Genomic DNA, 255,880 nt, shown 5'->3' with positions numbered 1-255,880 from the left:
AACTACATCCAATCTAATACTAATACTAATTCTGAATTAATAAAAACATAGCATGCAACGATACATTTATACGCTGAAGGAGATAATAAAGAAACATAATTCCAACTTGAGGCGCAATGCGTTTATCAATGACAGGAATTGATTTGGACTTTTAGACTCGAAGTTTTACGGTCAGGTGATAATTTCAATTTAGAAATTTTCAATAAAAGGAAACAAATGTCAATCAACATTGTGTATTTTTATGTTAACAATGCTGTTAATACGAGGTCAATCATGCAGATAAACATTTTTACCAATTAAGTTGTCAATCACATAGGGGTTATTTCGAATTCAGCAAGCTCCTAATGCAATGTAAATAACATGTTTACAAAATAGGATGACAAATATGGGGTTATCATAGCGCAATAAGTTCAAAAGTGCAATGTAGATAGCATGTTAACGAAACTCATTGTCAATCAGCTATTCTTCGATAAGTTTGCAATTATACCGTGAACTGAGATTGAACTTATGGCAAGTATGACGTTATGTAATAGCGCGGTAAATAACAGAAATATAATTATAATGACACAACTTGGAAGACAATGGAATGTGTCTTCCACACCTGAAGAAGCGAGCTCGTGTCGAAAAATAGAAAGTTAACCAAAAGAGTTCCAAACTATATCCTGTTTTTTATTTAGACATTAATTAGTAATTTGCTATTTCTAGCCTATTCCATCAAAGCTAGCTGAAGTCTTAAAAGGTTACCCGTTGTAGGCCTAGCCTAGTACAACTAGATTAGAGTACAGTCCAGTAGCCTACTTGCTGTTACCGGTACACAAGGTTATGCGTACACGGTACCAGTATATCATTTCGATTGTTTACATTTAAATGGTTTTTATTTTTTTGAACAACACCTAATTTACTAACTTTGCATTACACTCACCCAGGATATCAGAAATAATCTAAAGAATTGAAACGGTTGCTGCAACATTTTTTCATTCAAAGTGACAATTTCAACGCGCTACGCTTTGAAATGTTTTTGTTCCAATTATTTCACGGGGCTAAACTTTGTAGGAGTACCGCTTGTATCTCTCAAGCTAGTCGCTCTAAATTGAAGTAACTTGCTTTCTTTAACACAACGACGAAGTACAAGGCGTAGTATTACTGGAAAGAATTAGTACTATATCCAAAAGGCTCTTCGAATAAAAAATTCACTGACACAAAGTTACGAAGTTAGTGTAACGCGAATGGCAAAGAATAGAACAAGGGTGGGTAAGCTTTTCTTGACCGACGGCCGTATTTCAGAAGTCAGACAGCAACTTAAAAAGTAAGCTTAAACAAAGCAAAACAAAGCTTGGTTTTTTTAAAGCAAGCAAATGGTTAAAAGGCTGTACACGCTCCTTGAAAAGACTGAACTTTTCCCATGCCTGGTACAGACGATAGAGTGCACTCAAGGTACTACCACAGCTGGAAAAGCAGGTGATTGATGATCGCGATTTCTATTATTGCACGATACGTTCGGGAGTGCTACTTGTAAAAGCTATATATAAAAAACTGCGTTAAAGTAGTTTAAAGATAATGGATCCGTTTTTATCTTAAGCAGAAGTTGCCCGTTGAGATGATTCGTGGAATAAAATTTGCAGCACTAACTCCTCTGGTTCTAACAAACGCCTCGCCCAATTGAACTTTTTTAAAAAGAGTCGCTAAAAATGGCGATAATGACAATGGCGGTAACTACTAATCAGTGCTTCAAATTCTGTTATACAGTAACAAAAGCTTTTTTCAACGTGGATTTCGATTATCCCAACACTGGAATGCTACCACTTCCGAAAAGTAATAAAATATTTTGTAATGGACAATCACTGTAACTAGTAAATCAATTTTCATTATAACTTTGGGAGTTTGGGTTGATTTGGGCGTTAGCATACTGTACAGAAATCAAGTGAAAAATTTATAAAAAAAATAGTTAAAATATGTTATTAGTTTACGTAAATATATAAATAATAAATATTGTCATATACAAGGGTGGAAAATGCATGTGAGAGCAAATTAAACTCTTCCGTGGAAACCGCCACCAAACATTTTCAGAATTACACCCTCTCAAAAAACACCCCACCAGTGTGAATTATAATGTAAAAGGCTTAGTAATAAAGGGGAGAGCATTAGTTCCACAGTGTATCTGAAAATATCTTCGTGCAGTTTCGAATCTAAATGCACTGGCCAAGAATGGCAGGGTTAGCTTAATGAAAATGGTGTTTACTGTACGCAGGTACAATCTGTAAGTATTATCACGGCTTTATAGGTATAATAGTAGCAATACGACATCCATTATTGCACACAAACTGGACGCATGTTATTTGCAGAACGCCATAACATAAGGAAAACTCACCATAGCTTGTTTCGTAGGTTGTTTTAATCGATCAAAATAAGAATAGAGTTGGGTCGTTTCCGCCTATCGGTATGAAGAAATGAATCAGCCTAAAAACTTCCAACGTAGACCGACGTAACAATGTGATAAATACCAGATACTAAGTATAGAACGCAGAGGCAGCTTCAAAACATCCGTTCACTGCAATATGACTTGTTTTTATTGTGATTGCTATTGCGAAATACCCAAAATACCAAACCTTCTCAAAGAAACATAAAGTGAACGATTGCTAGGGAATCGCCAGATGCCAAGCTTGCAACGTGCCGGCTGTAAATCTATTTCTATTATAACTTTGAGAGTTTGGGTTGGTTTGGGCATTAGCGTACTGTACTGAATTCAAGTGAAAAAGTTATAACAAAAGATTAGTTAAAATATTTTATTGCTTTATGGAAGTGGTATTATTCCAGCGTTGGGATAATCGAAATCCACGTTGAAAAAAGCTTTTGTTACTGTATAACAGAATTTGAAGCACTGATTAGTAGTTACCGCCACTATCATCACAGCCATAATCTAGCACACCTTTTAAAGTGAAGGGCAAGCTGGAGCTAAAACAAGTTGGCCTAAATGAAATAAAAGTAATATATCATGGTTAAGCGATTATTGCCAAAAACATGTCTTAAAATGGCAAATTTATTCAAAATTTACCGCTCATCATGACGTATGTGGTGGCAATTATGAAGTTACGTGCAATGCAAATCCATGATGCGCTCGTGTTTGGTTAGGGTAAATATTGCCATATACAAGGGTGGAAAATGCATGTGAGAGCAAATTAAACTCTTCCATGGAAACCGCCACCAAACATTTTCAGAATTACACCCTCTCAAAAAACACCTCACCCGTATGAATTACAATGTAAAAGGCTTAGTAATAAAGGGGAGAGCATTAGTACCACAGTGTATCTGAAAATATCTTCGTGCAGTTTCGAATCTAAATGCACTGGCCAAGAATGGCAGGGTTAGCTTAATGAAAATGGTGTTTACTGTACGCAGGTACAATCTGTAAGTATTATCACGGCTTTACAGGTATAATAGTAGCAATACGACATCCATAATTGCACACAAACTGGATGCATGTTATTTGCAGAACGCCATAACATAAGGAAAACTCACCATAGCTTGTTTCGTAGGTTGTTTTTAATCGATCAAAACCAGAATCGAGTTGGGTCATTTCCGCCTATCGGTATGAAGAAATGAATGAAAATGAATCAGATCAAAATGAATCAGCTTAAAAACTTCCAACGTAGACCGACGTAACAATGTGATAAATACCAGATACAAAGTATAGAACGCAGAGGCAGCTTCAAAACATCCGTTCACTGCAACATGACTTGTTTTTATTGTGATTGCTATTGCGAAATACCCAAAATACCAAACCTTCTCAAAGAAACATAAAGTGAGCAATTGCAAGGGAATCGCCAGATGCCAAGCTTGAAACGTGCCGGCTTTTCAAGCTGTTCTCAACGTTCCGTAAAGAAGGTTGTTGGAGTGCAGACAGGCCTGCTTGGGTTGTCAGTTACCAGTCATTGGCAGAAGATTATAAGCTATGACATTTCCATTAGTCGTAACTGAATAAAGGCAAAATTTGTGAAGAGATAATGCCTAACAGCATATATGTTATGAATTTGTCGCAGGTTACATTTTTATAAAACAAAAACTTAATGCTCGTTGCATATTTTTGGTAAGAACTCCGTAACAAATTCAGCTTACACTATTTGTGAATACAACCAAGCGTCTGAGCAATGTATCAGGTAAAATCCATAAGCTCTTGGTGCCTTAAACAATTGTAAAATACATACCAGTGTCTTGTTTGGCTTTTAACTGTGTTTTGGTTGAAATTTATGACATTATTAAATTAGTTTGATTTAACTCTCAAAAAGGCGGAAGTAACACCCTGCCTCAGTCTAACCGTGCGTGTGCTTCGTGGAAGAAATATTAGTCACGGTCGTTTCTGGAACCTGTGTAAGTTACATATGGATCTGAACAAGATCTGAATCTACATTCAATTTAACCTAAATAGCAATAAACGAGTTTTTATTTAAGCCTATATATGTTCTTCTTATCTATGCCGCCTATCTTTAACAACGGATAATTTGACCTAATTAATACGGTGAAAAATTCACTTCCGAAGATTTAAGTTATATTTATGACGGTGAACATGAGATAAGAGAAACAAAATTGTTGTAATGAATACAGTTTGCATGTTTCGACAAGTTTTGTACGTTTTTTTAGTCGATACGCCGGACCCATACGTCAAAGTCTACGTTGCAGGGGCACCAGAAGCCCGCAGACAAACCAAGTACATCAGAAACAATAAATGTCCAGAATGGAACGAGATGTTCTCATTCTTACTGCCGACGTATGGTGCTACGGCAGACGTAGAGGTAAATTTCACAAACGTTTTACGCGTCGCTTTCAAAAAGCCATCATCCTCAAATGATGAGCTGTACTGGTTATATATATACAATATAGATTACATTGATGGATTCGAACTACCTTAAAGATGAAAATATGGGATCCGCGAAATTCGATCTTCTAAGCCTAAATGCAGATGAAGCCGTCACAAAAACCTTCGAATTTAATGGGGTAAGTAACAAACTGCAAGCCTAGCCTAAAACTAAGTTAGTGTGAGTGTATTTGCATGCATGCATTATTTTCTGCGTAACGTCCATATTTTGTATAGACTTCTCAAGTTGAAATAGAATTCAACATTGAAAACAAGTAAGTAACATGCCTTTGAACATATGTCGTGCTCAACGTGCTTCAACAGCGACACGTATAATCCAGATAATCATTAGGATCGATTTATTATTTAGATATAAGTGAATTTTATATAATCTTAATAATTGGACAGTTCTTACTGAACATAATCGTGTATATATTCTCTACAGTACGAAGATGTGAATCGGATCTTAGACTCGGCGCTACTCTCTGCGACAAAGAGGAGAGCTTTCGAAAAGCAAGAAAAGAAAAGATTTTTAAGTCAATTCGCCAGTTATTGGAAAAACATAGAAAGGAAGGCAGACCGTTAACTGCTGAGGAGGTGGTGTTAACTATTAAATACTCAAATACAATTCAATTATTCAAATATTGTTAACCTAAGTGCATTTCTATACTTTAGGCTCCTGTAATTGGAGTACTTGGATCAGGGGGAGGGTTTCGAGCCATGGTGGGTTATGCTGGAGTTATGAAAGCTCTTCATGATACCGGTATCCTAGATTGCTCCATGTACGTTAACGGATTATCTGGGTCGTCGTGGTGAGTTAAATCTCGGTGGTTGTTCAAATTCTATGCGCGTGATGCCCTGCATTTATTTCTTACTTCATTCAATTCCAGGTACCTCGCGACATTGTATGCAAACGAAACATTTCCTGCAAATGGACTGGATGAAGCGCACAACGAAATTCGGTCGAACATAGACAGTCATCCCCTTTTGATTTTTCTGTCGCGCTATCTATCGTACAGGTTTGAAAATAATCCCAGAAAACGTTTTACCAATTGAAAAACCTTCCTTGCTTTAGTACAGTAGATCATTGTGCTTCTGTGTTTGGGAAAAATATCCCCGACGTTTGTCATTTACAGATCTGAAGGACAGTTATTGCTAAAAAGAAAGCAGGGCAACCCGTTTCCTACACAGATATCTTTGGAATGGTAATTGGTAACACTCTATTAGGAAAAGAGGTATAAATAAAAACAGATTAGTTACAAAAAGAGTATGCACTCTACCATATAGACTAAGTCACTAAAGTTTCTTCTGCACACGTTTTGTATGTAGAAAATGGAAAGTTCAAAACTATCAAAATTTCAAGAAATGATAGCAGATGGAAGTGCTCCGATGCCAATTCTGACCGCTGTTCACGTCCGCTCAAATAAATCAGCAGCAATTTTTCATGGTTTTGCAATTTCCTTTTAACTTATAGGCACATATTTATGTTAATAAATGCGGATCCTTATTCTTCCAGACTGGGTCGAATTCAGTCCTTACGAAATAGGAATCGCAAAATACGCATCGTTCATAGACACAAAGCACTTTGGAACCAAGTTCTTCTGTGGAGTTCAGGCGAAACAATTTCCGGAAAATCCTTTTCATTATGTTATGGTGAAAAGTTGATCTCATAATAAAGCAAAAAATCAAACCATTTTAAATCAAAAATACAGTTTTTAACAGCTAAAGGCTAAAGGCTGTGATAAAACGTCAATCACGATTTTTCAGGGAATTTGTGGAAGCGCGTATGCAATTCTGTTTCAAGATTATGTCCGCAGCTTTGCAGAGGGTAATCGTTTTCTTTCTTTCCTTTTAAAACCAATTTGGCAAGACTCCAAAAAACCAGATGAAACCAAGGTCAAAGAAGCAAGCGAAAAGCTAAACTTGTCGCAAAATGGCTTCAGCAGTGAAGTGGATTACAATCGAGCCGTATTAAGATCAGGTTGAAATCTACGTGTAATGGCAGCACAAAATCTAGAAATAAGTTAATTTTCAACTGAAGAACTACCAAAATACTTAAAATGCCTTATATGCATCACGTTATCACTCCAATCGATATAAAATAGTAATATTAATCATTTTAAAATTTTCCTTACAGTGGCAATAGCGAGAAGGCGTGATGATGATGACGACACTGACGAGGAAGCAAATCAAGAAAAAATAAAGAGAGCAACAGCAAAGAAAAAAACGAAAACGAAGCCGAAGCCGAAATATCCAAATACAAATCATCAGAAAATCTTACAGTAACATTTCATGTGTTTCTACTTTTTGTAAACATAAATTAAGGGGAGGTCCGGTTAATTGACTCAGCGGGATAGTGGACTAATGATACTGATGATAATGCTGATATTTAATCATCCATGCGTGAGGAACCAAAACAAATTCCGTGCATTTATTTGTCACAATGCATCATGGCGGACATGTTATTTAGGTCTCTTTAAAAGAAAGACTTTTGGAGTTATGCAGTTTTTAGTTAAAAAAAGGAAATTTAATAACGTTATAGTATGTAATTTTGAAGCTTTAGTAAGTGAAGTTACTATGCAGTCATTTTTTACAGGTTATAAGGTGCAGTATGCTCTTTTACGCGTAAAAAGCCGTAGCTTTAAATTGAACTAAAAAGTTATTATGGTCAATTTTTTTTATTAAAGGACTCAACAGGCTAGATAACTCAGAGACGAAAATTGACTTAGTTTTCAATGGTTTTAACCACGTATTCATGCCATAAAGACCGAAGATCTTAAAGTACATCCATTTTCCTTTAAAACTGTCAATAAATTACATGTGGTGTAATAAACTTCGTTTTTAATTTATGTGTTAAGAATGAGTCAACTATTCCGCAAGGTGAGTTAATCCATCCTCAACTACTACATGAGAAGAATGTCGATCAACAAACTACCTTTGTCCTCTGAAATGCGACAGACCACAAACATGGGTAAAAATAATTCGAAGTGCATTTTACGAGCAAGATCAAAGAATCAGTTTGCTACATAACATACATTCCTACACAGGCCAAACATTCAAGAAGATTAACGAGCCATTGGAAGTTGACAAAAAGAAGATGTACGTAGCTGACGCTGGCATCGCATTCAACTCACCCTACCCGCCTATGCTACGTGCAGAGAGAGGCGTCGACATCATTCTCTCGTTTGATTTCAGCGGAAGAAAAGAAGCCGACATGGATCCTTTAAAGGTAAGCTACATACGCTCATATGCGTTCACAAGTTTAACAAACGCTTTGTCTGCTGTTTTGATAGACAACTATTAGCGAAAACCTAGTAATTAGCACATATAAGCTGCACAATTTTATTTTCAAAAAGGAACTCTACTTGGCTGAGAAGTGGACAAAAGCGAGTGGAAAGCCTTTCCCAAAAATTAGTGAAGATACATACAAGAAAGAAGAACTGAAAGAATGTTATGTGTTCCGAGACGAAGAAAATGAAAAGGCGCCGATAGTGATCCACTTTGTCTTGTGCAACATCGACTTCAGAAATTACTCAGCTCCAGGTTTGTGTTATTTCTATAAGCGCATGTTATGAATGATTAAAAACCTTTCAATTATATCAGTAAATATAGATTGGATCAGTAAATATAAAAAGCCGATTGATAACAATAATGACGTAGGTATACCACGTGAACAAGAAGATGATTGGGGCGATTTTGATATTTTTTCAAAACAAGGCAAACCTATCAAGTGTAATCCTTACTCGACGTTCAACTTTCATTACACAAAAGAGCAATTTGACAAATTGTTTCAACTAATGAAATTTAACACACTTCAACAGCTGGATGTAAGTTTTATAGCATTTTTAAAATTTTTCTAGAGTGTTTCGTTCCCAAAAGTAAAAACATTTTCTCCTATTAAAAAAAACGAAACCCAAAAGGAACCAAAAAAATGCACGTTTCGTGCCGGCCTCAAGTCTCTTTATGATATTCGCTGTGTTTTAGTTATTCCAGTCCGGAAAGATTTTACGAGTGTTGTTGAAATATTGATTTGTGCAACATGCTTGGCCTTTTAAAGCGATTAAATGCATATTTGCTGTTGGTGAAATTTACCTTTTTATATAAGTTACATAATTGGCCATTTCTTAATTTCTATCTTAATTATTTGCTTCAGACGATCTTGAAGGAAATCATTTACACTTCCGACCGACGTCGACGTCACCATAGTTAAAGTGAAATTGTTATGCAATCAACCTGAGATCAAATTCCTTAAAAATTGATTCGTAACAGTAACATATGAGCTATATTAAATTTTTTACCATGTAAGACGTTAACTAATTCTTATCGTTATATTTTCCGAAGTTTTTCGTCAAGAATACTGTCATAGTAAGTTAAACATATAGCGTATAATAAAACTGTTGTGCATAACATAATAACATAACACATAATAAGACAAACCCTCCGTACATTATCTATATACTGCATATTTACCGCTACCGCATAGTTATTTCGAAGTTTTTAATCTTATTTTGCGGATCTTAACTTTTATTTTAGATTGTAGTATTATAGTTGAGCCTGCCGATGAAGGTTGCTTTTAATTTAATAGTTAACTTTGTAACAGATACGGCATTTTATTGAATGGAACTATTATCGTATACAGTAATTAAATATTGTAAGTCTAACAGATGGAAGTAATATAATATAATTGTTTATGCTCAAATGTGTCATACAAGTATTATTGCAAACTTTTTGCTGGCGTCATTTAATGTAATTTGAATTGGATGCGAGGATGAATCACTGACGTCATAAGTAAGGATTGTGTATTATATTCATGAATCATGCAGATGGTATCATGTTGATTAAATGTAATGTCTGTAATACTATGATGAACAACAGTAGGCCTGTATACACCAATAATTTGCTAAATTTAACCAATGCACTGAATACGAGAAAATAATAACTTAATTCACCACGAAAGTTTTCGTCACACAAAGCCCGTACTTAACACCGCCTGGCGTTATCACTGGTTATTAACTCCATTTATAGATCTTTGTTATAAGTGTATGAACGATTTATAGTTAAAAAATAGAACAAAAAAAGAACAAAGGGCTTAGACGAAAAAATGCATAATGCAAGACATATATCATTTTACAAATCCGCATTAGTTTCATAAAGGGTCTGCAAGATTAACAGGATTTAACAGGTAAAATAGCTCTGGAATCGATCAGTTTTGGTTAGTACACGAAAAACCAGTGACTTTTCTAAGCAAAAGCAAAACCCGCTTTTTATCCTTTGTTTGATGCACGATTTATCCAAATAAAAAGTATAAGCTTTAAATAAAGGAACACAATTTTGTGCTCGTGACCAAGTGTGGCATTATGTTTATTCATAACGATCATTCTAAAGCAGATATAGTCAAAGATATCAGGCTCTGCAAATGAATGCTTCATAGGAGAAACACAATGAGTTTAGCATACAGTTAGGTAATAGGTATACTGCACTTTCGATGTTGATGGCAGAAGAATACGAGCGAAGAGTAAAACATTTCCTACATAATTTGGTTCAGCTTAACCAAATATAAACAAAAAACAAGCAAAGCACTTACAACAAAAGTAGCGGGGTTGGGTAAAACAAACAATGCGTGCATTGACAAGTATGCTGGACGACTTCGTACTAAAAATATCAGTCAACAAAGCCAAGGAATTTTTTGTGGAATGCGATTATAATAGCTTCATGGATACGGGTTTCGCAACGGGCACATGTGCTGCGATTTAACTCGGCTGAAATTTGGAGAAGCGTTTGTTTACTCGAAAAGAGTATTATTTGGATAGTTCAAACTTTTTTCACTTCAGTTTTTTCAGTGGGGCAAAGTTTGTGCATCACACATGAGCAGCTTTAAAATAACGTTTAACCTATTCGTATAAATAATATTTAAGATAATAAAATCCAGACCATGTGAAATGTTAAAACATATTTTTGCATAGTTTTCGTCAAAGATATTTCTCATGTTAAAGGTACTTTACATAAAAATTATTATACATAAATAACATAACACTTATTTAAACGTACTCGTCGTTGTTCTAATGTAAATCTATCATTAAATTGAAGTTTCGAATCTCATTTTGCGATTACAAAGAATCGTTCTAAGGTGTATAGTTGAAACTGGCGGTGACTGAATTGCTTTTAGTTATGGATGGCTTTGTTACAAACGCAGTATTTTATTCAGTGGAAGCAACGATATAAAGAACATGATGGGAAACTACCTCCTCCTCGTTTGTTTCTTTTTTATGAGAAGAGAAGGTTTTGTTTCGCCCGCGTCACGCATGGTTGCGTATACTTACTCGCTCACACTTCGCCAGTCGTGGCGAAAACTTTTACGCATTTGCATGTTTCGTTTATCGATTACTGAGAAGTGAGGTTGCTGTTTACGTTGTTTTGACGATTCAAACGTGTGTAGCCTATCAGTTGCCAACATGTCGTCTGCACCAGCACTTACTGCAGAATATTTAATTGAAATCGTTGTCGACGATGAAGAGTGTAGAATCAAGCCTGTATCATCTTCTGCTTTGCAAGCTAATGATCTCTTTCAGTAAGTTAAGAATTAAGATAGGCTGAGGCTACAAGCAGAGACCTTTTAAGTATATGGTGCTTATAGCTTTATATGATTTAGAAACTCTCTCTCACACCAGGAAAATAGAAGGTTGGATGCATTTAATGAGTTTACTTTTGCATGTTACCGGTTAGGTGTAAATACTGTGATGAAAAATTTAAAAATCAGCGAGGTTTTGAAGTTCATCAAAAGGTCAAGCATCGTGGTTATTTAGGTAAGTCCTGCTGCCTTAAGGTTTTGTATATTTTTATAAGTTTACATGTTTAGCAAGATAAATTTGTGTGTATGCCAAATACAGGATTTTTCACAAGCTAACATTTTTAAGGCCTTTCCTCTGAGAAGTGTTCTTGCAAAACAATTAAAAGTATGTGGGTTGAGGTATGTAAATCACCAGATGATTTGACGACAGAAACCATTGATTACTTTATGAACATTTTCGCCACCAAACCAAATGGATCTGAGTTGTTGACAACGTTTAGTATAGATGGCATATCTAGAATTCTTCATATTTTTGGCCCGAATGCAGATCGATGCAAATCACTTGAAGCCACAAGAAAAATGTTTGATCTTTTTCTCAGGTATATATTTTTATGATTCAGCTTAACATTTAATGTGATAAGATATTAATGTTGTATTATACTGATATTGAATGGTGTGGTAATATGTTCCAACTTTCTGAAATCAATTGCAATAAGTTGGATTGTTTACTCTAGGAAAATACACGCAGAAAATACAACAGAATTGCCATCAAGTAACCTCACTCCTGATGAAATTAGTATTCTCGAGTATGTTGGAGGATATATTCTGCGTAAACTGAAACGCAATTTTAATTTGTATGTTACACATTTGTACACGTTTCGTCTTTAAATAAAGGTGGTGAGTCCACCCTAGGTGTGAATTCAAATGCAACAAAATGTTTATGATGTAACAAAGGCTTTGTTTGACTTGAATGGTGGATGATGTAATAATGCTTGCTATCTAGTTTTGATGGCAGGAGCTAGACTTGTAAACATTCAATTTATTTGCTTATCGCTGTAGTTAAAAGAAAAGCGATTACACGGTTCGAAAGAGGAATGTCCTGCCGTGTCAGAAATGTTTTAGTTGTCAAAATTGACAAAATGCTCCTCACAGATTTTCACTTGATCTTTGCTGTACAACTCTTGTATAAACTTGTCCTCTCGGTATGACAAAATTTTTCTTTCTAATACTTCTGCCCATGCTTCTTTTTTTTGATACAAATTTTTTTGTTTGGTGCACTAAACAAATTGTGCTGAGGTGGACAGTTGTGGCATTGAGGCATGCAACATATACGTGGCATTTTTATATTGCAGTCTCAATCTGCAAGCATACCTGTAGATATTTAGGCCTAGTTTCACCGAGTTTTTTAAATTTCGCGCCATTGTAAACTTCAAAGTTAACCAAATTCAGCTAGGCCTATAGGCTATACTGATATATACGCTTACAAACGTCACCTTCCCCTAATGATAGTTCTTTCTCCGTAAGGCTACACTAAGTCCAAGGCTCAACCAAAGTCAAACGGATGAGTCAGCACTGAAGCGTAACGAGGGCGAAATAAAAACGGTACTTCCCCTAGCAGTTTCCTATCATGTTCTTTATATCGTTGGTGGAAGTTTGAAGGATGCATAGCTTTATATAGTCTATACAAAAGATAGCAGAAATATGATATAACTGTTTAGTCTAAAATGTGTCATACAAACATTATCGCAAACTTTATGCTGACGTCAATCAACGTAATTTTAATGCGTCTTGAGGATATGACGCCTTCAACAAGAATTGCATTCATGAAGGTGATATCATGCTGATTAAACGTAATTTCCGTTACGCATCAAACTACAATAAAGTATAGTAAACATCGATAATAATTGGATAAATTCAACAAATGCACTGAATATGAGATAGTAACATAACTTCAGAATGAACAATTTCCTCAGTCAAATCCGGTATAGGCTATAGCCTGCTTTACACCACGCAAACGGTTTGCAACAATAGTGCCAAAGGTCTCATTCTAATTGTAACCTAATGTTTTCACTGGTTCTATTGCCTCTATTTATAAATTACCAAGTTAAGCATATGAACGATTTAGTTAAGTTTTTCTCGGGTACCGTCTTTAGAGTTTAGCGCAACGTTTCTCAATCCCCAGTTCGAGGAAATGTTTTTTTTTTTATTCCAAAATTATAAAGCCTTCGCCATAACAAAGCAAAAGTTTTCCTTCAACGTTTATGGACCCTAACAACAACGCCTTGCAGGCCAATGAAATGAAAAGGCTTGAGACCAAACTTCAGTAAGGTGCTACAACCTACACGTTTTTCATGATTTTATGACAGGATATTCACTGTGATGTTAATTGTGAAACGTCTGGATTAAATCGGTTGGCAAAATAATACACTATATGTTGGTGGCGTCACAATTAAGGCTAAACGTGGTCAGGTTAGCTAATAAACACTGTAAAATTAAAGCGAGACAACTTCTGCAAACACGTTAGTTTTTGCTAGATGCAAAGAAACATTGATCCAAACACGAATCACATCTTAAGGTCATCTTGATCATATGTAAAGTTAGCATATTAACTTACTAAACGGTCAGCGTGTGTCGCTGCATTCAGAAATCGCCAAGCTTTTGTTATCAATTCGGTTCAAACATGTTGTTTCTTCTTTATATGTTTCATGACTATAAATGAAACACAGCCCACAAGTACTGTAGCAAGCCACTGCTGGTATATTATTTCTAACAAGCGGTAATTTTTAACTTTTAGACGTGTATATGTTGCATGACGATGATTGGAAGTTATTCAAAGTTAAAATCGACATCTGCCGTTGATGTAGAAAAAACATATACTTCTTATGTTACCGATCCAGAAAGGATTGTTTTGATTCTTAATGGTTCGCAAACATGTCAAAATGGAGAACCACTGGTTTCGACAATGGTTTGGAGTCGAAATTTGTTGCTGTTATACAGTAAGTTACCAACATAATCTGAACATTTTAAATTAAGAACAGAGTGTTTTGGTTTGTCGACGTAAGCAGGAATTTCTTTTTCATCAAACAAACCGACAAATCTTTCATTTATGTCACTGCAAAACACAAGTCACATCTATCTAACGAAAGTATCGAGAAACATTTAATCACTGCATGATTAAAGTACCTACAAACATCAGGGTTAATCATCAATATGGTAAACAATTTGCGTGTGACTATTAGATCGTTTCTCACTTGCTGCAAAGGGCATTTCACTGTGGAGTTGTTCCAGATAGTTTAGTAAGGAGAAATATTTGCAGGTGTTAGAGGAGTGCTAACTGTGCTCTTGCTGTCACTGAGTTTGTGCATATATGTATTTTAATCATTAGCAAGCGGACAATGATAAAAAAGGGTTCGTTTTAATGGGACTTTTTACGTCTACAATCTTCCAGTACCTGTTCATTGTTTTGAACAACAAGTTAATCTGTTTCCGTGTTCTATGTAATATCACGGTAGGCCTACTTGTTAAGAACCATTTTCTCATAAGACTTGAAAAAGCACCAGCTCAAATACGAAAAAACAAAATAGCAGAATGTTTCAGGTAAATGAATTGGGCCTGTGTGTTAAAACAAACTATAACTTAACTTAATGGTGTTGTGGTTGCTCTTATAAAACATACGTATTTTGAAAACAACCTATCTACACCAGTACAGACGATTAAGTTCATTCACGATATGTTAAGGCTGAAGTAACTCCCTGCATTCAACTAACTGTGCGAGTGATATCCGGAAGAAACATCACTACAGGACATATATGTAAGTTCAAACCCGTGCGACTATATTATAGTCACTTCCGTCGTGTTAAATGAAATTCTAACGCAATCCAGGTTAACTTACTCGAAGATTTTCTAAATTCAAAATGTTATTTTGTTCAAGATATTGTTTGCTACCAAAAATTACGTATTAGATTGGAAGAAAGTCACCTCATGAAATCACTTCTATTTGTATATGCAGTTCGCACAACAGACCCATACATAAAAATCTACATTAAGGAATCACCGGATGCGCGTAGACAAACCCGGTACATCAACAACAACAAAAATCCGGAATGGAACGAAACATTTACATACTTCCTACCCAAAGACCTTTCCGGCATAATGGCAGAGGTTTATAACTATAGTAACTAAATCCGTTACATTATAAGTTTAACAAAAAAAACAACAAAGATGTAGCAAAATGAGTTTATATTTCTAATCAAACACTTCTTTTAAACAAATATTGCAGTTTACTTTGATGGATAGCAACTACGGCAGTGATGGTGTCATGGGAAAGGTCAAATTTGATGTCTCAAGTTTGATTGCCGGTGAAACTGTGACCAAGACCTTCGATTTTGATGGGGTAAGTGAAAATAAACAAAATAGATTCCACTCAATCAAATTAAACAAACTTCTCTATTTTATAGACTTCTCAAGTGGAAATAGAGTTTAAAACAGAAGAAAGGTAAGCAAACAGCTAGTAAGCAAGTTTAGTTGAACCAACATTTCATAACTAAACGGAATCTTAAATAGTGCACTGACTTTGCATAAAACTGAATTTTAAACTGTTCATTGTGACAGGTTTGAATCCGACCTTCGACTCGGCACTTCACTCTGTGACAAAGAAGAGAGTTTTCGTAAAACAAGAAAGGAAAAGATTTTCCAGTCTATGTGTCAGTTGCTGGAAAAACATGGAATAGAAGGCGGACCACAAATTGCGGATGAGGTGATGTATAGATTTTCACAAAGGATTTCAATTTTTGCACAAAAAAATTTGAATCTTGTTTGTCTCAGGTCCCGGTGATTGGAGTCCTTGGATCAGGAGGAGGATTTCGAGCAACGGTGGGTTACGCTGGAGTTATGAAAGCGCTTCATGATACCGGTATCCTTGATTGCTCCATGTACGTCAATGGATTGTCTGGATCGTCATGGTACGTTAAAATGAGCAGTTTGCTAAAATGGGCTTCAATGCCCGTAAATAGACAGTTTTTTATGTTTCTGATATTGCTTCCAAAGGTACCTCTCCACATTATACGCAAACGAAGCATTTCCTGATGATGGACTAAACAAAGCACACAATGAAATTCGATCAAATATCAATAGCCACCCGCTTATGGACCTAATTTGGCACTTTACTTCGTACAGGTAAATGTTTAAATGGTCAAACAGTCTTAACCTCACGTGCAATTTGCAATTTTTCTGATTAAATAATAATCTTTTGAGAAAAATTCTAATAAGTTCTCGTTCGCAGAAACGCAGCTATCGCTAAAAGGAAAGCCGGACAGCCTATTTCCTACACAGACATATTTGGAATGATAATTGGAAATACTTTATTGGGAAAGGAAGTAAGTATCGATGTTAATCGTAAACTGACTCCAATAGATTATAACTGGACTGGACAAATGAATAAACATGTATTAAAGAGTATCTAAAAAGCATTTTATGAAAATAGAAAAGGGTCAAATCAAAGCTGTCGCAGTTTCAAGAAAAAATAGAAGATGCAAATGTACCGATGCCAATTTTGACAGCGGTCCATGTCGGCGCAGACGAACCTGCAGCAGTTTTTCATGGTCTTGGCGCAAACTACTTTTTTGTAGCATGCTGCATGATATCCAAGTATATATGTGTTTTATGGTATAACATGTATTTTTAATTCATTTAAAATCTTTGCAGACTGGGTCGAATTCAGTCCCTATGAAATAGGAATTGCAAAGTATGGGTCATTCATGGACACCACACATTTCGGGACCAAATTCTTCTGTGGAGTTAAGGCTGAAGAATTTCAAGAAAGTCCTCTTCATTACGTTATGGTAAAAAGATAAGAGAGTCTTGATGGCAATTAATCTGTTGGTACCAAATAAAAAACAAAAATATTATGCTTGCTTTAAACATAACGCATAACATCTCAGGGTATATGTGGAAGTGCCTACGCAATTCTATTCAAGGATTATGTTCGCAATTTCGCAAAAGGAAAGCCTTTTCTTTCTTTCCTTCTAAGACCAATTTGGGAGACGTCTAAAGAACCAGAAAAGGAAAAAGTCCTAGAAGCCAGCGAAAAACTGGACCTATGGAAAGGTCACAAATCCGGAGAAATGAATTATCATGATTCTGTTTTAAAAGCAGGTTAGATTTTGCATAAAATCAGAAGTTGGTTGATAAACTAAAATGTTCTGCTGTTAAAAAACAAACTGATTTAGTGTCATTTGATATTGACCGTTCTAATAGCATTTGTGTTACAGTACCAGTAGGAGGCGACCACGAAGATGGTAATGAGACGGATGAAGAGGCGATCGAGGAGAAAAGAAAAAGAAAAAAAGAAAAAACTGAAGAACCAAGTGGAGATAACTTGACGTAAATACTATTAAGCATTTTTTCAGGCTACGTTTGGTCTGTACCTTATGTTTATAATGTGCTCTTCATCGCAACGCCATGTAGTTTCAAACTAAATCCATTCGAACTTCGTCATTACGCACTCCGGCCGTTTGTAACGTTTACACCTCTGCAACATTCAGATTTTCAAGTTCCGAATTCAGCTGTAAAGTTTTTTGCTTTTTGCCCGTATCTGGTACAGCAAACATTTTTATAACGTAAGCATGGATACAGCGACGATACTTTCTCTGAAAAAAATATGAAACTATACCTTCCATATACAACCTACATGTGCTCCACTCATTGACAAAAGCAAAAATAACTCATCCTGTAATAGCGTTATTGTTGCGTAACAAACATCCCTAAGCGAAAAGGCAACAGTGCCGTAAAAAGGCCAGAGTTGTACATACTGCCATACTTCTTAGCTTAGCCGAGTATTCCACGATCTCAAAACATTCAGGGAAGGAAAGTAATGGGTTTTTAAATGGTTTCTGGGCTGAGGATCCGGAATCCGGAATTATCTGAACAGGTAGTGTCTTATAATGAGTTTAAATTTATGTTAACTACTGTAATTACATCATTATTAACGTAATCCCCGACATCTAACCAACACCCAAGTGACTTCACACGTAGAAATTGACTGTGCTCTGTGGTCAAGATGGTAAATGATGGGATTAGCACGCTATTGCTTTAATGTAGTTTTACGTTTTTTATGTGCTATGCAGTGATCTGTTCCTTACTTAAATAGTCATTGGTCACAGTGACCTATGAAAATAAAGCAAACATTTTCGACTGTTTTGAATTTATTTCTGAAGTTTAACCTCTTATACGAATATAACTGGTCAGTCCAACTCATTCGTTCTTTCACCAACACAAGCCTTACTTAATCTAATGAATTGTGCTACTTTGAGAACGAAAAGTACCGTTTTAGGAGTAAAGTAGTAAGTAAAAGTATGACCAATAAGAACTCTATGTATGAGATAGCATGCCTAGTCATGGTTTTAAAAAAGTTCGTTTTACTTGAAAAGATCTGCCCTAGACGACCTGCTACTTGGAGGAGACGATGACGAAAATGAGCAAAAATCTCAAGGATTTGGGATTCGCAAATGGTTTTATGAAACAATTTTCGGCATAGATCATCTTCAGGTTTGTACAAACTTTTTATGACCATATTAGCCTATGGTTATTCTATGAGTCTGTGAATGTGCAACAGTAACATATTGCAATAAATATAGCGCTTCATAATAAACTTTTTCTTATCACTTCAAAACATCATTGATATGGAGCAATGCACGACTGCTGTTTGTAAATCATGCAACTATCCCCACAAATTGCAACAAATAGTAAAATTTCGTTTATGCACACAATCTAGAACATTTTTCTTTGCTAACATAATAGACTAGAGGTCTGCGAACAGCAAGAGTGTTCAACTACATGCGAAGAGTGTGGATCAACAAAATACAATCTTCCACAGAACTACCAAACGAGAAAGATACCGGTATTGGTATTTTCAGATTTCTTCTAAAGTTTTTAAATAAAGACTAAACTAAGCATTAAAATAATTTTTCGACAGGAAAAACCTTCCGCAATATTAATGAGCCATTGGAAGTCGACAAGAAGACAATATATGTGGCTGACGCTGGCATTGCATTCAACTCGCCCTACCCACCTATGCTACGTGCAGAGAGAGGCGTCGACATCATTCTCTCGTTTGATTTCAGCGCAAGAAAAGAAGACGACACGGATCCTCTAAATGTATGAGAAGTTACACGCCCTAGATGTATAAAATTAGAGATTGTGAAGAGATCTTCTTAGTTTATCTTTTATGTTAAGGAACTTTATTTGGCCGAAGAATGGGCCAAAGTCAGTGGAATGCCTTTCCCAAAAATAAGCCGAGATACGTACAAGAAAGAAGGACTGAAAGAATGTTATGTGTTCCGGGATGAAGAAAATGAAAAGGCGCCGATAGTGATCCATTTTGTCTTGTGCAACATCAACTTTAGAAAATACTCAGCTCCAGGTTTGCCCTACAACGCATATGTGTTTATTGCGATCAAAAACATGACCTAATTCATTGGCAATTCCGCAGGTGTACTACGTGATGAAGGAGATGAATGGGGAGATTTTAACATTTTTTCTACTGAACATGAACATAACCCCTACTCTACCTTCAATTTTCATTACACTAATATGCAGTTTGACAAATTGTTTCAGCTCATGCAATTCAACACGCTTTTGCACTTGGACGTAAGTTTTTATACTAAATCGCCTCATTTGGATTATTTGTGCTTATGAAAGGGTGTTGTCTTACTTGCACGCGCGGAAACATCACAATCTTTTTGCTATGACAGGTAATTTTGGAGCAAATCTCGTACGGTTCGGAACGACGTCGGCGTCAACAAAGCTGAAGTCAACGAAAACTTATTTATATATATATTCGATATGTTTAAGTATTTTGGAGACAGAAACAATAATCGCCCAGTGAAAGTATAACAGTGAAAAATTGTATACTCCTACCGAACATTTTGTATTTGTAGCCTACAACAGTGCGGTATATAATTGCAGATTATCATAAAAATTAATTTTAATCTTAATTGGTTAGTCTATATCCGTTGTTCTTAATTGTTTTTATTTTTGTACAAATATATTATCTTCGCTATATTTACTACTATAATTTACTTATCCTCATTACCTATTTTAAGTAGGCCTATGGGCTAGGTGTTTGATTTGTTGACATACAGGAATGTATTTCCGTGGCAAGTAAAGTTTGGCGAAAATGGTGATGGAATGTGACCAGCTTTGAATTGATATTTCCTGTATTAATTTTAACCATGTTTTCTGAGATAATATCATTTTCGTGCAGTAATTCTCTTCGCTATGATCCAAATCTGCTGAAAGCCAAATTATCACTTAGCTTTACAGTAATCAGCGATCAAAGTTCCAAGACAAAGAGAAATTTGCTCACAGCAGGAAAATAGCATTTCAGGGTGAAATGTTGAAAATTTTGCAACTCGTATTACCACAGTTTTTTCAAAAACCATACGCTTCAACTCCATTGAGTTTAAGCTGTTTGCGAGTATCGAATTGCTCGGTTGTTATTCTACCTCTTTTATTTTATTTCATTACAAATTGCTTTTGTTATCTACAATTTAGAGTGTAACTGCTTGCAGTCATCAAAATCATCACCGCCTTTTTGTGACTTGTAAAACTTTGTATAAAAAAACTTTATCGTAACACGTGGGAAAATAAACAAAACAAGACGAGCATAAAAAAAGATTGCACCTGAATCATTTTACTGGTAAATTTTGAAGTTTCTTCCTCAAAACAAACGCTCTACTTACAATGAATAGACAATTCATTTTTAAGATAAAATCTACTTGACTCGATTAATTGGTGATTGTGTTTTATCGTGATTAGCTTCGTTTAACTTAGTCTCGTCAACTCTGTGTTTACGAAATAACTACAGCAAAGCCCGAAAATGCGCCTGCCAAAACGCTTCACGGAAACGTCTACTGTACTTCAACGTTTGTCCCCATTCCCCAATACTTCACGTTCAAGATTTGTCCCCATTTAACCCATAAAGGTCGGTTGAGGTGTTACAACGTACAGCCTTGGACAGTTGCATTCGGTGCAGTTAAAGGTTAAAAATTTCAAATCTTTTTAACGAGTTAGTGGTCAGTAATCAATAGAAGTTGTAGAAATTCATTCACCAATATTAAACCAAGAAAAAGTCACACCAACAGGTTTTTTTTTAAGGTTTGGTTTGGGTGACCGCTAAGTAGTTTTAAGAGTTGCAAGTTTTAACAGTTTTAACAGTTTTTAGTTGCAAGTCCAAATTTTGGGAAACCGCTGGAGAAATTTGTTAAAACACCTTAAAAAAACTGCACACCAATGATAAGTGTTATGATATGGCATTACATATTTCGGGTTTATTTCCAGGTGAGCTTTCTATTTTGCCTATCCATTTGGCTCGCTCTATCGGAAAGCCTTTCGTTGCGTTCTCTTTGTAAACAGCGAAACTGCTTATGACAAAGAAGAGATATTTGCGATTTGCAGGCAGCAAAAAGGGTGTATTACGTGGGCAAAATGATACTTTGCCTGAATGTCGTCCACGTAGTTGATATCTTATGTTATCAATATACCCATTCATTGTTATCGCCAAGCCTTTGTTTTCTTATTTGGTGCTTATTTCTCGTTTGTATACTCGTTTGAACATTTATTTCATGTTTGTGCACACTTGACCAATTTTAGTCGCTTCATTGACTCACGAACGGTTGATCACCTACGATTCGGGTCACTGCGTATGACGTTATGTGTCATTGCTCTATTGTTTTTGTTGTGAATGGGTTATTGGTGGCCAAATACTACACTAATCAACACCACAGATGGAAGCGAATTTCTATGTTGGCATTATACAACTTTTGCTTGTGAGCTCGTAAAGTTCAGTTGTGTTTAATTGTTCATGTAGTCCTACTGCTTCAACCAACCAAGGAACACACCTATGAGTTGACCTTGAGAAATCTGGCTTAGAGTGAGCCGTTAAGCAGTAAACAGAAAACGTACGGAATCTCGACAATAGGGTGGCTCATCTCGTATAACATTACAATGGTCAATGAATGCCATAAAGTCAATTTGCTAAGGACGATCTTGAAACAAATCGTAGTGTTAATATTGTCGTTGACCTGGTTTTTCTAAACGAAAAAAAACAGTTTGCCATTTATAACCAACCTGTGTTACCCACAGTATATTTATTGTTAAAAACACAGCAATTCTTTGCTAGAAACTTTGCGCCAAAGCTTTAAGTAATTAGCTTTTCGTTTCTTATATTTTAGCCTAATATAATTACAGTTAAAACTTCTATTGAGTGTTGTAAGTTTTTCAAACTTCAAATTTGCTAAACTATCAGTCAATGAATATGGGATCAATTATTATTTATTATTCTTACAGAATAAACAGAGCTCAGCTGCGTTGTGAAAAATACAGTAAATAATACATTGAAATGACAAATCTACATACAGCACTTTTGCAAAATGCTTCCGTAGGCCACAAATTAGTGCACGTGACCAATCGCAATTTTGTGATAAGCCGGTTTCATTTAAGTGGCAACAAGAAAACAACAAAAAGGGGAAAACAAAATACTTTCCCACCAACCTTTTTTCCACAGACCAGTCGAAGAAAAAGAGAGCAAAGAAAAACGTAAACAGGTTACTCACTAGAAACGATTAAGCTTGGCGCATAAACAACACTCGACCATTACTTTATAAAGTTACCAGCCTACCTTTCATGATCGTTGCAAAAGCAAAACGCATCTACACTACTTGCATAGCAGGCTGTAGAAATAAACACTAAAAGATAAGCCAGTAAAACCCATCTTGATAGTGCAAAAATAGTAACAAATAGCTCATGTCGTCTTGTTAATGGTTAAAAGTTAAAGTTACGTTAAAGTTAAAAATTGGTGGCTAGTGGCCCATATATAGAGCAGTAACTGCGCGCTAACCAAAAGTGAAACAGGCATTGTTGTAAAATCTCTGTATGAGGTAATATTCAAAGCCAAAATTAGATAACAACAGAGATTTTTTGAGATTGATATGGTAGCGTTAAGGCTGGCCAACAACAATTTTTCATACGTGACCGACATACGGTCAACAAAATTGTTGAAATTTGTGAAATACATCTGTGTTTCCTGGTTCATAAGCGTACGGCGCTACAAGCACGTACGCACTCATGCGCGCGCACACACAAGTCAATTAACTAAAGCGTGTGCTTTCATAAACCCGAGGCTACCAACAAAACAAAGCGTGGGTATATTTTTGAAGTGTGTTTCTCCTCATTTCAAACAACGGCAGGATATAAGTCGATTATTGGAAAAGATTGTCCATATTAGAAATAGCTAAAATGAAATGTTAGAACTGACAGAGTGTACAAGCATTAAATGTTAATGTACTGAAAGTGACTGTTTCACCGTAACTAGGTCACGCAGCCCATTGTTAAAGATAGGCGGTTATGTTAGATACAGGGGTCGGGAACCTTTTTGGCGAAGGAGCCATGAAAGCAACATATTGTTAATTTTTATTTCCGTTAGAGCCATATGATATTTTTCAACACTTAATGCAACTAACGTGTGCATTTTTAAGCAAAACCAACTATCTTAGACAACGGTAAATGTCTGAATTTACTCTTTAATAACATGCTAATTACTGTTAATGCGATTTCTGGTGCTGCATGGTACAGAAATTACAAAACTACAAATAACAGAAAAGTTTTATTCGTAACAATTGTGCTAAGAAATGCCAGCTTAGATTTATCTGCGAGCCAGATGCCGTCATCAAAAGAGCCATATCTGGCTCGCGAGCCATAGGTTCCCGACCTCTGTGTTAGAATAATGGGAATGCAAGTTCATTTTAGTTGTTTAGGGTTTAATTGAAGTTAGATTTAGATTGAAAGATATATTTAGGTTTCTATGTTGTAAAATTTAAATTGGGTTAACAAGGAACTGCGAAAAAGCTGATGCAAATACACTGAATACCAAGCAAAACCAAAAAGTAGGCTAGAATGACAAGATTGTGAAACACACTTGGCAACGATATAGGCAGTTATCGGTTAAAACTAGCAAGCTTGTAATGTCTCGTGATGCGACTAATCTTGCCTTTAGCTGATATACAAACGTCATAATTTTTCATGAGGTGAGAAAAATGCGCATAACTGTAGGCAGTTTGTGTCGTGTTTTAATTAAACCGGCCTACACTGTTCTTTTACTACAAAATAATGTTCGTCGCGAAATTATGTAGTGTTTGAAACCAGCGCCAAACTTGGTGCACGTTCATTTCACTTTCTACCGATTACGATACAACCTGTGCTAACATTTTAGTCAATAATTATTTACTATACCATAAATCGGTCACCCATCATTATGTTAACGCTAATAACTTACGTTAGCATTAGACCCACTCTCGATCGCCACTCTGCTGGCATGGGTGTGATCACGTGACCCTATTCATTTTATAATGCAGCGTAGACTATGATTAAAAAATTTCTTAAAGGATTGTTGATAAACAGCCGTAAGTTTTTGTAAAGGTTGCAAGAAGAAGATTATACTCAACGTAACGTGAAGCAGCACCGACTGACTATTAGCAATGTATCAGGTAACTACATCAAAAATTATGCTACAGTCAAACCACCATAATTAGTATAACATTTTCAATGAGGTACTCGTAAATAACAGTTATTGTACTAACCAATTACATCGGAAATTTTTAATATGATATCAATTAAATTATCCAACTCAAACCTAAAAGTTTTCAACAGTTTTCATGCTGTAGACAACATATGAGTGAATTGATGAGGTTGCACTTATCTCTAGTTAACAGTTCAGCGAATTAAATCTGGTATTCACCTGAGCCGTAGATTCTATACAGATAAATTAATTTACGAGTCCTTATATTTAATAAGCAGGGATTTCCTAAACGTTTTCATTCAGTTTTTATACAAATATTCCAAATTGAACACAATCCCTTAACCACTACAAATACAAAAAATACAACATCGGTTTCTCTAATTTTCTACCTTCTGTTGGTTGATATACAATATATAGCAGTTTTATCTTGCATTTTGTGAAGGCTGAAGTAACCCCTTGCGTTAAGCTAACTGTAGAAGTGGTTCGTGGACGAAATATCGCCAAAGATTTGGATTGCCGTAAACCAGGTGTGATCAGTGAATTATAACTGTAGACTTAACTGTAATACGGTAATACCTACAGTGCAACTTAGTAATAATAACCGATACACGAAATTCACATTAATCAACCGTTGTCAACATTTTTGCAACTGTCTTGGAAAACATGCCAAACATATTCTCACGCATTGCTGTTGCTTTATAGCTTGCAAGCCAGATCCCTACGTTAAAATCTATATCAGAGATTCACCAGGTGCCCACAGACAAACTCGTCGTATCAAGAACAGCAGAAATCCGGAATGGAAAGAAACGTTTACTTTCTGGCTAGCCCATGACCTTTCAGAAGCATTAGCTGAGGTTAATGAAAACATAACCCTTGACTTAGAATGTCGCTTTTGTACTCGGGTATTGAGTTATGTTATGTTCCTATTTTTTCTTTGTTATTGCTGATCGTAGTGTTCTACGAAAATAATGTAGATTACGTTAATGGACTCGAACACTCTCATCAACGAAAGTATGGGGTCAGTGAACTTCGAGCTTTCAAGCTTAAATACAAACGAAACTGTCACCAAAACCTTTGATTTCAATGAGGTAAACAAAGGTGAAGGATTATTAACGATTTCTGAAACAAGTAAAAATCAAACCAACTCCTTATATTTGCATTTTCTAGACGTCTCAAGTTGAAATCGAATTCACGACGGAAAACAGGTAGGAAAATTTAAGCCAGAAATTAATGACCTAAACAATTACTTATAGAATTACTTTAATTTGTCAGGATATAATTAGTAATTAAACAAACACATGTAAAATTAACCACTTGCAATAAAGTGATACTTCCAGTTAAGTAATCAATATAATATCTTTAAAAGATGTCAATCAGATCTTAGGCTTGGAAAATCCCTCTGTAACAAAGAAGAGAGCTTTCGTAAAGAAAGGAAGCAAAAGATTTTCAATTCAATGCGAGAGTTGTTAAAAAAGCATGGAAAACACAGACGACCACTCACTGTTAATGAGGTGAGGTAGCTATTTAGTCACAGAAACAAAGACTCTAAGTCTAACGTCATGTATATTTGCACCAGGTCCCTGTGATTGGAGTCCTTGGATCCGGGGGAGGATTTCGGGCTTCAGTGGGTTACGCTGGAGTTATGAAAGCTCTCCATGATACCGGAATCCTCGATTGCTGCATGTACGTCAATGGATTGTCAGGGTCATCGTGGTAAGTTAATTCCCGCAGATTTACAATATAAACTCGAGTGCACTCCATACTTTCAGCTTTTCACTGGTACTATCAGGTATCTGTCCGCTTTGTATGCAAATGAAACTTTTCCCGAAAATGGTCCTGATGGCACGCACAATGACATTCGAAAAAGACTTGAACGGAATCCGTATTTAGGACTGCTGTGTGAATTTCTCTCTTATAGGTAACATTGTAGAACTTCATTTGCTACCAGTTCCTGAAGAACTCAGCTTGTGCACTTTTTCAATTGCAGGGATGCAGCGATTGCCAAGAAAATGGCAAAGCAACCTGTCTCGTACACAGATATCTTCGGAATGGTGATTGGAAACGCTTTGTTAGGAAGGGAGGTACGTTTAACTTGTAATCAAAAGAGAAGTAACAGACGAAACTATCATAAATACCACAAATATTCTGCATACAGAAAATGGAACGAACGAAGTTATCGCACTTTCAAGAAAAGATAAGAAGTGGAAATGCCCCAATGCCAATTTTGACAGCAGTCCACGTTAACTCAAACCAACCAGCAGCGATATTTCATGGTCTCTGTTAGCAGGATGCTTAAAATTACATCACGTTTCTCTCGGTTACGACAGACAATATCAATGTGATTCGTTTCAGATTGGCTCGAATTCAACCCATATGAAATAGGAATCGCAAAGTATGGATGCTTCATGAATACCAAACAATTTGGAACCAAATTTTTCTGTGGAGTTCAGGCTAAAAAATTTGAAGAAAATCCTCTTCATTACATTATGGTAAAATAACAAATCAAAAAGCATACAGTATACATAAACCAGATATCTAATTTGTGCTGTTATAACAACAAATCTTTAATTAACACGAAATGTTTTGCACCAATAATGACAATATGGGCTGGAACTGAAATGTGTGCAATTGCAACAATTAGCTTCAAGGCTGTTGTGTATATTTCTGGTATTATTTTTATTTATACATTGCTATTAGTCAGACTTATTGTCGATTAAACCAATGCGTAACAATTTAGGGAATATGTGGAAGTGCCTACTCAATTCTTTTCAAGGATTATCTGAAGGAATACACCAAAGGAAATCGATTCCTTTCTTTTTTGCTAAAACCAATTGTGGCGGATTCTGAGGAACCAGATGAAAAACAGGTCAAAGAAGCCAGCAAAAAATTTAACTTGTACGAAGATGACCTCGCCGGCGAAGACTATAACACAGTTGTGTTACGAACAGGTTAAGTTGAATGTTTTAGACAACGGCCGCAATTTTTATGATATTTTACAAGTTAAGCTGAAGGTCAAACACCAATCCACAGCCCTATAGCAAACATTAAATTATTTAAACCAACAGTTCCTGTTAAATTATGGTATATCGTCACTTCCACTGTTGAACTTTAGTGGCAGTAGCAAGCGGCTATAACCACGACGACGACACTGATGAAGAAGCGACTGAAGAAGATAAGATAAAAGCAAGGTAGAAAAAACTCTAGTGAAAGTAATTTTTAGTTTCCTCGGAGTGTGAGCGTGACGATGCTGTACCTCAGAAAAAATCGTCTCGCCAGACGGGATTACTTAAAGAAAGAAGAAAATGACATACCGACGGCTATGCCGAAACCTTCAACAGAACACAGTGAAAACGGACCAAAGTAATTTTTCAACAATTATATAATCGCTCTATATCAACTGGTTAGTTACAATTTGAAGCAATTTTAATGTTCTAAATAACAGCTTTTGTCACATACAGCTCTTCCAAACCTGTGGATCCGTACTCTATGCCTATTGATCTTGATCCTATCACTGCGTTTGCCACACCACCGATTGATGGAGGGATTGTTCCTGAATCCGTGTAAGTACTTATTAGTTACTACTGTCCTGTGTTTTGATTTATTACCGTTCCATAATAACTTCTATACCCTTGTTATTACGAAAATGAGGAGTAAAACCGTACACACATACACGCTGTTATTATACAGGATAGACCACGCTTTAATTGGCGGGATTGAAAACGGCTACAGTACAGACGAAAGCGAAGAGGAAAAAGAAGAAGAAAACCAACCTCCACGCTTTGGATGCCGTAAATTGGTATATGAGAAGATTTTCGGCATGGACCACCTTCGTGTGAGTACATTCTGTTATATCTGAGGGTTAGTATTACAAGCATTCACCATGGTGCTCATCAAAAGCTTACAACTGACAAAATTACCTTGAATTCTTCACTTTGCGTAACCCAAGTTAAATTTCCCCCTTGTTGGCTGCAAAACACAGACCAGAGGCCTAAGAACAGCAAGAGTATTCAACTACATGAGAAGCATGTCGATCAACAAAACACATCCTGTCATTAAACATCCACATAATCAAGGTCTGAGTAACTTAAAATGAGCTCCGTCTTTTACGGAGCAAAAGTCAGAGGTATTTAGCTTCAACATCGGTACTTTGACAGGAAAATTATTCAAGAGAATCAATAAGCAATTAAATGTAAACAAAAAGAAGATGTTTGTCGCTGACGCTGGAATCGCTTTCAACTCACCCTACCCACCAATGCTTCGAAGAGAGAGAGGCGTCGACATCATTCTCTCGTTTGATTTCAGCGCAAGAAAAGAAGACGACATGGATCCTTTAAAAGTAAAAGTTCCTTTTGTGCAAACCTCTCATGATTAACAGTCAAATTAAACAATGCACTGGTCTCTGTACAGACTTCTTTGCAGGGGGCTTGGCAAACATTAGCTGAATACATTTTCTAGTACAGTAATACCAAGTTAATTAAATATTTCATTTGATCCCGATGTGTTTCATAAAAGGAACTCTACTTGGCTGAAGAATGGGCACGTATTACTGGGTTACCTTTTCCGAAAATAAGCCGAGATACATACAAAAAAGGTCTGAAAGAATGTTATGTGTTCCGAGATGAAGAAGATATAAAGGCGCCGATAGTGATTCACTTTGTCTTGTGCAACATCAATTTCAGAAAATATTCAGCGCCAGGTTGTAAGCCTTGCCATCAAAATAAAACCAAACATATATATTGTAGTTAAGAACATTTCATAATTTATTAACCTAATGATGCAGGTATACCACGTGAACAAGGAGATGATAGGGGCGAATTCAACATATTCTCTATCAATGGTGAACCTATCCCGAAGAACCCATACAAGACATTCAATTTCTGTTACAGCAAGGATGAGTTTGATAAGCTTTTTCAGCTCATGCACTTTAACACACTTCTGCATTTGGATGTAAGTTAGTTCTATATTAAGTTAATTTTAATTTGTTAACCTACCTGAGCAACTTGTAATGCACGCAGCAACATAAATGTCCTGATATCTATTTTTCTACAGACGATCTTGGAACAAATCCTAGCATATACTGCTCGATATGATGATGAATAAATCAACAAAGGTATTCAATGAATAGTTTTTTTGAAAAATACTGCAGTAAACTGCGTGCCCAGATAATGTTAAGACAATCTAGTGTTGTGAAAATACTATTTGAACATAAACTGTTGTAATGTATTAACAAAAGCACATTGTGTATGTATATTACATTAATACATTGAACTACGAAACATTACCAGCACATGCTACTACGACACAAATTTCTTATACACAAATCTGAAAACATCTGCATCGTGTTATTGTTTGTATGGATTGCACATACACCGTTGCATAACTGTTATTACACATGTTGTTCATATTCGTACGGTATTATCTGGAATTGCTGCGTAGTTGCATAACTTTATGTCTCCGACTATGTCATAACGTTAATGTTATGACGTTGCGTTATGTCTCCGACTCAGAAAATGAACGTTTGAAAAAATTTATGGCAAATGTTACGTCCAAGTTAACTTGTCTGTTGAGCCAAGAAAAGGTTAAACTTTTAGCTTGGTGACTGCAAGGGTATAGGCCGAGGCGAACCTGTATTAACCCAAATAGATTCTCCCACTAACGCCTGAGTAAAACATTTGGGCAAACAAGACTAACTTACACTGGCAAACTTGAATCCAGTTTCTCAACTGAACTACTGAATATTGTGATTTCAAAACAAACTAAATTGTTAAACAACTGCGTCATGTTATAGGTTAATCAGGGATCATGTTGATGAAATATTGTCGCTTATCACCGATACAAATAGATTTGGGATATACTATTGTTGACCCACATGATATTCGTGTTCGCATGATCAAGATTACTTTTCCTCGCGGCACATCCCACAATGGTAGGCCGCATGCAGAATGTGGTTAAAAACGTCAACGAGAAGTGGTTAAATGAAAAATTTTAACTCAAAAATTTCGGATTTTGTTTGGGTGTCAGCATACCGTTGAAGATACCCTAAAATCGATATTGTATAGTAGCAGCTAACCACCTTAATTAATCATCAGTGTAATAATTATTTTTAACCAAACTAATAAATACCGTGCTAATATTAGCATTTATTCCTTGTTAAATGAAAAGTGATATGTTTACGAGTTAATTTCTCTTCCAAATCCAATGGTCCGCATTTTAGTAGTTACATGAGAATTGTTTTGCAACATGCACTCTGCTTACAAATATTGTAAATGAAAGCTAGCCGATCTGCCTAGTTTCATTTGTTAACTGGCTCACAAGATGAGTTACGCCGTTAACAACAGCTTCCGTTCGAGTTATGTTCGATTCTAAATCCTTTAACGCTTGTGAAACAACAGTTTTGAAATCCAATAAGCTCTGCAAAACATCCTTGGTCGATTCAGGTAGTTCTAGCTCCTTCCATAGTTTGCCTTCAAGAGTAAAAGGGATTTCCCCTATTGTAATCCATTCACGGCGCCCAGAACGATTTAGTACGTATTTGACGCATGAAGCAGATAGTAATATGTCGGATAAAGTAGAATTAACTTCGGAGAAATCATGGTCGGTGTTAGTAACCTTATTTTTATCTTGGGCAGCGGACATGTTGCCAACGGTATAATTTTTTCTTCCAGAAATTTCGCCTGCGCTTGCATTTTGCGACAGAATTTCGTTACATGCACTGTTATTATATGTATTGGCTACGGAACCATCAGCTATCTTTGGTCGTTGTATTAAATCCATATGTTTTGCATTCCTTAGCGGTACGAGCTTAATCCGACGATTATTTTTAGTTGACTTCAAAGGTTTTTGCAAAGGCTCTTGTCCTTTCCGTTTTAAGCGTAATTCGCTTCTGGTGTTACTGTCAATTACCGGTTTCACGGGTTTTCCGCAGCGTTTACAGCAAGCAATGATTGGTCTCTTCGCAGGTAACTTATGGTCCAATTTTATTTGGTTTAGTTCCCCCTTTGGTAAATTCCCGACTTCGATACCAACCAGCGACTCATTTTCTGTGTCACGATTAGCTTTCTTTGACCAAGTATCGCCGATCTTGTTTGAATGAAAGGAAAATTTAAAACTGCAATGAATTGCTTGCAAAAATGCTCTACAGCGTCCGCTCCACGAAGATAGTTTATTTCCGTTATTTGATTGGTCCGCGTTTAACCTAAGAATCAATTGGACCGGTGAATGGTTGGCGTGTATCTTATATTTACCGTGGTTTAAACAGGTTTAAACATATCTTAATTGATGTTGCAAAGTCATCTAAAAGTGCACTTACTAAATATTCAAAACAGAGAATACAAAAAACTAATATCTGGTAAATCTTAAAACAAATATCAAAAACCATATTAAAGATATAAGTACAGTATTATGGTAGAACGGGTAATGTTACCGCTTTACTTCTGGTAAGTTTGTTGAGTCTTTGTTTCTATTTTTTTCTCCGAATAAATTCCTTTCTTTCATACCATCCGCAAGTATTTCTTCTTGTTTTTTCTTCTGAGTTTCGGAAAAAATTTACGAAAAAGAACTTTAAGATAAGCAATAACACGGAGCACTTTGCTGAACTTACCATCACTTTTTGCCTCCATCTCTTCAATCGTTGTAATTTCTTCGCTTTCACTGGATCTTCAGCGGCCTCTCGTTCCCAGACAACTGCTTCCATCGTTCGGAACACAAACTAACAACGTAAGCAAGCAAGCATACTTTAACGACACAAGCGACTTTGTCCTTAACTTTGACTCTTTTTACTGAGTGAGTAAAGGCCTAGATAACACATTTGCCAGTTATATGGAAAGTAAAATGGTAGAATACTCTCGATTTTTATTATGTGAATCAGTAAATACGTACCCGAAAGCACAAGTTATAAGTTAGAACACAGTTTCTTTTAAAAGCTTGATCAATTGCTGAAAAAGAATCCATTGCATTTAGAAGATAGTCGGCAGTAATATAATCCAGTTTAACGTAAGTCAGCGCTTTAACCAACACCTCACTTTGCGAGTTATTGGATACCAACTCCCAAAAATAAGTTCCGAAGCTATCACCACGTTCTACAGTACAGATCAAAGTTTCTATCAGTGTTCGATAAAGGACATATTTAAACTATATATATATATATATAAACTATATACATATATATATTTATGCAATAATGCAATTAAAGCTGCTGATTAAATGATTGCAAACTTATGACAAAGCAAAGATACAGAGGTGTACAGTGTACACATGTCAGTAAACCATTTAGACTTTGAGAAAAAGCAACACACTTTAGTTAAATTTACCCAATAGCGCGACCAAGTGGTCATCTTGTAAAACTTCCAATGAGCCGGACATAACAAAATAGATGGCATCCACTTCTTCGGCTCTATCACATACAACATCGCGTGGAGCGAGGTACAAGCGCTGAAGTTTTCTAGCCAAAATACGTGATCCATCTTCATTGATACTTTTGAAGACTTCCTGAGTTTCGAGCACGTCTTTGTGCAGAAATACGCAGACTTCGGCCTGTTTGTGTTCTGGCAAATACCCCAAAATCTATAACAGTATATCCGATAAATCACAGTTACTTCACTGCAAGCAAATTATTATGCAATTCTCGCATTTGACTTTGACAGACGAGATGAACTTTCTATACTTTATTTCTTTTCTGTATAAAATTTATCACTTTAGCCGTAGTTTTTGTAAATCTAACAAAACCAGCTAAAACTACTATTAGGACAAACTGTAGGTTTAAAGAACCACTTATTTGAAAGGACTTTTAGCATTAAATTAAGCAAAATTCGAAATGAAGATGTCGTGCAGGATATCTCCTTACAATGTACGTGCGCGCCTGCTTGCTTTCTGGAAGCGTCACCGTAATCCAAAGTTTTATACATATCCCTTCTACTTACCTTATCTACACTTATTCCGTGAGTCGCTTCTCTGGTGAAGGAAATATAGTCGCAAATGCTTTCCGTAAGTTCGGCTGGTAGAGCATAAAGACGGCCAAAATTGCGGACCACTTTTAAATTATCTAGAAACTCTTGCTCTTTAGCCGTGATCTGCTGTATTATGTTGGTAACATTACCAAGGATTGCAGCGTACAACAAACCTGTTCGATAAATATCGTTAAAACTGTTTCGATTCAGATATAAGATCAAAACAAACGCCATCTTTAAGACCAAGCAAAGATATTAAATGTATAATATAAAATGATGTGCACAAGGTTTAGGCTAGACCACAAGTTAATAGAAAATAAACAAAAAGCGAAATCACTTTTTCATTGCGCTATCGTTCATAACTTTAAATGCCAGAATATGTTTAGTTGTTTGCTGAATTGATTTAACCCTGAACAAGTTGGTTTTCCTATTACAGTAATATAATACATTTGCTGTTTTATCAATCTTTTCGCAGGTTTAAAAACAGGAAAACAAAACTTTACAAGACAATATGATAGAATTGAGCAAACATCATGCAATTTATAAAAGAAACAAAATAAAAACACACGATAAGCTTACCTCCGATAAGCAAAATAAATATGCAGTAAATTCTCTCTGACGTGGTATCGGCTGCTACATTTCCAAAACCGGCCGATATTACGCTTGTCATTGCAAAATACAAGCATGAAGTGTAGCATGTACGAAAACTTGGCCCGCCAGATAGTTTACCTGGTAGATAGAGTGAAAATTGGCCATGACAGCATCGTCTATTTAAATTACGAGATAAATTTATGACATGCATTGTATTGTAGCCACAAGCATACTATTAAATCTTCCACATACCAGTGCTAGAGTTCCATAAGTAAAGTTCTCCTGTTGTTTCTTCCAGGCGTAGAAGCCAGTTTTTCGAAGGCAATGTCAACACTTCCGTGTCATCAACGTCGTCTGCCATGAACATTGTTTCAACACACTCTGCATTACTCATTACGTAACTATCGCAAGTACTGTAATTACCTGTGAAGTCATTCAACGTGATGGATGATGGTGTTTCATAGTCGTAAACAATATTAATCCAATATACGGAATCGTTGTCAAAGTTTACAAAATCGTTTCTCGGTTTAAAGATATTATCTCTGGTGTAGGTTTGTTTTAACTCTTGCAGAGCAATTTTATCCAGATTTTTGAAGTGTTCAATCACACCGCTTAAAGACGTTGCATACCAACCGCATGCCATCCAGTGACATATGAGCAATATCAAACAAACCTAAAGGTTATGGCTCTGTAAATGCTAAGTACAACAAACCGCCAATAGTCAAGTTGAAGTCAAATCCGTGGCCCACTTTATCTAGTAAAACTTCCAAGAAAAATACTGTACAAACTTACTAAAACAACCAAAGTTGCCCAAGCATGTTCCAAGTACCTGTCAACGTCACGAGCAATGCGAATTATTCGTAACAGGCGACATGCTTTTAACACACTCAGCATGTAAGCTAAACCCTGAGAATAGAAATTACATGCTGTGTACAATATAAGCAAGCCAATATTTGGGAACAACATGCAAGTAACAGTTCTATACCTTCTCGTGCACCTCACCAAATGCGAGTGTCACAGCGTCATAGGGTAGGCAAGACAACAGATCGATTGGAAACCAGGTTTTTACGTATTTCATCCTAATTCGCTTCAAATCGGTCACCATTGTTCCTAATTATTAGGTCGCAGCTAAGATACTATGCTGCCAGCTAAAAGAAATTCTATATAGTATGCCATAGCAGGGCATGTATTGCCTTGAACAGGTTTGCTTTGAATACACTGTGTAGAGAAAAAGAAATAATACTAACCTTCGCTCCCGACATAGGTTGTATGAAAGTTCACCGCCATATCAGCGAGAAAAAACAAATCAAATGAAGAATCAACCACCAGCCAAGCAGTGCTGTAAGTTCAGGAAAATCGGTTAGAAGTTTAACTGAAAATGAGCATTCCTCGGACAAATAAAAAGATGAACTTGTATTCAAGAATGTACGCGTGTGTTTACCTTCTTGGACCGATGCGAAATGCAGCGACCATTGGCACAACAACCGCAGTGTAAGCGGTTAGGGTTAGCACAGCCCAATCCCAAGCCATCTTGGAAGTGCTGTAGTGCAAAATAATTCTGCTGTCCCTTTTCGCTGACGGAGTGTCTTTGTCTTGAGTACTATCTGATTCTAGATAGTAAGTAAAACATTACGTAAACCGATTCGAATCGTAAAAAGAAAAATACGCAATAAAGAAAGAAATTGGCAAAAACATAATAATAATATGAGCAATACTTCAGTGGTCCAGAATTATAAGATATTTCCATTTTCTGATATTTTTAAATGATATTACGAAAAACCGAATCCTAAATCCAGCGGTGTTTGAGGACTACGTATTATGAATAACAGCAAAACTTTCGTTTGTGATCACGTCAACAAACAAACCTAAGCCAGCGTCAATAACACATGCTTTGAAACCCGCTGCGATGGCTACCACCCTCGAAATGAATATCTGTGTGGTCAAACGACAAAATGGACAGCAAGGGAAAGACAAACTGAAGTCAAAGATTCAACTACTTAAGAAAGATTACAGAAAGGCTTTTCTCAGCACAGATCCGAAGTAGATGATAGAAGAATAATTCCGACATGTGATAGAGGCCAAAGCAGTTAACATTAAAGCTCAGAGCGTTCCTAGTTTTACAGTTGAATAAAATCTTATGAAGTGTCGATTGCCTTAGCAGAGTTCCAGAGCGAGCGCGGTCTGTTTGCTCTAGGGGTCATAATGTCATTTCAGAAGTCGCGATGAAAAGGACACTACGTAAAGAACGCTTTTGTTTCCGCAGGTTACGGATCGTTACGTCTAAATAACAAAACGGACTCGTACTGTTGAAAGGGTTTTGCAGTTGAAAATGTATTTAAATCGGCGCTCTTCATTCGAATACCATCGCTGCTGATCATTTTCAGCTTAGCTTATTGTCTTTGTAGTAGAATAGTATACTATCAGCGTTCACTTGCCGGTTAATTTGATGTGAGAGCAAGCCATAAGGTTAGTGACGGTTTACTTAAGGCAGACAACCAGCTATATAAACGTGGAACTATATTTCACCTAAAAGTAAGAAAGCAACGTACAAGCTGAAAAGATAGCAAGACAAATCAACGAAGCTTTCGCAATGCAGAAATAATAGTAAAGATTAATTAAATTACTTTTGATATTTGTTTGATCGGAGAAACAGTACCCAAGCAAGATCGATAAGCTTCACTTCATACGGCCTTTCATGCAGGTAAGTAAAATGCAACCATATTTTTCGCTAGTAAAAACTTTCTGCAATAACGATGAACCACGTTTGACCGTACAACAGCTTACTGCTCTGCAAAGACTTATTTTAAGCGGTAACATTGTGTTGTTTTGCAATGTACCAGAACTTGTTTTTTTTTCAAATTATTTTGCACTTCTGGTCACGTTGAATTGCTAACACCTTACTTGTAGCACTGCGTGGGATTACGGTTAAAAACGTTTGCTCACGCTTTAATTTGGTGATTGATGCTTGCTTTGGGCGTGCACATGCGAGTTGTCACATGTTAATTATAAAACGATAAAGATTCTATTTAATGGTTAGCCTAATGGTTATTTGATAATCCAAAATGCTTGAAAAAAGATCGACCAAGGACGGGTACACCGTAATATGGCCAGTTGGGCATTTTGAAGAAATATCATCTTTTAAAGACCATTCATCAAGATTGTCACATCAGTCACAATACAAGCATGAATAATGGCGAGCATGTGTTTAATTGACAATATAGGTTGACTTGTTGGACTGGATCATCATATGAAGTCCAATTAAAACATATTTACAGCGAAGTTTGTTGCTAATTACACGGCACGTCGATGGTACCTCTGTCTCACTTGTAAGGCCACTCCGTTTTTGGAGGGTTCTTGTGACTCTTAAAATGGCAATTGACGCGCCAAATTCTTGCTTTTGCTGACAGAGAATGGCAAATAACCTATGGTTATATAGGCTAGAGAACCTACATAGTATTGCGGTTCAACGTGTATTTAAGGATCATTAGCGTTTTGTGCTTAGTGAATCGTTAGTGGCCCACTTAAGAAACCCGACTCAGTAAAAGAACAAGGGTGAATAGATGATTTGGTTTTTGTGAAAAACCCTTTCTTACGCTTTGGCGACCACGTTTCAAAAAACACCAGACATATATTGACTTTAGCAACGCGGAAATAACAATGATGGTTTAGAAATAGTTGATATCCATAATAGCCAATTCAAGAATTAGCAAAAATGTTTCATATTTTTGCATTCCAAAATAGATCAACAAAAAAAATACAACAAACAACAGTGTGTAAGTCAATGGGTGGAGCCAACCTTAAGTCCTTTCCGAATCCAGCTAACGATTTATTAAAGTATGTAAAGTACGTGAAAGTACTAAACAACACAAACGGTATTGAAAAAACAACGACAAGGACGTTCCGTCAATGTCGAACACTAGTCCACTCGTATGTTTTCACAGGCTTCACATTCGCCAATTGACCTGGTCACAAAACATATCAAGAAGATACTCTTTTGTCATAGAATCTGTTTGTTAGCAAAGCTAGCTTTCAACAACGTGTTTTCATACATCATACACATGTTCGTTTTTCAAAAGCCGGTTAATCGTTTTTAGTAAATTTTGATTTATATTCACGAGAAACTGCAAAACAAAACCATTTTAATAACCCAAGTTATTTCTTTACTTATTAAAACCGCTCTTTAAAGTATAATTAAACATAAAATCACTTTCATTAATACTAAAATAGTACTAGGCTAATTCAACCAGTCGCTTATAGTACGAACTCAATAATTCTTACAAACCCTCATCATCTCCTTTTTGACGTTGAAAAGTTTGCAGCACTGCTTTTGTTTTTATGTTTTGTGTCGTTGTTGCCTGGATTTCTCCTGCGTTGGCTTCGACCGTTGTTGTTGTGGTACAGACGTTGGCAACATCACCATCACGCTTGCTTTCAGAACCGTTGGCGTTTTCGTCCGTCGTGTTAACTACGTCCATTTAGCTAAGTACAACGCTGTTCAATGCAAAAGTTGCGCTGATTTCAGAACATTCTACAACGATTTAATCGTGTGTTGTTAGCAAACCTGCAAAACACACTATTTGCTAAGTTCTTAAATATAAGTTGATGTCTTATTACGCATGAACAAAAAACACTTTGTTTAATTTTATTGTGCGTATAACGCAGATTGGGCTTTTTGATACATTTTAATCGGATTTGTTTTTCAAATTGCACATAGTCTCTTTATTGGTCTGTTCAAACACTGGAAGATTATAAGTCGTTAAAAGCACACTCCATAAATTAATCCACTAAAGTAGAGAATTAAATACGCATACGCGTGTCAAACACTTCATTGATATAACCGCGTTCCATTATTAAAAGCAAACGCACGTTTTAAGTACAACAAAGTAGCCTAGGCCAACTCAATGGACTTGTTGTTTCAATTGCAAAAAGATAGAACTAAGAACCAAATTTTCCTGACCTTGCATTACATCATCGAGCAGTAAACATAGGTACATACATATTTTGTTTTCCGTAAAGCGCAAAAATAGCCTGGTTCGAGACGACTACAGTTTTAATAACCAAAATAAAATCTTTCTAACGGTTTTATTTGCTTTTAGGTTAGTTAGTTTAAGAGTGGGGAACACAACTCGCCATCAGACTACGCAAACTTTTTCATGCCAAAAAATAATCGTCAGTTCGGCCGAATTGTTAGACCGCTGGGCCTGCAATAATTCGAACGACGTCCAGTATCAATTGACGCTCCCATTGTAATGCTCTTGGGCAAGCCATTCATCACTCTTGCACCTGTTCAGTGCTCTTGAAGTCTTGATGAACAAATCTAAATTCGGGCAATACACTACACAAAAAATTCGTGTCTCAATTGAAACTTACACAACGGCAACCTCGGTAAACGGAGCATCGAAGGATGAGGAATCATCGCTTAGTTTATTAAGTCGTGCAAAGACTTTTTTCAGTACTACGATAAAGGTTATCATACCATGCCATAAGCAAAGCGTCCGTATGGTATCTATAGTATAGACCAGGACTGGCCAACCCGCGGCTCTTTGCCCGGTATTATGGGGCTCTTTCGTTCATATTGAACCTCCGAAAGAGAGCACATTTTACCCTTTTTAGGCAGATAAACAGAAAAGTAATCTCTACTGGCTAATGTTCAATTGATATTTGCTAAATAATGACTGATTACATCAGATTTCGACCCAGAATAAACATGATGCAACAGAAACAATATCTGATGCAGTATTATGACGTATAAGAAAAATCGTCATAAATCATAATGCGTATGATGTGGCTCATTGCGGTTAACACAGTAAGAAGTGAGGCTCTTAGTCTCTGGCTGGTTGGCCACCCCTGGTATAGACTATAGACCAGGACGTATCTGTAGAGTAGGACGTTTATTCTTAGGTATATCGAACAGGGCGAAAACCTTTTCAAATCGAGCCAAGAATTTAGGAACGGCGTCAAGTTTAGCAAGTTTTGTTCTTACCAACGTTTGTTTTTTCAGGCTGTAACTTACAGTAACTGCGAAACAATAAACACCTTGTTTAATACCCCTCTTTTCCAATATTAAGTAGCCTACTTGCTTGCTTCAACTTACATTTACTTGAATAAAACTTATGACGTGGTTGTTGCTCAAATTTCGTCTATGTTATCCAAACTCAAACAGATGAAGTAGGCTTAGCTTGTTAAGCCTAGGTCTCGGGCCAACGCCAATCTCACACTATGTTACAGCCTTAGCAAAACTCCAGTTGCACCGAGTTGCACAACTACTGCTAGCGGCAGAACAAACAGTTCATGCAAATGACTGAATTTTGCAATAAAACTGAAAACTAAAACCGACAATCGAAAACAATTCACCAAAACTGTTTTAAAACCAACATGCCTTCAACTTTGTGGCGCCATATAACTTAGATGCAATTGCGCAGTTCTGCTGATGACAAAATCACGTGATAATAAAGCAAAAATCCTCTTATTTTTATAATTGTGGAAAGGTATTGCAACGGGTTTTAAAACTTATTTCTAACAAGTTTTGAAGCTCTTTTGGTATAGTAAAAGCACATAGACCACAATCTCATATATGAAGCATGCTTAGTGACGATTCTTCGTTAGCAATTTCAAAACCTTCAATCGTGTACAACACACAGCAGGCCTATTTTAAAGGCAAAAAATATGGCCATAAAATACACTTTAGTGAACTCTACTCCTTACTCACCAATGGACAATGGTTTAAGCTTTTGTAGGCAGTGCTGTAAAATGTCTCACGTCATGGGGTCGAATTTTCAAATGACTTGGCCTGTGTCAAGTCAGGATCCCTGTGACAGGCACAAATTAGTTACTGGTGTGAAAAAACGTGAATTTTTACTAAAGTACGCTTAGGTAACATGCTATGAAGCCGAAAAACTTTTCGACGGTTTTGCTGAATGGCAATCAACATGCCGTGAAACCTAATGTGACGTAACGAAACTTAATGAACTGATAAAAATTACGTAGCAGTAAAGATAAAGGTTTAAAACATGCTCGAAAATAATAATGGTAATAACTTAATAAGTTTCTGATAATGATACAACTAGCTCGGTCAATATAAACCTATGGCAAATATGAAATGGATCTATGGTACAATATGACAAATATGAAATGGGTCTATGGAGATCTCCTGCCGAAATTAGAGAACTTGAAAGTTAACATTGTAGATAATTTAAATACTGAAAAAAACTAGTCTGGTATGTATAAAGGTTAGAAATGAGCGCAAAAGTTTCAGGGCTACGAGATCTAATAGCACGAAATCTGTTGATATTGAGTCAATATGGCTATGTTCATTCCTTCGTCTTTCGGATGGTTTCCCTATATGATCGGCTTCATGAATAGAGCCTAGTTTTCCTTTGTCTGCTGTAAGTAAGCAGACCGACGAAGTTTTTAACAAGGCCTTAAACATCACAAGGTGGCAGCCGGCAACGGGCCAACAGTGAACTTTCTGGCTTCACCGAGGCGTGACGTTAATTTCTGAAGGGTTAGGACGTTAGGTCATGTTAACGACCGTCAGATGACGTATGTGAATCATAATACAGTAATTAGTTTATCACACATGGCTGCTTTTTGCATAGCCTACATTTCAAAGCCAAAGCTACAGTATCCCATATTCAGGTATGCTTTCTCGGTGAAATCTGTCAGTCTTAGTTTATATCATGATACAGGGATTTATTTAGGCTATAGGCCTAGCACTCCCAGAAATTGGGCGTATACCGGTAGGCTAGTTGGAAAGTATAGCCTATATACTAGCTTGGCTTGAAATTGAATAAAAGGCAAATTACGCAGAAACGCTTTTGCGTTAAATGTGGAGTAGCTTAATGCATGTACCCATTAATCAGAATGTATATAGCAAAGTAGACAGAACAGGTAGGCATATTGGTTAAAGTCTAGATTAAATGGAGGGAAAGGCATTTTGGAAGCTCTTTCTTGTTGACTTTTTTTCTGACTAATTGCATATTGGCCAGGTAGTATCATGTAGGAGTTTAATGTACAAGTGCAAAACCAGATGGTGTCACAATTTGAATACCTGGGGTCTAGTATACAAAGCCATCCTGTGGTTGTACACTTGCATACTAGACTCTAATGTGATTGGCTGAAAAGAGACTTGTTTCTTCAAAAAGTATGTCTGAGCTGAGGGTTTGTTTAGTTATTTAAACTGCAATTGTTGTCCTTGTTTAAATGTTATGTTTTGTGCAAACCTTTTAACAGATTAGAGTGGCAATGTTGCATCTTTCAGTATTATGATGCTGTGATAACTTTGTACTGTAATTCATTGTGTTTGAATTATAATGTCATTTTGTCATCCTGGCCTGAAGCTATATTCCTCATTACTTGTTAATTGAATTGGTGTATCAACAAACTTGAGACGTGTACGTAATCACAATCATGGACTCACCTGGACATTCCAGAAATTCTAGTAGTGATACAGGAGATCCTGATACAAAGTGAGTAAAGCTTAAACTATTATGGTTGGTGACTGAACCGTGTTAACTCAGAATATAGTAAAATATAAAAACATTATAAAGTGGCATTTTATAGGGTTAACTTTATTTTTAATTCTCATACATGAGCTTTCACAAGCATAAGCTTGCTTCGTCAGGTGTATACTAAGAGATCAGGGAGAAAGAGAGAGAGTTTATTTCACCATTCAAAACAAACTAAAAAGTATCATAACATAATTTCAACGTAATTAATTGGTGTGGGGCAGCGAAAAAGACCTCATGGTCATCTAGGTTATCTGCTCCAGATTCTATTGCACAAAAACAATTAAAACGGATAGAAAAATTATGATTATGGATTATTATATATTTCGTTGAAATAGTCATTAAATATTTGGGGAAGAAGATTTGTGTAATAGTGATGCATGAATTTGCCTGTCTGTAATTGATAGATTTGAGATATATTTAGAATATCATTTGCTGTACAAAGTGTAGTTAGCTTGGTATATTTGTTACTATTGGCAATTAGTCTTACTATTTTATTGTGAATTATATTTAATGGTTTTAAAACACTATTTGATGCAGATCCCCAAGACAATATATATACCATATTGTAAAGCACTGTAAACTAGATTATAGTATAATATCGTCAAAACTTTTTATTGGTAAACTATCGAATTTTGTACAAGGCACCACAGATTTTTGACAATTTTTTGCAAAGCTCTTGTACATGATAATTTCATTTAAATTGTTCATCTAGTATTATGCCTAGATTTTTAATTTTGGTAGCCCTTTCTATTTTCTTACCATTTATGGCCAGGTTTACTTTTTGACAAATTTTGCAAATTTGCAGATTTTAGGTGTTATCATGAAAAAAAATTTTACTATAATTTAAAGAAAGCTTCTTAATTTTTATTCAATTATGTACCTTATCAAGTTGGATTGGCATTTTTTATTCAATTTCTGCAATATTTGAATACGAATTGTATAATACTGCATCATCAGCAAATAGTCTTGTTCCAAGGGTAGTGATGTTGGGTAGATCATTTTTATACAGCAGAAAAAGCAGTGGCCCTAATACTGATCCTTGTGGCACACCTATTGAGATTTGCCTTTGCTCTGATAAGTAATCACCACACTTGACATATTGTTGTCTACATGTCAAATATGTTTTTATCAATTTGTTAGCTTTGTCATAAATGCCATAATCTGTTAGTATATACCTGACGAAGTAAGCTTATGCTTGCGAAAGCTCATGCTTGAGATTGAAAAATAAAAGCTAGCCCTATAGAGTGCCACCTTATATTCTGTTTTCATATTAAACTATTATTGAAACATTCAACACCAAGTATGATCAATAACTACTTTATCAATTTCTATGTTTTCATTTTGTGCTTCTTGCCCTTATCCTAAGCCTTTCGATTTACAATTTTTCAGGTTAAGAGAGTGTGATGACATGCTGAGTAGAAGACTCGCTGGTAACTTGCCAGCACCCCTTCGAAAAAAGAAGACAGAAGCATATAAACAATTTATCACACCAAGCAGTGATCCAATGAGCTATATTCGTCAACATATGAGGTGTGTTGTCTGTGGTTTATAACCTTCTTGTAAGGCATTGACAGAACTTGATCTTACTATAATGAAATGCTCACTTAACTCATAATTTATGTGTTGATTTAGGAGCAAAAGTATGAGCGAAATTGAAGTGCAAAATGCTGAAAAAGAGCAAGAACGAGATCAAAGAAATACGAGATATCAAGAAATGCAACAGCTCAAAGAAATGCTGAAAGAGGAGGAAGACACCTGGACTTCGGTAGGATATATGGTGCATTTTAAATTTGTATGCAACATTTGGATTATATATAACAAAAATAAATTCTTTTGTGTATATGATTATAAATTGTATAGCCTACTTAAGGACATGATAAATACAGCTATGATATAAATTTTTTTATATTTAACCCTAATTTAAATTGGGAAGGTCATCACAACTTAGATTTTACAATAGTGTAATATCTGTACGTAAAACACTTCAAAATTCATTTTTAGTAACTATATACCGTTATTAATTGTCAGAATTTTGTTGGGTTTATGGAGACTGTTTGTGCCGAATTTGTAGAAACATTGTTGAAATATATTTTCCCAAACCAGTGCCCCAATAGCCATTGCTTGTAAAAGGAAATGTTTACGCTAATAGGAAGTTGTTGTGGTTATGAATTGGTTTAAAAACTCTAAGAAACTACTTGTATAGGCTCATAAAATGTCAGAATGCAATTCAAGTTACAGTATTGCTGTTCTACATATAATGCAAATCATTATTCCGTCTGTATATACTACACATATATAGTCAGTTAAACTTTTCAAGGTAAATCTCCCTGTACAATTAGGCAATTACATAGGTATGTTTGTCATTTACAAGACACATCCCAATGGTGAACGTTCATTGATTGTTTAGTGTGTTTGAATCAAGTTATTCATGGTTTAGGTCCTTGTAATTGTGATGTGTGTAAACTACTGCGCCCTAAAGCATTCAGTAATTGCTGAGGTGTGGTGGGCGTGATAACTCAGTTGCTGCAAAGCTCAGCTGCTGCATTTGTTGCTTTACATTAAAGGTGCCTTGCTTTGTTCCCATTCTTTTCAAAACATCATTTATTGTTAATATATGATACATCATAATGCAATATAGTATACGGCTGGTCCATTTGAAACGAAATTTTCATTTTAAAAAAGCTTTTTGTACATGCTGCTAGCCTATTTCTATAACTGTTACTGTTATTACACCACTGTGTACATGAAGTCAAAGTCTCTTAATCTGTTTAATGTAATAACAGTATTTTAATCGTATTTGAGGCAAGCATCTTGTCTAAATTTCTTTGGTGGTATTTACAAGTTGGTTTCCAGTGATGATCTTAACATTTATTTGAAGCAACATATATAAAACTAAAAAATTAAAATTTTATGATTAAATTTGAATTCTTTGTAGCGTATGACATTAGTAGAAAGTTTAGTTAAATGTAAACTTTTATATCCATATACAGTAGACTCCAATTCCACTGTACATAATACATACATTCTACTTGCTAACCTTACATTTGACTTAATCTCCAAGTGTTTTTTGTAAAGCTAAAGTTTGTTGTTTTGATTCGTCTACTGTAAAAATATAGTGTTTATATTGCAAATCTATTATGAACAGAATGCTTTCAATGAAAACAGAATGTTGTGTTAATAGGGTAGATTACATGTTCTAGCTCATATATACAAAATGTGTGTACGTTAAAGCTGTTTTTCATCTTAATTTTTTATTCTGTTGTTGGTAATTGAAAATTTTTGAAATGAAATTGGTACTCATGAAATATTAATAATGGCAGTCACAATATCTACATCATGAAATTTTAAAGCAACTGTAAAATGCTTTTCCTTCTGTTTCTCCAGTAAGCCTTCATTTCATAGCCTTTGGCTGATTGAACAGGTGTTGGTTGTAGCTGTTGTTATAGCCACTTGTCTCTCTCTTAGGCTGTTAGATGGATGTAATCACAAGCATAATGTAATGTACATACATAAGACCTGTGATAGGTTTTAATACTGTTTTCTGTTTCTTGAATTAGCCTATGTTGTTGATGAATTAAATGCCAGAATTAGTAATCAGCTGTTTGATAGCAGTATTATAAGTATGTTATAATCAGTTTTGTCTAAAAATGACCATGTCTTTGACACTTTCTTGTTGTTCTTGCCTTAAAGTGTCATGGAAGAGTCAGACTGGTGATAGAAGGAGGTAATTATCTGTCAGAGTTTAAAGATATCATCTTTAACCATAATAAATCATCATGAGTAAGAGTAGTGGTTGTTACAGAAGGCGCAGGCCATTTCTCTCTCTCTCTCAATGCCCAGCATATTTGTCCTCCAATAGATTTTCAAACTTTTTATGGTTGTTTAGTGCACTTAGTGCTTGCCCACTATTTGCTTAGTAAGAGGAGTTGAATTACTGCAGTAGAAAGCCGACTTTGAATAGAGTAGGCTAGTTTAGGTATCTTGCAATAGTTGTAAAAGATTACATCAGGTAACAAAAGGGCTTTTGATAGTACAACCTATACTTTTCCTTTGATATGTGTGGTTTTTGTTCATTTGTTGGTAAAGACAGGTTACCTGTAATTACTTTAGCACTACTTGCCATTTACACACTAAGGTATATTTTATACTGTATGTTTACAATGTTCCCAGCTTCAAACAAAGTATAGATGAGTCGTGTAAACTTGAGTTGTGACATGTTATATTTTCCCTTAGGTTATTTACATTATATTGATTAACAGATGAAGCAAGTATGTAGTGCAGGCGATTACGGAATGTAACTAGATTTGTGGTGTTCGAAGTTATCCAAGGCAGCATGTCATGGTTGTAGAATTCTGTTTTAACCCAATAGGCTAGTAACTTCTTTTAGTTGCTTTAGTTATGATATTTGCTTGCCTTTATATACAGGCTAGTCTGTCGTTGTACGTGTGGCTGATATGTTAAACATAATTACGTTGCTATGTCATACCTAAGATTAGTTAGAGATATAAGCTGACACTGCTGCCGTTGAAAATCTTGCAAATGTTTAGTTGATAGTTTTTTAGAAGTGTGTTAGTGTTTGTTGTTTGCAATCATTGCGTTTATTGTTGGCTTTAGTAAGCAGCGAGTAGGTGACTGCTATGTACTGGTGCAGCACTATAGCTAGGAAAGCTTCATGTTTAGTTTGCTTAGTGACTGGTGTACCAGTCTGCAGGGCAAAACGATGATATCATGGCAATTGTGACTTGTGATCATTATGGCTATTTATAGCATCAAATGGTTCCCTTCACTGGTTTACTTAAATTACCTCGGTTATATGTGATACCTATAGGCTATATAGTATATACTTAACTTCATGAATGTTGTTTTCCTTCTAAAATTGGCCTAGTAATTAATGTAAAGAACTTGATACAATGCCTCACATATATAAAAGTACACTTCATATGTCACTCAAAAGTAATGAGGTTGGTGGATTTAATTTTAACCCAGATTTTAGTTATGTGTGGCATTTAATTGCTTGCTATCATATTATAGTATATTTAGATATATTAATTATACATTAATATCTATGTATATTGGCACATAGTACATGATCTCCAGAGCAATGAAATTTTATTCTTGTTGGGCTCAGGCAAAAGTTGATTGACATTTTGGATAAAATCAATGCTGATATTTCAGATAAACATGTGTTTATTTGAAAATGTTTGCATTGAATGTAACTTCTTGAAATGTGTGTGATGAATGATGATTTCGTGCTATTTATCTCTAATTTTGATTCATGACTGCTTAATTCCTATTAAGTTAGTGTTGAATTAAAATTGAAATTTCTATTTTAGAACCTGGATAGCTGGAAGCAGAGAAGAAGAAGTGCTACTTTTGACGTTCGTAAACGCAAGGAAGACAGGGAACACGTGGAACAATTGATCCAGACCACCACTGCTCAGCGTAGGAGACCAAAGACATACAAAGAAATGCTTGAAGACAAGTAAACTTTACACTTATCCAATGCATTGTTTTTCTGATATGTTGATTTTATAATACGAATAAAAAATGCTAATTACCATATTTATACAAACAGTAGGCCTATACAATTTTATTTCAAGGCTGTTTTGCAACATATTATAGAATAATGTTAACTCCGTTTTTTTTGTTTTTTATGTTCTTCATGTAAAAAGCTTAAACCCATCTATAGGTTATTTTTGTTACACATATTCTGTAAAATGTATATTTGACAGAAAACGGCGTGAAATGGGCTTTTATGATGACGAGGATCAACTAAGTCCACGTTTGAATCTTGATGAAGAAGGCAATAGCACAAGTTATTATAACTCACCTTCTACGAGCCGAAGTAAAAAAGTACCTTACAGAGGGGCTGTTTCTGTTCCCAACATACATAATACCGGCCTGTCCACTGCCAGAAGCCCTTCTCCTAATGCCACTAAAGTAGTGGTCCAGCCCATCAAGTACACATCAAAGGTGACGGCTGTTATTAACCACGTTCCAACCGAGAGTGAAGATTCATCAGTTTCAAGTAAAGCAGACAATTCATCTCAGATGTCTGACAATGTATGGGACTATAAGCCTGCACAAATTCAACCGTCAGCCGCACACGCTTCACCTAAAGTGAATGAAATGATCACACCGGTGGTAAGTCACCAGGCCGCCACTTCTCCACCAAGAGCTGAAGCTGCAAAACCACAGACGATGTATTCGATGTTCAACAAGCCATCAAATGTGACCTCGCCACGCAGAAGTCAATCTCCACCGCCAAGTAGCTCACATTCATCCAAGACAACGGTCGTGATGCGTGGAAATAAGGAAAAGAAGTAAAGGCAAAATTGGATATTCGATGTACTTTTAGCAAAATTCAAAATCGATAATTTAATTGTAATCTTTTTCTGTATCTTTTTCTAGCTTATTTTTTGGAGTCGTGTGTTTTTTTTATTCACTTTCAGAGAGAGGCCAAAATCAGAATACGCTCCAACACAGCGTGCATCAACCTTACCGAGGAATTATCACAACTATTCTGCTCCGAAACCATTTGTGCCCGGAGCTACGACGTTTGCTCAATATCGAAAAACAGCATTTGCAAGCAAACGAAGCATGTTTGAAAGCATGGCTCACCAGGAGCTGGAACAAAGTCGCGCTCGTCCACAACACTTGTCATCACTGCTGCAGCAAGACACAGACCGTTTGCATCAAAACACTTTTGAACAAGAGAAACACGTTTCCAATGGAATAAGCAAGCCACATGACAACACTGAAAATTTTACACAGGCAGACACTGGTAGCAACACCAGCCCTAAGCACCATTCTGCTAAACAGTTTTGGTCTAAAAAAGATCAGGAAGAACCAAAACAAGAAGAACCGAAGCACGAGCCAATCATACGTTCTTGGCAATCACACAACAATCAGCCAGAAGCAAAACCAGGTTATCGTCGGGTAGCCGCTCCAGCCCAGAATCCAATTTGGTCAAAATCCGCAACATTACCATCGCGTCGTCCTCCCGTTGAAGTGAAAGTAGAACCACTGGAGACAAAAAAAGAAGAAACATTGCCTTCTCAAAACGGCCTAAGACATGTGAGTGAATTGTATTGTAGCTAGGGCTGGGAATTTAGCTGGATGACATTAGCTGCTAACTACCATAGCCACTAATTGTGAACTTACGCTTTTGTTTTTTGTTATTTATTTCTTTTTTTTGAACTACTTTCTATTCTTGAAAATCAGGATGAATATTGCTATATTTGCAAAGTCTTTCATGCGAGGCTGCAAAGTTTATTACTTATAATCACTTTGACACCTTTATTAATTACCTACTTTCATTATCTTACGTTTTTTGCTCTCTTTCTATTTCACCAGAAAAAGTCGTGCGTTCAAAGCGATTATTTACAGTCTCTTGTTAACTTAAATATTTTAACATAGTAACCTCAACCTAAACTAAATTTACCTTTTAATCTAAATCTGACTTCAATTAAATCCCAAATAACTAAAATCAACTTTTGCATACCCAACTTTTCTGCTAACCTAAACGCCCATGTTTAACAAAGGACTGCGTGATCTACATACGGTGAAATAGTCGCTCTCAAGTTTTTGCTGTCATTGTTGTGCTCAAATTTCTGACATACACAACCAACAACCACTTTCAACCTACACAAATGTACTGTAGAAAATGGAACAAATACTGGACATGCGCTATGACGTCATAATGGTAATTCACAATATCACGGTGAACTATCACATTGGCAAGATAAAAACCCCGTTTGTCACAAGTCACTGTAACTGCCTACCCACAAGGATAGTACTGTATTGAATGTCTGCAAAAATGAAATACAGTAAGCGAAGTTATATAACTTAACTATTAAAATCTGCCAATATCCGATACTTTTGCAGTTACAATGCATTTAATAGACGACCCGTCGCAGTTGGCAAAGCCTATAGGGTTTTAGGCCACTGATATTGACCATATACGGTGCTGGCCTACCAATTACCATTATCGTGGTCTTATTGAACAAAATTTCTAACCTTAAGTATGGAGAATTTCAACGCAGAATAAGAGCTTTAAACAGACGCAATTACCATTCCTAATTTGATGCGATCGATAATGTATGTCCTAAACTCTGTGACTGAAGTATGATCACAGTAATTCCGTATCTGTTTCGATTTAAGAATTGATAGCCGTATCGGCGTATCCCATGCTCTGTTGTTATTTTTCTGTCAACGTAAAGACCCTCTGGGTTTGGTAAACTTTGGTGGTTGGCATCGTGTTAACCATCTATATACAGATAGCAACACTGGAATCGACCACTTGCGAGTTTGCTACCAAGTCACTCGTATTGGGGAATTCCCCGAAATGAAACATTTAAAAGTGACACCCCCCTTAAAATTTTTCTAGATGCACCCCTGGTTGTGTGCTAAAATTCAATGGTTAAATAATCATTGAATTTAAGGTTAAACTAATTTTGTGAGAATGGCCAGTTACCCAATTACCCAACCTCTTGGTAATTGCCCCAATACACGTGTGATAAAGTTTTGTTATTGCTGGCTGTTTTTTTAATTTAATTTTCCCAAAGACTTGAAATTTTAATTTTTCTGAAAATGATTATAATTCTAAAAATGCACTTTATTTTGTTCAAGCAAAATTTGTCATTTCAGAGAGATTCTTCTTCGAGCGCAAAACTCAAGTCACCGAGGTCACCCTCAAGTGGTTTGGATTCATTGTTCGATGACATGAAAATCTGCATAAATCAACGTCCGAAGAGTGAGAAAGGATTTGGGTTTACTGTTAGAGGCGGAGATGATGGGAAACCTGTTATTGTTAACACTGTTAGTCCGGGTGAGTCGTTTCTTGATTGCACTAACTAAAATAAAATTTAAAACTTTATGGCTAGTCCAACTTTATATGCCCAGGTTTGAATTGCATTTATTAAGTAGGTGAAAATTTTCCTTTTTTTTAAATTTTTTCACGTATTCAAGTACAAGTAAACTTAACATGCTTTCAGCTTCATTGTGTGATATAAATGTATGATGCTATTTAGGACCATTATCATTTTTTGTTGTGATGGAAAAGTTTGATGCCTTAGTAGCTAATGGCTACGGTGCTTGACTTTATATGCCTTTTATACCTATTATGTAAGAAAAGGCTACTCCTAGTTGTAGTCAAGTGAAAGAAAGTTTTTCAGGCTTGCTGTATACATCACCATTATGGTATGCACACACACATTTACGTCATTTCAACGATCACATGATTGTAATATATGTTAATGGTTCTCTATTTATTTGACCATCTTTTATCTAAGTATAGAGCTATTTTGGGTGCAATTCCGGTATCCTTTTTAGCTGAAGTTATTTTGCCACTAGATGTTTGTTCAAACCAAGTTTTTCTAAGTTTCATAAGATGTTGAATTTTGTATGGCAATGCTCTTAAGAATTTGGCCTGCCTCTTGAATTCTTTTGTGTAAGGAAGGTTTTTATTTAAAAGTACACCAAGTACCTTTCAGCCTTCTGTGTCAGTCAAAATATGTGTTGTACAACTAAATTGACTTGAACAAAGTGTGTAGAGTGCTGTTGTTGTATGCTACATTGAACCGGCATAGCTTTCATTTTTGTGTTTTATGTTGATTTGTGGACTGAGTATTTTACAGGGTTAATTTTTCGTAATTAAATGTTGCCAGTTACTTTTTGTTAAAGGGTTATAATTACCAAGCCAATTGAATTTTGAAGTTTCTCTTTCTGATATAGTTAATAATATACCGATACAGTACTGTATTATATATATCACATTGTTGGGTTTAATTACAATTAGAACATTTTAAGCTTAAAACTTTAAACCTACAGACAAGCGGAAAGTCCTTCTTTACTCAGTGCAACATGCATATCTGCCTAACAGTATATTATTGTTTATGTGATGATCATGATCTGTCAATATCTTCATTATAATCATGCATTACTCTTGAGCATTTGCGGTGATAAATGACATTACAATGTAGGCAATAACCGTTTCATCAATCTGAAGTGACGTAAGAGTTATATTAAGAGAACTTTAATCCTAGATTACTTAGCACACGGCTGCGTTCAAGCATAGAGCTTGTTATTTACTTGTGGAAAACGCTGTAGGTGCTGAGCTGCATATTTAAACGATTACATCACCATCAGTGACGTGTTTTATGTTGTGTGTGTTGACACAGGGGGTGCAGCAGACGTGTGTCAGCTTTGTGTGGGAGATGAGATCTTGGCGATAAACGATGTTCGTTTGTCGTCGTCTTTAACACAAGATGGCATTGTACAACTCATTGTTGACAGTGTATTCACTGGTAACCTCTCCCTTGACATTCGTAGATATGGAAAAGTGAAAAAAAGTAATTACAGTATATGTAATTGTGAACTAATCTTTCATATCTTATTAGTCAATGTCTGCAGCAAGTGAGGCATTTACCTACATTTTATTCATGTTTCTTACATTCTTAGTTCGAATGCCTCACTGGCTTATATGTTTGTATAACGCTTATTATCTTGCTTGTGCAGCTAATCCTCTGCGACTGACTGGTACCAAAGTGGTCATGACACCTGGTGGGTTTGTGCAAGTTCGATCTGACAAAGGAAAGGCGCCCGTGGTCTCAGCCAAGCAAGTTAATGGGAATTCTTTTAGCACAAACAAAGTAAACAATTATGTTTAAGATAGTTTTGATTTTCACTTAAATTGAGATAGTAAATAAGTAAAAGCCATGAATTTTAAGTTAATTTGTAATTTTGATAGGAAAATGAATCTCCAAGCAATACAGAAGATATCTCCATTCATGACCTGCCATTACCCCCTCCCCCACCTGATTTGGAACCACCAAAGGAATCGGCTGTTAGCCGTCTCTCTCCAAAGAAATCAACTCCCCATACACAGTACAGGTTTACAGGACTTTTTTTAGCTTATTTTGTGATTCCTTTTGTAAATAGATGATTAATAATTACTAATTATGTTGTCGCATGACAATAAATATATGGTATTATATCTGCTATTCGCCTTTTATAACCATAAAAGGAATGAAGAATCCGTTGGCATTTGCTTCGTTTTGTGGTGCAACAAATTTGTTATTAAATTACACATTTCAATAGACTTTCTTTGTAGTATTATTACAGTTGTATCATATTACTAACAAATTCTATTCTTTTATCATGGCCACTGTATGGTGACATTTCATGTAATAAATTGAAGTATCCTTGGCATGTAGGCTTGCTTTTGCAATTTCTAACTCTGCTTTGTGTTCTTATTGGCCTGGATGGACCTAGTCAGCCTGCTAATTAAGGATATTTTGTCCATTTATCACTTCTTGTCGTTATTATTGCTTTAACTAATTATAATAATAGTTGTTGAGAGTCGCAGATAAATAGTGTTGTAACTGAAATGCCATCAGTATAAGCTATGGCTGACTACTTTTTTCTAGATATTTGAAACAAATTTTGTTGATTGCTAAAATGTTTTGGTAAGATAAAATCATAATTGTAATAAAGGCTGTATTTTTAAATTTTCCATTGGTGGTGTTATATATAAACATGATAATATGTTTAATCAATGTCATATTAAAAGAATTGAAATTTTATTTTAAAAGACTGTTCATCATCAGATGTTGATATCATAATTAAAATTGACTGAAATGCCTCCTGCCGTCCTGGAAAACCACAGTTATTTGTATCACATGTGTTAACATTGTTTACTTCTCTCTTAGAACCGCTAGCCCTCTATCAAATCTGATACAAGCAGCCAAAGCAGCTCCTGTTCGGCCACAAGGTAAATACCATATATTACCGTTTGTAAACGCATTACGTGGATGTTTTGCTGCCCCTATACTGTTCAATTATACTTCAAACATACTGCACGTTTTGTTTGCTGTCTCACTCGGTTTGTTGTCAGTGGATTCATTACATATGTTGCAGGAATGATTCCTAGCATTTTGTATCAACACGTTTGACTTAAAATTTAATTCGGATTTATTTTGTGCAGAAAATGAAACGTACAAACGCCATACACCGTCACCTCGCCAGGAGCAGGTACATGGAATGCATCGTCATTATTTTCCTTCTTTTGAAGCAATTAACATCTTTGTTAAGCAATGACGTTTTGAAAAGATCTCGTAAATCTCTCATTAGTATAACATTGTCAAGACTTCGAGCAAGCCTTGTAACTAATCCTTTTATATTAATTATTAACTTAATCTTGTGCTGTTAATCGTTAGTTATATCCCCTGATATAAAATTAAGCAAAAATTAATTTGCCACTAGTTACGTGAATAACAGGTATAAAATTACTGTAAAATTGATTGTAGAAAAGTAATAACTCCACACCGCTACAAAAAGTATCAAACACCAAGCTCTATTTGTTAGGGTATTTCATCTTGATTTTTTTTAAATGTAGGCTCTGCCTTTGAATTTTACACACAATAACAGACAATAAATAACTTTTTTCTGCAACAAATGTTTCACTCACAGCCAAAAAGGTACAGCCCAGTCAGTGATGAAGACGTTCTTGAGCAGGATGTCATGAAAGTACAGCATGATCTTGACATAGAGGAGGTGTATTTAAGTGATGAACGACACAAATTTGAAAGAGACATTGACTTGAGGCAACAGGTAATGGATCCCTGCTTTTTTATTATTTGTTCAGGATATTCTTGTTTAGTTTTGTTTGAACACTGGTCTTAATGATGTTACATTTTTGTGTGGTTACTATAATTTCATGCACATGGCAGTCGTGAACCTGGTCAGCCTGGTCACCTATTGATCAAATTTAAAATTTTTTTGCCTTCATAGCTTCTTGAGGAGCAGAGGAATTTGGAAGAGAGGGAGGCGAGGAGAGAAGAGGAAAAGAGAAGGAGAATCGAAGAGGCAAAGTTAGAGGAAATGAAACTGGAAGAAGAGCTCAAGTGAGATTCTTTCATAGAAATCTGAACCTTGTAATCATTCTTAGGAAATTCCCGCGATTGTTGGCATTGTGTGCATAAATGTTATGTCATAATTGCATGTACGCATAATGCTGTTTTGATATTATTTGTGCAATTTCATTTAATTTCAGTGTTTGGCCCAAGATAATGCATTCAGTTATCATTTCAAACATTTTTAATCAAACTTGCAGGAGAATTGAAGCTCAGAAGCTCGAGCAGCAAAGGAAAAGAGAAGAGGAAAGAAGAAGATTGTTTGAAGATGAAGCAGATTCCGGGTAAGTTACTGTTGCTCTTGGTGCAGGTAGATAGTGAGAAAACCCTTCCTGACTCAGAAGTTCTGTGTCTACTGACATTTTAAAGTTGATTGACCATCCTGTCACTGCTACTGTTTACTTAGTTACTGCAACAATAAACCAAGTTTGTCTTAAAAGCTTACACGTAATAATTATGTAGTTAATATATCCACGCATGTGTCACCCCAAAGCTCATGCAGTTACTAGAAAAAGATTATTAGAAATTGATTTTTTCACCTTACCATTTCAAAATTTATTTACTGTACTGTCATATCGTTCCTGGTATCTCCCCACTTCAATGATGTATGTTCCAATGAAGACTATGTATTGTACCCGTATTTCAATGGAATGTTAACGTTTGATAATTATAATAATCTTTAGCCCTCTATTGATGATATTAATAGGCTAGACATAAATGCTAGCTGTAAGCAATAAGTTTCAGTTTTGCAACCAAAGCAGTAGACTAAGGACTGAAGGTGTAAGACACTGGGCTATTTATGATCCTCGGGTCTACCTGCTTACAGATACAGCATACAGTACAGAGTTAAAGACATCAACACGAAATTGGTATGAATAATCTTAAAACTTGCTTGATATAAATACCAGTAAAGCAACGGTGCTGACTTACGAAGGTTATATTGGGCGAAGCTTTTCAATCCCCATTGGCTTCCCGAATCAACCAATCAGTCTACTAAAATTTTTATCAAACTTTGGCATTCCATTCAAACACTATATACCCTATATGCCAAAAATCAGCTGTCTTGCTGACACTATACAGGTGCCTTTATCTTGATCATGACCCATGCCAGTTATGTTGGGAGGTGTATGGGCGACTATGACATACAATGAATTCTGAAACAGTGTAGTAACTTCAAAAGCTATGTTGTGAAACATGTGTGGATGTATCAACTATGTATTATTACACACATTATTTTCAGACTAACTTGTTTTAGCCGTACACTTGCCTTTTATCTTGGTTGTTTTTGTTGGAAATTTGTATGATTTATTGTTAAGGCTAATTTAGGTTGAAAGTTTTCTAAATTATTGAAGGTAGCTAATTCAATTATTCATGTGCTCTTTATACTTTCAACAGAACTCCAGACCTATTTGTTGTTTTACATAATTTATGTAATACCCAATCGCCAGTCATATTTTCTATAGGAACCGTAAAAATTAAACTAATTGTATTTACCAGGACCGGCTTCAAACCCGGCTTTGGTGAAAGCGGAATAAACCATTGGTTGATTGAGGAGGCGGAGAGACGACGCGTGGCCGACGCAGAGGGAAAACAAAGAGGAAATGCTCTTAACTACTCAACAAACAACGTACGCGTTTGTCTCATTGTCTCAAAAGTAGCCTCATTCCCCCCCGTGCAATTGCTGTTGTATCCTGCCTTTTTACATGTTGTAACTTTTGCGTCATTATTTCACAGGGCTCTACTGGGGGCGCACTACCTGACCACGTGATCCAACGCTTAACCCAACGCAACCAGCCCCAGAGAAACGCGGGGAATCCCCAGTTACCGGGTTCCTTGACGGATTATTGGAACGATCCGAGCACGCAGGCCACGCTTCTGTGAAATGCAGGGTCGGAAATTTCGGGGTCACCAACTGTGCCAAATATTTCCTGCCTTTTTATCACCAGCGTCGTCAACTTCCTTTAGACTCGGTCTTCGCCGGTTTCCAGTTTGCGAGATAATTTTAACCCACACGAGGTCCGTGTAACTTCCATGACTCGAATTCGTCATGATCATGGAAGTGGATTATGAAGCACTAGATATGGCAGAACAGAATGTTTTGAACGAATCAATTCGTCTTGGAAAAATTGCTGTGTTTACCATTTTAACGTCATTGTATTTCACCTAATTTTCGATATTTTTGGCAATTATATTTAGTTAACTGAAACTCCAAATTTCCAAAGAAAATTGTTATACAGCTTTTTGCAAGCAAAGTTTTTATGCAAATCTATTCACTTCACTTTGCATGAAAACATTTGTTGGTTTTAAGATTTTAGTGCGATTTATCAAACCACAATTGTTTTTAATAATTATTTCTATATTAATATATATAATGGTACGTTTATTGTATTAATTTGAGCTTTTATGGCAAAGCATTTGCTGCAGGTGTAGTTCCACAACTTACTGCTTTTTAATTGTATCGTTTTCCTCGCTCTTTCTTGTTCTTCTTTGAGCTCGAAAGTTTTTTTTTCATTTTTGTGTGCGCGTCTGCAACAGCATTGGTTGAAAAGTTTTCGTCGTTTTTAACCGATTCGTCTGTTTAATGTCAAGCTGAATTTTTTTGAGTTTTTTTCAGCATATGATCGATATTCTCTTTGAATCTTAATTTAAAGGTGCCAGTACTATACTTAAGCCTACTGATTTCAACAAATGTTTGTAACTTTTAAAGGTTTTATAATTGTTTGCGGGCTACGTTCAATAACATCTATACATTGTTACATAATACGGTATTATGTACTTAATATTTGTATAAACGTAATCGCTTTATTCTTTCATGGTTTCCATTGTAACATGTCTCAGTAGCGCAATTGTGCGCATAACACAGACCAGTTAGAACAACATACTAAGTAGTTTCACTTAATGTCAAAACAGGATATTTTAATACGATGCTATATTGACACTATCCAAAGATATTTTAAGCACTTAATTACATATTGCTCGCAGCTACCAATGCTTTTCAATTACAACGCTTAACAGCCTTTTGTTTTAGCTTCGTGTATTCGAAATTGTATTTTGAAAATGGCTTTTGTTTGGCTATACCGATTTAGCTAAACTATTGGAGCCTAGAACAATCGTGTATTTGCTTTCATCTCGCTTCATGAATTAGTGACAATAAAGGTTGTAGCTGATGTAGCTTTACGTAGAAATACGCTCGCGGTCAGTAATAAATCATAGCAGCATTTTTACCTGTGCTTCGTTTGTGTATGTCATGGTCGTGGTATTCAAGTGTGTGTTTGGCATGGATGATGGCTATTTGCTTGTAACGGGAAAAGGCAAGTTGTTTTCCTTGTCACACGAGAACAGTTTCTCACTGAAGACTTTACGTTAATGAAATAGTCGCACAAAGCTTGTACTGATATATGCCACACTAGCTACAGTGTGTTACAACATAGTTTTATAGTTAAGCAAAATTGTTTTTTAAAATGTTAAACTAAAATTAGATAGATTAAGTTTTATTTTATGTCTCGCTTTCTGCCTAAAATTGAAATACGAAAAAAGTTGATTACGTGATTTGGAGCATGTGATGTATAGGTCTACACCTTAAATAGCTTAAGGCAATGCAGCACGTGACACTGATTCACCTTCATTTCTGTGGTGCAAATTACGTCAAAAACTAGCAGTAACCTCGGAAATCGCAGAAAACCTTGATGGCCGCAAGAAATAAAATTTTGTCCATCTCACGTTTTCATATACAAGTAGAGTCATATTCCTCGAGCCAATTCTTGTTGATTAGGTTTCGACATTATTAAGTTAATATGAACTTTCCTTTTTTTAAACACATTAAAGCTTAACTTAAAATGAAGTTTCTTTATCTACAAACGTGTACAGGGTGGAAAAACTTCAAGTATCAATTGATTTGATTTGACTCGTGTCTTTTTGCCCAATAATTCCATTTACTTCTGCAAAAAAAACTTGACATGACTTGTAACTAGTGTTTGATGACTTGGATACGACCTTGTATTCAAGCAATACCTACGTGCACATGGTGTGAAAGGTTTTGACTGACTTGAATATGCGAACTTTACCTTTATTAACTTAAACTATTAAAACTAAATTTTACTTAGGACTGTTTAATCATTGTTTTAAGAATACCAAAAAGAAACGTTTTCAGTAAAACGGCCGATTATGTTGTGAGCGCTGTCTCCACGTCTGAGGCTTAGCTGAAAACCCTGAAGTATGTCCTGTGGCATCACCTAGTGTTATTAAATATTACCATCCTAAATACCAAAATGTAGGCCTACCTACAAAATACAAAAACAGAGCTAATTTAGTAAATAAGCATCAATATGTAATCAATGTAGCTATACTACATACATTATTGTAACTAATATAGCCAGCTAATAAGTTAGCACCATTTTTTTTCTGCCACCAGTCAATGGCAAAAAAATAAACTATACGATGCAATAAAGTAATTAAAGCAACTTATGTAATAAAGTAACAAAGATTACTCACATATAATGTGTTCAAATTAGCGTAAAACAACAACAATACCCGACTTAACTAAATAAAGTATAAAGGAATAAACCAGCTGTAACAGTAAATGCAGCAACTGTAACCAATTTAAATATGATAAATCAAATTGCTTTATTTGGTTTGGCGAGCCCGTAAGCTACTGTCCAACGGTAAAATAATCGAAATCAGGCAGCCTACATTTATCATACATTTCAATTTTTGCAATGCCATCTCTAGTGTAGCTGTAAGCACATAGGTCTATTGCGGAAATTACATAGGTATATGTTGCAAAGTTTACTATAATCATTTAGTATATAATAAACATTACAATATAATCATTTAGTTACACAAGTTTCAGTATTTACCTAAGCCACATTTAATTATTCATAGAACCCATCTTAGTTTCTTTAGTTACATTAGTTAACTACATTCTGTTATTTTTAGTTATACATTTGCTACATTATAATATTAGTTACATTTTGGTATTTATATTGGTCTCAATAAAAATATGGTTGAATTTCCTTATTCATTCATTCATTCATTCATTCATTCATTCCTTATAAATCTCAGATAAGCAAATATATGTTTGCAATATCTTAAGATTTAAGCAATGATAAAAATTGTAAAACTTTATTTAATCCATTTGTAATTTTTGCCTTAAACTGAGTTTCCGCGTGCTTAACGAAGACATCATACCCCATTTTATTTAAGAAATTATCTTTCAAAATACTCACTTAGGTGGCGTTGTTATAGCAACTCTTACACTTTTGTAAAAGATTTGCCATAGGAGGCACACCAGTGACCAGCAATCTGCCGGTACGACGAAGTTGGCTCCTTCTAGGACTACGTTATACGATCGATAATTTCGACGTTAAGGGTTCAGTGAAGTCTGAAAATTTACACTGTCAAGAGTTATAGGGAATAGTTAATTAAAATACTTGTGAAAGCAACTCCTACCGACATGTATTTATGATGAGTTCTGGAAGGAATCGTGTTAAGATTTTTGTCAGGTTTCGGCCTACACCTAACTTTGCCCACGACTCGGTTGAGTTTCTTAACGATGGCCAGGTTTGAAAGTAAAAATAGCCCATTACTTTTGAATTTTTATTTACGCTAACATTTTGGTTGAGATCTACAATATGGATACCACCAGACTACAGAGTATGGCCGTTTCCAGCAAGGTCTTGCATGCTCCAAACAACCAAAAAGGGCAAAGCGAAAATGTTCAAATGCATTAGAAGTGCGCAATTACATAGTAATATACACAGTTTTACTTACTCAGTCTTTAATCAATTCAAAATTAAGTGTGCAAAAGTTACACTCAAGTCATTATGCATGTACAAAATTATGCACCTGAAGCTCATGGAAAACAGTGCACTTACACCAAACTCTGCAGTCTGGCAGGACAGGAGTCTCTTTTATTTTCGCTTAATTTTGCACTCCGATGCACAGGCAATGAAGGCCTGAACGGGAAGAAATTATAGATATATATTTTATTTTTGCACTGCCATAACAGGATCGAGGATTGAGAAATTGTTTTGTCATAATTTCTTTTCTATTACCTCATAACTTCTTCTCATTCAGGCCTTCAAGTCAGAATCAAAAAGTATATGAGACTTGAAATTATGAGCTGATATTGGCTGGTAGGCTACACAACATAATTCCTCCATATTCGATCCTGATATATATTGACATTGTACTAGTACAAAATGCAGAAGTATAGGTGACCTATTTATAGGCTTACAGGTCCTACTCCACTACTGCTGCAGCTTTAGCTTTTTCGTCATGGTAAACATATCTTATCTTGACCTATTTTGTTTGCAGACTATCAACATTCATGCCAAGAAAGAGGACAAACGCCAGACTGTGAACAATCAGCTGCTTGATTGGTCATTTAAAGTGGATGGCATCCTCCATAATGCAAGCCAGGAACAAGTATGGTGCTGATAGTCCAGACTTGAAAATGTGGTCGTTTTTGACAAGACCTTGTGCGTGCAGAGACACAAACTTTGCTGCCACAGCCTAAACTTAAGCATCAATTCTTTTTTATTTATTTTAAATTAGCATTTAAACCACCACCTTTTCCTTGTTTGTTTATTATAACTGGGTGTAAACTGCGAATGTGATGAATCCGATATACACATCACATCAATATGCATGCTGAACTTTTACACATTCATATTGATTTAATTATCAACAAACCAGGAAAGTTGGTTGCCTGAACGCCGATTTAAAATAAACAAAGGAAAAATTAAAACTTCAGTGCATGCCATCACATCAAAATCTGTGTCTTTGCTTGAAAGATTTCTTGTCAAAACTGCCATACCTTGTCAGATGTATAGTTATTCCGTTTACCAAGAAGTTCTTTCCATGATAAGTTTGTCACAAAAATCTTTGTAGTTTTTTCCAGCTTAATTTCAAAAACTGTTCACTACACTAAACTTTACAAAGTTTCCAACCAGTTCAATTGGATTTATGTAGACTGCAAAAACATTTCTCAGTATTTACCAGTGTTAGTAGTACACATGAAACCTTACTTTTTAGCAGTGTTAAGAAAATTAAACTTTCTATGTTTCATGTTTAAACACAAAGATTTTATTTACTTTGTAGGTATATGAAACAGTTGTTGCTGATATGACCACAAAAGCACTTAACGGTTTCAACGGGACCTTGCTAGCGTATGGGCAAACTGGTGCAGGTAAAACATACACTATCACTGGGGCTACTGAAAATTACAAGCAACGTGGAACTATTCCCCGGGCAATCGCTCAGGTATAGACACATTTCGCATGCACATTACATTATGTTTGTTGTTCCTTATTACAGGACAATGCAAGACCTTATATTAGCTTTCAACCTTCGTGCTTATATCTTTTGTTCGTATTAATTTACAATGTTGGCCTTATTTATGGGTAAATTTTGATATTTTCACTTCCACAGCTTTTTTTTATCTTTATGTCCATCGTTAATCAACAAACTCTAGAAAGCTCAACGATTGCACTTTAATTGCAGATTTTCAGATCAGTGGAAGAGCAAAGTGACCAGGCCATTGTCATTCGCATCTCTTACCTTGAAATTTACAATGAAAATATGTTTGATTTGTTGTCCACATTACCTGAGGGGTCTTCTTCAAACAATGGTAATAACTAATAACTCTCTTAGAACTGAAAATTGATCATCAAAGTTCTGGCACTGGTATGAAATAATACCAAACAGCTGTGCAATATTGTATTACTGTACAAAGCAAGGTATGACTGAATATTTTCTTCCTTTTTAATTTATGCATTTACACAGGTGGTTATGACAATCAAATGACTATAGTGGAAGGTGCCAACGGATCAATCTGTGTAAAAGGCCTGTCCATGCACGTAGGTAAGTAAAATGATTTCTAACATTTTGCCTATAGACTAAATAGAACTGATCCATGACATGATGATGCTACTGATAAAGCACAACCAACATGTTGCAAGGTTTTAGTTGCATAGAAATAGGAGTATAAGCTGTTTTTCTTCCTTACAGCCAACAATGAAGGTGAAGCGCTCAATTTGCTGTTTGAAGGAGAAACAAATCGTGCAATTGCATCCCATAGCCTCAACAAGAATTCGTCCAGATCTCACTGCATTTTTACCATCCACATTGAAGTAAAGTTATGCAAAGTGTAAATTGAATTTGTTACAACTATAAACTATGTGATTATAAAAGTCACTGTTGCTGTTTATCACATTATTTTTTCAGTCACGATCACGAACAGAATCAAATGCCAAGTATGTCACCTCAAAATTAAACTTAGTTGATTTGGCTGGCTCTGAACGTTTGGGCAAAACAGGAGTAAGCATCTTACTGTAAAATATCTAAAAAGATGAGTGAAATTTGCAAAGCTAACTTATAACATTGACGAATTCTTCTAGTCTGAAGGTCAGATACAAAAAGAGGCAATGTACATCAATAAATCTCTCACGTTCTTGGAGCAAACCGTGATTGCTCTGGCTGATAAACACAGAGGACACATTCCCTACCGACAAACTAAATTAACCCACGCTTTGAAGGTAATGGTCAATTTTACTAATATTTCATAAAACTAACTTAAAAAAGATTAAACATTAACTGTAATCCTTCTTATTGGATTTCCACAGGATTCTATTGGTGGAAAGTGCTGCACGACAATGATTGCTAACGTTTATGGAGATTTTCCTCAGTTGGATGAAACGGTCAGTGCATTTCAAAAAAAGAAAAGTTTAGACTATAGTTAAATGCTTTTTTACATTTATGATAACACAGCTTAAAAAGGCATTATTGACAGTAAATTTGAAACTACTGTATACATAGATATCAACACTGCGGTTTGCAATGAGAATGAAGTGTGTGCCAGTGGAGCCAGCTGTGAATGAACATTACGATCCATGGCTTCTTGTCCGAGAGCTGGATGCCAATATTAAAAACCTCAAGCAGGTATTGAGAAATTATCAGGACCTGTTTCCAGTAATGCTATGAGAAGGCTAGCTGTGAGTAAAAGTCTAGTGGCTGATTCTGGAAATAACTGGCTTCAATGACTTTTTACAGGAATTAGACATGCATAACACCCTGGCAAATCGTGCTCAAGTCAGCTATAGCTCCTTGTCTGATGGACAAATGAATGACATAAAGAAACAGGTGCTTGCTGCTTAAGATGAATGCCATAACTTTAGCTAGTTACTTACATTTTTTTTTTGTTTTTTTAGTACACTTTACCTGTTAACGTCTTTACTGATATTTACACAACTACAGTGCTGATAACTGTTGCGCCGTGCTATAACTTCCATCATGAATTTTTTCCCACTTCATAAACTTGTAATTTTTGAACAGGTTCGACTCTTTCTTGAAGGAAAAACAAGTGAGATTGACGTCACAAGCTTGCATCAGATTGGTGCAATATTTACACAGTTTCGCAGCGTTGTGCTTGAAATGGAACGAGATATAAACCAACAGTACAAGAACAAATTCCTGCTGTTAGACAAAAGCGATTCCGATGCAATGCTTGCTGTGCAAAAAGTTCGATTTTTTATATTAAAATACTCAGTCTATGTGCCGTATACGCTATCATTATGTGCCATATACAATATGTACCATTTAACTCCCGTACTGCTGTTTAGGCGGGGCTTCCCCTGGACGACCATGGCAACTACGCGGGCACGAGTGAGACTGCATTTACAGTGGTTCCTATAGCAACGCAGCAGGCGACTGCGGCACCAGCTTCCAAGCAGAAACAGCAGCCACCTGCGTCACCGAAACGGAAAAGTGGAAAGAAATCGAGGGGCGGCGGAAGGTATCGTCTTATTTGCTGTATTGTTGCGTTTGCTTCCCATTATCATGCATCTTGGGGTCTAATACACGCTACGATCACCTGACATACAATCGGACAGTATTTACATTTCTGGATTTGAGATACAAATTTAATTAGTTTTTCATTGAAAATTTATGATTGAGTAAAATGTTTTTCACTCTGACTTTAGCCCTACTGGCCGTGGCCCGGCCAGCCCTTCCCCACAGGCTGAGCCTGGCGCCAAACCTGCCAAGAGTGGCGCGACACAGCCGTCAGTGCAGCTCGCCACGACGGATGGCGCCGAATCGACGAAGAAGGAGGAAAGCTTCCCGACTGATTCAGTTACAGAAGAAAAGAAAACCAGCCGACCCAGGTAATTCTCACAGAATCAACAATAGACATAATTTGTCTTGTAAATTTGTCAGAAAATATCCTGTCTAAGCTTAGAATATATTCATTACAGTACGCCGCCGACAAGACCTCAAGCGTTTGAAGAGTTTAAGAAAGAAAGAGGCCAAGAAATCAACCGCATTCTGAACGAAAACAAAACAATTCTTATGAGCAAGAAACGAATAGTAAGTGCGGAAGAATTGAACACCGTAATTTCATTGTTGGTTTTACAAACAAGAACGTCTTAACCCAAATCAGAATATTTTGCGTCGCTACTTTTGCCTTTGTTTCTAAGAACTAAACGATAAATATTAAATGCAGTATTGAATAGCTCTAAGGGATCATTCCAGGTTAGAGACCTAGCACATGCTGTTAATGCAACTAAGCATATGATCGACGGGACCAGGGTTGCTCTGGAAAGGAAGAAGAACGAGAGAATTGAACAAGGTTATTAACTGAAATCTTCTATCTTTAAAAGTCAAACTTTTTTCCGTTTTGTAGGTTTAATACTAACCCAAGGAAATAGATTAAAGAAATTATGCATCTTACAAGGGTAGTAATATGAGCTTATCACCGCTTCAAAATATACAGGTGAATTTGTGAACGAAGAAGGGGAGACGGTAATTGACGAAGAAGAATTCCAACTGATTTCTCAGCTCAAGAATCTGAAACAAACCTATCGACATGACTACGACGAACTTCGAAACGTTAAAACAGAAGTCGAGTATTGTCAGAAGCTGGTGGACCAATGCCGTCAGAAGTTGGTGCAAGGTAAGCAAAATACTGTGATATGACTAAAACGCGGTTTAAGTTCGACGATGATTCCTCCTCCCTCGACCTTCGGTTATAGAACTAGCCGTTGTGCAAATTTCGATTGATACGCATTTTTTGTTTTTGCAAGCGTCGTTAGTGCCTTGCCCAAGCGTATTACAACAGTTGCGTAAGTGCAAAGCTGGTAGTGAAAACGTTGCCACTCTCCTCTCATATATAGGCCTACTTGTCATGAAGTTGTTTTAATAATCCCAATTTTTCAAAGTCATTATTTACCGTCGTGAGAATGATGTGTTTAGAATTTGACGCCTGGTACAACGACTCGTTCATGCAAGACAATCACGAGACCAGCGCTTCGGTTGGCTACGGTGCACGTCCCGGCATAATTGTTCCAGCCAGACTCACACTCAACTCACAGCAGGCTAATCTTGAGGACGACCAGGTAACCAATCAGTTTGTGCTTGGGGGTTTATTTGTCGTGTTAATTACCCAAGCATGATGTTTTGTACCTGCGAAATATATCAGGAGAAATTCGAAAGGGTGCAGCAAGAACTTCTGATGGACCACCAAGATTCCGCCGCTTTCTACAACGCAAAGATGCGAACAAGACGAAGGGTATGTGGTTTAAGTGGTTATTTGTACTAAGGTTTGTTACGATTCACTTCGAAATCAGTTTATTTTGGAACTGATTTGTCAATTGCTAAATATAAAAATGTTTTAGACTTTTAAGTAACATTTGCAAAGCGAATTGATATCTATGACAACAAACAGCCAACTCAACTTAACGATTAGTATACACCAAACTCGAATACGAATAATACTGGAAGTACATCTGATTTTGCAGCAAATCTACGAAAAAGCAATGGCGCAGCCACAACCCAACAGACAGCTGCCCCCTGGCGTGCCACAAGTCAGTATGAGGAATAAGCCTCCCAATCAGATGTCTTACGTTTATTAGTGACTAGCGTCTTCCATTATCTCCAGATGCAAAATTGAAGATACATTTCTATTATTTCGTTTTACTGTATGAAGATGTACTTGTAAATACTGTTCAATATGTACTATACTTTGTGTTACGCCCTTTCAGTGACCCAAATTAACCTGTGTCTTAATTTGCTTGAAAGCAATTTTGTTGAACCAGCGCGCACTTCATTTTACATAGTGTTTAGTAGGCCTAGACTTGGATTTGACAAAGCGTACCAAATGTCTCAGATGTCTTTCCAGGTAACTGTGAATGTGTTTTCGTACCTTTGATGCTTTTATCGTACATGAAATAAAAGCATATTCTTTTCAAAATTCCACTTTGTTGAAGTTTTCGTAACTAAATGCTTATCTTCGAATTTGAATTCAATTTTCTGCTTTCCCTTAGGAGCGTTAGAGTTGATTTGGATCAAAAAACTTGAATAGGTTAGGTCGTAGTTCCTATTCTGTTGTTGTCAAACATAAGCTCAAACCAATGGTATTGTAACGAAAAGTGGGTACATGGCACCTGAACTTGAGAGGTTGACCCACTTCGCTACAATATTTACTTGTTGAAATGTTTATTGCGGGTGATGATATATGAGTCTCATGAGGTCGTTGTCTGCTTTTCTCACCCACAGATATAATTGTGCACCTTGACGGCTTATTGTCTTGTGAAGATGACAATAAAGTTGTCTATCTTAACACTGAACTTCTTCAAATTGAATTCAACAGTGGTTACACAGGAATGACAACTGTATGTTTCAACGATTACATTTTCACAAATCATTAGCACAGCGACAGCATAAAGATGTCGATGTTACAGCGTTGATCTTAGTAGACTTAATGCATTGAACAACTGTGTATAATAATACACGCAGGATAGGCAAGCACAACATTTATGTTACGACTTAAAACGGAAAACAGGAAGTTATCGGTACGCAATGTTATCCATCATTAACGTCACGTTTCGTAAAGCAGATGTCTGAAAATAAGAATTCTATATTGTATTCGATTTGTATATTATAATATCCCTTTATCATCACAGTAGGCCTATAGTATGGTATCACAATCTTTGCAAGACTTACTCTCGACGATGATTCCTCGCTCGAGCTCTGGTTACCCTAACTTGACTTAGTGCAAGTTTCGACGGACACACACTATTTAATTTTTTTTTTGTTTTTTTTCGCTGTTGCATTTCCTCAATTTCGAGCTATGCGTTTATCAGGGCCTGTAAGCGGGAGCAATCGTTGTCATACCTCGCTCAAGGGTATAACAACGGTACTAAAACTAGGAATCGAAACGTATCATTGCTCAAACCGGTTTAAATGTTCCGATTCAATGTTATACTTAAAATAATTTATCCTTTAAACATAGGCTAGACGAAACGTTCCTATATAATAAAATACCTAAGACAAAACGTATGTTATGTGACCTTCTTCGGCTAAGTATTACCATTAATATTGTGACAAAACTACATATTAATGTGGAATTCTACCGCGCTTATTACAACAGGACAGGGAAAAGTGCTTTCATAAGATTTACGTTAGATATAAACGTAGAAATTTTAATTTGGACATTTAATATGGCGGCTATTATTATGGCATAAAAATGCGATATTTTTACCCAGTTGTCAAACCATATTACTCATCCCTTTCGAAGCGACACTAGATATGCCCCTGCAAAATATTTTGTTACAAAGCAGCAACGTTTGAAGGTTAACTAACTAGAGCCACAGTCTAGAAATCATATTATTTCACATTCAATTGTGGCTTGGCCTCATCAACTCACGTGTTGTCACAGGGCCAGTGTCAATGTTATTGCCTCTGCCAGTTCTTTAATGTTTATGGCGAAGTTCACAGAAAGTTGCTATTAGCCTTGATTTAGGGTAAATTACATTTAGTTAATGCTCCTGAAAGAGTTGTTGTTGAAATTAAAGGTTGACCATCTTAGAATCTGTGTATATTTTAAGCAATGGAAGGGTCAGAAGTTAAGCACAAGGATACCGGTACGCAAGAATTGGCTATGAAACCTGAAGAAGACGTGCTAGAATCTGACGACAAACGTGAGAAACTCTTGCGACTGCTCGGAGGTAAAAAGATATCGAATGAAAGCGCGGCCAAAGAATGGATAACCAAGACAAGATCTTCTAAAGATGAGGAAGCAATAAAAGAGGGCCTGGAAGCCCAATACCAAACATCTCTCAGTCATCGATTAAGTGGAGCGGCAAGACGACATGAGGGTATTGGATTTGAAAAGAGCTCATCAAAACTTTCAGAAAGTGAGGAAAGGTCAAATTCTTCATCACGAAGAAGAAGTAGGAGCAGATCTCCCATAAAAAGTCATGCTGCCTCTGACGATAAAAGACATGAAAATGATTCTGCCCATCATGAAAGTCCAACTAACACTGACAACAAAAGCTGTAAACCTGCAGTTCTTGATAAGAAAAACTTTTACATGCAGTTTACCAAAGCCAAAGAATAAATTGATGTTTATATCGTATTTATTCATGTAAAAGTCTTTTGCGTGTATGAACCGCTTCCCTAAATTCCCGCCCATAAAACTGTTGCAAAATTTTTTGATCAGATTTTATTTGCAAAAGCACCACATTCAGGCCTTTAATACTAGTAGCTTTTTCATGGGGCCGTTTGCCAAACCCTCCGACATAAGTTTCACCCAATATATATTTGGTGAATATTTCATACGCAAAATGTGACTTATATAAGAATAAATGTGGTACTGTACATTGTAATTTTTCATCGGTTTGATTTTTTGTTTTGAAATGTTAACACACATGTGCTTAGATTTCAAGCTTGTGTTTTTGGATATAAAATTTTTACCAGAAAAACTACCAATGCTTTACTAGTTGACTTAAATAATTAATTTTCCACAAAGAATATGCTGTGACAAGTAATTTTTAAACAGTGGCTAACGATTTTTATGATGGTGCCACGTCGTAAATCACCAACGTACCCTACATACATTTAATACAGGAACAAAGCCTGATTTGTTCTGATTCATTGGCACGTAACAGTACGCCAGCAACTTTAGTGCTACATTTTTTTGAATCAAAACAGTTGTTTTATGTTGCATTTCTATTTGCATTATACATAAGATGCTGTATGATGTGGTTGGGAGTGATTTGAGACAATGTTCATTAGTCATGATATGAATTGTGATATAGAAACGGAGTTATGGTATTTAGATTTTATACCGGCAATACAGCCTAGTCTTTGCACTTAAGTAACAGTGGAAAAAGCGACTTAATGTATTTGACAAGAAACATTTTTTAACATGTCATCTAAAAAGGCTCCGGATTTGCCAGGATTTTATTTTGATGAAGAACGAAACCGATATTTTCGACTTCTTCCTGAAAATTCTGGCGTCCATCCTGTCACTGGAGAGGGAATAAAAAAGAAACAAAGAAGAAAGAACAAAAAGAAAAATTGTTTTCATCAAAATGTAACTAAAAGTCGTGCTCCAAAGCGTGAACTTCGTCAACAAAATGTCTGCAATTTTATTTGTAAAAAGCAAATAAAGAGCTTTTCACCATTATTTTACCAACATCATGTAATTTCCTCAAAGTGTCGTTGTTTTGGCCCTGGTATGATGTTTACTGGGTTTTCTCCAATGCTACGTGGAAATCAAGTGGATTGGCAATACAAACCTGAAGTAGCAATCCCGTCTCTTGATTCTTCTCAAATGTTACTTGTCAGCAATGAAGCGGGATTTAAAGCTTTATCAAAAGTTGAAAAAATTGATGTTTCTACAACATCTGCTTCATTACAATCAATATCAACAAGCCCAGCAAGTTATATTTGTGACATTTCATATCAGGAATTTTCACAAAGTGGAAATGCATATGGTGGAGGTGTATTAATGGCAGCTGTATGCGGTTTTAATGAATCTGCAGTTATCTACATCAACCAAACCTTTTCTGCAGTGCGTGTGATATATCCCGCAGCCATGCCTGAAGCATGTGCACTTCACAGACAACATTCAATGATGACCTATTCCGTTGAATCAGACCTTGCATACATAGAAGACATTGAAAGACATTTTTCTACTTCAGCAGAAGTAAGAACTACAGGTGCCCAACACATATCAATGGGTTCCAGGATATCTTCTCTTAGTTTCAGCATCTACAAAAAATATTTGTACTGTGGATTTCTTGATGGCAAAATGTTTGGTCTAGATTGCCGTACCAACATGCATATGTGCAAGCATGAGAGGTTGAGCTATGATTTAAAAGGTACCTTACTTTTTGAGTTGACCTTTTTTATATTAGTCTGTTTGGTTAACTTTACTCAGCGGTGGTGCGGTTAGAGCATCGGACCTGCAATAATGCAACCCAGACTCGATTCCCCTTGGTCTTGTTGTAATGCCCTTGAGCAAGGCATGCTTGTTTAGAGGTATTGGTGAACAAGTTCAGATTCGCACAGCATGTTATAAAAATCAAAATAAACAAATGAGAAATATTGATCAGAACTTGCACAATAATAAACTTGGTAACAGGGGTTTGATTGATTAGAATAGCAATGACTTTCTCAACCGAAGGGTAAATATTCTAATCATCATCATCGTCGTATGGTCTTCACACGTTCACCATCATATTGTCAGTCCAGTTTTTGAAGTCCTGGCCGCATTCATTGACGGTGCTGTAGCCTCCAGTCAACTTTGTATTGGGGCATTTTATCACGAGGTGGTCGGTATCTTGGGGGGTTTCGTTACATGCTGAGCATGTTGGGGAGTCGATTAAGCCCCATCGATATAAGTTTGAGGCTGTTCTTGCCTGTCTAGATCGTATTCTGTTTGCCGTGGACCACATTTTTCGTGTGGATGTTGAGAAGCCGGGTAGTGCTTTTGTGGGGTCGGTTATCAAATCTGCTCCAAGAGGTTTGTGTTTTTGCCAGTAGGTTTTCCAGGCTGTGTGCATATCGAAGTTACTGTTGTGTGAGTTATAGAAAGGTTTGCGGCTTTTTAATCGTTTTGTGGTGGGTGCATTTTGAGTGACTTGACTGAGTGGAATGTCGTCGGGCAGGTCGTCAATTTGGTTGTGAATCCGTTCGGTGGTTTCCTGTCTTCGGAGGTGTGGTGGAGCTATAGCTGCCATGGTTGGAAGCCAGATCTTGGGTGTTGATTTTAAGGAGCCTGAGAGAATTCTCATTGTATTATTGAGTTGAATGTCAATTTTGTTTGTGTGTTTGCTGCGTTCCCATACTGGCGCACAGTATTCTGCTACACTATAGCAGAGTGCCAAGGCTGATGTTCTAAGTGTGGTTTGGTGAGCACCCCAAGTTGTTCCAGTGAGTTTCTTCAGAATCGAGTTCCTGGTTTTCAATTTCTGCGCTACATTTTCAGTGTGTTTGCTGTAAGTCAATGTTCTGTCTAGTGTTACTCCAAGATATTTTGGGTTACGCTCTGCTGGTAGCGGCTTGCTTCCAATGCGTATTTTCAGTGTCTGGGTTGCGCGTTGGTTGTCCAGGTGGAATACAGAAGTAACGGTTTTGGAGGTATTCATTTTCAGGTACCATTTATCGAAGAAACTATGGAGTGTGCTGACATCTTTGGATAGCGTATTTTCTAAGCGTAATTTAATATTCTAATTGTATACTGTTTATAATAATAATTAATATTCTAATTGTATACTGTTACATGGTAACGCTATGTCTATTATAACTATTCTTATGCAACAGTTTTATTGACAACCAACCATGCATATCCCGTTGCATGTTATTTTTGCCAGGTTATTTCAAAGGAAAGCTTGAAGTCATTCTGCCATTAAGTGATGAGCGGCGTTTGATAACGAGGCATATTTCTGCCAAGGATGATCAAATTCAACTTTGGGACATACGTTACGATACCAAACCTTTGTTAAGATATAAATACAACTATGATCAAAGCCTGCTTGGTGGTCGAGCAATTAAAGGAAAAATGAAAGCCTTTGTAGACCCCTGCGAGAGAATTTTATCATGCACAGGGTCAGACGATGCACTTCACTTGTGGGATTTATCCACTGGCCAACATTTATGTCATGTTAATGGTACAATGGGGTCTTATTCTGACTCATGGAATTTATTGGATGGTAGACCAGGCATATTTGGAATACAAGATGGTTTTATTGCATATTTGCCATTTCGTTGCGAATGATTTTGTTGATGTACAATGTACCATATGTGGTTGTAATGTTTACCTGCTAACAAATATTTTCTTTTAATATTTTTGTGCTCAGAACTACTTTATTTGCATATTACATTTTTGGAAGATGCTTCAGCTTTATTTTTACTGATTTCTGATATTCTTTGTTAGGTGCCTTTTCGATATTTGAATGACGTTAGGAATGGATTTATATTTCTATTAGAAAAAAAATTGTTATCTAATGTATTTAATTAATAATATCTTTTAATAGTTGATTTCTTATGCATACTTTCTGGTTATTCTATCATTCACTGTTATTAAAGTCTTGTTTTTCATTTCCTAAAAATATGCAGAAATAGAAATTGGACAATAGTATGATGATATGCAAAATTATATTAAATTTATTGGAAGAAAACTTGCTGACTTGTACAAAGGCCCAAAGGCTGTTGTCACAAATACTGTGACTGGAACTGTGATGACACTCATAGGGGACACCTCAGCACAGGCCATGGAAGGCTACTTCACTAAAAAAGACTGGGACAAAGATCGATGCAGAAACATGACTCTGCTGGCCTTCATATACGGTCCTATTTGGCATTACTGGTATCGATATTTAGACACTAAGTTTCCCGGAAAGTCAAGACGATCAATTTCTTTAAAAGTCTTTCTTGATGTCGCAGCTTCACCTGTCATATATTTTATTTATACCGGCAGCTTGTGCAAATTGAAGAAGTTATCCCAGGAAGAGACAGTTGAAGAAATAAGGAATAAACTTCCAATTATGTTGAGTATTGACATACTTTTTTGGCCCGTCTTTCAAACTTTCAATTTTTTATTGCTTCCTCCGCATTTTAGAATAGTTGGCATGAAAGCAAATGAATTGTTGCTTGATATTATATTCTCTCATGTTATGAACAATAACTACAAGATCAAACAAATTAAGGACTGGTTAGAATCCTGATGTAGTGTAAGTTTTATTGCATATCTAACTGCGTATTATCAATATCCATCAGTAGAAGTTGTGAAACATGTAAAGAGTTTTATTTAAGTAGTTACCTGTTTTGTAATTATTTTTGTTTGTTATTATTAACTATAAACGGATTTAAGAAATACGAAATAGTTTTATATCTGCAGTACAATTCGCCTATAACGACACCTCAAGGCGATGAAGAAAATGTCCGATATAGACCAGTGGTCGGCAAACTTTTAGTACGATGGCCCAAATTTTCACTTCATTAGTAAATGAAGGCCCAACATCAAATGTGAAATATAATGCAGTAAATATTACTAGCTCACTAATAATTTCTATTTGCTTTTCTCTTTTTCGCAGCAGACATTATTTGTTAAAGCTATTAGCATAACTTCAATTAACTTTTAATCTATTTACTTGCTTTCCACAGGTTTTAGCGATATGCGGTAACCTACAATTAACCGACAGTTAGCAAATGAAAATACACTCGCATCACTAATGTTAAATTGTATTGCGACCTAGAAACTAAAACGTGTATTGGTTTGTGCGAGCGTAGGTTAAAGTTCCGCTAGCTGACTATAGCAGTCAGTCCTCGCTACCCTAAATTTAACATGTTGTTTGTGAAATATGAAATTTAGATTCAGCTTTCACATTTTTCTGGAAATTATCGTTTCATCAATACTGATAAAATAAAGCTTGAACCTCTACATATAACTGTTCGCTGACTGAAGTGGGACTTAGATATCCTTCAAACACTCATTGTGAATTATTATTCAACTATCGTCCAAGTCACAAATGGTAAAGATGGAGGGCTAGGGGCTAGATAGCTAAGGTAGTGAAGTATTAGCGTTATAAATAAAAATAGACTTGCATTCTCAATATGACGTAACAATAAACACTGTGTAAGTGGGGAGTTACTGGTTGTGTTTGCCGAAGTAGCTGTAGTTAACCTTTACTTAAGATGGAAAAAAACATCTAAAAGTAGATTGCTAACGCTTCAAGTTAACCAGGTTAATAGAAAAAATCACTGGAACTATCACTTGGCCCACATTAACTTGGTTACAGGATACAAAATGCCGCCCATTATATTTTGGTTGAAGGCCCACATTTGGGCCGCGGCCCACAGTTTGCCGACCACTGATAAAGACGAGTCAATATAAATTGTTCCTAAATTCCGGTTTTAGTTCAATGTAAGGGTTAAATGTGTACTCAAATCAGCACTGCCGCTTAATTTTATGTTTTGGCGTACCCTATGGCAAAGAACAACACAAACAAGATCGTGAAAAATAATGGTAGTTGTATTTACACGCAATACGCTCGCAGACGGTACTGATGCGGAGCAATATACTGTACTACAGTAAGGTTACACAGTGACATCATAATTATGTCAAATACGACTAGGCAACCTAAACTGTCATGCGATAAAGTTGTAAGTGCGATTATGTCCTGGAGTGAGAAGAAGAGTTACAACTGTCACTGTAAACGAAAAAAATTCTCTGGGGGATCAAAAAAAGTGTCAATATTGACAAACTCGAATGTACGTAAAAGATAGGAATTTCACCGGGACCAACAAAAAAGTGTTGATATAGGCGAATTCTATTGTATTATATATACTGGATTTACATTTGTATATCAGTTTCATACTGTGCCCTGTATGATTTTTTTGTTTAAAAATTTTTGCTTCAATATAATATCATAGACTGTGAATCTCTTGCAGGTATTAAGTTTTTCATGTATTGTAACAGCGTTTAAAACGTGGTGCAATTGTGTGCAGTATGTCTATTTGGCTTAAATCTTTTTCTAGGGCCCTTCAATCCCTGTTTACTAACAGATATGCAGTCGTTGCAAACACAGTGACAGCAGGAGGTATAACTTTGGTTGCTGATTGCTTGACTCAAACAGCAGAGTCTCAGTTTCATGAAAAATTGTGGGACAAAGAACGTTCAAGAAACATGACAATTTTATCAACAGCATGTGCCCCAGTATTGCATTACTGGTATAGATTTCTTGACAACAAATTCAAAGGAAAATCTCGCTATGCTGTTTCAAGAAAAGTATTTCTGGATGTTGCAATAGCTCCTGTGTATTATGTTTTTTACATTGGTGGCCTAAGCAAACTGAAAAATTATTCTTCGGAAAAAACTGTTGAAGAAATAAAGGACAAAATTCCGTTAATGGTTGGAAGTGAGTTAGTATTTTGGCCTGTTTTACAGTCGATAAATTTTCTCGTATTCCCACCTCATTACAGGCTTATAGGAATGAAATTTAATGAACTGGTTTTAGGTGTTGTTTATTCACATATTCTTAATAATGATTATAGTGTTCGGCAAGTTATAGACCACTTGTTTCCAAAAAAGGATTGATGGTTTGTAATTTGACAAATTTGCATTGTAATTACATCATTTGTTTGATATATTTGGTTTTGTTACAATTGCTACATTTTGTAATGAAAATTTACATTGTGAAATCACCCGCTGTTACTCCAGTTAATCTAGTATATTGAAAATAGGCTACCATTTTCTCAAAACACATCAGTTTTAAATAAATCACAATTAATGTACATGTAGATATATCTTCTTAACCACCATTGTTTTTCATGCTTGCCAGTTTTTCCATTAAATATCCAATATCCACCTGCAATAGATTTGGATATTTTATCATTCGTATTTACCTGATTATTGCATTTAAACAAGTAGTGAACATGTTTTGCTCCGAGATATTGCATCAGTTTACCTTTTTCATTTAAAACCATTCCACAGTTTTGTTTAATAATTGAAAGCATAAGAGTTTACGTTTATTTGGTACAAGTATACATGTTATATGCAAGAGATTTTAACTGTTAGACGTATGATGTCACGGTTTTATACAGGTTTTAGGAAATCAGAGTCTGCTGTCTAAAAATGGATCAAACACCAATGGACGAAGAAGGAACCATTGAAACTAAAGATTTTAGTGGTGAGTTTAATTTGCTGACAATGAGCATGGATGTATATTACTGTACTGAAATGACTAGCTTATGGCTATCTTCGTCCTATTGGTTAACCCCAGTTTTGCTGATTGAATGTAGAGACCGACATGCAAGATGATCCTGACTCAGGTGAAGATGATGATGAAAGTCCAGAGGAAGAGCAGCAGCAGTATGATAATGCTGACCTCATCTTTCAACAACATAAAGGTGAGTCTGAATGCCGATAAAATATCGACTTATTCACTTTGGTAGGATGCGTTGAACACAGCCTTCGATCTTCTAATGATTGTTTGATTACAGGAGAAGTGTTTGTAGTAGATGTAGACAAATCTGGAAAACATGCAGTATCAGGTGGTGTTGACGATAAAGGTTATGTTTGGGAAATTGAAACCGGTGATGTTCTGGTTGATCACAAAGGTAAAATAAAAATTTTTAGTATGGAATGCAACGTAATATGTTAATATCATATACTGTACCAAGGACAAGACAGCGTGACCTGTGCTTGCTTCAGTGCCGATTCATCATTTGTTGCCATGGGCGACATCAGTGGTGCAATAAAAGTTTGGAAGATGGACACAAGAGAGGAAGTGTGGGAATTCCAAACAGGAGGAGACCTTGAAGTGAGCTTATCTATTGTTTCAAAGTACCAAAGACCTACTATTTGAAACTTTCAGATTTACTCTGCTCTATATCTATATATCTGCATGAACTTTGAAATATTGTGTTTCCTGATTGTGTTTTTATCATCCATGTTTCTGCAATTTAAAGTGGTTGAAATGGCATCCAGTTGCCCCAGTGCTAATGGCTGGCACAACTGACGGTGAAGCATGGCTTTGGAAGATACCAAGTGGTGATTGCAAAACATATCAGGTATATGATGATAGCTTTTCTGGAAAGTACTGTCAAAAATACCCCAGTGTGATATGTTTCTTGGTCTGGTATGGTTGCAATTACAGAATGTTGTCATTGTTTAAAAACTACCATAGAGTCACGGAGATGGATGCACATGTGGTGATATCTTTCCTGACGGAAAGAAAGCTGCACTTGGCTATGCAGATGGTTCAGTGAGAATCTTTGACCTTAAAACACAAGAAGTTCTTTATACCATCAATAAAGGTATTACTTAAATGTTACTGTTCTCCATGGCTTGGACATGAAAAGGCCTTAAAGATATATTTAGTTTGTTTTATCCCTATAAATAATGGTATCTTCGTGTAACTTTCCGTACTTTGGATTGTGTTTGTTTTGATTATATGATTTTGTCTTGTCTCTCTTGTTTGTATATGTTCGAAACCTATTGATCATTACCAGGTAAAAACGCACATCGTGACGGTATAAACGATGTCAGATGTTCTCCAGACGGCCAAGTTGTACTCACTGCTTCAGTGGATGGTAGCTCAAAGCTAATTAGCCTAGCTACTGGCAAGGTGTTTATATCTGGTTGTTTGTTGGCACAAATAATAATTTTTGCATATTTTGATATTGTCTATAACTGCTTTACAGTTGGCTGTTCAATTATAATTGTTTTTATCTTTTTGAATTATGTGAAAATATTCTTTATTGTTGCTTATTTCAAGTGAAAATTGAATTTATTTTTGTTTTTGGATTAGATATCTGCTACGTATGGGACAAGAGGAAATCAAGAAACCGATTTTAGCGTAGAAAAGGTTTCTTTTTCAAACAGGTAAGATGTGATACTCACTTACTGAAGGATTTGAAGATTTTCTTCAAGACAGTTGTTGCAACGAAGCACTGGTAAGTGCCAAACATAATTTGTTGCTTTATTATCACGAATTATTAATTTTTTTCAGCTTACCCCTTGCAGCTACAGCATCGTTAAACGGTCAGCTGACGATTTGGGATTTGAAGTCCGGACAAATAAGGCACAAATGCCAACACCCTGTGAGTTGACACACAACTCAAACAAATAAAAGTATTTATGGAGCTAACTTGGTCGACTTTTCACCGTTTAGGAGGGAATCACAAGCATCTTGTGGAATGGAACTACAGTCTTCAGCGGTTGTTTGGATGGGATAAGTCGGCAATGGGACGCTAGGTCGGGAGAGCTTCTGGCCACTTTCGTTGGTCATTCTGATCAAATATACGATTTAGCTCTATCAAGGTAATTTACTTCGCTACATACCGACAGCACAGATCTGTTCGTTGTTCGCCAAACAACAAATACAACATCATCACAAACAACAAGAGTGACCATGTGCACGACTCCAGAATTGGGTGAAGTTGGTGCATTACCTACTATGTAGTTTGAGTGGGGTTTACTCAACACTCAAAAACTTTACTCAAAAATTTGAAAAATAAATCAGACCTTTTTCATCAACTTTCTTTCTGTTCTTGTTTTAGCGACGGTCGATTGCTGTTGTCGGCTTCAGCTGATGAAACGGTGCGAGTATTTGACACAACCAGCGGGATAGGTTTGCCGTCTACTTCCAGTTAACTTAATCCGAACAGCAGTCATGCAGAGTTGTTGAGTTAATCGCAGGTTGATCGTGGATTTAGCACGGAGGTGTGTCCATGAGATGTGGTTGGTGTCATTCGAAGCCGTGACAACAAATGCTTTGCGCCGTGTCATTCTTGGGAAACGAATAATTACATTAATAAATGTGAACAGATTTGCTGGTGTTTAATGGAATTAGTAAGAATTACAGCAACCAAATCTTACTGTTTTCAAGATTACGTTATTCAGCCAAAATACAGTAGAATCACGCAATTTATTTTAAATAAATTGTCGGTAACGCAGTGATAAAGGTCACTGCCGCGCAGCTTCAATGCAAGCTTGATTTTTGGGCGTACTCTTGAACAAAACACTTGGTCGATAGCTGGTGTCTTTGCAAAGCAAGGCCGAGAGGAGGGTGGATGTCCACTCAAATAAATTGCCTCGCGCTTGTCGCCGACTCACCGTGTGGGGCAAAGATAATGTACTAATTGCTCTCCTGGTTACTGAATTTTATCCAAAACGTCAAACTAATTCGCGAGAAGAAGATTTCAAATAAAAAGGTAAAAGGCAGTAACATTTCCTCGATATGAAGAATAATTAATTATCAAATCCTGTCGAACAAAACTGGTTGCCCTGGAGAAAATCGCTGATTGGCTTATTGTTCGCATCGATCAGATATGGCACAAGGTAAGTATTTTTAATTGTTGTGTTGTTGTTGGAGAAAGTATTTTTAATTTGTTGTTTGTGTTTGGAGTTGTGCATGTCTAACCAAGGCGAAAGTGAATGCGCTGTGCTAAAAATATGTGATGTTGAAAACTTGAAATGCTTTGAAAATAGTGTTTGCAATTAGGGGTTTTCCCTAAAAAGACTATCAGAATTCATAAAAGCAAATAAAGGTAGACTTCTACAATATTGCGGATTAGGCTGTGACCATTTTCAGCAAGGTGTTGGGTGCGCCAAACAACCAAAAACGACAAGTGCTGGTGCGCAGTTATACAATTTAACTTGTTTAATCTTTAAATCAATTGAAAAAACGCACCATTAAGTGCATCACTGAAGCTCATGAAAAATAGTATTGAGTACACCAAACTCTGCAGTTTGGATCGCCCAACTTAACCATGCATGGTATAACAATGGAATAGTAATCTCCTCTAAGGATGCGGTAAAAATGAAAAATAGATGTTAGCATCTGAAACATAAGAGACATAAGATATGATGATTAGAAGTAACTTTCCATTAAGCGTCCATTGTAAGATTGTGTACCGTTGCTAAAAGTGACTTTAGAAATTAAACTCCGAATCTTACCTTGGAAATGGAAACTAATATGAATTCGTTTCTGGAGTTCGTTTGAGTTAAAATAGTCCCACTTCCAATGCAATCAGTAAGAAGCAATGTAAACTGAATAAATTCATCCAAGTTAGCCCCAGTAATACCAAAAATAACCGTTTCAATTCTCAAAAAGAAAAACAGCTTATAAGCTAGGCCTCCTTAAGTTATGATGAGTAAAAGACTTACAGATGTTAATTTATATCCAACTTTAACAACTGCACAATAAAAGAAATGTAGCACATAAAGCTTTATAAAAACATAAAGTTCAAACGAAGAAAACGTTATGGAAACTTGAATCAAAAGACCATGTAATGTAGAGCAAAATTTTAGAGTGTTTATATATTTTTGATTAGTAATCTTCTCCATCTGTCAACCTTATGGTACGCCCAAATTTATTGACCGTGATAGCAACATTAGTTTTGTGTTTTTCATTGCAGTTTGTACTTGGGTCCTAGCATCGAAAATTAAGAGCATTTTAATTTGTAAATTCTAAATGCATTTAATTTAGTCGTATGATATGGCAAATCAATTCACCAAGGTACTTGATGCTCAAAGTTTGAGTCGGAGAAAGATTGAGAAGGCTGAATTTGCCAGCTTGATAAACAAAAAATGGTGAAGGGGTTTGGTGAGTTTGCCAAAGGAGATTTGGGGTCATGGAAATGAAAAAAGTTTGCTTATTGACCCCAATCTCTGTACTTCTTGTGTATTTATCAACTCGTCATTGGCTGTTCTGTTTGGTATTACAAGAAGATTTGGTGTCATGAAAATGAAAAAGGTTGAGAACTACTGGACTAAGTTTTGTCGTAAAGTATCATTGTTATACGAAAGAATCATAACGATTTGTTCAACATACCAGACTCGGTATAAAACAGTTTTATTAAATTGTGATTCATTATGTCCACGTTTAGATAAAATAACTACAAATATGCAATTTGCTTGTTTATTGAGAATAGATTGTCTGAAGGGTGATAATCAAACCTTACATAATTGCAGCTGTATAATGAATATTTTGTTTGAATATTCTGTTTATAAGAATCATCATTTAATGTTTATTATGTCAAAGAAGCCATTCAAGACTTTGTTAATTGCTGTCAGCCTGCTTTCAACATCATTGCCTTTGAGTCATTGCACACCACACTTCAAAATCGATGTGCTTTACAAGCCACCAGAATGTGAACGTGAAAGCAAATACGGTGACCAAATGTTCGTGCATTTTGTTGGAAAGAAGGCCGATACCGGGGAGACATTTGACAAGAGGTATTATGTCAATAATATGGAGTACGTAAAACAGGAATCTTTTCTTGGTGTTGGAACTGACTCATCCAGCATTAAATTTATTTCAGCATTGAGGAGAAGCCTTATAGGTTTCAATTAGGAACTGGCGAAGTTATAGAAGGTTTTGATGAAGGATTAGTAAATATGTGTCCGGGTGAAAAACGAAAGTTAACAGTTCCCCCACATATGGCATATGGACATGGTGGTGGTCGTAAGTTATTACTTCAGTTTTTCTATGCACATGGATAGTTCATAGTCAGATAGAATTTCAAATTATGACATTGCTTTTAGCAGGTGAGCTGCAATTCTAAAATTCTTGGTCTAAAAATTATATTGCGCTTATTCATTTTGTTACAGAATAATAGAAAAATGTTTAGATTTTTTGAACAGGCCCACAATATTACATCGAATAATTGGCTGCAAACAGTAACTCAGTTTAAAAGCCTTATACAAAAATTCCAATATGTGTTTAGCAGATAAGTGAATCTTACGCTAGGTGATGCTTCCAAATAGTTTTCCACGTGATAATTATGGATTGTTGTTAATCAACTAAAACTCAATTTAAAAAGATCTTCCTCAAATGCCTGGAGGTACTCTTGTCTTTGAAGTGGAATTAGTTCATGCAGAAGAAGGCCCAAGACATCCAAAGGTGTTTAAAGAAATGGATATCGATGGAGACAAGTTTCTTTCAAAATTTGAGGTTTCCATTAAATTACATTATCACTGTGCTAGGTCATATTACTGCGCATTATTCATACTGACATTTTATTCTGTCCCGTGGTGAACATTCTGGGTCAGATTCATCACTAAAAACATTGACTTACTAATTGGCGTATATCTCAGAAAATTAATTGTATTTACTGAAAAACTGTGTGTAAAGCTGAGAGAGTACCTTCGGAAAGAAGTCACGGATGCGAATGCAAAACCAATGTCCCTGGATGATGAAGTAAAACTCATTGAAGATATTCTTGCCATGGAAGACGTGGATAAGGATGGTTACATTTCCCACACTGAATTCAGTGGTACAAAACATGATGAATTTTGAGGGCAACACTTAGTGTTTGCCTTTGGATATGTTTTATTTGCTTCTTTACTCAGCAAATTGTATCAAAATAGTGGTTTTGTTTACCTTGCCAAAAAAACCTTACCTTACCTTTTTTTACCTAACTTTCTTAACTCTGCAGTATTCTATTTTACGATACTTGGCGCTATATATGTGTATTTTACCAACCTGCTTGAGCTGTGCTTTGCCATACAATAATACCCACTAAACATTTTGGGTCTGTTGTTTCTTAACAAGTTCACAGAAAAGCATGTTCATTGTTGTAACAAAAATTGGCAGTCATAAGTATGACGTAAAACACAGTGAGTTTTTAAAGTAGAACGTCCAGTAAAACATTTCAAGTCATTCTACATGTTGGATGTGGTGAACGGGTCAAACGCATTGTTGAAATTAACTGGAGCGTTCATATTATTGGAAGCAGCTCGGCAAACACCACTGTTATCATACCTCAGTGGAACTGAGCTAAACACGCTATTTGGATGATGAAAAGGTTGGCTGTTTAACAAAGGCCCATTATAAGGGGGTGGCAGTATGTTATTTTCCCACTGACGCATGTCATTAAACCGATATGGCATCAAAGGACCGTTTATAATCGGATTTGCTTCGGGTATCACCCATGAGCCCCCAATCTCTGTACTCCCTTCTGCATTTATCAAATGGTTATTGAATGTTCTGTTTGGTACATCTTGACGTCCATGCAGTATCGAGGCCTGTTCTGTTAAAAATTCACTTTGGTCTTCTATTGCATCGATTGTTTTGGTTGTGTACGACCGGCCATTTTCTTGACATCCGCCGTAACCGTGGTCTGTGGCCCTAACCATAGACTGATGGTTGGTTGGCAGTATGCTCCAATTATCAGCGTTGGTTGTCGATTCGGATTCAAAGTAGGGCTTGACCGCTTCCAGTGAATCTGCAGATGCCCATGTTATGTTTGGTGGCCCTTCAGGACCCACAGTCTGGTCTATATTTGACCAAAAGACCGACTTCTTCAAGTCGTTTTGTAACGTTTTTTCTGTCACGTGCTTGTCACCGAAAGGTTTTTGATTGGGTGGAACGAGGTCACGTGGTATAGGCTTTTTCCTTTCATCTTTCTTTTGGTTGGATTTCTCTGCCGTTTTGTGATTCAGAAACTCTGGCTTTGATGTGGAGCACGATCTAACAGAAGGTTCTTTTTCAAAGGCGCTGGTGGATTTTCCGATTTTTGTAAACTTACTTTTCTCTCTCTTAGATCTATAACGACGTTTTCTCTTTACTACCTTCTTCGTGCTGGCCTCTGGTGACCTTGATTGCTTTACTGCCATCGTGCGGTGTTCCGAATCCTCATCTGAGCTGTCAGTGGGTACAGAACTTTCGCTGGAAGCAAGTGATTCGTTGTCTGAAATCTCGGAATCTTCTTTTGACTTTGCATCTGTTTGGAGTATGGTGTTATCTTGCTGTACGTCAGTACTTGAACTGACTTTATTGCTGGAAAGCAAAGTTGGTTATTATATTTGGTTGGCAAGTCGCTAAAATTTCGTTGGAAAATGCTTGGTAAAATTTAATGATTGCACTAAACCTTGAACAGTATTTTCATACGTGTATTCAACCTGCATATCGCATCTTCATCTGATAGTTGAGTGTGATCGTTGTTTGTGGTCTGTGGCAAGTTGTCATTGACTTCGTTATACTTGACATTGTAGTGTTGGCCTGATGCTGTGGCATTCTTCACCGCTTGGCTGGGAACAGTTGGATACCAAGAAGAGTGGATTTCCTCTGTTGAAAGGAACTTTAAAAACTCGGAAAATGCGCTAGGCCTATTTTTTCTATAAGTTATTTGTTCCTCTTTACACACCAGCACACACCGAAGACCCACTTATCTGGTCGCTGTTTTCTGCGTGGAAACCATGTTGTTTTCCTACACTGGCCGGTACCTTCAGTTGGCCAGTCTCTAGGTCAAATATGCTCGTTAGATCTCTGTGTAGAAATTGTGTGTTAGGCTGGGTCAACACGGAGGTTTCTCGCAAGTGAATTATATGTTTCTTTAACCAAGCTAGCTAGCGAGTTGACGAAATTAAATAAACGGAAAAACTGTTTGCAAAAAAAGTTATTGTACAGATCCAGTCTTATCACTTTAAACAAGTACTTTGCGTAGGAATAGCCTGGCGCCACATTTCTGGACACAGATGTGTTTTGACGTTTCAGTTTTTCAGGAGGAATTAGGTTTAAATCAACAGTCCAATAGTTTCCTTTGGAGTGTGGACGACTAGGATCAGGTAGCACCTAGCAACACACAGTTGGCAATAATTGGCATCAAATGCCTTATCACAACACACATAACATGTTTCTAATTGGGTTATGTATTCTCTACCTTTTTGAAGCATTTATTTTGTGACAAGTTGTGACGTACAGAATCTCTCCAGCCCTGGTATTCCCCCTGTATGAAAAAAAAGTTAACTAAGCAGAAAGTAGTGTAAACAGGTTGAGAAAACTTGTAGCAGTATTATTCGACCTACCTTAAAAAATGGAAACATGGCGCTTATCCTAGTAAGAATTTCAGAGAGTTTAAGCATCTTTGTGCTGGAGCTCCGAATAGCGAGAGCGATCAGGCCCACGTAGGAATATGGTGGCTTCTCGTAGCGTCGATACCTTTAGGAAAATTCAGAGTTATTAAAAAATATTTGATGTCAATTACTTTGATTAAATAGGTATAGTTGATTCAGTCGTGACTTTAATGCTGTTAATAAATGATTTTCGATAGATGGTTACATAAGTTTTGGATAAATGTTTAATTTAAGCTTATCGTTACTTCTTGTCTGCTATTTTCTTTTTCGTCATCTTGGTGCACTTGTTGATAGTTTCCTCGATTGGGTACCTGTCGGAATTTGGAGATGAATCGACTCCAAACGCTCTCGCTCCCTCTACCGGAACCTAGAATACCAAAACCAAAGCCTGCGCACGCCAAAGGTATACATTCACTAACTTTGGTGTAGATCACATGTTGTTGGTGAAATTACTTTGATCTTCTAATCTATAATGATGAGTGATAGGGTGACGACCTACAACTCTGTTGCCTAAGCGCACGAAAATATTCGCCATTTGCTTTGGAAAGTCTGTTATAGTCATCGCCCTGGAAATGGCATTTGTTCACACTAAGCTAGTCGACGCCTTCCGACATGTTAATGCAGATAATCCTCCGACTAATTTGCTACAAGCGTTTCGAATAAACGGATTAGGCCAGTTGTTAAGCTCGCAACGATTTTCAATCCCACAGGATAAATGTGATGCTCAAGGAAGTGTAACGGAGCGTACTGATTATATAGGTCGGATTAAATTTGACATACATTTTAAAAAATCTGATTTTTGCCAAAACGTTTTGCTTTGTGATGCTTTTTTTGTCCTTTAAAATTTTTTCTTGTGTACATTTTTCATCGGAGACTAATGCTTCAAATTTACAAAGACTTCCAAAAAACACTGAAATTCGCTTTCGACGAGAAACTGTGTGCGCTTGGCGTGTCGACGTACACTGTCTTCTAAGTTACTTGATTTTTTACTATACACCAGTCTTCAGAAAGCCTAACTTGGTTTATTTGTTTGGAGTAAATCGGCTCGTTTGTGAAAAACTTGAGCGAGTTGTACGTGTTGACGTTTCTCATGTGTACATGCGTGCAGCACGTGCAACACATTTCATTATAATTTTTTATCAGGTTTTGCTCATATACGCACTCAAATATCTAACGCACCTGCATCATATTTGTTTGAAGATTTGGATTTGGAGCCACCTGTTGAAAAGCTTTCCAGTTCTCCGGATATGACGTCATGGCAGCCAAACCGGCTTTTGGAAAGTGTCTGGAATCGTTCATTTAAACCTGAAAATGTATAAGCTACACATAATCAAAAATACGGAGTACCTAGCTTGCGTAATTCTTTCAGAACACAATGATAGGTCTATAGTATCTATGGTATCTATTTAAACAGATCTGAACATCTGAACATAAAACACTGAAAGTTTTCAAGATTTTAGCCTCCGAAAACTATCACTTTGTTCGGTTTTATCTCTGACGTCTACCCCTTATTAATACAACTCCAACTGCTGTATATAGACTTTCAAAATTCATTCTATTACAGCAGATGCAATTAAAGATGACACGAAATTGAACTTAATAATGCTTTTGTCATCTGCTGCTTTTGTACTGTATATCGGCATCGGAAATTTTAGCCGTATTTTGCATTATCCGTGTCTTACACCAAAAACTTGTCAAAATTCCTTGTGTAAAACTAAATAAATTAATCGTGGATTATAAGCGATCTTTTCCAAATTTGTTTGTTCGGAGTCACATGGTACAAAAAACGTATGTTTCTGAATCTAAATTCCCTCGATAGTCAATCTGCCTTTTTCACCACATATGCTTGAAACTGCACTTCGTGCATCCACTAAATTTAAACACAAAACAGTACCAATACTCATTTGTTCACTATAACTATAATATTAGAATTAAGCATTCGTATATCGAAGCCTTGCATTGTTACCTTTTCTTGACATAACGATTTAAATGTGCTTCAATGGTTAGCTCTTGTTTCGCTTAGAAAATTCAACAGTTTTGTACTTGATTGTCCACCTTTTGGTACAAATCTCAAAATCTTTTGGTACAAATCTCAAAACCTCTACAAATCTACGGGTTTAGGTTTAACTGAATATCTTTGCGCGAAACTGCGTTTAGTTCAAAATGCTGCTTGATACAAGAGCGTTTTGGGTTATAGTTGCAAAGTAAAAGGAGTGCCAGCCATCTCGCAAGCAGCAAGCGACCTTCTAAAAGCAATTGCTATGAATGGACAGATGCTGTTTTTCGGCTCCAACCTGGCTATTAACCGCGCGATAATTGTCGCCTTTCTGCAGGCCTCTTTTTTATTTTGTTCTGATTCTGCGTCCAATCTTATCGGGGAAAGCTTTCGGCCAATGTAAACAACATTTGTAAACACCTGGTTACAGCCAAAGAGAGACCAGAAATCCTTTTAACAAATTAAAAGCAACACGTCCCTTTTGAAAAACGATACGTAAACATATAGATACGTGTATGTGCTACCGGTTGTCGTATTTGGATGTCTGTTTATAAGCAATACGTCGAACACTATAAAAGTTGGGTTATTTTTATTGAAAGTTATTGGAGATGAAACGCGTTTTTATGCCTGGTAAACTCTGCATGAAGTCTTTATACACGTGGTGATGAGGTAATAAAGCAATACAGTTTTTTTTATTGGCTTTCATGTTTAAAGTATCTCTCACCTTTATTTGGTATCGAATGATATACCTAATTTAGTAAATTTCTTTCACAAATTATATTTTTGTATACGCAGATTTAATATCAGGCTTTCGCTTTTTTATCCTCATTACTTTGAGACAAAAATAATTTACTCACCGCAGTGCCAAACAGAGGTATAGGTAAAACAGAAACAATTACGATTTGGTTTATTCATTTTGTAACATTTGTTGATCGTCTGGTGGCGCTAAGTTAGCGCTATCTTGAACAAAAACAACTGAGATGACGTAATTTTTTGTAAGACTTTGGCTTCTACCGAATAATCAATGCAGAGAAACATTCCGATAGCAACTAAGTTTATCAAAAATACTTACTGCGGTTCCCGTTACATATGCTACAATTGCAACATCTTTTATATTATCCTCTGCATTTGCGACTATTTTGTTGTATATGCATTGATTCCAAATTTTACAAACCACTCATCAAACGATAACTTAGATAAAATTGCTTGGCAACAGTCAATTATTCAGTTTAATAAAAAATGATTGATGGTATTGCTAAATTTGATATGAGGTAGATTGCGAAAATTCTGCTTAAACGCAATAAAATATTTCATTCCCTTAATGATTTTGGGTTATTGGGTATTCGAAGTCAGCAGAAGAAACCTCCTCAATTTAAATTTGAAAGCATTATCAGACATTTCGTGGATAGTCGCCTCTTTTTCTTATTAAATTTTTGTTCGGAATATTCTGGGCCTGACGTCAGCATCTCGACGGAGCAGACTTTCCGCGTTGGAAATCATTCAGTGTACTCGCTTTCCCCAGCTGTCTGCAGGAGACTGCTGTGCTGTTGTTGGTTCTTGCGCTGCTGTACGCGCAGAACACCTTAAAAAGGATCAGCAAAAAGGTAAAACATCCCATTTCATACGCGACTGATTAATGATTACGTGTGACGTCATTATAACGTCATACTTTTTTGAATTGCTCGTAGAGGACTGGGGATGGGATCCTCCTGGAGTCCAGCTCTTTGTAATGCCGGAGGCTGCGTTCAATCTTCTGCTTCGCAATGTTGTTGCTGAAACGTCCCTTGATCTCATCCACCTAAATAGATGAAAAATGTCTTCCATCGAACGCAACATTTTTAAGTTTATAAAAATTTTGTCGTATATTTTATCAAAAGTACATAGCTTGACTACACGTTGTAGTTTGGTTGCTGAGTAAAGGTAATGTGATGAGCACTGGTAATGACATGAACAAGTTTCTCTTCGGCAAAAATGACGATTCATATCATTCGTACACCATCGGCCGTGTATTGATTTTAATTATTTCTAAGTCATTTCAACTGCAATTTCACATGCCATGGATCGTGATTAAAAGTGCCAAACAACGTAATGACATGTTGTTTCAAAATTATGACATAGCAACGTCAGCTTTGACGCTCTCTTTAAAATAAAACAAGTTCTTCAAAGATCTTTACATGAGAAATGTTTCGACCCGATGGCCGTACTTCAGGGTCATAATGTCGGCGGGCCCACCACGATGTTTGCTAAACTTAAGCTATACAAGGTAGCAATCGAGAGATTGTTAGAAATATTGATTAATTAAATGCTTATACGTCGAATTTTGAGCGGCGTTTTATTTACCACGAGAAAGGTTACAAAAAAGATAAACAAATTGTGAAATGAAGCGCATTTTATTCAATTTCTTTAGCTGTCATTTTGCAATCCATGAAATACACAGCAAATGTCAGTTCGTTTCAGAGAATGTTCAGAAATCGTTAACAAACTCTGTGTTTTGAATAAAAAATAAACTCTTTGATATGTAATTCCCATTTGTCACGATACAGTTTAGGTCCAAATGTGCCACATTAATTAACGTATTCAACTGATATAAAATCTGTTTTTGGATGCCACTTGGAAGATCTTGGAATTTCCAGGTACAGGGAAAAGAAATCGTTACAAGCATGGGTAATCAATAAGGTATTGTTCATGGTGTAGTTCGTAGGAAATAAACTTTAATGTTAATTTCCAGTCTCTTCGACCGAGAAAAGTTTTAAATTCTATAACTAGTGTACTTACAGTCTTGGATAGCTAAGGCATTATAGTCTTCATCGTATCATGGATGTAAAATGTTAAAACAATATTCAGCTTCACATAATGGTCGGAAAAATGCAAGGCTGACATAAACTTACGAACTTTCGTGCGCTAACCTTTTACCTATGACACTTTTTGTCAACGAAAAAGTCTTAAAATATTATCAAAGCCTGTAAGGACGTCTCAAAATACCTTTTTTCGTAACTTTGGTAGTGTGTCAACCTGGACGTTTCTGTAGCAAGGTGGGATATTTATCACGACGTCGTACATTTTATTTCTCTGGCTTACCCAGCCGGGCTTGTGCCGCGTGATTTCGTCTTTCTTTTTGCTCTCACATTTGATCTTTTAAAAACAGGAAGATACATTATGAAAAAAAAATTAGCTCAAACCACACAGCTATTTTATTTTCGCGCGGTTTGCATGACTGGTATCAATTATTTTTTTTCTGGCAACGACTAGGTTAAGAATTATGCGATTTATTTTATAAAAGATACTTGTAAGCAAAATAGAAATATTGCCTTTTCTTGCGGTTTCGCCAGACTCGATTTTTTTTGCAACGGGTCTTTAAAAATACTCTGAAAAAAGCAATTTGCAGTTATGTATACAAAGCATAAGCTGTACATAAAATGAGGCCATTGGTTAAATACCGAACAGCTCGTGTGGATGTAAAAGATATATGAATCAAGGAGACGAGCTAAACGAGTCTGTTTTTGGAAAGAAAATTATTGAATATTTATCGTGTGCTCAATCACACATAAATGAGAATCTTTCATAAATATGCTCAAGTTTTTGATCAACACCACCTCTGGGATAATCTTCTCATTCCTCTTAGATTGGTCGACGTTTGCTCCCGGAAGAGCTGTTGCTGTTTGAGAGGTGGATAATTGTCGTATAAGCAGACTCATAGGATTACTTTCCGAGAGTCTCTGCGTCTCCATAGATAGCCCGCCCGCCAAGACAGCTGCAAAAAGACGTAAGAGATGTCCATTAGTATCATACCGTACATTGTTATCTTTGCATCGTCTGCACAATAATCTTGTTTGTTTTGCAAAAATGTTTGATCTTTCCAATACCAGGCGCTTTGAAAGCGAACCGTACGTGGAATTACGTTTTATGATTTTAAATGCGGTGAGGCAAGCCAGGTGCACACTGGCCGTAAACAACAGTCAGCTTTTACAAAAACAAATATGGAATCAAAGAACCAATTCTCAGTCTTCACGATTTATCTTAACCATATTATGTAAGTCATAAATCGTTTCGGTTACATAAGCAACACCCGCAAGTGTTAGCAGAATAATACAATTAATGAACTCTTCAAAAACAGAGATAACAAATTGTAATGGAGTTGACACTAACGTTTGGGCGGAACCGGCAACTTTTTCTTTTTTTCTTTCTTTGGAGCTTTTCTTTTTGAGGTCGATGACGTCGTCAACGACCGTATAACCGACATCTGAAGGGGTTGCGCGTAAGGACTATCCCTTTCTTGTTTGTCTGAAATGTCGGACAATGCATTAAATATTGGATACTCTAAAAAGAATTAAAAATGTAGTTTGTGGTAAATGTTGTTGCTGTTGTGAATTTGCTAACAAATTAAAATGCCATAAAGTGTAGGACCCATATTGGGAGTTTTACTGTAGTTAACTGTCGTTTCGGACGAATCATTTCGTATTATCGGAAAAGATGTACATTGACAAATATGACGTCACCATACAATCACGCAGAGTCAAATGACTGCATCCCGTCATATGTCATTGCAAACACAAGATGTACAAACCCACTTTCAAATGTTTGGCCCTGCAGTAGTTTCTTCATTTGTTGGATGAATTGTCTTTGGCTCAGCCCTAGCAATCTCGCCCCATTTGCATAATGCCCTACCACGTGAGCTCCTTTGTTTGCAGTGTTTGGTGTCACCACTTTCTTGTACTTTTTGGCGTAATATCTACGTTATATTGCGTTTGAGATCACGTCATATTAAGAACAGTTTGTTTTTTCGTTATGAGAGTCTATTTCATAAAAACCTTCATACTCGTCTGTATGAATGGGTACGATACGACTTGGACCTACCGCAAGGTCACTTTTAACCTTACCCCACTATCTCATGGGCATCTTTCAAGGCCGATTTCTTCACAAACTCGGTCACGGCGTCGAACAATACAACGTCTTTTTCCCGTTGTTGAGGTTGCTCGCTAGCTGGATCGTGATCGGAAACTAAAACAACAATCCCTTCCTGATTATATGTTTTTAACTTGCGCAAATTCTATTTGGTTAAGCCCATCTGCTGATGGGATATATTTAACTAGGTAGTTCGGGTCACGTCTCACCAAAGGCCTCCATAAACATCTCTGTGTTAGTCATGAGGTTAAGAAAGTCGTCAAAATCGATTGCCCCGTCCCCTGTAATACAATGTGTCAATTGAATTTGTATTCTGCTACATTGATGTAAGTTATACTTTCAGTCTTTGGGAAATCATTGACATAGCTAACTCCATGATTGAAATTGAGTATCAGAACCAGAACTGCTGCTGTCAGAACAGATTAACTGACAGTTATTGTCGTGAGGTTTTACTACTGCGTCATGGTCTATTTTCACTACACTATTGTATCGGCTTTGACTCCAATGACATCAAGTAGCCGACATATCTTCATAGCTTACAACACTTCAAAACAGTTTTTACGTTTTTACCAACTTCAACTAACACGTTGTCGATTGATAGATTTTTTACCGTCTTTGTCCACTCTCGACATAATGTCGTGAATTTCCGATTCCTCGATCTCAATTCCGACGGATTGGAGAGTTTCTTTTAATTCGTGTTCATCGATTGTTCCTCCACCATCATTATCGAATAAATCAAACGCCTCCTTAAATGCTTTAACATGAAATGGATGGAAGATTATGCGTGTCGTTTGATGTCGTTGTCTTTTAATTCAAATTCTCTCGTAAGGTTAAAATTTGCCGGAACTTGTCGATATTATTTATCTGCCTTGCCTTGATTTATTTTATTCACTTTGTCCAGACAATACCTCGAAAAAAATTAGAGTTTTTCGGTTTAAAAACATAAAAAAAACGATAAGCAACTTTTTCAATTACAATTACTTTGATTGTAAATTTATTAATCGCGCTTGTATGTTGAACTTTGCAAGTTATGCCCTATGCTCATATGAGTCATAGATTCAGCTAAATATTTTATAAATTAAGCAAATGTTACCACATATTGCTTAGGTAATGTCTTTTGCCTGTAATCCCTCATCTGACGCACGCCAGCTCAACTTGTATGTATAATTGATAAACTCTCCCCATTAACAGCGAAATACGGGTAAAAACAGACAAGAACAAACCCATTATTTGCTGCTGGGTGAGTGCGTCGTTGGTGTGGTGCGCCGGAATATTTTCGTCGTCTTCAGTCGTCATTGTTGTTTCATTTTTATCCGAAGCTTCTGTCTGACTTTCGTTCCTGTAATGAATACGGTATCGGTGCCAAAATCCCAGCAGTCATATTATACAAAGAATCAACCAAAATTTTGATTGTTGCGTAGCTTGAAAAACCGAGAACGTAATTATCGTGATTTTTCGTGAATGAAACCGCATTTTGGCACCACACAGTTACCAAAAAGTACAATGCGACTTAGACTGGAGGGTGCCGGTAATACAAAATATTGAAAATAGCAACGATAAAGCTAATCGGTGCTAAATGTGATGCTTTTGTAAGTATAACGTGTTCAAAAATTTACGTACCGTTTTTTGAATCAACGTTTAAGAGCGAGCTTTAGCCACCCTCACGCGTCACATACAATATTATACACAAAAAGAAATGCAGTAATTGTTCTACAGCGAGTTTCCATTTCATCGGCTTGAATGAATATCTGTTAAAGTTAAACTCTATAACTTTCCAATTGTATAAATGTCGTTGTAAATCCGCAGCAAAAACTATTTACATGCATTCTACCTATGGCTGGAACGTAAAAGGATGAACAAAAGGTGGACTAAATTAGATTGAGATTGTACGGTACCAAAGAAATTTTTACTTGGGTTCAATCTCTTCGACATTGCTTTCATCTCGTACATTTGTTTCACTTGAGTTTCTGGATACTTCAACTGAGATGGTTTGCCTGTGGCGGGTTAAACTTGGTAAGGCAGAGGGCAATTTCCCTGTAAAACAGTAGTGTAATTATATAACCTACATAGTTAATTGGGATTTCCGTGTTTTCTGGTTGCAGCCTTTATACCGAGAACATCTGACGTTTCTAGGGTAAGTCTTCTTGCATTGAAGGCCGGTATACTGGCTTCAGGTGGAATTACTGTTGATAATGTGCTCTCTGGGGCAATCCGCACAGATTTTCTGTTTGAAACAAGTTCGAAAACAACAAAAGTATTAAAGCTACAAAATAAAAGTGTGTGGTTATATAGGCAACGTACAGTTACAATAGCTTACGCAGTGCCGCCATTTATCACGACGTTTAGGATCAATTTTTGATGATAGTAAGAGCAAACCTAAGTTCATTGGCTTGTTCACTGTCATCTTGCTCGGCTTTGCCATCAGACGAGTCAAGTAGACGGTTATTTACTTCATCCGAGCTCATTCTTCATTATGCTGGATGCCTTGTACTTGCGGTTGTAAGCGTTCTTGCTTAACTCGCACTTCTTTTTATTGAACAGTTACTTACTTTATCAGGGTTGCAGGCAGTGCTTGTTTTAAATAAAGCAAGTTCATATTTTAACCTAACTCGCTATCCTTTTGGCAAACTTCATGGAAACATTATGACCGAAGAATGAATTAGTTTATGTCACAATGGAACTGGTCATACAGATGTTAAGGAGCAAATTGATACGTACACGTACAATATGTATAATGTTAAATACTTTCCAGTAAACAATGAGGGACATTAGTCCCTTTGACATCATCGCAATTAAAGCGATAAGAAATATTTACGAAATATGGTTGCCTTAGATAGCACGGGTTATTCTTTGTTAGTTTTTGGGTAGGTTATACGTTAGTTATGACGATTTTACTAAAATCTTTCCGTATAATTCCTTACACAAATATTTAAGGAATCACATCGCCAAGTGCTACCTACCTCAACAAATAGAATGATCGATAGCTCATTTGATAAATGATAACAATAATCATGCTTCGCTAGTCGCTAATATGTCAAGACGTATTCTCTCATGGGAGTAACAACCCATTGTAGGACAGTTTTCACAGAAGTTATGAAATAACTTTTACCAAATCTTCTTTCTACGTGGCAATCAGTACATCAACAATTTTAGAGCTTGGCGCCCTAGAAATATGAATTAACATACCGTGCACGGGCAGCTGTTAGTTATAACAAGCCTGAAGCTATGATGTGGCCAAATGTAGTTGGTCGTCACTCGTCACACCAATTTGGTGACACGATTGGACTGATTCTTCGGTGTGACGGTTGCTCTCGTGACAGTAATTTCAAGACTGTGCATAAATTGATCAATATTGAAAAAGAGCGAGTTATGGGCTTACCAGATTATGGTTTGTCGATTAAATCAGTCAACCTGTGATGTCAACCTGTGGGTTTACATGCTGCTTCAGGTGGGCCGCGAAGCATGCCAAAAAGTTCCAGTACAAACAGTGAAAACGTATCTTAAAGTGGAGAATCTTGATCGGGAGCTACTGTAAACACATTTTATAAAGAAGGTTTTTTTAATTTGACTCGTTTGTATCATGTGATTAAAACATATTGTCAGTAAGATTTAAAGATTAATTAGTGGTCTAGAATCAAACAAAAGTTACCAGGAAAAAGTGCATTGCACAGTGCCTTAAACAAAGTGCTGTTGTGATCAAGTTCATATTATGAATCATGGTTCATTAGAAAATAATAGTCACATGGTACATAACAGGGTTAGAATTATACGCGTCTAAACAGTTTGGCATATTCAAGAAAAAATTGAACTAAAATTCTTGAAAGATTATAGTCCACATCTTGACCTTTTGGGAATTGTCTTAAGATCATTTCGAATAAAGACGGGTTGTTTTGTGACGTCTTGTATGACGTAAACATATATTTATAGCGTTAAAAAGTCGCGTGTTACGACAGGGGTTTAAGCTAATATAAACCGTCCGTCTGTAGTGTTTGCATAAAAGCAAAGTGATAAGATAAAAGTGACATTTGACACGTGACTTTAATTTATTATGAATAATGCAGCACAATGTAGCAAAAACTGACGAGTTAATTCGGTTTGAATGTTAGATTTTTTTACTTAAATATTAATGGGTTTCGAAAACTAACACGAAGTAAAAAGATGAAAATTTAGCCATACTTCTTAGGAGTTCGCAATGTTAATTTCTCCTTCCTGTTTTTAAAAAACAATAGACTTAGATTTCGAAAGAGACTGTATCCGCATGGAAAAAAGGGCATCGCCATTTTCCTGTGGAGGGCATAAAAAAGGTAAGAAAAAGCATAGAAAGCATCAGGTTGCACGACGTAGCGCTCAAGTACACTGCTACACGATTACACAGGAATTTATGGGAGTTAGCTGTAGTCTATAAGTTTTCAGAGCAAAGTAAACCCTTGGGTACTCTTTAGCAGTGCGTTTACTATAAGATGCACGCGAAAATTTACTGCCCGTTTTTGATGCAATCTATATTACTGTACATATGAAGTCGTGCACTCATGTAGATTGCCTTGAATTTAGAATGGGCTAAATCCAACCTTCCGATTTGAACGATATGGTTGGTTGAATGACTTATGATTTACTTAACATTTTTTCTTGGTCTGTCAATTTTCATTACTTGAGCGTGCCTTGCTTCAGTTAAGAAAAATGAAACGTTTGTATGACAGTTTGGAGAGCTGACGTGATTTGAATTTTAATATGCGGACGTTTTTAAAAGAAGGCTGTGAAGAAGTTTTCATCAGCATGACTCTGTTTAAAAATAGTTTTGCTAAAGTTTGAAGAGTTTTTGGAAACAATGTAATAAATTAAATGGTCGGCTAATACTTATCAGCTATCTGCAGCATTTGCCAAAAAAATTAATATTTGCGTTCAAAGTTTATATTTATTTTCATTGTTATATAGTTTAAGTAATATTAATGTACATCTATATGCTTGAGTTATATTTGAAATATTTTATCCCAAAAGGTGAAACAAACGATCTTTCATTTTAAGAAAACAATTGCCAGGAAAATGTCGACAACCTTTCGCAGATTTTGTAAACTTACCTTCACTTTAACAATGCTGGCATCGCTGGTCCTGTTACAGGCTACACAGCAGGTAGATTGCGCAAATCTTCGTGGATTAGGAGGAGAAAACTCTCCAGGTTGGAACAAAAATCACTTTGAATCAAGCGCAATGCGTCAACGAAGCTCTGAAACAGGTCTGTTAATAAGATGATACGCAATATATGATCAATTCACACCATGAAATGACGTTTCTTTTTGGTAAATCCAGATGATTCGTCATCGAAAAGATTGTGAAAATGCGATCCGTTTCGCTTTGTGCCTCAATTATAACAAAGGCCTACAGCAATCTCCAAAACGCTATGGATGTATGATAAAATATGTGTAACAGTAATGGAAAAACACGGGTTCTTGCTCTTTGCATAATATCTACAAAATTATTCAGATATCAGCAATCTTAACCAAGGCGTATCTAGGGAAGACCTACGTCGGCTTATGAATAAGCTGTACCGTGAGGATCCAACAAACTTTAACACGATGATCCTCCGACTGGTGAGAAGTGCTTCGGAAGGCATTCGCGAAATCTCGCAAGGTTGGAATTTCGGTTCAAGTTTTTAGATTTATGAAATTTTCTGCATCTCACATAAAAACTGTACTAGATATTTTAAGTTAGTATTTTAGTTAAAGCATTTTTATAAAAACCTGGCGATAGCCCATGCCGTCATACTTGGCTAAAGCTGCTGAGAGCGACTGTTGATGGTTGACTTAAAATCTGTCACTCTTTTTTGATGTGAAGTTTACTTTGCAATATTATCACTGTTTCATAATTACGAAACGTAATCGACCTACCCACGCTACACCACTGTTGGAAGGACATGAGTATATTTTGGAGCATATCTTATGACCGCATTTGGATGTTTGAATAGTTAAAAGGTTTTGTAATGATATTTTCCTGAAACGGCGTCTTCCTAGAAGATTTCGATTGACAATTACAACAATTAACACAATCGAAATGAAACAACGCTAGCAAAACGATGACATCTCTTTTAAATAGATTTACGAGTCTATATATAGTCTGTCAACATAACAGCCCACATTATGATTTAATTGCACTTGTTGTAATTGTTAATAAATTTGCAAACTTGTTTTAAACCGCTGCAAATAGGTTTGTGTGAATGAAAACTAGTTGTTAATTTATTCCAGTCTATGCTAATGGTATTGTCAATGCTATTAGAATTCATGTGGTCCACAGTATCTTATAAAATATTAATGATAACAATTATTCATCAGATAAAGATTTATCATAATGGATTTCGTTTAAAAGGTTAATGTTAAACGGTTTACGAGAGAAAATCACTTCTAATTTTGGTAATTTACGGTGGTTTTGCAGTGAAAAACAATGATAACAATGGAGAAGACGAAAGCATCGATGGTTTGCTGACAGAGAGGCAAAATCGCGACTACTATGGGTGGATGGACTTCGGCAAACGATCGTTTGACGATGTAGACGATTACCAGCCTTAATTCAGTTGCTTTCTCCATTAAAATTATTTGTGTTTGCGTCACAGACTGTGTAGTCTAGGGAAAGGGATTTTATTCACACACCTAAAACGTGATACATCGTAATACATGTTGAACATAAAACTTACTTTGGGTTTTTTCTTTATTTGCTTTCTTAAATCCATATAATCACCCACAGAAAATGAATTTAGAAAATGAAAATGAAGCGACATAGCATGCGATCCAAAATACCCCTTTAAGGGCGCCATTTTCAGCGCGCTGGTGTATTCTGCGCATGCTGGCATGTTGGAGCAACGGCAGTAGCTGCCACGATAAACCACGCGCCACTAACGCGTAAGTATGACTCGTTACGTCATAAAATCGTAGCGCGTATGGCGCGTGAAAATTATTCATTTTGTGTAAAAGTATATTTAGCAATGTTGCAGTAATATAGTCTATGGTTTATTTTTCGCTATTAACTTTATGCGGTTTGTGCTAACTGCGTCTCTGTTAGAACGCTTCCAACACTCTGAGAGGGGTTGATAACGTATTGTTGAAGTAAAAATCGAAAAATAGAATTAGGTGGTTCGTAACGGCTGAGGTATAGACCAGTATTTGGACTTTGCAGGTTAGGAAGGATAATCGGGTCTAGTATGCTAGTGCGCAACCAGAGGATACCTTTATATAAGGTCGGATAGTCATTCTACAAAAGTACCCAGTGTACGAATTTTACCAAAAAAATGCTATGTTAGTATTAAATTTTGGTCCAATTTAATGGAATCAAGATTCCTCTCCTAACTGTATACAAAATTTCAAGTCTCTACGTAAAAGGCTTTTTAAGTTCCATCACGTCAAACTCATCCGCCTCAGAAAAAGCCTGATTTTGAAACCGAAAACGAAATTTCGATGTCTATCGCAAAAACTGTAAAATCTCAAGAAACACGATCGAACCAGATCGACTCTACCAAAATGCATTGTTATCGACAGCAAATTAATGTTACTCGACGTCTATGGAAAAGTAGGCTACGATTCCGAATACGTTATATTTATATATATAAGTGAATATATATATAATGAAATGAAATTTTTAACAGCTCTTATTTACCTTGCATTGAGAAATAATTGAGACGATATGCCCGTGTTGTGAGTCATGACCAATGTTCCCTCTAATTTTTCACGAGTCTGAGCAAACACACTAACTCCCTGAGCGGTCCCTTGGACCACTGTGAGCAATGTCAGACGAGCCACGTGCGCACTGTGGCCATTATTATGCGTTTATTTTATTTTCAATGCAGGTTGGATTTTTTTCTTGTGCGCAGCACAGATTTTCTGTGCGCAGCACAGATTTTCTGTGCGCGGAGACCGTGTCAGCAGTGCGCATTTGCGCACGCGCGCAGCTTAGAGGGAACATTGGTCATGACGACAATCTTTTCCATTAAGAATAGATCTTAGTTGTTTCTACGGAAACAGGCAGAGAAAACATGCTTGCCTATTTAGCTTGCACGTACCTTTCGTTTTTAATTATTTCCAATCGAATTTAGCCTAGACGTGGTTATTTTGTTTGGCTTATTTGAAGTATCTCGCAACTTTCCTTTAAGCGATTGTTTTCTCGTTTGCTACGCATCGTAGTCTTCAACCACTGCGTGACAGAGACAATTTGTTAAATTTACCTGACATTTTCCGGTGATGTTTGAAGAAGCATTTTGCAGTATAAAGGTGAATTTACTAATGAAGACTTGTCCAAAAACTTAATACTGGAAACATCTGATGTCTATGTCTGAAAAACCCACTAACCAGAAAAAGGCAAACTCAGCACGAGTACGTCTGAAATTGTAAAATTTTGTCTTTGTACACTGGCGGAAATTTCGTAGACTGGTTCAATTCCAGAAAAAACTGAGTTCACTGGAAATAAATTACTTGAAAATGCTTTGGTTAAATGACGCAGTTTAAAAGTAGGCCTATGCTATGCAGGATGAAATTCTGCATGTCATGGTATAAATTTTGTTGTCTTGATTTCTCAGCAGAATCGCTCAAATTAAAATCTGTTTTATCACAGAGCGCGTAATGATATCTTGGCGTTGAGATGGCGAATCGAACTAGTATCAATTAATTATGCAGTAATTACATTTTATTTTAATACCAACAGTTTACAACTTTTTAATGTGTTTAATATTTTATTCCTTACAATTTCTGCTAATAGTCCATGCTTACCATTTGTTTGGATTCATGTCGCTTTGCTTCACGTTTGCGCGCGTGTGGCTTGCCACGTCGCTTTACTTTTTGTTGTTTTTGGTTCTGTGATCTTGCTAAGGTTCTACCAGAATGACGGTGTTAAATGCAGTATGCACAGTTGCATAGTAAAACCATAGAATACTTACAACTCACTAACTACTAGAATACTAACTACTTGTTGTTAGATTTCTATAGTAAAAACCGGAGGTCCAGATCTAGTAACAAACGAGTAGAGGTCGCTTTGTCATTAACTGCAAGTTACAAAAGTTTTTTTTAATTTAGATGTAAATCAATTTTACGACTATGGAGTTGTATGAAAACTGCGCAGCATAGAAGATGAAACTGTTCATGATCAGATAAAGAAACAGCAACACATCTTACAAGAACAGTTTACAAAAAAATATTTACGAAGTATATGATTTAAGAACAATATCATTTTTATGTGAAAAACGTCATTGATCGGAATCAAAAAACTTAAAGAATGTTTGAATTAAACATTTGTAAACACCTAGAAGTTAACTTTATTTAAAAATTTGTTATACATTACATTTAAAATCAACCTCCGTATCTGGACAACACAAAGCGCAATCGTGTACAGGAACAATGCCTTCTTTTTAAGGCAAATCGGACATGTTTTGAACAAAATACCTAATTACTGCTTGAATTAAACATTTTTAAACACAGACAAGTCAATTTTATTTGAAAATTTGTATTGTATTTCATTTAAAATAAACCTTTAGCATACACTGACAAACTTCGTAGAGTCAATTGGTCATGTACACTCAATTGAAACATGTCTAATTCAGAAACAAATATCTGCACATAATATTTACCTGCGTGTGCAATGCGGCATATGAAGTGATTTACTTATTTTTATGGAAACTGTTATTAGGCTAAGTATGTGTCAGACAGTATACCACCAAAGCAACATAAGCATATGGAGAAGGAGAAGCACGTAGACTTTCTGTGTGCTTAAAATGTGGTACAGACAGTGTTGAATACAAGAAAAAATTTGTAAGCTGCATAGCTCCTTACTGAAAAGGCTAGGTATCATACTGTTGCTATTCTTTGACCCTATGTATAAATTTATTGAGGTGTTAAACTGAAGAATACAATTCATTACTTCGAAATTTTGTATATATTTATGCTGTCATAGTATTCATTGTATGAAAATATTTGTTGCTTTTTAGCAAAAAATCATGGCAGTAGGCCTAGCTTCATGCGTATCACTTCAAACTACACTTAGGAATAGACGCTTTCCGAGTTACCACCGCCATTTTTTTGGGTGGCAAGATTTTTTCGATCGCCTATACTGTACTTAACAATGGAAATGATCGACCCACTTTGATTCTTTTTTAAATTACAAATGTTCTGGGCATTAGATTGTAAAGTTTTCATTCAGTTGAGTTGCAGAAGAATTTCTTTACGCAATAAAAATTTGAAAATATGCTGTATATTTCTTATTTTGCAGTTCTTTGAATCCTACATGGCTTGTCCGATATGATGTCTAGATACATGATCAGTGAAGAATTGGATGTAAAATTTGTAAGATTTAATTATTCATGTAATCTGTGGCACGTTACACGGGCAAATTTTGTTTGGCATGTCAAGTAAAGTTTGAAATAATCGACTAGAAGTAAACACAAACCGAAGTATTACATTGAAATGTGCTGCAGGTCCCATACAAACTCTTATGCATTTTACATCGCATTCTACGCTGACCACGTAACATGACTTTGTATTGAACTAGTCCAGTGCGTAGGATTCAAACCAGTGTAAAATAAGAACTAGGAAACATATTTTCAAACTTTTTTTTATCGTGTGAAGGAATTCATATGCAACTCACCTGAGCGAAATCTTTACAATCCTATGCCCAGAACACTTGTAATTTAAAAAAGAACCAAAGTGAGTCTAAAATTTCCATTGTTAAGTATAGGTGATTGAAAAAATCTTGCCACCCAGACAGTAACTCGGAAAGGGTCATTAACGACAACTTTTTTTAACCTGCTATCTTATGTGCAATGGGTCGTTCTAAGTTTAAGACATAAACAAGATGGTTTTATTGATTTGGAACTACAAGTGGAAAATGATCAATTGGTAATTTTTGACTGGGTAACCAATTACTAACTACTGTATTAATCTGTTTGGTCATTGATGGAGTAAGTGGTTATCAGATTTGCCATTACGTGGACTTGTTTTGTTTTTAAATTGTTTCAGGTTTTACCTATTATGGTAATGCCCTTAGAAGGGGTGGTCATTACCTTAGCTCTTCTGGTTCCAAAATCTGGCATATTGATACTGCAAACTAAAGAATAAATAAATAACATAAATAAAATAATTACACACATAGCAGAATTTTTTTGTCCCTGAAGATGAAAATCAGTCGAGGGTAGGAACAAATTTGGTTTATTTTGCATGGCTGTCTTTCTTAGTAAGCTACAGGTTTGATGTGGAAACCTGCATGGATTTGAAGAGTTTGTTGCTGGTATTGATACCCGGTTTCGTTATAGTTATCTTGCTTGTTATCATGTTGTTTGCACATCAGCCGTTTGGTGCTTTGTACATGGAAATTGTACTAAATGATGCCGTTATTCTTAGCTTTATTTAACGTAAATCATTCACCTGAAATAATAGAATAATAGTAAAACAATAATAGTAGAAAAGCACACAACCTCACAGCTCAAAGGATGTTCGTTTGTGACAATACGAACCGTGGAGTAATCTTAGTCTACAACTAAGGAATGCGCGAAGCAGACAAACACAAGTAATCAAGATAAACGAGGCGAGTTTAACACAGGAATTTTCATTACATTCACCTGGCCCATAATAAATTTGGTGTAATACTTTGATTGTATAATGGATATGGTATTATACATTGGCTTGGGCTTGCAATAAGCACGTACACAAAATAACATATACTGAACACGTATCGTATACGTGCTGATAGGTAACACAAGTTAGTCTACATACGAAATATTTCACTGTTCGCCATAACGAGCTGGAGGTACCCCTTTGTTGGTTCGGCTTGATCGGCGAAGATTTCTTTCTGTCGGCATGTTCTCTATTTCTGGTTCGTCCGTGACAGGGGCATCGTTTTGAACTTCAATGTTTGGTGAACGACTGCTTATAAATTTTTCTATGACGGGTATTTCGTCCCTGTTTTGCGCTTCTTGAGGGCATGGAGAGAGATCGTTCAAAGACACTGTAGATTCCTGTCCGTCTGGCCGTCGGACGCGTGCATACGTTGGATTTGTATCTATCAATTCAACTTCGTCTACCAAGGGATCGTATTTACTGTTGCGTACAAAACGTCGGAGGTACACTTTATTGGGAGCGATCAGCCACGATGGCATTAAAGATCCCGAGGTAGAGCGTCGGTCAAAGGAGAAAAATCTTTGGTGAGGTGTCACGTTTGATGCCGTGCAGAGCAGCGACCTTATGGAATGCAGGGCTTCAGGTAACACTAGTTCCCACTGGGGTAATGGAAGTTTCCTTGACTTGAGTATTAGCGTAACTGTTTTCCAGATGATACCGTTGTATCTCTCCACTTGGGAATTTCCAGTGGGGTGATATGAGGTTGATGAACTTGTTGCAATTCCCAAGTTTCGAAGGTGAGTGCGAAGTTCGTGTGATATAAGAGAGGGTCCACGGTCAGAGTGAATATAACTGGGTAATCCAGTGAGGGTAAACAGTTGATTCAGGCCCTGAATCACTGTTGTCGAGTTCATATTTGGACACGGCACAGCGAACGGAAATCGTGAGTACTCGTCGATTATGGTTAAGATATACTTGTTCTTAGATGATGAAGGTATCGGTCCTTTGAAGTCGATGCTAATTCGTTCCATTGGCTTTGTAGCTTTTATTAACGCCGTCTGGGGAGGTCTGTAAAACCGTGGTTTATTTTCAGCGCATATCTTAGTTGGAACATACCTTCCGTATTTCGTCGGTTGAAAAGGGTAAATTCTTCATGCGAATAAAGTGCAACATTCTGGTGACTCCAGGATGGCCCAGGTTATTATGGATGTCTTCTAGTTGACTTGGTTGATAGATAGAGGCGCTGGTTGATCTTGAGAGACAGTCTGCGACCGGGTTCATTTTGCCAGGACGGTAGCGAATTGAGTAATTAAGAGAGGCAAGTTCCAAACGCCAAGTTTGGATTTTATTGTTTTTGATTTTCGTGCGACGACGATTGTCAAGCATGTAAGCTACGGATCGCTGGTCAGTTACTAGTTCGAAGCTTTGGCGTTGTAAAAGATCTTTCCATTTCCGAGTAGCTTCGATGATTGCAGTCGCTTCTTTTTCTATAGCTGGATACTTCAATTCACTTCCGTGCAACATACGTGACATGAAAGCGACCGGTCGTCCACCTTGATTTAGAGATGCTGATATCGCAACATCTGAAGCGTCACACTCAACAACAAATGGCGTAGTCTCATCAATGGATTGTAATGAGGTAGTGGCCAGTTCCGTTAGAAGCCGGTGAAACGCTTGCTCAGCCTCTTCACTGAGGGGAAAGGACTGGACTGTCGTTAGTGGTTTCACTTTGTCGGAAAACCGTGGAATCCACTTCGAATAGTAAGACTAGAAGCCAAGAAGGCGTTGTAGAGCCTTTTTGTTCTGTGGGAGAGTATATTCTTGAAGTGGCTGTAGTCGGTCAGGATCTGGTTTGATTGTTTTGTGTTGGACTTGGTAACCAAGAACGTTGATTTGAGAAACCGATTTGACAGTCTTGCTTTCATTGAATGTTAAGTTTCGGCGTTTGAATACGGTAAGCAGTTTTTGGACATTGTCGTCATGTTCTTGTTGTGTCCTGCCACAGACCGTGACGTCATCTTGGTATGAAAACGTCGTTCAGATTTTCTTCATCAATGATGCGGTCAATTGCTCTCTGGAAGTTGATCCCTCCGTTTGTGACACCATATGGAATTCTTTTGTATTGCCATAACTTGCCATTAGCTTCAAACGCTGTGTAGACACGGTCGGTTTCCAATATCGGAATCTGATGATATGCCGATTTCAAGTCGAATTTTGAGAAGACGGAATACTTTGCAAGTTTATTTATCAGGTCATCTATCCTTGGAAATGGATATGCATCTACGTGAGTGTAAAGGTTAATCGTTTGCGAGTAGTCCACACACATTCGGGTTTTTCCTTCAGTGCGAACAACTACTATCTGTGCTCGCCACGGAGACCGACTGAGTTCAATTACACCATCATCTTGCATTTTGTTGATTTCTTCTCGAATAAATTGTTCATCAGGTTTGCTATACCGCCGTGATTTGACTGCAATAGGTTTGCAAGATTTTGGTAACTGTGGAAATAAGGTTTCCATTGCAATAGTGGCCGCTGGTAAAGCACAGACTATGGGTTTGGATAAGGTAAAGTCTTCCTCAATACCACCATATTTGATTATAAGCCGATTATGCCGTTTCTGGAATGCTTGACCTAAGATCACGTCGCTGCATAAGTTGTCCATGACACCGAGTTGAACGTTTTCGTATTTGCGGTTGTTAACGACGATGTTGGTTGTGCAGGAACCTAACATTGTACATCTTAAGCTGCTTTGTGCCATGGATACTTCTTGGCGTGTTGGGGTTATTGGAAGATTCAGTGACTTTGCGGTGACGGCATTGATGTAGTTATCGGAACTTCCAGAGTCAACCAGAGCGCATAGGTTTTGATCACGTATTGATATCATTAACGCCGCTTCAAGTAGGTTGTGCGGATAAATGGCGCACAAGGTCGGTGTAGCTTTTGCTACTGTAGCGACGGTTTTCGAAGGGTATTTACTTTTACATACCTTCAGGAAATGTCCAATTTTTCCACATTTGTTGCACGTGAGATTTCGCGCTGGACAAGATCTCCTGTCATGAAAGTCATAACCGCAAAAGTAGCACTTTTTCTTTTTGAAAGAAGCTGCGATGTACGTCGTTGTCTCGAGCTCTCCTCTATTCTCTATTTCATTTTTACTATGAAGACTTTGCGGGCTTGTGGAGGCCGATGAGCATGTTGTGCTGTGCATGTTGTATGCGGAGGCATTCTTGATTGCCATGTCTAACGCATTTGCTTGGTCTACTGCTGATTCGAGAGACAGGGTTGTATTCTCTAGAAGTCTTTGACGGATCGAGGGAGATGCGAGACCATTAATAAATGCATCTCTACAGAGTTCTTTGCGATATTGTTCCGCAGTAACATCTTCGCACTGGCAGTTTTTGCTGAGTATTTGCAACGTTTGCATAAACTGCGTTGGGGACTCGCTTTGTTGCTGCTTTCTCGTTGCCAATAAGTGGCGAGCAAAGATTTCGTTCGGTTTCTTGACGAGTAAATTTTGTAGGATTTCAACAGCAGAGTCGTACGTATCGCAATCTTCTATGAATTCAAATATCTCCGCCGACACGAAATTCGTCAATAGTTGAAGTTTGTTGATGGGAGGAGCTGTAGAAGTTTGTTCTCGCGCAAGTTCAGCTAGGAAGTTATCAAACGTTCTTTTCCAATGTTTCCACAATTTGCTGGCGGTTTCGCAGTTGATGTCAACTTCTAGCTTGGCAGGTTTCAGCGCACTTGTTTTAGACATGTTATTGTCAGCCTACGAATTACGTTAAATAAATTGTACTAAATGATGCCGTTATTCTTAGCTTTATTTAACGTAAATCATTCACCTGAAATAATAGAATAATAGTAAAACAATAATAGTAGAAAAGCACACAACCTCACAGCTCAAAGGATGTTCGTTTGTGACAATACGAACCGTGGAGTAATCTTAGTCTACAACTAAGGAATGCGCGAAGCAGACAAACACAAGTAATCAAGATAAACGAGGCGAGTTTAACACAGGAATTTTCATTACAGAAATTATGCAGTTTTGCTTTTTATAGTGCAGTAGGGTTTAAAGATAATTGTATTGAAATGCTGTTTTTTCATATCTATTTTGTTATTAGATGACATATTAGACCTATGTGACATGTTGTGTTATGTGTATTAACCTGCTAAAATCATTTTGAATTTTCGGTTGAAATCCTCTAAGACAGGGGTGGGCAAACTTTTTGTACTGAGGGCCACATTTGAAAAAATGTTGCAGTCGGCGGGCCGCACATTCTCATTACAAAGTAGGAAAATTTACCCGGTGTGTAAATTAACGCATATTCATATTAAACACAATTTTTGTATTCCACACTCAGTTACGTTTAAATCTATGCACTCATCATCACAAAATTTAATGAGACTTGTGCAACTGTTCACAGTTTTACGGTTACGGTAGGCCTACGGCAGCCGCTACCGTAATTGTATTTTATGATCAAACAATTGAATCAAGCAATGCGTGAGAAGTGTATGTTGCAATACATGCGCGACTGACGCCTTACGGTATTACGGTACCCGCTACCGTAATTGTATTTTATGATCAAACAATTGAATCAAGCAATGCGTGAGAAGTGTATGGCTAGTTACTGAAAGCATGTTGCAATACATGCGCGACTGACGTGTGTGTGTTTACGCACTGAAAGTGAAGAGAAAAACACACTCGTAAAGGGAATAATATTTTGTCATGTAACCTGTTTAATTAAAACAATAAGTGATGAGTAGTAGTTTCTGCAAGTGCCGGCGGGCTGCAGAAAATGGACCCGCGGGCCGTAGTTTGCCCACCCCTGCTCTAAGAGGTCTCTAAAAACTCAATCCTTAAATTTTTCGATTTCTATAATTTCATTGGACTTCTATGTAATGGCTAAAATGTCTGTTAGGCCAACCAGAGTCCAACATGGTCAATGTTGTTTCTCAGTGCGGAGATTTCCCTAGCTAATGGCAAGTTAAAATCTTCCACATTTTTAGGTAGGCTTGAAATGTGGTTGAAAATTGATGAAATTTGACTATTTTAGCCCAAAATTGTAGTCTTGCGTCTAGCGGGCTATTGCGAGATCTAAAGATATATAATTTTGTTGGGATTTTATGAGATATAAGCCTAAGGCATGCAAATTTTTATGGAGCCACATGCGAGATTTTTTGAGTAATTGCAATTTTAGTAATTTCACTTTTTAATAAAACAAACATGGAATTTAGCCTTATTTGCAAGCTTTGACGGCCCCTTAAGAGTTTGAAAGAATCACCACAGAGCACAACCCAAGAAGAATCTGATTTTTCTAAGTATATATTTAAAGACTAGATATGATATGTCGCTAGTATTTCACACCTCAAGATTCTACTGGTAACTATTTCCTTATAACAGTTTTCGCCACCAAAGGACAGTAACTGATGATAAATACTAGAATACTAAATAAAGAATACTAAAGATAAACAACTAGATGATAAATTATTGTCAACCACTTGTGAGCGCCATTTCATGTTTCATTTGATGAGAAATTCTACAATGTAAATGAAGATGCTCAAGGTACATAGCTGCTGACTTTGTTTCATAAAGAAGTGGTAAACTAAACCAGTCACCAAATTGATTGTTTTATTATTTCCAGAACACCAGGCTGAAACAGATGACTTTTAAAGATGTTGGCAGACTGCAAACACGAAAGGTGGGTTTTTCTTAAAAGCACGTTTTTGCATTTGAAGTTGTCATACATGAAATAAATGTTACATGTTCTGATATTTATACATGTGCCATATTTTTTTAGTAGTAAATATGAAGAAAAAGCATTGCTCATGGATGAGCAGAGAAAACAGTAAACTTCAATTAGCTTCACGATATCCAGAAATTATTGTCAGAATCTTGTTTCCGGACAGAGTTGTCCTACAAGTATTAGAATTCTCGAGCCTTGTCACCCATCGAACTGGCTCTGGAACAGAAGTGTCTTTAACATTGATCCTTGATTGGTGAGGGCCTGTAGCTTTGGGTGGTATTTTGACGAGAATTTCTGCTGTAGAAAATCCACCGCCATTGCAGCATTCTCTTTTACCTTTCACTCTTTTCTTTAACATAGACAGTACCGTTACCTGTGTCAGCTGACTCCAGAGATGCCTAAAGCAAAACAAATAAGAAATGACGTACCAGCAAATTCTTGCTTTTGAAAACCAAAAATTGGAAAATAAGCTTTAGTATGTTTGCTTGATTATAATACAATGTAGGTAAGCCTAATGTTACAAGAAGTGGCATCTTTATGACTAAGATGGAAAATCAATCATTCTAAATCGAATAAGTAAACCATGGATAACGCTCATGCCAATGCACTCAATATCACAAAACACCATGAAGTACTGCATAATACCTCAATAAGGTAGGTAAAATAAACATGTCATAATTCATGGCTATTTTCATCGGTGTTTCGGCAATAATTAGCAAATATATCACAACCAACAGTTTATTTTAATTTCTAGTACAATACCAGTACAATAGTTTAGTAGTCTTGGTGAAAATAAGGGCATTTGTGATGGCATTAGCGACAAAGTACCATGTCGTTGTCCAACCTGTATTTGGTATTTCGTGATCAAGTTTTTCTTTCTGCAGTGAATTGCGAAAAGCTCTCAACCGGACTAAATCGTCATCCTGTCTAGTTTCCTCCTCTGAATCAATCTCTCAGAGCTATGCATCATCTTCAAGGATCTCGTCAAAATAACATCGCAGTTAGCTTAGTACTGGAAAAAAATTCCCCAAGATGATCATAAAACTATTTACAGCTTTAGGTTGATTAACCATACTAGACAAGCGATGAGCTGATTCTAGCAAGGAAACCTTGTTTTCAATTACCACCGCGTACCTGGCCACAACAAACTAGTTGAATGGTGAATACACAAGAACTTACTGCATAAAATGGAAACTACTGTATTTGACAGTGTATAATGTTTAATATTTTCTAGAAAAGATGATTTTACAGTGATTAAGCATATGTGTACAGCAAAAAAACACAATTATGAATTTATCATTCATGAAAGCATTAAATAAAATGTGGCAAGAAAACAAAATCACCTTATATATAGCAGAAGGCATTACGCAAAAAATATAGCAAGAGTCGACATACAATAACCTATAGCTATGTTGTAAAGCTAAAATACCTTCCTTGCTTAAATGCATGTAATGGTTGCTCCAAGGATGTTCCAAAAAGTCACGAATCAAATTAAGACGGGAGCAGTTGAAAGTTTTCATTAGCTGCTGAGGGGAAGTGCATTCTGTGATGAGAGCAAATTGTGGGTCATGTGTGGTTCGTAATCATGGTGCAAATCCAGAAAACTTACTTATAGGAAAGCATTTTAGTAAATAACACTTTTAAAATACTACCTGATTGCTGCTACGTTTGGCTGCTACCTGATTGCAAGTGAGAAATAATAAAATTAAAATTTGTAAAATTTATTTATTTTGACAGACTTATGATGCCCAACTGTGGGCGAATAATATTTGTTTTTTGGGTCTAGCACAGAAGTGCACAACTAAATGATGTCACAATTTGAGTAGCTGGGATCTAGTATACATACGTATCCTGTGGTTGTGCACTTCTACACTAGATCCTGTATTTCAATATGCCAAGATGCAAGCTAATTTTGATTTTACTTTATGTTTCAGTTTAGCAAGTGACAGGCTGTTGACCCAGTGATCACATGTCTTTTATCGACTCCTGTAATGCTAATCCAATGTTTGTTTAAGAGTTCTTTCTAATCAAAATTGAATACCTAATTGCATTAAAATTACTGGTCTAGTGCAAAAGTGCTCAACCACGCGATGTATTTATATATTAGACCCAGTATGGAATGTATGATAATTTTTTTGTAAACCTGACAGTATAATTTTCAGACTGATGTGCACCAGTAGGTAACAAAAAGTGTGCACCGGTATGCACGAATGTGCGCCAGATATCCTTGTTTGGAATTATTTAGCTTGCTAAGTAGCTTTTTGACCCAATTTGTGCACCACTGCACAAGATAGCTAGATAACACTTGTTCCATTAAAAACGCCTCTTATAATTATTCAATCATCCATTACTGATAAAATATAAAAAAACTGTTTAACAAGCCCACTTAATTCACTAAAACTAGTCTTGCAAGAACAACTTTCCATTTAACCTGATTTACACTTGAATCATGATTGAATATCAAACGCTCCGGTGACGTCACATCCATTCCCCGCACGTTTTCTTAAAGCGGTTTTGCCAATAACTCGTTAACGAAAAAAGTTAGAGAAGTTTCGGATACATTTTCGGAATCAACGTATTTTTATCCTTTTTTAGAAAGTAGGTTGAAAATGATTTTAAATTTAATGGATTCAACATGACTTGCGCTATTAGTGACTTGTGACAAGACCATGCTGAGCCAGATTCAGGAGAAGGTAATAATGGAAATCTTCGTGCCATGCTTCGATACAAAGGAAAATATGATGAGTCTTCATAAACGATATGGCTCCTGCCGCACGAAATTCTCATTATCTTAGCCCAAGAATACAAAAAGAAATCATAAGCGTTTGCAACGACTTAATACTTGAAGGAATGGTAGATCGATCGTATTAACAGCTCTAGCTTCTGTTCAGAACTAGCTGATGAAACAACCGACATTTCATGCCATGAACAGTTGTCTTTATGTGCTCGATTTGTAACTGATGACTGTGATGAGCTTGCAACAGAAGAATGTTTTCTTCAATTTGTTCATGTAACCAGGACCGGATTAAGCTTTTTATGGGCCTGGGGCTCTATGATAGTCAGAGGCCTATTTTTTATTCTATTCGTTGTACTAAAAACTAACCACAATTGAAACGAAAAACAAATATTAATACATAAACAAAGTATATATTTACTTTGTATGCACACATTCAAATGACGCATTTTCTGGATTTAGACAATGCAAAGCTCTTAATAATGTCATCGGTGTCTCTTTTTTGCAAAATGTCGTTTTCGATGCAGAGTATAGCTAAGGAATTCAACCTTTTCTGCCTCATAGACGAACGCAAATGATTTTTTACTCTTTTTAGTGCTGAAAATGAGCGCTCGCCAGAGCAATTAGAAATCATCAGACAAAGATAAAGCTTGAAAACAACCGATACATCAGGAAATGCATGCGCGAATTCATTTTCATTTATGAACTTAAACATCTGAATTTCTTTGCATTCACTGTTGAAATGGTGTTGTTTTATCAGTGTAGAAAAATGAATCATCTTCTCAGGCAATGACTCCTCCAGATCATCTGGATAATATTGAAGTAACGATTTCGCACTTGCTTCAATTTTGCAGTTAGACATGGTGTTCAATTCTATCAGAAACGAAAACTTTCTTTGGAGACCGTCGTAAGCTTCTAGTCGGGTTTTCATAGACGAAAGAATTTGGTCAATGATCGGCAGATATGAGTCTACTTTGAATCTGCTCGATGGATCAAGTGATGTGTCTTCAGATTCACCTTCGCTATCCAACCCTACTTTTCTTCTTTTCTTTCTTGAAATTTCTTCAGTGTAATGATGACAGCCACTTAATGCTTGACCTTTTCCTTCAAATGTTTGAAATTGGGGTCTGAGAAGTTGAATAAAGTTCTGTAGACCCTGAAGCAAATTTGTTGCCTTATTCAAAGTCATGTTGCTGTCCTGCAGAGCCTGACTCGTCTTATGGAACCGTTCCATTATGCACGACCATACCTCGACTAAAATACCAGTTTCAAGCTTTTTCATCGATGAAACAAAACCCCTGGCTGTTTCTTTAGTTTGATATGTTTCATCATTGTCATCAGATATTGCCGTCAAGACTTGAAGAACCGCTTGGTAACCTTTTCTTAGTGCATGTAGCGCATCATACCGCGCCTCCCAACGTGTATCAGACAAAGGCTTAATTGTTGGACATTTAAGTGGTTTCAGTGCATCAACAATAAGATTCCACCTGTGTGTTGAAGCTGAAAAGAATACATAGAGTCCTTGAACAAACATGAAAAAACGAACCGCAGATTGGCAACATTCAGCAGCACATTTTCCCACAAGATTCAAGGAATGTGCTACGCAAGGAATATATTCTGCTTGGTGGTTGCGTTCTTTTATTATAGCTTGCATACCTTTATATTTTTCGCTCATGTTAGCAGCGTTGTCATAAGATTGTCCTCGGAGATCTTTCAAACTGATCCCATTGTATTCTATAAACTCCAAAAGTATATCAGCCAATTGGCGACCAGTGTGTCCATGGGTGGGCATAAATTTGACAAATCGTTCCACGGGACCATCAGGTAAAACATACCGAAAAATTATTGTTAACTGGTCAACATTTGCAATGTCAGGTGTTGAGTCCACGGACACTGAATAATACTTTGCTTGTTTTATTTCGGAAATAATAATATGTAATACTTTTGTTGCAATTGCGTCAATGAATTCCTCACATACAGTCGATGAGAAATACGAAACGTGTCCCTTGCCTTTGTTCACTCTCTTTTGAATATGCTCAGCAAGGAAAGTATCGTATTCTGCCAACAACTCCAAAATTCCAAGGAAGTTACCGTTTTGTGGAGAACCAACCCTCTCACTACTTCCGCGGAAGGCCAGCCCTCTGGATGATAGGAATTTTATCACGCTTAAAACTCGAGCTAATACTTTGCACCAATATTTTCTGTCAGATTCTTTTTGCTCTTCCAAATCTTTGCAAATGCTTCCTTTTTTTGCTCTTCGAAAGAAATATGTTGAAAGATAACTTAAGTGTTTGTTAGAAGATTCGTGCCTGGCCAGGTCGCGTGGTGCATGTTTCCAGACGCCATAACCAACTGATGCCAGCTGCAGCATGATTTTCTCAGAATCAGACGCAAAAAGTTTGCAAAAAAAGCAGTAAAGTTTCGTGGTTGAAGGCGAATAGCACAACCATTCGCGTTTCACTATTTCGCCGTTCAATTGTTCTCGCCAAAATAGCGATTTAGAACAACGCCGTTTAAATTTATCGCCAGTAATACGTGTCTCTGAAGTTGAAAAATCTGCATCAAGATGTTGAAATTCTAAACTTCCTATTTGGCAGCAGTAATCTCTCAGCTGGTCAGAAATTCCTCCCCAGCATCCAACATCCATGTCGTGTTGAATAGTTTCTTTTATCCCATGTGTTTCATCCTCAGCAACATTAGATGACTTGGTTTTTAAATTTGGTTCCGATGAAACAATATTTATATGTGGCTCTGCAATACAGTCACTCGAAGTAGATGGTCGCAAAGCAGTTGCATTAGGCCTACAGGACGTCGTTTCTGCAATGTTGCTTTTCGGTTCGCTTGCAACATCAAAAAAATCAGTTACTTTTTTTGAACCTGCTACAACTTTTTTCAATTTAGCTTCTGCTTCTCTTCTAGATTTCTCCTTTTCCCAACCGCTTTTATACTTCTTCATTTTTATTTTTAAATTAATTTAGCCAAGCTAAAAACAAAACAACTAAAAACAATATGTTGCTATACTCTAGCCTAGACTATAGCAACAGCTACTCTAGCTACGCCTAGAGTCTCTAGGCGAGCTAGATTTAGATGACCCTATAGTGGTCTTTCGCTACTGCCTGCATGCGCAATATCGTTATGTGCGTTATTGCGAAATAAACTTGACTTGACTTGGCTACTAACAATCCTGCCTAACAGCCAAGAAAAAGCGATTGTTGCGTCATACTGACCAGGTTGGGTTTTACAGTGCATGGACTGTGTTTTCAATAATAGCTGGGAGATTTGTATTAGCCTAGGCTACCTTAGTTGTTTCATTGACTTAGTGCAGTGGTGGGCCTATATTTGGGTGTGGACCTGGGGCTGCAGTCCCATCAGCCCCCGCCTTAATCCGGCCCTGCATGTAACAGATCTATCAGGTAAAAATTTGGCGACAACGATACTGCAGAGTTTATCGCGAATTGAAATTGACATTTCAAAAATGCGCGGTCAAGGATGATGGGGCTACTGCAACGAGTGGAAAACTAAACGGCTCATTTTAGAGAAGTTATTCCTTCCGCTCTTTGCGTGCATTGTGCTGCACACAGCCTTAATTTGGCTGTGTCTAATTCATGCAGTCTGCCATCGATTTGCACTTGTATGGGAATAAGAGCATCAGTTTATAATTTCTTTAATGCACCAAAGCGGCAAAATGTTTTACGCAAGACAATAACCACAATTCTGCCAACGTCAACATTTCAAAAACTTATTCAAGTTTGTGTCACTAGATGGGTTGATCGACATCACAGTGTCAGTGTTTTTTTCAGAATTGCAAGATGCTGCCATAGAAACTTTAGATGAATTTTCGTGCAACACAATGAGCAATGCAGTTGTTATCAGCGATTAGACAGCATGACTTTTGCATTGCTTGCCTGGTTATAATAAAGGTTTTTTGATTACAGTGTTGTGCTGTGTATAATGTTACAAAGGAAGTCGTAAGATTTACGTGAAGCCGTTGCCACAGCAGAAGATATTGTCACCAAGATGAAATGTTTAGGGCAAAATGCTGTATATTTATATTTCGTTTGTATATTTCAGCACAAGACACCGCCCAAACGCACAATTTTATTCAGGAAACGGCTCGACGTGCTTGAAGTCAAACCAACCGCTGCAACATTGCTTCTGCCACCAATGAAGATTATTATCGAATTAAAATATTTATTTTGGTTTTAAACAGTTTTATTGCTAATTTCGTGTCTAGATTCACTGCCCACAAGTCTATCATCGGTGGGTTGCAGTGCATCCGGCGGAACCAACCCTTGGGCAGTACGTCAAACAAATCGAAAGCATTCAAGTTTTGCGAAAATGTTTTAACAAAATCCTAATTATTTAATATCACCAATGGGGCGCATTTGCCCTTTTGTGCAACTCATTCTCTCGCCCGTTGGGCAAAGAACCATTTCATCTGCACGTTGCAGTTTAACAAGTCTATTTTAAGCTGCGCATTACGCCGTCTCAAATGTTTTAAATATCTGTGGGCTATAGCTCAGCGACTGAAAGTATAACTTAGCACAATGTTATTGCAATCGTGGGTTTATTTTATTTAAGATTCCTTCTGTTCTCTCAATCTTCTGATGCCGTATTTGATGGTTGCTGCGGTAGTTGTTTCAGGTACCCAGGCACCTCCGGCAATCTGACGAAAGAAGTCAAATTATACTGAGGGCTCATTACATTTATTTACAGAATACCCTGATTTACAAATTCACACCAGTGGCGATCATGCTTGTTTAAGAGGAATGCACTAAAACAGCAATATGCCTAATAGATTTATATTTTAATGTTTCAGAAGTTGTTTTAAGGCACCAACCTTAATATTGAGAGATTTGCAATGCCAGATTCCAACAGCAACACGCTTCAGGTCATCCTTACCGCTGGGACCTGTAAAAACATGCAAGCTGGATAGAAAGTGTCAAATCACCTAAAATTAAAGTGATTGGTGAATCTTTCCAAAAAACAAAACAGGCAAGTGCAAGGTGTTTGGTGTAACTTGGCAGTTTTCGGTGCAGTTAACAAAACTAATGGTTGACTAAAACCCACAGCCAGAAGAAATTTAGTTTGGTCATTTAGCTAAAATATCAGCGTGTCTTACAAAAGTTCACACGGTAAGTAAAATAAAGATTTAGACCACCACCTTTGTTCAACCATAATGTTTTAGCAGGCAAAAATGACATCCATATTTTAATGAGGACTGCACATTAAATAACATAAACTCAAGTTCTCAGAATGAAGTTCAACACAATGTTTTTATAGGGAAAAATCAACAACAAATTTTGGCTTTGCTACATTTGCAATTAACGAGATAAAGATTCTCACAAAGCGGACAAGTGTTTTGAAATGATTGGTCTGTTTTCCTAATTTTCCAACGGCTAAAGTTTTTACCGCAAAAGTTTGCAGCTTATCCAATTTAAGAACATTTGCCTGAGCTAACATAACAAGCAAAAACTAAAGCATTAAGGTAAATGCTAGCAGTCTTCCATGGCTAGCAAAATAGCATATAAGGCTTTAAGCCAATTAAAGAAAAAATCTTACGGCAATGAGTACGTCGAGCAAAACTTAAGGGCATGCCGAAAACACTGCCCAGCAGAAAATTACAGCATATGAACAACAGTTAAACTGCATTTATTATATATATGTCTTCTTATTCAATGATATTCTGAGAAGCTTAGTAGTTGACATCATGATAGATGAAAAGACTTTAACATTGCTAGTCTGGACGGTTCATTTATATGTGTTTAGGTAAAACACCAAACAAATGAATTTGTACCTTAAATTTTAAAAAAGCGCTAAAGTAATCCTAACAGCAAAAATCTTAATTGCGAATTGTTAATTCTTTGCATCATCACATTAAATATGTAATCCTAGTTCTATCCTTACGATAATAATATGCTTTTTTACAACTTATAAAATGTTATTGATAAATCGTATGTTTGTTTATTTTCCAAATGAAAAAAGTCACCATCAAGAATTTTTTGACCTCATATCTAAGTAAGACACATTAAACGTGTATGCAGCAGTGACACAAATTTTAGAGTGATGGTTTATGAGTAATAAAGCTTAAATTCTTCGTTTTATATTATAATTTGGTGTTCAAGCAAACAAATCTGTTGCTTATTTATTATAAAATAGCTTGAAAAGTTTGACGTGCCTGTTAATGAGCTTCATGTGTGCAAGTGGCATATTGGAATGTGTGGCACCTGCATGCACAAGATTCATCACTGTACACGCCAACATTTTTATCATCACGCTGATTTACACAAAACAAACAAGGAATACTTGGTTGTTTGACGCCTACTTTTAATTAAAGAATCGTTACTATAATATACGCAAGCATGCCAAAATGTGTCTTTGCGCAACAGATTTCTCATCGAAAATTGCCATACTTTTCAGTCGACCCAGAGTGTACTAAAACTGAAACTTTGTTTATTTCCTATAAATTCATCTTCAAACAACTATTTTTTGATCAATTTTTACAAATGGGCATGAACTTAAAAAATTCCGGGTGCAAGTTAATGTATCCTGTGCATGCAGATGCAACACTACAGGCCAGGCAGGGACTCAGCATGCCTTAAGCTAGGTGAGTCCGCAACTAGGCCTAGGCATATGAATGTCCTGGTCTAGTATACAAGTGCACAACCAGATGACCTCACAATTTGAGTAGCTGGGGTCTAGTATACAAAGTCATCCTGTGGTTGTGTTTGTATGTGCTAGACCCGAGATTCCAAAGACACTTGCTCAAGGTAAGTGAATTTGGTAAACTAAACACGTGCAATAAAAATAATTATAAGACGTAAAGTACCTGTGTATTTCTTGTGCTGAGAAACTTCCATTCGCTTGATAAGCTTTCTGAGTGAAGCACCATATCTTGTGCCGTACTTTCCAACAATTCCTACCTTTTTGGTACGCTTCGCCATTTTTAGCCTGCACATTCAGCAAACATACTTTATTTGGGAAACAAAATATTCAAAATTTTCATGTTTTCACTATTTAATATCACAATTTTAGGTAAAAAGTATGAGTTTCTTAAACACCAACCTCTCGCACGGATTAGTCTGGCCGAAAAGACAGAAACCTCGTTGCCAAAACCAGACGAGGCCGTTGGGTATAATTTTTAAAATACGGCCGGGTTGCTGTTTTTTGGTGTTTGATGTTTTTGGACATTGCATATCGAGAATCGAAAAATATAATGTCAATCATTATAGCAAGAAAAAAGATGAAATACTAACCAGAAAAACCAAATAATTATAGATTACAATCCCTTATTATTACATTACCACATGATGGCTACCTTCATTTCATGCGCCAACTTTTCCATACACGATTTCACATGTATCAAAATTCTTTGAAAAACTTCTCGTCTACTATTGGTAACTGACACACGTCGTCAATAACCAGTTTCAATTTATGTGTACTAAAAAGTTTTTAGCTGCAAAAATATAAATAATTATATCTAGGCCGGCCTAGGCGATAGAGCTTTGAGTTTACTCTATCGCTACGAGTTTTTCACAGTTTGGAATGAACTTTATAACAAAGTTAAAAAATAGGAAGATAGGGTATTGTTTTTAAATATCAAGAAGTGGCAATTTACATAAAGTGCTTTTCGATTGCACAAACAGAAGAACACGTTACATGTAGATGTAAAGGTTGCAAATTTTGTGTACTCAACTTACTAGCCTATACTCTATGACTGTTAAAAACACTAGGCAAATATTCAACAAAGCTTTCATTTATTTAGCAAACTAGCGATACTGGAAATAGCCTAATCTAAACTCCGCTAAAAAAATCTTAACTATTTTTTTTGCAAATTTTTTAATATCATTGAACACTAAAAACCAAAGTTCTCTGAAAACTTTAGAATTAATGGTAAGTTTATTATTTTTTGCCTATTAATTAATTATTAGTGATATATGTATATCTACAGTAGGCTATGATGGGATTATTTCGGTGCAATAAGTATATATGTTGCTGGGCTCCCGCTTTCAGTAGGCTGAGTGTTTCTTTCCTTCTGCACTTTTTGAAATTGATAGTGGTAATATTTGTGTGTAGTTAGTGAGAGAGTTGGGCAGTCGATACTTTAAAGTAGGCTACAGTCGGTAACGGTAGGCTACTTATAGACCTAGCCTACTTTGGAAAAATGTATGCCTAGCAACGTTGCCAGAATTCAGTACTTTTTGTATAACGGATCAAGCTGTAAGTGCAATTTTTAACCTATTATTATTTAGCCTCCCAACAGGTTATATCAGGTCAAAACATAAGTGACCTCGCAACTTTATTAAACATTTGCAGAGGACAGCGAACGCCAAAATTTGGCATTAATATGTTTATTTAAAATTAAGTTTTGAAAAACATACTTCACGAAGTTTTGAAATAATCGTTTTAAAATTACTGGGACAGAATATATTTTCTTAAACAAAATAACTCGGTAATTTTTTCTAAATGTACCGACGGTACCAGTAATGAAAACATACCGCGGTACTGCCCAGCTCTGGTCAGTGGCCTTAAGACTTAGCAGTAAAATTAGTATACTAAAGTCGCAGGAAATAGAACAAGCTTTCAGCTATAGGCCTACCATCTATAGTAGACTAGGTAGTACACCACTATGTTTGCTTTTAAACAACGTAGCACCTCTTTGACTTAGTTAATAATTTTGTTGTCGAAAATTCATTTCCCGATATAAATATAGAATGGTAGGCTGCATTATATGTTCGAATGAATGTTTTTTACAGGTCTTAGTCCGCCATCTTTATAGGTTTTTTCTTGAAGATGGCAGCTAATGCACTGTCACAATTGAGCCCACAGAATAACTCGGGGATTTCGATATGTTTTTTTATTTATAAAATTCGGCACTACATCGTTTTCTGCTTAGTAAATAAACAAACAACTACAGTGCACAAAAACGTTACAAGAAATCATAAAATTAAATCACCCAGCATGAGGACAATTTTTTGTATTTATCAACAACTAAAAAGCTGGAAAGTAGAACGAAATTTTTACTTAACAAATTTTAATAAAAACCTAAGATAATCTCACATTATTGCCATTAAGCACTTTTATTTCTCAGTTACCAGGCGTGTCTGATACCAAAGGACGTAGGACTTAATTTTTGCAAAACTTGAGCACCAAGACCGAAAAACTTAATTCAAAAATTTTTTTTAAATTTAAATAAACCAAGTAAGGACATAAATGTATGATTGCATAATAATTACCTAAGCTGTAGATATAATTTACCATAGAATAAACGTAGATAAACGAGCTTTATGCAAACAAGTACTGTAATGCCAAATAGGTAATTCAACCCAAACAGCGGTGCGCTGTGCTCCCACAAGAAAATCATGTTGCAACCAGCTCAGTAGCCTTGCAGTCCATTGTAAACTTTTGGTTTCGACTTCGCCTTAAGTACTTGACTAATAGCTGCATGTAAATTAACTTGCTTAACGCATATGTAAAGTAACTAAAGTGTCAACAATTCAAAAAAGAATTTCCAAAGTAAGTTAACAATATTACAATAATTTATAATTATATAACAAATTATAATTTATATATTTAAAACAGTTAATAACTTTAATTTAACACTTGAGTCTACATAAATATGTAAATAATTTTTAATAAAATAAAAAAATTTTTCAATAATTAATTAGCACTGAAAAATTGTGGGTAGTTGAATGAAATATTAAATTTAACCTTCTTTTTGTTCCTCTGTTAATTCGCCTCTTGGAAATTCCACATCGAACGTTACGATGAGATTTCCTCTCAGATTAAAATTTTCATTTGAGGGTAGACCTTCATTTTTCTTTTTGATTCGAGCACCAGGCCAAGTGACTTGCTTCCTTTCAATTTGAACCTACGCAGACAATAATTTTTTATGCATAAAACAAAATAATCTGCAAATATAGATTTCTCGTTATGGATTCTTACAAACCAATTGCACAAAAGAATCGTTGTGATTACCAAAATTTGTTCAACCACCGGCCATTTTCAACAATCAAATAAACTTACTTTGTGTCCATCTAAGTGAACTACATCTATTGTGAAACCAAGGAGAGCGTCGGTCAGGGGAATCGTGACATTGGTGTACAAATCTAATCCTTTACGTTCGAACACTTTATGTCTACGACGTTAAATAGCAAGTTTGTAACAGACAAGGCTGACAGACAGCAAATGCAATTGAAAAAACCTGGGTAAAACACAAGCAAGCTACCAATGCGTTTGCAGAAATGAACAAAACTTACTTTAAAATTTTAATTTTGAAATAAAGATCACCAGGTTCCCCATCAATGTTTGGTTCTCCTTCACCAAAAAATGGGTAGTCTGTGCCTTCCTCCATGCCGGGTTCCACTTCCATTTCTAGAACCTTCTCTTCAGTAACATATCTGCAATGGAAAAAGTCAGTACATAATTTAACCCATTCAAAACAAGCAATGAAATAAGGACAGTTTCTTGGACAGAAGGCATTTAACCAAATATAAAAACAGTAGCTGAATACAACTGTTAGCACCTATAATACGAGTAATAACATGTTTCTGTTTTGTTGGCATAAGAAACAAATGTGTCTGTTCACTAGTGCAAGCTTGTCTGTGTGTTCTTCTTGTAGCCCAGCTAACACTAATTCTACACAGCTGGAACTGCTAATTCTACATTATGCACACACATAGTTTAAAAATTCACACAAATTTTCAAATTTTACACTTATAGGTTTGAAGTATGCATACTAGAAAGATTATTTCCCAACAACATCTTCACACCACTCATTAGTGATTTGATCGCCATGGTTTTGCCTTATATTCTCTATTCGTAACACTGTCCATAACTCTTGTCCGTAACGTTTCAAATTTTGAGTTTTTTTTATGCAGTTAATTCCATACACAGTGCCTGCTGTATTCTTTTGCACAATTAATTCTACCGTTAAATTATTCGTATTTTTTTATAATCAAGGACAAATGTTTATTTATGTCAGATTAACATGTAGGTAAATATGATTCTTGCCCTTGTTGCTATAAATGCAACCACAACCACAATTAAAGTAAACTTTAATTCAACCTACATTGTGATTTGTGAAATGTACATACAAAATAAACATTCCTTGGTCTTAAAGGTTCTACTTTATCTAGCTATTACTTTTATGTTTATTTGGAAGGTTTGGTCGATTCTAGCATCACCTGCCTTTTTACACAATTATATACGCAGTAAAATAAAATTGAATCTTCAACATACTTAACATTAGGACACTCATCACAGACTCTTTGCTGAGTCATCTGTATCCTTCCAGGGCCTATTTGAGTTGTTTTCATCTCATTTCGACAATTGCATTGCCTTGTTCCTGATGTTTCTTTTGCGACTGGTTTATGTCGCACAATCTATAAAGGAGTACACATTACACTTTACAGGTCTATATTATAATCCTAGACCTACTTCTTTATAAAACCTCACACATAAATTAATTATTCAAGATATCGGTAACCTATCATTAATTTTATTGACCTCAACAAAATTTCCTGAGTAAATTTCTTCAAGTGTGACCTCCAAAGGTACAACGAAAGAATCTCCTTTGGGAACGTCTCTCTCTCCGCCTTGCTGTTGTCCGCCAAAGTTAAAAGAAAAGAAATCTCCAAAGAAACTACACATTTGAAAACATTTGTTGCTTAAAACATGTTCTAAAACTAACAACATTAGTATTTATTTTAAATTCCAAACAGTTCTTAAAATTAAACCATTTAATGCAATTAGAATTAGGAACACAAATGTCAGATAAAGTGCGAAAAATGTGTTACATGCTAAAAATTCATCACGCCAATCTGAAAAAGTTAGGAGCAGTGTAAAGCTTGTACAGTGTATGATGATGTAAATCTACCTTGAAAATGGGTCGTGACCACCGCCACCACTCATTTCATCTTTAAGACCTTCCTCTCCGAATTTGTCGTATTTTTTTCTCTTATTTTCGTCTGACAAAACCTTTGCATTCAACACACTATATATTATTACAGTATGAAATATTGCAACCACAATTTTAATCATTTAATTTATAAGAATACGATAAAATTCATACCAATGGATTCACAAGCTAATAGAAAGTAAGAGTTGTCGCACCTCATAAGCCAGAGCTAATTCTTGAAATTTTTCAGTAGCAGTTTCATCGTCTGGATTTTTATCTGGATGCATTTGCTTTGCTAGTTTTCGATAGGCTGATTTTATCTGTTTTGTTGTGGCATCCTTTGAAACTTGTAAAATTCTATAAAAATCTCTCCTACAAAAACGTTAATCACAAAATCAATGTTTTGAATCAATGAAAAAAACACAAAGATTCGGTTGAAGAAATATTGGAGCCAAAAAAATCTTAACCTAGTGCTATTAGCCTCATTTGAAAACATTTTCACAGCTAGAAATAAGCACTATTAACAAAAGGGTTCCATTCATTTACATACATTTGAACACAAAACAGTAACCTAGTAAATTAAAAGTTTTTTCAATCCATTACTCACTATTGTTTTATTTTCTATGTGTTTTAAAAAACTAAGTAGAATTTTTAAATCCTACTGCTACTGGTATAACATATCAGAGTACAATATTTTGCCAAAAAACAAAATATCTTTGACAGCCCACTACTGAAAAGTTTGTATGATGTGCCGGAGAAAGTCGCTTATGCGTGAATTTTTCCGGGGGAGATATGTCAATTTGCCTTACATTCTATACTAACAGAATTATGTTGGTGTGGTGCCAATTTTGGCATTACAATTTTTGATTTATTTATCCGGCATATTGAAAGCAAACTTCGTAATTGGGAGATAGCTGGCACATTTTTTCAGATAAGGTGAAATTCATTGATTTTTGATAATTTGTTGCGCCAGTCACTGAAATGAAAAGCGTGTATTGTATAGGTCAAATTTTTGCCATTTTTTTACTTGTTTTAAAAAAATTTTTGTCAAATACCTCAGGATAACCATTGCAAAGTTTACGCAAAGGTTTACTCTGTTTCGGTTTAGTGTTCTAGACTGGTCACGAGTGCATTCTACTTGAGTTACACCAAAGATCTTCGGCATGACCTACAGTCAAGCAGCGTAAACTCAGTTTCACTTCGGCATGGCACAAAGCAAATATATAGACGTCTTGACGCAACCATGACAACTGCAAATTCACTTTGCACTTTCGTTTTTCTCTTGTTTAGACAAAGAAAGAACACACTGCATCGTTTTTCTTAAAAGTCCACAGTTGGTATAATGTCTTTGGCGTATTTGTAGTGTATGCGAAATTGACCTTCGGCGTACGCAACGCATGGAATGCACTCTGGCCGATTGGCGTTTATAACTTAGGCTACACATTCAGACTTTGAATGTTGGCAGCAATTTAAAATGAAATTGAAAAAAACATTCATTCACAACTCACCCTGCCAATGCTTGTGAGGTAACAAATAAGAGTAGAAGAAAAACTTTAAAGAATGGAATCTTCATCTTTTCCTTCAATGCTGATATGCTAGGCTTGCAAGGCAATTCACAGAAGTAATATCAGTATTACAGTGATATGATTGTTTAAACCAAATGTTATTTGCATTTAAGACCGCAAAATGGATACGATATAAATATATATATTCGAATTATGGTAACCTGCACAAGTTCACATAAATGCAAAGAATAATAGGCTACATAACGTTCTAAAATTTAATTCTGTAACTATTAGCCTAATAGTGGATCTCACTAAAAGCCTGAAACGAAGAAAATATGCTTAATTGGGAAGCACTGTTTACAATTTCAGCCCTTTCAGGCTTTAAATATGTCTTCTATCAGTCCATATAGGCCTAGCAATACACTGTGACAATAGAATTGGCAATTAGCCAAAAGACAGGTAAAATTTGAAATTTTATGATCATCCTATATAGGCTATTGAGTTAAACAGAACCCATCTTCACAACAGATTTTATTTCCCAGCACAATCATGATCCTATCAATCGAAAACAATCTCCAGCTGGTTTAGTATCACAAATGTTAAACTAGAAACCACTCGACGTGGAAATTGAGAACTTCCTTTTGAAACGGAACCTAATTCTCCCACGATATTAGCGACATCTTCTAACTTCGCATGGTTTATTTTTTGCTATTAACCGCGATTGCGAGGAGCAAAAACTACTAGTTAAAGAATTTAATTAATTTAACTAATTGTCATAAAACAATAATTAACGTATTTACGTTTTAGGTTAGGTTCTTAGGTTGTTTTACGTAGTTTTCATTCCTTTTCGTTCATCGCATTTCGTTTTTGCAACTAGGCTACGTTGTTTCTCGGCTATTACCTATAGCTATGTTACAGGAAAACATATAACAGGCGGGTAAACGGAATAGTAAACGATGTTTCAAAATCATTGTATATGGCGTTGACATATTGTTTTATACAGCGTTTCAAAAATGTACACCATAAATTTAGCAGCTATTGTACATATACATGAATAAATGAGAATGCAGTTCATTTCTAGCCATTTAAAGCAGTTTTGAGGCGGAACAACCCAGTTTGTTTGTGCTCCGCGCATTTTGGGCGGGGTGAGGTACTCGGGGATTTCAGGCTCAACTTTTAGCCTTTGCCCATAAAGCCCTACAAGAGACTTTGTGTGATATCACCAAGTCATCAATCATCATGGACTTGGTCAGACCTTCCTAGGGCAGCAAGTAACCCTGGTGATCTCATCTGGATTATGCAAATCAACCTGAATCCATTCTCAAGTTGTCGTCACTGTGATCAGTGGACAGTGAGCCGTATATAGTATGGTATCCTCGTATTGAGTAAAGTCTTTGCACAACTTAAACACAGCGATAATTACTTCTTCACTCCCCGAGTCCCTCTTACCTGGCGTTCAAAGTGATTATTTCGCCGTAAATAGACCAAGCAACTTGTAAAAACCGGTATGTAAAAAGTTTATTTAAGTCGCTTAGGTTTTACTTGACGTAGATTTAGATTAGTATGAATCTTAGCTGAGGTTTAGATTACTGTGTTGTTACATTTAAATTAGGTTGTGACAATCGAACCATAACCACGTGACTCCATGATACGTCATAAGCATACGTTTGAAAAACATCCGTGTTAGAAACAATCATGTGAAGATCTTGTGATCACAAACAAAACGTCTGCTGTATAAAGACCTTACCTCGCTTGAACTGGTACAACAATTTGGAAAACACATACGTCAGAATTCAGAGGTCAAAATTAGCCAAGATGTTGCAACTTTTGGAAGTCAACAATGGAATGAACAAATGAAAGATTTATGCATTACAAAGAAGTTATGTAACCACATAAATGAGCGATGCATTTTATTTTCAAGAAGAAGAACAACAGAAAATAGAGAACTGAAAAGAGAAACTCGAAAACTAACTTAAGGAATCAGAGAGGTGATTTATGCTAGAAGGAATAAATTATTTTGCAAGTCTGCCAAGTTATTTAATTAGTATACAAGTGAACCGAGTGCATCCAAGGTAAACGTAAATACCTCGATTATATTAACAGGCGACTGGAAGCTGTAAATAAAAGTTGTGTTCTGTTTGCTGCTGTGGTATTAATTTCTTTGCAGGCAATCTAATCGATAAGTAAGTGTGCGTTAAACTGCATTTGCATATTGATATAAAACGGAGCAGTCAAAATTCCTCAGTCAGAAGAGAGAGACTCATCAGCCGACAAAGACGATATAGCCAAACCAAATTGACAGCTATCCAATGTGACGATTTGTAGACACTGCTTAAGTCGTAATAAGTCATAGTGACATCACAATGACGTCGAATACGACTAGGCAACATAAAACGTCATAAGGTTAACTATTAAGAAACTGTAAAAATAGCTCTGAACGTACGATTTTTCCGATGAAATAGAGACAACCTAAAAAATTACTTTAGACAGCACTGTGTTTTCCCGGGTAGTTGCAAAAAAAAGTTTATTGATAGTAATTAATGTGTGGCGCATAAAGTCATTGGAAGTTAATAATTGCAAGGAAATATACTGAAGAAGATATCTTATCTGACTTTTATATAATATCTAACAATATATAGGCTATGTAATACCGTAATACTTACTGACAACTAACTTACTCAACTACTGTGTTTTTGGACTTGCGTTTCAGTTTAGACTGTAGGCCTACTTTAGTGAAAATCTTTCATCTGCGAACAAAACGGTGGCCCTATAAAATATAATATCACAAGAAGACATTTTGTGGTTTTCTAAACATATAAGGGGTCTCAATTTGTGGAAATGCTGTAATTTCTCTTATGATAAATTCCAGTAACTTATACAAAAATAAATATCCGCGTGTTCATCATGCCTATATGCACCGTGCTTGAGAAATAACCTAATAGTAATAAGCTTACAGTAATTACTATTTACGTGATCGCTGCAATTCTTCGCAACTAAAGTAGTGAAAGATCTGCAACCGTTATTTCTTGACAAACAACTCTGTTGCTCAGCAAAACCTCAAGGTAAAGCAAATTAGCCTCAAATCAAACTCTCTTTTCAACTAGGTCATGACCCCACATCGAGAGAACAATGAAAGTTGTTCGAGGGTAAGATTGCCAAGGGCGGCACCATATTTACCCACTATAGCAATAAGATTACGATGTTTGACTTAATATCCGGTAAACATCCATTTAGAATAAAACTTCTTCGTCCGAAGTCTTCTTTTTTCGCATTTTATTTCAGTCGACAATATAAAGCGTTTAAGAGTATGAAGCAAGATCAAAATCTTGACGCAGCCGATAGGTAGTTTACAGTTTTGCTGGAATAATTAGTGATAAGGTCTAGTTCTTTGAAAAGTGGAAACAATGTCAAAGGTAAGCATCGTTGGTTTATTAAGCTGCAGTGGAGATAACGTCAACTGAACCGCAAGCGTTCACCCGTCAAATGACTATTTTGACTCTTGTTCGTTTAATTTCAGTTTTTAAGCATTTTGGTTTGTCTGACTTTGCTCGTGTCCTTCTTGGACCAAGGGGACGCTTACTGCTTTGCCGACTTTGGCTGCCTGGAACCAAGCACTAATATAACTTATACGCCGGGTGACACTTGGACAACAAACAAATGCGAAGACTGCAGTTGCCACGCTGGAGAGAGAGAATATCTGGTAACGACCACTATCAAATTATAATTAGTAATTACCAATTCTCGTGTGACCATTGTTTTCCTTTTAAGTAAGCTATCTCGACTAAAAAACTCCAGGTTCGCAAATTGCAAAGTAAACATGAGGCTACTGTTGATATGCATATGAGCCTCATAAGGTTGTTGATTACCGGTTATAATTTAAAAAGAAAACATGTCTGGAAATTCGTAAAGAGAAGATTTGGCGGTTTGCTCAAGGAAAATGGATCAAACCCGCACAAACAAAAGTAGTCTTGGTGCCTTATGGCGAAAAAGATTCCGTAAAATGCCAATTTGAAATCAGCAAGAAAAAAGCTCAAGCCATCGCAAACAAACTTCGTCTCTTGGAGAGAGTCGACTACTATTTAGATGGAAATACGATGCAGTGCTGCGCCACGTAAATATGATACTTCAGCTTGGTAGTTGATACTTCGCTCTCATGGCCTACCACGCGATGCAAGAACTTGGTTGTCAGAGAGACGTAGGCCTATCAACTACTCACTAGTGCAATCTTTTTAATATTTTGGAGATTTGTATCGGTGTAACTGGTTAAGACTGTATAGATAATATCAAGAAATTCTGTGACTTTTACAGATTTGGAGCTTTCTTTCATGTCCCTGATGGTTGTAAGGCGATTTGGATACAAGACGAATGCAAATACAAGGTGGTGGACATAGCAACTAAAGGTCCTTGCGACAAGCCCATAGCTATGGCGGGCAAATAAGCGTAATCAAAGAACGGCCACAGATAACCACTGGTAGCCTGGCATGTTCAACTGTTAATATTAATTTACAAATTGTTTGAAAAGTTTTCATACTTTCCCTGTAATTTTAAAGAAATACAGTCACAAAGAATCTTAAAATGGTGATTTGTCAAAATTATGAATTAGTGGAGATGTTATAAGTTACAAGCAAACAGTCTTCAGCTTGATTTCAGCGCCGGTGCAAATGTAGGCCATATCGATATAAAGCCTTCTTATCATTAAGTAGGCATTGATTATTATTATTAATTTTGCATGTGAGCACATTAGTCAGTTAAAATACCACACAATTCAAGAATACAATGAGCCAAATCTAAGCAACACTTCAAAATCTCCAGTACATCGCTAACACTGAAACTTTCTGCAAAAAAAAAACTTTAAGAATCAAAAACAATCACGCAGTAAACTGATGCGCATATTACGTCATACTTTCACTGGGTAGGTAACTTGTATCTCTGGTACCGTACTGTGGGTAGCCGGGGAGGAATTCTTGATGGCAATCAGGCGAATTTGCATCGCAACTGGTTGATACCGGTTCTGCGAAGGATTTACGTACGAGGTATCGGTACGGTATATTTTTCGATGATAGTTAGAAAATTGACAATATCAGTATAGGCTTATTGAGAACTGGAAAACATAAAAAACACGCCCGCTATAATTTCTTTAATTAAAAAAGCTGTTAAAACGGTTGCAGCTTACCTTCAATAATTAATGCATGGCAACGGCGGCCACGTTTCCTGAGGCGTTATACAGTGTGGATGTTCTGGAAAGTCAACTTCTGGTTCGTTGAAATTGTCTTCACAAACCCTCTGCATAATGCTTGGTTTCGATTTGATGAAGTGTCAGATTATTATAAAAACGAACAAGGACCCCGTCCCAGATAACAGAGTCATAGCAACGCGTCCCCTGTAATTCATTAACAAGGTGCAAAGCAAGGATAGGTTAATGGTTAAAAGCATAGCATAGTAGCCCCAACAAGTGTAGGCCTATGTGTGGTTGTGTTGATACAGTTGAGTATTGGGCGGTCGTTGCAACCTTTACTTTCAAGAGTAAATGAAACACATGAATACGCGGTTAAAAGTTTTCTCAAAAGCACATTAATCAACTCCAAATAAGCAATAAGTTATGCAAGCATGCTGTGGTAGGTTAATGTTATAATTTAATACAGTCTTTCGCGCCATCGTAAATACACAACGTTGAGGTACCGAAAATGTAGCTAATTAATAGCAGCAAAAAGTATAAGTTATAGTATATTTTTTGTGTATATTAGGTCACTTTTTAAAACTTTTGAAGATGAGATGTGCGTGCACGCGATTCATGGAGGAGTTATTGTATGTGAAGATAGAAACTTTTTGCACTTTTATTCCGCTTTTACAACGTTTCCAAAACCCTTCGATAATTATAATTAGGCTACGAGAATGTGAACGCACAAAGTTTGGCATTTCATGTACGAAAACTGGAAATCCAAATTCTCGTTGTTAGCTACAATGGACTAATGCTGCAGAACAGTTTGTAAGTTGGTCTGAAACATGTAAGACTGTAGATTATATTAAATAAAGATTTAAATATTTGCTATTTGTGCACTCGTTGTGCTTATTGCACAATTTGTAAGTAAAACGATATTATCGCAGAAGATAAACAAAATATTTCGTTATATTTCTACGACCAATGAAAAGTGATATGTCGTATAGAAGCTTTAAAATAAAAAGAGGGTGTTTGGAATCAGATTTTTCCTCTGAGTAATGAAAACCAACAAACCAGCTTCTAAAATGCAATACATCAGTTGTATTAACTCGGGTTGAAGCGAGTTTTCGATAAATCACGCGAGAAAATTTCCTGTTGTGGAGGTTTTCTGACAGCATTCTTTGCGGAATAAGTCAAAATGATGCTAACAAATTATGATATAATCACTTGCAAACTTGCCCCACTTGTTTTTCATGTAACCCGAAACTTCCACATGCTTATAACGAATAGCTCCATGAAACTCGTGAGAGAGTTACAGCGATAAATACCATATATGGAGTAAAGCTAAGGACGCGTGTCCTTCTCAATAGTTAAATAACTGATACATCTAATGAGCAGAAGCAGAACAAGTTGGTTGCTCACTGCACTGCATTAAAGTTTGCAGGGCACCCATATACGGCGCAGAGCTCTTAATGAATGCCGTAAGCTAGTTTTGGCTCTGTAATAAGGTTATAAGTAAACAATGTCGAGTTGAAACAATGCGTTTTACTTTTGTGCAGCTGATTGTAACAGAAATTATATGTTGATTAGTAAGTAATAAAATCGTTACATCAAAAGTCAGAGAATCCCGAAGACAATCTTTTACAATGGCAAATCTGGTAAGTCTGAGATGTTTGCACAACGAAACAGTACACAAGTGTAGGCTACTCCTGTTTCCATAACCTATTTAACTTTCTTGGATAAATGAAATTTTTTGTTTGCAGTCGACAGCCGTTTTCTTATCCTGTTGTTTGATGCTGGCTTTCTTGGAAGAGCCGGAGGCGTTTTGTTTGATGGAACCTAACGGCTGTGAAAAATACAAACCGGGCGACATATGGGAAACTGACGATTGCTTGTCCTGCGAATGCGTCGTGGACCAGAATGGCAGTGACGTAGCCGCGTGTTGTTCCATGTAAGCAAAGACTTAAAAATTTTATGCGTACCTTATTCCACTTTTTTGAGGATTAGCCCGGAAAGCGAAGAGTTCGAATAATAAATAGCTTGCAAGGTTCATAAAAATCTTTTTTTCACGTTATTAATGGACCGGTAATTAATTTTTGGCAGTTACTCGACACCAACCGGCGTTCATGAAGATTGTGAGGTTATCTGGAAGCAAGAAGAATGCAAGTATGACGTCATCGATAAAAACACCAAAGGCCCTTGTGGACATATGCATGGAGTAGTTGGAAAATAAATGCAAGGGCAGAAAAGAGATCTTTCTTGTTTGTTATCGTAATTCACAGACCAGTGGAAGGTTTTTAGCCGAATTAAAAAGAACCATTTAAAATAAAGATAGAGGAATAAATTGAAAGCCTCTGAGACTCTTCCCAGACCAGAAACTAACCGTGTACGTCTAATTATCAATGCTTATATAACTAATTATAATTACCCCTGGTGCTCAAAAAGACAAAATCCCTTTGCTCTCTACTCATGTAAATTTACAAAATTTAAAAACACCAGTGACACAACCAAACCCACCACCACCAAAATACCATCTACTCAATTTTAGCTTAGGCTGACCTGCTGCAACGGCTGTAGGTTACTTGTTAATTTTCAACCAGAAATCGAGATGGGATTGTATTTAATTTCTTGGTAAATTTATTTTGAAAATTTTACACGATAACAAGGAATAACTGTACAACAAAATACATAATTATACAATGCAAAATAAGGCAAACAAACGTACTATGCACTGGTGTGATTGGAACTTGAACTAAAATACGTAAAAAATGACAACAGATATGTAAAGACATCGGCAATCAGTAACAAAGCGAATCGCTGTGCAACGCATCTAAGCAGTGTAAATCGGTAGTTCAAACGGTAATAGACATCATATATTTGATCTAAAAGTCGTTATGGCAGGGACGGACGCACTCGAGCGGAACACGCGGCAAATAAATGTTTGCGCATGCGCAACTCAAATTTAGAAAGACAAAGCAATTTATCCTCACTCGCATTCCGCTTTAGTGCAACAATCATATAGTAATTATGGCCTAATGCGTAATGTCTCTTATACAAAAGTATGAACTAGTCGTGGAAACAGTTTCTTAAAAGGCTGTTTACCCGTTTCCAAGTACTTCTAGTAGAATTAATGACCGTTTTGCAACAAAGGATGGGACTTCATACGATCATGTCGCCGTAAAAAAGTCAACTTCCAGCATCAGCTTTGCATCCAGCAAAGATGAACTCACTGACAGTTCGACGTCACAGATGACGGGATACAAGAAAATGTTAAGTGCTTGAATGAGTTTGGCAAATTTTTAAAATTTGAAACTTAACCATGAAGACTGCGACGCTGTGAAGATTTGGAAAAAAACTCAATTATAATGTCACTGTATTTGTTTGTTAGTTTTTTGGCGCCGGGTCAACAAAATGTAACCCGTTGGGGTCAATGTACACCTACACCATGTTAGTCGCGTTGGACTAAAACGTCCAAATTAGAAGTCACGAACCAAAGATGGGTTCGAATTAGACCGGAGGGTGATCCGGAGTTCTTAGATGATCCTTTTTAATATTCTTATTGTTAGATGCTGAGGAGTTAAAGAGCATGTACTCTGGGTTCTCCACTGCTGTGCTTGGTGATCATGAGGACCCAGCAGATGATGAAGACTACAGGGGGTCTGTCCGTGCGGTTGGTCCGGCATGTGAGTTTGGTTTAAAGTGGACTTTGCTGTCGTTAAATAACAGTCGATCATTATCCTCGGTTGAGGACTGGGTCGACTCTTTTCTTTTGTCGCGATTCCCGGTGTTTCCCCTGGATAGGAGGGACTGGGTGTCATCTCCGATGCCGCTGTCGGTGGCCATGTACTCCTCGTTAGCAAACCACGTCGGGCTGTGATTCTCGCCGCTCGTGTTGATGTAGTCGTGCTCCGGAGCAGGATTAGCAGTGCACATGGCAAGGTGACCGTAGTTATCCTCCTCAGGAGGGGAGTTGGGACCCATGGAAGCAGGAGGAGGGCTCTCAACGTAGGTCTCATTCATCACCGAGGATAGAGGATGATTTACTTCTTGAGTAGGAGGATGGAGTCCTTCGGGATCAAAGTAAACTAGATGAGAAGATGGAAGAAAAACAAGTATGGTGTCATGCAGCGAGCAGCGGATGCAGCAAAGCAAAATCAAAAGTGCTATTCTACAAGCCAGGCTACCAGCTAGAGACAAATACAGTCCAAAAGAAGTTGGGACACGATTGACACATACCGTGATGTTGAGATTTAAAATAAAAGTTACCGCACGTCAGAGAGCTTGAAAATGCCAAGTGAGTCATTTAACCACTAAATTTACTATAACAGGAAAACTTAAATCAAAATTTCATAAGAAATATTTAAAAATTAACGCGAACTACGGTTAACCAGTGATAAAAGTGAAATTAAGTGCAAATCACATAAAAAATCAATGTTTGTGATGTCAAAGCAACTTGCAAGTGCTATTTATTTTACATTGACAATAGCTAGCAAATGGCTTTCTTATACAGAAAGCCTTAAAAAAATTAATGAAAATTTTATATCAACAAGCATGCTGCAAAATCAACACATTTATATCAACACATAGATAACTAATAATAACGTTTCTCGGCATTTTGGTTAAATGTAAGAGTCTGTTTGTAATCATGATCACAAATGATGGAATTACAAGCAAACAGTGGAGTTCCATTCGTGGAAAATCGAGAAATTAATTTTCCCTTTACAGATGATAAATGCTAAACACCTTCCCAACAATGCTTCATCGTGTATGGGAATGAAGCTTTATCATGCAACACAGATGTTTGCAGAGAATTCGACATAAACCGTACAGGTGAGTAGACACCGCTATTTGACACAACACACTTACCAGGCATAGGGTTCTTGCTTGGAGTGGGAAGAAGATATTGATCATCGTCGTATGAGAATTTACCACCCGGTGTCTCTTCTGGTAGCTCCTGTGTGGCAAGTCCTCTACTCAGATCTGAAATATTACGCAGAATAACTGATACGGCACAAACCGGCTACTTAGTTGCCAAAGCATTGACTGCACAATGCCCATTAAACACATGCTAATACCTCAAATCGCACATTAAGGTAATGAAGGTCCAGCATAAGCTACAGGGGTGTTTAGCATGTATAGGAGAGTATCAGAATACTCACAGTGACGTTTCTTGTTTGTGGGATCCTCCGTGTACCTCTGTGTCTCTTCTGAGTCTTTTCTGCTGGTACCTGGTGCAGCTGAAAAGAGTTAGAGATGATTTTGATGTTTGTGTGTTGCATCAAAATTGGGCTTATGATCTAATAATGGTGACTTGGGCGATAATATTTAGTTAAATATACATACACTTCAGCACTTTCTGGCAAATTCATAAATGGATGCACAAGACTAAAAAAACGCATCATCATCGTTGTAGCAGTTCGTAGTTTGTCAATATTTAAGCTTGGGACGAGCAAGCCCAGTACCTGAATTACTGCTGGACGGGTGGAAAGATTTTGAGAAGTCTGAAAAGACGTCGTCTTGGTCGGAGTTTGAGTTACCTCTGCGATTTACTTCGGCTGAACCCCTCACGGCAGATGTTATCAATATCAAGAAATTCTGTGACTTTTACAGATATGGAACTCCGATGAATGTCGCTGATGATTGTGAGGCGATTTGGATACAGGAGGAATGCAAATACAAGGTGGTGGACAAAGGAACTAAAGGTCCTTGCGACCAGCCCATATCTATGGTCGGCAAATAAGCGTAACCAAAGAACGGCCACAGATAACCACTGGTAGCCTAGCATGTTCAGCAACTGTTAATATTAATTTACAAATTGTTTGAAAAGTTTTCATACTTTTCCTGTAATTTTAAAGAAATACAGTCACAAAGAATCTTAAAATGTGATTTGTCAAAATTATGAATAAGTGGAGATGTCATAGAACCACACAGTCTTCAGCTTGATTTCAGCGCCGGCGCAAATGTAGGCCACATTGACAAAGCTTTCTTATCATGAGTAGGCATTAATTACAGTATTATCATTAATTTTGCACGCGAGCACATTAGAGTTTTTAATGTTGAAACACCACACAAATTTAGAGTTGTCATCATTTGCACTCTTCATATACGTTGCTCTTGCACAATATTGATGGTTATCGTCACAGGCTGTGCGATGACAGCAGTGGTGAAAGGGGCGATGGGTGCCCCAATTTCTTCCTCAAATTACAAGCATTTGTCGTCGAAATGATGGGTGACAACTTATTCACCGCATGCTGGCAATGTGCAGAATGTATTGCGTGCAAGACATGAAAATCTTTACCCACAACAACCGATTGTTTTATAATCGTTGTTCAAGAATCGCGCAAACAAATCATAAATCGCGTAAAAATTGGTGTAACAATGACAAAGAACACGTTTTGTAACACAGTACTCATAGCAAAAGGAATCGCAGTTGTTATTTTCTACTCTAAAATACCCTACAGTTCAGGATATCATCGGCCAAATCTGAGAAACACTCCAAAATCTCCAGTCCGTCGCAAACACTGAAACTTTCTGCAAAAGAAAAACTTTAAGAATCAAAAAAATCCTGCAGTAAACTGATTCGCCTATTACGTCATTCTTTCAATGAGTAGGTAAGGTGTATCTCTGGTACCGTACTGTGCGTAGCCTGGGAGGAATTCTTGATGGCAATCAGGCGAATTTGCATCCCAACTGCTGCGAAGGATTTACGTACGAGGTATCGGCACGGTATCTTTTTCAATGATAGTTAGAAAATTGATAATATCAGTATAGGCTTATTGAGAACTGGAAAACATAGAAAACACACAAGCTATAATTTCTTTAAATAAAAATGCTGTTAAAATGTTGCAGCTTACCTTCGGTAATGCATGGCAACGTTTCCTGAGGCATTACGCTGTGGATGTTCTGGAAAGTCAACTTCTGGTTCGTTAAAATTGTCTTCACAAACCCTCTGCATAATGCTTGGTTTCGATTTGATGAAGTGTCAGATTATTACAAAAACGAACAAGGACCCGGTCCCAGATAACAGAGTCATAGCAACGCGTCCCCTGTATCATTCATTAACAAGATGCAAGGCAAGGATAGGTTGATGGTTACAAGCATAGCATAGTATAGCCCCAACAAGTGTATGTACGGTTGCGTTGATACAGTTAAGTATTGGGCGGTTGTTGCAAGCTTTACTTTCAAGAGTAAATGAAACACGTGAATACGCGGTTAAAAGTTTTCTCATAAGCACACTAATCAACTCCAAATGAGCAATAAGTTATGCAAGCATGCTGTGGTAGGTTAATGTTATAATTTAACCCTATCCAAACAAACCGGGCTCGCGACATTACTATTTTAACTAGGTGTGGCCGACACTGCACACAAATTTTCAATCGTTAATTACTCGAAAACGATACGTCGTAAACTGATCGGATTTTTACAGGTTAGTAGCAAAAACATCTGGCTTCCTGTATACATCATAATTGTAAAACTAAAGAAAGTGCATTTAGTGTAAATTAAGTATTTCTACAAGTGATACATTTCTAAAAGTTTTTCTTGTTACACCGCGCCCTCGCTGTGCGGAAAACCAGCTGACAGCGAGAAGAGAACGCAAGAGAATAGTTAGTCGAGTTAGTGGTGCGTAAATGAGTAAACGAAAACGATATGCTTCAATGCGGAGAGAGAGCAAAATTATGAAAATATGACAATATCTCAAAAATGACAAAATCCAACTTTATAAAATAAACATGGACAGATAGCTGAACATTTTATAGGAAAAGTCACCAAATTTGAAGTTTCTACAGCAAACAATGCAACTGTACGCCACGTTTTGCCGTGACTGTGTGCAGGAGAAGCCACACCTAGTGTAAATAGGGTTAATACAGTCTTTCGCGCCATCGTAAATACACAACGTTGAGGTACCGAAAATGTAGCTAATTAATAACAGCAAAAAGTATATAGTATATTTTTTGTGTATATTTGGTCACTTTTTTAAATTTTTGAAGATGAGATGTGCGTGCACGTGATTCATGGAGGAGTTATTGTATGTGAAGATAGAAACTTTTTGCACTTTTATTTCGTTTTTACAACGTTTCCAAAACCCTTCGGTTATTATAATTAGGCTACGAGAATGTGAACGCACAAAGTTTGGCATTTCCTGTACGTAAACTGGAAATCCAAATTCTCATTGTTAGTTACAATGGATTGATTGCAGAACAGTTTGTAAGTTGGTCTGAAACATGTACGACTGTAGATTATATTAAATAAACATGGCTATTTGTGCACTCGTTGTGCTTATTGCAACACTTTGGTTTTGCAAAAATTGTAAGTAAAACGATATAATCGCAAAGGATAAACAAAATATTTCGTTATACTTCTACGACCCATGAAAAGTGATATGTCGTAAAGAAGCTCTAAAATAAAAAGAGAGTAATTGGAATCAGATTTTTTCCTCTGGAGTAATTAAAACCAACAAACCAGCTTCTAAAATGCAATACATCAGTTGTATTAACTTGGGTTGAAGCGAGTTTTCGATAAATCACGCGAGAAAATTTCCTGTTGTGGAGGTTTTCTGACAGCATTCTTTGCGGAATAAGTCAAAATGATGCTAACAAATTATGATATAATCACTTGCAAACTTGCCCCACTTGTTTTTCATGTAACCCGAAACTTCCACATGCTTATAACGAATAGCTCCATGAAACTCGTGAGAGAGTAACAGCGATAAATACCATATATGGAGTAAAGCTAAGGACGCGTGTCCTTCTCAATAGTTAAATAACTGATACATCTAATGAGCAGAAGCAGAACAAGTTGGTTGCTCACTGCACTGCATTAAAGTTTGCAGGGTACCCATATACGGCGCAGAGCTCTTAATGAATGCCGTAAGCTAGTTTTGGCTCTGTAATAAGGTTATAAGTAAACAATGTCGAGTTGAAACAATGCGTTTTACTTTTGTGCAGCTGATTGTAACAGAAATTATATGTTGATTAGTAAGTAATAAAACCGTTACACCAAAAGTCAGAGAATCCCGAAGACAATCTTTTACAATGGCAAATCTGGTAAGTCTTGAGATGTTTGCACAAACGAAACAGTACACAAGTGTATACTCCTGTTTCCATAACCTATTTAACTTGCTTGGATAAATGAAATTTTTTGTTTGCAGTCGACAGCCGTTTTCTTATCCTGTTGTTTGATGCTGGCTTTCTTGGAAGAGCCGGAGGCGTTTTGTTTCATGGAACCTAACGGCTGTGAAAAATACAAACCGGGCGACATATGGGAAACTGACGATTGCTTGTCCTGCGAATGCGTCGTGGACCAGAATGACAGTGACGTAGCCGCGTGTTGTTCCATGTAAGCAAAGACTTAAAAATTTTATGCGTATTTTATACAACGTTTTTTGAGGATTAGCCAGGAAAGCGAATAGTTCGAATAATAAATAGCTTGCAGGGTTCATAAAAATCTTTTTTTCACGTTATGAATGGACCGGTAATTAATTTTTGGCAGTTACTCGACACCAACGGGCGTTCATGAAGATTGTGAGGTTATCTGGAAGCAAGAAGAATGCAAGTATGACGTCATCGATAAAAACACCAAAGGCCCTTGTGGACATATGCATGGAGCAGTTGGAAAATAAATGCAAGAGCAGAAAAGAGATCTTTCTTGTTTGTTACCATAATTAACGGTCCAGTGGAAGTTTTTTTTGCCGAATTAAAAAGAACCATTTAAAATAAAGATAGAGGAATAAATTGAAAGTCTCTGGTATTTCCCAGACTAGAAACTAACCTTGTACGTCTAATTATCATAACTTATATACCTAATTATAATTACTCCTGGTGTTCAAAAAGACAAAATCCCTTTGCTCTCTACTCTAATTTACAAAATTTGAAAACACCGGTGACACAACCAAACCCACCACCACCAAAATATCATCTACTCAATTTTAGCTTAGGCAGACCTGTTACAACGGCTGTAGGTTACTTGTTAATTTTCAACCAGAAATCGAGATGGGATTGTATTTAATTTCTTGGTAAATTTATTTTGAAAATTTTACACGATAACAAGGAATAACTGTACAACAAAATACATAATTATACAATGCAAAATAAGGCAAACAAACGTACTATGCACTGGTGTGATTGGAACTTGAACTAAAATACGTAAAAAATGACGACAGATATGTAAAGACATCGGCAATCAGTAACAAAGCGAATCGCTGTGCAACGCATCTAAGCAGTGTAAATCGGTAGTTCAAACGGTAATAGACATCATATATTTGATCTAAAAGTCGTTATGGCAGGGACGGACGCACTCGAGCGGAACACGCGGCAAATAAATGTTTGCGCATGCGCAACTCAAATTTAGAAAGACAAAGCAATTTATCCTCACTCGCATTCCGCTTTAGTGCAACAATCATGTAGTAATTATGGCCTAATGCGTAATGTCTCTTATACAAAAGTATGAACTAGTCGTGGAAACAGTTTCTTAAAAGGCTGTTTACCCGTTTCCAAGTACGTTTAGTAGAATTAATGACCGTTTTGCAACAAAGGATGGGACTTCATACGATCATGTCGCCGTGAAAAAGTCAACTTCCAGCATCAGCTTTGCATCCAGCAAAGATGAACTCACTGACAGTTCGACGTCACAGATGACGGGATACAAGAAAATGTTAAGTGCTTGAATGAGTTTGGCAAATTTTTAAAATTTGAAACTTAACCATGAAGACTGCGACGCTGTGAAGATTTGGAAAAAAACTCAACTATAATGTCACTATATTTGTTAGTTAGTTTTTTGGCGCCGGGTCAACAAAATTTAACCCGTTGGGGTCAATGTACACCTACACCATGTTAGTCGCGCTGGACTAAAACGTCCAAATTAGAAGTCACGAACCAAAGATGGGTTCGAATTAGACCGGAGGGTGATCCGGAGTTCTTAGATGATCCTTTTTAATATTCTTATTGTTAGATGCTGAGGAGTTAAAGAGCATGTACTCTGGGTTCTCCACTGCTGTGCTTGGTGATGATGAGGACCCAGCAGATGATGAAGACCACAGGGGGTCTGTCCGTGCGGTTGGTCCGGCACGTGAGTTTGGTTTAAAGTGGACTTTGCTGTCGTTAAATAACAGTCGATCATTATCCTCGGTTGAGGACTGGGTCGACTCTTTTCTTTTGTCGCGATTCCCGGTGTTTCCCCTGGACAGGAGGGACTGGGTGTCATCTCCGATGCCGCTGTCGGTGGCCATGTACTCCTCGTTAGCAAACCACGTCGGGCTGTGATTCTCGCCGCTCGTGTTGATGTAGTCGTGCTCCGGAGCAGGATTAGCAGTGCACATGGCAAGGTGACCGTAGTTATCCTCCTCAGGAGGGGAGTTGGGACCCATGGAAGCAGGAGGAGGGCTCTCAACGTAGGTCTCATTCATCACCGAGGATAGAGGATGATTTACTTCTTGAGTAGGAGGATGGAGTCCTTCGGGATCAAAGTAAACTAGATGAAAGGATGGAAGAAAAACAAGTATGGTGTCATGCAGCGAGCAGCGGATGCAGCAAAGCAAAATCAAAAGTGCTATTCTACCAGCCAGGCTACCAGCTAGAGACAATACAGTCCAAAAGAAGTTGGGACACGATTAACACATACCGTGATGCTGAGATTTAAAATAAAAATTAACGCACGTCAGAGAGCTTGAAAATGCCAAGTGAGTCACTTAACCATTAAATTTATTATAACAGGAAAACTTAAATCAAAATTTCATATAAAATATTTAAAAATCAACGCGAACCAGAGTGAAATTAAGTGCAAATCACATAAAAAATCAATGTTTGTGATGTCAAAGCAACTTGCAAGTGCTATTTATTTTACATTGACAATAGCTAGAAAATGGCTTTCTTATACAGAAAGCCTTAAAAAAAGTACTGAAAATTTTATATCAACAAGCATGCTACAAAATCAACACATTTATATCAACACATAGATAACTAATAATAACGTTTCTCGGCATTTTGGTTAAATGTGAGAGTCTGTTTGTAATCATAATCGCAAATGATGGAATTACAAGCAAACAGTGGAGTTCCATTCATGGAAAATTGAGAAATTAATTTTCCCTTTACAGATGATAAATGCTAAACACCTTCCCAACAATGCTTCATTGTGCATGGGAATGAAGCTTTATCATGCAACACAGATGTTTGCAGAGAATTCGACATAAACCGTACAGGTAAGTAGACACCGCTATTTGACACAATACACTTACCAGGCATAGGGTTCTTGCTTGGAGTGGGAAGAAGATATTGATCATCGTCGTATGAGAATTTACCACCCGGTGTCTCTTCTGGTAGCTCCTGTGTGGCAAGTCCTCTACTCAGATCTGAAATATCACGCAGAATAACTGATACGGCACAAACCGGCTACTTAGTTGCCAAAGCATTGACTGCACAATGCCCATTAAACACATGCTAATACCTCAAATCGCACATTAAGGTAATGAAGGTCCAGCATAAGCTACAGGGGTGTTTAGCATGTATGGGAGAGTATCAGAATACTCACAGTGACGTTTCTTGTTTGTGGGATCCTCCGTGTACCTCTGTGTCTCTTCTGAGTCTTTTCTGCTGGTACTTGGTGCAGCTGAAAAGAGTTAGAGATGATTTTGATGTTTGTGTGTTGCATCAAAATTGGGCTTATGATCTAATAATGGTGACTTGGGCGATCATATTTAGTTAAATATACATACACTTCAGCACTTTCTGGCAAATTCATAAATGGATGCACAAGACTAAAAAAATGCATCATCATCGTTGTAGCAATTCGTAGTTTGTCAATATTTAAGCTTGGGACAAGCAAGCCCAGTACCTGAATTACTGCTGGACGGGTGGAAAGATTTTGAGAAGTCTGAAAAGACGTCGTCTTGGTCGGAGTTTGAGTTACCTCTGCGATTTACTTCGGCTGAACCCCTCACGGCAGATGTTGAAGGTACGGGATCAACGTTAGCAGATGGGGTGCTGCGTGAGAACAGTCGCTTGTTCTCGTACTGCATTTCTGCTGCAGAATTAGCTTTGTCGATCGACGATTGATTGGTGTAAACAGGCTGCGAAAGGATGTGACGTAAATAAACAACTCTGCGGGAATCATGACATAACGATCGACCTTTTAGAAGGCAATCGATGAGTTCACGTAGTAGATTAGCATATTAGATAGCGTAAGTTTGATCATTATCCATGGAGCACACAAGTACACGTGTCACATACTTGCAGAAATAATTTCTCTGGCCATGTAGTAGTAGTGAATAAAATGCAGAGCTGGGCGTAATTTCAAAAACTACGAAATTACGTAACAACAAATTACGTACTTTTGATTACGCGCTAGGGGTCCCCGTTATGTAACGTGATAATTATCAACAGATCTTCTAAGACATTTTTCACATATGTTCGATTTACGTATTGTGACTTTTTATCGTACTGTAGGTTAAGATGTTAGTAGCAACAACAATGTAAATTGCGATGATCACGACAGGGACTAAATCAATTTCATCCAAAGTAGGACATACGATTAAGTTAAGCACTAAATCCAGATATGAAGATTGATTTAAACTGGGACTGGGATTAGAACAGTTATTTTAGCCAGTAGGTTTAACGATGAATATGAAATTGGTTTAAACTTAACTGGGAAAAACAGCTTCCCAAGCACAATTACATTTGGCGAAATAACATGATAGCCCGAAGTATAGTAGCAACAGTCAACGAAACGTAGGATTGAAACTATTATTATCTAACAACACTTTCGCGCAAGGTTTTACCGCAAGTAGAACAAATTTTTTCACAAAGAAACGTTAAGACAAGGACATCAAGATTAAGTTCTGACCAAACACCAACGTTTGTGGTCACGCAGGGAGCGACTATCAAGTTTCTGATAAACAGAGATCTATAAAAAAATTACCCAATAAATATTCGTTATAGTTACGTAACCGAAATTCTCGATCACGCCCAGCTCTAACAAAACGTAATTGACAAAAAAGATATCACACCAAGATTCCTCATGCACATTTCGTAATAGTTAAAAAGAAAATGAAGCAATTTTTTCCATTCTTTGCAAATAAAATACAGCGATTCACATGCAAGGTTACGAGACCTATGACAATGCAAGTCATGCAAATGTATTATCTTCATGCCCCCAAGGAAGCAAGATTACTGTGGTACATTTGAGCTATTTAATGTACTCACATGAGGTACTAGAGCAGATCTTGATTGTAAAGACTCATCAACAGTTGACATGGGTGTATACTTCACATTGATAATGTGGCAAGCAAAACATAAAACAAAACAAAATGCATGCACATAACTTTTTTTGGCATATGACAATTTCACATTAGAAATTTAGCGGTTTTTCATACCGACTTCAAAAAGGTGTTTCTGAGTAGCATTATGAAAACAATCAGAACTAATTAAAACGAAACTTTCAACCGGTTAATTAATTATATTATATTATATTATTACAATGATGTGTGTGGTAATACCTACACATTATCCAAATAAGCAGTGTTGAAAGTGTTAGGAGATAGAGAACGAGCACAAGTTAGGTCAAAAAGAAATGAGAAATTTTATAACTCGTCAGTTCTGACTTAAACAGTTAGTTAAAACTCGCCGACCACTAGAAACAGGAAGAAAGCTTTAAGGAAACTGCAGCTTTCTTTAATATGGCAGCTACACTAGTCTTTTGGGGTAGCCATATGGTAGCAAAAGCGCCTTTGTTTTGGAGGAAATTTAACACCACTTACGTTAAGAAACCTCTCGCACTATCATGCATAGACTGTTGTTTTCATACAACAACTACTGAGGTGTTGTGTTGTTGGGGAAAACATTAACAAAAAAAACTATGCACTGTTTCGACTTAATGCAGTTAAGCAATTTTAACCCAAACGTGTATAATTTATTCTTATTGCAATAATAACTTTTTGGGTTTGGTAAGTAGTCATAGAATGTATTGTTATAAAACAATGAGGGCTATTGTTATACTGACCACGAAGTTAAAGCGGAAATGACGTACTTTGCAATTTCACTGGAATCGCTTTGGTAACGTTCATGTTATGATGCATAGAAGTGCTGATGATTTTTGATAAACAAATTGCAAATGACCAAAGTAAACAATCAGATTTAACTCACGTATTACACGAAAAGGATGAAATGTATGATATAACAACAAAGAAAAAACGGCCATGCCATACCAACAACTTTTACTAACTGACTTGACAACAGTGAAAACCTCTAGTAACCTCAACAAACATGCTTTTGTCAAGCTGTGAGTATGACAACGCACCTGGTTGGTGACTCCGTTAGTTAACAGGTACTGATCGGGTTCATCCGCGAGAACGTGATCGTCGATCTTTTCATCATCCATGAGCTGGCGGAAGAAACTCGCCTCATCGACAGGGGAAGGGCTCAGACAGGAGCTAGGGTCTTCGTTCTGCAAATAAGGGCCAATTAAACATTTCAATTCAAATTGACAAGTCATAAGAAATAAGCTTTCACAAAATAATAATAACTTTGGTTAGCTGTTGTAACCGAAGAAATCAAATTTGCGTCATTTTATCCTTTAATATTTTTCTAATTTATTCAGCTTTTTTGTGTTACCTTCATCATGACTATGTAACGGGATGGGTCGGACGCCATTTTGCTGAATTCAGAGACAAGTTCTTTGAATGTTGGGCGACAATGTTTGTCAACCATCCAACCTAAATAGGTTCAAAGTTATTCTTCAAGTTGGCTTATCAATTACATAACGGCATAGAGCCATAGACAATAACTCTTATTACATAATCACCACTGTAATTAGATAATACTTCATCAGTTGAATAGGTTTGTATATAATTAATTGTATATACTATACAGACTTTAAGACGTGTTTATATAGTTTTAACAAGAAGTGAAATTTCACTCAGTTAACGTTCACTCACATTTAATAAGAAGCATATAAACATCAATGGTAGCGGTTGGAGGTTGTTGAAGTCTATCACCTCTCTCCAATAATGAAAGCACTTCAACGGCACGGACGCCCTACAGATATGGAGCTTTTCTATTAACTTTTATCTTAAGTGTTGGGAGGGAAATGATTCACGTCATCAAGATTCAAAAACTACTACGAGTGAAATATTAACAAAGATTTGAAGCTTCAACCACCGCAAAACACATTGGCGACGACTGACGATTTACAAGTAATAATTTTTTTTTCAATTTTAAAATTTCTAGCTTTTAAATTGATAAATGGATGGATAAGTCAATTGTTACCTCGTAAGGACGGGCACCGTAGGTGAGCAATTCCCAGCATGTAATTCCATAAGCCCAGACGTCAGAATAGTGCGAGAACTTCCGTTCTGTTATGCACTCGATTGCAAGCCATTTTATAGGCAGCTATAGAAAAATACAAGCTCGTAAAACGACTCCCGTCAAAACTCGAATGAACCATTAAGTGGAAAATATTGAATGGGACATCAGCAATCGCTGCCAAAAACTACACGGTAACAGGCGACTCAATAACAGGCCTGAGCCTTCGTAGACTCCAATTTTATTTACAGGGTATTCGGTGTTATGATTTTACAAGTTTAATTTAGTGTATTAAGTTACAATAAAGCAAGGGCATCACAAAACCAATATAGCTGTCAGCCCTGTCCTAAAGACATGAAACCGCTTAAAGACTATGAATGAGACACCGACAATGTATATATTTCGTCACCTTTCCCCCTTCCGCTTGGTACGTGTCTTCCTTTACATCCAGCATCTTGGCGAGACCGAAATCAGTGATTTTAACGTGATTTGGAGTTTTTACGAGGACGTTCCTTGCTGCAAGATCTCTATGCACAAGATGCTTCTCCTCTAAGTACTGCATGCCCTACACATACAAATATATCTTTTTATTGTTTTGCTGCAAACTGGTAGTTCAATTCGTAACATGTGCACATGCAAGTCTTTAGACGTTGCTTACTGGTGCTTGTGAATATCATATTCAAGAATGCAAATCAAACACACTCATAATTAAATTTAAATTCTTATGTCGAACAAGCTGATAGGCCGACGCACCTTGGCAATTTGCACAAACCAGGTGAGCATTTGCCGGCATCGAATGGAATCTGTGTTCTTTGCGCCGCGGACATACTCAAGTAAGCTTCCCAGTGGCATTAGTTGGGTTATCAAGGACACCTGATTGGTCATGGAGACACCGAGTAATCGGACTAGGTATATGCAGTCAACTGATGCCATCATGTATGCCTCCTACAAGAATTTTATGAAAGATCAATTGTAAGTGAAAAAAATACTGTTTTATCAATATTTAATGTCCTTGCCCTCGTGAAAAATATAAAAAATTTGAAAGAAAATTTGTACAAGCAAAGGAAAGAGATCTCTTGTGATATTGGTACTTGACAGATGATTTTCGATGCATTATCGAGCGAAAAATAGGCGGAAATGTCTTGAACCACAACTAAAATATTCATAAAAGTACAGACAAATTCATACAATCGGTAGCAACGGTCATAAAATAAACACAGCAAAAATCTTCTAAAAAGCATAAATATTTTATGAACTTCTTACGTCCATTATCTCGTTGTTTGCGGCGTGCGACATTTCTTCTGGTGTCTTTAAAGTCTTTACCGCCACTGCTATCTTTACTTTCTCACCCTGGAATAAATTGAGTTAAAATTTAAAAATTCTCTCATAAAACTCGTAAAATTCTCTCATACTGGTGAAATATTGTTCAATAAAATGCAAAAAATATGTTTATTATATCTTGGTCAAACATTGTATTTACCATCTGTTCGATGAAGCTGACAGTTGCAAATTTTAAAATAATAGCCAGGGTAGATACAATAATTGCTGACAGTTATAGTTTCTGATAATGAGATAGAAATAAAATATTTCAGGCTGGTATGAACTAATCCCGTGATTTTGCTACTATATTTTCCTCAGACTAGTATTGAATTTTCCGCAAACAACAATAAAATTTAGTAAATTTAGGGATTAATTAGGCAAAAGAATAAACTAATTGGGAGAGTTAAGTTTTCAGACTACAAAATGGTAAAAAAAATTTTTTTTGAAGATAAAAAACTGGTTACTATAATAAGAAACAAAACATTCTGACTGACTAATGAAAAGTTTATGTTGCAGCTTTGTATTACCAGCAAGTCTAACCACGCAGGTGTTATCTAAGCCAACCTAAGTCCTTGAAACGCTTTAAACAGACAGACAGATCAGATAAACTAACACTATAAATACAAGGGAATTGACTTAAATCCTTTTAGAACACAAAGTGGGTTAGGTGTTTGTTTATGTTTCGAGTATGTAGTGAAGCGAATTCTATTTGAGTACTTGATACTTAGGCAAAATCAAGATACTTATGCTACAGGTGATATTGATAACTTCAAGTAAGATTAGCATTATGATAGCCACGGTGTCGTGTACATGGAACATACCTGTATATTCAGCGGGGTCCATATTGCCTTATGAACTTCGCCGAACGCGCCGGTTCCAAGCAGTTTGCCCATAGCTAGTTCATTTTCTTTAACGATACGTAACTGAGCCTGGTTTGGTGCTGCTCCACTTGGTGTCAAAGGCATTGCTTCACTTTCCGGTTGGGCGTGCTGAAGAAAAACACGACATGTTGATGTTATGCCTATATTTAACATTGTAATAGTGAAGATGATAAACGAACGCGTACCGTGCGGTTTACACCTCTATTAATCAACCAGACTAGATTCGAATTGTTTTTGCATACAATTGACTTTCTCATTATCATTGACACGTGTCTTGTTATATAATGCTTGTACAGTACGTGTTACTGTAACATGGATTATATAATAAAGTCGTCTTTCAAACAAAATGGGACCAATACGAAATTTCAAATGGCTTGATTAAGCAACATGATTTTCAGTGGCGTTTAAACACCATATTAAACGATCATCTACCGAAGCGGGACAAGTCGGAGGAAGTAACTTTTAATGGTGAATACAATAAAAGGAAGTCGTACGTGACATTACGTTAACATTACGACTCGGAAATGTTAGTTGACCGGATGAGGTTATACGTGTTTGAATGGCAGCACGACTTTCAACAGCGTTAAGCCACCATTCATGCGCTTATCAGGGTATTGACATCAACAAAGTATGCAACGTGAGCAGATGCAAACTGCCAATTAAAATGAACATTTCCACGAAAGATGCTCCCGTCAAAGCACGTGTCGTTTGTCACTACATGACTGCACATTCCTATGGATTTGCTTCAAAATAAGCTAAATGGGACGTCCCAATGAAACGTGTCACGTTTTGTCAAATGCCTACTGACTGCGGTGAATTAGACAGAACACACGGTTTCTGTTTATCCGAAAAACCTATACCAAACAAAGACCAGTGCCGGAAAAAAATGGCATCAGCCCTGGCTTTATACTTTTTATTACTGTAAAATCACCTAGAATATTATTCCCTTCAAATACGGGTAAAACAACCTAGGCTTATTGACGATGGGTAAGAAAAGCCACTCATCAAAATAAAGCATAATAAGTTCATCAAATTTTGCGATGTGCGAGGAAACAACGAGAAGCCCGCTTTTCACAGACCGTTAAGCACTAAGTCAATCACAAAGCAATACCTCGCCAACCATGGTATCACCGATAGTTTTCTTCATTCTATTTATCGTCTTCTTATGCCTGTAGATCATGAAACCCAAGATGGTAACAGCGACCAGAATAACAAGAGCGCCTATTACGTAGTAGACTGTGTAATCTGGCCTGTAGTGACGAAAAATAAAGCGTGAATATAAGCGGGTATATGCAGTGCAAATATAGGTAGACAAACAGTGGTTGGTTTACGCCGTACTTCTCAAACATAATGGTTGATGTATATAAGCTTTACTACAAGGAGCATATTTTTAACAATTGTGGATTATTTTAACAAGAAACACAATCATTTATTTTTTCTGAGAAGAAAGCTTGTGACTTTAAGCTTAACAAACAGAACTTCGACAAATATTGGCCACTGAAAAGTGGAAATTTGAAGAATCCGAGCATGGCAAATTAAATGCATACCGCTACTTAAAAAAGATATTTAACTTACAATAAACTTACAATAAAGCACTTGTGAAAGTGCTAGCTACATGTGGCAAAAAAGTAGTAACGGCAACACGACATAGCACACTCACTGTGGTGGTATGTAGCATTCCCAAACGCCAGTGCTATTGAATAACATACAGCCTTGTTCACACTTGCCATCATCCACGGTCTTGCATGCCTTACACTGACTTCCGTGGTACTGCGGACAGACAAAAGTTGCAATGCAAATTGACCTGTATAAAATCCTGTGCAGGTGTGGTGACTTTTGTTTCAGTTTGCGTTTAAGCAGGCTTCGAGGTTACATTGGTATGCCTTTCCAACCAAACTGCGCTTGTACGAACATTAGAACGGACACGAGAATTTTAACAAAGCAATACTAGTGACTATGATTGGCATTTATTGACAGATAAACAAGCAGGTCTGGAGTAGGCAATGGAAACAGAGTAGCCCAGGACACAGATCACTTGCTAGCAACGTACTGATATTGCACAAAAGGGTTGTTGCTGATAAAATGGTATGGGTAACACTGTGTATTGTATGTATTTCATAAATCTGGCATTGCTGCCTGTTGTCATAGTGATACATGGTGTATGTAAAAAAATTTCTTGGAAATGTTGTGCTTGTTTCCTATACAAGACAACCAACAGCTGCATCGGGCTCAGATTTCAAGTTTTGAAAAATGATAAAGAATTCTCAATGATAACATGAGATAGAGGTTTAAAATGCAGTACTTAAACGCTGCTACTGGTGTAACAATAGTTTATCCTACAATGTGCTATTACAATGTGTATTGTACAACTTGTATTGTACAATACAATACAAGTGCAACTCACGTAAACTCTTAAAGACTTACAATCAATCTGTTCGTTTCCTTGTCAACGAAATGGTAGCAGATTGTACAGCCATCTTTACCAAAAGCATCATTCGGACCAGTGCAACTACAATAAAAACAGTGCAAATGAAGCCGCAGCAAAACGTGCAAAACCAAAGTGCCTGACACATGTACATAGATATTGGATTTGAACCACTGGGTTTGAATGGGCACTTTCCGTTAAGTAAGCAAACAAGATTTTAAGTAAACACAAGAACAATGAGGGTCTGGAAGTATTCGTCGCAGTTTTAAAGCAAAATAGGTTTTTTATTCAAGTGGAGAAGACTATCAGCAAAATTTTTGCACAGTGTTTAACAAACCCTCCGTCCATGCAGTTTGCGCTGCACAATCGGCACGTATTGTTCGATACCAAGTCCGAATACGTTGTTTCAGGACATTTTGAAACACATTCACCGTCAAAGTCAAAATTCTTGCATCTATCAAAGAAAACCATCGTAGTTGAATACGGAATGATTTTACACAAAAACATAAAAGATTGCAAAACAAACAGAAAACAAAGCGATTAATGTCTAGGGAGTTGATTCACGAGAGTCAAAGTACAGTGAAATTGTATGAGTCCACTTACCTGGTACAATTGAATGATCCCGGCCCAGTGCATTGCTTCTCGCATTCATCATGACAGGGCAGACAGGTTCTTTCTGATGTAGCATAAACTCTGAAATTAACCAAAAAATAGGTTATTATGACAGATAGATTATAGCTTTGCAAAAGGTGGAGAACTAGAGATACATATAACTTGTCTGTAATGCAACTTTGAACTTTCAGGTTTGAATATCCAGTAACTTTAATTCTGTTACACATTGAAATCGTAGTTTGCTAAGTACATATTTAGTTGGAAAACTAATATATATTGGTGATTAATTCATTACATGAATTGGGCAAGCTCTACTAAGCAAAGCATAAATAGCAAATTTTAAGACAAAGCAAAACACGACTTACCCTTTCGTGTAATCACAAACTCCAACACAGGTTGTAACATTGTTGCCAGGATAAACATTTCCATCTGAATCCTCAACCCACTCTGGTACAACCTGTCCATTTTTATCAGTCAAGTCAGTGTAGCGATTACAACGAACGCATTCTGTGGCTTCCTTTCCCCAACAGCCACTTGCTGGGTCACACTGGTTGTCACATGGGACTTAAAAATCATGAAATATTTTAGCTGATTTTGCACTTAAATTTTAACTTAAATAAATGTATAAATTGCATATAACACTTATTTTATTTCATTATCATTTATGCTCTTTAAGCCCTTTAAGATGTTTTAAAATTTAATTAGAACATAAAAAACATCAGCAACAAAATCATAAAGAAGTTAACTTAAAAATACAAAAAGAATGATTCCAACAAAAATGTAACATGCCATGAACACAAAACACTGTAAACAGCACAGCCACAGCCTGTAAACAGCCTTGTTCTATTTTTCATTGTTCAGTTACTGTAGTACTGTAATGGAAGATATTATACAGTTTTTGTATCTCTACCATGGATTGTGTGTCAAACAAAATCACTTAAACATCAACACTCAATAGCATTATGACTATATGAGCAATACTCCAGTGCTCAGTAGAAACCAATAGGTATACAAAAATTTATAAATTAAACATTCTACTATCTTTAAAAGTTGATTGCTAAATGTTAAACGAAAACAAATGGATCTTAAATACGCCAAGGGACTTCTCGCAGCAAACATAAAGCATTCACACAGATTCATTCAAGCGTCAAAATTTACCAACAAGACTGAACTAAGACAAAGTGTTTACAAAGCAAACTTCCAACCACAACCCACAAGCTTTAAGAAACTTTTCACCACTCCTTGCAAGGATGTTTTGAATTTTCACATCTTTTACAATAACAGACTTACCATATTTTGTGTGTTAACAACTTAAGCCTAGCCTCAGGATATCTTGACACTATTTTGCTAAAATACTGATAAGTTGAAGGACTGATAACACAAACGTTTAGCATTTGTTACTGTTTGAAAGTGCTAAAGCAATATGTAATAGGTTATTTCTCAATAAATCGATACCGCAAAGACTGGGTCATCCATAATAGCCTATGAAAACTTAGTACAAAGGTTACAAAGCGGACATGTCATGGTCAATACTCAAATACAGTATCAGAATATCTGATATTTGAACTCACGATAACTCTAGGAAATCAGACTTAATTACATGCTTTGCCGTAATACACTAAGTTCTATGTTTATATTGCTCCGTATAAAGATCTAAATCATTCATACTTTAAGTAACTTACAAGAATTGTAAATACCAGGCCAGTAACAGTTAAACATGGAAGCCAATCATGAAATACATATACTGCTAACATACCCTTCTTGCAACGTCGTTTATTCTTTCTAACGCTAGAATGTTGCATCTTTGGTTGTGAGAACAGAACGTCCCATGCAATTTTCTTAGGATCACAAAGCTTTGGATTATCAAATACAACCACATCACCTAATAGAACAACATATAACATGCAAACATAAAAAGAGTTTTATAGCGAGAAAAAAAAACATGCAATGCAAATAAAAAAGGAAAAACAAAAAAGATCAATTTGACAAATCATATAAGTGAGACACAGGATCATTTCAGTGAACGATGACCCATTTTCTGTGATTGCCAGAAACAGCTGAATGACAAAGTGCCAAAACATAAAGATGACGGACAGGTAGCGATGGGACAACATAAAATCATAATCTCCAGCCTCACCACATTGGTCAGAAGCTCTGTTGTGACTAACATCATTGCTGGCTGTTGTATTGGTTATCTGGTCCCATGTGATGGTATTAGAGTAACACAAAAGGGGATTCTGTTGTACGTTAACTGCTCCTGAATTTGTTGATGTCACCGTGTTAATTTGAAGAATAAGTTTCAATTCAGCATATTAAAAAAATAGATACTTTTCCTATTGCAACATACGAACATTTTGACTTATTGAATTAAAGCAACACCAACACCACTGCAACAAATGGTTATATATCAAATAAAAACGATAAAGTATTTCCACCATTTTTGAAATAATACAAAATTAAACCCAACTAAAAATATGATATTGATCTGACGATCATAAACGAAACCACAGTAAGAGTGGAGTGGAAGGAAAAAATAGCCAAACTTTAAAACACTCCTCACTATCGAAAAACATAATAACACTATTTATTTCATTCATTTATCAGGCGAAATGCATAACAATTGCATCCTTCCCAAATTAAGCCACCACTTACTGCAGCCTTTCCACCTATTGAAGCGAATGGCATCAAAGCGACCATTGCTATCATTGGCTGCCATATGTTTTATACGACGCCAGTTAATAGTGTCGACAAAGCATAACCGGGGGTTGTGACTAATACCAACAGCCCCTAACAAAAACAATGACAATACTCAAATATCTTTTGGGTACAATAACAAATACTTCGTTTGATTTTAAAAACTGCTGGAACAAATATATATTGTAAGTTTTTATATAATGAAGCCCCAACAAATAGAGTTACTATGATAGTATGATCAATAATTGTGCTTAACAGCTTACATGATTATAGCAAAAAATCTGGATCACAATAGAACAATTCCTGCAACTTTTTAAGTGGTTAAGCTTATCTTGGCCTTTGACTCTTTAATCTGACAGTTTTTTAATGTTAAGCAGGCAGTTATTTCTTTAAGCAACAAACAAGATGACATCGATTAGTTAAAGAAAGCAGACTTAGCTTTAGAAGAAAACATCTCAGACAGTAGTCTGATTTCTGCATACCAAGGCTGCCACACACGTTTCTCATAACAAATATACAAAACCAGGAATTTTACTGACGTAAGTAGTAACACATTATTGTATTAGCCATGTATGCTTGCAATATACAGCCACAGATTACTTTACCACGAAACTTTATATACAAGTTGTATTTAATTGTAATTAGTACAAATAATTATGATATCATAATCTCTCAATTATTTGTCTCAATATATGATGAGAGATCAAGTATTTGCTTATTCCTGATATTAACACATTTAAGTGAAAGTGGCCCTATAAGATTAAGTGCAGGTGATAATAGTAATATTTACATACCGTTGTCAATTCTTTCAAGTGAATTCAAGCTGAGTTCACGAAGGGTTGTGCTGCTTGTGTAAACCGTAAGACTGTACTGTTGATCCTTTAGCTCTTTACCATGGATTCGTCGAAGATTTCTTATAGCATATAACAAAAATTTTTCATGAATAAATCGTTAAATCTAAAACAAATTTTATAATAGCCTTTAAAAATTAAATTCAAATTTAAAACATAGCCATTACTTACTTGAAAATGCTCAAATCATTAAGTTTCCAATCTTCAACGTTCAAATATCCAGTGATTTCTCGCACATTTTCAAACACTTCCAGTTTTCTTAAGTCTCCCAAAGCAGGATACTCACAATATACGTCACTGCATTACAAATGTAAAACAATTATACATTGTATAAATCACGCTGATACATATACCCAAGTAATCCATACGCGCGGAAATAAAAATGAATAAAAAATGCATTTTATTAGTTGAAAATAAGAGCAAACAAAAAATGGATGGCGTATTTTGTAAGTTGCACAGCTAGTCAAATGAATGCCGTCTCCAGCTGTGCTAAAAGTTTAAAGTGATTTGCTATAAATCTATATCTCTAATGCCAACTGGCAACCAGCACAATCAAAGCAACGTTTGAGGAGGGCTTGAAAAATAAAACTGTTTAGTAAATACGAAAGTAATTGTTCAACAGGGCCTATTACTATAAGCTGTGCACATTTAGAAACGATATCCATTCAGAAAACAATTTTTAAGTTAATGAGATATAATTTACAGCTATAGGTATATTCAATGTCTTCAGTGTATTTCATAGGCACTTTGTTATAAACAGTGTATGGACATTGTCTCAACATGACATCAAATCTGTGAAAAGTACCAATTAAATATGATTAGCTTATCATGGTTTAAAAATTAGTAAAAACCAACTTGGAGATAGTTGAGACATGTTTGCTTTAGGCTATACAAAACCATGAGATTTCACTCAATTTTAAAACTAGTATGTAAGTCACAACTGAGTTCGTATAAAAAGTTTTGAATTTGAATGTTTTTTCGGCACTCTCGAACCAATTAAGTTAATTTATACAAAAAATCAAAGGCAAATAATAATAAGGCAAAGGCATTAGCAAAGCCAATAATCAGTGTTTTGACTGTGTTCGATAACACTTCTGCTTCCGCAAGCACCAGTAAACAGAAAACAATTTATAAGGTTGAGATTTCACAAAAAGAGTCATATTTTGCATAACAAAGGTGGAACACGTTCCATATCATCTACAAACTGACATTGCAACAACAACTTTTAATCAATTGAAAATTTCAGTGAAAACATGAAGAAATTTTCATTTCTTATGTGTAACAATTATGAACAGTATCCTATGTTAATCTGAACAATGTAGAATGCCATCAAAGACGTACGGAAATGACTTTATGACGTTAATGGAAACTCCGTATGTCAGATATCCGTTAGGATAAAACTACATATATACAAGCCTTTGCAGAACCAGTTCTAACTAATTTCATGACTCGATATTTGTGTCAGCTAAATATAGATTAAGTGGTAAGATCGGGTAAGGCAGCCTAGTCTGCTATAAGAATCTAAGTGAGCCAAATGACAACAATATATTATAAAAAATGAAGCGGAACAAACTTTGCCAATTATATAAGTTAGCCTGCAGCTGTCAAATAAAAACGTAAAAGAACAGCGTACAAAACGTCTTAAAATTCATGCCATATGGTTCATTACGAACATTTTTTGTTCATTGTGGACAAAAAAAGTAACACATATATATATATAACTTAAAGAGCGGTTAGATTAAATTATCAGCGCATCGAACCATATTTTAGAAATTGCCAGCTTGCCAGAGCGTGAAAAGAAATTTGCTGAAATGCATCAAACCTGACATTAGCATCAAACCTGTTTTGTATTTTACGTGTCACCCTGCAAAAGATTGTAACAAAATGGATCTCAAACAATTCATCTCACTAGACAAATGAAATTCTGTTAGACTGGAAATAAGTAAGCACACAATTTTACCCAAACACACCAAAAACACAATTGCACATATAGGCTATGCACAATAGTGAAAGCACAGATTATGTTTATATTGTATATAAAATTAAAATTATGGTTCAAATAAGGGTGGTAAACCACCAATACTAAATAAAAAAACTGCGTGAAAACTAATCTTACATCTCCGTCACGCCATCATAATCCAATTAACAAGCTAAACATTTTCCCAGTCGTACTATATACACATCATGTCGCCTACGTATAAATTAAGACCACAGTATTTTAGCTTAGTGTTACAATAAACACTCCATACCCTTCAAAGGTTCTAGGCGTAAAATAGAGCGATCCTTCTATGATTGTGCAGTTTTTGTTGAAATATTGTAAGTTTTCATCCCTGATGTAGGAATAATCCTTCAGAGGCCCATGAGGCAAACCAAGGCCATAACATACTAAAGGCATAAAACTGATTAACATTTATACTTTTGAAAAGTATTATATATATATTTACACTGCACTCTTGATTGGTGCGAACAATCACAAATATGCTTTAGGTATTATGTATGACTTAGCCATACTTCATAAAAAATGTAAACATTACGTTTTAATGCTTTAATTAGAAAATATACTACAAGAAAGTTACTAAAACGGTTAATAAAGTTGCAATTTTACAACAAATACATAATTTGCGGCCACAAACACAAAACTCACTGTTTTCACATTTGCCCCCCTTGCATTCTGTGCACATGTTCTTTTCATAATCGAACCATCCTTCAGGACAGAACGTTGTACAGTACTTTTTTGCAGTCTGTGGTGTGTTTGCTAAAGGAGATGAATTACCTCTGTTTACTAAGAAGCTATTTACCTGCACTCAAGGTCATCAACCAAGTAACAGTGACTAAGGTTTACTCATAAGCTAGTTAGCCGATTCTTCGTTTGTTTTCAAATAACTTACGTGGGCACTCGTCTAAACAGTATCGAAGGAACTGGACCTTTGTTGGGCGATCTTGAAACTGGTTATTATTGGAGTCTACTTTTCGACCATCCGGACAACTTTTCACGCAGGTCCCATTGTCATTGACGTCCTTGCAAGCCTGAAAAGCATTATTTGCTATTTCCACATCTTTCCACTGGTGAGAGCTGGTTTAATTATAACTGCAAAAAGCTAAGAAAAGCACGCCGGGTGAAAGTGCATATTTACATGACAAATTTCTGCAGCTCTAGTTTTGTAATCTATCGTTGATTCTCCTTCATTGAGACACCCTGCGGCACAATCATCACTGCAACAACGGCCCTGCTGGTTGCATCTGTTGTTGCAGTTGCCACAACTTGATTTGGTGACTGTCAAAAAGACATCATTTTGCACAAAACACAAATATCATAATCGAAAACAAAAAGGCAAAAACATTACGAAATTAAAAGGGCTAGAGTAAAATTTATATATCTCTCACTTGTCTGGCATAGGTCAGGAGAGTTTCCCCAACAACGAGACATCCTTGGGACAACAGAATCATGGATACAAGCGTTAGGGCATGCTGGGCCTAAGAAAAATGTCAGATAAAAAAAATAAAACACATTTCCTTCAATGAACAAGAAATGATGTTGACTACTATGTTTACATGTCATATACTAAGCCATCGTGTTCCTTTTTGCTTAGTCACTACTTACAGCTGACATTAACAGAGTTGTCAATCATAAGGTTTTGTGGCACTTTGCCTGACTTTCGGTCCGAAAAAATTTCACCATACCATTTTACGGTGTGAATATAACACAAATATGGGTTGTTTACAAATTCCACGTTTCCACTGGAAATTTCTGAAAGTCAAAATTTCAGTTAGGCATCAAACACAACAAACACAGATACATCCACACATATATATATCCAAACACTGTCTCCAAATTAGCATAAATTCATCCCAATTGCATAACAGTCTATGAACTCCATCGTAAAAACAAACCAGTTAGCTTTGGCAGCCACAATTCCCTTAGAGCCTTATTTGGTGGACCCTCATTATCCTTCACATACAAAGAGTATAGTTTTGAGGAATCGGAAGTGGTCGTATTTATCGTTTTTTCTCGACATGCCACAACTGTGGAATCCTTGTGATATTGCTCTATGCCGCGGATAAGATATAACGAAGACAGATCGATGTGGTGGACTGAAACACGGCTGATCAAAACGTAGCCCGTCACTTCTTCAATGTGCTACGAAAGTAGAACAACTTAAATCTAAAATAAAAATCCTAGCTACAGTACACAGTACACACACTATACAGTACACTGCTATACACTCATTGTGGGCAATTATGAGTGATTTATTTGTTCATTGTTACTTGCTACCTTTGTAAAGTCGATTGATTGAATATTGGACGATTCACTGTCAACAAAAACAATTTCTAAATTCCCGTCAACTATTGTGCAATTGGTGTAATGTTTTCTCAGAGTATTCAATTGGTTTTCAGCATCATGATCAGACGACGCTCTATTCGATGTTCCCTTGCAAGCTTAACAAAATACCAATAAGTTGAGATGGCTATAAAAACAGATCAACTAGAATATATACTGGATATATGTGAAACAGTCAGTATTAAAACAAAACTGGTAGCCCCAAACATTTATGTTAAAAGCCTACCTATGCAGAAAATACGAAAAACTATTGGTACAGTACGACAGCATATCATATGCCTATGTACTCTTAAGTGAACTTAAACTGAACACAAGAATGAAAGAAAATTGTGTGATAAATTAATGCAATTAGTTATATCTGAAGAACAGGAATCCTGTTGTAATTGGACATATCATGCAACACTTACTGCAAACAGTTTTCATGCAGCATTCTGGGTCTCGTGGATCAGGTAGAGTGACAAGCTTTTTTGGGTAATCGCATCGCAATGGTTCTGCACATTTTGCATTGGTGCAATCTACCAAAACATATATACTCTGTGATGATGTAAAAAAAAAATACAATATTTTTTGCTAGATATTACCATTTAGGCAAGCATTAAATTATAACTGCTGGAAGCATATCTATTTAAAGCAATTAGACATTGGTTAAACATCAATTGATGAAATCTGTATAAAGATTAAAATGAGAAGTATTGTGAGATACAGCTTAATCAGAATACAGTATATATCAAACCAAAATTTAAAGAAAATGCTTTCCTGGAAATAGATAAGTGGAGTTGATTTTTCTAATATTTATGATATATATATATATATATATATATATATAACTACAGAATTATCATATGATTCATGTTTTATAATAATTGACACAGACACATGTGCATACTTGCTGAGGTTGTAGTTTGGACAAAGACACAAATTAGTAAGAGAAGAACAGCTGTACAAAACATATTCAAACTGGTCTTGGACACCATCATGTAAGCTTTTGATATTTTCGATGTCTCGAGGGATATTGTTTTCTTATCTTGTAGTTAGAACGAATACAAGCGTATACTAAACCACGTATCCATTCATAAGCATTTTTCAATATCCACCAAGCTTTTACAGTTTTAACAGGTGTTATCAGTTAAAGTATATATGAGTCACAAATAAAAGAATGCTCAACTGTAATAAACAAAACAACGATTTATAGTTTTTAGTTTAAAGGCAATTTAAAAGAAATTTACAGGACAATAAACCACAGCAACACAGATTCATTAAGATTTCGGGTGTAGTGCAGAAGTGCACAACCACATGGTGCATTTGCATACTGGGCCCTTGCTACTCAAATTGTGATGTCGTTTGGTTGTACACTTCTGCACTAGATTCAACACTGGATACTATAGCCTGCTAAATGATTACATTTTGTCAGCATAGATTAACTGCATGAAGGGCATCCAGCCTCTTTTAAAATTTGATTTAGCAATTAAGCTGACCTTTGCTCAAAGACGATGTAGTTAGCTCTTGCTTTTAAATTAAAACCTCTTGCATTAAAATATAGGTACGTTAAGTCAGCCGTTATAGCTACCGTACTGTATATACCGACGTAACAGTCACACTTACAAATACATTCCATGCTAGTCAGCCTTTACATTGCGGCAGTATAAAAATAAGTCAAAAATTTGAGATCACGGTTGCTTTTAGATTTTTAGGCAGTATATATTTCAGTTTTTGACGAGAAACCATGCACACAGAATTATAGAAACACAAACTCTAAGCAACTACAAGCTTCAATTCTTTTAAATTATTTATTATAAATTGATGTTTAAAGTTAAACAACCACATTTGTCTCATTTGTTTATTATAAACTAGCATGAACATGTTAAACCTTGATAACTCTTGTACTAGCCTGTTCGATCATGAAATTCTGTGAGACAAGTTTAATAGAGTAAAAGACTAAATATACGACAGTGAGAATACAAGTTGTATTAACTATTGATCAGAGGACACTAATTGGGCTATAGCTATAGGGTGGTGAGTGGATGATCAACCAACAAATATTTCATATGACTGTGATATATTTGATTGTCTCAAATATAGGCTATGTCATGTAAAAGACATACGTTGGCATACAATTTCATATTTAAATGTCATATACGTTCCATAATACATTTTAAGAAATCTACTCAATTTGCATAAAAAATAATGTAAATAAGTAGCAAATTAATTGCAAGTCAATCTGATTTATTTAAAAAAAAGCAAAATTTTATGCATGATTAAATGCCATTTTATTTCTTGTACATCCAAAATTTATCGAGGAAGCAATAGCATGTCCCCAAACCCCTTAAAATAGATTGATAAATCTCCTGCGCTTTTAACTTTTTTTAAATATTCACAAAACAACCATTGACGATGACGATGACACTACCTCTGTGCAGAAAACGGTACATTTCATAAATTGTGAATAGGCCATACCGGTATACGACTAATTAAAAGTGTCATATAATTTTTGAAGTCAAGTTGGTCACCCTGATGGTAGTCTATAGGCTACTGTGGTCTCTATAAAGGTTATCTACTAGTTAGTCTTATAGCCCTGCTGAAAAGTGTTAAATTTTTTGTCTAGATCTTGGCGGCGAATTAGCTAGGTCTACGGCATAGGCTAGTTTTTTGACGGCAATGAGGTAAACTTTGAAATACCTTAAACTTCTAAGAAAGGTGGCCTATAGTCAGGTAGTTGCTATCAGTTACGCTTTGCACCATATATACTTAGGTCTAATTAGGTCCTGTAGCCTCCAGCAACTAAGCTAGCACTGCCGGTAACCGAGAACTCAACTGAATAAAGAGCTCTTGGTATTTTCTCGATTCTTTTGATCCAGGCTACCGCTATTTGAAAATTATGGTGTTTTCTTGCGGACTGGCACGCCACAACGTTACACAACTTTACGCTTAATGACGTAATCAAAAGAACTACAAGAGTCAACTACGCTTAACGCCCACTCTATTATAAACATTGTCAACAGTGGTGTTCAACCATCAACCTTTGTTGGACTCTGGTGATTTGGCGTGAAGGACAATATATTGTGGCCGTGATGCGTTTTTTGAGTCGAAGTGGTAACTCAATATGCCAGTGGCAGCTACTAGCTGACAAGCAAACTAATAGTTGGTAAATTGTTTCCAGCTAGTAATTGGTATATGTACCAGCTAGACTGCTAGAGTAACCGGTATACAATCCGAGAACTATTCGTACCTGGTATACCAGCCTATCTGTTACATGCAACGCTAGCTGTAAACACGTATGTCATACCCAATGAAAAAGATTAGTAAAACTTTGGAGCATGCTTGAGTTTCATACATCTGAGATTTCAACGTGTTTATTTTTGTTAACAGCAATGTCGTTGTAAACTTGAATTTTAAGTACGATGGTATTACTGTTTTTAGCTGACGAACCAAAAATATGTGAAGATATATAAGAGACCAGTAGGCTTAAATAAAATAAAAACTTTTATCATCCTCTGGGGCAGATGGGTCAAAATTAAAAGCTGGCATTTATTAGCTTAATTTTATTGGCTAAATGACACGATTCAACATCAGCAGTGTGCACTGTGTTTGTGAAATGGTTGAGTGAAGTGCTGAACTATATATGTTTAACTATACAGTTTCAGTTTCACACGATGCTGCATCCGATGCTGAATCAGTTTCTTGTATTCGCAATTGATCTTCGCGGAGTAATTCCCGAGCCCGAATATGATTTTTTGGAACAAAGTAGGATTCGTAATTCCCCCTCTCGTTTGTGTGTTTTATCGTCCAATGACATTCTTTATAGAATTTATTACCACTGGTGAGCTTTTGATGGCACAGCAGGCATACACTGAGGTCAATTTGATCATGTTTAACTCGCCTCTCAGAGGTAGCAATTTCTCAGTTGATCGGTGTTGTTTGTCTTTTAAATAGAGTGAAAAATGAAATGAAATGAAAGAACACTTTTTCAACTACTTTTCGATGAAGCTATCGCACTTAAAAAGCTGTTACAGCTAAGAAAGTATCAACTCCAAAGAAAACGAAACTGAAGTATTTTTAATAATTTTTTTAACTTAATTAATGGTTTGTTACGTTATAGGCTAATGAAATTTTCATTTTGATGCTGTTACACAATAACACAGTTACAAATTTTACTTCTGTAAAGTCACCAACCGTAAATTTTTGCGGTAATTGCATCCTTTGACCAAGTTTTGACATTCTGTTAATATAATAATTATAGGATTTAGAATGCATAGAAAAGTCATACAAACAAAATTGTAATGTCATGAAATGACGAATTTTCTGTAACTCTTCTCAAAATACAAAATAAAGACAACAACTCCAAATTAAAAGTACCAATTTTGTGCAACCCACAGAAGCAATATAATAAAACATCAAAAACTTACCGCTAGATGAAATTAAAGAGCATTGAACAAAGCAGAATCTGACTCTTTATAGTCATAGCTTTTTAGCCTAGGATACAGATAAAGTTTGTGGTCCTAACGTAAGCTGATTAATCGATGTTCATAAATACAATTGAAGTTAGTTGTACATCGAAATTGTAAACTCATTGCAAATTTTAAGCTGTGAGCACCAAAAATTTTATTTAGTGTTCACCAGGACACCATTTTGCATACCACGTATCGTTGCTGCACACCGGGTCACCGGGGCGATGGTCTTTGCACACCGGAGATCTCGTCGAAAAGTGGAATATTCTGCAGTCTCACACACTGGCTGCTTCCTTGCACACCTACAAACCGGAATTTTGCTTCAGCACATCCGCGATCTCCGTTAAAACTGCAATAATCTGCAGTCCAGGACCTAGCTCATCCAATTTCTATTAAACAATCAATAACCAAAATGCAATTTTAGCTAACCAGTTCTTCTAACCTAACCGCCTATAAAGTTATATATGTTTAACTATAAAATCCGTGACATAGGCTACTTTCGGTAAAATAGCTAGCACCAATACATTTTGTTTAAATCGGCTACCTCTAGGGTACCACGCCAACGCCGCAAAAAAGCAAAGTATTAAATTGTATCGCAACTTTAAAAATTATGTTTTGTTTTCATACTTTGATTGGAGGGTTATCAAACGTACGGTAATTTGATAGATTCCAATCACGAAACAACAAGCCAAACGTCAAAACCGGCATTCAAACGCGCTTTTCTGTGATTGCCGTTGCACGATTCATATTCCAATTTTTTAAATGGTTTTGCAACATTTACAATTACACCACAGTTTTATAAACTTGATTTTTTTAAATCAAACAACGACATTTCAAGTCAGACATAACAATTGTAAAGCAAACTGGCTGTTGGCAAGTTACAATGCCTAATGGCAAATGGTGTTTTCTTTCATCGGATTGCAGTTTTGTTAATCAAATGTCCGTTTAAACTTATACCATGAATTATAAAATGGCCAAATGATTGGTATTTATTCTTCGTAAATTGAAAATGGGCAAACCAACTTGCAAAATACATGCGTGATTAGACAAACATACACAAATTGCTGAATCAACATCATTCCTAAAAACACTAAATGATTCCATAAAAGTACGTATGAATCGCATAACGTCTTCATGAATTGCCTAGTATACATGGATCGTCAAATGTAAAGATGATTTGCCAAAAGTGCATGATTCGCTAAATGTACATGATTCGGTAAATGCCATAGATATCCTATAAAACACTAGATCGCTTTTCTTATTGTTGTTGACCAATCAAAAATGAAGCCAATTGAAGACATTTGGCGGCAACGGTAAGGGACCCAACTAGGTTCTGAACACGATTTTATAGGGCTTTTAAGCAGTTAGATCCAACGTTAAATTGTGAGATTTTTTCGTCAATTATGTAATCAATATAAAACATGGATAAAAGAGGAACTCAATGCTGTGCTTACGGTTGTAGAAAAAGGAAAATGAGAGTTAATGGCGCTACAGTAAGCGATAAGTTAATGGAAAGAAGTGCCAGTGAAGGGAGTTCGGATGATGAGACAAGAAAGAAGATTTGTCATCCAAGAACCTTTCATGCATTTTTTGTGCATAATAATAATTACCTACAACTAATGTTTTTCTTGGTTTAACGTTAATACCGGCACGGCATCCGGTACCGTATGTAAACTGTAACGTAACCTACTGGCACTGACATAAAGTACTGTAACTAAAATTGTATTGTACTGTACTGTGTTTTATAGGATATCTATGGTAAATGCATGCATGAATCGCCAAATGTACCCGATTCGGTAAATGCATGCGTCATTTGCCAAATGTACATGATTCGGTGAATGTACGTGAGTTACCGAATGTACATAATTCGGTAATTGCACACATGATTTGCCAAAATTACATGATTGATCAAATGTACATGGTTCTTGTTAGAGTGCGCCAAATGAGCAAAAATGTTTGTGACGTCATAAATCGTTTTCTCTTGGCGGGAACCAAGAAGAAAATGAATTTGACAGAAGACAAAGTTTTGTGACTAGCCTATCTTTGCAGGCAGACGGAAAGTTATCCTATACCGTCAGTGCAAAATATTTTGCGATCAGGAATATGCGTAGGCTTACGAAGAATACGAATACGTAGGCTTTTCAGAAACAGCTGTAATGTTTTTAGGTATTTGTTGCTTGGAAGCACTGTTCCCTCTAAACTGCGCGCGTGCGCAAATGCGCACTGCTGACACGGTCTCCGTGCACAGAACATCTGTGCTGCGCACAAGAAAAATATCCAACCTGGATTGAAAATATAATTAACGTATAATATTGACCACAGTGCGCACGTCTGATGTTGCTCACAGTGGTCCAAGAGACCGTTCAGGGAGTTAGTGTGTTTGCTCAGACTCGTGACAAATTAGAGGGAACATTGCTTGGAAGGTGGAGATAATATCCATTTAAAGGAAGAGTTATTTACGGAAATTGGTACCGATATCTATACATAACAACTTCAGCAAGGATTGTGCAAATGTGGAATAATGAAAGTACTTACATCTGATTAGAAATTTAGGCATTGTAACTTGCCAACAGCCAGTTTGCTTTACAATTGTTATATCTGACTTAAAATGTCGTGGTTTGATTTAAAAAAATCAAGTTTATAAACTGTGGTGTAATTGAAAATGTTGCAAAACCATTTTAAAAATTGGAATATGTATCGTGCAACGGCAATCACAGAAAAGCGCGTTTGAATGCCGGTTTTGACGTTTGGCTTGTTGTTTCGTGATTGGAATCTTTTGGGCGCACAACCAATTCTAACTAAACTGGTTGTTTTGTAAAATTCATAAACAATAGTAGTTTATATGTACAAGATGGTTGCCATTAGGTAAGGTGGGCTCTTTGTTAGCAGCAGTTTGTTGTTATAGACCTGTTGGCTTATACGCCGGAAATGGCTGACTGGAAGAGTGAACAACAGCAATTGCTGAATGCCTCAAGCCATTAGTTTAGGCGACGTTAAGCGTGAGTGAGCACGTGCCGTATGATTCTAAATTGAGTTAAGTGTTTTGGTTTTTGAAGATCAATTCAGTGAGTGACCTAAAATAGGCTTAATTGTTGCACCGTCACGATGATTCCTGTTAGCAAAAACGAAAAGATTGCGATATACTGAATTCATAAAGTTGTATTATTTTACCAGGACAGAGTAACGCCTAAACTATTCCAGACAATATGCCAGGACGAGGCGAAGCAACTACTTCCGCAAATGGATTAGCTGCTAGCACCCATACGTCTGACCATACTGAAAACATCGTGGGGGGGAAAAAGGATTCAAGTGTTGAGAGCTTTTTAAAATCAGTGTATGACCTTGCCGTCAAGGAAGGCTGGGAAAAAGCACAGGATCGCAATGAGCTTGTTGTTAAGTTCAAAAGCCCGGAAGAGCTGCGCAAAGTTTTAAATATAGAAGTTGAAGATTGCCCAGCTTCGCATAGTGATTTGTTACAGGATTTAAAGGATGTATTTACATACAGCGTTAAGACTGGTGAGAATATATGCGTATCATGGAAGCTTGTTGTTTGCTTCAGTCCTTTATTCTAACGCCCTGATGTATTTTTGGAATAGACGTACATTGCTGTTTCCCCAATACAGTAATATCGTAACAGGGAATTCCCCTGTCAATATTCAAAGTTTTGTTGTCACAATTTTAAATGAGAGATAAAAACAATTTATTCGTTGTAGTTAAGTATACGGAAAGAACAAGATACAGTGTTTGTAGAAAATAAATAGCGGTTATTCTCATACCTTTATTATTCTATGCTTGCATTATTTAGGCAATTTGGTCGAACTTTTTGCTTATTCATTATTCATGGGCAACATGGCCTATATAATAATGAACAACTGTGGTGGAGGGTTGTGTTGTAGGCCTATACGTTGCCAAACAACAACCCTTAATCCAAACAAAAACTGAAATAACCAATTGGTACATTTTCAGGAAATCCACATTTTTTCAACCAGCTTTACGCAGGCATTGATCCATATGGTTTTGCTGGACAGATTGTTACCGACGTATTGAACACGTCTATGTGAGTGATGATTTAAAATTGCTGAAAATAAGTTGCGTAGACTACAAGGTTTCCATGAACTATTTTTACAACAGTATTAAAATCACCTTTGCAGTTGTGAAGATAAATTTGTGCATACAACGTGCATAGATATTGGATTGTAATGATTTCACATCTTTGGTTATTCCTTATTACCCAGATACACATACGAAGTCGCGCCGGTGTTTGTCTTGATTGAGCAATACCTTTTGAAACAGTTTTGTGAGATGGTTGGTTATCCGGACGGTACAGGGACTTTCCCCCCAGGTACGTACTTTTCATATAAACGTTGGCAATAACTCAATCACCAGTTTTTCACTTTTCCATTAGGGCAATGTCACAGAGAAGTTTAATTAGAATTTGCCATAGGTATAAAGATTTTCCTTTTTATGCAGGCGGTTCATATTGTAATATGCTTGGAATGAATCTGGCCAGATTTCATAAGTTCCCAGATATCAAAAACAAAGGCTTGTTTAGTCTCCCGCGCATGGTGGCGTTTGCTTCATGTGGGAGTCATTACTCCAACAAAAAAAATGCCACGCTTCTTGGCCTTGGCTTGGATTCACTCATCTCAGTCAACACGACCTCGAATGGTAAAATGGATCCTGTGGATCTTGAGAAGCGCGTCTTGGAAGCGCAAGAGCAGGTAAAATCCCAGTGGGAGAATTTAAGTTATCGCTTTATGTATTTGTGATTGCTTTGAGCTGACCGTTTCAGAGCTTGTACAGTATTGCACTGTTTTTAGAGAACTCAATTCACTATGTGGCATCGTTTATAAGTGTTATTTGTATAGGGTTCTGTGCCCTTTCTAGTTGTTGCGACGGCTGGAACCACTGTCTTGGGAGCCTATGATCCGCTCAACCAAATTGCGGATATTTGCGAAAAGTACGAAATGTGGATGCACGTGGATGTGAGGCTAAAGTGCTAGTTATACTATGTTATGTTATTTGTTAAGTTATGCTATTCGTGCGTAACTGAGGCATGTTAACTTATCAAACCGTTCATCGTGAAGTTCGAAAATTTCATAGCTTTTACGTTGGAGGTCTAAAGTTGTTTCTCTTGCAGGGAGCTTGGGGAGGTGGTGCGCTCTTTTCAGAAAAACATCGTCATTTGATGGATGGCTTACACAGGCACTTAAGACTATTTATTACAATTATATACGAGCATTCGCTAAAACCTTGCATGTTGTAGGTCAGATTCGGTGTCACTGAACCCGCACAAAATGCTAATGGCGCCTTTACAATGCTGCATGTTCGTCACGAAACACCCGGTAAGATATGCAAGTCGACAATATTCCTCAAATGAAGTGGGCCCCATGGGTACACTTAGCTTCTGACACGGATTTTCGGAGCTCGTTAAAACAGAAAGTTTGGAGATGACATTCAAAATAATAATTCATCAGCATCGTCTTATCATAGCTTGAAACATCAGCTTGTTATAAAATGCAAAACAAACGAATTTGCAGAACACGATGAAGAATTGTCATACACTCCACGTCCCCTACCTATTTCAACAAGACAAAACACTTTATGACGCTTCGTACGACGTCGGGTCGAAGGTTCTTCAGTGTGGAAGAAAGGTATAAAGTACACATAAGAATGTCAAACCCGGTGATCGTGTGGTTCGAATGAAGTTTTAACATTTTTAAGGCACTCTTAAATATTGTCAGTTTTCTTCTTTGTCAGGTTGACGCTTTTAAGTTTTGGCTGATGTGGAAAGCGCACGGTAGGCTGGGATTAAGCGATCGAGTTGAGAAAGCTTTTGAAAATTCACGATTTTTGATCGACATTTTGCAAAAAACAGAAGGTTTCAAATTAGTTACGGATGTAAGTTAAAGTTCATTCTATTTTTAAACTGAACACAAAATAGTCGTCGATATTTTAGTTTTGAAATGTCGATATACTTGTTTCGATGTCAATGATTTCAACAAGAATACTTCAACATAGACAGAAGGAAAGCCCTCTACATTTCAACCATTTGATAAATTTTTTTATTACCATTTAGCCTGAATGCACAAACGTCTGTTTTTGGTATCTTCCGAAAATCATGAGAGACACCGATTGGAATTTACGTGACGAGAAGTTTTGCCGCAAGTTGGCGTCAGTAGCACCACAGATTAAGGAACGAATGACCAAAAAAGGTTCGATGTTGGTTGGTTACCAGCCAGTCGGGAATTTACCAAACTTTTTTCGAATGGTTGTCATCAATGATAAGGTCACTCGCGAAGATATGGAGTTCGTGGTTCAAGAGATTGATCTGCTGGGAAGCGATTTATAGATGATGTCAGCACAAAATTATAACACCTCGTCGGTCTTACATATAGGGCTACTCTGCATAATGTTTAGGCCGTCACTATTTCACCGGAAGAAATCGTTCAAAGATATTTTTCATGGCTTCTTGTTAACCTAAATTAAATATTATAACACAGTATCCTAAACCTTCCTTCTAATTTAAATATAATTTTAATTAAATTCGAAATAGCTTAAATCGAATTTTTGCTTATACCCATTCTCCTAACCTAACCAGGGCTGCGTAACTTGCACACGGTGAAACATTCACTCTGTAATCTTTATCATTAAAAGCGAACAAGTATTTTTTAAATTTTGGGAGCTTTTTGCATTTATAGTGATTAAAACCACCTTATTAGAATATTTTAACAATAAGTTTAGTCAATGTCATGTGATTGTTTCATACGAGGATGTTTTGTTAAACCTCTGTGCTCAAGAGCTGCTTCTCGTGTCTGTTTAATACAACTTTTCCCTTGTCAAGATGTGCGTTGTTTAAAATTGAAATTGCTGTTTGATTAAACCAATTACGTGAAGCTATTAACTTGATTGTAAATCAAATGCAAAATAATTAAAGTCGATTATGTTGTGTTTAATCATAGACTACTATGAAACACTACTAACCATAGAATAATTTTATAGCAGTCTATGATTTGGTATTGCGATTAAAAATACTATTTTTGTACAAAGCTAACTACAATACAGTACCTACATTGGTGAAAGCATATGCAATTGTTATACAAATACCTTGCTAGTTTCTTGGTCTGAGACAATAGCAAATATGGTTTGGTTTTTCATTTAAAATGTACCACCTCCCCCCAAACAAAATATGCAACGTAAACAAATAGTACACCGCTAGAGGACAGGAAAGGACTAGTTTCCTCCCAGTCAAGCACTCAAGACTGCACAGCTTTCCAAGTTAAAAGAAAATCCTAGAAAAAGCGATGTCATACCCCAATAAGCACAAATTATATGTTTTGAACGTGCAAAACTTTGTTTGAAATGAATAAAAAGAACAATGGAACGCGGTATATTGTGACGAAACAAACCGGCCAGTCAAGAATGAAATGAGCGAGGCAAGAATATAGCCCCAAGCGTTGTCTGCTATCACTGAGTAAAGCTCTGTATGCTTTCTGTGATAAAGTACAAGAGAGATTTGAGGAAAGGACAATGGGAAAGTTAAATTTTCTATTTTCGTTTAATTTCTTGATAAAAAATTTCACGTATTTATAGTCATTCGTCATTGAAATCAGATTTTAGATGAAATTGTTTGAATTAGGAACGATTTTAATAAAGATAATTTTACTTTTGGGCAAATACCGCGATGACGCCATCAAACAAACAAATTTTCTTTTTCGGTAAGTAATTTAATAATTTTTTTAAGTGATGTTGACAAAAAATGCTAAAACAATCGATATACTTATCATGGAAGGGTGCTTTTTCTCGTATGTTAGCCGATAAAATTAGTATTTATGTTGTATGCAGTAATCAGTAGCGGCATAATTACGGCCGGGCTAAAATAACCACAAACAAATACGTCCGACAAATAATTAAATATGTACTTTATGAATTGAAGCCGCAATTATTTTGACCGGATGTGACCGAGCATGCAGTTTCAAGAATTGTTTTTATTGCAATCCGAAGAGTCTGGGATACTGCGCACATCAAGAAATCACGATGCAGGAAGAACACTGTGAAGACCATGACTTATCATCCTGCCACTCTATCACATCTTGTGAGTAGGCAGTGGACACAGTTATATGATGACTTACAAATTGGTGTTTATAAAATGCTGTGCTCCGCCCTCCGCACTAATTCAATGAATCGGCTGCACTTTGAAGCTCCCCTGATGTCAACGTTAGTTGGTTTAATGGAAAGTGCTATCTTAATTATAACATCATTAGCGTTGTTAACGTCAAAATAATGACTTTATTCGGTTTATTTCAGATAAATAAAAATAAACCATGATGTTTGAAATGTTAAGAGCAATTTCTATTTCGCTTCAAAACATGTTTAGGCTCTTGTGAAAGCATCACCATCTTAATTGTCTTTCTTATTGTTGTAACTAAAATAGATAAATTTGCAACAAATAATGTTGCAAATTAACGTATCTAATTTTTTTTATGGGAATATAAATGTGCAATGAGTCAGGATTAGCTTACATTATGGCTCAAGTCGTTACATTTCTAACTTTCTTTGCGTTTTTGTTTGAACGTGGACATTATTGAAGTTCTTTGTGTCTAATTTTAAATATTTCATGATGATCTTTTATTTTGTTTTATACAGTTACTGTTCACACGAAAGAACGTTTAACCTTGATCAAACGATGCAATCAAACAATTAGCGAATGTCATCCGGTAAAAACTGACAACGGAAATCTCTTACTATGCTGCAGTAAATGCAATAGCGCAAGAGTGCAAAATCCGAGAAAAGGTTGGTTTTTAATAACCACTCTTGCAATCAGCTTAATATTTCGCTGGCTGTGAAATGGAAGTTGAAAAAGCCGGCGTGCTCTTCCTACTTGGTGCTCTTCTGTTTCTTCAAAAGTCAGTCAGAAAGAAGAAGTTCGTAAATAAGTTCTACACTAAACTCTGACGCAACCAAGGACCTTTGGAAGGCTTAACGATTTTATACAAGATTTGTAGTGGAAGGGTGAATCAGGTAACATTTAACCGCAAGGTGGCCCACTAAAGCCAAAAGCACTCAGTGACAAAAGCACTATGTCATATTGCTTCAAGGAATTAGTTGTTATTGCCGTTGAACCGGTAAGAGCCGGATTTAACAAAAACCACCATGTTTATGCATGTTTTGAAGAACCCGCAGTTGTCTTCACCGAAATTTCCACCGGTATTTTCTGTATTTTGTTGATGAATCGTACTTAATGTGAACTTTTTTGTCGTTGCCGGTTGTTCGTAATAAAAAGCATGATACGGGGATTTTCTGTGGAAATTCCCGTTAAAACCAATTTGGATGAAGTTTTGAAGAAACATTTTCGGAGCGCAGAATATTACACGCACCACAAACACAATTACACAAACACATCACGCATACGAATTGTTGGGCCAACGTTATATCACCACCACTGGCCAAATTTCAAGAACATTTCTCACTTCTACCGCAGCTAAACAGCTAAACTACGCAAACACACCATATAAGGAGAGATGTAATACACTCTAAAATGTTATAGAATGTTATTGATAAACTGTAATTGTAGTTTTCAGTACATATATAGCAACTTTACTGTCACTTAAATAATTATAAAGACCATAATAAATAAACTGTGCTTGGTACTGGTTGTGGGCAATGAGCGATTAGTTCAATTGCCGGTCTGCTGGAAAAATGACTCAGCGAAAAGCTTCCGTGAGACTGAACTCTCAGCAAATAGCATAGTGCGTGTGCAACATGTGAGCGTGGCCAAACAACTTGAGCGAGACGAAAACACGTCTGAAGCAGAGGACGCTCCGGGAAACGATTCAACGTTTGAAGTGTATCCGGCTTATTTGCAGAAGAAAGCGAATTGTACATGCAAGTATTTCTTCACTCTTAATAAGCGATTGAGCAAAATGCTTAGTGTGTTGTAAAACAATTGACGTGTTGGTGTACTTTTTGGCGCATACGGTTGGGTGATTTATGCGCAATATTTTGTCCGGCGTGATAAACAACTTCGTCCAAAATTGAAATGTTCACAGCTGCAAATTCTATTGCTTCTATTGCGCAAGAAGCCGCCATTGTTTGTAGTGGGTATGATTCATGCAAAATTTTGACAATGAGTTGCAATACATCACATGAAATATATCCAGATGTTACGGAAATCGAGCGTTGCGAATTCAAGTTAAGCTTTGGACGTGAGGCACAATTAAGATGAAGTATGCTCATGACGTCATCGTACTTGTTTTTGCTGCTTAATTTCAATATTTTCAGCCAAGTTGTGGCGAAATAACTTGCCAATAAGTCAAAAACTTCCCCTTCTTCTTCTTTTCTTTATTTAGAAACCAAACCGACACCAAAATGACAAAAACAATTCTGTAATACCGACAAAGTGACCCAAAAAGGACCGTCGCCGACACACGCGATAAATTTCACATAATGACTCATTATTACTGATATTGGGCGCGCTCGACTCGTCAGGTCAAAACAAAAATATTAACTCTTTCCAAATACATGTAACATTCACTCAAAATGTGTAAAACCAGTGCAGGCAAAGAGATTAGCGCTTGATGTGTGAAAGTGTCAAAATGTGTCAAAAGTTTGCAAAAATTCTGGTTATCTTTAAAAAACCCATAATAACATTTCTCAAAGAATTATCTTAGTTTAACATCAGCTAAAGAAAAAATTATTTTCCTATGAACCCGTGCGGATACGGGCAAGGTTCTGTCGGGTTTTTGCGATCAACAACTTCGTATTTACATTCGTTTTTCTTGAAAATTGTTTTGCAATCCGGGCTCACGTTGTACGGGTAAGCAGATCTGCAAAACAACAAATACACGGATGATTAACGAAACAAGAAGCATAGCAAGGTGACTATTCAACGTTATGTGTGAATACTGGATATGCAGTGGTTCTCTAACGCTTCGATACATCTCTATATTGCCTGTCTTTTGTTTAACTCTGTGCAATGTTTTGCAAAAATCATGATTATACTAATATAAGCAAAAAGTATAGATATATAGCCTAAGAGCTGGAAAGTATTTTCGATTTTATTTAGCTTTGCTGGTTATGACGTCATAGTAGGCTACAAGTACAGTTACAGTAACTTAAGACATACTGATGTTTGAAAATTATAAAGACGAAAGTTTGTTGCGTTTTTTTTGAAAGAATATTGTGTAATACTGTAGCACACTTGTAGCGTTGGAAAAATTTTGTAGCTTTATAAACTATATTTTTGAAGTAAAAAACTTTTGTTAGTTAAATTTTAAAATGGTTAAAATCTTAAAATTCCTCAATGGTTGATAACCACCCTATTCTACCAAATGGAACAATCAAACAAAACAAACACCATGCATTTAAAATACAAACAAAGAAAAAATCCAGGCATTTAACATTTTGAAATCGACTTACAGCGAGCAACATTCCATGTACGATCGTTTGATGACGTAATGGACACGTCTAACCGGCGGCAGCGTGCCACGTGACTCCGGCTTGTGATCGTGGAATAAGTGAAAGAAAGGATGAAGTGGGCATGAGAAGTTTTTGGCCTCTTCTGTAGAAACTTCAACCTCGTGACGATCTTTCCCGTCCTTTACAAATTCCCAGCAGGCTCTCTACATAAAGGAAGCGCAGTTTTTGCAAGAAATCTCCAAATTTGCGTGAAGTTTCACATTAGGCCACCTTTTATACTCATTAATTACCGTTATACTCATTCTACCGTGCTTGGAAGGTAAGCTAATAAACAGACTTTAAACAATTTTTTGTCACACGAAACTTGAAACTTAAACATAAACGGTCACAACAACACTTACAACACGGATTTTGTAACCAGAGCAGCTGCATTCGAAGCAATCTTCAGTTCGCCATATATCACCAGGTTTATGAGTCTCGTTGGTTGATTTTTCAAAGCAGTGGCGCTCCCTATAACAAGCGGATCGGACAACGGACACCGAGGTGACGGCCAGAACAAGACCGATGGTTATCAATGAAAATTTGATCTGAGTGAGCAAAAGGAACAAAATAAAGGCTCCATATGTGATATAAAGCAATTTTGTTGGAGTTTGGTGAAAGATTTTCCGTAAAAAACAAACTGAAGTTGTAGCCTATACTCACTTGATGCATAATGGCGACTTAATTCAAATAAAATCTTTCCCTTAGAATTTGAACCTTTTAAACTACTATAGTTACAACGTATACAACTGCAAAATAAATAACGTAAGTAACTTAAATAGTATGGGTTATCAAAATAAGATACAACAACTAATTAAAGCATAATAGGCGGTGCTATACAAGAACATTGCTGAACTGCCATGCAACACTGACTGCCTTCAATAAACACGTTCCTAACTGAAATTACTAAACGATGAGTAAAAACCATCTGTCCTACAGCACCTAAACTCCATATGTATCCTCTTCTTATGGGAAGGATGCTAGCTTGTCGTATAGCTCCGATATGTTTATAAGCGGTATGTTGTTTTGTGCAGTAACGAAGACAGATTGCGAAGTATGATTTGCATAGGCTGAGTGATTATCGGATGATTAACCGCAGTGGAAATTCTCAAATTGTTTCTCGCACGTTCAGTTCATGAAGTCACATTTTGTACGTGTGTCTTGCCGCGTATGTAGTTGTTACAAGTCCTGCGGCCAATCACAGAAATAGTATTTATAGCCTTGTAACTGAATTCCTGCGGCTTTAAAAACATTAATTTTTACCGCAGTGATATGCTGTCAAGGCAGTTTTATTTTCTGCTCGACAATAAGTGACATGCGATCGTAAGTTTGATAAGCAAATCTTTTATGTATTGAACCATTTTTACAAAAGATGGCAATACATTAACAACATATTACTTGCACAGGTGAAACTGTGCACTCACACATACTACGCTGTGAAAGCACTTTGTAATATCATAAGAAAGTTGAAGCACGGAAAAAGTGCTTTTCTACGGCAATCTTTTATGCAATTCCTGGAGAATTTTGCCCTATTTTCCCACCATCATGAATGGATGAGGACAAGGGCTAGTGCTGTTACGTGAGACGATGTCATATCTGCAATCTTCTTGTATCCAGATGGATTCACAATCATTGTGCAGGTTGGTCGGTGTCCCGTATCTGCACACATAAAAATAATAACAAAACTTTTTGCAAGTTTTCATCCAACTTTTTTGCAAATTGCCGTTTACTTTACTGGATATGTTTCACAGCTTAGTTTAAAGATCACGATTTACAGTGGATTCACATATTCACGATTCACAGATCACGATTCGCAAACTGGAGTTTTTACTTTGAGCAGCAACTCGTTTCCTTCCTTGTGATGTAATAATGAACTTCTCGAAGTTTTTCAGATTTATCAAGAAACTCCTCGGGCAGAGGCGGACACTGAAAGGTCTGGGCCTCCTCAGAAGAAAGGATAACTTTGCGCGATTCCGAAGTCTTTAGGAGCGCAATGCGGGAAATAATGACCTTTATCGGGTAGCGTTGTACTGCTTTAATGAGATGTTCAGATTCTTTGGAAGAGTCAACCTCGAAACAAGTTTCCTAAAATTGCAGAAATTTTTAAAGAATATTATTTTCCACTTGTGTGGTATAGTCAGCAGGTGGATATAGTCTATGACGATTACAAAAAGCTTTTCATTATTATTCATAAACTTCTTGACTGGCTAATTGGTTTACTTTAAACTATTATGCCGTAATGTAAGCACCACGCAAGAAAAAAACAACATAATACAAAGTTTTGTAACTTCAGTATAGCGGTAACCAATATGCGTAGTTGGAGTAAAACACTAGCTGGCTGTAGCTATACAAGTAGATGAAGCAATTGCTTCCGTAACTTTTCTGGAATTCTATCACAAACAATTTTTAGTGGTAAATTACATTTAACAACACACTTAACTGGGGACGTATTTGACATATTTGCCTATACATAAAAATTTTACCCCGGCTACGGCCTTGACTGTCATAACTTGGAAATATACAATTGGCATGCTATACAGGCATGCTACCTGCACATGCTACATATGCATGCTATACAGGCATGCTATACTGACCAGGTACTCTTCAGGACCAGGAAAACAAGAGCAGTCCACACAATCCTGTGTCGTCCAGGAGGCACCAATCTCTTTATCTAAGTTCGTGTCCGGATCGCGGCATCCTGACGGATCAATGAAGCAAAAAGGAAAAGCTTCGAGTATGGAAATCGCAAAAAGACAAAACACGATCCACACAATCTGCAAAAGATAAAACTTGTGTCTGGTTTATTTTTGAAGTTCTTGTCAAAAGAAAAGATTGTAACTTACTAATAACTGCTCGTACTATGCAATGTACCTGCACTGCACATTACAATTGAACCTTAAGTACTGCAGTTTCAGTCAAGTCGAACACATTTCTGTACTCACATGAACCATTGGAAAGGTTGCTTTCGCTACGCAATAAAGAAGTTTGCTAAAAACAACTACAGTTGTGTAACAGACTGATTACAAAAATTGCATTCTGGCTCCACTTTAAATCAATGAAATAACGGCAAACATCCAATAAAACCTTTATAAGTTTTACACAAACAATCTATAATACGATTCCGTCAATTGACATCCACACCAAATCGGTGTTGCTGCACAAACTGAACTGGGTTGTCAATAATGCAAGACAAACTGAGAACCAAAAACCGGAAATCGTATTCCGACAAATTCCGGAAGTTGTTCAGGTCAAAGTTATTCATTGTTACGATTTTGAGAAACCAAAGTGCTGTGTAAGTTGCGCCTACGCAGGGCAGCGTTCAGTTTTTCTTTGAAAGGCTGGAAACTTTTTTTGTAAAATCTGACAGAAGCTATTATCCCCAATAAAGTAGAAGACACCTTGAATCGTACGAACTGCTACGGACTGTTGGGAAGTAATTGGCGTCAGTCGATCGAGCCAGGCCACACTTACGGTGGTGTGCATTGTAGATTATGACTGAGCTGTTTTTTTTGTGGCAGTAATCAGACATTTACACTTTCGGAGTTTTCATGCGATGTTTTTTCCATGGTGTTTTGTGTAAGTTATCAAAAGAACTATTAAAGCGAAAATCGGTTTTGATATGTCTTGAAACGATCAGGACATGATGAAATGGACTTCCATCAAATAACACTGGATATTTTACCGATTCATTGGTACCAGTATAAATCGGATTGTCAGACAAACACATCTCTATGTAGGTCGGGATAAATCTATAAGTCGTAAATTATCGAGCTTGAGTTAACCGAGTTCTTGGAAGAACTCTGTTTACTGAATGAACTTTGTGACCTTTGTAATGGCAAAAAGGAAATTACCACGCTTCCCGTATCTTACTGTACTAACTACTCCAGTCCTATAATATAGGCCCCAATCTTAATCAAGTAACAATTCACTGTATTTGCCAAAACATCGTGAGACCAGACAAACATGAACAAAAACCAAAAGTATGCGTAGTAAGTATAAGCAACAGTTTTACAACAACAACGAAGGTTTTGTTTGTGTATATTCAATTTATTCAGTCTTGGCGGATGAAAGTCCCCTTGAACTGGCTCTTCTAGGTTTTCTTTGTTTGTGACAATGGTCTCTAAAATCGGAGACAAACTGTAAAGAATAATCCAGTCTTGGGGAAAAATCAATTTGCGTCAACTGACGTAAGTCAAAGGGCAGTAGTCGGCCGCATAATGTAAGTCGGCCAATATACTATATGCCATTACGTAAATCACAGTTCTTGCGGTGTGTCTGGCTAAAAGATTGGAAATATAACTATAAGATGTCGGCTGAATTTGGCTAAATTTCTATTTTTGTTTTATTGGTCTTGTGTTATAATGAACACTAACTTATAAACTTCCAGAGACCAGAAAATCAGTTACAGCTACGTACTTAGCCTACCTATACCCGCTTTGCATACCTTTATGCAACAACTGCCATTTGGAATGTTCCGTCCAGCACGGGACGCATACATACAAACATGCTGTGCTATTGAAAAGCACAGGTCTATATTCAGACCCAGCAAATAAAGAGAATACAAAAAGTTTGTACAAGATTGATTAATTTACATTGACGGAGTCTACATTTGTAAATCCGGCCACTTATAGATTCAGACATTTTATTTTCTGGACTGCAAATGGGCTTTTTTGCAAATACTTAGAAAGTTTTTTTCAAGAAAGATTACAGTACTTTGCTAAACCGAAACCGGAAGTTTCCTTCTCATAAATGCTGGCATAGAGAAGGATTTTTCCTGTAGGTGTATACGAAACTTTTGCTTTATCAGGTTGAAATAACGGTGACAAATTTTCCTGCCACCAGTAACCTTTACGACCGAGGCCATCACAAATTTCGCAAAAATGGTTTTTGAACCAAATTTCATACAAATTTTCATCTTATAGTTTGTCCTTAAACAAAGATTTGCAAAATGTATTCTAAATCCACTGGAAATTTAATTTTTTCGTCTGTTTAATGCTGCGCGTTTTTACGTTTATTGGCAGTTTTCAATACGATTAAAATGTTATATAACTATTGGAAGCGTAATCACCTGTCATCCTTTCATTTTCATTATAAACGTCCGTTGAAGACTTGTGAAAACAATTTGTTAACCTTTGAACGAAATGATATTCTTTTGTAGAAAGTCGTGCTTTACATCTGTTGTCATCAATCAAAAAGAATTACGTAAAACGAAAAAATTCATACATTTAATAAAAATTTTGCTCTCGCCGTACCAGAAATTTTCGTCCAGGCAACCGCGTATTTATTGTTATTTCCATAACCAAACGTGTCAGTTTATGATTTTAAGAAAGATCAGGAAATATCTTTACGGTTAGAAGTTCAAGCAGCCGCAGTCTGCGGTTATATCGAACAAGCTTTATGAATAAACTTCATAAAATATGAGAACTATTCATCAAATAATCAGACAATAACTTAAATGCTGTCATTCCAATAGATCAAGTAATAATTTCAGCAATTTTCAAGTTAATTTGCTAAAATGGAAAATTCCACTCTAAAAAGACCGATATATACGCCACGAACACTCGTCGAAATATCCGAACTTCGACATTAAGTTCATTGTCTTTTTAATTAATGGGATTAAAATTATTAAAATATTTGAGCATTAGCAAATTGGTTTTTGCTCGATCAAAAAACATTGCGTTTACCGAAAACATGTGACTAATACCACATCGCCGTATGTGTATAATTAAACATAATTACTGATAAGGAGACGTGTGTGCGTGCACGATCAAATTTTGCCTCAATGCGAAATCGTGGGGCAAGTTTTCGACGTGTACTGATGATGTCTATGTAATGCAAAAGTGATGATTCAACCAACTGTTAATGACTCATCTCTGTTGAACCCTTGGACTCTATACCCTAATAGTTTGAGTTAAAATATTTTTTGCAAGAACTTTGCTTTGTTTTGTTTGTTTTATTTTCTGTTCTCTTTCGAACAATACAAAATACAACACAATACAGCTCTTTGAAAATTACAAATAAGTAAAAAAAGGAACGCAGTGTCTGAAAGGGTTGCAAGAATGAATAAACGTGAGCAAGTAAATATTTCACACCAGAGAAACTTTTGAAAAAATTAGCATCAACTACGTCAGCTTTGCCGATTTATTTGCAAAATGTAAATGTATATGCGTAGTGTCATGTCGAACGGTTTGCTTGGTCGACCAACGCCGACTTTTCAACGCTTAATTCCCGCGGAACTTCATTTATTTGCCGATCATACCGAAGCTGTAAGAGCATCGTTCTTGGGTTTCTCTGTCGACGACGTCGTACCTGCATTCCTCTTTCTTCCAGATAGATTGGCATTTAGGATGGACATTTACGGGATAGCCATACCTGAAACCGGACAAGGCGATGTAAGGTCAAAGGAGTTTCAACGGAAACCGAATGATGGTAGGAAAAAAGATATTTTCGAGATGATGAAAAAATACTCACAAGGCGCAGCATCCCATTCCTTTGAACTCCATCACATAGTTTACTTGTCTCAGGTTGGGAAGACGAAGGTCCACGACATCTTCGCGATCAAAGACGTCTTCCAGAATTGGTGGACACTCCAAAACCTCTGCCTCCTCCTCGGACACAATAACTTCTTTGGGTGCAAGAGGCTCGTAAACTTCAAGATGGGCATAAACGGCATCGTCGGAAGATTTTCTCACGTTTGGGAATTGGTAAGGAACTTGCTCAGTTTCTTCCTGTTCGAAGCAAGTTTTCTGCCGATAAAAATAAAATAATTAAATCAAATACTCCTTTGTTAATCGGACGATATTATTAGAATGAAAAAAGACTTGATAAATATTCAGCGGTTTTTGTAGCCAGTTTATGCATTGTTGGCAAGCATAGATCCAATTGCGGGACAAGGAACGCGATAAGCTTATAGTGAGGATAAATTGCAATTTGACTCGAAGTTCGTCAAGTTTTTAACTACTTGCAAAGAATTGCTTACCACATGGACTTTGTGGCTCCAGCAGCTGCAATGAAAACAGTTCCCGGTTTGCCACGAGTCGCCTGACTCATAAGTCGTGTTGGTGTCTCGGTCGAAGCAATCGAACGCTGAATAGCAGGACGACTTTACACCGACCAATAAAGCTGAGAGGAAGCAAAGGCAAGCAGCGACATTTCGAATCTGTGAATAAAGCGTTTGATTTATTTTAAATTTGTTCAAAGTGATTGCAAATTTAAACTGCATTTGCTTTTTGTTTATTTTTGATTGTTAAAACGCCGACGTTGCTTTTTTACTAAAAGGTTTGAATGACGTCAAGTGAAGTTAAACACAGCAACGGGAGACATTACGTAATAAAGTAATTCACAGCGGTTTCGTTGTGTTTTGTCTAGAGATTATAATGGTCGATAAAAAGAACCGTTTAATTAAACAACATCAGACCATTAGCTTAATTGAATGAGATGTTTGATTATACTCACGTTTCCCATATCTTTTCTCTTGCAGCAAGAATTACAGCACAGAAGAGTAACAATGTTGTAAATACAGCTTTGAAAATTTACCGAGTAAGTAAACTTAAGTTTTTGCCTGCATAAGAAAAATTAAATTACAACCTGAACCTGGAGGCTTTCGGTAAGCGATATAGTATTGTAGTGCAACACATTCCAAATCCAAACTAAAAGTTCCTACCGACGAAACTTTTAATTGCATTTCTTGGCTCTAATTGTCTTCCTCATTCTGATTTGCGTTTGCTCATATATATAGGGCTCTGAAAGCGAGAGAAAAAGGCTAGCATGTATGACGTCAGGGCCAAGTAACAGCGGCGACTAAATATATGATTCCAAGTTTAGACGCTTTGATTACAATCGTCCCAAAAATTACTCGTTTGTAAATTACACCCGTTTGGGGAATTACAAATTTAGAATCGGTTGTTCAATATGGGGATGATTTCCCAAATTGATAAGACAATTTAGTTTCCTGTTTTTCCATATTTAGGCAGAAACAAAAATAAGCGACACCCAATCCACATAACTAGCATAAATAAAACAAATCAAACAGATTCACTCAAAAATTGTTTCTCCTTTGTGAAACTATTTCTTCACTTGTATTGGTTGTATCCAGTTAAGTTTGATAAGAGAAAGTACGAAAATAGAAAAACAGTTTTTTGTTGTTTTGGCAATAACTATATCGAGTCAACGCCGAACAGATCTTGCTAAAAATTTGCACCGTTTTAGTTGCAACGTCATAATTCGATCTGGAATTTTTATGAGATACAAAAATCGGAAAATTTTTTATTGCTGGTAAATATCCTTGTGGCTTTCGCGGCGGTGCCAAGGCATGCCATCGGCGGCAGACGCCATTAAACTAGTCAAAGTCCATGTTTTCATTTAACATGCGAAATAGTTTACCAAAATTAATTCCATTATAATGAAAGAAAGAAACACTAAAAAGGAACATGTTTTCTAGTCATTCGCTAATCTGATTACAAACGCGCGACATGTTGTCGGTTTCGATAAGCAGCGAAACAAATTCTAAAATATTATTTACTAAAAATGACCTTGAAAATCGGATGATGACGTAAACAATGCATTCTTGTAACTCAAGAATCACTTCAGTATCACGTACGCGCAGATTGACATATGTCTTTTGTGGTCGCCCGAAGTACTCGGAAAAGAAGTTCATGTTTATATTGTACATTTAACAAGTAACTCTAATGGTACCTTTCATCAGAAACAGGCACTTATGACAAACGATTGTCTGAACAATTGTTCGACTAATTCCCCGCTTTAATCGCTACCGATTGCCGCAAGGATTAAAAGTTGTCTTGTTGTGAAGTACAATGCGGTGTGGTGATGCGTTGTCCTAAGTGTGCAGACCTTTATATGGAGTTGTCACTTGTGTGAAAACGTCAGGCGATATCTCTGCCTATTACGTCTGGGAATTAAATCCCGTATTTGTATGTTTGTTTAACAAACGACTTGCCCACGTACAAACGAAGTCAGCCAATTGTACCAACGTAATTACTCGTCTTTATTTCCATACAGAAGTTTTTCAGGCAAAATTTTGCAAGAATATGTTTCCTTGTCTTGTGTCTGTATAATCTAAATATTTTAAGCCGGTTGTAATTAAACCAGAAGCACACGGTATCGTGTATCGTGTGCATCGCGGTAATTATTTCCGCAAGCAATCAACCACTTAAACTGACGACATGGGCACCGAATGCCTCCGAATTGCTTAACGTCAATTAGTGTAGTTAGTTAGAAAAAATTTGATGATAATACCATGACATTTCCAAGATAATAATTTAGGTAATTTCCACAAAATTTGTGCATACCTAAAACATTCAAGGAAAACTTAAAGGTAGACAAAAGCCGTAAAAGCCAAATGACATCTTAGTTTTGTAATTGACATATCAAGGAAATTTACAAGTTTGACATTAAAGGTACGTGGTGTTCAGGTTATTTCCTTTAACCGACTTCTTTCTTGGCTTTATGCAGAACATATCACGCAGCTAAAGGTGTAAAATTTGGCAAACGCACCCTAATATGTACAAAATAAGTAATTAAATTATAGCAGCATAAATAGGCAAAGAACCATTATACACACAACTAAACAGAATTTGTACTCTAAATCGTATAATCATCACGAAACTTTAAAATGACCAAACAAGGCGTGATTACGTGATAAAACTTGTGACTGGTATCTTAGCAGAAGGGTGTAACTGTGAAGTTGGTAGGATTTGTGCGTGGTCGGGCTGCGTGGGTTGGAACTGCGGTTGATTACCAGGTGACTTTGATTTTCTCATTTGAAACACGCCGCTGAAAAAACCATTACGGTTTAGCACACGATTTCTTTTAACTTGTTTTTCATCATGACTGCTAATCCGTTTTTCAAATAACGTTTTCCTAGAAGAAATCAGATAAAATTTTGTTTGCGAGATGAGTATCACCACGTAAATGCGCTCGCAAATTAACGGAATCGGTTACTGCGGTTGTGATAAGTTATAAACTGGCACCGATTCTTCTACCAAACGTCACAGCTGGGTGTGACCGCTAATCTCGTTTGAACATGCACGTAGAAGGGTTTAGCTCGTAAATATAGCGACGAAATCCCACGCCATTACAGGCCTTGTTTCATTTCGTTCAACGTTCCTCGTCTTCACATGGGCCTATGTTTGTTGTCGGATACAGAAATAGCTAAACGCGGTCTGTTTGGCTTCACTCTTCATACTGGGTCGCGATGTACCAAGATCATGCCGCCAGTAACACATTACGTCAAAGATATTCATGAATTTTCTCCGTCCTGACGCATTTCGTCCTCGATTACTTGTCACAATTTTCTTATCGTTATGGAATATCTTCTTATTGTTAGTCACGTTTACAACACGTGCTGCCACAAGCACGGCCTGCTGCTGGTAACTCGTTATATCTGCAAATATACGACAGGTTTTTGTCGTTATTGCCAATACGTTTTTGAAACGAAAGTGACCAAACGTGATGCGCGTGACTCCCTGGCTAAAACACTCTATGAGTTACTTCTGATATTGATAATAAATATATTTAATCGCACATGTTTTTGCTAATTGCAGTCTGCTTCCAGGGAGCTGCATGGTTTGCGTGCGTAGCTTTGGAAACGATTGTTAACGTGCGCGATTAAGATGCATTGATTGTTCCAGCAGTCGCACGATGTCTGAAAGTTATATAAATAACCGCATCATTTTTCACACGTACAAAAATTCGCTCAGATCTGTCGGTGTATCTGAATTACAAGTTCATACCCTTTATGGACGTCTTAATCTTAAAATATTTTGCGGCGGTAATTTTTAAACTTGCGGTTTCTGATAATCACTAAGATTTATTTGGGAAGAATTTTTCTATTTAATTGTCGTTTTGTTTCAAGCGTGAAGGCTTCGTGCTATAGGGAGGCCTCAAAAACGACTTTATGCAATCTACTATTAATTATATACAATATCTAATACATTTTAATAGCTCTATTATACTAATTTCAACCTTAAAGCTTCAATGACCCATGTGGCATATTAAGAACAGTTGCAATCAAACATTGCGCCATAACGCTGCAATTAGGCTCTCATAGGCTTTTCAAGCTGCAAACCGTGAAATGGTTCGTTAACTATTCATAACTTATTTATTATTTATTGGTGTCTTGGGAAAAACACCATTTATTTATGGCCATTCCAAAATTCATCGTCAGTGTGTTGGTACGCAACCGCTTGTTGATAATACAACATAATATAGATAACATTCACAAAAGCCTGGTTTTATTCACAAAATAAGCACTTTACGATACCAGAAACATGCGTCATACTCCCAAGCGCCAATTTTGTTGCAGTTGACCGAGATAAGATGGTTTCCAATGCGTCATATCACTTTTTTCAAACGCAGTACATGTTTTGTTTAAGGAGCATTAAAAAACTAAAACACGAGCCGAATCTTACAAAACTGAACTTTTGATGTACTGTACGATATTTAATTGTTTAATTGCCGTATACTTAATACTGAGAGAGACTTATCGTGGTTATTTCCGCAAACCTTGAAACTGCAAAGGTTAAAAGCTTAAACAGTCGAGCTAAAACGTCACCAGCTTTGAAAATACTTTGAATGTCCTGATTTTAAATCTTTGCAAGTGGGCAACTGCTTTTTTTTGTAAGTAAGCCAACAGCATCGTTAAGCGGCCAGATAGTTTTAACGAATTTTACCAGGTTCAACCGTTAGTTGGCACATTTCTTCAGAGCGAAATTGAACGATTTGTCTTCTCGCAGTTGACCATAATTTGTATTATGTAGCATTACAAACAGTGTCAAGAAGTAATTTAAAAGCACTAGGTATCAAGATAGTCCCTATTAGCAACAAAACATACTCAAACATGTTGTACAACGTCTAAGATAAAACGTAAACTTAAATCATCTTACATAGCGTCATCTAAAATGTTAACTTTTTTATTGACAAGTTTTTCCACTGACCTCTTGTTCTTAGAAATTTCGGTTGACTTTACTAGAGACACGATAGAGTAGTAGACATTATACAAGTTGTCATAGAATCGGGTTTTCAATTTGTGAAATATTTTCTTCAAAAATCGCGATCTAACACACTTTATTGAATGTGCAAAAGTACCCCATTCATCAAGGATTAGCGCATAGTTATTTTATATACTATTAAATTCTTATATATTAAATATATATATATATATATATTCTTTATAATATTATAAAGGCATTGGTTAGGAGTTATTGCTGAGTTTGGTTTAAGTCATTCGAAGGCTTTCCTTATTCCGAAAATAAACATTTTAATGCCTTGTTATACCGTTATCAATCTCGATAGTGACCACTGTATATTATTCCGTAAGTATTTACATTCTATAAACTACTACTGGGAATACCCTGTAACTTTTACAAATTAGCCTGGCATTTCTCCATTCTCAGATTTCTCGCATTTCTTATTCCGTATATTCATGTTATCCTAAAAAATCTGTCCCTTGAACATCGGTTGTTTTTCGTGTTGTTATTGGCTGTCTAAATCACGTGCTTTACCCATAAACCATCCCAAGTGAAAAATTGGTCCACACCACACGCGGCTGAAAGGAGTGAAACTGATGTATAGGTTACTGGTAGGCTACCGTATATTTTTTACATTTGTTTTATTCCGTTTTGGTCATTTATTTTGTAAAATTGTTGTGGTCAATTTTGAACTTGGTTTACTAGGCTAGGCTAGACTACCGGTGTAGCTAGCCTAGCCTACTTGAATGCTGCGTATAAACTTGTAGGCTATAAAGTTTACCCTTTGTATAGGCCTAGCTTAATTTTTGAGCAGTTTTGTTTGTTGGACTATAAATCTCAACATTAGGTAGCCTGATGATATTGACACCGGTACTTTTTACGTAGCCTAGCCTAAGCCTACAGAAATGTAATTATTTTGAAAAATATACAATTTTCCTAGCTAAATTTAATATTTTGTTTCCTAGAAAATTTTTCACAGCAGCTGAATACGTTGTCCAAAAGATTGTCGAGGCCATACTAGAGCATATTTTAAATTTAGGCCTAGAACCATTTAATCAATTATAGATAAAGCTAAGGTTATTAAGTGAAATTATTTTTGGTGTGGTGACAAACCCAAACCAAAACATTTTCCGTGAGAAGGGAACAGAGGAAAACACACGTCAGCATCAGCATGGCATCAAATGGCAGTCGTAAGTTTATCACGATATTTGTTGTCCATAGTGGAAAGTGTGGCGCTTACACGAGCGAGATTCATAAACGTACACCCTAAATGTTTTACCCATCCCACTGGTATATTATAATTTAATTTATAATAAATAAAAATTTGAGGCTATAGTGTAGCCAATGCCATCACACAAAAATTTGCGTGTCTGCACACACGATTTCTTGTCGAAAACTACCATCCTTTGGGTAGTAGAAGCTCACAAATTCATTCTGCGGTTGAGCACTTCTGCACTAGCTCCTATATGTTCACAGATGAAATCATTGATTTTAATTTTTAATTAAAGTTGTTTGTATGTGTAAATGTACTTAATAATAGATCAGGTCTGTGTTATATTTTCAGAGCAAGGTTACATGGCGTCTGGTGGGCAATCACAACAGTATAACTATGGGCAAGTGAATAAAAGCGGCCAACAGCAAAATGTAAGTATTATGTCTTTAGATTAAAAGGGTGCAATCAAAATCTTGTTCCAAACCAGTGTGTGCTCATCAAATCAATGCTAAAACTCTGAAATATTATTCAGAAATAAGTGAGTACATTATGTAGGCCAAATGAGTTTACAGTATTTAAAGTATGCATAAATGGAAATATGGATCATTTCTTGTTTGTTTTATAAATGGGTAAGAATTCTAGTTCTTTGAAATTTATTAATCAGCATCTTTTAACATATTCCATTGACGGTAATGTTTTACAGCCTAGTGTCGGTGGATATCAAGGTTACTCACAATATCCACAAGGAGGTGATGGTAGGTGCAGTTATGATGATCATGTTTTGCAATCAAGTTTGTAATAGGCTAATGAATTCAATTTTGCTATCTAGGTCAGCAATATGGTGGATACACTCAACAAAGCATGGGTGCCCAAAGCCAGAGTGGATATGGTACCCAACAAACTCAGAGCGCTTCATACACACAATCAGGCAGTTACGGAAAGCAGCCTGCAAGCTCTGGTGGCCAGAGCCAACAACCTGGTTATGGGCAAGCACAAGGACAGCAATCTGGTGGTAGTTATGGTCAGGACAGCAGTGGTTCAGGCTACAGCCAGCGAACTGGTGGATATGGCCAAAACCAACAGCCATCTGCCTCATATGGACAAAGTCAACAGTCTGCGTCTGCTTCATATGGACAAAGTCAGCCGTCTGCATCTGCTTCATATGCACTAAGTCAACAGTCTGGTGGATATGGCCAAACTAAAGAAAGTCAAGCTGGGTATGGCCAAGGACAGACTGGTTATTCGGGTCGTGGAGCATCGCAGTCAGGTGGGTATGGTCAAAGCCAACAGCAGTCTGGTTCCAGTGGTTATGGTCGTGGTGGTCAGCAACAGCCATCATCTGGAGGATATGAGCAAGGACAGGGACAGTTAGGACAGGTATTTGAATACAATGTTCTTATCTTAAGTTTTTTCACTTTATCGAATTAATCATATGGAAATTTTTTACCTACTGTACTTTCCATGTTAAGGTAGTGGTTATTTTGTGATATACGCGAGTTGCACAGTTTCTTGCTATGTGATAATGCATGATAAGCTAGCAAGTTGCTCATGAAAGTACTACTAGATAAGCATTAAAACCATCCAAGCATTTAATAGTCTCATTAACCAAAAATTAGCTCGTATACGTTAAGTTTTTCCTAAGATGATTTTCTAAGTATACAGTATTACAATTTTGCCTCGATGTATACAATTATACATATTATATACAAATTAGCTCTAATGAATGAATCATTGGAGTCTGAAATGATACTTCTCTGTGTTTAAGGATAGCAGATTCCCACAACTATATCGGCTATTCTCGCTATGATCGTTCCACCTATTAGCAATTTTATTGATTAAAGTATCACATGCATTGACGGCATTTCTGATTTAATGCAAAGTCCTTGAACTGATACTGATAACGATTAATTAATTATTTATCAATGGTCAAGGAGACCAATAATTAATCGATATTTTGAGCCGATACTCATTTGCAGTAAAAGGGACAACACTGGTCAAAATTTCAATATGTATAACTGAACCCTTGTACATTTTTTCACTGTGACAAATGTTTGCTGTTGAACAGAAGACGACTCTATACCACTATAACATCATCCAAATTTTGTACTATGATGTTTGTGTTGATTAGTGCAACTAGAAAGTTCCATGTGATGATAAATGCATGGATTCAAATGTTACAGCAAAACAACACACTGAGGGCATGTGTAATTTTTTGAATCTCTTTAATTTGTTGATAGCTAATGAAGAAGGAAAATACAGTAACTGTAGATGATGCATAAGTTCACTCAAAGACAAATGAACTTTGGCACTTGTTTCCATCACCGGTCCCTCGTCCACCAAATTCACATGTCAATTCAAATGCACTGGACCAGAAATAGTATATATATCATAATTACGATAATAACCACTATTGCAATGTGTCTTTAAGGATTGCATTATCTGTTTTCCTGAAAAATATTTGGTAAGGAATAGCATAATGACAATGCAGCGCTTAGTACTGTAGTGGACATGAGTAGCTTAGATGCTTTTTGCAGGGAAAACATAACCACGTTTCTGCCGAGGTGTTGTTTTAAAACTTGATTGTCATAACATACAAGCATTCATAATTCAACGATAACATTCTCTTTTTACCTTTTGTAAAGACGTTAGTCAAACTGTTTAATTGCAGCTACTTTCTTTAGTAGCCTATTCATAACGTACCAAACCTAAACTTAAATACAAATGCTACAACGCAAATAACGAAAGTTGAAAATTACAAAAGCGTTTATGTAACCTTGTAGTATATATATATATATATATACTGGTCATAGGCGCCGAAGTTTACAAAATGTAGGGCGGAAAAGTTAATGGGTTCAGATGTTTGGGAATTCCCCGTATCAAGGATTGTTGTAAAACCACGAAATAAGATAAAATATACTTCTAATCAACGTTATTTGCGACAACAGCCATGCTACAAGTTTTTGCTTTTTATAAAATTTCTAGACTTGTTGATTATGCTAACTACCACTTATAGCACAATTTTATTTCTATTCATGTCTCAGTGCTTTGCCACTTCTGCCTACGGATCGCTGTGAGCATGTTCTTTGTTCTACCATACGTCCTACTTTTAGTTCTGTGAAGTTTACGGCAAAAATGAACGACATTCTTATACGCATTATTCAATCATTATCTATTATTCATTTATTGTTCGTTTTTTATTTTATTCGCTTCAAAAAAACCAAACAGATCTAACAAAATTAGCAGCAACGATTACTGAATATACTTCTTTTTGACACATAATCAAGAACGTTAAAATTTTCAACCCTGCAGTAAAGTATCTCGTCTATGATTTTCCGCACCCTCTTCTAGTTTTGCACTCGCTATTCTCTTTAAACTCTTTGCATGCGTCGTCCCAAGGTTATTTTTGGTCATTTTGTTTGTCTGTACAGATGTAACACCAGAGATGGGAAAACACTTCCAACAAAAGCATATACAGTTGATTCCGGTTAATTGCATAGTCAATTTGCCAAGCCTTTTTATGCGATTAAACGAATTATGCGTTTATGCGAAAGAGCAAATTCTACTTATTTTCTTACTTGACGTGCGAAGCTGGTCACGTGTAAAGACGTCAACACGCAAAACACTAACGTTTATTGTGTATTGCGATCATCCATTCATTCAAGCACGCAAAACATGAAAACATGCTTTCTTGCATTTGTGTTTTTAAGCGAACAAATGTGGCCATGTCCGCCCCTTCAAACTGTAGTCGTTGGCGAATTGTATGAAGTACATGCAAAACTTCTTTATTTTTTGGTGTTGTCACAGCGATTGCATCAGCAGAGCTTTCTTTCTTGTTGTCGTCTTTTTCAACTTGTTTGTTTCGTAAAACTTCTTCACATAATACGGCATCATTATAACGCAACGCTTAAATGAAACTAAAACAGTGCGAATGTTAATATCTGCCTATTGACAGCCACGTGTTAATACTTAAATTGAGCATTGTTGGTTTGATTGTTTCGTAACAAAGCGCAGTTCAAGTCACAAAGCTTACGCATTGCGTGTGCGCTCCCAGTGCGCGTTGTTTTCAATTTTATCTTTTGAATAATCGAATAAATCACCTTCATTTTTATTCAATTAAGCTGATTATGCGATAAACCGAAGTGTTATCTTTACAAATGATAGACTATGGTTTGGGACTTGCGCCCTTTATGCGATAAAACGAATTATGCGATTAATTATCCAGAATGCAATTAACCGGATTTGACTGTATAACCTTTTGAACATAAAATCGCTATTATTTGTTAGAAAAATCCAGGGCGGAAAAATCCGCCCAAGTTCGGCGCCCGTGATACTGGTAATAGAACATAGACCTAACCTGATATGAAAAAAGCGTTATGTATATATCTACCAGGATAACCTAAATTCAAACTTTTTAATGTTGGTATGACCCATATGTTATGTATATAATATCATCATGCTTGACTTCCTTGTTGACTTGTCTTTATATATATATATATATATTTATATATACATGTTTAAAATTTGAAGATGATTAACCCTAGAATGCATACACAAAAAAACTTACGCTAATGCATAACTGGGGTCATTTTGACCCGTATTGCTATTACATGCAATTCTATTTTAGACTTTAAATATTTTTCTTTTTGTTCTTTCCTTGTCTCTTCCATTGGCGTTATGATGACATATCTAGAGTTTTTGCCGCATTTTAATGAAACAACCGACGAAAAACAGTATAAAGAAGTCGATGAGAAAATGAAAGAAAAGTCCAGAACAGTTCACATTACAACGCATAGCCTGATTCATTCACTGCATTTGTTGCATGTGATCATGGTCACGCTGTGTTCTGGGCACACGGGTCTGCAACATTTTGCAACTTTCTTATCCTTTGCGTGTGGACATAAGGAACACCGCTTCCTCTTCTGCAACGTGTTTTTGCTGTTTGCAGGGATGTACTTCGAAAAGCTAAGCCACATTTCACCATAGCCTCGCTTGTGGCTCTGTGGAGTTGAGGAATTTTCTGTCTTGTCATCATGTGGGGCAAAATGAGGCAGTTTGCAAGATCTGTTATGAAACCTCGTCGCTTTGAACCTTGTCCACTCTGATAATCAGGATATACTTGTCTGCATATGGTATATGCATTTAGAGCTGCGATGTCGAGCAGATTGTAAAAGAGAACTAGAGGCCATCGGCGGGTTTGTCGTTTGCAAGTGTATGTTTGAACCATTTGGTCAACCAAGTCAACACCAATCTTTGTCTTGTTATAAAACCTGATGATCTCAGGCCTCTTTTTTGGGTCTTCTTCGTCAATGCTTATATCGTGATGCATTGTGCTCAATAGTACCACAGCTTTATTCTTTTTGGGAACATAACTGACCATCGTCATTTGATTGTTGAACCCAAAGAGTGATGTCTTTGCTTCTCGAGACTTAGCAGCTTTCATGCACTCTGGAATCTCTCGTTTGCATTTCTTCATTGTTCCAACAATTGTCAACTTGTCATCTCGTCTTATATAAAGCAACAAACAGAAGTTGGCAGTCAAGGGAGTTTTTTTTTGTAAAAAGACGACACATGTCGTCGATTGGCAGTTCACGTCTGAAAACAAAAGACGACATATGTCGTCGATTGGCAGCGAAAGTGTTAACAAGCCAGAAGCAACGTATTTTCTATGTCAATTTGCTGCGGGTCAAAATGACCCCTGTTATGCATTCTCGGGGTATTTAATGAAAAATGCATTTTTCTTGTCAAAGGTAAAATTTTACAGAACAACTGTTTTCTCATCATGTATAAGTATAAAAGACTAACAAAGTCAAGAAAATCCAGGAGCTAATTCGCAATATGTGTTAAGCAGTTATGATAAATAGCACCGTTTGGGTCATTTTGACCCCTGTTATGCATTCTAGGGTTAAAAAGAGTTAATTCATCTACTGCTAATTTTTTTTGATGTGTTTGTTGAAGTCTGAAGAAAAATTTAACGTTATTATGTATGATAATAAATAGTCCAATGGTGGTGGTTTCGGATGGCAACATCAGTCTGGCGGCTATGACCAGGGTCCGAGAGGCCAGTACGGCCAGGTAATGGTGTGTTCCTGTTTTGTTTTGAGATTTTACCAATAAATCATAAGTCATATTCATAACCACTTGTTTTTCCATTAGTATTTATTTAAGAAATTATATAGGCTTAGTTATTTATGTAGGACTATTACAACTGTAACACCTCGTGCATTGGTCTTACTCATGTATAAGTCTCAGTTTTCTTTTCTTGCGTGGAATATATGTAGGCTATAAAATTTATTTTTACCAAATTCAATGTGAACATCCAGTCAAACAATAGTATTTATGCACTGATACATGCCACAATGCCTATCGTTGACATTTTTGGCAACGTTTCCTTTTTATTGTACAGACCTATACAAATTTTATTTTTATTGTAACGTTTTGACATAGGTGCATTGGTTTTGGTAACCTACTGACACACTAGAATAATTACACTACAAATGAGATAGCTGGTTAAAAATAGAAATCTGTTGACAGTGTCAACGTGTTTGGATATTTTAAGAGCTTAGGTTTGTTTGGATGCTAGTATTTAACAATTTGCCAAGAAATTTTAGTTAGGATTCTTATTACAGGACTTGAGTTGTCCTCGTTTTAGGTTTAAGGCAAGGATCCAGAATTATATAAGTGTTAAACCTTGAACAAAATACTTTCTTCAGTGGTACTTGACCAAAACCTTGACCATAACCTAACCCATAACCTAAGTTATAACGATGAAAGGCATTAGATTAAAATATTCACTTTTGTGAGATTGTAAATTGTAACACCCTTCATCTATAACCCATGTGTAAGTCGCACCTCAAGTTTCGTGCTTGGGTTTTTTTTTTGCAAAAACTGAGAATTATACATGACATTTTACGGTTACTGGAATAGGATTACTGCTAGAGTAGACAATTTATTAAATATTATGTAGGCTATATATTATTAAAGTCGCCACCTCAGGTCGAGGAAAATTTTTGTTTATTCAAACTGAGCACGAATTTTGAACTGCTTGAGCTGCGGTCTTTTGTCTTTGATTTTTTGCACAAACAAATTTTACCTTATACAGACGAAATTGGTTAATCGTATCACCTATTTGCCAGATGTTTTGATATGAATATCCGATTGATCCGTTTTTAAAAACCAATATGCTAAAAAAAATGTTTATCATGAACAGGCATTATTGTTGATAATGTGTGTGAGCTAACTTGGTTGCGATGGGCATCACAGTACTGTACAACTCTGTGAAACGATCTTACAACGTCAGCTGACTAAAATTCTGGTTAAATTATGTAGAGTTTAATACTGTAGTGACCTATTTCACTGTGTTACGCAACACAGCTGGGTACATTGCCAGCTATCGCCCAAGAGCACAATGTTGATCAAAGCATTTTTTCGGCAAACTGCTTTTATCGAACTCTCCTTTTATCGTGAATGGTCTCTGTTACATCACAGCCCTATTTTTCAAGTGTAGTCGGTATTGGTACTGTAGTTGTTTTTTTTCCTTTGATCCGTATAAAATTTGTAAAATAATTAATTCGTTGTTTGAGTTGACCGAACGAAATTATGAACAAGACAATTACACGAAAAAGGCATTCTCCTTTCGCTTGATGGTAAACGTGAGATACGCGACTCATATTTGCTTCCGAACGTCTAGCCGAAGAAGATAATACGATTAAATGACGGCAGTATGCAAGTGAGAAGCAAATCCTGATACCATAATCCAATTTATTCCTTTAAGTGTGATTTAATTAACCGATGGTTTTACTTAACATTAGATAGGATTCGGTTTGAGGTTTCAGATTTTGATACCATAAAACGATTGATACTTTTAACCAGTATACGATTAACCGATTTCGTCTGTATTGTAGCTTCTAATTGGTTTTGTTTACCAGTATATTTGGTATATACAAAAGAACAGTGGTTCCCAACTTTTCTGATCTTTGCTCACTTTTCAGGTATGTTGTTTATCCCTGCCCCCCCCCCCCCCCCCCCCCCCAATCCATATGACAGCAGTGACTGTCTGTAGTCCTGTATTTATTTAAGTCCATTATGAAAAAATCCAGCGAAACCTGGAATTTTACTTACACAAAATGTGTTTTTATTGTGAATGTTAAAGTTAAAGTTCACATTTGCCATTATTTCATCACAATCGCATTGTTTTATATATCATATATTTTAATGCCAAAATAGTGTGGAAATGTTTTCTTGCATAATAGATAAAGAGTTAAGTGGAAGAAATATGGGATAGGACCAAATTTTTTTTTGAATTTTTGTGTTTACATACCCTCTGCTTACGACCCCCAAAATTTTGCTTCATGGCCCCTATGTTGGGAACCACTACTATAGAACGTGGAAGCACCAATCATGATCAATTGTTATTAATGCCTTGTCAAAGGGCATTGCCGTATTTTGATAACGCCACCAAGTTTCGTATTTGGACCACATAATTGCATGTCAGTTAAATTACTACACAGATTAGCTGACTATATAAACAAAGCTACCTTGTTTTTCCTAAAATAAAACTTGTTATATTTCTTTGGCTCAGGAAATTTCTCCAGAAACCTTGATGAAAGTACAAATGTTGAGCATACATTAATAATTAATTTCATTATCCACTGCCCCTCGATTTAAATCTCTCACAGAAGTTGCAGTTGAGTGTATTTGGGCACGTAAGTTGCAAACAAATTTTTGATCAAAAAACAGCGAGTTATGTTTTGATATGTGTGGTAGGATAGGAGTAAGTTTCAGAGCAGCATATCCACTTGATACTGCTTGTTACTAAATTCTGCTTTCCAACATATTTTGAATTGGGGGTTACTTCACAGAAGGAGTAAAGAAATCCTGCTAGAAGTACTTTTTGGGTTAAAAAAGTTAAATTATTTTAGGAAAAACACGGTAGGATGTAGTTTTACAGAGTTTACTAAATCAACCTTCTTCATATACTACATTACCCAAACCAATACTAATATATATTGTCACTTGAATTAAGCCGTCTGGTGGTTATGAAGGAGGACCACAGCAATCTGCTGGATACGGACAGGGCCCACAAGGCCAGTATGGCCAGGTAATCACAATTTTCTAGAATTCCAGAACAATATAGAATGGGTTTGATGTGCTCATTGACTGATTTTGTTACTTGTATACATGGTATGTAGTATGTACGAGTATATGCATAGATATATATATATATGTATACTAATATATAATGAGTCTAATGATTAGTGAACAAAGAATGTTGGTCACTGGTTCGTCTTTTGTCTACACATTGGCAATGTTTTAATGGTATTATGTAGTCAAGTAGTCAAATGTATGCTCATATTAGGATCGAAAATTGAGGGATTATTACATCATAACTAATTCCCATTCACCTCTTTGTATGAGTGTGCAATTGTAAGCATACGCAAAATTCATGTAATCATGGAATTGTACAACAAAGATCTCAGATTAATATTAGGGGGATGTTGGTTATCATTCAAACAGAATATTGTCCTCATGCCTGTTGCTACTCTCTGTCTTTGGTGCCTTGCATATTTTGCTACCTCTGAGTTGCATGTCTTGATGAATTTCGGTCAGACAAAGTTTAATCTTATAATTTTGTTAGTCAACAATTGAACAAAGCAAAATTGTGCAACAATTATAAACTATAAGTCACAATTGTCACATAATAGTGGAAGTTGTGTCCTGCTGATTAACACATAGCAAGAGACAACATTTTAAAGTTTAGTCTTTCTGGTTCTAGGCTGGCAAGGATTGGAATCAGTCAAACAGAGGAGGATACGGCCAGGGAGGGCCTAGAGATGGTGGTAGGGGTGGAGGAGGAGGTTATGGTAAGTGATTCAGAATTGCTTTTAAACATAAGCTGATTGAATTTTGTTTTTAAATTATTTAATGTGTATATAAGTAGTTCATGCACATGGTGAAGGTTGCGCACTGGTGGGGTCTTTTGCTATAACATCGTTAACCGAATATCAAGTTTATTAGTTATCGATTTATCATCTTTTCAGGTGCCGGAAGAGGCGGACCCGGCATGGGTGGCAGCCGAGGAAGAGGAGTCGGTTCTGATAGCAGAGGAAGAGGCAGTTTTGGAGGTGATAGGGGTGGATTCCGCGGAGGAGATGGCAGTGATCGGTAAGTGATGGCAAAGTTTTGTGCTCTCTGGGGATCGCTTTCAGTCTTTTTTGCGCACACAAGCAATCGAGTTGTTCCAAAATTGAAATATTTTAGTCCACATTAGATTTTTCAGAGAAAGAGTGTGCTGAATCTAGCAGCAAACATGGCCCATAAGCAAGCATTTAGTGCAGAATACAATTGTTCCAGTAACCAGTAACTGCACAGTTGAATAAAGTTAAAGTAGGAAGATACATCAGGAAGTGAATAATCCATATTTGGAAGCCCAAACGTAATAATTATCTGTATTATTTGGTTGGTAACAAGAGAAATTGTTACATTACAATTTGTCAAAAAATCTGCATAAATGCTGTAATATTCGAATTGGAAATCTGCAACAAGTTGCCTTTTGTTTCCAAATGTAATTTTATCACCATTTCTTTTTTGATGATCTTGTTGTTGTACAGATGCCATCTCCCTTTTGGAACTATGTTAGCTTGAACTATGCACACTGCACAGTTAGAAATAAAGTTAACAAAATGCAATGTATCACCTATCACCTTCCTTTGCAAGTTCGACTTCATTAGTTTTATTGTGAAATTTGATTACTAAGTACAAGGATTCATTGTTGTGCAGCTTACTGTGGAGTTGAACATTGCAAAACAGCACATCCTTTAGATCACGATTTTAAAGTATTAAAACTTGGTAATTTTACAGTTTTGTCTGAAAAAAACTGTAATGCAAGCAAACATTTACTGAAGGAATTTATTCAACACATTATAGATATAGATTAATGGGCATACTGTCAATAGCACTTCTTATGTCATTCAAACAATGGGATTTTGAGTTGTCACTGCCAACGTTAGATCATCTTATGCGCTTTTCTTCTGCTGCATTCTATTGCAGCAGCTCAGAAAGCATGGTTAATTTTGGTTACATTAAGTTTTAAAAGCTGCCTTATATATATGAACAATAAACATGTTGTGATACTGTCACAGTGATAGTATTCAACAATATAGGTTTTAAATGTCATCTTAGAATAGTAGTCTGGGCAATAATCCTTATTAATCTACTTACAATATTGTTCACTATGTGGCCCAGTTAAAGTCATAAGGAAGCGATTTGTGGCTCATTGGTTTAGCACAAACTACCCTTCTGCAGTGGAGCAGTTTATTAGACAACAAATCTTGTTGGCTTGATGGTTTTGGAGTTGAGGGTTTTTGCTGTGAACTATGATCTCCTCCAAATAAGCAGAGTTTTGATCCATGTGGTATGTTAAGTACTAAGTTAAGTACTAAGTCGGTCTGTTTACTGCATTTACCTAAGATCCTAAAGGAGGCGTATGGTATGTGTCTTCATAGAATGGAATTACCAAAAATGCAAGTATTCAAAAAATCTCATACTCGCTGGTATTTTGAATGTGAAATAAACATGCCTAAGGTTTCGTCGAATTGAAGTATGACTATAATCATCTATCTTAAACTCTGATTACGGAGACCCAAAGTAAAAATGAACATCTGTTCCATTTTCACACCAGTTTTTAGGCACGGACTGTATGCAATCTGGGACTTTTTAATGCACTAAATGCTAGGGATGTTCACAGGCTAAAAAACAACACTGACCTGTAATTTGTCTAAACAGGTGTTTTAAAAACCTACATAAGACTTTATTGAAATCAGAGAAATCTTAATTTTTGATCTATACGTCTCCAAGACCTCAGCATGTTGACGCAAAAAATAAATAATAATTGATTGTCAGCATCTTTTAAGCATCGAAGGCTTCTGCATATGCACATTTGAGACTTTTGCTTAAAAATTTACCTGTAACTGTGGATACTGTTTTCTTTTCAATCTGAAGTCCATGGTTTAAAAATTATAATTACCTATGTACTCTGGATTATTGTTATTTAGCATTTCACTGAAGTTTTGTTTCCAATTTCCCACCAACATGTCAGGACTGTCATTGGAAACTACCACGTGTTATGAATTTAAGCAACAGCAATTTAGCTGCGATTGTCACTACGCATGTATATCACTCTTGCTATGGTGTTTTATTACTTCAGAGTTCACAAAGACTTCAATGACAGTGTTTACACTGCATCATAAATTTGAAACAACATCTTGTTAAAGAATAGATATGTCATACCCATATGCTGTATCATGAAAACATTGGGTTGTGTCAACGAATTCTTATTTATCCTATTTATTATCTTATTTATCCTATAGTTCATAAGCTATTGTTCATTTCCAGAATAATCAGCGCCAAAATCAACTTTTAAAGATGTTAAAACATTTGTTATCTTAAACAATACAGTGAAGCAGAGAACAGTAAATGGGCATTGTTAACCAGTTATAAAAATTATGTTGGGATCCACTGGTGGAGAATGTTCAATGGAGAATGAGTGTTTTTATTCATACTCACACATATGTGAGCAAGAAAAAGTTGAATCACTTTTTCAAAAACAGACTTATTTACTCATTATGAGCATATATTTAACTTACTAACACTTTTTATTGGCATAATGGAAGATATTTAAACAAGGGTATGTCAGTTATACTTTTTTCTACATGATTTGATTGATTGATTGCAAACCAGGGGTGCCCAATTCATCAACTGATAGATATATAATGCAGATAACGCGGGTGTTGACTAAATCACACTTTTAAAATATATTTATACATGGTATCGATACATGTGTATTTGTTTTCACATGGACCGCATGATTAATCTATAATGTACAACGTGGAAACTATGCCGTTGCTTAAAAGTTAGTTGACTGATCGTTAGGGTATATGTTTCCTATACAATATAAATTATATATTTAGCACACATAGAAATTTATAGGAGTTTCTATTAGAACATCCTAGCTCGGTCATTTTCAAGCAGCTTACAAACCAAAAACTGTGGGCACCCCTGCTGTGAAGCCTATTTATTCAAACAACCCTCCTTGTGTATAAATTATGTGCCAGTTTAGTGAAATAAATGCTTATGCTTTGATTATATTCAGTGGAAGATCTGGCGATTCAGGTGGATACAACAGACAAAGCGCAGGTGGAGGTGGTGGTAAGTGCCTCTGCATTGAGGGCAGGTCCCTGCATGAAGGTATCAAACCTGCTTCTTTCTTACTTGAACCTCTGTGCATACGCTTAATACTGCTCGACCATGAAACTGAGTAAAAACTAAAATATTCCTGGTCTGCAAATGCCACAAAGGCGACCGTAGAACCCATCAGCTTCTCATTAAATCAGGTTTTACCCAGTTCACTGAGGTAGTTTTATGTGTATCCCACAAATGAAAAATTTTATCCCAAATTCTTTATAGCCTTTGTGCGAATGTACATTAAGTTGATGACTCACCCTTACATCCTGTTTGTTCCCTCCCTCCACAATTATTCTCAATGCTGTGATACATAATTGTTCATTGTCATAATGATTGTGTTGGCCACCAACATTATTTTAACGCGTCATTAACTTTTTCTAATGGGATGTTCGGCTTGCATGTACAAAAATAATGTGCCTTGCGATTCTGGATACCACTACAGTCGAATTCAGGGGTTTGGCATAAAAGCAGGATTTTAGATTTCTTGTACTGAGTGTGTTGTGTATTGGGGGCTCTGCATTTTGAAAAAGACATATAAAGAAAATTTATTTTCCGCTTTAAAATACTTAAAAATTTCAGTGAACATATATGTTAACAATTTATCTAACCTGGAAAGTTTTTGAAGCTAGTGGGCTATAGCTTCTGAATTTTGGCGACTATATGTGGTTTTAACACCAAGTGTTGTTGTACAGTAAAAATTTCCATTTGTAACACACGAAAGGGACCTCTGAAAAAGCAACACCATAAACAAATTTTGTTCTTGGCGAAGTTAAGAAAAATGACCCTACACAGCAACTCTGGTTAAATCGGCTTCTGCATTGCATTACAAAGACTATAAAATATTGTCTCAATGTAAGCTACTGCTTGATGTGATAGACTACCTGGGCTATATGCATACAAGCCCACAAGCCTGTGATAACGTAACAAACACAATTTAAATCAACACCACATGTAGCATGGTAGTCTACATACGTTTTTCTGTGAAGCCAATTATTTTCTCGGAAAATTGTCCTTAAACAGACATTTTAAGCTCAAGACACATAACTGTGGTATCCCTGTAATCAAACTGTTCTTATACACAAAGTCACTATAGGTGATTTCTGCTTTAAAAAGTCTTCGTAATATCCTCTTCTGGTTTGTTTTGGGTTATTAAAATTGTGTTTTGAAATGTTGTTAAAGAACTTTTTAGTTTTTTTTTTTTTTTTCGAACAAAATGGGACCATAGGTTGTAAGGAAATGGTAATCTTGATGAAAATCAAGCCTATTTTGGATGAAAGTCATGTATAAAAGGGTTCCTTTGAATTTATTTGCTGATTCATTTAGGAAGTATTGAAAACCTGTTGATAACACATCCTATACATACGTTGATAGCTTTTATGCCAGGAAGTCTCTTCTGAGATTATTTGCAAATCTTTTGATCATTTTTGGGTTTTGGCAAAATCAGTTGGTATTTTCATACTTTGTTAATTTTCATTTAGCCAAAATTTCATTATGCTATGAGACCATTGTTGACAACACCAAAAATTATATATTTTTGTATCTCTTAAAAATTGCTGGGTTTAAAACAAAACTCCAGTAAATTCTGTGAAAGTTGTTTACTGTAATTAAAACAAAACATTTCTAAAATCTTTTTAAGGTGTCTGCCGAGTTGTGCCCCTGTGCAAAAGCCTCTTGGGATCAAATCTTATAACTCGTTGTCTTCCTGTGTTTTAGTAATCACATCAGAATTTAATTTTTCCATCCATGTATATACAAATCTATCATGTAACTGACTCCCTTCCCTGTTTCTCCACCCCACCACCGAGTTACGAAGCTGGAGTTGTAACTAAGTTATATTTTGTGTTTGCAAAAGTAGGGAATAAAATCGCAATCAAATAAAGGCTGTCTAATCAACCATATTTCAAATGTAAACCATCATAGACTAGGCAATAAAACTGAAAAGAAACAAAGCAAACTTATAATAGGGTGTCAATAGTATTGCAGAGCAAGAGGTACCAAGTTGTTCTAATAAGATTGTTATTGTAACATTGTGCACAGTTGTTGTATTATTGCCATTTCACTTTGAACTTTGCTGATAACGAACCCCCGTAAAAAATTGCATCGTTGTTCAACGTATTAACTCGTAATTCTTGAATTGTCTTGTAAAAGAACCACTTGCAACACCACTGATGATTATAAATACGGTAGAGATAGATCGTCAGTCGGCATAGTTTTTCACATAATCATTCTCTGTAGGATATGGGCCGTCACAAGTAGACACCACACCGGGACCAGAAAGTGACACGATCTTTGTCCAAGGACTTGGTGAGGAAATAACCAAAGAAAAAATTGCAGAATATTTCGGTCAAATTGGGATTATCAAGGTATCAACTTGATTAATTGCTTTTTGGTTTATTTTCCAAATATTATCCCAAAAATTGCAGCGTTATGAATGAAGTGTTTTTGTTCGATTTACTCGTGCAGAAAGACAAGCGTACCCAAGAACCACGCATCTATGTCTACATGGACAAAACGACTAACACGCCAAAGGGAGAATGCACAGTTACTTACGACGACCCACCATCTGCTAAAGCCGCAATTCAGTGGTTTAATGGTGTGTACATTGTAGAACTTAGATATAATAACACTGACTTTTAATTTATAAGATGCCTTTTCATATTAAGTCACAAATATGAAGTCAAAATGCGTGAAGCACTTGTACAGACAAGTTCTGCTTGCCATGTGGTTGCCTGTAGCACTTTATTACAGATTCGGTTCACTTTATCTTGCGTGTAGCGCAAGACGTGAAACACCATGAATTGCTTAGGAAACTTTAAGGGCCTGTTTTCCTTTGTTCTTCCTTGTCGGAATATCGATCTTTTTAGTTCAACTCAAAATGTTTTTCCCTTTTTGATATTTCGGTCTAATACATTTATTGTCGCTTTAGGAAAGGAATACAGCGGCTCAACATTGAGTGTCAGCTTTGCTCAACAACGATCCGGAGGCGGCAGTGGTGCTGGTGCTGGTGCTGGTGGCGGTCCACGAGGTCGTGGAGGAAGAGGATTTGGAGGTAAGACGATCTCTCACAACCCAACAATGACGTGAATGTTTTTCATGTGCTTCCAATTGTAGGACGAGGACGCGGTGGTGACCGCGGGCGTGGAGGAGGACGCCGAGATTTCGGAGATCGCGGAGGTGGAAGATTTGGTGGAGGTGGTGGATATGGTGGAGATGATGGTGGAAGGGACAGAGGAGGATTCAGAGGGGGAAGAGGTGGGGACAGAGGTGTGTGTCGGGAAAATATTATCCAAGCTCTCAAATTTATCGAAAAAGTTTACAAATTGCAAATACTGATAAGTTTTGTTTTTAACCTGCTGTGTTATGTTTGATGAGATTATTTCCGTGCGGGAACAATATTCATTCAATATCGTTGAGTTCCCTCGATGGTTTTACATCCGTAATATATTATTGATTAAACTACAGGGGACAGGGTTAATTAACCACATTTTGTGTTCATTAGCTATTTGTCACCATGTTCCTTTTCGTATTATAATTAATAACAGTTAGCATCATCATTTTTTACCCACGGTGTTAATGGTGAAAAATATACGATCGTCGTGCTCTGCACATTGATGTAAACTTCATGTTTTCATCTTGTGCTATCGCAGGAGGCAGAGGTGGTGGTTTTGGAGGAGACAGAGGCGGAAGAGGAAGAGGCGGCTACGATGGAGGTCGCGGCGGTTATGGAGGAGATCGTGGCAGGGGAGGCGGAGACAGACGTGACGGCGGAGGAAAATGGTAATATCTCTCACTTCTCATCAGCTCAGACTGCTTCATTAATCAATCGCTTATTGTTTTGCTGAGTTACTATCAGTATTTGCTCTGTTTTGTTTTGTCCGCGTTTTTCATGGCTTCCTTGAAGTCGTCATTTCTTGATATCTGAACTATTGTGCCCTGTCAGGGAATGTTTTAAAGCAAGTTCCGTAGTAGCCAGCCAAGCCCGCGTTTTAATTTTTTTCACGTTTTCAGGAGGGGAGGTGGTTCTGGTGGCGGAAGATCAGGACCTTACTGAGAAGTCGCATTTTTATATGGATCTACCTGCTTGTCTTGAACTACTGTCTATGACTATACGACACCTTAATGGTTTTCCAATGAAAAACCTATTTTCCCCGTTTTTAAGATCATCCATCAAGCCAAAGTTTGTGTTTACGAATGTACGTTTGCTTGACATAAGCGGAAATCCGCCGACTCTTTTAGTAGATCTGAGCCACATAATTCGACACATTTCAATGATCTGGGCCCATTTGTTTTCTTGACCTTAACAGTGTACTGCCGCACTTTTCCGTGCCCAGGTCGACATTGGATCAGGTTTTTGTTTATAAAAAGTTACTTGACTTTTACAATGGCGTTTTTTTGCAAATAATAAACCAAGCTTATTAGAAAATAAAACATCGAAGCAATAAAAACAGCAATGGACATATAAATCACATTGGTCGGACCCATGTGGTTCGGCTTCTGATGCATTCCAGGATTGATAGGAGGCCAAATTTCAAGAAATCGGCCTAAAGGCCCGACCGATCATTAATATTGCGATTTCCGTGACTTTTTTAGATATGCTTGTCCCAAGCGTTCACCATTGATGAGCGTGATTTGAGCTTATATGAGAGGAATCATGACATGGCTGTAGTGACTGGCAGTTAATTTTAACAGTATGTCAAACTTGACAGGAAGAATACATCCCGTTTTAACAGGCCCCTTACTTCCTGTGATAATCTCGCAGTCTGTTTATTCAAGATGCTCTTCATCCTTCAGACGTTTTAACTTCTTTAACTAATTGCTCGAAAAACGTGCTCAGCTTACAGTGCACACGCATTTTCATTTGTTTCCTTGAGTTTGTTTTTATATCATATAAACCGAATTTGAAATTTTAACCAGGACCACTGGACAGAAGCAAGCGTCGTTCATGCCTTGCTCAAGGGCATTAAAACGGTAGTGCAACTGGGACTCGAACCCGCGTCGCATTTCCACATGCCAGGCGCTTTAACCATTGTACCACCGACCTGACAGATGCGTCCAATTGAAAGTTATTTTTACTTAGTTAGAACATCTTCTCAAATTCAAATTTTTGACAAATTACATTTTAAGCTTCCTTTTGTTTGTAATTCTTTAAAATCACAGGATAATTAAGAAAAAAGTTTGAGCAATTTGTAAATTATCATTAACAGTTTCATGTTTATTTGACTGGTAGCCTTCTTCGTAATTGTGCTTATTTGCCGACCATAGACATAGGCTGGTCGCAAGGACCTTTAGTTGCTATGTCCACCACCTTGTATTTGCATTCCTCTTGTATCCAAATCGCCTCACAATCATCAGCGACATTCACCGGAGTTCCATATCTGTAAATAGTTATCAAATTTCTTGGTATTATCTGGCCATATAGCTAGTCAAACCGGTACACAATTTCTAAAGTATTAAAAGAATACAGTAGTTGTAGAAGTTGGTAACTGTAGTTCCGGCTTTTTAACGACCAGATTTTTTTTGCGATCTGTCACGTAATATGCTATCAGAATAAAGTATCATATTTACGTGGCACAGCACTGCATTGTATTTCTTTCCACGGTGTAGTAGTCTACTCGCTGAAAGATACGAATCTTTGCGATGGCTTGAGCTTTTTTCTTGCTGATTTCAAATTGACATTTTACGGAATCTTTTTCGCCGTAAGGCACCAAGACTACTTTTGTTTGTGCGGGTTTGATCCATTTTCCTTGAGCAGCCCGCCAAAGCATGTCCTCGCGAATTCGTAGACATGTTTTCTTTTCAAAATATAATTATATAAAGTTAATTATCGGTAATCGATAATGTTGGTACACACATTTTCAAAACTGGTGTTTTGACCTTGTGCAAATTGTTTACTTTAAATGAAAACAATGGTCACATGATCTAGAGTTGCTCATTATGATCTGATGTTGGGCATTACCAGATATTCTTTCTGTCCAGCGTGGCAACTGCATTCTTCACATTTGTTTGTTGTCCAAGTGTCGCCGGGAGAATAAGTTTTGCTTGTGCTCGCGTCACGGCAGCCATAGCCGGCAAAGCAGTAGGCGTTTCCTCGGTCCAGGAAGGCCACAAACAATGTCAGACAAATCAAAATGCTCAGAAACTGAATTGAAATAAATAAAAAGTCTAACTAATATCACCAAAGTTTTGTAGTTCAGCTGGCAAAATCTTCATCGCTGTAGCGTAATAAACCAACATCACTTACCTTTGCCATTACTAAGTGATATGACAACTATTGTAATTGGTTAATCCGGTCTATTTTAACCTAAGCAAGACGTTATCTAACAGGTTACGAAAGAAAATATAATTCAATTTTTCTAAGCATGAGACTTTACCTCTACTTATTTCAGCAAAACTGACAAAAAATAACAACCAACTGCGACAAATTGCTTTCTTGATCCACTTCTTAAAGCATTCCGGCGTGGAAGAAAATTTTAAGAAACAAAAGAAGACTTCCAAATGGGCGTATACGGAATATTAAGTCAAACAGCCTAATCTTATCGCTTTTGTGATGTGGAGCATAGAGCCGCCCTTGGCAATCTTACAGCCCAACAACCCCCATTGTTCTCCCAATGTGGGGCCATGATCTTAACAAAGAAATGATCTTGATTCATGGTTAATTTGACCCTTGCTTTACCTCAGCGACAGGATGTTTTGACAACGAATGACTGCTGTAGAAATTAACTTTTTCGTCACTTGAGTTTCAAAGAGCTAGCAATCTCGAAAATAGTAATTATTTGGCTGGTTTTAATTTTGCGCTGGATGCATTGGTAAAAACTTATGTTATGGCTAATTAATAACAATTGTTAGATCCAGATTGGAATCACGCATGCGAGAAACGCTTTATCGTCGCAGTTTAATATGAAATAATATTGATAAGCAAAATATCAAGAAGTTAACCCGTTCAAGAGAAAGGAACTGGGCATCCAACCCGTATTAGTGCCTTTGGACATCCAGAAAACTTAACTTCATATTTTCAAAGCCTGAAAACAAGTACAGTACCACTGGCATTTCAAGCGGGGTAAAACGATCAAACGTGTCCATGCGCTATGAAATATAAAAGTATGAAGCATTATCACCACTTTCAAGTTTATAATTTGCCTCAAAGCGTCAAAACTGCTCAAGCTGATACACCGGGAATAAAAATTGCCGTAAAACCCTCAACAAAACGTTTGGTAGCTTGTTAAGATCCACATAACAACATACATTTCATTGGAGATTTGTACAACTTCAATGCTGCGAGTCGTGAGATACGCGTACATTGTTGCTGGGGCTTATGTACTGCGCTTAAAACAAAACAATTCAAACATGCACGTGTAAACGAACTTTCGAAGCTGATACTTTGAAATAAAATAAAGAAATAAAGGAATAATAGCGTTTTGTACGATTTACTGACACAGATATAAGTTAGAGGTGAGTGAAAAAGTGATTTGAACAAACAGTGTTCTTAAATCTAATGTGTTTTAGAAAAATAATATTTCTGTGATTGCATGTTCTTTAGTCACCATAGCTGTTAGGGATTTGAAACTTGTCTGTTGGTAAAAAAAACTTTTTCACAACCTCAGTGCATATAATGAACACACGGATAGATATGTATGTACGCTAAACGAAATAACAGAAATAATGCACAGAATTGCCGTAAACTCAGACCCTATGCTCGTAAAACCATAAAAGTCCCCTCGTAATATTCCAACCGCAGGCAAGAGTGATGACATAGATGACAAAAAGTAAGACCATCGGAGATAAAAGGGCCACCGTTTTTTTCACGAATGGAAGAACTGGAAAAACACACGCTTAACTGTCAAACTAGGCTACCAACTATTCATTACTAATCGTGATCGAGCTGTCAATCAACTTCAGATAATTAGTTCAGATTGATTTAAACAATTCTGTCCAGTATTCTCACCACTGTATCCCAGGAAAGTGATATAAATATAGTAGCCCAATGCCACAAGCCAAAACGTGTTTCCAACCAATGTGGATATAAACCATTCTTTGGCAATGAGAGCTGTCAATCACAAAAACAAAAAATCAGACAAACTTTCTCACACAGTTACACTTCCACGATGTAAAAAAAAAACTCAAAGAACAACTGAAGCAGGTCTAAAGTTCCAACTTACGATTTATAAGGACCAGTTGGAGACAGTGTAATATCATTAAGACGGGGAAGAAGGCATTGAGATGGACGTCAAAAGCGTACGCCCACTCCACATCCTGCCCAACTCGTGATACAAGAACTAAATAACGATTTGTGACAAACCTAAAAACAATAAAGTAGTTTAAAGGCAATTTTCTTGCCAAGTCATTGCTACAGTTTAGAATATGTCCAATGCGCATCTTGTGCATACATGAAGGTAAATTTATAAGCATATGCCAAGTGCAATATACCACATGATGGTTGCAATTACAATTCCAACCGCGACGCAATCGATGAAAACAATCCACAACAATAACTTGACAATCTTGCCAGCTGATAACCCCATGACAATGCCAAACCCGATTGATGTAACTGAAAATGACAAATTAATTACAATGCAAAAATTTACTGTAATTTTAATACAATACAACCTTTTTGTTAACGATGTGCATAAATCAATGCGCTTAATGATTCACAATCACAACATTAATTTTGTGATTCATAGTAACTAGCAGGTTCCTTAGAATGTAGCATTTGTGGTGGGTGTACACTGTACAGATGTAGAACTAGGCCTAGGTTTATTTAACGTACCACAGAAACACAAACTGAGAAGTACGAGAAAAGCCGGGTCATCCCTTGCAAACTGATTCTTTGTTTCTGTAAAGATCAAAAATGTTATAATCACGAAAACCAATACTCTTTGACTAAAAATGCACCTTAAGTTGAAAAATACTCCACCGGAAAGTTTGCGTGGAAGAACATTAATTTAGATGATGATGATGATAAATGTGCGTAAATCTGAGGAATGTCAGCCTGATTACGCAATGAATGATGTATATTGATGCCGGTATTAATGCACATTTTTGCAAATCAGCCGCTGCACAGAATGCGAGAAACTGACATTTAACCTTAAGAACACCACAAAACTTTGTAATTCTGTCAAAAATCTTTTTTGTAAATCGTGATACAAAATTATATGCATTGGCGAAGATATGTATGGGTTTTATGAAATTCGAAACTTCTTGCAACAAATAGAGCATAGTTATATAAAGTGATTGTTTTATGAAAAATACCACGTACATGTGTAGAAATGATTACTACTAACATTAACACGTTGACTGCCAACAAAGATATAACTCGTGGTTGGAATTCTGGCCTACGCTGCCAACCATGAGTTTTCTTATCTTTTCGCCAGCACATGGCGTGCGGAACAAGAACGGGAAAACCCCTGGCAACAGAAGCAAACTTTTTCGAATGCATTAAGAATTTAAAACCCACAAACGAGGGGAATATTGCTTGGCACCTGGGACCAGATAGGCAAACCAGGCCTTGGAAGTCGACGTGTTAATATGTAATCTTTACTTCCTCCATTTCATAAATTACGCTTGTCTGTTTGTATGATATGCCAGTTATATCTCATGCAAAAAGTTGGTTTATGCACTTTATTACCGCCAATTATAAAATTGTCTTTATATGCTTTACAGTCTTTGTTATACATACTCTATATATATATATATGTTATGCTACTGGTAGACTTGTGTTTGCGGCTTAGACATATATCTATTTGGCATGCTGTAAGCAAACTTTCCAACAGAGCAAAAATGATTATATAAGTTATACACACAATACATATGCCAGACTTCAAATTGTTCATAAAGTTGTAAACAAAATGTGAAAAACAACTACAACCAAACTTACGCTTTCTGTACTGAAAGTTTCTATAGCTGTAAAACAATAAACAAAGCTATAATGATCAAAGAATGAAATTTTGAAAAAAGCACCTTAAGTTGACGGTGAGACAACCAGAATGAGTATTCTTTGGCTAGGTAATATAGTATAAGGTCTATCGGCTGGTTTGCGGCCATTCTGAACACCTACATTTTTAAAGGGCTATGAAAGTGTTTGGCAATGTCAAAACCAAAAATCATTTTACTAACTTCTTAAAAATATAACCTAGAAGAGATATTTATTTTTTCATTTTTATCCAAAAAATATTTCCACCAACTACATTTATATTTGACTCTCTGTTGTGGCATTTTGTTGTCAAAGTTGTTTAAAATGCTCATATCTCCTTCGTTTGTTTTAGCAGTAATTTTACAGTCAGGTGGTAAAATATAGTCTGCATACAGAGGGCTCTCAGCTAAAACCCTAAATAATGAGAAAATCTTGAAACATAGGCAAAAAATAAACGAGCAAAGTTTTTTCAGCAGATAAAAGTAACAAAAAGATCAAAGAATATGCAAAAAATGATTAAGATTTCTCAGTTTTCTTTATCTGTTAGACATGGCATTTTGAGGTGGTTACTGTCGTTTGCAGTACTATAGCTGCCATTTCAATTCAGTTAGAAATAAATGCATAGCCTAATGTAGGCAGAGTCAAGTGAGAAAGTGTTTTGATGGAATGCAAAATACTTTCCTTAACTTAATTGTCGTTCCTGAAGGAAATGAAATCAAAATGTAAAGTCAGCAAACAGAGTTTGTTTGCAAATAAACCGATAGACCCAATTAACTGAAATGAAATGTACTATGGTTGCCACCAGGCATGATAACATCAAACACAAGGCTCAACTGTTGAAGTACAGAACTTTATTTCTGCCAACGTTATATTACACATTCACAGAAACGGGATTCCGGTCCCTAGGATGGAGATACTTTTGTGCGGTTTTCTTGAAACATCCATTTCTTGTGTACTTAAAATATTCATTGTCATTTTAATCTAACCGTGCCACTTTATATATTTATTTCGGCTATTAACATGCATGTTTTTTATGTTAGGAAACATATCCTCTACATCTTCCAACAGTGCAGTTGTTTCGTTGTTTTGCGTTATTTTGTCCTTAAATTCGTTAAACTTAGAAATTATCTTGTCGGTTTAGTGGCCATGCTAACATGCTATCTTGCATGTTTTAAGTCCTTGGGCTTTGCCACTTTTTCCTGCTCGTTAACTGTTCGTAAGCATGTGGTTTTATTGTGCTATAACTACAACGGTTAGCATCGTAACTTTCGCTCCGCACAGTTAATGGCGAAAAATAAACAATACAATTAAATGAAATAAGATGCGTTAAATCTTTACTTACACTTTCTGAGGAGACACAAAAAGATGCATCATCTGCCAAGCAGCGAATTCAAAATCCATTTGTCGAAAACGAAATAAGCGGCGAAGGTATTTTTTTGTTTTGTTGGTAGCACTGGTGCTGTTTAACACAAACATTATATGCCTATTTGCTATTTCAGTAATTTCTATCAACAAGTAGGCTATAGGCTAGCTATATTCATTAGCCTACCCGGTAGTTATTGATAAACAAGTTTATTTATTTATTTGTACAGGTTATTTTTTACCACCATTTTGACTTGGTTGAATGGTCTCCTATATGATAAGAAAATTCAGAACTTCTTGCAGTTCTTGCTGAATTCGTGGACGTTGCAAACGAGTAAACTGAACTCGGTGGTGATTTGTATGAAGACATTCTCTTTGCAAAACTTTACATCCAGTTTATTTAACGCATACGTATGCTCAGACGTTATATCATAACTTCTAATATAGATTATCCCCTAATTGACAGGGATTAAGGTCTAAAGAGTTTTCAAAAAAAAATAAGCAACAAATTCGTAATTTTTATCGACAAACTCCTAGCCTATAACTGCCTAATGTTACCACATACGTTAACCATAGATAATACATATACTGTATATTGTATGTATTATCTATGGGTTAACCTGAAGCAAAACAACTAGGCCCTAGGATGACGATGTTGCTGAAAAACGATGTCGCACACAGCTTTGCCATTGTATTGCTTTTCTGAGCGAGTAAGTTACGACGTACGTGGAAGTTATCTCCGTAGGTTAGTCCAAGGCAAAGAAAACGAATTTGCTGACGGAACAGATACGCATTGGGGAAAACCCGGAAAATTTCAAATCCGTCGGGATGCATTAAATGAGGATTTCACAAATTTTTACAAAGTCAAAGTGATTCGTTGTTAACAAGTTATTACAAAATGCGTGAAACTACTTCCTCTGCAAGAAATCTTTTTGTATTATTAAAATACAATTTTAACATGAGGTAATGCGAAAGATTCTTGTTGGGTTTGTGTAGTAGAAACCCTATTTAAAAACGGAATCGTATAACTTAAAATTTCAGTTTTCATTGTTTTTATCGAAGAGGATTTAATATGTGATAATATTATGAATTAATGTAATATAAGATTGTGTACGACATAAAATTCTCATCTATCGAATCAGCGAAGCATAACACTGCGTGACGTAATCGATTGCTTCCCTGTTATTGTACGTGCAGTACGAGTTATCTCTTACCAGTCTCTTCTTGCTATTACGTTCAACGCCGCAACATGTCTTTATGCTGTTGCTGTCACAATGTTTTATCTTGATGTATTCGTTCAAAGAAGCTTCAATATAATCAGAATATACAGTTGTCGAGGTGAACAATTAATTCTAAGATTAAGAAAAGCACACAACGACCTTAAGGCTCATTTACATCGAGGACATTAAACATTTCTACTAACAAACGTTGCAGTGATTTGGTCGCCCTTACAGGATAAGGAACGATAAACAACCATTTCATTACAAATACATTCCTTCATCTTGTTTTTTAATTTTTTCATGTTTTGAGATTACCATCTTGCATTCCGCTGTTATGATTATTTAAGATTATGCGATGTTTATGTGTTTCCCGCGAGTTCCGAACAGTGTACCGTATAGCGTAACTGCGTAAGTCAAGGTAATCTTAGGATCTTAGGCGAAACATTTTGTAACCTAGAAGTGCTAAATAATGGTAAACTTCCTGTCGTGCAGCGTTACGAGAATGTAAACAAAAAGTTCAGATGTCGAATTGGTAATTGTTATATCAAGATCTACCCAAGAATCCAAGATATAGTACAGTGATGGCGGAACATATGATTGTTTCTTGTCTACATCAATTGCAGAAAGCAGTGGAATGTTCCATTTGTCTTGACACTTTAAAAGACCCTATAGAAACGAAGTAAGGGTCTTCTGAATCATCAGACTGTTTCTGTAGTAGAATTAACCTCACTTGCTATGATTATTGTCATTTTATTGAGCTGTTGGTGTCTTGTAACACACTGTTTAATTTCTCATGCCGTGACAACGTGCATTCAAGCTTCAATTGTTTTTTTGTTTATTTATTATAACTCGGCGTTTATTTGCCTTGTTTGATTATCGGCGTGATATTGTTTAAACCCTAAAGAAGATCAAAAGTTTAGCGTGCTCGTCGTTTAGCTCAGATTTTGTGATATAACTTTTTTCCCCTGCTGTACCCCCGGTGTGTTAGTGCAGTATCATACTGGCGAGTGTAGCAGCTGCACGCATGAGAGCCATCAACATGCGCACAAGACTTTTTTATCTTCATGACGATTTAAAATTAAAAAAAATGGTTGCTTGAACGCCAATTTATAATAAATAAACAAAGAATTGTAGATTCAGTGCATACCATCACGCCAAAATTTGCGTTTTTGCAAGCATGATTTTTTGTTCACGATTGCCATACTGTCGGGGCTCCGGTCAGCATACACTGAAAGCTCTCAAATTTTGGTTTTACTTTGTGAACAAATTTTAAGTCCTTCTAGAACATTTCATATATGAAAAACCTGTGCTTACCTGTAAATGTTTTATCTTTTTAGGTGTGGTCACACATTTTGTGAAAAATGTTTGTATACAGCTCTTGGAAGAGAATCTTCAATACCTTGCCCTCTTTGCAAGCATGCAATTACAAAGCGGTAATTAATTTTCATTTTTTTAAGCGAGCGAAATAATACCATTTTTGTGGCCTTGTGTAGTATGATTCCATGGTGACTCAACATGGTTTAACTTTGCAATACCTGCTGGTAGTATACATGTTGTAATTGTATTGTGTCCAACAGTGGGTCAAGGAAAGGAAATTACCTTGCAAGCATAGTCAGTGCTGTCAATGCGGTACATCAATCATCTCAGGAGGATTTAGCTGGTAATACATACTCATTTTGAATTTGTTGAAACTTATGTTTATAGCCATGCAGTTTAAATTGTGGTAACCATTTAGTAAAATGCTGAAGTTTGATTAACCTGTACAAAGCTGATGTCATTTTTGCACAATTTGCATGTTCTGAACTTCTCAAAAAGATATTTAAATTGTTTTATATGTTTTGTATCAAGAGCATGATGAAATTTTGGCAAAGCAAGCCTCACTGCAGAAGAGGAGTGAGCAATCCCTTCCTGAACCAACTACTCCAGTCCCAACAAACGATGTTTCCTTTTATGCGAAAGCTCAGAAAACACCTGATTTGCTCGATATTGTTGACAAGCTAAACCTTCAAAAAGATGAAGAGAAAAAGGATGTTGCTCCAATACCGGAACCTTCTCTTCAGATTGAACAACCTTGTTCAGATCTCTCATCACTCAATCAAACGGACACCAACTTTGATAAATCGCCTAATGAATACAAGTGTGTTTCTCTTGGTGAGATTGCAGAAGTTCCAGACCCATATGCTTTTCCTATAAGTCAACATCAAACAGAGATGAAAAAAACTTGTAGACGGAAAAGTCGAAGAAAGTCCACTAAGGGAACAGGATTTTCAAATGACACCACCGGAAATGTGAAAGACACTAAACAAGTAAAGAGTGTTAAAACACCAAAATATGTTGCAAAAAGCTCTCGAAGAACAAAGACAGACACTCCGCAAACTGATAGAAAAGGCAGTAAACTGAAAAAGTATCCCAAGAAAATTGTGGACGATAAAACGAATGCAGACAAAGAGATGCTGGAGATGATAAATGATACAGAAAGCCACAGATTAACAATTGAAACTGACACTAATTTGCCATCAAATCAGAAATTGCTTGTGGAAAACCAGCATGTAAAAAATGATTCAAATCCTTTGCCAGTTGAAATAATAACAGATGCTTTTAAACAATTTTCACCCCCACCTCAATTGATATCACCCGTAAGACATCTTCTAGCCTCGAAAGATGTTCCTGCCTCTGTGCATTCTTTACCATCAATGGAAGTGAAAAAACATAAAGATTTTATGAACGTAGAAGATCTTCCTGAAGCCAAGCAGTGTTTACCATCAATGGAAGTAGAGAAAGAAGGTCGTGAAGCAGCAGCTGCATCTCAATCAGATCTGCCATCAAAAGCAAACACTGAACTTACTGAGAGAAAAGAATCCAGCAGTGAACAAATGGAGCAGGATCACAAACGGACACCTAAATTGCCCAAGAAGTCAAACGGCAATATACAGGAAAACAAGGCCAATGAAACCTCAAGTACAGCTGAAGACAGCCCTGCAATTAACAAGCTTGTTGCAAGTGAGTTCTTTTAAATATGATGTTTTGATTGTGAATGCATGATTTGTTCATTCCAGTAAAGGTAACTTAAGATATTTATATATGAGATATGGTAGTCTACTTCTACATTTGTGCATAGGTCATCCCAGAATTTCCAGGCGTTTGCTTTATTCAGAGACCAGCAGTGCCTCTAGTGAACCTAAACAAGAGATATCGGAGGTGACCCACATTATACAACAAAACACAAATGACAAAGTGAGGCCTATAAATGTATCATAACAACCTTAGCTTGTGCACAAATTACTTGTAAACTTCCAAGCTTATCTATCATATAGGTAAGTGTTTGCACGCTGTGGTATAACCTGTATTATAACTACAGGTGAGCAAGTGGCTCGAAAACGTTGATCCACAACTAGAACACAGTGAAGCTGATGATGATGCCAAAAAAACAACGACTGAGGTGAAGGTTTTGTTTTTTCACAAAAGTCGAATATTTTTCTGCCAAATAAAATTCCATCTTGGCATTTGTTTATAGAATTCCAAGAAATCTGTTTTGTGTTGATGTCATTTTTATTGGAAAAAAATTGTTCACTTTAAAGTATATTTTATAGTATTTGTATGATTTCTTTACTATTTATAGGAGAATGAAAGAGAGAGTGATTTTGAAGACATGACTTCTGCTTCGCAAGTCCAAACTTACTGGCCTAAAACCGTAGTCAAGTAATTAGTGTTTTTTGGCATAGTCTGTATCACATTCTTTTGACTGACTTTGGTGCACGATTTTTAGGCACCAGAGGCTGGCAAAAATCTTAAAGAAATTGAAAGAACACGATGTTGTCAGAAATGCCGAAGTGTTTGGTGAAGATACGCCCAAGCAATATATTCCTAAAACTTCTGGCCATGGTACGTATTTTTATTGATAACTCTTACTAGCTGAACTTAACACTGAAGATTGTAAACCGAACATGTTGTGAAAGGAAGATAGGGGTTTGAACAATCTTTGCATATTTTTAAATGTTTTTGGCATTTGAATTTTATTTCTTAGGTCAAATGGACCATTTTGCCAAACCGACTCTCAGGCCACTGCCAGAGCCATCTGTAAAACAACGCAGACCAAAAAGTCTTAAAAAAATCACTAAAACAATTCGTCGATCGAAGAAAACAGACCAGAAGAACATTTTCGATGTGAATGGCTTGTCACAAGGTGTCTCTCCATTTTCAACTCCTGAAAAGGAAACTTTGGAGAAAGACATCCGTGTGCCGGTTGATTGCACGTTCGAAATTATGGAATCATGTTTAGAAAAGCAAGATATTAGAAACAAAAATGAAGAATCCTTCAATGAAACTGTTGATTTCGCAGATGGAAATGTTCTAGCAGATGTTGTCAAGGAACTGGAAGATTTAATAGGTTCTAGTGAGGCACAACCTGAAGAAAAAGAAATTGAATTGGTTGAGAAATCTGCCAGAAGTGTCGTAAATATCACAGAGTCATTTCAACTGGATCAGCAAGTTGAACCAGCGTGCTCTAATGTTTCAGAAAAGTTGTCCGACAAAGAATTCATTAAAACGAATGGAGACAACTTACCTGAATGTCCTACCGAACATAGAAATCAAACAGCTGCTGTAAATTCTAATGAAAGTCCGCAAACTATTCCCCCATTGGAGACATTGCCAGAAATCTCACCATTAAACGCTCCAGAAAACTCGTGTTTTCTAGAGAGTAACTCAGTTCATCCTGCATCAAACTTGCCGCAAAGTCAGGCCACTGATTCTACGCCTGTCCTAGTTTCAACAACAGCTGTAGTAACTGTGAGTGTTCACCATCAACCACAAGAGACAACTGCTAGAACCATAGAGAACAATTCTTTTAAAACTCCGAATAATAGTTCTCCTCAAAAAATAGTTCCAAAACATCTTAATGGTCCCGTGAGACTAGAAAGTATGCCGATTACATGTGTTGCTGAAACGCAGGATGACTCGGCGAAAACAACCCCCTATTATGTTGAAACACCTTGCAATAGCCAACTACTGGATGGTGACTTTGGCAACACAGTTAACTGCAATATTGTCACAGCAGAACATTTGGAAACTCAAGTTCACAACAAAGTAGTATCTCTCAAAAAACAAGTTACAGATACTGAAAGGTATCCTTTGAAGCATATTAAACTACATTTCTGTTTCAATGATGCTTTTGCAGCTCTTTGTCCAGGTCTGTTTACTGTTACTTGTTTATCTATTTTACAGAAAAGTTGATGAACCCTCAGCCTTACGTGAAATGAATGAACCCAAGAAAGAGCAAGTTTTGAAGCAGAATTCTGATGACGAACAAAGTCCGGCTAAAGCTAAAATTCTGGAAACTTGCAGGTATTTCTCTTGTTAATAGTGTAAATATGTATCTTTTGCCGGTCAGAAATTTTATTTATTTGCTATTCTGTGACCCAATTCATACTAAGTCTTGGTAAACAAAGCTTGGGTGGATGCAATGTAATAATTCATAAAGTGAAAAGATGGTTTTTCATATCTTTCATTCTCCTTTAGGATGGTTTTGGATGAATTAGTGACGACAGACAATGAAACTGAAAACAGCCACCTTGTGGTGGAAGTGCTGCCATCAGAAAAGGCATTTTCCGAGATCAAAGCCCCATCTCTTATTGGTAGAAACATTGATTTGGTAAAAGTGTCCAACGAGTTACGAAAAGAGCCGGCAGTCAAAGTAATCGAAGAAATCCACACAACTCTTAGTCAGTTAGAAAAAGAATCCAAAGATTCCAGTGAAGACCAAAATCTTGGTGAGGAGAACATTGATGTAGAGGGAGATTCTAAATCTTCGTCTCAAAATGATTCAATGAGTAAAGAAGATAGAGCATCTACTGCGGAAGAGGAAAAGTCTGAAGTTTATTCTCACTACGCTTGTGCCAGCTCCGATTCCCTGTTATCGGAAAATCACTTTTCTGAAAATATTACCAGTGATGAATTTGAAGTTAAAAGTAGTGCAAATGTTAACAACGAAGAACTCGAACCCGTGAGTAAGAATACAAAGAGTGTCATCCGCCAGAAGCAGATGTTGCCTGTAAGAAAAAGTGCGAAGCATTCTGCATTAAAACCTACTTTGCGAAAGCGAACCATGCCAAAAGTGTTGCTGAGGTCACCCCACAAAAGTGCGAGAAAGAGAAAAGAGAAGATATTGGGTAAACAAAAAAAGACCGCTACCCCGACTAAAGCTCCACAGACATCAGTGAGAAAGGCAGCGATAAAAAAGCGAATCGCTCCCAGAGAGAAGAGCTGCTTTTCTTTATCTTCTAAAGAGGATATAACTGGTGGAATGGTAACATCAAATGGGTGGGGTGGAACGAAACTTAAAATACGGATATTTAGGAGTTCTTCAGCTGACACAGATTTGGCAGAAGCTGATAACACCGCGGGCATTCAACATAGTGTAGAAAATATTTCATTTACTCCGGTACATAAAAAGAAGGTAAATTCTGTTAAAAAAGATAGGAATTTACCAGTTGGTAGATATGATCACAATTTTTTGTCTACTAATTTAAAGAGCAATGAGCCGGTGTCTATTCAAACTACGATAAAGAAATCAGTCAAAAACCCTTCGTCTGCCAAGACAAGAAAAGTTGCTAGCCAGGGGTCAAATTTTGAACAAATTTCAAAAACGACAAAAGTTGTTGATTCTCCGATGATAATTGACAACTTCTTTCAATACAAAAAAGCAACCCAGGCTCACAATAAAGAAGTTAAACCTTCTAGAATAGGAAAGCAACGTGTCTCTGAACCTGCATTCACGTCCATTAATAAATCAACAAAATCCAGGACGAAATCTGTGGATGATTCTTCAACCAATGATAACTCCCAATTCTGCAGTCCCACTCGTAGGTCTAAATCTAACCATGCCGGTCTGCCTTCATCTGAGGATCATATATCCTCAACATGGCCACAGACTTCCACTCAAAAGCAAAGGCCAGTGTCTGAGTCAGACCAGCACATTTGTGGAATCGTCTTTAACGAACTTTCCGTCGTGCTTGCTCGACTGGATGATAGTATCCTCTCAGAGCACAAAAACGATGATCAGCTTCCGAAGGGTGTTGATGACATTATGAAGTCACAATCTAGTGAGATTCCATGCAGTGCGTTATTTTTTTCCCAATCGCAACCTGAGAAAAGAATGGAAGATTCAATGGAAGTGAGTGCTGCTGAGTTGATCACAGATTCTGGTGATTCATCGGGGAAAAGAACTTTAGAGAAACTGCATTACGATCAAGGTTTGTGTGATATGGTAATATGTGTCTGTTACTCCTGGTTATAAAATTATGCCCTATGTTTTGTACTAGGCTATGAGTTTTACATTCATTTATATGAGTTATGTTGTGACTATGAGTTTTACATTATTTTACATTCTTCGTTTATTTTGTAAAAATTTTTGGGGTACCCTTAAAGATCAAAATCCAGGAAATTCTCAACTTTTGTCGCCACAAGAAGCACTTAACCGTCTTCGAAATCCAAGCCATCAAGTACATATTTCTATTGGATATTTTTTTTCAAATGAGTTGGTTGAGACTGGTAATTGAGTTAGTTACAATATTTTTACAATAAATGGCCTCATTTTCAATCAAAAAGTCCAGTAGACTAAAGTATCTATTGCTAGAAACCTTAATTTTCTTCAGAAACTGTTGCACCTGCTTCAAGAAATGAAGGAAACAACAGATGAACTTGGTGATGACGTGATAAAGGCAGCAGTCATTCGTTTAGAAGAGCTCGTCTTTAAAAGATGCTCATTTTCATCTTCTGTGTCATCACAGTCATCGACCATGATGGGTGAGTTTTGTTCGAAGTCATGAAATTAGACAGTTTGCTTCATGGTGCATTGTAGTTTGAAGTTTAACGTTGCTTCATGTTCTGTGTTTAATCATTGTTGTTGGTTTAATTTTTGCAGTTTGTAGAAGACAGGTTGGCAGACGAACCAAACCTGTCCTATCTTCCTTGTCGACTGAAAATAAAACTCCAAAGAACTGTTCCTTGCAAGATAAAGAGAAAAGTCTCATGGAAGATCTTGCTCTCAGTGATGACAGTGATGTTAAAATTAATAGCAGCCTTCCTCCTGTCTTGTTACAACCAGCAGGTGTCACATCAAATCCACATTCTTTGGCAAAAAGCAGTGAAAAGGCTGCAAGTTTTCCTGGGAGTGAATTTGCCAAACATGCCGATTTTGGTAATCAATCACATCATGCATCAAAAAAAATAATTGAATTAAATCGACAAGAAATCGCAGCTGCCAGCAATGATTTGAGTAACCCGAGTAGCGCAAGACACGTGGATGATGATCATAATTTTCCAGAAGCTATAGCTCAAGAAACACCGATAACATTTTCCTCACAAGAGAATTCCCAGAAGTCAGATGTACAATGCACCAACGAAAGTTTTGAGAGCAATCTGATTCCTCCAACTCAATACTCCAGGAAGAGAACTCGGGTGCTGTCTTCTTCTTCTGAAGAGGATGACAGTTTACCGTCATTTAATCCCAAAAAGTCCAAGAAACCAAGTCAGTTTTGATCCCCGAGATTATTCTTCTCAAAACTAAATTTCAGGCATCGGTTGTTTTAGTTGAAAGAAATCATCAAATATAATAATTACAGGTGATGTTGACTGTGACAACGCAAGTGCAAAAATGGAAGCACAAAGTCAAAGACACTCTCAAGATATCGGATCCCTTGCAATGTATGCTGAAAGTTTTGAAGAATTTGGACCAATAACTGAGAAAAAAGCAGAAGTGCTTTGTCACTCTTCAACTGATCGTTGTTTGAATACAGAAACAATGAGTCAGCAATCTCAAGTACGTTTATATTTTAAGAATTACTTTTAAGATAATTGTCACAATTTAATTGTTTGCTTGTTTTAGATAAACGATGGACACATGGTTGAGTTAAGGGAATCCCCTCTGTCACCTCAGAATAGTGAAGAATCGTCAGAAAACGAGGAAGACGTAGATGATTTACCTGAACGACATCATATTAATGAAGGACAAAAACTCGACACCTTGCAAGAGGTTGATGGAGAGAATGATGAGTTTCTAATCAAAGGATCACAACCAATTACAGAATCTCAGGTTAAATTTTATTGCTTAAAAATATCTCCGAAGGGACGGCCAAAATATTTGATCGAAGATATATAGTTTGAGAACAAAGTCAAAAATATTGAAATACAACCATCACCAAATACACTAAGACTGTATTCAGTTAATGTGGTAAAGATAGAAGAACTTATTGCTTTAATGGGACTATTCAGATGATGATATATATGTTTTTTCTTGAAATAAAAACGTGTCTCTTTCATAAACTGGTAAAAGTTATAAAGTATGAAGCATCCGATTTCATCCTGTAGGTCCCACCTCCCACTCCACCACCATCCCAACCACCACCTCCATCCAGAAAAGATGTGTCTGGTGTGGATAACCTCCTGAAAAAGTAACAGCACCTTGCAGTGGTTTTTAAACTTAACGTTTAAACCATGTTAATAATGTTCCTCGATATTCTAGAATCTCTGAGTTGACGAGAAGTGAAAGTGGAAATCTGGAGCAGAAGCAAGATGACTACCACGATCAACATCCAGCTATAAACGTTAACCAAGTAACCGACAAGTCATCGCTATCACCTGGTCAAGGAATCAGACTTGTCAAGGACAGTTTCTCGGTAACGTTCAACCATAGCTTTGGTTTAATTAGAACAAACCTGTTGTTTCATTTTAGAATCCACTTAAGCTTGTCCTTGACCCAACAGCCAGATCATCAACTACTTTATTTCAGGTTGTGGAGGAAACTCTGCACGAAGACTTGAACAGTGCATGCTCAAGTAAACAACACAGCCACAAAGAGCCAATGGAAACACCCCTGCGTGAACCATTGTCGCCAAAGCAATTCGGTTACTTCGACAACAGGATTAACAGAAGTAAGTTATTTGTGATTCATATTATGCTCTATGTGTGAAAGTATTCAGCTGAACTTAATATTTTCCATTATTTAATCAGGTGACATTTCATTAAATATGTCCAAGCACTCTCCCCTTGCCAGTAGTGTCAGCTTCAGTGACCGGTCTCATTCACAACTAGATCCTGATGGCAGGTTTGTTTGTGATGTCATAAGGGATATAGTTAATGTAACGATTAGGTGTCTAAAATGCGATATGTTGCACTGAAGGAATGGTACTTTCACATTAACTGTCCTTTTAATGCAATATCCTACTGTGTATACTACGATGTTTCATTTTTTTTACCATTTTGGAATTTAAAAAAGCTTGGGGTCTCCCTAGGCGGTATTTTCGGCACAAAGAAAGAATCTAATTTTTTTTTATTTATGACGTCATTTTGAGGTCACACCCCCTTGTTGAAGTTTTGGTAGGGGTGGATTTTTCTGAATTGGCGATATCTTGGTAAACGATTGAGCTAGAGCTATGACCAAGGTGTCAAAAGATGCAGAATGGCTGGTTTCCTATAACCACTCAATGCATTTTAACTGCATTACTACTCTAGAAAAAAATTTATTTGAGAAAAACCTAAGTTTTAACAATTTTTGGATGCAAATCACCATATGGTTCCCAATCAGACCTTTATTCTCCTTGGTGGTGATTGTAAACTTTTACCTTGACCTTGGCCATGAAAAGCAAAAGAGTTTATACATAAGCTATACAAACATAAATCTAAAATAAACTTAAAATGTTTGCTATACAAACCTAAAAGTTTGTGTAAATAACTGTTATATCAGTATTTTCGGAAAGATCGAGTAAACAATTATGTTAAACTGCGACTTTGATTTCAACTTAAGCGATATTCTACTGTGTAAGAACATTCCCGTAATCCAAATAACAAACGGTATTTATTATTCAAATTTATTTTTATTCTTTAAACTAACAACCAACACAAATAACAGTTCATGTTGACACAAAAAACCACTGTCTTTACTAATTGTTATCCATATTGCACAGGTATGCTTGCAAACGAAAATCAGTACACCTGAGAGTAGATTTGTTTTCACAAATTTTATCCTGCAGAATATTTTTCAACCATCCAATTTTGCTTTCATTGCACCTATTATCGTTTCAATGGCTTTCTAAAATTCTGGATCAACGTCATCTGAAACAATGCAAGATGCTTGTGTGCTGTTCAATGTGAAAAATTGTTGTAAACCAGCATTACATTCATACAAGTAAGTTATGTACATCGATGGATGGCGGCATGAAAGTGGAGACTTTAACAACCTCGATTGGGTAAGGTGGCACCTGAGAATAAACACTTAAGCCACATTTTGGGGGTTAAGCCATTGTGCCGCATGGTCCAAGTAATACTTCATCACCATATCAGCAACATCTGGCTGGATTTCTCTATAAGCAAGAAGAAGGTTGCGTGGGAAAAGAGTAAGAAAAGGACCATTACAAGCTTTCGGAAGAAAATGTATCATTACAAAGGAGGGTAAATAGACTGAAACAATGTAAGAAAACGAGAAGCTGACACTATTAAGCACAGTTCGTCATTGCGGAAACTGTTGTCTACCATTTTTTCCTTTTATTGTACTTCCCCTGTAACTGATGTTCCAGTAACTGAGGACATGATCATTTTTCTTGTGGTTTGCTGATCTTTGAGAAAATCTATCTCTTTTGAAGGTATCTGGTCTTCAAAAACACAACTGCAAGCAAGATTTTTATATTTCAGTGATGGGTTTTCCTCAATACTACACCTGCACTTACAAATGTCAAATAAATTTGTTAACTAATTTGTTTGCTCTTTTTCGTGTAAGATTAAACTTCTTAATCAGTTGTTTTAGCTTGGTCTCGATCCTTGTTAAACTTACTGTGGGGAAGCTTGCTTGCATCCAAAGATCAGCAACTTCTTGGACAACTTTCTCTTTAACATCATTGAAAGCTGGTGCTTTCCGGGTAAGCTTTGGATTTGTTTCACTTAAGCGCTTACTTTCAAAATAATAGTGATTCAAAACATCCATGTTGGTAGGCAAAGCATTGCCAGCAAGCTTTTAATATTAAATAAATGCACTGGATAAAGCTGATCTGGTAAGTGCCATCTTCAAACCAACAGTAAGGCTAAAGCACTAACCACCAATAGTATGACTACCACTTGAGCATCCCAGTATACTAAGTGTTATTAAACTTATAAATTACATTTAAAATAATCGCATTGTTTTTTCATGCTAGTGAAAAATTGTTGTTGGATCACAAACGTTTTTATTTTGAAATATTTCCATCAGTAATTTCTTCAAATAATTAATAGTTGATCTGACATGTTGGCTGGTATGCAAAATATGTCAAAATTTTGCTTTATCTCAAATAAATTTTTTTCTCAAGCAAAAATACAGTTAAAATGTATTGAGTGGTTATAGGAAGTCAGCCATTCTGCATCTTTTGGCAATTTAATCGTAGCTCAATCGGTTACCAACATATCGCCAATTCAGAAGAATGCACCCCTACCGAAACTTCAACAAGTGGGTGAAACCTCAAAATGACGTCATAAATCAAAAAAAAATTTTGATTCTTTCATTGCGCCCAAAATACCACCAAAGGAGAACCCAAGCTTTTTTAAATTTCAAAATGGTGAAAAAATGAAACATCGTAGTGTATACGTCATTGTAATGGCAGGCAACTTGGCATAATGGCAAGTGGGCTAAAAGGAAAAGGTCTTTCGATTGTGAAACACTTTGCAAAGAGATATCAGGGAAAATTTTACGACACTTTTGTTCCCGGGAAAATCACTCATCTTATTGTGAAAACGCAGGACTCAAGATGTGACAGGACGTTGAAGTAAGATGATAAAGGCAAACCGTTGATGTGACTAGCCGCCTACTAACTTGAACCATGACATTCTTTTTTCCTAAATATTTTGTCAGCATCACATAGTTTTTTGTTTTTTTATGTTAAATATCAATCATTTGCTTTTTCTAAATAATTGATTTTCTTTGCCAGGTACTTGCAAGCAATTGCGAGTAAAATTTGGATTGTCAGCATAATATGGGTAACTCAAAGTTTGAAGCAGAGGACACTTTTGCCCGAAGAAGAGTGAGTTTCTTATGTTTATATTAGTCCACAGCTTTACGTGGCTCACATTCTACATCACAAACAAATTTTGACAACGAAATTGTGTGGTTAAAATTGTTTCACAGATTTGAAGTTCTTGGTGACAATGCCGAATTGGAAAGTGCGCCATCGCTTGGTCCAAAGCGAGCTCGAGAGTCGAAAGATTTTAAGCTCATGCAAGGATATGTGGCGTATTGCTTCCCGCAGTTTGAATTGTTCACATCAGGTTCGTTGTTAATATACTCATCCTTTTGGCTATGAATTAACAACAACATCAGAAGCTGTGATTCACACGGTTTTAAGAAATGATTAAATTATTATACTGTGACTTTCCTAGTAAGGTTACGAGAGTTTCTTTTCGTTTTTATCACCGCTTTATAGAACAATTCACCGAACTCTTGGAGCTTTGTGGAGCAACAGTCGTCAAAAAACCTCGGGATCTTGTTCGGTTCAATCAGACGAAATCCAGGATCATAATACTGGATCCGGATTCTTTCTCTTCCACTTTACCAAACTATACAGGTACTTTGTTGACAACATCACCAGGGTAAATCACCTTGATCTTCACTCTTCTTATATCTAACGTTTTTCACAATTGCAATTAATCTTTTTTAAACATATACCAGTTATACCTTTACATAATTAATCTGTCACGTTTTAGGGACTTATTTTTTCAAAACGTTGAACAACCATTCTAAAATTTTTCCCAGAGTTATCAGTTCGTTACAAAGCAATTGCCGTCTCTTCTTCATGGGCTCTGGATTGCATCGGGACCTTCAGCATGCTTTCTCTCACCAAGTACCCGGTAGAAGAAGATTTCCAATCTCTTTGATTTGCCTCGCTTCAAGACCAAGCACCTGACCTTAGCATTGACATCGCAAAGTTGGAACAACCAGCCGAAAGACTTACCTTCATAGCTACACAGCTTACAAGCAAGCTGTTTTTGCTGTTGCCTGGTTTCTTGCCAACTTGATTAGATATTATGTGATTAGCTGTGTTCCACTAACATTTGTCCGCCATTATATTTTTTGTTGTGTTTGGGCCTAAAATGTTTTTTATTTTCTTTAAGACGTGGCCTTTTATCATACAAGGTTTTTATATATTCGCTGTACTACTGCATTAGCATGTTGCTAGTATTAACCAGCCTATTTCACGCTTTTCTTTTTTGCAGTATTTTTGTTCAGAACTTCTTTTCTAATAAATGCCTCCACAAAGTGTACAATGATATTCCAGAATTTCGTTTTAATTTTCATTCGTTTTACTGAAGGAAAAGACTCCACTGTTAATCCAAGCAAGGTTGTTATAAAAATACTTGTATACCAAAAAACGGACGCCTGTTTTGCAAGACCGGAAATTATTACGTACGACGCGTTTATGACGTAACACAAAATCGCAAACTTGAATTTTAGCTATATCACATATTGTTCCGCAAGTGTGAGCTATCAATGATACAAAATCGCTACAGCGCAGTCGCAATAGCGCGCAGGAAAGCAGTCTTAAAAAAATTCACGAAAAATAAACTGCAGTTTGAGAAACGCACCATCACTTGATCATAGCGGGCAGTGAACACAAATTATTAAACCAGCTCATCACTGGACGATGACGCCATGACAAGGGCTAGTTCTGCCCCCCCGGGACTAAAAGCGGCTCGGACTTGTTTGCATCGTATAAGCGAGTCACTTCGCAGACTTTCCCAGTGATAACAACTCCGTAAAATGATTACTGACAAGTTTACGCAGCTCGTCGAGCGCGTAGTCTTCCAGAAGAAGCATCCGGCTCGCTTGAGGAGCAATGAGATGCGTGGGAGCCGCATCCAGGAGCAGAGAGGTGGATGGACGGCTCCGATCAAACTTTGGGACTTCATTCCTTCTATGCAGAGCGTGCAACGCGTTGTGGAGGTTTAAAGTCTGCTTCGCCATTTCTGGAAAACACAAAATACACTTCAACTACAGCTAAGAAACAGAAGTCGATCTCGATTCTTGGCTATAAAGCCCTATTATGTGTGAGGTGCAACAGGCACAAATACGCGGCGCTGGTGGAACTTGGGTCGTGTGAACTTCCATGTCTTTGTACTTCTTTTCGCTTAAGTTGATACCAATGCGAGCAACACGGAACCGTAACTACTAACTATAGAAGTGCAGCCGTACCTGCACGCGCAAGTCGGTCCTTTGGTGTCGAACATTTCAACTCTGCGACACGTTGACAGAGTGATGTCACTTCCGGCTGTAAATCTTCGAGTGCCATTTCGATTTCGGAAGACGTCACGTTTCCCTGGCAACGAAATATGGCAGTTAATCTAGGAACAAGCATCGTCTGGAACAGGTAACAACTATGAGCAGATTTTTATTGTTTACAAAATCAGTCAACTTTTTTACCTCTTGTAACCTTTGAACTGAAGTTTTTAATTTGACATAATCGATGTACACTTTGCCCGAGGTTGCCCAATCAGGTATAAATCTGGTGGCGTTCGAGTTTTCAATCATTTGCAGCAGATCGCAAACGAAGTGGAACCTCTCTTCAATCAGGGCGTCTACGGTACAACACCGAGTCAGTTATGTGACGTGTGACTATTGTAACTCGTTGCCATGACGACGGATACGGTGAAAAGTTATCTGTCGCGAAGCGAACTACCTGCAGCGACTTTATTTAGCACGACGTCGTGGCCAGATTTCCAATGTTTGGCTAACAGCAGGTGGCGCGCGAGAGTAGCATGGTCGTCTGTGTATCTGGCGTGTAGGGCGCGACATTCATGCAGCCATTCTTCGGGAACGCCAAGTTCTTGTGTGATGAACTGCTCACCGCTCTGAAACACAAAGTACGATCAATTTGACGGACAGTGTAAATTCGGAGTTATGATGGAAAAATTCGAAATTACGGACAAATTGAAAGGAATCTGTTCATAATGGACCGAGCATAACAGCAAGCAATGACGTCTTTATTTACCTCCTGATTGGATAGTCCAGACACCACGTGACGACCAATTAAATTCCTCACGGCAATTTCTCTTTCTCTGCAAACAAATAACAAACACCACATAAAACACTTTTGATCGTCAATCACAACACACACTAAACACAACACAAATAAAACCAGAAAAACCGTAAACAATTATATTTTTTCCATACCTGTCATCAGTGATATGCATCAAGACAAAGACAGCTTTATGCCAATGACCATGAGCTTCAAGCTGGGCGGCGTAGGACGTGTGCAAATTGCGGCATGACGTCTCGTTTAGGTGTCGTCGATAACCGGCGGCGTGTAATATCCGCCACACGTGCCACGCCACACGATGGTCGAGCGGATGGGGAACTGACGAAGACGGACACAGGGTGGTGTCAAGCCGATGTGAACTGCACAAAAATTTAACAAATAATAAACAAAGGTTTTAGGCTTCCGACGACTTTGGTAACTGCCACAGCTGGACATATAGACATCACTACTGTACAGAAACCTGCTGACTGACTAAAAACTGCTGTTTAGTTATAATCTTTACAAACTGGTCTGGTAGGAATTTCCTGCTAGATCATGACTAACCGTTTGCAGTAAAGTTGTAGCAGATGATAACAGATATCCCGGACTTTCAGTTTTTCCTTTTCACTGTCATTCACAACCTGTCTTGTGCGCTCGACGTAACTAGGCAGGGGAGCAGCACTGTACACTCCAAACTCGCTGTCGCCCTGAAACGACACAGCATGCATTGTACAAGACTTTATGTTGAAGTTAGCATGCCCAAGGTCCTTATGCCTAAAGTTTTTAACTTAAGGGCTTAGAAGAAACATAAACCTTCCATGCAGCCCGATACAACAGCAAGCCATCAGCAATTGGCGCGACAGGGTCAGAAATAAAGTTAATATGCGCAAGAAGACTCCTTTTCCAGTCCAAGCCCCCGCAAGTGTTCACATTTCCTTTGCTGCAAAGCCAAATCTGAAAATATTTTAAAACATAACCTTGAGTTTGCACCTATGCTGTGCATATCTATGAGTGAACTGTGTCTGTGTTTCACAAATCACCGGCTTTCAAATGCTGAACACTACACAACTTACAGGCTTGCCGGCCAACAGGGAATAAATCTTCAATGCCGAGTCGGAAATAAATTCGTCCGCTTTGATCTCCTCCCACTCAACCAGTTGCTTGGCAACCATAATCCGACTGGCAACGGAACTTGCGGAGAGAGAGAGCAACAAGGCAAGATGCCCATTTCCTTGAAAAGAAGGAATTATTTAAAAGGTTGTGCAAGTGCACATACACAATTGTTTCTCCAACACCTGTGCTCCATGATAACGGAGGACAGCAGCAATAACTTAAAGATTTAAATGTCAGCGTTTATACCTGACTTAAGGGCGTGTTTAACAGCCTTGTCTGTTCTTCCTTCTAAAACGTAGGATAAAGTCAAATCAAGTGATTCGCTGCTCGTGAGCTCATCTCTTTGACCGACGACTACATCTGCTCGTATGGCATTGATCAACCAGAGGACGTAAGCTCTTTTCCTCGCCACCTGGTGTTGATATGATGAGCCGTCCTCACCCTCAATTTCCGTGTGATCATCCACAGGAATTCTACCCCAAAGTGCTTGGCATAATCCAAACACCAGATGGCACAAATGGGTAGAACCTACATTACAATTAGCGAAATGTAAGCTGGTATGCAATGACTTAAATGCAAAGCGCATGCTGGTTCTAAAATCCACCTGAATCTGGATGGGATCTCTGCACTTTATCCCAAGCGCGTTGAGCAATATCAGCGTACTCCTTTATAATATTCACACTGGTTGATGGTACTATCAGTGGAAGCGTTGTTTGGTCCTGCTGCAAGACTGATGTTGCGAAACTTGTTGATGAAGATAAAAGTTGCTTTGGTATTGTTTCTGCTGTGTCCATTTGTGCAACAAAGTCACTGTGACGAAGAGCAGCATCCAAATAAGGAAGATCAGCACTTGCATCTCCATCCAGATCCAATGGAGAAGATACTGTCAGCTGAGGAGCTGCTTTTACTCTTTCAACTTTTACTGTGAAACTGTTGGGTTGATATCTGTGCACCGAAGTATTTGTTTTGATTAATTCCAACTGGCTATGCTTCTAGACAAAAACAGCATTTCAATCTTTTGATCACAAAAAAACTATGACCACTTACACTTGATTATGCTGTCGTGACGAAAACAAACCAAACTGGCTTGATTCCTTTTCTTTCCCTGCGTTAGTATCTTTCGAGGAAAGGTTGGTGACGTTGCCGCTGTGGATGAATGTCCAGCCCGGCCCCCAGCCCACTCGGAATGATCGACCGAGGAATAAAGAAGCATCCCCAAGCATACTGAATGAGATACTTGAATTAGAAACGAGATAAACTCGCATCGGAATGCAACTGAAAGTAATAGTTCACCTTTCCTTGTTCATTTGTAACGTTCGTGGTAAGTTGGCCGGAAGACGTTTTGGTGCAATCACGCTCGGCATTTTTGGTGGAGGTTTTGCCATTCTTGGAGTGTCAGATTTTTGCTGCATGCTGGTCGCTGTTAGTGGTGAGAGTTCACCACCAGACACAGACACTCTGATCAAGAGATGGCAACAATATGTAAATACGCGTTCATATTATGACAAGCTACACCTCTTGCTAATTCATCATGCTACAAAAATTTGCTGATATGCACCTCAAAAATGAAGGAGTGTGCGGCGATTTCAGCTCCGCAGATGAAAGTTTTTTAAACTTTTTCTGGACACCACTTCGTAAGGCATTCCTGTGAAGTGGTTAACAGTTTCAGACATCAGCAGGAAATAAACACGGTGTTGCATGCTCACGTCACATTTAATCACAATAAAGAATACGACAATAAAAACATCACAGCATAGATAACAGAAGCACATGCAGTAAAAGTATAATACAAATGCATGACAAAGATGACATTACACACAATACATGATGAACAACAAATTTACATTGCAAAGACAGATGGAGAATGCATATCACCCATCTGGTGGGTAAGGAATGAGCTTAACTGCGTGTCTGACTGTGAAACATCTGGTGATCTGAAAACAAGTAGACAATTAAGTAAAGGAATACAACCGCAGGCTACATCCTGTATTCAGGGAAAACTATCCCAAGATGTCACTTCTATCTCTTCATACCTATTATCAGTTTGTATCATTGATTGGCAAATGTTTGATTTCGTCTTGGCCTGGTTTGATTCTTCTGTTAACATCTCAGCATCGTCGTCGTCGCCAAAGAATGAAGCTTTCATTGACTAAAAACAATTGTTTATCATTGAAGATCAGGGATATAAAGTTACTTAGTGTTGCTGTACCGATGTAAAATCCATTTTCATACCACCAGAAGTTGCAAACATAACAGCAAAACAGTATAATAATGCAACCCAGAAGCCAATTCTATACAGCTTCGAGATGTGGGTATCCCTCTTTCAATAACTGGGAATCGTTTCTTTAGATTTTCTAGCATGGTAATTTGGAGTGCAGTACATTTTAAACTGTCTATAACATGAGTAATATGTAATTACCTGCAAATTTTGAGCTTTCACGCCCATTGCTACTGCCATCTTGTGGGAAGATGGAAGTGGTTGCTGCAATCCAGTGATGGCGCCATTGTGAGGTTCAGCAAAATCATCATCATGTTGCTCGAGGTTGTCAATCTCATCGCTAGAGTGATGTGATGAAGAAATTACAGGTTCTTCACCACCAAGCCCAACTTTCGGCTGGTAAGAAAAAATCATTTTAAGAATTTTTAATTTCATTGTTAAAAAAATATGGCCAAGACTGAGTTATATGATGCACCGAAAGAAAATTACAATAACATTCAAGGATAGGTTTTTACAAGATATTTAGTTGTTCACATTTTCTGCTATATACGTACCTTTGTTGCTTTCGCAGAATCATCATTGCTGACACGAGCAGACCATAGACCTGTTTTTGTTGACAGCACTTTCTCTAACTTTGCTTTATCTTTAGGCCTTTGTTCCTTAGGTTGGTCGACCTCAATGCCAGCTTCATCGTCACTCTCAGGCAAACCGTATTTGGAGAAGTGATTCACCTATCATTACATTTTACTTCACTATGCTGCCATTCGTCGTTACTCTATACTTCACATGCACAACACTGATTTGGAACAAAGTTCAAGTGATCTTGATGATACAGCTGCATGGTTGATCATCTCCGCTAAAGCAAAACTTGCAGAAAGACGAAGTTAATCGTACCTGAAAGACCCAGGACCCAGTATTGGGGCGATATTCCTTAAAGCGCGCCCCCATCTTTGTTGTTGTTTGTTCCAGTTTCTGTGCCCACTTCATGTGGTTCAACCTGTCAGGACTGGTTACTGGTTCGCGCGTGGTCTTGTCGGTCGGCCACACGCAGTCAAGCGTGATCTCGGCCCGCCTGTTAAACAGTCAGGTTGAAACTTTCAGAGCAATGCGTAAGTTTGGGGTCTGGTGTAATTCACCAAGACAAAGTACAGGATTAAAACTAAGACGAAATCAGGTGACAGTTATTATAAAATCAGCCGGCTTTAATGTAGTAAATTAATTTTTCATAGGAAATAAAACCTCAAGCAATTCCGCTGCCATTGTGTGGGTACAAGTTTCTTTGTAAGTTATCAACGACGCAAATCTTATACCTGTTGAGTCCCACTCCGAGAAGAGGTTTCTCATCATCATCAGGATAGATGGTCACCTCCTTTCGTCGGATGTGGACAATTGAGTCGAAGTCCATACCTGTGATATCAACCTCTCCCTCAAAGAACACAGATCCATAACCTGCATATAAAGAGTTAGATATGTTCAAGATAAAATATATACAATCTTTTTAAGTCAGACTGGTATATTTTCTGGCAAAGTGCCACACAAAAACTGGTCATAAAAATCTGACCTGTTCTTCCGATCGTGAAATCGACGATTTTGCATTTGTTGTCTTCATCCACCATTTTGCCAAGCTCTTTAATACTTGGTATTGTATAGTAGCCGCTACGCGTGAGTTTGATGCCGGCTGGGTGAGGTTCAGAACCAATTTCCTAAAAATGAAGCGCAAAATTTTCAAGAATTTTAGATAAAATAATGTCTTCTAACCCACAGGGAAGATGTCATAGTAAAGCCTAACCTCTGCAGAGCCATTTTCCTTCAAATCTTTTCGTTCTGTTTCTCGATCGAGCGCAGCTAACCTGTGCTCAGTAGCTGTAGGGGATGTAGTTTTGGTGGTGACAGGTTCACTTCGAGATGTACGAACATTGAGAGCAATCATCGTATCATCGCAAGGATCCGTGAATGCTCTCAATTTAGGAGCTGTCTCACTATCTATCGCCTGGGAATGTTTGATTTTGTTTTAAATGAAATCAATGGGCATGTTCATTTCAATACTATTTTATGATGATCCCTTTTTTGTTTCTAGTATGTTTTGTGCACTCGAGACTTTGTTTATTGCACTAGTTTTATCAATCTTCAATTAGATTATTATCTTATTATTTACAATGGTTAGAAGTTTATCTTCGCTTGACATCGTGAAAAACACACAACATGATTCTTTTCATTTTGTTCAGAGCATTTCCTATCCCATGACGCAGTAAAACGAAAGGGAATAAAAAAAGGTTTACTTTTATCTACCTGCTTTGAAGTTAGGTCGGTCATGAGACCATTTCGATCAGTTGCTGGTCCTGCATGCTGGTTACTGGAGCTGTCAAAACAACAGGGTTCAAACTGATACCTGTTGCCTTCTGTTTGTCTTAATGGGTTTTTACTTCTGTCATATTACCTGCTGTCTGATTCCCTCCCCACATTTTCTGATGTGACTGATCCCGGAGCAGAAGAAGATGGTGACGCAGATCCTTGAGGAGTCCCAGGAAAACTTCCACTATTCGGCGTCACTTTTATAGTAAGTCTCTTTACACTTGACCTTGAAATAGATTGAGTTAAACAATTACTAATGACGTTTCTCACACAAATGCATTTGTTTCGTGATGTCCATTACAGACGCCTGCTAATTACCTTCCCACAAAGCTTTTGTTGCTCACTGCAGCTTCCACTTCTGGCTCCAGCCCTGCAAATAACTGATGAGGTCTCCCATGGCTTGTTGTGATTCCTACTGAACTGTTGCCACGAACTTTAAGCTTAATTTTTGTCTTTGGTCCGGGTGAAACTCGGTAAACTGGAGACTGAATGGCTGCTTTTTGTGCAGCGGGATTTGTGGGTTTCAAAATCTGAACAAAGAGTGAAAACTCATTTCTGCGCTAAGACTACTCTTACATTAAATACGAGCAGAGTAGAACCAGTGAAGCATAACTTGCGTTTGTAGACTTTTCAAAACACTTACCTCTTGTCTCTTGTTTGGGTCTAATGTGTTCTTGAACAAAGGAGAATCACCAAAAGGAGTGGTGAGCAAAGCCTAAACACATAAAATTGGGTTAAACTCAACTTCGAGTAATGTTCTCGGTGTACTACTAAAATCATGCATATCAGACAGATATCAAGTACAATGAAATAAATAACACAAACCTGTAACATATCTGCAGATTGCTTGTTCGATGCGGTTGACAAGGTTAATGCACCGGCTGCTTGCTGCCCACCTGTGGCTGTCTGCTGACCAAACAATGAACCTCCAAGGCCTGTTACACCGCCTAACCCACCAATTGAACTCCCACCACCCAATGTATTTCCGCCAACATTAAAATTAAACGCACTTCCACCTTAATTTAGAAGTATGGGCAAAGTTATGACTTTCGTCGAAAATATACACAAAAAATCAAATTGTCTCTTGCCTTGAAAGCTAATGTTCTTACATACAAAATGTTAATGATTTGATAATTGCAAAGCAAACAGAACATAAACGCATTAAATATTTGCGCAATCTCTTATCTACAACAGGACCACTATTAAAGCAAAAAAACTGGTTAAAGCAACCAGTTTTACCTGTATTAGCTCCAGTGTTTGAACCGAAACCGCCAAATATACTCTTGTTCTGTGTATTTGCTGTGTTTAATGTATTTCCAAACAAGCCACCAGTTGTATTTGATGTGTTTGTGCTTCCAAAAGCTGGTTTATTTCCACCAAACAAGGAACCTTGATAAGCAAAAATGTTAACACAATGTAATTATTCAGGCCAGTCAGTTATTGTTTAAAAATGTAAGAAAATTTTATTTTCTCAAAACACGGAATGTCTTGTACATACAGCACATTAGTTAAAATCAGAGTGTCTATTTGAACATATATGTGTAAACACAAACACAGTTCTTTCCACACTACACCATGCGTATTGCTTTTACAAAATAATTATACCTGTGTTAGTTTGTCCAAAGCCAGGAGTGTTACCAAATAATCCGGTAGAAGGTTTAGATGTGTTTGTTCCAAATAATCCTCCTGTTGTACCGAAGCCCCCTGCAGTGGAAGCAGCGGTTCCAAATCCAGTTGATTTATTTCCGAACAGATTCTAGAACAATAACAAAAATTCTACCCAATGCAATTAAGAAATGATTCTAGCACTGCAATTCTGTCAACAAATGGAAGATATTGTTTGTTTTAATATTGAACATATGAATTTGTTAACATATTGAATATGTTTGCCATATTTGCCCAAAGTAAGCATTTTAATATAAAACAATCTATCTAACTATAATAAGTATTAAAAAAAACTCAGAGATTACTTACTCCACCACCACCAAACCCAGCTGTTGTTCCAAATCCACTTGATCCCGTATTACCGAACAAACCTCCACTACTTGTGGTTGCCGTGTTTCCAAAAATGCTTCCACCCTTAAAACATTATTGTCAGCAGCTTGTTTTCATAAAAGTCACATCTCAATGAATAAAGGTAGCGAACATACAGGTTTGCTTGCAGTATTCCCAAATAAGGAGCTCCCGGTTGTGTTACCGAACCCCCCAAATCCACTTGAAGTTGTTGTAGTTGTACCAAATGCTGGCTTGTTTTGACCGAAAATACTACCACTGGTGGAAGTGTTGGTATTTCCAAAGAGTCCTCCCGTAGTACCACTACTGCCAAAGGCAGGCTGGGAGAGTAAACAAATAAAATTGTCATGTTTGACTGAAACTTGACAAATTCTTACAGCAGTATATAAAATAGTTTTATATCGCTTTCTGGAAAACCAATTTTCATAAATGAAAACATCCCGCATTGCACTACTGTGAAAACAAAAAATCCCAAATTGTGCAACACTTATGGTTGAGAACTTGAGGATACAACTGTACTTTAGTTAAGATATTGTCATTTGGAATTCTGTCATAAGGATAAGTGTATTATAGGAATAGGTGCGATGTAATAATCTATTTCTTGAAAAAATAAAACAAGTAAACCAGATTAACTAACCTTAGCTGTTGAAGTGCCAAAGAGGCCTCCACCTGAAGCGGTTGATTTCTGGCCGAAGCTGAAACCACTTCCGGCAGATGATGTAGTGCCAAACCCACCACCTCCAGCAGCTTTAAACAAAGACAAGTAAGCGGCAGGTGAAAAGGACACGCAAATTTTCCAACTATTTGCTTGTAAACTAAAGATAAAAAACATGAAAACTTGGAAGCTTACCTGGACCTTTTCTTCCTGCTAGGTAATCGTCAGTGCGTAGTTCTTCAAAACTTTTTCCTTCGTATTCTTTCATGGCTGTTATGCACTGGTGCTTGGTGGTGATGCTTGATTGCACACCATTCTTCATCATCGTGTCCGAACCTGTGGTCGGGGCAAATTTCACCCCACCTGTGCCAGTTTGCTGCTGACCAAACGAACCTGGGTCACATGAAAAATAAAAGAAGTCGTAGAAAAGCTGATATACTGGAAAAAATCACAATACAACATCATCGCAACCAAAGTTACCAGTATATGCTAGCTGTATTTGTAATTTGAATTTCATATTCTCATATGAGAAGAAATAAAATCTAGGTTGAACTTACTGCCACCGAAACCTAAACTGGATCCACCAAAGGCAGCAGATGTTGATGCAGGGGTGCTGCTTCCAAACAGTCCTCCACTACTTTGAGATACAAATGACCCAAACCCAGAAGTCGAGGTTCCAAATCCACTCTGAGTGGCCGGTGTACCAAACAAGCCACCACTGGGTTTAGGCGCTGGCGTCCCAAAAATCCCCCCAGTGTTCGTGTTACCTCCGAAACCACCAAAACCTGCTAAAAAGTCACAAAATTTTATCTATTATATCTAGACTCTACTATTTCATCTAGATTACGATATCCACTAATAAATGTAATAACTAGGACTATGTTCAGATACTTTAGAGATTCACTGATTTACCTGAAGAGGTGGTAGATCCAAATCCAGCTGAAGACCCAAATAATCCCCCACTTGTAGTGTTACTTTTATTGCCGAATAAACCGCCACTGCTTTGCCCTGATGTAATAAAAAACAGGTTCGACGAATCGAATCTTAACGTTTTATGAAATTTAACAAAACCAGAACGGTTTATGAAAACTTACCAAAACCAGTATTTCCAAAACCGGTTTTCTGTTGGTTGAACATGACAGCTGTTCACCTTATTCTCCACACATATAACGCAAAAAAGTTTGTCAATATTTCGGCAGAAGTTGAGAATCCACAATCGTAAATAATATATTGTAACATAAGCTATAGATTGCACATATTCAAACACTGCAATTTACAAAAACATATACTTGTAAGTTATTGTTATGCTTCTTCAGAGTGGTAAAGAGATCTAGGCACATATCGGTATATATATACACTTCTATATATACGTATATATACTTCCGGTAAAAAAATAATTGATTTGTCAATGATTTATATCCTACAAAACTCACACAATCAGAGGAGAATAGAAGTATTCAGTGCTGAATATATCCTTTATGCAAATCAAAGTTAGTGTTTGTAATTGTGACAACAAAGCTTAAAACCAAGATAGATATTACAGCTCCATCCTTCTTAAAGCATAAACTGTCTAATGATAATAATGAAAATCAAAAATTAAATAATAAGCCTACTTTTCTCCAGATGGAGTTTAAATATCATAGAAAAATTTCCCAAAAAGAACGTCTTATATCAACATAATGTTGGTTGTATTTGCCTCATTCATTAAATGCTAGTGGGCTTGCTTCTCCTTGTGATCAGTTGAATAAATTATTTCTCATTGCTTTCTGCAGTAATAGTAAACGCTAAATAGATTTTTTGATTCGCTGACATATATAGCTGGAAATACATTGGAAATTGCAATTATATATAAATCAGCATGGTGTAATAACATATCTTTGGTCAGACAAAAACATGCAGCTTTTAAATATTATAATACTATACCATAAATTCACATTTAAGCAATCAATCTTCAAGTTTCTTTTATTTTTGCCCTTTCAGAATTTTCAGCAAGACCCATAATTTTATGTGTGGTTTCGTGTTTATCGTACCTAGGCCTATTAAAACCCAAAGTTGTTCAAATTATAATTTGGTATGAATTTGGAAGAGTTGGGCAAACAAGTTGCTTAATCTTGTGAGGGTTAAGCCGCACTTTTCCCTATGTTCGGCTGGTACCGGTTGTTTTTAAAAGGGTAGCGAAGGGCTAAATTTAGATCAATTGACCTCATGAAAGCGCTAAGCAGCATCAGCAGAAAAAATTAAAACGGTTATGCGGGTACAAGAAAGATACCTTGGTACCAGTAAAACAAACATTCTGACATTGTGGTCAGTAAGTATAGGCTTAATCTAGGCTATATACTGGTAGGCGGTGACCTAAAAGTTTGCCTAGAAAGATTATATCTATTGGCTAATTGTGAGATTATGTAATACTTTACTCATCTGCACACTCCAGTGGCTTTACAAAAACTAAAAAAATTGTCAACCACAAAACACTATTTACACCGGTAACGGTTGATAAACATCATTAACCAATGAAACATAATAGCCTGGCTATCAATTAGAACAGAAATAAGCAACCAACACCACACACCAAGCCATTGCAAAATTGGAAGAAAAAACAGCGCGTTTAACTATTTTCACTGCTATTCATGTAAACTGAGATATAAAAACATCTTTCGCGTAAGTTTGTTGTTAGTTTGGTCCTAATTCCTATGTAGTGCGTGCGTTGCTTACTTTAACTTGACTATCGTACGGAAGTCAGAAACTTTATTCCACAATAATGCAAGGCATTTTTTGCCGAAAAATAATCGTTTTTACTTTTCATGGATGAAAGATTTATTCATTTTCAAAAGGAAAATATGAAGCATAAACCTATCTGTATCGCACTAAGCAGGATGGATTGCCACTCGCTATTTTCTTGATAAAAAAATGCAATAAAACTTTGTCTTTAATTTTTAATTTAATTAATTTCTGTTTACCAAATTTGATGGTACAATAAAAATATCTGATTTTCAACAAAAAACTTGAACACAACACAATTCTTGTAACACGTCACGATTAGTACGATTGTTACGACATAAAGATTTTCGGCTTGTCTTGTTTTTGAATGAAAGCTAAAGACATAGGCTAGTTATAAAGGTTTCTTCGCTTTCTTGAGTGATTACCTTTGTGTGTTTTGGTGAAATTACCAACTCAAACACCGTGGAAAATGAGTTACTTGCAGGCCGAAATGTTAAACTTAGGGCCAATGAAAGGGACTGCTTTGGAGAATAGCAGTGAAAATAATGAAAGTGCTTGCTTTTTGAATGAAGAAGCAGTGGAAGATTTGATTGATAAAAGAAAGAGAGCCAAAAAGAATAAAGAATTCCAGGTAGGCCTATTGGCGTTATGTCTACAGGATGCATTTGAGAGAATGCTATTGAATATTGTTTTAATGTTTCCCATATCATGCATCTTATTGAACACGTTTAACAAAATAAAGCAAAACTAACAGTGAGTATGTAAGATGATTTGAATTTTTGGTGACCACATATACAGCAATATCACTTCAAAACAAAAGGTTTTGTTATACATTTGAACTGATCAAGACTATTACCGTTATGGTTAGAAAATTGTTTCCCATCTGGAAACTGTTCTGGAAAGGGTTGGAAACATTTTACTCGAAGCAGGGATTTCCCCTGAGCTGCCACCACCTCAAGTTGAAAAGCTGTGGATAGGAAATACTTTCACCTTTCGGCCACCCAGCTCCTGTATCATTAACAAAGATGTAGTGAACAAGGAAGCAAAGGAAAAAATGAATAATATCATCTCTACATTTGGCCACATTTCTTCAGACAGGTTATGAAGAGACATTAAAGATAAATCTGTATATCGCTTGGTAGGCTGATAGCTTAGGTGCGACCCAGACTGCAGAGTTTGGCATAGGGCACTCAATACCGCTTTTCATGAGCTTCAGTGCTGCACTTAGGTGCGTTGTTTTTCTTTTAATGACTTGGACAGAACATCTGTGCACTCAACTTTCAATTGATTTAAAAATTGAATATGGTATGGTATGATTAATCTCAGACTGAGGAAAGTCTTTGCATGACTTAAACCCTGACGAAGATTTCTCATTGCTCGAGCCTCGGTTACCAAGCTAGCCTTTGTGCAAGTTCCGATTGTCACACATTGTTTTTGTTTTGTTATGTTTTTTGTTTTTGTTTATAGTATTGCCTAAATTTAGAACTGTCCACCAGGTAATTATTTTAGAACCTTTATTATGAAGCAAGCGCTCGAACCACTCAACTACCAAGCAACTACGTTAAACTATGTGCAGTACTGAGTAATTACGCGCCTAAGTGTACATTTCCATATCGTTTTTGAAGAATTTTTGCGCACCGCACTTGTCATTTTTTGTTGTTTAGCGTACCCAAGATCTTACTCAAAACAGCCATACTCTGCAGTCGGGTGTAGGTCTAATGTTCTTGTCAGAGTTTAAATTTAACAAATCCTTTCCAAATAACCACCGCCATCTTTTGTGGATGGCAAGATTTTTTCAATTGCTTATTCTTCATAATGGATATTGTCGACCAAGTTTGATTCTTTCTTAAACTGCAGGTGTTCTGGGCATTGGATTGTAAAGACTCAAAGAGTTTGTTCTGCTAAGTAGCATATGATAGTATGAATTTGTTTAAACAATAAAAAAATTTTGAAAATATGTTGCCTAGTTCGTACTTTACAGTGTTTTGAATCTGCGCACTTGACTTGTTCAATATGACATTTAGATACGCAGTCAGCAAAGCGCATGGCGTAAAAAGCGTAAGAGTTTGCATGTTACCTAATTTTGTTTTGCTTGTCAAGCAAAGTTAAAAATAATCAACTAGAAGAAAATATAAATATAAATCGAATTATTACATTTAAACGACACACAAACACTTAAACAGTTACAGTTACTTACATTTAAACAGTTACCACACAAACACTTAAAGTATTTTACGTCGCATGCTATGCTGACTTTTTATCAAATAAGTGTAGTACGTAGGATTCAAACTGCTGTAAAATAAGAGTAGGTATCATATTTTCAAAGTTTTGTTTTATCGGATGAAGAAATTCATATGCTACTTACCTGAGCAAAATTTTTCCTATCCAATACCTAGAACCAAAAAACGCTTTTAGTTTAAAAAGAATCAAATAAGATCGACAATTTCCATTTTTTAGTATAGGTAGTCCAAAAAATCTTACCATCCTGATAGTAACTCGGAATGGGTGAATTATGCCAGTTCATTTTCAAAATATTTAAAGTTAACATTTTTAGAGACAAGCTTATGATGGAAATTGCAGAATCTTTTGCAAATATAGAAGAAGATGACATTGCCTACACATTGGAACGAAAGATAAAGAAACGCGATGAGAAAGCATCCAAATCGAGTGGAGATATCGTTGAAGCGATGGAACAAATTTCACAAGCGCTAGAAAAGCTGCAAAAAATTGGCATGGCTGTTTTCGAAGATAGATATTTGGCTGAAGATGAATCAAGCAGGTCTGTATTTGAATAAGAAGCTGGGGTACGAGAATGTATCACTAAAGCTCTTGTATATGAACTATAGAAAGTATCCTTACGATGATTACTTTAAATTATGTTTAACCGATAGAGCACGACGGGGGGGCACGAAATGGAATGCGGCAGCCGCCAAAAAGCGTGCTCTGGTCATGAAGTCAATGATCGTATTGAACAATCTGCCCGATGGTAAGACTTGTCTCCCTTCTCGCAAACCTCTGCCTGTAAGCTGTTATTGACATTATCTGATGTCGATAGATATTGAATCGTTTCAAGCCAATTATGACGAAGAAGACGAAGGTGAACAGAAGTTGATGTCAAAAATCTCTGAGAACTGGCAGGTATATAGGCTACTGAACGCAGGTACTTTACTAGGCTGTTGCCTCATTAGTTGCTCACAGCTATTGAATCTAAAATATGAATACATGCAATACCAACAACGTCTTGCATAACTTCTAACTAAAGTCTAATGTACTTTCATCCGACCTTTACAATTAAGAAATAAGGTTGATAGAGTTGATTAGTTGACTATTACCTAGTGTATGCTACACAATGCATAAGGTAATAGTCTACTGAAATTGAACTAGTAATTGTTCAATCCAAATAAACCCAAGTCGCCTTTTAATGAATAGCTGCAGAGAGAAACTACGATGCGCTTCAAATCATCAGCGTTGGAGTGTATTTCATTTTGTTGGAAGCGCATTTTTTTCTTCGATTAGAAATTCTTTTAAGGTTGTATTGCAGTCTTCTTTCTGAAACTGTAATTTGAAAAGTGGGAAAGAATTAAATTTGTCGCAACAGATTCTTTTGCAGGCCGCACTATGTGTTTGCCAAATGATAATTTCTGCATGCGCGCACACATTTGCATAGTCGATGGCCATAGAAGAAAGTCCTTCGTACTAACAACCTCGCTGCAATTAATGATTTTAACAATCGTTACTGAAACCTTCTGTGGATTTTACGTAATAAGTTGATGTTTGTTGAGTGTTAGGTGTTATAGGCAGGTTCAATTAGCCATTTCGTGCCAGGTGTATTGTCTTCGTGTCCAGATACCACAGTGAACCCGTTAGTGAAACACAATGCTGTGTATTGCTATAAAAAGATATTTTGGATCGTGTTAAAGTTGTTGTCAATCGAGATTCTACTGTATAAGAGCTTTTGTGTCATTCTCTAGGAGGTGGCTGTAGAAGTCCGTGATATTTTGATATCGGCTCATGAACTGAAAATGATAAAGCGGCCAATGAAACTGATGGTACGCCGTGCGCTCTTCCTCTTCAAATTTCTGATGGGGCTGCTAGGATTGCGCTCAAATCAAGTTAGAGGCATTTTACACAACTGAGAAGTTGTAGACTCACATTTTGTTTCCTTTTTACAACAATTTTACCGTATTAACTTTACATGGTCGCAGTTAAAATCAAATGAAACCGAGATGGTCAACTTAAAAACAGAGACCAGTGAACTAAGCAGCAAGGTTGGCTATTTGCACAATGAATCCAAGAACTGGAGAGAAAAATTCAGCGACGCCCAAGAGAAAATAACAACGCTGATAAATGAGAGTAAAAACCAAGATATAAAACTAGAATCTCTTCAGAGGTCCCTGAACAGCAAAGATGAAATCGTGAGAAATTTTGTTTTCTTGGTTTTCCCTATTATTGATTTGTTTGATAGTTTGTCAAATTTGGTTGATTACTGCTGTTCAAATTAAGTTTCCTTGAGCCTAGCTATATTACTCAAGTTTAAACGACTTAAACATCTACAAGTGTGTTATGTAGATTACCGAACTTCACAAGGAAGTTGCAGTACTAAATGAGAAACTGGAATCGGGAAATATATCCATAGAAGAATTAGAAACTTTGGAACGTGAGAAATTGGAAGCTTGCCGCGCGATGCAACGCGCAAGTGTGTGCGAAGATGCTCTTTATGAAATGAAGACAAAAATGAAGGAAATTGAAGATAGCAAAGAAGAAATTAACATAGCTTTGGGGTAATTGGGAGAATTGGTCACACAAGCCAGATATTTCTAATTTTTTTCTCATTTTCTGTTTTAGCTTCTCATTATATTGAAAATTGCCGTGTTTTAAACAAAAAATTGCTTGTTTTAAACATCCTCCAATTGTCTATTCTAGTGAGAACTAACTGTGATGTTATCTTCCTCTAGGATCAAGGATGAGGAACTTGAGTACAAGGACAAGCAACTGGCTTTCGTGCTATCTGAGCTCAAGGCCAAAGAAGAGCTAGTTCAGAAGATGAAGAATTTGCCAAATGATGACGACGCCGATCTTCGTGGATCAGTAGGAGGCAGGAGATATAGAACCAAGTCCCGGAAGAGCAGGAAAGAAACTGTATCAGTCACAAAGCGCTCGACCATTTGCGCAAGCTCACCAAATTTGAAGTTAGATGTGACAGATCCGGAATTTGCACATAAAGGTAAAGTTTAATGTAACAATCCTAGTAAACATGTGTTTAGTGCACAACAAAACTGCCCCCATGTATCTTGTTATTTTGTTAACGCTTAAAAAGTCCACACGTAAAATTTTGTTTAGATGAAATGATGAGACGACCCATAAGCATTTCAAGTACAAGACTTTTTTCCAGACATTCAAACTCGAAGTGAGTTTTTAATTTTTATTTTTGCGATGCTAGTCGTGGTTTTATTAATGTTTAACAAATGTTATTGTTCTAAACCTGCCAAGGACGAGACTTCTCTTGCCTATCTTTCAAGAATTTCCAGGAGTGAAGGATACCACGGCTGACCCTATTCCTGATCTTCCCCCGGGTGGGCACGGGGCAGAAAATGTTTTGTCGGAAGATCCACCTGCTACTCCATCTGTTTCCATGACCCCTCCGGAAGCATCCCCATCCAATGCTCGTAGGATGGGACATGGACCAAGCAGCAAAATTTTGTCCAAAGAGGTGCAGCTGCTTATGTCTTGCAAAGGACATGAATATAGCAAATTTTGTGAGATTAGCTTCAGACTCATGATTTCTCTTATGTGCAGTTCACTCAAATGGTGAATGAACTGAAGGAGAGTGAACGTGCGCGAGCTGAACTTGAAACCGAAGTCGATGAACTTGAAAGAGAACTCGAGATACAAGACGCAAGGTGACACTTTCGGAGCGGGCTTGTTGATTAATTAATTATTATTTGGAGTTTTTGTTCAAAATCATTTCTTGGATTTAACAGATTTGAGAAAGTTTCCCAAGATGCCAAACGACAGCATCGCATCCAGATGCTTATGGAAGAAGAAAAATTAAAGTCCGGAACATCGAAACTGTACACTGAGTATTTAAACGTTGAAAATATCATCAATAAGTAAGTCAAAATATTTTTTGTGTAGCTTATGCAGTCGTAACACAATAGATTTGTCTCCCGTTGTGTAAACTGTAAGGTTTATATTTTACGGCCATTTCTACATTTTTTCTCCTATGATCGGTGAAAAATAATAACGTGGTGGTCAATAAAAAAGCGGGATGACAACACAAATGTTAAAAACAGGTATAAATGGGATCTGGCAGTGTTGTTTGAAAAGTCCTTGATGGACGACGCCTCAAAGCTTGCTAAAAGTGCCTACTACTACAACGCTCCCACCAATCCTAGCGATTTTGTGGCAAGTGCGCAAACTACAAATGAAAGGTGAAGTGTTATGCAATTAATCTGCGTTTTTGAGACCTTGAGTTGTCCGATTTCAAACCTGCATTTTTTAAGGCTCCAGGAAGCATTTGACAGTTTATTGCGAGCTGTTTCGTTAGGCATGCAATCCATGCAAAAGTCCCAAGCAGAAATCCGCAGGGCGGCTGAGGAAAAGGTCGGAAAAGAGACGTCGAATCATATAAAAGTGCTCACTGAAAAATTGAAGATAATAAGTGACATGCAAGAAAAGATAAACTCTTACCAGGAGCGCTTCGAAAAGGTGACGAAAACATTTTCGATTTCGACAACTTATGGTGCATTTTTCAACCATTGAGACTCTCATTACAGCTTCAAAGTGACCATGAGGAGTGTCTAAAGCAAAACGCCAGGCTAAAGGAACAAAAGAAAGAATTGGTTGAAAGCAAAAACAAGCTTCTTGTTCAACTCAGAGTATGTTAATATCTGTCACTTGCTAGCTCTACATCTTGAAAGCTCATGCTATTCTGCAACATTCTCGCACAACAACTCTGTGACTGAGCTCTTTTTTCAGGAATATGAGGATGAAATTATGAAGCATTATAACGCTGGCATGCGGAGGAAGACCTATGTGCCACAGGATGATAATCCCATGACGAAGGAAGCGTTGGAAGTTGTCTTGAACTACGCCAAAGATCAAAACAACAAGTTACAGGTATCTCTGATCCTCCTCATATATAATTGGTTCGGAGGTTGTTTGTCCATTGCTCTGTAATCTGTTTTTGTCTGTCGCATATCAAGCATAGACTGGCGGAAACCGAAGAGCTCTTGGAAAAAGAGAAGACGTCACGTGGTCGAATGGAAAAGGCTTTTTTCATGCAGCAAGGTAACGTTCATCTTCCAAGAGGAAATATAGCTTTGGAAGGATCATCGCCGCTTTCATCTTCGAGAAAACGTCAGGATCAGCCGGCTGCTAGTCAAAAAGAAGATGGCCTTTTCCCGGTATTTTGTTCATTTTCGTTTCGTTTGATTGGACGTTTGAGTAAGAGTGATTACATCTGTACAGTCACAAGCGAAAACTAGGACAGGAAAATATGCTCAAACTTTGTCCAAACTTGATGAAATGTCAAAATACGCAAAAAATGTTGGAATGGAAGACAATCTTCTCGATATGTCCAAAGAAACCTACAAAAAATGGCAACATTGCATTGCAGTACGTTTTGCTCATCTGGTGAAAAAGTATTACATGTTCAGAAGGTATGCAGTGGATGGAAATTCAAGTCCATCTCAAATTTGTGAATATTTGGCCCTGTACAACACTAGTTTATAATTGCTCGGTGCATTTAAAATATCCTCCTCGTGATTTTAAAGAGCGTTCACAGCAAACGAAAACCTTGTTACAGTTTGAAGCAAGTGCAGAAGCATTTAAGTGACCAAATGTTTAAGCTAAAAAATCAGCCAATCGCCGTAGAAGGAGAAGACACCAATATAGCCAATAAGGAAGACAAAGCTGAGATGAAAGGCAAGATGCTTTGTTTGGGAGCACTGGGGCATCTTTGACCCATTAAATGTTTTAGATATCATTTTATTTAGAAAGTGACCATGTCACTAGAAATAGGTCACCGCAGCCCGCTGTTAGGTTAGCAGAATTTGTATGAAAAGGGTTGATTTTAGCCTTGATTTTATTGAAGTTAGAGTTAGATTCAGGTGAAGTTCAGGTTGTTTATAATAAAGTTTACGTTAGATTAACAAAAAAAAATTGTGATAAATAGCTTCAGAAACACGACTTTTTTCCGGTGAAATAACGGCTTGTTTTTATTTAATTTCTTGTTCCAGAAACCTTGTCAAAGCGCAAAACGCGCATTCGAAATAAACTGCGTAAAATGCAGGCGAGTTACTGGCAGATCGAGCACAAGGCGAAAAAGCTTCACGAAAATCACGAAGTTGAGAAACATATTCGTGAAAATATGAAGTCTCATCGTCGCCAGATCACTCAGGTCGCCCACAAAGTTGCCGGGGTGGTGATCGCTTTGAAGAAGACAGGTTATTCTATGATTAAATTATCAACAACTACAGTCATGTCAACCATTAATAAATAAATTGAACGAGTTATTAAACTGATAATGTCCTTGCTTTTTATGTCACTGGGATTCATTATATTAATAGATGCCTATCGACAAGATGCAAGATCAGAGTCAAGGATCAGGATACAGGCAGGTATGGTATGGTTAGTATGAGGCTGTTTCACTATGTAGGCGTGACGTCAACATCGCCGAAATGAAAAGTGCAAATACGGCGCCGCAAAGTCATTGAAGTTACGGTTTTTGTCATTAATTCCATCAGAGGTTTTTCTGCCAACCGAGAGTGTCACGTCATCAGAGAAGCTTTTCCAAAAACCGAAAGAACACAACGACGCAATTTCCGAGACCGAATTCGTTCCGGTTCTCAAAAATAGAAGCCTTTCAAATCTGCCAGCAGACACTAGTTCTAAAATATTTAGCGGTGAGCGGGCTCCTATAACCCTACACTTTACATTGTACGTTTCAAAACAGTTCTCTACTTATACGTAAGCGCTTGATTTAACGGTCGTTAAGTCATATTGATCACAATGGAAAGATAATTGCGTGGATTTTCCTGACAGATATGGAACCAGTCACTGTTCGTTCAAAGTCAGTGTTACTCAACGCCAAACTGTCCTCTTCTAGCAAGCTCTCCTCGGCTTCAAAGGGCCTTGGTAAGATTAGAGATGGAATATTTAAGATTTGAAAAAGTTTAAATGTGATTTGCTCCATTTTTTTGCCTTTTGCGCTCTTTTACCGAAATGAAATTAAAACTGATCCGACAAAATGTTTGAGCAAAAGTTTTGCGAATACCATCCTCCTTCTCATATCACGAGCACAATCACATTTTGATTGAAATGTACAAATTTATGTGTGAACTGATTTCTAATTACAGCTACAAAAAGGTCGTCTGCGAAGACCATTTTTAATCGCGCGATTCCCCCTGCAAATACCCCAGATATGCTGGAGGAACCGAAAGCCTATGGAAATGTCAGCAACGAGCAGGAAGGTGCATTGGGTTGGTCATTTAAACATATTAACGGCTAACTAACTTTCAAACAAGAAAGGCTTTGTTATGCTAACCAAGATGATAGCACTCCATGGTGTTGTGTTAGATTGAGAGACTGTTTACGAAATACTAAACTAAACCATTATTTTATTTGTAAAACCATCAATTGCAACTGACATATGCAGACTACCCCTCAGTTTCCGACATCAAGGACATCCCGCTAGATGACGCTTCTTTGGAAAGCGAAGAGTCTGATGACGTCAACGACACGCCATCGAGAATAGAAGTGACAATCTCGAACAAAAAGCAATTGCTGGTGCAGTCGTCAGCCAATTTTAAAGCTTTTTCGCGAACCAACATGACCCAGAGTCACACCATACTTCCCAGCTCTAAACGCGGGCGATCAATCATTGAACAGTATCGACGTCACAGCGTCGCTCAAAAGCCTGATGACGACGATAATGGCACCGAGATGAAATGGAACAGGTGAAATGAGTTTATATATTCAATTCAAACCTGATCGTTTTTAATTGTCATCTTCATTATTATTATAAAATCAAGCTCAATAACACCCCGACGTTGTAAATGACATTAACGTATGCTGTACGTAGTGGCCTATGTATTTAGCCAATATTGTTATACAACAGCACGGCGTGCATGCAACAGCCTGAATGCACACCAACTAAATATCCCAGGACATAATGTGTTGACAGACGAACCTCGATTAGTAGTTTCCGACGGGGCTCCAAGGTGGCGTTTGAAGAACAAAGCACCCCTGGTCACGACATGTCCCACACGACGGAGGTGGAGGTGCGGCAAGATCTCCGACAGGTCAGGAAAGCGCTGCAAGAGACAATGAGGAGAAATTCAACCGTCGTAGGTCGGAAGATTATTTTTATGGCTTTAATTGCTTTTCTAGCTTTTGCTCTCACATAATTACATTGCGTGTTTGTTTTCCCGCAAACGCGTTACTTTTGTGAAGTGCAAAGTGCTCTTAACTCTTAAGAATTATAAACTTACTTTTGGTAGTTGTGCTTGCTGTGTTTGCTGTTGCAATAATCCTACATTTGGGTTTATATATTTGTATGTTGGATTTGAGTTCATATATCCGTTACAAGTTTAGTGAAGTGTTTATCTTTCCTTTGCAGGGTCAATAGCAGATGTTCCAGTCAATTTCTCACAAAATGCAACCACTAAAACTTCTCGCAGAGACCTTCAGAAACGTCGTCAGTCCTTGGCCTACCTTGGTATAGACGAAGCAAGCAAAACGTTGCCTGGTTTCACCACTGATGAACTGATGGAAATGTTTCGGGCCCAGCAAGCTGCATCGCCGCACGCTTTGCCGGAATACGTCAGGTAAGAAATGTTTATACAAACCCAGATGTTGACTCGCATCTTCACAGTAAGATCGCTGACCTTGTACTTGAGAATTTCTATCGGATACTGTTAGAATTTCATCAGCAAATTTCAACTGTTTTTTAAGCGACAGCCGTTTTATAACGTTGTCTCACTTTAAACTCCATATTAGTTTAGATTTCTGGTTGTCCACTATTTGTTGGCTTTTTCCATGAAATATGATGCCACGCGTTACCTCTTGCGTTGTTTAGGCCGTTTTCCGCAGTTCAAGACGCATCCAATAAACCCCACGCGGCAGCCGCCAGCTTGTCTAACCGCTCTCCGCCTCAACGACGCAAAACAATTACCATCCCGAGCGTTAAGCGATCCAGCGAGACAGAGTTGAAAAGAACAAGATCGGAAATGACTTTTTACCGGAATAAAACGTCTGAGAAGCCGCGGCAAGGTTTGACTAAACCCCGATCGTATCACGAAGTTTTCCGGAGCTCATCAACATCGAAGAGCAGGGGCAAGATGTTACAACGCATCCGCACGTGCTTTGAAAAATAAGTTTTTTTCTCACAAACAGGCTTTCGTTAAATATTCATCAATTTAACAATTCAAATGGTAAATAGTGCTGGTGAGGATTCCTTTGGTTACCCCGGATTTCTACTTTTATGATTTTTATAAACATTGCTAACAATATTATCATTTCCTTGTGATGACACATTTATTTATGAGCTTACACAAAAGCGTTCATGCGTGGTGTTAGAATCGATGTGTATAAAATTCTTATAACGTGATACATCAGTTATATGCAACGAACGAGTGTTGGAAATGTTTTTGTTCCGGAAAAGAAATAGGTTTTACTAAAAGTAGAATATCTTGCAAAAAACTGAATAATTATAATGCACCTTTGCTACCGTGAAAAACGTACGTAGCGTTATAATTTGCATGCCATCTGGTACTTTGAACCAAAACACTAATTTTATGTTTTCGCTTTTAATATTTTCCAATCCAGAAACGCTATTGTCCAATGATCTACAGTGTGTTGTTCTGAAGTCTACATATCAGACAAACTAGCTTACGCTGTATGTTCCTAAACGTGAAATTGTCTTTCGACGTAGTTGAAGGAGTAAAATTCCACAAGGCTTTGCTCGTGCAAGAAATGTGATTTGAATGTTTTAAAATAACTTACAAAAAATTGTAAAATTGAAAACCATTTGACTTCCTAGAACAGTTAGTCTACAAAGAACACGGTTTTTTGTCGCAGATCGTTTGAAAACAAAATTAAGCCAACTGGAAGCTGAGACATAAAAGAAGTTCATGCACGCTGCAAACTTACAGCATTAACTAAAAAGATGGACAGTTTACAACAACTAGGTCTATTTGAAATCACCTGCTTTAAAAATATTCGTTTGCCTTAGATGTAGGTCTAGTTTAGTTTATGCATTTCGACTTGGTTGTAAAGATTGCAAACTGAATCTCTTAAATCTTATTAGCTAATCCAAAAGTTGTCCAAAAATGTGCTTTTGCCTTTAGAGCCTAAAAGTGTTTTGGATTGCAGATAAATCACCGTTCGCCAGTAGGTTAGTATCAAAGCGTTTGCAATAAC

The 255,880-nt window shown here is 36.8% G+C and overlaps 34 protein-coding genes, 1 long non-coding RNA gene and 1 pseudogene across 79 annotated transcripts; 20 read left to right on the top strand and 16 right to left on the bottom strand.

Moving 5' to 3' along the window:
- The first annotated feature begins 4,014 nt into the window (after positions 1-4,014).
- LOC143468620 (cytosolic phospholipase A2-like) lies at positions 4,015-9,576 on the top strand. The gene is made up of 19 exons (XM_076965949.1): positions 4,015-4,154; positions 4,284-4,365; positions 4,636-4,787; positions 4,876-4,989; positions 5,087-5,124; positions 5,302-5,446; positions 5,525-5,661; positions 5,740-5,868; positions 5,991-6,084; positions 6,179-6,296; positions 6,366-6,502; positions 6,617-6,830; positions 6,987-7,131; positions 7,708-7,729; positions 7,808-7,820; positions 7,897-8,078; positions 8,206-8,392; positions 8,510-8,676; positions 9,003-9,576. Exons 1-19 carry the CDS (start codon positions 4,146-4,148, stop codon positions 9,057-9,059), a joined length of 2,142 nt encoding a protein of 713 aa, XP_076822064.1. The 5' UTR covers positions 4,015-4,145; the 3' UTR covers positions 9,060-9,576.
- Positions 9,577-11,125: 1,549 nt separating this feature from the next.
- LOC143468974 (uncharacterized) lies at positions 11,126-12,323 on the top strand. Of its 3 annotated transcripts, none has more exons than XR_013119048.1 (4): positions 11,126-11,417; positions 11,499-11,652; positions 11,764-12,016; positions 12,152-12,323. XR_013119048.1 is itself a non-coding variant. In XM_076966475.1 (4 exons), exons 1-4 carry the CDS (start codon positions 11,302-11,304, stop codon positions 12,303-12,305), a joined length of 519 nt encoding a protein of 172 aa, XP_076822590.1. In that variant the 5' UTR covers positions 11,135-11,301; the 3' UTR covers positions 12,306-12,323. The 3 variants fall into 3 exon arrangements, 2 of the variants coding, with proteins under 2 accessions (XP_076822590.1, XP_076822589.1); XM_076966475.1 differs by having other exon boundaries at positions 11,135-11,417; positions 11,573-11,652; positions 11,848-12,016; XM_076966474.1 differs by having other exon boundaries at positions 11,161-11,417; positions 11,573-11,652.
- A 2,389-nt stretch (positions 12,324-14,712) lies between these two features.
- On the top strand, positions 14,713-21,050 carry LOC143469666 (cytosolic phospholipase A2-like). The gene is made up of 19 exons (XM_076967431.1): positions 14,713-15,014; positions 15,156-15,228; positions 15,427-15,578; positions 15,697-15,810; positions 15,875-15,912; positions 16,029-16,173; positions 16,242-16,378; positions 16,464-16,592; positions 16,699-16,792; positions 16,900-17,017; positions 17,121-17,257; positions 17,357-17,570; positions 17,687-17,798; positions 18,845-18,962; positions 19,215-19,314; positions 19,390-19,571; positions 19,650-19,836; positions 19,906-20,063; positions 20,168-21,050. Exons 1-19 carry the CDS (start codon positions 15,006-15,008, stop codon positions 20,222-20,224), a joined length of 2,274 nt encoding a protein of 757 aa, XP_076823546.1. The 5' UTR covers positions 14,713-15,005; the 3' UTR covers positions 20,225-21,050.
- A 2,608-nt stretch (positions 21,051-23,658) lies between these two features.
- Positions 23,659-30,405, top strand: LOC143468868 (cytosolic phospholipase A2-like). 5 transcript variants are annotated; one of them, XM_076966326.1, is made up of 22 exons: positions 23,659-24,499; positions 24,891-24,958; positions 25,457-25,517; positions 25,693-25,844; positions 25,965-26,078; positions 26,158-26,195; positions 26,357-26,501; positions 26,567-26,703; positions 26,780-26,908; positions 26,978-27,071; positions 27,146-27,263; positions 27,343-27,479; positions 27,728-27,938; positions 28,103-28,178; positions 28,249-28,350; positions 28,449-28,550; positions 28,678-28,822; positions 28,970-29,069; positions 29,145-29,326; positions 29,503-29,689; positions 29,771-29,937; positions 30,040-30,405. In XM_076966326.1, the coding sequence occupies exons 2-22, from the start codon at positions 24,950-24,952 to the stop codon at positions 30,088-30,090; spliced, it is 2,457 nt and encodes an 818-aa protein (XP_076822441.1). In that variant the 5' UTR covers positions 23,659-24,499; positions 24,891-24,949; the 3' UTR covers positions 30,091-30,405. The 5 variants fall into 5 exon arrangements, with proteins under 5 accessions (XP_076822441.1, XP_076822438.1, XP_076822440.1 ...); XM_076966323.1 differs by having other exon boundaries at positions 25,433-25,517; XM_076966325.1 differs by lacking the exon at positions 23,659-24,499 and having other exon boundaries at positions 24,520-24,958; positions 25,433-25,517; positions 28,970-29,063.
- Positions 30,406-30,475: 70 nt separating this feature from the next.
- On the bottom strand, positions 30,476-39,081 carry LOC143468867 (voltage-gated delayed rectifier potassium channel KCNH1-like). Of its 5 annotated transcripts, none has more exons than XM_076966320.1 (14): positions 38,809-39,081; positions 35,968-36,136; positions 35,774-35,865; positions 35,512-35,636; positions 35,319-35,432; positions 34,779-35,199; positions 34,515-34,664; positions 33,909-34,108; positions 33,300-33,552; positions 33,012-33,068; positions 32,869-32,924; positions 32,591-32,698; positions 32,414-32,517; positions 30,476-32,185 (listed from the first exon to the last, which is right to left on the bottom strand). In XM_076966320.1, the coding sequence occupies exons 1-14, from the start codon at positions 38,999-39,001 to the stop codon at positions 31,264-31,266; spliced, it is 2,964 nt and encodes a 987-aa protein (XP_076822435.1). In that variant the 5' UTR covers positions 39,002-39,081; the 3' UTR covers positions 30,476-31,263. The 5 variants fall into 5 exon arrangements, with proteins under 5 accessions (XP_076822435.1, XP_076822432.1, XP_076822433.1 ...); XM_076966319.1 differs by having other exon boundaries at positions 30,477-32,185; positions 32,869-33,068; positions 34,779-34,880; positions 34,950-35,199; XM_076966317.1 differs by having other exon boundaries at positions 32,869-33,068.
- A 3,657-nt stretch (positions 39,082-42,738) lies between these two features.
- LOC143468450 (uncharacterized) lies at positions 42,739-59,174 on the top strand. 3 transcript variants are annotated; one of them, XM_076965672.1, is made up of 17 exons: positions 42,739-42,994; positions 44,426-44,566; positions 44,669-44,801; positions 48,370-48,518; positions 48,769-49,359; positions 49,489-50,113; positions 51,686-51,866; positions 53,218-53,388; positions 53,555-53,688; positions 53,787-53,923; positions 54,748-54,809; positions 55,023-55,069; positions 55,508-55,648; positions 55,829-55,941; positions 56,151-56,234; positions 57,448-57,577; positions 57,685-59,174. In XM_076965672.1, exons 1-17 carry the CDS (start codon positions 42,936-42,938, stop codon positions 57,829-57,831), a joined length of 3,045 nt encoding a protein of 1,014 aa, XP_076821787.1. In that variant the 5' UTR covers positions 42,739-42,935; the 3' UTR covers positions 57,832-59,174. The 3 variants fall into 3 exon arrangements, with proteins under 3 accessions (XP_076821787.1, XP_076821786.1, XP_076821788.1); XM_076965671.1 differs by having other exon boundaries at positions 42,740-42,994; positions 53,787-53,929; XM_076965673.1 differs by lacking the exons at positions 42,739-42,994; positions 44,426-44,566; positions 44,669-44,801 and adding an exon at positions 47,856-47,997 and having other exon boundaries at positions 53,787-53,929.
- A 2,062-nt stretch (positions 59,175-61,236) lies between these two features.
- Positions 61,237-68,210, top strand: LOC143468449 (kinesin-like protein KIF9). 2 transcript variants are annotated; one of them, XM_076965669.1, is made up of 20 exons: positions 61,237-61,509; positions 62,266-62,376; positions 63,052-63,213; positions 63,454-63,580; positions 63,736-63,813; positions 63,961-64,082; positions 64,177-64,269; positions 64,350-64,487; positions 64,575-64,649; positions 64,768-64,890; positions 65,002-65,091; positions 65,284-65,469; positions 65,571-65,743; positions 65,931-66,113; positions 66,204-66,315; positions 66,481-66,577; positions 66,722-66,901; positions 67,201-67,343; positions 67,427-67,516; positions 67,746-68,209. In XM_076965669.1, exons 1-20 carry the CDS (start codon positions 61,411-61,413, stop codon positions 67,857-67,859), a joined length of 2,496 nt encoding a protein of 831 aa, XP_076821784.1. In that variant the 5' UTR covers positions 61,237-61,410; the 3' UTR covers positions 67,860-68,209. The 2 variants fall into 2 exon arrangements, with proteins under 2 accessions (XP_076821784.1, XP_076821785.1); XM_076965670.1 differs by lacking the exon at positions 64,177-64,269 and having other exon boundaries at positions 67,746-68,210.
- A 1,443-nt stretch (positions 68,211-69,653) lies between these two features.
- On the top strand, positions 69,654-71,067 carry LOC143468448 (uncharacterized). The gene has a single exon (XM_076965668.1). The coding sequence runs from the start codon at positions 69,836-69,838 to the stop codon at positions 70,343-70,345; it is 510 nt and encodes a 169-aa protein (XP_076821783.1). The 5' UTR covers positions 69,654-69,835; the 3' UTR covers positions 70,346-71,067.
- An 88-nt stretch (positions 71,068-71,155) lies between these two features.
- On the top strand, positions 71,156-74,378 carry LOC143468443 (uncharacterized). The gene is made up of 2 exons (XM_076965663.1): positions 71,156-72,113; positions 73,608-74,378. The coding sequence occupies exons 1-2, from the start codon at positions 71,156-71,158 to the stop codon at positions 74,009-74,011; spliced, it is 1,362 nt and encodes a 453-aa protein (XP_076821778.1). The 3' UTR covers positions 74,012-74,378.
- Positions 74,379-74,959: 581 nt separating this feature from the next.
- Positions 74,960-77,838, top strand: LOC143468447 (mpv17-like protein 2). The gene has a single exon (XM_076965666.1). The coding sequence runs from the start codon at positions 76,745-76,747 to the stop codon at positions 77,330-77,332; it is 588 nt and encodes a 195-aa protein (XP_076821781.1). The 5' UTR covers positions 74,960-76,744; the 3' UTR covers positions 77,333-77,838.
- LOC143468445 (angio-associated migratory cell protein-like) lies at positions 77,316-80,570 on the top strand. The gene is made up of 12 exons (XM_076965664.1): positions 77,316-77,334; positions 77,839-77,924; positions 78,037-78,144; positions 78,238-78,354; positions 78,418-78,557; positions 78,706-78,807; positions 78,924-79,053; positions 79,249-79,364; positions 79,548-79,621; positions 79,749-79,839; positions 79,911-80,059; positions 80,299-80,570. The coding sequence occupies exons 2-12, from the start codon at positions 77,870-77,872 to the stop codon at positions 80,390-80,392; spliced, it is 1,176 nt and encodes a 391-aa protein (XP_076821779.1). The 5' UTR covers positions 77,316-77,334; positions 77,839-77,869; the 3' UTR covers positions 80,393-80,570.
- A 699-nt stretch (positions 80,571-81,269) lies between these two features.
- LOC143468446 (peptidyl-prolyl cis-trans isomerase FKBP14-like) lies at positions 81,270-84,273 on the top strand. Its single transcript, XM_076965665.1, has 4 exons — positions 81,270-82,978; positions 83,065-83,207; positions 83,566-83,696; positions 83,877-84,273. Exons 1-4 carry the CDS (start codon positions 82,482-82,484, stop codon positions 84,039-84,041), a joined length of 936 nt encoding a protein of 311 aa, XP_076821780.1. The 5' UTR covers positions 81,270-82,481; the 3' UTR covers positions 84,042-84,273.
- Positions 84,274-84,275: 2 nt separating this feature from the next.
- On the bottom strand, positions 84,276-88,926 carry LOC143468442 (uncharacterized). 4 transcript variants are annotated; one of them, XM_076965662.1, is made up of 10 exons: positions 88,566-88,926; positions 87,779-87,904; positions 86,845-86,966; positions 86,552-86,684; positions 86,407-86,472; positions 86,182-86,318; positions 85,891-86,012; positions 85,646-85,811; positions 85,316-85,523; positions 84,999-85,214 (listed from the first exon to the last, which is right to left on the bottom strand). In XM_076965662.1, exons 2-10 carry the CDS (start codon positions 87,896-87,898, stop codon positions 85,143-85,145), a joined length of 1,146 nt encoding a protein of 381 aa, XP_076821777.1. In that variant the 5' UTR covers positions 87,899-87,904; positions 88,566-88,926; the 3' UTR covers positions 84,999-85,142. The 4 variants fall into 4 exon arrangements, with proteins under 4 accessions (XP_076821776.1, XP_076821775.1, XP_076821774.1 ...); XM_076965661.1 differs by having other exon boundaries at positions 84,276-85,523; positions 85,912-86,012; positions 88,566-88,919; XM_076965660.1 differs by having other exon boundaries at positions 84,354-85,523; positions 87,779-87,919; positions 88,566-88,923.
- A 991-nt stretch (positions 88,927-89,917) lies between these two features.
- On the bottom strand, positions 89,918-96,107 carry LOC143468310 (uncharacterized). Its single transcript, XM_076965437.1, has 14 exons — positions 95,874-96,107; positions 95,609-95,721; positions 95,408-95,531; positions 94,721-94,836; positions 94,108-94,251; positions 93,707-93,778; positions 93,473-93,593; positions 93,164-93,324; positions 92,742-92,876; positions 92,189-92,346; positions 91,904-91,960; positions 91,578-91,727; positions 90,265-90,393; positions 89,918-90,177 (listed from the first exon to the last, which is right to left on the bottom strand). Exons 1-14 carry the CDS (start codon positions 95,960-95,962, stop codon positions 90,055-90,057), a joined length of 1,692 nt encoding a protein of 563 aa, XP_076821552.1. The 5' UTR covers positions 95,963-96,107; the 3' UTR covers positions 89,918-90,054.
- Positions 96,108-98,471: 2,364 nt separating this feature from the next.
- LOC143468311 (uncharacterized) lies at positions 98,472-100,178 on the top strand. The gene is made up of 3 exons (XM_076965438.1): positions 98,472-98,727; positions 98,976-99,122; positions 99,921-100,178. Exons 1-3 carry the CDS (start codon positions 98,538-98,540, stop codon positions 100,052-100,054), a joined length of 471 nt encoding a protein of 156 aa, XP_076821553.1. The 5' UTR covers positions 98,472-98,537; the 3' UTR covers positions 100,055-100,178.
- A 4,706-nt stretch (positions 100,179-104,884) lies between these two features.
- On the bottom strand, positions 104,885-108,836 carry LOC143468619 (uncharacterized; annotated as a pseudogene).
- Positions 108,837-111,007: 2,171 nt separating this feature from the next.
- LOC143468309 (uncharacterized) lies at positions 111,008-112,426 on the bottom strand. Its single transcript, XR_013118987.1, has 3 exons — positions 112,253-112,426; positions 111,668-111,803; positions 111,008-111,221 (listed from the first exon to the last, which is right to left on the bottom strand). It is a non-coding gene; the product is annotated as an uncharacterized LOC143468309 (long non-coding RNA).
- Positions 112,427-113,993: 1,567 nt separating this feature from the next.
- On the bottom strand, positions 113,994-116,513 carry LOC143468618 (zinc finger MYM-type protein 1-like). Its single transcript, XM_076965948.1, has one exon. It carries the CDS (start codon positions 116,511-116,513, stop codon positions 113,994-113,996), a length of 2,520 nt encoding a protein of 839 aa, XP_076822063.1.
- A 1,594-nt stretch (positions 116,514-118,107) lies between these two features.
- LOC143468308 (large ribosomal subunit protein eL43-like) lies at positions 118,108-120,720 on the bottom strand. The gene is made up of 4 exons (XM_076965436.1): positions 120,623-120,720; positions 120,387-120,508; positions 118,398-118,468; positions 118,108-118,223 (listed from the first exon to the last, which is right to left on the bottom strand). Exons 2-4 carry the CDS (start codon positions 120,499-120,501, stop codon positions 118,134-118,136), a joined length of 276 nt encoding a protein of 91 aa, XP_076821551.1. The 5' UTR covers positions 120,502-120,508; positions 120,623-120,720; the 3' UTR covers positions 118,108-118,133.
- Positions 120,721-122,517: 1,797 nt separating this feature from the next.
- On the bottom strand, positions 122,518-127,213 carry LOC143468307 (dnaJ homolog subfamily B member 11-like). Its single transcript, XM_076965435.1, has 9 exons — positions 126,965-127,213; positions 125,672-125,828; positions 125,436-125,536; positions 125,066-125,201; positions 124,799-124,941; positions 123,817-123,957; positions 123,584-123,695; positions 123,269-123,428; positions 122,518-122,998 (listed from the first exon to the last, which is right to left on the bottom strand). The coding sequence occupies exons 1-9, from the start codon at positions 127,027-127,029 to the stop codon at positions 122,934-122,936; spliced, it is 1,080 nt and encodes a 359-aa protein (XP_076821550.1). The 5' UTR covers positions 127,030-127,213; the 3' UTR covers positions 122,518-122,933.
- A 1,865-nt stretch (positions 127,214-129,078) lies between these two features.
- LOC143469680 (uncharacterized) lies at positions 129,079-137,923 on the top strand. 2 transcript variants are annotated; one of them, XM_076967459.1, is made up of 4 exons: positions 129,079-130,374; positions 130,479-130,661; positions 130,846-131,072; positions 131,270-131,537. In XM_076967459.1, exons 1-4 carry the CDS (start codon positions 130,366-130,368, stop codon positions 131,397-131,399), a joined length of 549 nt encoding a protein of 182 aa, XP_076823574.1. In that variant the 5' UTR covers positions 129,079-130,365; the 3' UTR covers positions 131,400-131,537. The 2 variants fall into 2 exon arrangements, with proteins under 2 accessions (XP_076823574.1, XP_076823573.1); XM_076967458.1 differs by lacking the exon at positions 131,270-131,537 and adding an exon at positions 137,730-137,923 and having other exon boundaries at positions 129,085-130,374.
- On the top strand, positions 133,658-134,372 carry LOC143469224 (beta-microseminoprotein-like). Its single transcript, XM_076966848.1, has 3 exons — positions 133,658-133,777; positions 133,883-134,070; positions 134,223-134,372. Exons 1-3 carry the CDS (start codon positions 133,766-133,768, stop codon positions 134,350-134,352), a joined length of 330 nt encoding a protein of 109 aa, XP_076822963.1. The 5' UTR covers positions 133,658-133,765; the 3' UTR covers positions 134,353-134,372.
- On the bottom strand, positions 134,723-137,691 carry LOC143469681 (uncharacterized). The gene is made up of 4 exons (XM_076967460.1): positions 137,582-137,691; positions 137,279-137,356; positions 136,986-137,099; positions 134,723-136,204 (listed from the first exon to the last, which is right to left on the bottom strand). The coding sequence occupies exons 3-4, from the start codon at positions 136,990-136,992 to the stop codon at positions 135,768-135,770; spliced, it is 444 nt and encodes a 147-aa protein (XP_076823575.1). The 5' UTR covers positions 136,993-137,099; positions 137,279-137,356; positions 137,582-137,691; the 3' UTR covers positions 134,723-135,767.
- A 3,079-nt stretch (positions 137,924-141,002) lies between the features above and the next one.
- LOC143469682 (beta-microseminoprotein-like) lies at positions 141,003-141,756 on the top strand. Its single transcript, XM_076967461.1, has 3 exons — positions 141,003-141,163; positions 141,268-141,455; positions 141,609-141,756. Exons 1-3 carry the CDS (start codon positions 141,152-141,154, stop codon positions 141,736-141,738), a joined length of 330 nt encoding a protein of 109 aa, XP_076823576.1. The 5' UTR covers positions 141,003-141,151; the 3' UTR covers positions 141,739-141,756.
- Positions 141,757-142,103: 347 nt separating this feature from the next.
- LOC143469679 (epidermal growth factor receptor-like) lies at positions 142,104-162,690 on the bottom strand. 6 transcript variants are annotated; one of them, XM_076967451.1, is made up of 33 exons: positions 162,417-162,690; positions 161,938-162,045; positions 161,465-161,628; positions 161,083-161,329; positions 160,793-160,939; positions 160,576-160,665; positions 160,326-160,465; positions 160,080-160,218; positions 159,836-159,946; positions 159,441-159,576; positions 159,032-159,055; positions 157,363-157,488; positions 157,135-157,253; positions 156,299-156,433; positions 154,012-154,210; positions 153,638-153,727; positions 153,372-153,488; positions 153,034-153,118; positions 152,270-152,379; positions 151,721-151,859; positions 150,550-150,717; positions 149,672-149,758; positions 149,162-149,353; positions 148,818-148,973; positions 148,373-148,495; positions 148,042-148,141; positions 147,719-147,819; positions 147,405-147,551; positions 146,312-146,371; positions 144,945-145,179; positions 144,642-144,719; positions 144,349-144,462; positions 142,104-143,585 (listed from the first exon to the last, which is right to left on the bottom strand). In XM_076967451.1, exons 1-33 carry the CDS (start codon positions 162,505-162,507, stop codon positions 143,008-143,010), a joined length of 4,656 nt encoding a protein of 1,551 aa, XP_076823566.1. In that variant the 5' UTR covers positions 162,508-162,690; the 3' UTR covers positions 142,104-143,007. The 6 variants fall into 6 exon arrangements, with proteins under 6 accessions (XP_076823566.1, XP_076823570.1, XP_076823568.1 ...); XM_076967455.1 differs by having other exon boundaries at positions 142,104-143,567; XM_076967453.1 differs by lacking the exon at positions 156,299-156,433 and adding an exon at positions 155,784-155,903.
- A 5,389-nt stretch (positions 162,691-168,079) lies between these two features.
- LOC143469409 (acidic amino acid decarboxylase GADL1-like) lies at positions 168,080-173,057 on the top strand. Of its 6 annotated transcripts, none has more exons than XM_076967093.1 (12): positions 168,080-168,502; positions 168,881-168,974; positions 169,177-169,491; positions 169,942-170,032; positions 170,211-170,317; positions 170,446-170,696; positions 170,844-170,960; positions 171,116-171,180; positions 171,242-171,320; positions 171,516-171,629; positions 171,736-171,876; positions 172,055-173,057. In XM_076967093.1, the coding sequence occupies exons 2-12, from the start codon at positions 168,941-168,943 to the stop codon at positions 172,325-172,327; spliced, it is 1,587 nt and encodes a 528-aa protein (XP_076823208.1). In that variant the 5' UTR covers positions 168,080-168,502; positions 168,881-168,940; the 3' UTR covers positions 172,328-173,057. The 6 variants fall into 6 exon arrangements, with proteins under 6 accessions (XP_076823208.1, XP_076823211.1, XP_076823206.1 ...); XM_076967096.1 differs by having other exon boundaries at positions 168,084-168,502; positions 168,881-169,008; positions 169,150-169,491; XM_076967091.1 differs by lacking the exon at positions 168,080-168,502 and having other exon boundaries at positions 168,570-168,974.
- Positions 173,058-173,491: 434 nt separating this feature from the next.
- Positions 173,492-175,271, top strand: LOC143469011 (uncharacterized). Its single transcript, XM_076966525.1, has 3 exons — positions 173,492-173,693; positions 173,912-174,070; positions 174,622-175,271. The coding sequence occupies exons 1-3, from the start codon at positions 173,660-173,662 to the stop codon at positions 174,819-174,821; spliced, it is 393 nt and encodes a 130-aa protein (XP_076822640.1). The 5' UTR covers positions 173,492-173,659; the 3' UTR covers positions 174,822-175,271.
- Positions 175,272-176,295: 1,024 nt separating this feature from the next.
- LOC143469010 (beta-microseminoprotein E1-like) lies at positions 176,296-178,251 on the bottom strand. The gene is made up of 4 exons (XM_076966523.1): positions 178,096-178,251; positions 177,795-177,980; positions 177,394-177,596; positions 176,296-176,801 (listed from the first exon to the last, which is right to left on the bottom strand). Exons 1-4 carry the CDS (start codon positions 178,102-178,104, stop codon positions 176,669-176,671), a joined length of 531 nt encoding a protein of 176 aa, XP_076822638.1. The 5' UTR covers positions 178,105-178,251; the 3' UTR covers positions 176,296-176,668.
- A 454-nt stretch (positions 178,252-178,705) lies between these two features.
- On the bottom strand, positions 178,706-180,614 carry LOC143469009 (uncharacterized). The gene is made up of 4 exons (XM_076966522.1): positions 180,375-180,614; positions 180,027-180,206; positions 179,264-179,517; positions 178,706-179,091 (listed from the first exon to the last, which is right to left on the bottom strand). The coding sequence occupies exons 1-4, from the start codon at positions 180,381-180,383 to the stop codon at positions 178,962-178,964; spliced, it is 573 nt and encodes a 190-aa protein (XP_076822637.1). The 5' UTR covers positions 180,384-180,614; the 3' UTR covers positions 178,706-178,961.
- Positions 180,615-183,374: 2,760 nt separating this feature from the next.
- Positions 183,375-185,044, bottom strand: LOC143469008 (uncharacterized). The gene is made up of 4 exons (XM_076966521.1): positions 184,888-185,044; positions 184,412-184,591; positions 183,904-184,178; positions 183,375-183,804 (listed from the first exon to the last, which is right to left on the bottom strand). Exons 1-4 carry the CDS (start codon positions 184,894-184,896, stop codon positions 183,675-183,677), a joined length of 594 nt encoding a protein of 197 aa, XP_076822636.1. The 5' UTR covers positions 184,897-185,044; the 3' UTR covers positions 183,375-183,674.
- A 5,344-nt stretch (positions 185,045-190,388) lies between these two features.
- Positions 190,389-207,997, top strand: LOC143469775 (uncharacterized). 6 transcript variants are annotated; one of them, XM_076967586.1, is made up of 15 exons: positions 190,389-190,609; positions 190,984-191,063; positions 191,336-191,387; positions 191,462-192,009; positions 196,630-196,704; positions 199,655-199,729; positions 200,405-200,492; positions 200,670-200,793; positions 203,780-203,835; positions 206,107-206,234; positions 206,335-206,464; positions 206,798-206,920; positions 206,983-207,135; positions 207,519-207,648; positions 207,880-207,997. In XM_076967586.1, exons 1-15 carry the CDS (start codon positions 190,591-190,593, stop codon positions 207,920-207,922), a joined length of 1,824 nt encoding a protein of 607 aa, XP_076823701.1. In that variant the 5' UTR covers positions 190,389-190,590; the 3' UTR covers positions 207,923-207,997. The 6 variants fall into 6 exon arrangements, with proteins under 6 accessions (XP_076823701.1, XP_076823702.1, XP_076823700.1 ...); XM_076967587.1 differs by having other exon boundaries at positions 196,630-196,710; positions 206,983-207,123; XM_076967585.1 differs by having other exon boundaries at positions 196,630-196,710.
- A 973-nt stretch (positions 207,998-208,970) lies between these two features.
- On the bottom strand, positions 208,971-210,286 carry LOC143469270 (uncharacterized). Its single transcript, XM_076966912.1, has 4 exons — positions 210,113-210,286; positions 209,828-210,010; positions 209,437-209,663; positions 208,971-209,246 (listed from the first exon to the last, which is right to left on the bottom strand). Exons 1-4 carry the CDS (start codon positions 210,119-210,121, stop codon positions 209,117-209,119), a joined length of 549 nt encoding a protein of 182 aa, XP_076823027.1. The 5' UTR covers positions 210,122-210,286; the 3' UTR covers positions 208,971-209,116.
- Positions 210,287-210,640: 354 nt separating this feature from the next.
- LOC143469269 (protein unc-50 homolog) lies at positions 210,641-215,621 on the bottom strand. 2 transcript variants are annotated; one of them, XM_076966910.1, is made up of 8 exons: positions 215,383-215,621; positions 215,121-215,237; positions 213,743-213,768; positions 212,636-212,701; positions 212,296-212,416; positions 212,028-212,167; positions 211,814-211,915; positions 210,641-211,685 (listed from the first exon to the last, which is right to left on the bottom strand). In XM_076966910.1, exons 1-8 carry the CDS (start codon positions 215,508-215,510, stop codon positions 211,552-211,554), a joined length of 834 nt encoding a protein of 277 aa, XP_076823025.1. In that variant the 5' UTR covers positions 215,511-215,621; the 3' UTR covers positions 210,641-211,551. The 2 variants fall into 2 exon arrangements, with proteins under 2 accessions (XP_076823025.1, XP_076823026.1); XM_076966911.1 differs by having other exon boundaries at positions 215,386-215,621.
- Positions 215,622-216,785: 1,164 nt separating this feature from the next.
- LOC143468103 (uncharacterized) lies at positions 216,786-230,645 on the top strand. Of its 6 annotated transcripts, XM_076965088.1 has the most exons (26): positions 216,786-217,039; positions 217,698-217,793; positions 217,938-218,020; positions 218,209-219,360; positions 219,479-219,594; positions 219,719-219,799; positions 219,980-220,059; positions 220,127-220,242; positions 220,385-221,483; positions 221,584-221,703; positions 221,878-222,814; positions 222,890-223,610; positions 223,786-223,859; positions 224,013-224,163; positions 224,282-224,887; positions 224,982-225,178; positions 225,245-225,451; positions 225,727-225,809; positions 225,881-226,034; positions 226,148-226,289; positions 226,369-226,462; positions 228,984-229,145; positions 229,308-229,400; positions 229,505-229,644; positions 229,800-229,940; positions 230,129-230,645. In XM_076965088.1, exons 1-26 carry the CDS (start codon positions 216,942-216,944, stop codon positions 230,248-230,250), a joined length of 7,065 nt encoding a protein of 2,354 aa, XP_076821203.1. In that variant the 5' UTR covers positions 216,786-216,941; the 3' UTR covers positions 230,251-230,645. The 6 variants fall into 6 exon arrangements, 3 of the variants coding, with proteins under 3 accessions (XP_076821203.1, XP_076821202.1, XP_076821204.1); XM_076965087.1 differs by having other exon boundaries at positions 221,878-223,610; XR_013118951.1 differs by lacking the exons at positions 228,984-229,145; positions 229,308-229,400; positions 229,505-229,644; positions 229,800-229,940; positions 230,129-230,645 and adding exons at positions 227,388-227,603; positions 227,698-227,805; positions 227,997-228,264 and having other exon boundaries at positions 221,878-223,610.
- On the bottom strand, positions 230,646-242,005 carry LOC143468105 (nuclear pore complex protein Nup98-Nup96-like). 3 transcript variants are annotated; one of them, XM_076965090.1, is made up of 36 exons: positions 241,834-242,005; positions 241,652-241,747; positions 241,297-241,527; positions 240,935-241,132; positions 240,722-240,831; positions 240,222-240,404; positions 240,046-240,150; positions 239,677-239,827; positions 239,311-239,460; positions 238,897-239,087; positions 238,715-238,786; positions 238,390-238,601; positions 238,157-238,297; positions 238,009-238,078; positions 237,509-237,709; positions 237,281-237,422; positions 237,030-237,168; positions 236,614-236,791; positions 236,274-236,450; positions 235,921-236,115; positions 235,535-235,650; positions 235,346-235,435; positions 235,060-235,146; positions 234,795-234,959; positions 234,549-234,725; positions 234,106-234,446; positions 233,748-234,029; positions 233,462-233,619; positions 233,202-233,342; positions 232,953-233,095; positions 232,544-232,768; positions 232,362-232,428; positions 232,050-232,221; positions 231,794-231,948; positions 231,566-231,731; positions 230,646-231,339 (listed from the first exon to the last, which is right to left on the bottom strand). In XM_076965090.1, exons 1-36 carry the CDS (start codon positions 241,874-241,876, stop codon positions 231,095-231,097), a joined length of 5,715 nt encoding a protein of 1,904 aa, XP_076821205.1. In that variant the 5' UTR covers positions 241,877-242,005; the 3' UTR covers positions 230,646-231,094. The 3 variants fall into 3 exon arrangements, with proteins under 3 accessions (XP_076821205.1, XP_076821208.1, XP_076821207.1); XM_076965093.1 differs by having other exon boundaries at positions 231,566-231,689; XM_076965092.1 differs by having other exon boundaries at positions 241,297-241,524.
- Positions 242,006-243,868: 1,863 nt separating this feature from the next.
- Positions 243,869-255,323, top strand: LOC143469046 (uncharacterized). 5 transcript variants are annotated; one of them, XM_076966588.1, is made up of 29 exons: positions 243,869-244,088; positions 244,326-244,555; positions 246,012-246,236; positions 246,349-246,443; positions 246,513-246,595; positions 247,429-247,569; positions 247,663-247,872; positions 248,027-248,238; positions 248,413-248,681; positions 248,798-248,864; positions 248,948-249,167; positions 249,254-249,357; positions 249,439-249,567; positions 249,751-249,888; positions 249,961-250,165; positions 250,234-250,335; positions 250,436-250,576; positions 250,663-250,863; positions 250,928-251,118; positions 251,265-251,383; positions 251,698-251,904; positions 252,028-252,078; positions 252,205-252,363; positions 252,503-252,595; positions 252,817-252,939; positions 253,116-253,416; positions 253,644-253,810; positions 254,079-254,286; positions 254,538-255,323. In XM_076966588.1, exons 1-29 carry the CDS (start codon positions 243,927-243,929, stop codon positions 254,833-254,835), a joined length of 4,851 nt encoding a protein of 1,616 aa, XP_076822703.1. In that variant the 5' UTR covers positions 243,869-243,926; the 3' UTR covers positions 254,836-255,323. The 5 variants fall into 5 exon arrangements, with proteins under 5 accessions (XP_076822703.1, XP_076822707.1, XP_076822704.1 ...); XM_076966589.1 differs by lacking the exon at positions 243,869-244,088 and having other exon boundaries at positions 244,442-244,595; positions 254,538-255,322; XM_076966590.1 differs by lacking the exon at positions 243,869-244,088 and having other exon boundaries at positions 244,443-244,555; positions 246,038-246,236; positions 254,538-255,321.
- The last annotated feature ends 557 nt before the right edge of the window (positions 255,324-255,880 follow it).

This window comes from Clavelina lepadiformis, chromosome 8, assembly GCF_947623445.1.
Source record: "Clavelina lepadiformis chromosome 8, kaClaLepa1.1, whole genome shotgun sequence".
Taxonomy (NCBI): domain Eukaryota; kingdom Metazoa; phylum Chordata; class Ascidiacea; order Aplousobranchia; family Clavelinidae; genus Clavelina; species Clavelina lepadiformis.
This window is presented reverse-complemented; position numbering and strand designations above follow the sequence as displayed.

What these genes read in the sequence shown, in the direction of transcription:
- LOC143469269 (XM_076966910.1), bottom strand. Translation starts at nt 215,510, where the DNA reads ATGTCTTCATACAAATCACCACCGAGTTCAGTTTACTCGTTTGCAACG. An exon ending in TCAACCAAGTCAAAATGGTG is followed by an intron (nt 215,238 to 215,382) that starts GTAAAAAATAAC and finishes TGTGTTAAACAG; the next exon opens with CACCAGTGCTACCAACAAAA. An exon ending in GTAATTGCAACCATCATGTG is followed by an intron (nt 212,168 to 212,295) that starts GTATATTGCACT and finishes TATTGTTTTTAG; the next exon opens with GTTTGTCACAAATCGTTATT.
- LOC143468105 (XM_076965090.1), bottom strand. Translation starts at nt 241,876, where the DNA reads ATGTTCAACCAACAGAAAACCGGTTTTGGAAATACTGGTTTTG. An exon ending in TTTCACGATCGGAAGAACAG is followed by an intron (nt 237,169 to 237,280) that starts GTCAGATTTTTA and finishes CTTTATATGCAG; the next exon opens with GTTATGGATCTGTGTTCTTT. An exon ending in GGACCGACTTGCGCGTGCAG is followed by an intron (nt 231,340 to 231,565) that starts GTACGGCTGCAC and finishes TGTGTTTTCCAG; the next exon opens with AAATGGCGAAGCAGACTTTA.
- LOC143469679 (XM_076967451.1), bottom strand. Translation starts at nt 162,507, where the DNA reads ATGATGGTGTCCAAGACCAGTTTGAATATGTTTTGTACAGCTGTTCTT. An exon ending in ACACGTAAAATACAAAACAG is followed by an intron (nt 157,489 to 159,031) that starts GTTTGATGCTAA and finishes TTTGTAATGCAG; the next exon opens with TGACGTATATTGTGAGTATC. An exon ending in GTGATACCATGGTTGGCGAG is followed by an intron (nt 150,718 to 151,720) that starts GTATTGCTTTGT and finishes GTTTTTCTTCAG; the next exon opens with CACGCCCAACCGGAAAGTGA.
- LOC143468310 (XM_076965437.1), bottom strand. Translation starts at nt 95,962, where the DNA reads ATGAGCTCGGATGAAGTAAATAACCGTCTACTTGACTCGTCTGATGGC. An exon ending in GCAGGGCCAAACATTTGAAA is followed by an intron (nt 92,877 to 93,163) that starts GTGGGTTTGTAC and finishes CCGACATTTCAG; the next exon opens with ACAAACAAGAAAGGGATAGT. An exon ending in ATGAGAAGATTATCCCAGAG is followed by an intron (nt 91,961 to 92,188) that starts GTGGTGTTGATC and finishes TGCTTTTTTCAG; the next exon opens with AGTATTTTTAAAGACCCGTT.
- LOC143468443 (XM_076965663.1), top strand. Translation starts at nt 71,156, where the DNA reads ATGTCATCTAAAAAGGCTCCGGATTTGCCAGGATTTTATTTTGATGAA. An exon ending in GTTGAGCTATGATTTAAAAG is followed by an intron (nt 72,114 to 73,607) that starts GTACCTTACTTT and finishes TATTTTTGCCAG; the next exon opens with GTTATTTCAAAGGAAAGCTT.
- LOC143468448 (XM_076965668.1), top strand. Translation starts at nt 69,836, where the DNA reads ATGGAAGGGTCAGAAGTTAAGCACAAGGATACCGGTACGCAAGAATTG.
- LOC143469224 (XM_076966848.1), top strand. An exon ending in GTAGCCGCGTGTTGTTCCAT is followed by an intron (nt 134,071 to 134,222) that starts GTAAGCAAAGAC and finishes AATTTTTGGCAG; the next exon opens with TTACTCGACACCAACCGGCG.
- LOC143468449 (XM_076965669.1), top strand. Translation starts at nt 61,411, where the DNA reads ATGATGAGTTCTGGAAGGAATCGTGTTAAGATTTTTGTCAGGTTTCGG. An exon ending in AAGAAAACCAGCCGACCCAG is followed by an intron (nt 66,114 to 66,203) that starts GTAATTCTCACA and finishes TATTCATTACAG; the next exon opens with TACGCCGCCGACAAGACCTC. An exon ending in AGATGCGAACAAGACGAAGG is followed by an intron (nt 67,517 to 67,745) that starts GTATGTGGTTTA and finishes CTGATTTTGCAG; the next exon opens with CAAATCTACGAAAAAGCAAT.
- LOC143468974 (XM_076966474.1), top strand. Translation starts at nt 11,302, where the DNA reads ATGTCGTCTGCACCAGCACTTACTGCAGAATATTTAATTGAAATCGTT. An exon ending in CAAGCATCGTGGTTATTTAG is followed by an intron (nt 11,653 to 11,763) that starts GTAAGTCCTGCT and finishes AACATTTTTAAG; the next exon opens with GCCTTTCCTCTGAGAAGTGT. An exon ending in ATGTTTGATCTTTTTCTCAG is followed by an intron (nt 12,017 to 12,151) that starts GTATATATTTTT and finishes TGTTTACTCTAG; the next exon opens with GAAAATACACGCAGAAAATA.
- LOC143469666 (XM_076967431.1), top strand. An exon ending in TTTCCGGCATAATGGCAGAG is followed by an intron (nt 15,579 to 15,696) that starts GTTTATAACTAT and finishes CAAATATTGCAG; the next exon opens with TTTACTTTGATGGATAGCAA. An exon ending in GGATTGTCTGGATCGTCATG is followed by an intron (nt 16,379 to 16,463) that starts GTACGTTAAAAT and finishes TTGCTTCCAAAG; the next exon opens with GTACCTCTCCACATTATACG.
- LOC143468447 (XM_076965666.1), top strand. Translation starts at nt 76,745, where the DNA reads ATGTCTATTTGGCTTAAATCTTTTTCTAGGGCCCTTCAATCCCTGTTT.
- LOC143468868 (XM_076966323.1), top strand. An exon ending in TCCACATAATCAAGGTCTGA is followed by an intron (nt 29,070 to 29,144) that starts GTAACTTAAAAT and finishes GTACTTTGACAG; the next exon opens with GAAAATTATTCAAGAGAATC. An exon ending in ACGACATGGATCCTTTAAAA is followed by an intron (nt 29,327 to 29,502) that starts GTAAAAGTTCCT and finishes GTTTCATAAAAG; the next exon opens with GAACTCTACTTGGCTGAAGA.
- LOC143468445 (XM_076965664.1), top strand. Translation starts at nt 77,870, where the DNA reads ATGGATCAAACACCAATGGACGAAGAAGGAACCATTGAAACTAAAGAT. An exon ending in GTGATTGCAAAACATATCAG is followed by an intron (nt 78,808 to 78,923) that starts GTATATGATGAT and finishes AAACTACCATAG; the next exon opens with AGTCACGGAGATGGATGCAC. An exon ending in AAGGTTTCTTTTTCAAACAG is followed by an intron (nt 79,622 to 79,748) that starts GTAAGATGTGAT and finishes AATTTTTTTCAG; the next exon opens with CTTACCCCTTGCAGCTACAG.
- LOC143469046 (XM_076966588.1), top strand. Translation starts at nt 243,927, where the DNA reads ATGAGTTACTTGCAGGCCGAAATGTTAAACTTAGGGCCAATGAAAGGG. An exon ending in GGCCACATTTCTTCAGACAG is followed by an intron (nt 244,556 to 246,011) that starts GTTATGAAGAGA and finishes TAACATTTTTAG; the next exon opens with AGACAAGCTTATGATGGAAA. An exon ending in CTCGAGATACAAGACGCAAG is followed by an intron (nt 249,358 to 249,438) that starts GTGACACTTTCG and finishes TGGATTTAACAG; the next exon opens with ATTTGAGAAAGTTTCCCAAG.
- LOC143469409 (XM_076967093.1), top strand. Translation starts at nt 168,941, where the DNA reads ATGCCTCAAGCCATTAGTTTAGGCGACGTTAAGC. An exon ending in TACAGGGACTTTCCCCCCAG is followed by an intron (nt 170,318 to 170,445) that starts GTACGTACTTTT and finishes CTTTTTATGCAG; the next exon opens with GCGGTTCATATTGTAATATG. An exon ending in TTCTTCAGTGTGGAAGAAAG is followed by an intron (nt 171,630 to 171,735) that starts GTATAAAGTACA and finishes CTTCTTTGTCAG; the next exon opens with GTTGACGCTTTTAAGTTTTG.
- LOC143468103 (XM_076965087.1), top strand. Translation starts at nt 216,942, where the DNA reads ATGGCGGAACATATGATTGTTTCTTGTCTACATCAATTGCAGAAAGCA. An exon ending in AATTAACAAGCTTGTTGCAA is followed by an intron (nt 219,361 to 219,478) that starts GTGAGTTCTTTT and finishes ATTTGTGCATAG; the next exon opens with GTCATCCCAGAATTTCCAGG. An exon ending in ACACTTTTGCCCGAAGAAGA is followed by an intron (nt 229,401 to 229,504) that starts GTGAGTTTCTTA and finishes ATTGTTTCACAG; the next exon opens with ATTTGAAGTTCTTGGTGACA.
- LOC143468442 (XM_076965660.1), bottom strand. Translation starts at nt 87,898, where the DNA reads ATGAACGATTCCAGACACTTTCCAAAAGCCGGTTTGGCTGCCATGACG. An exon ending in CCATGTTTCCATTTTTTAAG is followed by an intron (nt 86,473 to 86,551) that starts GTAGGTCGAATA and finishes TTTTTCATACAG; the next exon opens with GGGGAATACCAGGGCTGGAG. An exon ending in CCAGGCTATTCCTACGCAAA is followed by an intron (nt 86,013 to 86,181) that starts GTACTTGTTTAA and finishes ATTTCTACACAG; the next exon opens with AGATCTAACGAGCATATTTG.
- LOC143469010 (XM_076966523.1), bottom strand. An exon ending in CTGGTTACAAAATCCGTGTT is followed by an intron (nt 177,597 to 177,794) that starts GTAAGTGTTGTT and finishes TCCTTTATGTAG; the next exon opens with AGAGCCTGCTGGGAATTTGT. An exon ending in TACATGGAATGTTGCTCGCT is followed by an intron (nt 176,802 to 177,393) that starts GTAAGTCGATTT and finishes GTTGTTTTGCAG; the next exon opens with ATCTGCTTACCCGTACAACG.
- LOC143468867 (XM_076966317.1), bottom strand. Translation starts at nt 39,001, where the DNA reads ATGGACGTAGTTAACACGACGGACGAAAACGCCAACGGTTCTGAAAGC. An exon ending in TTGGTGAGGTGCACGAGAAG is followed by an intron (nt 35,433 to 35,511) that starts GTATAGAACTGT and finishes TTCTATTCTCAG; the next exon opens with GGTTTAGCTTACATGCTGAG. An exon ending in ACGGAATAAGTGTAGATAAG is followed by an intron (nt 33,553 to 33,908) that starts GTAAGTAGAAGG and finishes ATACTGTTATAG; the next exon opens with ATTTTGGGGTATTTGCCAGA.
- LOC143468311 (XM_076965438.1), top strand. Translation starts at nt 98,538, where the DNA reads ATGTCGACAACCTTTCGCAGATTTTGTAAACTTACCTTCACTTTAACA. An exon ending in TCAACGAAGCTCTGAAACAG is followed by an intron (nt 98,728 to 98,975) that starts GTCTGTTAATAA and finishes AAAATTATTCAG; the next exon opens with ATATCAGCAATCTTAACCAA. An exon ending in CATTCGCGAAATCTCGCAAG is followed by an intron (nt 99,123 to 99,920) that starts GTTGGAATTTCG and finishes GTGGTTTTGCAG; the next exon opens with TGAAAAACAATGATAACAAT.
- LOC143468450 (XM_076965671.1), top strand. Translation starts at nt 42,936, where the DNA reads ATGGACTCACCTGGACATTCCAGAAATTCTAGTAGTGATACAGGAGAT. An exon ending in CGTGGAAATAAGGAAAAGAA is followed by an intron (nt 49,360 to 49,488) that starts GTAAAGGCAAAA and finishes ATTCACTTTCAG; the next exon opens with AGAGAGGCCAAAATCAGAAT. An exon ending in ATATGGAAAAGTGAAAAAAA is followed by an intron (nt 53,389 to 53,554) that starts GTAATTACAGTA and finishes TTGCTTGTGCAG; the next exon opens with CTAATCCTCTGCGACTGACT.
- LOC143469680 (XM_076967458.1), top strand. An exon ending in CTGGAGAGAGAGAATATCTG is followed by an intron (nt 130,662 to 130,845) that starts GTAACGACCACT and finishes TAATTTAAAAAG; the next exon opens with AAAACATGTCTGGAAATTCG. An exon ending in ACGATGCAGTGCTGCGCCAC is followed by an intron (nt 131,073 to 137,729) that starts GTAAATATGATA and finishes TGACTTTTACAG; the next exon opens with ATATGGAACTCCGATGAATG.
- LOC143469009 (XM_076966522.1), bottom strand. An exon ending in CTGGTCCTGAAGAGTACCTG is followed by an intron (nt 179,518 to 180,026) that starts GTCAGTATAGCA and finishes CTGCAATTTTAG; the next exon opens with GAAACTTGTTTCGAGGTTGA. An exon ending in GAAACGAGTTGCTGCTCAAA is followed by an intron (nt 179,092 to 179,263) that starts GTAAAAACTCCA and finishes TTATGTGTGCAG; the next exon opens with ATACGGGACACCGACCAACC.
- LOC143469008 (XM_076966521.1), bottom strand. An exon ending in GGAGCCACAAAGTCCATGTG is followed by an intron (nt 184,179 to 184,411) that starts GTAAGCAATTCT and finishes TTTTATCGGCAG; the next exon opens with AAAACTTGCTTCGAACAGGA. An exon ending in GGAATGGGATGCTGCGCCTT is followed by an intron (nt 183,805 to 183,903) that starts GTGAGTATTTTT and finishes GTCCGGTTTCAG; the next exon opens with GTATGGCTATCCCGTAAATG.
- LOC143469775 (XM_076967585.1), top strand. An exon ending in AAAGCGGCCAACAGCAAAAT is followed by an intron (nt 191,064 to 191,335) that starts GTAAGTATTATG and finishes AATGTTTTACAG; the next exon opens with CCTAGTGTCGGTGGATATCA. An exon ending in AAGCGCAGGTGGAGGTGGTG is followed by an intron (nt 203,836 to 206,106) that starts GTAAGTGCCTCT and finishes CATTCTCTGTAG; the next exon opens with GATATGGGCCGTCACAAGTA.
- LOC143468618 (XM_076965948.1), bottom strand. Translation starts at nt 116,513, where the DNA reads ATGAAGAAGTATAAAAGCGGTTGGGAAAAGGAGAAATCTAGAAGAGAA.
- LOC143469011 (XM_076966525.1), top strand. Translation starts at nt 173,660, where the DNA reads ATGACGCCATCAAACAAACAAATTTTCTTTTTCG. An exon ending in CAAACAAATTTTCTTTTTCG is followed by an intron (nt 173,694 to 173,911) that starts GTAAGTAATTTA and finishes TATGAATTGAAG; the next exon opens with CCGCAATTATTTTGACCGGA. An exon ending in CTGCCACTCTATCACATCTT is followed by an intron (nt 174,071 to 174,621) that starts GTGAGTAGGCAG and finishes TGTTTTATACAG; the next exon opens with TTACTGTTCACACGAAAGAA.
- LOC143468308 (XM_076965436.1), bottom strand. Translation starts at nt 120,501, where the DNA reads ATGGCGAAGCGTACCAAAAAGGTAGGAATTGTTGGAAAGTACGGCACA. An exon ending in TCAGCACAAGAAATACACAG is followed by an intron (nt 118,469 to 120,386) that starts GTACTTTACGTC and finishes ATGTTTTTACAG; the next exon opens with GTCCCAGCGGTAAGGATGAC. An exon ending in GCAAATCTCTCAATATTAAG is followed by an intron (nt 118,224 to 118,397) that starts GTTGGTGCCTTA and finishes TTCTTTCGTCAG; the next exon opens with ATTGCCGGAGGTGCCTGGGT.
- LOC143468446 (XM_076965665.1), top strand. Translation starts at nt 82,482, where the DNA reads ATGAAAATGAAAAAGGTTGAGAACTACTGGACTAAGTTTTGTCGTAAA. An exon ending in ATATGGACATGGTGGTGGTC is followed by an intron (nt 83,208 to 83,565) that starts GTAAGTTATTAC and finishes CAATTTAAAAAG; the next exon opens with ATCTTCCTCAAATGCCTGGA. An exon ending in AGTTTCTTTCAAAATTTGAG is followed by an intron (nt 83,697 to 83,876) that starts GTTTCCATTAAA and finishes CTGTGTGTAAAG; the next exon opens with CTGAGAGAGTACCTTCGGAA.
- LOC143468307 (XM_076965435.1), bottom strand. Translation starts at nt 127,029, where the DNA reads ATGAAGATTCCATTCTTTAAAGTTTTTCTTCTACTCTTATTTGTTACC. An exon ending in GATGAGTGTCCTAATGTTAA is followed by an intron (nt 123,958 to 124,798) that starts GTATGTTGAAGA and finishes TTTCCATTGCAG; the next exon opens with ATATGTTACTGAAGAGAAGG. An exon ending in TTCAAAATTAAAATTTTAAA is followed by an intron (nt 123,696 to 123,816) that starts GTAAGTTTTGTT and finishes TTAACGTCGTAG; the next exon opens with ACATAAAGTGTTCGAACGTA.
- LOC143469682 (XM_076967461.1), top strand. An exon ending in GTAGCCGCGTGTTGTTCCAT is followed by an intron (nt 141,456 to 141,608) that starts GTAAGCAAAGAC and finishes AATTTTTGGCAG; the next exon opens with TTACTCGACACCAACGGGCG.
- LOC143468620 (XM_076965949.1), top strand. An exon ending in CGGTCGTTTCTGGAACCTGT is followed by an intron (nt 4,366 to 4,635) that starts GTAAGTTACATA and finishes ACGTTTTTTTAG; the next exon opens with TCGATACGCCGGACCCATAC. An exon ending in TCGCGCTATCTATCGTACAG is followed by an intron (nt 5,869 to 5,990) that starts GTTTGAAAATAA and finishes TTTACAGATCTG; the next exon opens with AAGGACAGTTATTGCTAAAA.
- LOC143469270 (XM_076966912.1), bottom strand. An exon ending in CTGGACAGAAAGAATATCTG is followed by an intron (nt 209,664 to 209,827) that starts GTAATGCCCAAC and finishes TATTTTGAAAAG; the next exon opens with AAAACATGTCTACGAATTCG. An exon ending in ACAATGCAGTGCTGTGCCAC is followed by an intron (nt 209,247 to 209,436) that starts GTAAATATGATA and finishes AACTATTTACAG; the next exon opens with ATATGGAACTCCGGTGAATG.